Source organism: Rhinatrema bivittatum, chromosome 4, assembly GCF_901001135.1.
Source record: "Rhinatrema bivittatum chromosome 4, aRhiBiv1.1, whole genome shotgun sequence".
Classification (NCBI taxonomy): domain Eukaryota; kingdom Metazoa; phylum Chordata; class Amphibia; order Gymnophiona; family Rhinatrematidae; genus Rhinatrema; species Rhinatrema bivittatum.
In genome coordinates this window covers 101416713-101705070 of record NC_042618.1, presented here as the reverse complement: position 1 = coordinate 101705070, position 288358 = coordinate 101416713, and the positions used below count along the sequence as shown (strand labels likewise).

Below are 288358 nucleotides of genomic sequence, written 5' to 3'. Positions count from 1 at the left end.
GGAGCTCCCGTCGGGGCTCTGCGTCTTCAGCCGCCTCGGCCCCACCCCTAGGCGCGCATGCGGCCGACGTCCTGACCTTTAAAGGGCCAAGTGCGGGAAAACCAATTCGGATGCAAAATGATGACATCACCTAGTTGCCCTATAAATTGCAAGGCCCTGTCCCCAAGACCTCGCCTAGGCAATCGGGTAGACACCGTGGTGCACTAGTTTGCCTATTCCGTGTTCCAGCGCCTCCTTGTTCTAGTGTCTCCTTGTTCCAGCATCTCCGTGTGTTCCAGTGTTCCTGCACCCTGTGTTCCTTCCTGTGTCCTTACTCAAATAGTGCGTTCTCGGACTGATCTCAGGTACTGACCTCTGCCTGCCTGACTACTCTCTTCATCTGCTGCCTGAAACTGACCACTGCCTGCCTGACTACTCTCTTCATCTGCTGCCTGGATCTGATCCTTGCTTGCCTTGACTACGCTCGGACTGACCTTGGTATTGACCCCTGCTTTAGCTGACCACTTCTGGATAGATACTCTGGCTTTGACCCTTGTGCTTCACTCGGACACTCTCTTCTGGCCTTCCGTGACTACCAGACTGACCTGCTTGGATTCCATCCGCGGCCTTCACCCGACCAGACCCGCAGGTGCTGCCTGCCTCGCCCGGAGAGCCTTCCTGAACTGTTACCTCCCTGAGGTCTCCGGAGCTTCCAGTTCGGGTCTGGTCCATCCTCTCTGCATTAGCTGCACACCCTTGCTCGTGGTGGGCACACCACTCTGCTACCTCTCCGGGAGACCACCTGAGGCCCACCTAAGTCCAGGTGGTCTGGGTACCCAAAGGCTCAACCTGCGGAAACCCCGGACTGTTATTGGTGAAGCTCCAGCTAGCCTCTGTCTCCTCGTGTGCTCCGCCTCCTGGTAGCAGGCGCTCTCTGGGTCCGACCAGAGGGCCGTACCAATCCTGCACCAGGCCAAGGGTCCACCTCCAGCGCAACACGATGTCTATCTAAATGTTTTGTGATTTTATTCTTTATAACAGTTTTCATGATTTTTCCTGGCACTGAAGTCAGGCTCACTGGTCTATAGTTTCCTGGATCACCCCTGGAGCCTTTTTTAAATATCATGGTTACATTGGCTACCTTCCAATCTTTAGGTACAACAGATGATTTTAGTGATAGGTTACAAATTAATTGTAATAGGTCTGAAATTTCATTTTTTAGTTCTTTCAGAACTCATCTTCTAGTGGGAAAACAGAGCAAGTTGGACTGCTCCAGATCCCTACACAGAACATAAATGATAGCAGAATCCTTCACCTCCGTCACACATACAAAACACAGGCCCTCATCAAATACAGAATCAGGGATCACTAATTAGAATATAAATACACAGACAAAAACTAAAGTCTTCTTTGATCTGTTATCCAATCTAAGAACCTCTTCTCCTCCCCTTCCATTTCTGTGACCTGCAGAAGAGGAGGGGAGGGGGAACAAGAGAAAAAGAGGTTCTGGATTAGGGAGTAGATGGCTCTTCTGTGCTTTGTACTATACCTTGGCTACTCTAGGTTTATTCCCCCCCCCCCCCCTGAAACCATCACCACCCCCACCACCACCATCCTATTCCTTGCATGTTACGTTGGCGGGGAGGGGCTGGAGCAGGAAGCAAAGGTCTTTTTTCTGTTGCTTATATTTGGGGCACTGGTCAATAGAGTCATTGGGGCACAGCCTTGTGTACTTATGCCCAGACGTAAAAGCAATTCTGCTGATTATGCCCCCTTGGGCTTGATACCAAGCGCAGCTGCCTTCCTTGCCCCCCATCCCAACCTGTCTTGGCCCGGTCTACATGGTACGTAATAAAATTAACTATCAGCTATGCATTACAAACAAAAGCAACACTGCTCTGAATCTCACTTTGCCGTAGCCAGTTAAATCAATCCAGCTTCTAAATACTTGTTTGGTTCTTTTTCTTCTTTTGATTGCTTAAGCCTGACCTGCCTCTGGTTTGAGAATATCATTGCACACATTTTAGTCCCCACTGCAGGTGAAATGTGCAGCCTCCACCACCAAGGAAAGCTCTCGGACATTATTTCCCGTCATTATGTCTATTTCGATTCCTTGAGTGGTTGGCCAGGAAAACCCTTTGTTTGAAGTCTATGCTGAGTCACCTCCATTATTTGTGAATATCAAAGACTCAGGCGATTTATTATGTTTACCGAAGCAAAAATCTGATTTAGATACCTGTGTGCAGAGATGAGACTGATCTAGCTCAAAATCCAAGCACCCCAGTGAAAAAACATCAAAGCGATGGAATCCCATTTCCACTGATCCTGCCACCCTCAGAATATAGCACTAGTTTAGTATTTTCCCTGCTTGTACCACCCCCCTCCCAAGAATATAACATTGGTACACCATCCCATCTTTTTCTACCACTTCTTTCCCCCTTTTACTTTCATGGAAAACAGCACCGATAACACCCTCTGCTTCCACCCCCTTCTCCCACCTCAGAGCGCAGCATGCTATATCATCCTTCTACTTCTACTGCATCTCCTTCCCCTTTGCCACAAAATAGAGCATTGGTAAACCACCCAACTGGCTTCTACCACCTTTTCCTCTCCCCCTACAGAATTAGAACACTTGTATGCTATCTTCCGGGCCCTTCTTTGCAGGGGTAGCCCTATCCGCAATAGTATAATTCCAGTGTTCCAGGCTCCCACTGCAGGTGATTCAACCTGGACCCCGCACCTCACTAAAGGCAGCCCTCAGTCTATCTTCCTAGCTTTTTCTCCTCTCTTCTTCCTTCCCCAATCCCATAGAAAAGAACATTAATATGCCATCACTCTTTTCTTCTACCACCACTCCTCCCTCCATCCTCCCCCCAGAATAGAGCACTGGTACTCCTTCCACCTCACTTATCCTAAACGCCCCTTCCTCCCCCAGACAAAACGGGTATAGCGCTGGTGCTCCATCCAAATGCTCTTACCACCTGTTCTGCTTCCCTTCACACAGAATTTTTTTTTTAGGCTAAATTATGTGCCTACTGGCCCAAATTTAGGAGTCTAAAACTGAGGTCCCTAAATTTAGGTCTGCTATTCACTCACAGGCCGATACTGTAAAAAATGCGGGAGAGCAGGCTCTCCGTGTTGAGCGCCTGCTCTCCCAAAGTTCGCCCAGGCACCTCTCCTGGGCGTTCAAGTCTCTATTTAAATGAGGTGTCACCCTAATAAGGAGGCACTACGGTCAATAGCACATCCCTAGCACCTCCTTAATAGCGAAGAGGTGGCTATCAGCAGGAACCGACAATCGACGCTCTATTTTACCAGCATCGGTTTCAAAACCCACTGATAGCCACGGGTTAGGAAAACGGACACCGGTAAAACTGAGCGTCCGTTTTTCTGACCGGTGGGCAGATTTGTATTTATTTATTTATATTTCATATTTTATTCCTCTGACTTAATATCGCTAGGATATTATGTCAGAGGGTGTAGAGAAAAGCATTATTTTCTTTTTAGGGTCTAAATTTGGGTTGCCTGGTAAAAATGGCCTAAATGTCGGTGCTCAGATAGATAGGGAAAATGTTCATTTCTTAAGTTAGGCACCTAGATCTTTTGAATATTGGCCTCTATATGTCTTCTCTGTGAAAATATCACCATGGGATCTTAAAGAAAGAGGGATTTGATAAAACAGTATTACTACTTATAAATTAAATGAAATATCACCTGCAAGAATAACCAGGAAAGCTTATTGTAAACTCTCACCCCTAAATGATCCTCCAAAGTTAGAATCCTCCATATCTGTGGAAAATATACAAGGTAAAATACTAATTGGTGAATGGGGTGTTCTCAAAAGTGTGTTTTGGTCAGTCAAAAGAACATAACACATGAAGACTGCCTTTTCTTTTATTCATAAAGCACCCCCACAAAATGCAGATAATTTGTGCTCACAAGCATCAAGGCAAAAGTGTGCGCAGACTTTTGCTTTGACATTTGTAACAAAGTTTTGTCAACTTTGCACCAAATGCAGCCATTTTGAAAATTGTCCCAGCAAAGTCCACGCGAATGCGATGCCACCTGTGGTCAAATGTATTTTCTACCCTGCATGAGATGTGTGCTGTGGATTAGCAAAGGGTTGAGTGTGAGAAACATTTCCCCTTTGAGACTTTAGATCTTACGCCACCTTGACAGTTAACTTTGCATTTGAATCTGACAAAGATGTGGATTTTAGACTTTTTTTTTTTTTTTTAATAAATAGCAATACTCTAATGATGGGTCTTTGACATGTGGACATTTGCAGGGCCACGTAAGTGCAACATAAGACATTTCTTTCTTTCTGCCAACAAGTTATTTCCTTAGAAGTTCAATTTCTACTACAATGTCCTTGCAAATGTCTGGTGAAATAGGAAGGTAATAACTGCATATATCTAGTCCTTGAGCATCTGTGAATGTTTTTTATAAGATAAGGCTGTGCTTGAGGTCAGCCCTGCTCTGTTGTATCTCTCATCCCTTTGGAGTGCATCACAAGAGTGCCCACAGTTTGTACATGATTATTAATTGTTTAGGTTAAGACTCTTATTTCTTCTTTTATTGAATTTTTTTCACTTTTTATTCTGTACAGTGGTCTATCCCCTTTCTAACTGTAGACCTGATTCGGCTGATATTGTTGCATTAGGTTTCTCTGGGTTTTTTTTGGTTGGGGGAGCCATAATGCAGAAGAAACAATTTAGATGCAAGACAACTTTTCATTTTTCCCTCCAATAACTGACCAGTTCCTTTACTCTCCCTACTCTTCTTTTTTACATATTCAATACAATTTTAAAGGTAATTTAACATCTTAACCCAAACCCTAATTATTGTGCTATAATCTTATGTATTACCATGAAATCTGAGAGATCATAGTAAAGAAATAAAGGAGCATAATATCATTCCATCAATATTTTCACAAAAAAAATAAAATAGAAAGTAGTGAGGATAATACTAAATTCCTAAGATATCACTGATATTAGGTTGATGCTTCTTTAGAAATCAGAAAATTTTCTAACTGCTCTGGCTCCATGAATACATACCGTACATTGTCTATTGTTAAAATGCATTTACAGGGAAATTTTATTAATATTTGGTGCCTAAAGCATGAGCTCTAGAACAGAGATTAAAAAATGTCTTTCTACGTAGTTGTATCGATCTAACAATGTCTGGATATATCCATATTCTTTCTCCCAAGTACAATTTATTCTTATTCCTAAGAAAATTTTTAGGACATTGTCTCTTTTCATTGGTGAGGTGAATGTTACCAATAGTATTCCCCTTCTTTCTATCTGCTCTTCTTGAGAGATCTCTAAAAACCCCAATAGATCTTCTAAAGGGGATAATGTCACCAAATTTTGCTTAGGAAATTCTCCTTCCACTTCTCTGTCTCCTCTTTTAACTACTTCAGGTAGAAAGTAAACTTTCGTTATTAAAGGTAAATTAGTAGAGGAGAAAGACAATGCTTCCCGTAAATATTTATTTAATTGTTGTTTGGGAGAAATAAGTTTACACTTAGGAAAATTTATCATTCTCAAATTATTATATCTGAGACTATTTTCCAGGTTTTCAATTCTTTTATCTGTTTTAGAATCCCCCTGAATCAGGCCTACCTGTATTTCTTTCATTTGTACTACTTGAGAATCTAATTCCTGTATCTTAATAGAGTTAGCTAATACTACCGGATTCCAGTGGCGTAGCCAGAATTGATTTTTTGGGTGGGCACAAGGTTAACATAGGTGGGCACAAGGCATGCAGGTCTACTAGTTGTTTTCTTACTGATAAATAATGCCATATACTGCACCCTAGAATGGCTTTCTAAGTAGTTTGCAACAGCCATTATGTGTCATGTATGAAACTTTAAAATAATTTACTTCAATTATTTCAAGTATAGAAAACAATCAAATCCAATCATATAATAAAACAAAAATTAATGTATTCTTTCATGAACCATCTTTGCAGAAACCCAGAAATCTTCATAAATACAATAAAATATAATTAATCATCAGAACAGGTGCAGCGCAAAGCTAGGGCAACTCACATTACAAGTAACATGAAAAAAAAATTCAAATTCTGGTGTAATCTCAGCAAAAAATAACCCTCCACTGCTATTTTGTGAAGTAACAAACTCTTGCAAAGAAAGAGGCATCTGGAACCTTGCCAAACAATCACAGCACTGACTCTCAGGATTCAAACAGCAACCTTATGAAAAAGCAGCAATGCAAATACTACACCAGGCCCTAGAACATTAATACATCACCTACGGGAATAACAGAACAGGCTGGACTACTACTACAGAGAAACTATATGCTAGAAATACTCATTTCTGTCACAAACAGGCAAAACTGAGACCGACCCTTACCTAATATAGAAATAAGAGACTATAAATTAGAAACAGAAACATGTAGATAAAGCCAAAATAGAAAGCCTGAGAAACTAAAATGTCTGAACAGTGGAATACTTAAGAAAGAGCAAAATACAAAAATATAAGAATGCACATTCCCAAAGATGACATATTTAAATTGCTAACATCTCTCTCTCTCTATATATATATATATATTTTTTTTTTTTTTTTACCTTTGTTGTCTGATCTTTGTATTTTTCTAATCAGTTGGTCCTGGTCTCTCTTTCCCATTTTTTCCCTTGTCGCTCATTTCCTAATTCCTCTTCAGTGTCTTTTCTACTACTGTCTTCTTCCCTTCCACACACACACACATATATATACATAAATGCTTTCTCTCACAGACTCCCTCACACACTCAGGCTCTCACTCTCATATGCTCTCTCCCCCCCCGCCAGCTCACATTCTCTGCAGACACACATACAAGCTCTCACTTTCTCACCCCTCCCCAGGCTTATATTCTTATGCACACACAGACGCACATCCAGGCACCCATTCTCATCCACACACACAAACCCATTCTCCCATTCTCACCCATACATACACACATTTAAGGTCCCATTCTCACCCACACATACACACTTTCAAGCACCCATTCAAGCTTCCATTCTCACCCACACACACAAACCCAGGTTCCCATTCTCACCCATATATATACACATTCAAGCTTCCATCCTCACCCACATATTCAAGCTTCCATTCTCACCCACACACACAAACCCAGGCTCCCATTCTCACCCATATATACACACATTCAAACTTCCATCCTCACCCATATATACACACATTCAAGCTTCCAACCTCACCCACATATTCAAGCTTCCAACCTCACCCACATATTCAAGCTTCCATCCTCACCCACATATTCAAGCTTCCATTATCACCCACACACATTCAAGACTCCATTCTCACTCCCATACACACCCAGGGTCCGATTTTCACCCACACACACACAAGGCTCCCATTCTCATCCTCACATACACATTCAAGCCTGTGCACAGTTTCCGCTTCCTCCCCCCAGAGCAGGAAGATCAGCTGCCTCTCCTGCTGCCACTGGCCTCCTGCTATCTTCGGGCCGTATGGCCGACCGATCTTCCTGTTTGGGGGGGGGAGGAGGAGAGTGGAAGCGCCGCGCACAGTTTCCGCTTCCTCCCCCCAGAGCAGGAAGATCAGCTGCCTCTCCTGCTGCCACTGGCCTCCTGCTATCTTCGAGCCATACGGCCGACCGATCTTCCTGCTGGGGGGGGGGGGAGCTGAAGCTGTGCGCGGCGCTTCCGCTCTTCTTCCCCCCCCCCCCCCCCCCAGGAAGATCGGTCGGCTGTACGCAGGAGGCCAGTGGCAGCAGGAGAGGCCAGCTGATCTTCCTGCTCTGGGGGGAGGAAGCGGAAACTGTGCGCGGCGCTTCCACTCTCCTCCTCCCCCCCCCCCCAAACAGGAAGATCGGTTGGCCATACGGCCGCAGCAGCGCTTCCCCACGTGTGCCGTGATGGCATGCCAAGCATGGGTTCTCCTCTTCACTGTCGCGGGGATGGGATCCCGCGACAGCCTTGCAGTTCTGGTGTCAGTTGGGTGGGCCTGGGTCTAAATTGGGTGGGCAGCTGCCCACCCAGGCCCACCCGTGGCTACGCCACTGCCGGATTCACAACTATGGACTGATCTTGAAATCCTTGAAATGCTTGAGTCAAAGAAATTATTGCTTTCTCAAATACTGATACTGCATTCCATAATACATCTAAAGTCACAATATCTGGTTTTTTCAACAATGTAATCTCCGATATATTTACCGGAACCCTCTGAGAAATATTTTCTAATCTACCCATATCTGTCTTACTTCTCCCTTCTGTGGACAGATGCAGAGAATTGCCTGTTCCACTCAAAGTCCCGATGTTAATTTCTTTCAAGGCGGACAAAACTCTCTCGCCTTGAGACTGTCCATGCATTGTAACAGCCGCACCTCCCTCATTCGCTTCCCCCAACTGGGACAACGTTGGTCTCAGGGGATCTGCAAGTCCAGCTGTTCTATCATGGGCAGGGGGAGAGGGAGTCTCAGGAGCCCCAGGGCTCAAAGATGTTTCGTCGAGGGGTTCTGGATTCTGCTCCTGTTCCATTAACCCAGCCAAACTCTCCTGGGACAATCCCCACTGTGAGGTAGAACTCTTTAATTATCGTCTGACCTGGGGAAGACAGACGTTGGGTCGAGGTTCCCTCCCTCACCTTCCCCTTCCTCTTCGTATGCGGCATTTAATTTCAATGAAAATATCCAAAATTAGACGAATTATTAGAGTTCTGCTTACCGTCTACTTTCAGATATAACAACTGATCTCTCAGTGAGGGATGACTGCTTCGAGAGACCAAATATATTAAAGGAAATATCAATCCAAAAGCTTCTAGGAGAGATTTCAAACCAAAGCCGCGCGCGGATTAGGCTGCGCGCCGCTGCAGGCCTGTTTTTATTGGCAGCGTCTCAGTGCAGGGCGGAAGTGACGTCACGCTTCCTCCTCCTTGCCGGGACCAGCGAGTCAGCTCGTAGAAAACTCTTTCTGCAGGGGGAAAGGTCTCCTCGGCTTAGAAACAACGTCCCTTGCCTCCTCTCTCACAGGTCAGCCCCGTCTCTCACCCGCCGCAGGCCTGTTTTTATTGGCAGCGCCTCGGTGCAGGGTGGAAGTGACGTCACGCCTCCTCCTCCTCGCCGGGACCAGCAAGTCAGCTCGTAGAAAACTCTTTCTGCAGGGGGAAAGGTCTCTTCGGCTTAGAAACAATGTCCCTCGTCTCCTCTCTCACAGGTCAGCCCCCCCCTCTTCTCTTTTACATAACTTCCAAATCACTGCTTGTATCCACTTGCTAATCTAAAACTGGCTTGACTACCTGCTCATTCCCACGACTTTTTTCTGGTTATTATGCAGTAAATTTACATGAGGCAATTTTCAAAAGGATTTATGCGCATAAAAGTAGCATATGATGTAGCAGTTTTCAAAAGCTCGTTTAAGCACATAAAACCTTTTGAAAGGTCAGTGAAATTTCAAAGAAGCTATGTTTGTAAAACTAGCAATTTTCAAAAGCCCATTTGTGCGCGTGAAGTTCATTTACATGTAAAACCCAGTTTCGCGCACGTAAATCCTTTAGAAAATTATCTCCAAAGTAATGTCCCTAAGTGCAAAGTTATGCATGTAATTTCAAGCACACACAGAACATCCCACATAAACATTGAAATCGGGCTGTGATGTAGACAAATGTGTGCATAACCGTCCCTGTTGCAAAATGGGGCGAAAACGTTATATGCAGAAACAGCTTTCTTTTTACATACATAACTTTTGAAAGTTCAGGTTACACACATAAATACATTACATGCCTCTGAAATGCCTCTTTAAACAAGGCCAGGTTTTTGAACTTGCATTTTTAGGTAGCTCCTGGCAGGCCACAAACCTCCCTGGATAGCAAGTCTGTCTCACGGAAAAAGGTCACCAGCCAGAACCCTCCTTTTTTCTTGTGAACCCTTGTCGCTCTGCTTTCTTTCTTCTCTGTACGGTGTGTGATTCACCTGCCTTGATTCTTTTTAAGGAAGGATATTACAGATGACAGTGATGTTTTAGAGAGAATTGAAACATGAAAAGTACAACAGATCTCTATGTATTGCTTTTTAAGTTACAAGTACTTCTACAGGCAGCTTTCATGCTCATTCAGATTCATCACAACAGGATGAGAAACTGCAACAAAATGCATCAAGAAAAAGCACAGCTATACTGGAGGAGAAGGTGGGAGGTCGGGCCGTGATGCCGAGCGGTCAGAACTAGCCAGAGAACAGACTCCACGCTGGACTCTGACAACACTCTCTTCAATAAACAAAATGGTAGCTGGTTTGAACAGTTCAACAAAACAATCGTAACTTACAGTTCGCATTCTCGAGCCTTCTGTTTCTCTCCCTGGGCCTCCCTCACAGGAGGGTTGCCAGGTAGTCATGAAAGAACAAGCACTATCTGCTGAATAACAAGCCCAAAACATGAGATTAAAATTACTTTTATTAGAAAGTATTTACACACACTCATTCCCCCTCCCCACCCCCTCCAAGCATGTCACCGGCCAACTCAGGCTCATTCCCCCTCCAAGCATGTCTCCATCCCCCTCACATTCATTGCCCTCCCCACCCCCTCTGAGCAGGTCTCCGGCCCCCTCAGGCTCATTCCTCTCCCCACCTCCTCCAAGCAGGTCTCCAGCCCCCTCACACTCATTCCCCCTCCCCACCCCCTCCAAGCAGGTCTCCAGCCCCCTCACGGTCATTCCCCCTCCCCACCCCCTCCAAGCAGGTCTCCGGCCCCCTCACGCTCATTCCTCCTCCCCACCCCCTTTAAGCATGTCTCCGGCCCTCTCACGCTCATTCCCCCTCCCCACCCCCTCCAAGCAGGTCTCCGGCCCCCTCATGCTCATTCCCCCTCCAAGGAAGTCTCCAGTCCCCTCACACTCATTCCCCCTCCCCACCCCCTCCAAGCAGGTCTCCGGCCCCCTCACGCTCATTCCTCCTCCCCACCCCCTCCAAGGAAGTCTCCAGCCCCCTTACGCTCATTCCCCCTCCAAGGAAGTCTCCAGCCCCCTCACGCTCATTCCCTCTCCCCACCCCCTCCAAGGAAGTCCCCCTCCCCACCCCCTCCAAGCAGGTCTCCGGCCCCCTCATGCTCATTCCCCCTCCAAGGAAGTCTCCAGCCCCCTCACGCTCATTCCCTCTCCCCACCCCTCCAATGAAGCCTCCAGCCCCCTCACACTCATTCCCCCTCCCCACCCCCCTCCAAGCAGGTCTCCGGCCCCCTCACACTCATTCCTCCTCCCTACCCTCTTCAAGCATGTCTCCGGCCCTCTCACACTCATTCGCCTTCCCCACCCCCACCCTCTCCAAGCAGGTCTTCGGTCCCCTCACACTCATTCACCCTCCCCACCCCCTTCAAGCATGTCTCTGGCCCTCTCACGCTCATTCCCCTTCCCCACCCCCACCCTCTCCAAGCAGGTCTCCAGCCCTCTCATGCTCATTCCCCCTCATCACATCCTCCAAGCATGTCTCCGGCCCCCTCACGCTCATTCCCCCTCCCCACCCCCACCAAGCAAGTCTCCAGCCCCCTCACACTCATTCTCCTTCCTCACCCCCTCCAATAACATTTCTGGCCCTCTCACATTCATTCCCCTCCTCACTCCCTCCAAGCACATTTATTTATTTATTTATTTATTTATTTAAAGGCTTTTATATACCGGAGTTCATGCACTAGTGCATACCACTTCGGTTTACACAGAACAAGGAACAGAAAATTACATCAAACAGATTGAACAATTAAACAAATATACAATTACATCCAACAATTGGGTATAAATAACATGGCTAACTTAGTAGGAACTTAGAGTTTGAGGTAAAGGAGAGAAATAGTACCAAGTGGTAACAGAACAATGTTAATAGCTAAATAATAAATATAAATAGTAAATACAATTTCTTATAATAAATACAGGTGTTTACAGATTACAGTCTTCATGAAAAGTTTACGTCTACAGAATAGGGTTAAGTAAATAAGAACTGGCGGTTATTTCTATAGGAGTGAAGACTTCAAAAACTGAGGTTACATCTGGATTAAGAGGTATTGGTGTAGCATGCTCAAATATTTAATGATTTGGAATTGTGAGACCAAGGATAAAAATTAGGAGTTGTTTGATATGATTATAAAAGCGAGAATGATTCAAGTTCTGGGATGTGGTTCTGAGCTAGACCTTTAAGTGTAGGCGTTTGTAAAGAGCCAGGTCTTGAGTTTCTTTTTGAATGTTCGAGTACACGTTTCGAGGCGAATGTCCGTGGGGAGGGCATTCCAATGAAGGGGGCTGGCAGTCGAGAATGCACGTTTCTTGAGTGAGGACTTGGCTGAAGGTACGTGTAAGGTGCCTAAGTATCTGTTTCTGATTGGTCTTGAAGACATCTCTGACCCCCTCACACTCATTCCCCTTCCCCACCTCCTTCAAGCAAGTCTCTGGCCTCCTCACACTCATCCCCTCCTCCCTATTCCCTCCAAGCAAGTCTCCAGCCCCTCACATTCATTCCCCCTCCCCACGCCATCCAAGCAAGTCTTCAGCCCCTTAAACTCATTCTTTGGCCCTCTCACACTCATTTTCTCCTCCCCATCCCCTTCAAGCAAATCTCCAGCCCTAAATTACAGAACTATGACTGGAAAAGTCCTACTTTGGAGAATTCTGAATGAGAGACTAATTTCTCAGAGTAATGTACTGAAAAACAGATCTAGGAAGCAAACAGATTCTCACCCTGACTAACAAGGGGAGTCAGACCCTTAGGTACCTAGCTCTCAGACAACAGAAAAAGCCAGGCAGAATGGTTCGGCCTGGGTCTTGGCCTTTTGGCTGAGAGAAGGTAACCCATCCACACTGAGTAACAGTGAATGACTGGCCATGAGCTTAGCAGAGCTAACATCACTGAAAGCTGAGCATGAATGCTAAACAAGTCATGAGCCTAGTGGAGCTGTAAACCCAAGCCAGGAAAAACCCTGCTACCAAGGGAGAAGAACTGAAGGTCAGCAGCAAATCCATAGATTGAGCAGTCCCCCAGGAGGGTGTGGATCCCAGTGGCAGATCAAGTGAACTCTCAGGAAGAAGGGAACCACAGTGGCAGAACCAGAGGCACAGTCATGTTCCCCAGGAGGGTGTGGACCCAGCAGCAGGTTGAGCAGTCCCCTAGGAGGAAGGTGACCCCAGAGACTATTCCAGTGGCAGATCGAGTGGTCCCCCAGGAGAGTGTGGACCTCAGAAGCAGATCAAACAGTCTCCTAGGAGGAAGGGGACCCCAGAAGCAGATCAGGAGTTGAACCTGGGTCCCCCTTGAGCATAAGGACTCCAGAGGCAGATTGAGCAGTCCCCCCAGAAGGGTGTGGACCCCAGCAGCAGATCGAGTGGTCCCCAGGAGGGTATGGATTCCAGCAGCATTCCAGGTGCTGGAGTCGGGTCCTCAAGGGGGGCATGGACCCCAGCAACAGATTGGGAGGTGGAGTTAGGTCTCTAGGAGGGCGTGGACTCCAGTGTTGGAATGGACCCTTCAGACCAGCAGAAACAGCACTAAGGAGATGGCAGCAGTTTAGAAACAACAGACCCCCTAGGCCAATACTGGCCAGCAGCCCAGTTGTATCTTTTCACATGGGTAAGACTTGGGAAAAAATGGAGAGGATCATAACAACACTTGATTAAGTGGGAACTCAAGAGGTCCCTTCTATTCTATATCATGGTATACTGTGGGGGCCAACAACCCCAAATTGCCAAATACTAAATGTTCTTGCTACCTTATAGAAATGTATATAGTTATGTGAACTGAGACTATTAACCACGAGTAGATAAGTGTGCAGTTTGACATCCTATTGGCGATGTACATGGTCATGTAGAAATGTATATACTTATATAGTCTAATAAACCTGTATATATTTGTACATATTGCCAGCCTTGCTCACAGTCCCATTTGTTTCCTGGACTGAAGGGAGGTAAATCCACCCACCACCGCCTTCTTCCCCAGGTGAAGGCACCATGCACCAAGAATGTGAGGACCGACAGAGTCTGCCCTAGAGGGGGCTCCTGCCAGCTCGGTCCTGGACCCAGGAACTCCCCCCACTAGATAAGCGGAGAAGGGGGTGTTACATCTTGGTTTGTATGTTTGTTGAATGAAAGCCTGGAATTTTCTCCTAGTTTTCCAAAATGCCTTTAGCTGAAGGTGCACTTCCATTCAGCATTAATAGGCAAGAACATGGGAAAAGTACCAGCGGTATTCTTTTACTAGGACATGCTGTACCAGAAAATAAATAAAGCCATACTGCACAGCATTGCAAATCACTTGCTTACAACACAATGAGATAAACTGCACTGCAAATTAGACCATTTTAGACAATATTGAAACAAAGTGCTCCACAGAATATATTGCTGTGCACAGAATTAACTCCATAGTAACCTAGGAACTTGTGAGTACAATGACTTTGCAGGTATTTCTCCACTCCAAGCATTGTTTCCTCCTCCGCCTCCTCACCCCAGGTCAGCTGAACAGGCTGATCCTCTCATGGCATTAGTAAAGGATGTTGCAATGAGGAGGAAAAAGGCCTCAGAACCTTATACCTGTTCTAATCAAAACAATATGGTATTTTTTAGGTTATTCCAATCATAGGTCTTGAAAAACCTCCAAACACCAAATTCTTCAATTTTATTACTCAAAAAAAGTTTTTTATTTTTTTTTTCTAATTTTATTTTTTTAATTGTAGATAAGTGCTAGGTCAGTTCATCACTAAGCACAGTGTCCAAAAAGCAACTAATTTTATCACGGTTGTAGCAGAATCCAACAGGCAACTAAGTGTATATCACAGTTGTAAAACTGCTGAATGTATCATCCAAGGAAGTTTAGAAATGTATATCTCCTTAATGTGATACTTAAAAGATATTTGACTTATAATATACAGTATAATATACAGCCATCTCCTGCACATATACAACCATCCATTCCTCATGTTACTTCTTAATAGCGTATACTTGAGCCAGACATAAACGAAGCTGATGTCAGCCAACGTTTCTCCATCTGGCTGCATCAAGGCACAAACTCATTTAGGTTTTCAACATCCCTGTCTTTCTCTATGCGGAACACTGCTATCAGGAATATCAAAGCTGACGTTGGCTTCTTTTATGTCTGGTTCAACCGTGAGACAATTAGTTGCTTTTTGGACTCCATGGTTAGCAATGAACTGACCTAGCACATACATACAATTTTTTTTTAATTTAGAAAAATAAATTTTAAAAAACTTTTTTTGAGTAATAAAATTGAAGAATTTGATGGTTGGTGGTTTTTCAAGACCTATGATTGGAATAACCTAAAAAATACCATATTGTTCTGATTAGAACAGGTATAAGGTTCTGAGGCCTTTTTCCTCCGCATTGCAACATCCTTTACTAATATTTACATTAAACTTTATATGTGAAGTTTTTTTTGCTCTTTGATTTGGGATCTTTCACTTCACATTTACCTGTTTACATATTGGAAGTTTTCCACTCATGGCATTGCCACATTGCATGCAACAGTTATAGACCTGTTTGTGCATTTGGTTTCCCTTACAACTCCATGCACATAATGGAGAAGCCTGGGCTGAGGTGACAACCCTACTGCCAATCCCTGTACACTTATGTTATTCTGGTCCTGTGCACAGAGACATTCAAGGAGGCCCATGAACTTCTGGGGTTCCCATATTGGGGGGGGGGGGGGGAGTTCAGTCATTTCAAGGCCTTTAGGGTTGTTTTTTCTCACACAGGGGTTCTTTCTGTTCACCAGTACAGTCTCTCCACACCGAAGCTGCTGTTAAAAAAATAAAATCTTTTACAAATTGATGGCAGGGTGAAAAAAAAAAAAAGGCCAGCACTCTGGTACAGTTCAAAACAGTTCTCCAGGACTGTAACAATCCATACCACAAAAAATAAATCACAATCTCTTCTCACTCTTCTTCCCAATACAGGTCAGCTTTTAAAGATGGTACCCCTTCCACTCTGGACCCTCCAAGTACCTGTCTGGTAGCTGAATTTTTCCCTCAAGAGTTCCTTTTCTCTTTCTGTCTCTCTGGCTGATTTTAATAGAGTCAGGCTTTGACTCTTGTGGGCTTTCCCAGGCAAGACGTCTCTCCTCTAGCAGCCCTTGTCCCTCAGCTTCCAGGGAATCCTTTCCCTCTCAGGACTCCACAGGATTTGATGCTGTTCAGGAATACTTCTTCTCCTTCAAACTCTAGACTCCTATGAACTCCTTGTTCCTGTAGCTCTTAAGCTCAGATCTCCTTCGAACCCTCTGTGTGAGGAGGTAGGCCCAATGGTGCTGCTCTGTGAAGTTTCAAAACCACCAGTACTCCAGTTCTTAAACTCCTCGGCTGAATCCTTCCTGCCTCACATGGGAGCAGGGTTTTTTTATTCAGTCACATCACCACTCCCAATGGGAAGTGGTGCTCCTCCTCAGCACACTGACATCATAGACAGGCAGCGTCTAGTGAAACCTCTGTCACACTGAGGGCACTCAGATCAGCTGAAGACTAAATACATGTCTAAAAAGGGTAGGGCTACTTTCATAGGGAAAAAAGGGGCACCCCCTGCACTTAAAAGAAAATTCTGAGTGCAGAGAGGCTAAGGATTCACCAAAAAAAGACATTCATTTAAAAAAATGCAGTCTGAGTAGATGTGTCAGCTTCTGGAATGTTCTGGAAGGAGAGTGGCACACAGCGCAGTTGAGCCCTATGGCATTTTAGGGCAATTTTCCTGATAAGATTCTGATGAGCAAAAATGTCATAATTACCTACATTTTCAATTTCATAAAAATGTAGAGATAAATTGAAATAGTAATATTTTAGAAAATAACCTCTCTACCTTCAATTCATTTTGATTTTTCAATCCTTTTGTTTCCTCTCCTTGTTTGTGTATTTCTTTACAAATTATTTTGCAATGTCTTCTTTGTCCTCTCATATCTCCTTTTACTCTGATTCTCTTTTCTCTATTATTTGTGCAATTTCTTCCAGTCTTCACGTAGCCAGGTCTGTCTAGCAGGCTATGTAGGGGACCTAGGAGGTTGGATGTTCAGGCTTCAGCCGCATTAATATTGATGGCTATTTAGAGCAGTGCATCTCAACCCAGACCTTGGGACACACCATTCTAGTTTTCAGAATAGCCACAATGAAAATGCAGGAGATAGATTTACAAACATTGGAGGCAGTGTATGCAAATCTATCTCATGCATATTTATTGTGGATATCCTGAAAACCAGACTGACTAGGTGTGTCTAAAGGCCTGGTTTCAGAAGCACTGATTTAAACTATTAGAGAGTCTTACGCTTAGGCATGGAAAAAGTGGGTGCGGGAGGGAACTTAATCGGGATCTTGTATGCTCTTCTATTCAAGATAGTGTAGTACAACAGAAGACAATTTTAAAAAAAGACTGTCCTACATACCGGCCGATACAGTAAACAGCGCAGGAGAGCGCACGATTCAGGAAGGAAAGTTATACAAATTAGGGCCCGCAGAAGTGGTGGCTGTCAGCGAGTTTGACAGCCGACACTTAATTTTACTGGCATCGGTTGTCAAACCCGCTGACAGCCACGGGTTCAGAAAATGGACGCCGGCAAATTTGAGCATCCGTCTTCCAACCCACAGGCAGAATTTTAATTATTTTTTTTTTAGATTTTTAATTTTTTTTCTGTACACTTTCCCTGTGCCGGCTGAAATTAACTTCTGCCTTTGGGCAGGCGTTAATTTCTGAAGGTAAAATGTGCGGCTTCGCTGCACATTATACTTTCTGTATCGTGCGGGAATAACTAATAGGCCCATCAACATGCATTTGCATGTTGATGGGCCTATTAGTTTCGGGGGGGTTGGCCAAACGGGGGCTAAAGATGCGCTTGGCCGAGCACACCATACTGAATTGGCCCGATAGTAGCATAGTAAATGACAGCAGATAAAGACCAAAAGGCTCATCTAGTCTGCCCAGCAGCAATTTTTTATGCATTTACCCAAAGTAGATCAAATTCCCACATGGAACCTAGTCTCCAGTCCTATTATGTCCATTTCTGGATGAGCAAACACATGCTGATGATTCACACAGCCCCTGGCGCAGGCACTCATGCCGAAACACTGATAGTGTCATCAGCATTTCCAACTGTGGCAAAGCTCAACATGTTTCAAGCTAAGGTCTAAGCCAGTTTACACTGTTTGGCATTTATTGAATTGAAGTTGTTTCAAGTTTTATTTGCATCTAAAAAATTCTCAAAAAAATCAGCTGCTATTATTATCCAACATGTACTGGGATATGATTACATTTAGCCTTGTAAGAACACTAGTTTGAAGCTTTTCAGCCCATCGTAGTGGATCTGCACAGGCTCTGTTTTGCGAATATTGAGTTTCAAGGATTGGGTTTGTCTTGGTGAACATTAAATCTTAATTGCCAAGTATTAGACCATTCCTTACGCTTTCTTAGGTCCCGGATAAGGAGAAATCTTGCAAGCAGCCATACTGTGTAGCTGGCAGCTGGGATATAGCCTTAGCAGTGTGGACAGAACAATTGGGCAGAATAGCTGGGTTTGTTAGTCTTTTTCTGCTGTCATTTACCATGCTACTGTGTAACATAGGTTTGTAGTAAGGGTGGTGAGGTACTTATATACAGTTGTCTACAAAAATGTAGGCACCTGTGGTCAAATTGTATATTTCTGTGAATCTCCAAGAGAACAGAATCTGAGACAAACTGTACATGGTATATAATTAAACATAAAAAGTTCCTGGAAAAGTTCATAAACCATTATTAAGGTGGGAAATCCAATGCTTATCCCTGGGATAAGTAGTATGGAATCTAGCGACCTTTTGGGATCCTGCCAGATACTTCTGACTTTTCTTGGCCGCTGTTGGAAACAGGATGCTGGGCTTGATGGAGCTTTGGTCTGATTCAGTATGGCAAATCTTATGTTCTTATATGCTATCACACTTTTATCATCATTTACTATTAGTATTTATTGATGGCACTTTTGATTTTAGTAATTCAGAATATTTTGGGGTGTTGTTGCACGTAAAATACCCAGTCTATATAATTCTTCCAAACAAAAACTTCTTCAACATAAACCATCAACACTGAAAATGTAAATGGAGAAATACTTAGCTCTCAAGCAGGCTGATACAATAATCTGCACGTTAAAAATTGCGCTGAAATCCAGTGCATTGTTTCTTAATGCACAGATTAACATTTTTTTTAATGCTAATGCATCAGGAGTTAAAATGTGCACATAAGCAGCAAACCCCAGTTCAGCACAGGCTGAATGCACATTTTAACCTTGCCGGGGCCATAGGGGGGGTGCAGGGAAAGAAAAGGCTGAAAGCACTGTTTGCTCATCAGTCACACGCTCTCTCTCTCTCAGTATATAATGTGCAGGCCCCTGGACAAAGGTCATCAGTGCGGCTGATCAAGAGAAGAGAAGAGAAAAGGGAACTAGGAGGAGGGTTCTGTCTCCCGCCGTAAACCATCAGTTGTGGACTGAAACTTCCCGGAGTGGGGGAACATTATATATTAAGTATGTGAGTGACAGATCAGGGCCTTAAAGAGGCAGCTCACCGCTGGCAGAGTAAAGGATGAATGGCTGCGGGGCACAGAGATAAGAGAAAGCAAAGCTGCAAGAAAGCACTGGTTATAACATGTGGAATTTGGATATAGGAAATGGTGTCGTAGGCGGCCACAACATGATGCAGCTGCCACCATTCTCCCTGTCCCCCACCTCCAAAGGAAGACAGGGCAATGTGATGGCTGAATTCCTTCTCCCCTGTGCCAGCTGAATGCACTTTATTGCAACGGCCTGAAGAAGTGGACTAGAACAAGGCATTTTTAAACCAGCCCGTGACATCCGTACAGTCTGTAATAGATCTAATGGCAAAAAACTGATGGTAATGAAAAGCTGTTGTCATCCAAGATTACCAGACCCCAGTGTTTTGGTGTTGATGCCTGCATAATAAAAATGATAAAGACATTTTGAGTAGTGTGACAAAAACAAGGGTTTTGCATGTTTTGTAGTTTATTGTTCTGCCCTGTGACACTTTTCCCTAGAGCAGAGCTTGCCAAACTTTTCATGTTGGTGACACACTTTTTAGACAAACATAATTTCAGGACACAGTAATTCAGTCTACCAGCAAACCAGAGGTTAAAGGTTAAACGAACGAAACATATTTCGACAATTTACGTATGTTTCCTTAAATATGTACATAAATAAAATGTTTCATGACACAACCTATCTCATATTAAATATTTGCAGGCTTCCACTTCCTCCATGCTGATCTCATACATTGTGAGATCGGCATAGAGAAAGTGCTACTCTTGCACATTCCCAAAGATTACATGTGCCAATCACTAAAAAGTAATTTATTTTTTACTTTTGCTGTCTGATCTTAGTTTTCTAATCGGTTGGTCACAGGCTTTTTTTTCCACCTTCCCTTTCTTGTTTTTTTGCCAATTCTTTTTACAGGGTCTTTTTTTTTCTATTTCTTTTCTCTCCATCTGTCTTCTTCCCTCAAATACACAATCAGGTTCTCATTCTCACACGCTGTCTACCTCACGCATACACACACACACAGGCTCTCATACTTACATGCAGTCTCACGCATCCACAGCTCTCACTCTCACATGCTCTCTCTCATACATACATATACACTCTCTCGTGCACATGCTGTCTCACTCTCATACACACAGGCTCTCACACTCCCATGCAGTCTCTCTGACACACACAGGCTCTCACACTCACATACAGTCTCACGCATCCACAGCTCTCACTCTCACATGCTCTCTCTCTCATACATACTGTCTCTCTTGTGCACATGCTGTCTCACTCTCACACACACAGGCTCTCTCTCACTCCCACATGCTCTCTTGCTCAAGCACAGGCTCTCACTGTCACATGCTGTCCCTCTGCGCGGGTTGCCGAAGGATGGGCTCTGCAGCGGCCCTGATCTTCTCTGGCCGTGACGTGGGATCCGCAGTGGTCCTGCTATCAGGTTTCCTCCTCTTCTTGGGCCGCCGCGACATGGGATCCGCAGCGGCCCAGCTATCTGGTTTCCTCCTCTTCTCGGGCCGCCGCGAAGTGGGATCCGCAGCATCCCTGCTATCGGGTTTCCTTCTCTTCTTGGGCCACTGCGACATGGGATATGTGGTGGCCTATTAACGCTGCTGTTCTTCTGTATGCAGCAGATGCTCCTCCTCCTTCCTGCCCACGGAGCTCCGGCAATGTTTTTCTTCCGAGGCTGCGCAGGCAGGAAGGAGGAGGAGTGAACGTGACCCTTTTCTTCGAGCCGTGGTGAGGTAAACTCCACCACAGTCCTGCCGATCTTCCGGCTATAGTTCCCTGCTTCCACCAGCCCTGCGGACTGGGCAACACACCTCCACACTGCAGGTGACACACTAACATGTCACGACACACAGTTTGGAAAGCTCTGCCCTAGAGAGATCATTTCCTGTGTGCTGGCCTGCAGGTGCTGTTTGACTCTGCACTGGATTTCAAACCAAGGCTTTGGATGCTGCCTTGACTGAAACTGGTTGATCAGCATACACATCCCAGCAGCCTTGAGTGCATGTAACACCAAAATATCCTGCAATGCCATTAGCCAGAAAGTTAACTTAATACCATGTGCTCTGATTGGCCCTAGAGACAGAGAACTCGCCCTGAGAGTTTTGGAATTCACCAGTCTTGGCTGGGAGTGCAGAAGGAGCAGATCTCTGCACTGAGGCCCTGCTCAGCTCCTGTGGACAGCCTTTTCCTAACCTCTCCAGGAACTAGAGGAGTAATGAAAAGTGTTCAGTTAACTTTTGCTATATAATCCTTGTTATTTTACCTGTTTCTGTTTGCAGTTTAAATCTTTATTCCATTCATTGTTCCTACTTTTACTTAATAAAATTATTAGTTTGTTAGCTGTGCCTCTCTTGGACTGACTAACAAGCCTGGTATTGTGTATATTTAGTCTGTGAGTGTATTTCTAGGAACTGTGTGACCTTTGGTTGTGAGGGGTCTCAGTGTCCCTAGAAACCACCTGGGATTAGCTTGCATGAATGTGGCAAGCACCTGTAACAGCAGAACACAAGGCATGGAAGTTTTTTGATTAAGAAATTATTTCTCTTTTGTTGTGAGGTGGTTTTTAATCACCCCTTCTCACTGGGATCCATGCTGGTGTAGCAGGTTCTTGATCCTATGGCTTTTTGACACAAGAAGTTACATTTAAAACAACTAAGGAGACACAGTAAGACCTAGAGAGTTCCATCCGGATCTCCACCTGCGTGAGACCAGGACACAGGGCTGGGTGTTCGGGAATGAGCTGGAGCCTCAGATAGGACTGCTTTTTCTGTGTTAGAAAGGGACCCCTTTCATAGGATTTCCCGGTAGGCGGCTGGGAGAGTTTGTGTGCACATTTTCCATCACCATGGGAAGCTCTGCTAGGTTGCTGAAGTAAAGAACACCTACTCAAGATGAGACTCCCTATCTGCACTAAACTCTGACTGCACACTTATTGAAAGATGGACTTTAATTGGACTAACAACCAGCAAATGTACTATTTAACTCCCAGTGCCTTGTCCTGCCTGGTTTGTCCCATTTGGGAAAATGCTAGCTGGAGAAGCCCTGTAGATATACATTTGTTAGTGTGCCCTGAAAGAACAACCCACTTTCGAAAAAGGGTTACAGTAGCTAATTCAACTAAATAATCCATAGGAACCTTCACTGGTGTTGCTCAGGTATGCAAAATATCATTTGCAACAAGTAATTTTATCAAATGGACACTCAGAGTGTAGTAACCTGTATGGAGTGGCAGTTACCCTTAATAGAATGCATGCTGGTAACCTGTACTGAATGCTAGTTACTACCCTTAATAGAATGCATGCTGGTAACCTGTACTGAATGCTAGTTACTACCCTTAATAGAATAATGCATGCTGGTAACCTGTACTGAGTGCTAGTTACTACCCTTAATAGAATGCATGCTGGTAACCTGTACTGAGTGCTAGTTACTACCCTTAATAGAATAATGCATGCTGGTAACCTGTACTGAATGCTAGTTACTACCCTTAATAGAATAATGCATGCTGGTAACCTGTACTGAGTGCTGGTTACTACCCTTAATAGAATGCATGCTGGTAACCTGTACTGAGTGCTAGTCACTACCCTTAATAGAATGCATGCTGGTAACCTGTACTGAATGCTAGTTACTACCCTTAATAGAATAATGCATGCTGGTAACCTGTACTGAGTGCTGGTTACTACCCTTAATAGAATGCATGCTGGTAACCTGTACTGAATGCTAGTTACTACCCTTAATAGAATAATGCATGCTGGTAACCTGTACTGAGTGCTGGTTACTACCCTTAATAGAATGCATGCTGGTAAGCTGTACTGAATGCTAGTTACTACCCTTAACAGAATTCATGGGGGTAACCTGCAGGAGCCAACTTGCTGGGCAGACTGCATGGACCTTTTGGTCTTTATCTGCCATCATTACTATGTTACTATATTTGAAAGTTCTTTCTTAATTAAACCCATAAGGTAATTAAACCCATAAGGTAATTAAACCCTTTCAGGACAGCCTTCTGAAAGGAGATTGGTCCTTTCACTGACATGTGACAGTAAAGGGACCAATCCACAATAAGTGAAGGAGTGAATAAATGAATATTAAGTGCCCGACACTTTAATATTGATTTTATACACTCCTTCTGGTGCTGGTAGTCAGGTTGGGAGAATGGATGCTGAATCAGCATCCATTTTCCTAACCCCTGCATGTGCACTGGTTAGGATATTAAGTAGGAGGCAGTACAGAATAGCAGTTTTTTCTGCTTTTCTGTACTAATTTTAGTAGCGCTCAGCAATTAACACCTGCTCCGGACAGGCGTTAATTCCGGATCGCTAAAATGTGCGTCCTAGATGCACATTTTTTTTTTTTTTTGCATAGGGATTGAATAGCTAATAGCCTCATTCACATGCACTTTCATGTGATGATCGCTATTAGTTTCACTCCGTGTTGCACGGGTGTTGTAGGGGGTTAGTTAGCACCTCTACAACCCGCGTCCAACTGCATGTTATACAGTGCGCTGAGCTCAGCGCACTGTATTGCATCAGCCCCTTGGTGTTTAGGATAACCTCCTAATGATCAGATAGCTAAAGATTCCGCATGCGTGATAGCATTCTTGCTCGTGTGCAGTGTAAAAAAAAATTTCCTTTAACTTGTTTTTTCCTTAAAAAAGTAACTACCAGTAATTGAAACAAAAATGTATGTATCAACATCAATCCAGTAAATGAAGACTGCACCTTCGTTAAAATCCAGCTTTCTAGGGTACTATTGTAAATCTGTCTCTGTTTGACAGAGCATTGGGCACATGGAAGGAAAATGATTCATTCTTAATGATATCCTGAGGTAAATACCACACTCTAGTGGAAAGCAGCGGTTAGTTGAGCGCTGGCTGGTGGTAATGAGCAAGGAGCTCATGCCGAGTCCACAAGATATATCCTCAATGCTGGGGAATCTCAGGGGACCAGAATGTTATAATGGAGAATATTATTATGAAATGTAGAAAACTGGAGATGGAATTTAAAAAAAATCAGCAGAACTAACAATTGATCCAGTGTCACTTGCTGAGTGAAAGTAGAAATAATTGAACAGTAAACATGCCAAGCTCCTGGCAGACCTGTTTTATTTACTGGGTTAGAAAGTATGTTTAAGCTAGCATGGTAATAGTAATTTCCTCATTAATGCCTGTTTTGTATACTTAGTACATAAACGTCCAGGAAGAATTACACATATTTCATTATATTTATTGTATTTGTTATTGAAACTTGAAAAGCTGCCTTGCAATGGGAATGGAATAATTAATCAGACCTTCCCTGACCAATCAAAAGTGGCTGATGTCACAGTAGATGATTGTACTAATGAGAGCCTGTAACAGCCACAAGAAGAGAAGCTTTAGCATTCTTAGACATAAGTACAAACATTCACAATGGTTGGTTATCTATTTCTTTATCTAATGGGCAACTATTGTGTTTTCACTCACTATTTATGAAGAGCTGTTAGTGTACACAGCACCATACAAAATTATCACAGGCCTGATTCAGACCTTTGTCAAAAGCTTTTCTTGCTATCCACATGGTTGTATGAATTATATAAGAGATGTGAGTAATCAGAGATGCATAAACTATTTGGGATTCTAACTCCCAGGTTTTCTTAAGGATAAACTCACAAATTGTGAAATTCCAAAAGCTACATAATGTGTGAGTAAAACAAGTTTGCTTAGGATAAACGGTGTTGTCCATAGACTGCAGGATGAATTAACCATGGCAGGTGAGTGAGGCTGACAGTGCCAAATGGAACCTTCACTCTTAGCTCATAAACCTTTGCTCTACTGAGCATGTGCGGGTGTTCCCATGCTGGCATTGCCTCATGAGCCCCTCAGTTGATTTTAGAGCCAAGTCTAGCTAGGTAGACTTAGCTCTTCAGGAAGGCGGTCAGGTATTTAGCATGATTAATTCATCCTTCTGTCTACAGAGAACACTGTTTGCAGTAAGCAAACTTGTTCTCTCTGTCAACAAGCAGAGCTGAATTAGCCATGACATGTAGGGAGTCCCAAGCTGAGGGTTGCAGCAGAGCAAATACTGAATAAGCAACCTGGATCCCACCATGGAAAGTATACTATTGGGTAAACAGGCTATGCAAAACTGGGTACTGCTTTGAGATGAACCACTGATATTTCATGGCTCTCTGTTGATGAGCTTTGATAGGGGCTGTAATCTGGAGGCCTACTACGGCATAACAATGAGCAATACAGTCTGCCAGCCAATAGAACAAAGTAATATAGTAACATAACATAGTAAATGACAGCAGAAAAAGACCCAAGTGATCTATCCAGTCTGCCCCCCCAAGCTTTATTTCTTTATTCTTATTCTATTTAGTGTAGTAATTGCTGCTCCATGCAGGTTACTCCTTATCTTCCATCCTTTAGCCACTAGGGATCCTCTGTTTATCCCAACCTCTAGAGAATTCAATTACAGTTCTCGTCTTAACTACCTCTATCAGGAGGGCATTCCATGCATCTACCACCCTTTCCGTGAAGAAATATTTCCTGACTTTGTTCTTGAGTTTCTCTCTTTGCAGTTTCATATTATGACCTTTAGTTCTTCAGTTTTCCTTCTATTAGGATCTTTGGAGCTGAATAATTGTGAGGTCTGATGATATGGCTGAGCCAGTGCTCTTTTACAGTCAAAGGAATTAAGGGCCTTTTCACCTTTTTGTGCATGTGGCAATGGAAAAAATGTAAGTAACATGATGTCTTGATTAATATGTAATGCTGAAACCACCTTTGGTAGGAACTCTCGATGTGTGTGAAGTACCACTCTGGTATGACGAATTGCATATAGAACTAAAACTTGAAGTTCACTGACTCTTCTTGCTGATGTGATCACAACAAGGAATAATACTTTCCATGTGAGAAATTCGAGAGAAGCAGACTCCAAAGGGTCAAAAAGTGGTTTAATGTTTTGCCAGAACCACATTAAGGTCCTATAGACTGGTAGTTTGACAACTGGATGTCTAGTATGCCATAAGCCTTTCATGAACTTCGATACTAAGGACTAAGTGGAGACTGGTCTACCCTCAATCTGAATATGGTAGGTTGCTATGGCACTGAAATGTACTCTTACTGATGAGGTACTGAATCCTGAGGAAGAAAGAAAGATCAAGTACTGATTTGAATTAGAATTCTTTTCCCCTCCAGGAGATGTGTGAAAGTTGTTAAGGCTCTGATCACTCACAGTTCCAGAATGATGTTCTCAAACTGTCTTTCTGCTAAGGACTAAGTCCCTTGACTTTGGAAGGGACCCATATGAGCTCTCTATCCCTTGGTGTCTCTCACTAATGTCCCTTGATGAGGAAGGAGACTGAATGACTGATGCCTCCTCTTGAAGAATGTAGGGGTCTAGTTACCCAAAAAAACAAAGCGGAAGCTGATCCAAGATGGCTAGCAGCGATAAACACGAAGAAGGGATCGGTGAGAATAGTAATGACATTACTATTCTCCACTACATACCGCAGTCCTGCTGCTGATACACAAGTAATAATATTGGTGATGAAACCATTGCTACACTGGTGTGGTTTCAAGCCATAAGCACAGTTCTCATACATAGTTCAAATGTATGAAAAGATTCAACATTTAATATCTTGCATATATTAAAAAACAGTGTGCTCGTTGAAGAGCCAACAGTTGTGGCTGATAAGCCCCTGAGCAGCTCCTAGAAGAGCGAAACTCAGCCAGAGTCAGGCAAGATTCAATAAAAGTCCTTTTTCACCAATCCCTTCTTGGGGTCTAGTTACCAACATAACTCTTGCTTCAGTTCCTGCAAGATTTTCAATGACTGATGACTTTTGTGCAAGGATTTTTAAAAGTGTCAAGATTTTAGGAGTTAAAAAGTCTTCAGGTAGAGACAAGTGATCCCAAAGCTCGGGAGAGGATTGGAGGGATTCCCGTTGAACCTGCCTCAAATCCTAGAGGGAAAGGAACACTAATTCAGGACCCCAATGAAGAAGTATTCAACTGAGGAGGGTTCCTTGGTTGCCTCAGATAGGTATTTTCCTGGTGGACATCTTTCAACTGGCTGGACTCCACTGCAAGTGAATGCCAAGGAACCACCTTGTAGGCATTCTGATGAAGTGCCTATGTGATCAGGGGTTAACAGGACTCCTTCTTGGGGTAATCTTTTATCTTGTTCTTAGCAGCCAAGCAGGTAAAGAAAGTCTTCACCAATTCTGCCACTTGGTCTAAGCCAACATGCCCTCGGGCCAGGAGCTGGAGATGGAACATCCTCTTCAGAAAATATGATGGAATCTTCTTGCAACTCCTCTGGAATTTGTAAAATTTGTCCTGGGGAACAGTTGCCTGTAGATCAACTCACTCAGGAAACAAAAGGTGTAACAGAGAGGAGATGGTAAGGCTTAAAAGCATCTGCTGTGAGGCTGCCTTGAGGGTTTCCTTGAAGATATTCCTGCTAGTGAAGAGGCAGAAAGACAAAAGAGGCAGTATAATAAAGCTGAAACTGATAAGAACTGTAGGTACTGTGGAATGCTGAAATATATCAAAAGTCAGTGCTTGCATTCCATCCCTATTCTAGGACTCGACTCACAAAAAGATTGTATTTAGAATATTAGAGAGAGATAAGACTAACCGGTTGGAAGATGTTAAGTTAACAAAGTAACTATATCATTGGTGTGTATGTTTAGAGGAGGCAACGTATATAACCCACTGTAACACATTAAGAACTCTAAGTTGCACTTGGCTTGCTGTGGTAATACAGTTTTCCTAACATATCTTACTAATAAAGATTTTCTCTTCTGCTAGCTTGCCAGTATTAAGCGTTTCTTCAGCCCACAATATTTATTGATGCCCTTTGTGAGGCACTGTGGAGGGGGGGATCCACACGGTAGTTCCTTTCTGCTAAGGAATTTTTCCTTGCTCTTTGCATGGGGAACCCTCTATTATTCCACTATTCATGCTTAAGGAAATGCACACAATTAGATTAGTGATAGTATGGGGGACCTTGAGACTGATTGCCTGATTATAACATAGTATTGGCGGCAGAAGAAGACCAAATGGTCCATCCAGTCTGCCCAGCAAATTTCTTATGGAAGTAACTGCCATTCTGTGGAGGATACCCTCATGTTTCTGTTAAAGGTAGTAACTGCCACTCCATGCAAGTTACTCCCAAGCCTTATGTTAAGGGTAGTAATATTAATCAAAACCAAGCACTGTCAAACCCATATCAAAATTACTGCTATCTACATTTTTACAGGGTGAGCAGCCTTCTTGATAATTCAGACAATGCTGCTTGAATGTGTTATGCTTTTTGACTTGGCCATGGAAGCAGCCTTGCACTTTTCCCTAATGTCTACGTATCACTACCCCAGACTGTAAAAGTCAGAGCCCTGAATTTTTCCCTCCACCATCAAAGTGGAGAACAATGTTGCAATTGTGTCAAAATCATGAAAGCTAATTGGTTAAGGATAGTAATCCCCATGCCTTCTGTTAGGGGTAGTAGCTGCCACTACATGCAGGTTACCCCCATGCATCCTTTTATTCATTTCCACCTCTAGCCTTTAGGAATCCTTAGGGGCAGATTGAATCCTTAGGGGCAGATTTTCAAAGGCTATGCATGTAACCTGAGAAAATCTGCCTCTGCGCATGCTGAGCCTAAGTTGCAGGGGCTCGGCGGCACGCATATGTCCTGGGGCTTCGAAAAGGGGGCGGGAAGGGGGTGGGTCCGGTGGCATGGCAGCGGTTCAGGGGCAGTCCGGGGGTGGGGCAGAATCCCCTGGCACAGCGGCCTGTGCTGGGGGATGGTGAGTCAGCGTGTGCAAGTTACGCCTGCCTCAGGCAGGCGTAACTTTTGAAATAAAGGTAGTGGGACGATTTAGTTAGGGCTGGGGGTGGGTGGGTAGCCAAAAAAAAGTTCCCTCCGAGGCCGCTCTGATTTCGGAGCGGCCTCAGAGGGAACGGGGATAGCCATCGGGGCTCCCCTCGGGCTCGGTGCATGCAAGGTGCACAAGTGTACACCCCCTTGCACGTGCCGAGCCTGGATTTTATAACATGCGTGCGGCAGTGCACATGTTATAAAATCGGGCGTAGATTTGTTCGTGCCAGGGTGTGTGAACAAATCTACGCCCGTACATAGATTTTAAGATCTGGCCCATAGTGTTTATACCATGCCTTTTTTAATTTGTTTACTGTTTTAGTCTTCATCACTTCTTCCGGAAGGGCATTCCAGACATCCACCACCCTCTCCATGAAGAAATATTTCCTCATGTTGATTCTGAGTCATCCCCCCTGGCGTTTCATTTTGTGACCCCTAGTTCTACTTCTTGCTGTCCAAAGGAAAAGGTTTGAGGATCGTGCATCATTAAAACCTTTAAAGTATTTGAAAGTCTGTATCATATCTCCCCTGCACTTTCTCTCTTCCAGGGTATACATACTCAGATCCTTTAGTCTCTCCTCATAAGTCTTCTGATACAGACCCCACACCAGTTTGGTCACCCTTCTCTGAGTAACATAGGAAACATCCTGTAAAATCCAGATTCTCTTCCCACAAAAAAGGAATTCTTTATTGGGAAAATATTTTCGAAATATTTTTTTGTCTCTCTCCAATGAGAAGGAAACCAATAATGTGGTTCTCAAGGGAATGCATCAACTGATGACTCAAGGAATTAGGAGAGATTAGGTTCACTAAACATGAGGGGATCCAGGCCCCCTCCTCCTGATTTAATGACTTATTCCTAGTTGGTACATAATAGCGCATCCCTAGCACCTCATTAACTGAAGTGGTGGCTGTCAGTTCATCTGACAGCCGACACTTAATTTTATTGTCATCAGTTGTCAAACCCACCGACAGCCACAGGTTCAGAAAACGGACACTGGCAAAGTTGAACGTCCGTTTTCCAACCCGTGGGCAGATTTTTATTTTTTTTTATTTTTGGGGCCTCTGACTTAATATCGCTATGATATTAAGTCGGAGGGTGTACAGAAAAGCAGTTTTTTCTGCTTTTCTGTACACTTGCCCGGTGCCGTCTCAAATTAACTCCTGCCTTTCTGTATTGTGGGTGACTAACTAATAGATGGTCGCCGCATCTCAAAAAAGATATAATTGTGATGGAGAAGTTACAGAGAAGGGCGACCAAAATGATAAGGGGAATGGAACAACTCCCCTATGAGGAAAGACTAAAGAGGTTAGGACTTTTCAGCTTGGAGAAGAGACGGCTGAGGGGGGATATGATAGAGGTGTTTAAAATCATGAGAGGTCTAGAACGGGTAGATGTGAATTGGTTATTTACTCTTTCAGATAATAGAAAGACTAGGGGGCACGCCATGAAGTTAGCATGTGGCACATTTAAAACTAATCGGAGAAAGTTCTTCTTCACTCAACGCACAATTAAACTCTGGAATTTGTTGCCAGAGGATGTGGTTAGTGCAGTTAGTATAGCTGTGTTTAAAAAAGGATTGGATAAGTTCTTGGAGGAGAAGTCCATTACCTGCTATTAATTAAGTTGACTTAGAAAATAGCCACTGCTATTACTAGCAACGGTAACATGGAATAGATTTAGTTTTTGGGTACTTGCCAGGTTCTTGTGGCCTGGATTGGCCACTGTTGGAAACAGGATGTTGGGCTTGATGGACCCTTGGTCTGACCCAGTATGGCATTTTCTTATATTAACATGCATTTGCATGTGATGAGCACTATTAGTTTTGGTTTTTTTTTTGGGGGGGGGGGGGGGTTGGCCATGCATTTTCCACGTGCTATTACCCCTTACAGTATAAGGGGTAACAATAGCGCGTCAAAAATGCACGGCCAAACAGGGCTAAATGGTGCATTCGGCCGAGCGCAGCGTTCTGTATCAGCCTGATACTGTTAGCGAGGGGAGCAAGGGTGTGCCATGTGAGCAGGCACCTGCAGAATCAGTGCTTGTCTAACCCGTGCTTGTGGTACTAGCTTTGCTTGTGGAGTGCAAGAGAGAAAGAAGATTGTGGGTCTATAATTGTTAGTGCATGTGTTAATGTGGTGGATTTGGTTTGAGATACTCAGCATTGCCTTTGCATGGTAAGTTGTGTGGTTTTAAGTGACAATGAGAAGTGCATTGGGTATACTTGTGTGAAGAAAGATGTTTAAAAAAAATAATAATAATTTAAATGAGGGTGAAAAGGAGATATGAATGGGAAACACTCCTAAAAGCATGATGATTCATTTGAAAAGTGGAGGCAAATTTTGATACAAACAAAGAAAATTGGGGACTGGATAAATGTAAAGAAACTGTGTTCCATAGCCTGGCCAGCTGGTGGAACATTTAATACTGATAAAATTGGGAACATTCTGAGAGCATTATCTCTTTATGATCATTAAGGGAAGGGTCCCACTACTAAATGTATGTTGCAGATGTTTCTTGATGAGGACAGGAAACAAAAACAGGACAAACAAATCAGGTCCTTACAGCATGAACTAAAGAGTGAATTATTGAAAGGGTCCCCCAAACCAGTGATAGGTTTAGGATTGTGCTGCCCCCTAGGCTCTGTGCGTGCAACCATCCTCCCCTTCCCGGAGAAGTGACAAAAGAGCAGGTGGTCTATGGTATAACCTTCTTTCCTCCAGGCTCTCCTCCTGCTCTCAAGTTCCTGAACGAGAGAAGGATTGGGGAGCAGAGTGCTCTGGTGTCACCCCTCTCCTCCTGTTACATGCACAGGGCAGGAGGGAGGGGGGACAGGGCTGGGACAGAGTAGAGCAGTTTTTCGTTGCTCTGTCCTTTCCAGCCTCACCACTCCCCTATTGTACTCTGTACTGGGAATGGAAGGGAGGGGTTGGAGCAGGAAACAGAAGATTGTTCTCTGTTGAGTGACATTTAGCACAGATGGTAGGTAACAAATCTTCAAATTGCCTGCTGTCGTCCCCCCCCCCCCCCAATGTTTGCCACCTTAGGTAGGGGCCTAGCATGCCTATTGGCAAATCCAGGCCTGCCCAAACCTGTCCCATCCACAATCTCTTAAACCAACCACTCCACCTGAGCAGGAGCTGCTCTTTCCTTCTTCTCCTTCCCCAGAACAATACAATCCCCTCATAGACACTTTAGTTGCTTTGCATGAGGATAAAACTGTGCTAGCCCCACCCTGATTAAAAACCCAGCTACATTCCCAGCATCCAGGAAGAACTCTCGCCTATGACGTGAGAGTCTATATCTGCTAGAGAGATTCATTCCATTCAAGAAAAACTGCATAAATTAGTCATTCAGGCAGGCAGCTTGCCAATGCACTCCTTAAAGGAAGTACGCATAGGGAACCTTATATTTAATGATGTCAGGTGAATTCTCAGATCCCATTTAATGGAAGAGAAAATACTGCAGGTTCTCATTACTGATGATGGTACCAATCTGTATGAGATAGTAATAGTTACTATTCATCAGGTCCTAAGGGACTTGGTGATTTGTCATCCTGCAAAACCAAACTGGAACATAATTAGAGTCTGTCAGTAATTTTTGTGCACTTTTTTTTTTTTTAGAAGTATGGAAAGCTACTGGTAATACAGGACTGGTCACTGTTGACACCCCCCCCCCCCCTGTTAATTTTTTTCATTATTCGGCAGCTGTTTTGACATATTATTGCTTGATGTTTTGTGAGGAATGAAGATGTTTCTGTTTTTTCCATTATTGCACTACATAATACAGTTGGGTTTGTTGTGGTTTCCAGAGCGAGTGAGTCAGTGAGCATGCGAGTGAACAAGAGAACAAGTGAGCCAATGAGCATATATGTGAGCAAGAAGACTATTTAAACCAGCAGGTATGTGTGTGAGCATGTGTGTGAGCAAGAGAGATTTATTGAACGTTTGTGTGAGTGAGAAACGTGAGACTGTGTGACACAGTGAGCATGTGTGTGAGAGAGAATATAAGGGATTTTGCGTGAGAATGAACATGAGTGTATATATGAGAGAGAGGAGAAAGTTTATGCATACCTCCCCTCTGACTAATCCCTGACAATCTCAGGAAGACTGGAATCTAAAAGGTTCCCAGGTATGGAAAACAGAGGATTTTTGTTAGCCTTAGTTTTAATTACTGGGTGTTATTTGGTGTGTCTGCTGTTTTGAAATATTTTATTGATGTGTGGGAAATTTTTAAAAATATGATATATATTTTTAATCATTTGATGTTCTATTCATCAGCTGCTTTGAAATATTTCTTTTTTTTTTTTTTAATTGAATTTACCATAGATTACAATAGTATTCACTACTCGGAAATACTTGGGCTACATATCCAAAATCAGATTTAACATGTTCAATACTTAACATTATTAGACTTAAGATACAAATCAAATTTATAATAAAGAAATTAACCATAATGTTAAACTGAAATTCCTCCCAAGATTATAATAAGAACAATGGGAGACCAAGAAAAGAAAAGAGGGCAGCCAAAAAAGAAATCAATAAATCATATTCTGCACAGTTACACACTCTTTTACTTCAATTTGCCAACTCCTGGCAGAGAATGAGTGTCCAGAAAAAGACGCAATTGTTCCGGCTCATTAAATATATATCTCGAGTTATGATATATTATCAAACACTTTGCTGGAAAACGAAGATGGTATTTAGCATTCCTTGAAATAACCTCATTCCGCATAACCAGAAACTGTTTTCTTCTTTCCTGTGTAATTTTTATAATATCAGGAAAACGCGAACTTGTTGGCCAAAAATTTCTTGCTTCTGATTTCGAAATGCCAGTCTCAATACAGTATCTCTCTCAGAGCAAATACAAATGTGACCAAAGTGTAGCTCTAGCATCTATTATTATTTCCTGTGACATTTCAAGTATAGCAGATAAATTCAGCAATGATTCATTCTGTATATCAGCCTTCCCCTCACTTCTAGAGGGAATATAGAAAATTTTAGAAATTGCTGGAATAGCTTGCTCTGGGAATTTAAGAACATTAACTAAATAACTTTTAAACAAATCTCTTGCAGTAACCATTCTCGACTTAGGAAAATTTGTTATTCTTAAATTTGCTCTCCTTAATTCATTTTCCACTATTTCCAATCTTTTATTACAAATACTTTCCGATTTAATCAAGTTATTCCGAACCTCTTGAGTCTTTTCTATTTTTATTTCCATTTCTTTCACAGAAATTTCAAAAGTGTCCATTTTCTTATCCAGAATCTGAACTTTGCTCATACTTTCTTTAACCATAAAGGTTAATGTATTCAAAGAACTGTTCATGGAAGTAAGAACATTCCAAATTTCCTCCAAGGTGATCTTAGAAGGTCTCAGTAACGGTTTATTACAAATTACCTCTAATTCTGGTTCCTTCATTCCCACCTCTGCCTGGCCTTCCCCTCCTTTCTGGCCGAGCTGCGCCTCTCCCTTCAAGGCCGAGGAGCTCTCAAACACTGAGCTCACCGAAGGTAGCGGATCTTCTCTGCTCCTTCTCTGGGCCTCGTGATCCTCTGAGGCAGATCTCATTATCGGCTCCATCATCCCGTTCCCCGATATTATCGGGGATCCAAACGGGGGGTCAGGAACAGCTGGCATGCCGGGACTCAAAGATGTTTCTTCTGCCATAAGGATCGGCGTCTGCCCCACACCGATTCCTCTTGCGGCTCCTCCCTCCGGCAAATTCAGAGTGTGTCGAGCTAGGATCGAGTCAATTCTCGGCTGTCTTTCATCTGGCAATGGTGTAGAGGTAACATTGTCTCTAATTCTTGCTTTTCGTTTCGTATGTGGCATAATAGGAAATGTAAAAAGGAAACCAGCTGGAGAAATAAGCAAGATTCAAGACCTCCGAAGAGACACCGACGCTAGCGTGTGTACCGTGCAGCAGTCATCTTGGTCTCAGCTGAAATATTTCTTTTTATAATGATTGATGCTTTATATTTCTTGATTTTATTTGCTGTTTAATGGGGAATGGTGATTTTATGTTTTTCCATTGTTGCACTACATACTGGGTCTGATTTGTTACATTTCTTTTTGTCTACATGTTTCTATTTATACTTTTATCATTACTTTAGTCTGTATTTGGTGAGGGTCTGTCTGGGTTCTGCATGTGTGACTGAAATGAGGTATTCTGCTAGTGTGTAGTTTCTGTGTAGGGATTTATAGCAGCTTGACTTCTGTTTTCCTATTAGTAGGTATGTTGGTGTTTTAGAGCCTGGTGTATGATTTACAGTGTTGCCTTTTTATAGGTAGGGTTGTTACTGTTTGAGATCTGGCAGTTAGTGCTGTTCTCGTATGGGATATCTACTATATTGTAATTCAGTTTACTCAAAGCTGACTTGAGGGCCGAGCCCGCACCTAACATGCTTTTCATTAGGCCTGGGAAGAGTTGGGGCGGCTTCTGTCTGAGGTGACTAGACTGAGCTCTGAGAGGAGCAGCTGGCTGTGGAACCAGCAATTCTCCTGGAGAGTGGGATTGAGGAAGGGAGGGGGCTGTTGTAGAATGGGGAAGGGCTGGCAGCAAGCAAGAACCTTACACCATATTGTGGCAGTGCTGGTTGGAGGCACTCACTCTGTGAGCACAAATACAGCAGCAGAACAGTAGTGTGTCAGAGAGAGTTATGTTTCTGTGTCATAAAGAGAGAGAGACACACACACAACCATATATATAATTTTATCTATTTCTAAGAAAGAAATATTAGGTCAGATTTTAAAAACCTTACACGCGCTGGGTCTATTTTCAAAGGCCCGGCCATGCGCGTGCAAGCCCGGGGCCTCAGTAAGGGGGCGGAGAGCGGCGTGGCTAGAGGCCCCTGGCATAGCGGCCATTTGCCTCTGTGCCGGGGGATCGTGTGCCGGCACGTGCAACCTGTGCCTGCTCGAAGCAGACGCAACAGGTAAGAAAAGGATTTGGGGGGGGTTAGGATAGGGCTAGGGGCGGAAAGGTTAGAATAGGGGTTAGGGAAGTTCCCTCCCAGGCTGCTCCTAAATTGGAGTGGACTGGGAGTGAACTGGGGAAGGCCGCAGGCGTCGGCATGCACAGAATGCACAAATGTGCACCCCCCCTTGTGCACACCGATCCCCGATTTTATAACATGCTTGCACCGGCGCACGCATGTTATAAAATCACGTCCATGCGTGCGCGCTCTAGTTTTGAAAATCTATCCTATTGTGTATGGGGGTATTTCTGACACAGATGTGCACACACTCTCTTGCTGTCATTATGTGGGTGTGTCAGAGTGTGTGAGTGTGTAAGAGACACTGTAAGAGAGTGTGTCAGTGTGTGTGTGTCAATAAAGTTTCTGCAATCTAAAAATGTGTTTGTGTGATGAGCATGTGTGTTTAACTGACACTAGCTGATAGCATAGTTGCTTCATTATTTGCAACCTGTTCAAGACCTGATTGGTTGGCCAGACCAGGCATGTGACAGCTTGAACATGAAGAAGGAAGGCTCGGGTAACTTCCTTGCCGGCGGCGTTGCTTTTTAAGTGAATGTACGAGTACCCATTTTAATATTTGTCTGTTTCTATGTAAAGCCACTGGGTCATCATTCTTGCCACTATCAGGCAAAACAAAAGGCCTTTGTCAAGGAATGAGTAAGACGTGGAATTAGTAAGAAATGACCAGAGCAACGAATGAGGACTGACCAAGATGTAAAGTTTGAAAGTAGTAACTTTCATCTGAATCCCTCTTGGGGCATGGGGCAACCATTTGAAGCTCTGCAAAGAATTGTGTTTTCAATCTGCTTCACAGTACAAGTGGATTAGTCCAGTAAATTTTCTTTTGATAAGGAGGAACTTTGCCTACATATTATATATACACTGGCACCTTTTTACACTTCAGAATATATATTTTTAATAGTTTATGTATCAAACAATTTTGTTAATGTTTAATGTTTTATATCAGATAAATATTGAAATAAATAGATAAGTAATTTCTATAGAAATTGATGTATAGCTTATTACATTAGTGTTCTTGCGTCTTTTTTGCATACACTTTAAGTATTTTAATCACTTGTATTGGTAATTGTATATGCCTATCATTTTTTTGACTATATATTAACACACACACATGTATATGTACATATATCTATAAAATCTCTTAGAGAGATATAAGCAGACGGTGGGGGAGCCAACCAAGCTACATGGATGGAACGGAGCTCCGTTTGCTCACCCCTTGTCCAGATTGTACTCTACATCTTAGTTGTTTAGGAAAAATGTGACGTTTATTTTGGAGACATTTTGGGGTAATTCTGTCATGTTCCATGATTGACTTGTCATGCTTTTGGGAGCTGCTGATGCATGTGCTGAAAGGAAAGTGCACGAGTGAGTCAGATACCCCATGGGCTGGTTTTCAAAAAAATCCCCATGCCTGGGAAGATATTTTCTTGCAATCCGCCCCGGTGCTGCTGGATGCAGGAGAGCAGTAGAGGCGAAGGAGCCGATCCACTGCTTCCGCTTCACACCAACATAGTGACTAGCAGATTCAAACCTCAGGATAGGGCGCTTCCCAAAACTGATCTTGTGATGCACAAGATGAGTACCAAAAGTGCCCACCCTCAGAGGCGGCTTGGCCTATCGGGGCTTCAGGCATGCCCCGGTGGGCCAGTCCACCCAATCACATGGTTGGTGTTGGTTGTAACAGCCTCATGCCCGTGGAGCCGCTGTGACCAACACTAGGCCCACAGTGCTTCCCGCACACTAGGAGCCTCCTGCTATCTATACTTAAATCTGGCCCGTTCCGCTGCATTCCCAGTGGGTGCCGTGGCCTCCCGTAGAAGGCGAGAAACAAGATTATAGTTGGATTAGTGGCACTTAAGTCTCCTTCCGCTGTCTGCGTGTTTTTCACGCAGTTCCCTATCCTCTCATGGCTCTCTTGGATTCTCTTCCCCACCTTCAGCCGCCTCTCCTCCGCAGCTCTGCCTCTCAGCGGGAGGCAGTCAGGAGGTAGAGTCAGGTAGGAGAGGCGGCTAAAAGTGGGGGAGAGGATTCAAGAGAGCCACAAGAGGATAGGGAACTGTACCTCATGTCTCCTCTGCCGCCAACCTCTGCTGCGGGCCCTGGCAAAAGAAAAAAAAACAAACCAAAACTAAACTAGAGTACTGAGACTTGCAGTCTGCAATTCCCACAGCATAATTTCCCATAGCAACAGGCAGCCCACAGAGACACTTATCACAGGGCTTTGCCTGGAACCCCTAACCATCAATAAGTGAGTATAAAGTATTTTTGATTATTCACAGCAGCTGCTGCAGCTTTTAAACTCTGGGGGAAGGAGAAGAGAGAGTGCGTGAATGACTGGGCATTTGTGTCAGCAGTCAGAGTGTGTAAATGTGTATATGTGACTGATCATTTGTATGTGTCAGTGAGCATGTGAGTGTATTGTGTCAGATTATGTGTGATAGTGTGTGTATCAACATGTGATGTGATAGTATGTGTGACTGATCATATGTATGTCAGCATCTGAGAGTATGTGTGTGATCATGTGAGTGTATGACTGACTGTGTGGGAATGTATGTGTGACATTGTGTGTCAATGAGCATGTGAGAATGTATATGTGACTGATCGTGTGTCAGCTTGTATATGTGATTGTGTGTATCAGTGTGTGAGAGTGTATGTGTGTCTGATTATATGTATGTCAGCCTCTAAGAGTATATATGTGATCATCTGTGTTTCAGCATGTGAATGTATATGTGTCAGTGAGCATGTGGGTTAGAGAATGCATGTATATGAAAGTAAAAAGAGTCTATATGCACATCCCCAACAATTTCAAGGTATTTGGAATCAAAAGTTCCTAGGGGAGGGCAGGGGACTTTTTATCCTTAATGGTTTTAACGATTGGGTGTTTGATGTGTCTGCTGTTTTGAAATATTTTATTCTGTTTGGGAAATTTTTAAAAATGTTTGTTTTTAATTATTGGATATTTTATTCAGTTGTATTGAAATACATATTCTTTTTATTAATATGATTTTACTATTATGATTGATTAATCAATAAAATAAAAAAATATAAATGTATGAGGAATGGTAGCTATTCTGTTTTTCCACTGTTGCACTGCATACAGAGTGGCTTGCTGTGGTTTCCAGTTTAGTTTTGGTCTGCACATTCCTATTTATACTTTATGGTCTCTTTATTCTGTGTTTAGTGAGGGTCTTTCTGCACATGTGACTGATATGAGGTATTCTTCTAGCATGTAGTTTCTGTGTAGATTGCTATAGATCCCTTTCTTCTGTTTTCCTAATAGGAGATGTATTGGTATTTTAGGGCCTGGTGTAGTAGTTGCAGTGTTGCTTTTTCGTAAGTAGGATTTTTACTGTTTCAGTGCTAGCAGTTAGTGCTATTTTGGTATGGGAGGTTTGCTAGTAAGGAGAAGAGGGCTGCTGCTAGGGACCAGCTGGAGAGAGCATACTGCGGGGTCCAGTCTGCTAAAAGTGGAATGGGGAAAGAGTGTTGGCTGCAGGTAGACCTAGGGAGGTGAAGAGTGCTGAGGTCCATCCTGGAGAGAATGGGGAAAGAGCTGGGGTTTGTTGAGGAGAGGGAAGTGTGGAGAGGAGGAGAGTGTTGGGGGCCATCCTGAGGAGGGAAAATTGCTGGAATCTGTTCTGGAGGAGTGGGAAAGGGAGAATGCTGGATTCTTTCCTTCCACTAATCCACAGACATCTCAGGATGACCACAACTCAAAAGGTCTCTTCTAGCTGAACTGTTATCAGCACATTTCTATTTCTAATTTGTGGTCTCTTATTCTGTATTTGGTGAGTGTCTGTCCATGTTCTGTATGTGTGAGAAAGGTGAAGGATTTTGCTAATGTTTAGTTTCTGTTTAGGGATCTGTAGCAGTCTAACTTGTTCTGTTTTCCCAACAGGAGGTGTATTGGTGTTCTGGGGCCTGTTTCTTTTCTTTTTCCAATTTAATCTTTATTGAGATTTAACAAACTTATATAACAAAGATTTTCAAAGGCAAAATGTAATATTATAAAAAAAACATAAAACAAGGAAAAAAGGAAATCAGACATAACTTGAATATTACATAATCTAGCCCACATTAACAGAAGGGGTTGTTCTATGTAGCAGGAAAAATATACTTAAACCCATAGATACAAAGAGAGAACGAGGAGTAATTACTCATAAATGCTTTATGGAACAGCTCCCCTATGAGAAAAAGCTAAAGAGATTAGGGCTGTTCAGCTTGGAGAAGAGACAGCTGAGAGGGGATATGATAGAGGTCTGCAAAATCATGAGAGGGCTAGAATAGGTAATGTGAATCGGTTATTTACTCTTTTAGACAATAGAAAGACTAGGGGGCACTTCATGAAGTTAGCATGTAGCACATTTAAAACTAGTCGGAGAAAATTCTTTTTCACTCAACGCACAATTAAACTCTGGAATTTGTTGCCAGAGGATGTGGTTAGGGCAGTTAGTGTAGCTGGGTTTAAAAAAGGTTTGGATAAGTTCTTGAAGGAGAAATCCATTAACTGCTATTAATCAAGTTGACTTAGGGAATGGCCTCTGCTATTACAGGCATCAGTAGCATGGGATAGACTTAGTTTTTGGGTACTTGCAAGGTACTTGTAGCCTGGATTGGCCACTGTTGGAAACAGGATGCTGGGCTTGATGGACCCTTGGTCTGACCCAATATGGCAATTTTTTTTTTATGTTCTTATCCCACCACCTCACAATTAAAACTAATATCAACCTGCCTCTTTGTCCGTCTGTAACCTTACTAAATAATTTGGGTCAAAACCCCCCCAAATGATTACAAATGATTTACAGGGGTATTTGAGGAAAAAGGTCACACCCACTCCCAGAACTCTGTTTTAACAAAAGGAATTGGCTCCTCCTTGCTCGATTAGCAGCCGAAATATCTGAAAATTTAAAATATTTTGAGCACAGAAAACGAGCAAATTATGAAATAGCATTTCCTTATCCTTTTTTGAACAGAAAGGCAGCAGTAAAGTGCTGTCCCCGGCAATACCATCCAAAGAGGGTGTCTGGCTCAACAATAGTTAACTGATCTACTGCACCTTCAACCTGATTAACATCGTTTCTACTTCTTGGAAGTTAATAAACATTAGAAATCAAATCTTCCATATATACTCCAATCTCATATTAATATATATATATTTTTTTTTTAGCATTTCATAAGGTGAGAGTAAACGAGTCCTTGGAAAATTAAAAAATCAAAGCTATCTAGGGCCTGTTTCTATACTTGCAGCACTGCCTTTTCCTACGGAAAGATCAAGGCCAGCTTTACCACGTCCCCCGCCCCCCTCATCGACACCATGGCCCTCCATACTGGTACCAGCCTTGCAACAGTAGCAACTTCAGGAAGCAAATGTTGCGAGTCCTTGAGCACTTAGGATCTGATTTTTAAAATGCATTTACTCACTCAAAATTAGGTTTATACGTGTAAAGGCACTTTACTCAAGCAAGTGGACTTTTGAAAATTGCTACAATATATGACAGGGGTGGGCCAACTCCCGGGCCTCGAGAACCACAAACAGGCCAGGTTTTCAGGATATTCACCACGAATATGTATGAGATAGATTTGCACGCTCTGCCTCCATTGTATGCAAACCTATCTTATGGATATTCGTGGTGGATATCCTGAATACCTGGCCTTTTTGGGGCTCTCGAGAACAGTGTTCACCACTCCTTATATATTGCCATTGAATTGTCCATAGGATTTACTTGCGTAAACACACTTGATGCAAGTATATGGGTTTTGAAAATTGCTACAATAGTATGTTACATTTACGCGCATAACTCCTCTCTGTTCCCACTCTTGTGAAGCGGGACTACCACTGCTCTTCTCCAGTCACTCGGCACCATTCCCGTTTCCAGGGATCTATTGAACAGGTCGTGCAGCTGACCCTCCAGGACATCTCTGAGCTCCTTCAGTATGTTGGGATGAACCTCATCAGGCCCCATGGCTTTGTCCACTTTCAGTTTTCTGAGCTCTTCCCATACATTCTCTACTGTAAATGGAGTTTCGACTATTCCGCCCCTCCCCCCCCCCAATGTCTTGTTAAGTAGCGACAGTCCTTCTCCAGGATCTTCTTTAGTGAACACCGAACTGAAGTATTTGTTTAATATTTCTGCCTTTTCTTCGTCTCTCTCCACACATTGATCCTTTTCACCTTTCAATTTCACTATCCCACTTCAGACCTTTCTCCTTTCTCTGATGTATTTGAAAAATGTTTTGTCACCTCAGTTTACCTCTTTGCCAATTCTTTCTGCCTGGCTTTTTGCTTTCTTGATTGGTTTCTTTGTCTCCCTCAGTTTCAAAGATATTCTTAATTGTGTTCCTCTTTTGGGATCATTTATATTTATTGAACAGTTCTTTTTGCTTTTATTTTATCAGCCACTTCCTTTGAAAACCAGATTGGTTTCTTATTTCTCTTGCTTTTGTTTACTTTTCGAACATATAGATTATTTGCCTTTATAATTGCTCTTTTTAGTTTAGCCCACTGTTGTTCTACCTCTCTCTCATTTTCTCCCAGTCTTCTAGTTCTCCCTCCAGGTACATCCCCATTTCAACAAAATCCGTATTTTTGAAATTCAAAACCCTGGGTCTTCGTGCGACTTCTCCGTATCCTATTTGAGATATCAAACCAAACCGTTTGATGATCACTGGTGCTGAGGTGGGCACCCACCTGGACATTAGAGACCCTATCCCCATTAGTGAGCACCATTTGTTTGAACAAAGCCCCTTGCAGGGCATCCACTATCTCTCTACTTCTGTTAGATTCCAAGGAAGGGATTCTCCAGTCTACATCCGGCAGATTAAAATCTCCAACAATCAACACTGCTCCCTTCTTTCCCACCTTTTAGATGTCTTCAATTAGCTCTCTGTCTAGTTCTTCCGCTTTGACTCGGAGGCCTGTAAACCACTCCAGTAAAAATAGATGCAGCAGATGTGTATTTGGGCTAAATTTTGGACTGTACGATTGAATGATCTGGTAAGATGATTTATCTGCATCTATTTGAAAGAAATCTACAATTGATAAGTGGGGGCACACATTTTTTTTATGTTTCCCTTTTATTTATTTATTTAGATTTATATTCTGCTTTTTGCACTTTTTTCAGCGCTTCAAAGTGGATTACATTCAGGTACTTTAGGTATTTCCCTAGCCCCAGAGGGCTTACAATCTAAGTTTGTACCTGAGGCAATGGAGGGTAAAGTGACTTGCCCAAAGTCACAAGGAGTGGCAGTGGGATTTCAACTAGGGAAACCTGGGTTCTTAGCCCACTGTGCTAACCCACTAGGCTAGTAGGCTGCTCCTCCACTCCTGGCTAAAAAGGTTATCCTTATGTGGGTGACAGGCTTCTTGTTTTTAAGATATGGAAACAACTTATGCAGCAATTTCCAAACAAACAGCACTCTTGGAATTGATCAGAAAACAAAGTCTAACTTACCGTCATTAAATGATTTTATTAAGAGGGCTTTTGTTTTTTGTTTTTTTAAATCTGTGGTCCAATGTCCATGAGATTAACTAATCTGCTTGTCTACTTACTTTATTTTTGTTCTGGTTCATTACTGTCAGAATATGGTCAATGCTTTTCTATGAGGACCGGGGGGGCGGGCTGAGAGAGAGAGAGAGAGAGAGAGTGTGTGTCTGTCTGTCTGTCTGAGGGTGAGAAGGTTGTTTTCAAAAAGATTTTTTAGGGCATATGTTAAGCCTTCAGATAGTGTATTAGCTTTATACTTCTGTATTGTTTCATTATATTGTGATTGGCTGCTATGTGACTCAAACAGAATGGTTTAAAAAAAAAACAAAAACCTGACTAGACCTAAAGTACAGACCAAAGAGATAGGCACCTGCAACCAAAATTAGCACAAAATCATAGAAAATAATGAAAAAAAAATTCTGTTTTCCGCAGTGGAGCAAACCAAGAACAGAAAAAAACCCCAAAAAGCCCTCTCTTGCTTCAACCTGCTTGACATCACCCATCTGCAAGCACTGAAGTACCTTATTTGTCCTTGAAGAATTTATGCATATTTTAGTTTCTATACAATGGGGCTGATGCAATACAATGTGCTCAGCCAAGCGCACTGTTTAACCCACAGTTGTGTAGGCGCTACCTAATCCCAGTATGTAATTTGCTGTCCAAGGTGCGGCAAAACGAATAGCGCTCATCCCATGCAAAGGCATGTGAATAAGGCTATTAGCTATTCACTCCCAATGCAAAAAAAAATAAATAAATATGTGCCCCAATACGCACATTTTTGCGCACAGAAATTAACGCCTGCCTGGAGCAAGCGTTAACTGCTGAGCACTCCCAAAATGTGTACAGAAAAGCAGAAAATACTGCTTTTCTGTACATCTTCTTACTTAATGTTGTTGCGATTTTAAGTAGGAGGAACAAAATCTTCAAAAAAGTTTAAAAACAAAAAATGCCTGCAGTTGGGTACAGGAAACAGAGACTCAGTTAACAAGCGTCCGTTTCCCAAACCCCTGGCTGTGCGCCAATTAGGAAGACGGATGCTGATAAATTTGGCGTCAGTTTCCCTAACCTGTGGATGGCTGACCGCTCGCAGGCTCCTTGACCATGCGACCCCCCCTAATTTGAATATTGCATGGCGCCCCCAGGAGAGGTGCCTGGGGGTGCGTTAGGAAAGCAGGCGCTGAACACTCAGTGCCCGCTTTCAAGGAGATTGTTTTGCATTGGCCCCAACGTGTTAACAGAGAAACAGATTATGATGGCAGATTAAAACAGTAAGGCCCATCTTTGTCCATTTACTTTAGAACAGAGCTTCCAAAACTGTGGGTCAGGACCCCAAATGGGGTCACAAAACCTTCAGCCGGTGTCACAAATGCCTCAAAGGGCAGCCCCTCTCCAGCCATCACCAGCAGCAGAAGTAGTGGAAAGCAGCAGGGGATCTCTGAGCTAGCCTGCTTTCTCCGGTCCTGCAATGGGCCCGCCCTCGCTTGAGTTTCCACCTTAACAGGAAGCCATGTGTGAGGAGGGACTGGGGCCACTGCAGGGCCCGTGAGCTTTTACTGGCTCCCAGATCCTGCGCTGACTTTCATTACTAATGCTGCTGCCAGCTGCAGATCAACATCAGGCATTCGACCTGCCATTGGGGAAGAGTGGGCAGTGTGCGCACAGGTCTGTGCAGGTTGTCACCTCTTCTCTATCCTCTCCCATCACTGGCCTTACCTAAGAGAAAAATGTTGCCCCTGTCGTCAGCCTGCTCGCTCTTCCTACCAGTTGTCATCCACTTATCGCCTGAGGCCCAAAGGAAAATGTTGCTGCTGATCCTAGTCAAGGGGATGTTTGGATGGGGGCTGTTTGAAGGGAGGGATCAGATACAGGAAGGGTTGGATCAATGGGAGAGGGATTGGCTGTGGAAGGTGAGAGGGGGGATGCAAGAGAGGAGCTAAGGGTGAGAGTATCAACTGGGGGGGGGGGGTGAGAAAAGAGAGAGGAAGGGGGATGACAGATGATCAATTAGGGGTTACAAAAATGGCTTGGAGGTGAGAGAGGTTCAATGGGGAGTATGTATAAAGCTGGAGTGGGTGAGCGAGAGGCTAGGCTGAGAAGGGTGGAGGAGCTGGGGGATGTAAGAGGGGGATCTGCTGGAGGGGGATGGAGATTGAGAGAGGGGATCAGTTGGAGTGCAGGAATGTGAGTGGAGGGATTGTTGGAGGCAAACCACACCCCCGCTAATTAGGTTTGGTTGTCCTCTGGGGTCATGTGAATTTTCAAGTACTAAAATGGGGGTCACATGGGCTAAAAGTTTGGGAAGCCCTGCTTTAGAACCAGGAGGATAACTGTGATGCATTTCTTCCCTGGGGAGTGTGAAGCACCCCCCAAGTACAGCCCTGTCTCTCTCCTCCACATCCCCCAACTCAGGTACAGTCCTCTTTTTCTCCTCCCCCTTCTCTCTTCTTCCTCCCTTCAGGACAGGGGGTGGTTCCTGGTGCTGGCAGGGGTCCTTCCCTGTTGTCTGACTCTTCCAGTGACTCATTTTCTGTGGCCCCCCCACTCTAACCTGTTGCCGATTTCTGTCACTGCAGTGGGGTGTTTTTCACTGCCCCTTTCTGCCACTTCCTAGCTGTGTCAGAAAGCAGGAAAAACTGAAAATGCCCTCACCTGAGGTGAGCAAGGAAGTGCGTTTTCCAATGTCTGCTTTAGCAATGCCCTAGCTCACAGCTGGTGTCTGGCTTTCCCCTTCTTTGCTTCACAGCCAAAAGGTCCTCTGTGCTTAAGCCCACGCTTTTTTTAAAATTTTGTTTCTCCTTTTGCCTCCATCATCTCCATTGTGAGTCCATTTACTTTCTACCAAGCTGTGATAATAGAGCAGGTAATGGGCAAACTGTTGGGCTGAAGGACCACACTAGGGCCCAATCCAAGTCTGCGGGGCAAGCCAAACGTGACACACTTTTCCCATGACTGAGACTGTAGCTTGCCTTCCTCTGTGATAAGACTAAAAAAAAACAAAAAAAACTAGGACTGCACTTGATCTTTAAAAAACAAAACATACGTCAAGAAATTAACTGTTTAGAAAGGATCTTGCACTTGAACAACATCGTAGCTATTAGATGCAGCTAATAGGGAGCAGCAGACATCATGAGATGATTACGTGCATTAATAGTTAAATGTTCCAAGCCTAAGAACAGAACATATAATACAGCAAGGGCAATTATGAAGTAATATCTGCCAACAAGAGCTCTTACATACCAATAAATCCCAATGAGTAGAGGTGAATACCCCCAGAAGCCAATTTAAAAATCTATTTTATAGCAGGAGGAAAAAAAAAAGTGTTGTGGGCAGGCCATGTTCAGATATTCAACCATTTATGTGACCTGGGAATTTTGCAGAATAGAGGCCTATGAGAAAAAAAAATCAGCATCCGCTTTGTGCTATATTTTGAAAAATTGCAACTCCCCTGTGAGTAAACCACCTCACATAAAATGCATTTCATTTTTTACCCAAAATAAAGGATCTCAGCATGGCCAAATGGGTTTTGCTTTCTCTCAGAAATATTCTGAGGCAATCTGCTGCCCCATCAAAGCCTCCTGTTTTCACTTCTTGGGAGTTTCTTCGAGACTGAAGGCTTTTTAGAATTTTATTACAGCAAAGTGCTGCACAATTCTAACTTAGAAAATCAGTTTAAAATTAATGTTTCAGAACAGGAAAAGTACAGCCTCTTTTCAGGTCTAAGTGCACTAATCTTAAGTCATTTTCGTGGAAGGTAAAATAATTTTTGCATTCAGTAGGACAATCATGAGTGGTTTTCTTGATCAATGTATTTATGTTTGATCTACTAAGATACTAATTCACTATTTGTAGAGTGTTTCTGTAGAAAATCAACATTTCATTTAGAAACATTTTAGTCACTTTCTTTTCACTCATCTATGAGCATGAAAATATTAAATAAGCTCTCCTTTTTAACAAAAAACAAATAGCTTCATATCATAAATAATTTATGTATCTACAGAATTTTAAAATGACCACTGTCAAAATTATACCAAAAGTATAATTTGTTTTGGGTGTTATTTATGTCAAAACTTTGAAAATATTCCTCTTTATGTTCAGAGAAGACCTGAATGGATGTTTGGGGGGGTTTTTCCAGTCTTCCATGACATTTCTCATTTCCAGGAGGTGAAACAATGTCTATGTTGTCCCAGTTTTTTTTTTGTTTTAAACAAAAACATACCAGAGTGTCATACATGTACATAAAAATATGAGAAAGCAAGAGTCCAACACCTTTGTACATAGTTGATAAGTCAAGTCCCAACTGGCAAAACATTGTATACTGTCCAGCTTGTATAGCTGTGGAAGATTTCTATTTTATTGTCCCTATATTACAGGTAAAATGCACTTCTTGGAGGGGCGGGGCAGAATAGAACAGACAACTCAAAATCTTATCAAACTGAATTCTGTGCTGATCGGTGCATCATGTGGCACAGTTCCACAGTAACGTCAGGGGAACTGCTTCAGTCTCGCAGAGGCTCTCAGCCTACCAGCAGGGGGATTTGTTTTTGCTGGTTTGTGCATGCTATTAACCACATCAAGGTCTTCTCAACCTAAACACTCCAATCAAAGATAAATAGCTCTCCTTCTGTATGGTAACTAGATACAGTAAAGGTAATTTAGAATGAATAAAGCTTTGAGCAGAGTTATTTTTTAGCTTAAGCATTCTGCAAATGTTTGTTACAAACATGGCAGAACTACAGCAGGGACTTGCGTTTTCTGGCCATTTCTTTTAGTGTGTAAAAATAGAGAGTTGCTTATTGAATGACTCAGTTTTGTCAGTCATACACAGAGACGAGACCACATGGTTACAGCACCACCTGCTGGGCTGAAATAAGCAACACTTTTAGTGGCCGATGTAATTTAAACATGTACTAATAATCAAAGAAAAATGTTAGCGAGCGGCTTTACTTCACTTACACAGTAAACAACTGTGGCCCTGCGAGGATGCAGTTAGTGTGACACACAAAAAACAAAAAGCATGTTAAATATAAAAAGGGTGATTTTGCTTATGGGCAATTTGTGTGCCATTAATGAGCAAATCCACACTAAAAAAAAAAAGGAGTGTTAAAAAAAAAAAAGGGGGTGTAAAAAAAAAAAAGGCCTAAAACTTAATTTAAAAAAAATTTGAAATATCAAAATCGAGTGGTCTTTAAAGATGGCTGCTGTCTAACCCTCTCATATTTTATTGTAGTCCAATAGAAAGAAAATGCCATTCAGTTTTATCCTTGAGGTGCAAAGGCAGATGGGCCAAGGGGCAGAAACAAAGAAAAGCAGTGAGAAAGCAAAATTGCTTACCTCGTAATGGGTGTTTATCCCAGGACAGCAGGATGTAGTCCTCACATATGGGTGACATCATCAGATGGAGCCCTGGTACGGAAAACGTCTGTCAAGAGTTTCTAGAAACTTTTGGCTGGCACTGTGGGCCTACTGAGCATGCCCAGCATACCATGATATTCTCAGCCACAGGGGTCTCCCTTCAGTCTCGTTTGTAGCAATATGCGTGAGCTAAAAAAATAAAACATATCGGACCCAACTCCACGGGGTGGCGGGTGGGTTCTGTGAGGACTACATACTGCTGTCCTGGGATAACACCTATTACAAGGTAAGCAATTTTGCTTTATCCCAGGACAAGCAGGATGAAAGTCCTCACATATGGGTGATTAGCAAGCTACAGGCTGAGTCAATTCTTATATTGTACCAACAGCATACAACCTGTGCAACGAGCACAACTGGTGTACTGCTGGAAAGAATGAGGCAGCCTGAAATCACAGCAGGATGGATGTACAAGGAGTTGGAGTCACACTGGAAATAAGTTCTTTAAGACAGAATGTCCAAAGGCCGAATCTTGTTGTCCTTCTTTGTCCAGACAATAATGAGCTGCAAAGGTGTGAAGGGAACTCCATGTTGCAGATTTACATATGTTTAGAATGGGCACTGAACGATAGTGTGCTACTGATGTGGACATAGCCCTTAATGAATGTGCTTTTACTCGCCCCTGGAGAGGAATTTTTGCTTTTTCATGACAGAATTCAATACAGTCTGCTAGCCAGTTGGAGAGAGTCTGTTTTCCTACCGCAACTCCTGGTTTATTTTTGTCGAAAGAAACAAAGAGTTGGGTGAATTTCCTATGGACCACCGTGCGGTTCAGGTAAAAAGCTAATGCACGTTTACAGTCCAAGGTGTGTAAGACTCTCTCTCCCTGGTGAGAGTGAGGTCTTGGAAAGAACGTAGGCAAGACTATTGACTGATTGATATGAAAGTCTGTTAGTACTTTTGGTAAGAATTTGGGGTGAGTGCGAAGGACTACTCTGTCCCGTGTGTGTAAGGTGAGTATGTGACAAGAGCTTGTAACTCACTGACCTTTCTAGCCGATGTAATGGCTACTAAGAAAAGCACTTTCCATGTAAGGAATTTTTCTTCATAAGATTGTAGAGGCTCGAACGGTGAGCGCATGAGGTTGTTAGTACTAAATTCAGGTCCCATTCAGTGACCGGTGGTCGAATGGGAGGTTTGAGGTGAAGTAAGCCTCTCATGAACCTACTTACTAGGGGTTGTTCTGTTATTGGAGCATCCTCTATTCCTTTGTGGTATGCCGCTATGGCGCTTAGGTGTACCCTTACAGAGGATTTCTGGAGACCAGAATCAGACAGGTGGTATAGGTAATCTAGTAAAGAAGAAGTGGGGCAAGAGAAAGGTTCTATATCCTTTTGTGTGCACCATTTTGTAAATCTAGTCCACTTAAAGTGGTAGGATTTGTGTGTGGAAGGCTTTCATGAAGCTACTAGAACTTGAGAAACTTGTGTTGAAAGATTAAGTAGTTGCAGAATTAAGCTTTCAACATCCAAGCTGTTAGGGCAAGAGTTGTCAGGTTGGGATGACACAACTTGCCCTGATTCTGAGTGATGAGAGTGGGCTCTGTGCCTAGGCGGATTGGTTGTGAGATCGAGAGGTCGAGGAGTATGGGAAACCATACTTGTCAAGGCCAGTACGGGGCTATGAGAATCATTGCCCCTCTATCTTGTTGTAGCTTCACGAGAGTTTTCGCTATGAGCAGAATTGGAGGATATGCATATAGAAGACCTGTGTTCCAGGGGCGAGCAAATGCGTCCCTGGGGACTGTTTGTCGACGTCCATGGAGGAAGCAGAACTTTTCCACTTTGTGGTTCAGTGTGGACGCAAAGAGGTCTATGGTTGGGCGATCCCAGTGTTGAAAGATTTTGCTCGCTACACTTGGGTCCAGCGACCATTCGTGGGGATTGAAATGTCGACTGAGATCATCCGCTAGGATGTTCTTGATGCCCGCCAGATAAGTTGCTCAGAGATGTATGGAATGCTCTAGAGCCCAAGCCCAAATCTGTACTGCTTCCTGGTATAGCAGATAAGAACCTGTGCCTCCTTGTTTGTTTATATATCACATTGCTACTGTGTTGTCTGTCTGTATCAGCACAGTTTTGTTTGAGAGGCAGTCTTTGAAGGCATAAAGGGCATATCTCATCGCTCGAAGTTCCAAGAAGTTTATTTGATACTGTTTTTCGAGCGTAGTCCACGTCCCTTGTGTTTAAAGGTTGTTGACGTGAGCTCCCCATCCAACGTTGGAGGCATCTGTAGTCAGAATGACTTGCGGATTTGCCTGTTGGAATGGGAGACCGGCTTTTCAATGCTGTTTGATTTGTCCACCAGTGGAGCGACAGATGTTAACTGGTCGGTGATTTGAATTGTGTACGACAGTGGTTGGAAAGCTTGTAGCCATTTAGATTTCAAAGTCCATTGAGTTCTTCTCATGGCTAACTTTGCCATAGGAGTGACATGTACTGTCGAGGCCATGTGTCCTAGGAGAACTAGGATTTGTTGGGCGGATGCGAACTGGTGATGAATTACAATGTTCGCTAAGCATGCCAGATTGTCAGTACGGTCGCTTGGAAGGGAAGCTTTCGCCACTGTGGTGTTGAGGTCTGCTCCGATGAATGTGAGGAGTTGAGACGGCTCGATGTGGGATTTTGGGTAATTGATGAGAAATCCCAGAAGGTGCAATAGTGTTATTGTGGTTTTCAAGGCAGAGAGAACTCCCTGCCTGGATGGACTTCTGATTAGCCAATCGTCTAGGTATGGAAAAACATGAATGCTGTTTTTTCTTAAATGTGCGGCCACTACTGCTAGGCATTTTGTGAATACTCGAGGAGCAGATGCCAGTCCGAATGGTAGGACTCCATACTGGTAATGACTCTTTCCCACTACGAATCGTAGGTACTTGCGATGTTATGTGGAAATTGGTATGTGCGCATAAGTGTCTTGAAGATCCAGAGAACAGAGCCAATCTTCCTTTTGAAGTAACAGAAGGATGGTTCCCAGAGACCATCCGAAACTTTTCTTTGTGTAGAAATTTGTTGAGATTTCGGAGGTCTAAGATACGGTGACGGCTGCCTGTTTTCTTTGGAATGAGGAAATAGCGGGAGTAGAACCCCTTGCCTTGTTGAGACCGGGGCACTGGTTCGATAGCCCTGGCAGTCAGCAAAGTAGAGAGTTCTACTTGGAGTTGAGGTGTGATGTGTATGTTTGACCAAAGTGGAATAGAAGGAAAATGCGGGGGTATCGTGTTGAATTTTAGACGATATCCCCGATTTAGTATGGCTAATACCCATTGGTCTTTTGTGATGAGACTCCATTAATGTTGGAAATAATGAAGTCGACCTCCGACTGGTAGGGAGGGTATAGGGTTGAGAAAGAGGCTGCTGTTCTCTTGGCACAGTTCAAAAACCCGCCGCTGGTCCAGTTTGGGGTGGTGGCTGGGTCTTTTGTTGCTTCAGCTGACGTGGACGTCCTCTCTGTGAGGGACGGTATTGACGTGCTGAAGAGGCAGGAGGGTAATACCTTCTAGGTCTGTAGAAGGGTCGCCTCGAGTCTCTGCGTGGTGGTAGTCTTAGGGAAGCTGTCTGATCTGCTGGCAATTTTGATAGCTGTCGGAGAGTCTCATGATGGTCTTTCAGCTGAGATACCGTAGCTTGGATCTTTTCCCCGAAAAGATTGTCACCAACACAAGGGAGATCTGCAAGCCTTTCTTGGACTTCCTGCCTGAGGTCTGAAGCCTTGAGCCAGGCCCATCTTCTCGCATTTATTGCAGAGGCAGATAGATGAGTTGATGTTTCGAACATGTCATAAGCTGCTCTCACCTCATGTTTGCCAGATTCTAATCCTTTGTCAACTAATGTAGCCAAAAGCTAGTTGATGTTGTTGTGGGAGGTTGTCCACAATACTCTGTACTTGTTTCCATAAGTTCCTTTGATATTGTGTCATATTCAGCTGGTATGGTGCAATATGTGCTACCAGCATGGAACCTTGATAGACCTTCTTCCCTAAGGTGTCCAAGAATCATTGCTCCTTCCCTGGTGGGACAGAAGAATGAGGTTTTTGTTTCCGAGCTTTCTTCTGAGCAGATTCTACAACTACCGAATGGTGAGGTAGTTGGGGTTTCTGGTACCCTGGTGCATGCTGCACTAAACAAGTGGCATCTGTTCTCCGATTCACTGCTGGGACTGAGCAGGGGTGTTCCCACATTCGTTGTTGCAATTCCAAGAGGACTTGATGGATTGGGATAGCCATAATTTCCTTCAGCGCATCCTCAAACTGCAGTACTTCTAGAGCCTTATGTCTAGTATCCTCCTCTGTGATCAATTCAAAGGGAATTGTATCTGCCATTTCTTTGATAAAACTTGTAAATGACAAATCTTCTGGAGGGGATTTCTCTCTCTCCTCTGGTGGAGAGGGCTCTGATTGCAGTTCCTCTGACTCCGTGTCAGTGTCAACATCCTTCCAAGGTGTATATTGAGGATAAGTGGAGTCAGTGTCCTCTGCTTGGACATGATGCTTTGATTTAAACACAGATTTTGTTGGGATGTGTTTTGGCATCGTTGGAAGTGAGGGCATCGATGGGCCTTGATGGCATTGGTGGAAATCGATGCCTTGTATCCCCCCAATGGACCTGGATGGATTGGCATCGATGTGTCTTTGAAAGGCATCGAGGGTGTCTTCGGAACTCGATGTTGATGAAGCCCCGATGGTCCTGGGGCAGAATCGGAGTCTCCGCCGTCCTCCTCCGATGATCTGGAAACCGGGATGGCTGGAGTCACCGGTGGGTGTATTGGCGTCGATGGCTGCATCGATGGAATCGGTGCCGGAGGAAAGGTTTGTAATAAGGCATCGAGTCTATTCAGCAAAGGCTGAAAAATTGACTGTTCCAATGCCGATGCCGGTACCGATGGCACTGTCGGAGGCTGTAGGTTCCTCAGAGCCTCGACAACAGCCTGTTGGACTAAAGTAGTCACTTCTTCCCTTGAAATCAGGGCAGTGTCCACTGCCACTGGGGGAAGGTACTGCTGGTGCTATTGACACTTCCACATTGATTCGTGGTGGCACATCCTCTGACACCGAGCCCAGTGGAGAGCGCCGCAGTTCTTAGTGTACAGCCGGTGGAGTTGGCTCTAGTTCACGAACCTTCTTAGGGATCGGCTTGATGGATTTCGATCCTGACATCGATGGTTTACCATCCGCTGGGTCGATGGATCGATGGAGATGCTGCTTCTTTTCCCAATGACTTTTTGATGCTGAAGACTATGCTATCGATGATATCGATGGTGCCGGTGACGGACGGTCGTCGGCTCGTGTTTCACCTTGATGTTTAGTTACCAAGGGAGGTGTTACTCTTGGGGATGACGTCGACGATGGAATCTTTTTGAACAATTCTTCCATCTTATCCAAACGGGCACACCTGCCCTTCGGTGTCATCTGGGCACAAGTTGAGCAAGCCCGGATGTCGTGGCCTGATCCCAGGCACAGAACACATACATAATGTGGGTCAGTAATAGACATAGTCCGGTTGCAATCCGGACATTTTTTAAACCCCGATGCCATGATAAAGTTATGGCTTAATAACGGTCGATGACCGGAATCAATCAAAACTATCTGAAAAATGTGCTCACCAAGACTAAGTCGAAGGGAGACCCAATTATGAGAAAAATGTGACTGAAAATGTGAATGAAAAAGTTTTCTTCCCTTGAGAAATGAGGGAATTCTTTTTCCAGACCTCCTGAACTGCTTTTGCTACAGCAAGGCGGAAAAAAAAGAGAGACTGAAGGGAGACCCCTGTGGCTGAGAATATCATGGCATGCTGGGCATGCTCAGTAGGCCCACAGTGCCAGCCAAAAGTTTCTAGAAACTCTTGACAGAAGTTTTCTGTACCAGGGCTCCATCTGATGATGTCACCCATATTTGAGGACAATCATCCTGCTTGTCCTGGGATAAAGGCCAGAAAGAAGAGGGAACATTTGAGGTTAAGAAAACAGTTGCGTACCTGTAACAGGTGTTATCCTAGGACAGCAGGATGTTAGTCCTCACAGATGGGTGAAATCATCAGATGGAGCTCAGCACCGAAAACGTTTGTCAAAGTTTCTAGAAGCTTTGACTAGCACACTGAGCATGCCCAGCATGCCACTATCCACGTGTCCACACAAGGTCCCCCTTCAATCTTCTAACAGAGAAAAATACAAGCAAAAAAATAAAAACAACAAAACGCAGGAGAACCCAACTCTGCGGGGTGGTGGGCAGGATTCCTGAGGACTAACATCCTGCTGTCCTAGGAGAACACCTGTTACAGGTAAGCAACTGAGCTTTCTCCTAGGACAAGCAGGATGGTAGTCCTCACAGATGGATGAATATCAAGCTCCAGGCTGACCCCAGCAACAACCCAGAACAACAGTTACCAAACAAGGTGCCAATGGGCACAACTGCGGTGCTGTTGGTCAGTAGGGGGACAGCCTGGTTCCAAACAGGGGATGTAGGAAGGAAGAGTTGGGTTTAAACCTGGAAGAGATTGCGTAGGACAGATTAGCCGAAGGCAGTGTCTTGTCAACCATCTATGTCCAAGCAGTAATGGGCAACGAATGTGAACTCCACATCTCTACTTGGAAAATGTTGGCAATGCGAACGTCCCACAGATGGGCTACCGATGTCACCAAGGCCCTCACAGAGTGAGCTTTGATTCGGCCTCCAAGCTGAAGGCCCGCTTGTGCATAGCAGAAGGAGATGCTGTTAATAGCCAGTTAGATAAGGTCTGTTTGCCCACCGCTGTTCTCATCCTGTTTATAGTTTATTACTTTTTATATACCGACATATCGGGATTCTATCATATCGGTTTACAATAAATAAACTTAAAACAGTAAAATCACAATCAATAAATGCAGTAAAACAATTTAAGTGATGTATAGCTCTAAGATAATGCTAAAATCAGAATATAAATAACAGTATAAATATGTACTAAAATTAAATACAATAATTATACTAAAAATAATTACTTACATTAATATGCACTACAATCAGCATAAAATTAACATGTTGTCATTGAAAGAAACAAAGGGCTGAGTAGATTGAAACACACAGCGAGTTACAGGCAAATAGAAAGTTAGAGCCCTCTTGCAATCCAACGTATAGAAAGCCTATTCACCTGGATGGGAATGAGGCCTCAGGAAGAATGTGGGCAAAACAATGGACTGATTGATGTGAAAATCAGTCACAACCTTAGGCAGGAACTTGGGTTGCGTACCCAGGATCACACTATCATGAAAGAACTTCATGTATGGCAAGTACGTGACCAAGGTCTGACGCTCACTAACTCTACGAGCTGAAGTACTTTCTTTGCTTGGGGAAGATGGCAATGCGGGCGCATGCGTTTTTGAGATTGAGAGCACAGCCAGTCTCCTCTTTTGAGGAGGGGAATCAAAAGTGCCCAGAGAAACCATTTTGAACTTTTTTCTTGTGAGAAACTTGTTCAATGCCCCGAGATCGAGAATGGGGCATAAGCCCCCAATTTTCTTTGGTGTGAGGAAATACCTTGAATGCTGAGGACAAGGAACAGGCTCTACCGCTCCTGCTGCAAGAAAGGTAGATAGCTCTGTTGGAAGTATGTTCTGCTAGGCGGACGAACCCCTCAATGGACATGGGGGAGAGTCCCCTGGAATACTTCTGAAATTGAGACGATACTCCTGGCGAACTAGAGTTAGGACCCAATGGCCTGAGGTGATGGCTGCCTAGTGGTGGATGAAGCAAAGAAGTCTGCCTCCCACTGGGGGATCCTGCATCAGGGGGTTCATCTTGCTGGGCTGTGCTCCCTCGTCTCCAGTCAAAAGCCAGTAGCCGGAGCCTGCTGGGGAGCTGGCTGGGGCACCTGCTGTTGACGGGAGAGACCCCTGGAGCTAGCACGAGGTGTGCGAGTCCTCTGCCTGTAAAAGGACTTCCTGGAGCTAGGTCTGGAAGATTTCCTGGTAGAAGACTACCATCCTGCTTGTCCTACTTGTGTTAGGAACCCCAGCCTACTGCCACTTAATGTTAATTTATTCACTTCCCTGGCCACTGATTAGTCCCCTTCTGACCAGTCAGTGAGAAGTGAATAAATGAATATGAAATGCTGGCCTAGCTGCTAACTGTAGCAGCATTGGCAGCAGCCGAGCAGGTGGTGGTAAGGCCTTTTTCTCCTCCAGCTGGTGTTCTCTGCAACCTTTGGGAGTTCAGGAGGAGAGGGTTGAGCATTTAGGTCTTGGCCACTATTATTTTTTTTTTAATTTGGTGAGGGAGCAGTTTTGCCCGCTTAGCATACTCTACAGTAGGAAGCGTAACTCTCGCTCTGACCCAGGAGTTAAATTTAAAAAATAAAGCACTAAGGAGAAATTACTACTTCCCTGATAATTTCCTTTTCTTTACTGAGGACAGGTTAATCCACACCTCTACCAGTAGATAGAGATTGAGCAAAGCTGACATCACGGTATATATAATCCTACAGTGACATCAGCCTGCCAGTATTCTCTGCAAAAGCCATCTGAGGGAGGGATCCGCAGATATCACCTTAGGAAAACTCAACTGAGGGAGGGAGCATAAGGCAACTTAACTTCCTTCTTTTCTCCTACAATTTTTTTTTAAGCAAGCCCCAGTAGGGAGATGCACATCCACTATCTGCTTGAGACAGAGAATACTGGTGGGCTGATATCAGTGCAGGGGTATATATATACCATGATGCCAGCGTTTGCTCTGTCTCCAACTGCTGGTAGAGGTGCATAACTCACTAGTGTGGATTAATCTGTCTGAATGCTAAGAAAACTGTCTTTCCTCTAACTCATCTCTCTGCACTGAAGGGTAATAGCTAATAAGATCACTACTCTGCAGAGATGCTAATCCTAGCACAGGTTTCACATTTTTTTTCCCCCTATGTTAAACACCCCTATTATATCCCAGGGTTATGTTAGCATGGAAAAACCCATGCTAAAACGAATTACAACCCACACTAGGGTTTTCAAATCCTTTTTTTTCCTCCCTTCCTCTGACATCACTTCTTCCTCATCACCAATCTGACTTACCCTATCAGTTTTTAAAAGGAGGCAAATTCTCAGCATTACATATCCTCATACTTACGAACCACTGATCCAGGATACATGGAGCAGGTTGATCTAGTTTGGCATGTGACTAACCGAAATGAGTTATCAGGTAAGTAAAAATCATTATGGGAAGATCCAAAATGGTAGACTCAGGAACAATATCGGGAAATATTTTTTTTTTATGGAATACCATCCTGGAATGAGGTGGTGGAGAGAAAAATGGTAACATAATTGAAAAAGGCACAGAATAAACACAGTAGATTCCTAGTGGCAAAAGGATGTTAATGAAACTTCGGTGTAACATGCAGGCTGGTGGTTCAGCCCATAGCAGCAGTGAAATAACCACATTGTACTTCCAAGAAGGCATGGGGGTAACCTGCATGCTACAACCCTAAACATCTTACAGGACAGATTGGATGTTGGCCTTTATCTGCAGTCAGTTTCTGTGTGATCTTGCTACAGATTCATGTCATAACACAGAAACAGCTTGATTCTTCATCCAGGAATATTTGAAATTAACTCAGCTACTGTGATTGGAAACAGGTGGGCTTAAGGCAATTTTTTGGACCAGAGCTAATTTGGGTTTCTTAAGACAAAGGTTATGAAGACTTATGCAATGAAAGCTTTTGGAGTTGGTTTAAATTCTTACTTTTGGAATATAATTGTTCTTTCACTTTGAAAGTGTAGAGTATGCTGTGTAAATCACTTACCTCTGGGTGTGAGATACAAGAAATACATCAACTATTGGGGATCTGCTGGGTACTTGCAACCCAGCCTGTCCACTGTTGAAGACAGGATGCTGGGCTCGATGGACCTTGGCCTGCCTCAGCATTGCACTTATGCTCTTATGATCCTGCTGTCTGAACTAATGGTCTTCAAAATACAATTTAAAAGAAAGGAAGGAAAGTACAACAGAGAACTTTAACAGACCCCTTAATTGAAGTAGTTGCCAATATCTGAAAAAGTCCACCTTGAGGCCCTATTTCAGGCTATTAAGGAAAAGTCCCAAAATAATATTAACTGACGGTTTTGATTAATTAAATACCTATTTCGTAGTACCAGAAAACACTTGTTTCAAAACGTGATAGCAGGACTTAGTGACTGAAAATTTTTTTTATGAATCCAGACCAGAACTCACACTCATCCCTTTTTCTTCAGGGCCTGTCTCTCAGCTTCCAGCCTGACGAGATTTCCACCTAGTGAGAGAGCTCTAGTGCATTCAATACTGATAATTCAATCAGTTCTGGAAACTTCAGAATATGGAGCCAAAATGGAACCACAATGATCACAGGATTTGAATAACTATTGATCATTGACTGGGGGGAGGAAATACATATAGCAGGGCTGAGCACCACCTCTGCATTAAGTACAGCTTTGGTCACTAGTCAGGATCCTTGGAACCTGCTGAAGAAATGGGGGAATTTTTTGGTTGAATCCCCAAGAGTGGTCTGTTACAGTTCTTTCTCTAGACATATATGCTCTGCCAATTTAACCTGGCGTTCATCTTCCCTGCTATACAGCCAAAAGCCCACTGAAGATCTCCTCTGCCCAACAGAAAACCTTGGCAGTCTCTAGCACCCCATTGGTGCTCATTCAGATGAAGTCAGTCACAAAATTGTTTGATTTTATTCAAATATTCCCATGGCGAACTTAAGACTGAAAGGCCCAGTGTGCATTGCTTTCATTTACAAAATGTAGTTCCTCTTTGGCTCAAGACCAGAAACCCTCTCGCTTCTTACCTGCATCTGTAGAAATGAAAATCCACTCTCTGGTGCTGAAGACATGCCCCTCTTCAGGTTTCCAGGAAAGAATAACTCGTTTTCTGAGATAGAATTTATTTCAGTGCATCTGGCTTTTTGGGAATCTTCCACTGCTTCAGCAGCTCATGTTTGGCTGAGGGGTCCATCTGTAGCCACCATAAACCCCAGATGGTGCAGGCATTGATCTGCTGTGGTCTCAGTTCTCACTGTTCTTCCTATATCACTTACTCTTATGTCAAGGCAGGGCAAATCGTGCATAAACTGTCTGGCTCACAAGGAGTCCCCTAAACAGTGCTCATTTAAGTCCAACAAACTCCAGAGGCAGGAGATCCTGGCCTTTTGTGCTTGGAGAAGAGGTAGGAATAAGTGGAAGTTGGAAAATCCTAATTCTTGCAGAACTACCACCACCAAAAAGACTTCTCCAGCTATGGTCTGTGGAGGCAAACTATCTACTTCTTCTTCTCAGTATTTCATTCATTGTACATTTCTGTGCAACCTTTCTCTTGTATAAGCAAATAAACAGTCTTGGTCAGTGAAGGGCTGTTGGGTTCCAGACCTTATAAAGGATGGGTACAGCACAGAGTTCCCAAGCCTCGATTTTTCAGAATCTGTATCACTAAAAGTCCAACAAAAACTGCTGCCATGTTGGAGACTGTCAGTCACTTACTGCACATAGAGGTAATGAGGAATCCCCTCAGAGAGGTGCAAGAGTGCATATTCCAAATACTTTAAAATTCCCAAGAAGCCGGGATTAATGCCCCATCCTAGACTGCAAGAGGCTCAAGTTTATAAAACAGATCTTTGCTTCCATTATTCATCAGGTTGAGATTTTCTTTGCATATTTCCATATCTTCATAGTTACTGCCCTTCAAAAATAACCGATTTGTATTAGATGGGAGTTCATCAGCTGTGAGGGTCTTTAAGTCCCAGCAATACTATTAGGGTTGCTGGAACTCCTTGTGAGCCAGACAGTTTATGCACTATCTGCCATGGTCTTACCAAAGAGCAAAAGCAATTAACATGAGGAGGAAGATGTCTTTTTGCCACCCATACCCCACAGCAAGACTGGTGTTGGGGAGTAAGTCAGAGGACCAGAACAGGAGCTGTAGCTGAAAGTGATCCTACTGGATTGGTCACTGTTGGAGACATGATGCTGGGCTTGATGGACCCATGGTCTGATTTAGCATGATATTTCTTATGTTCTGCTAATCTCACTCCTGCAGATGCTGCTGTAATGATCTGGTGCTTTTTCAGATTAGATTTTTTAATTAATAAAATCAGTAAGTATGGCTGCATTGCATAGGTCCAGTTAGTGTAAGATGCCATGGAACTGTCCATTGTCAGTAATGGGGCCATATTTACGTTCTGATAAATTGTCATGCCACAGCCAATAATTCAGATCTCTCCTGCATAAAGTTATCATTGCAGCTTGTCAAAATTCTTTCCCTTTATTCACAGCCTGTGGATCAGAGTCGGCAGTTCCAGTCCTGGAGGGCCTCAAACAGGTCTGGTTTTCAGGATATCCACAATGAATATGCATGAGATAAATTTGCATACAATGGAGACAGTGCATACAACTCTACCTTATGCATATTCACTATGGATATCCTGAAAGCCAGACCTGGTTGTGGCATTCCAGGATTGATGTTGCCTACCCCTGCTGTAGGTCATAATTTATCTGATTTTCTTCTACTGGTGTAGAAGATGACAGCCAGTCTTGTCTGTAAAAATGCTGTCTTATTGCAGTTCTCGCTTCTAATCTGACTGCTCAGTCCCACCTCTCTAAGCTGAGCGTATATGCAGATTTTACGGCATGCTGCTCCTACGGTAGCACATTCCAATTCCACACTGGATCTCAAGGCCCCTCCTGCGCAGCTTTACCTATAGAACAGTAAACTGAGCACCCCGTTCATGCCGCTGCTACTCTTCTAACCTAGACTGCTGAGATAGCTGGTTAAGAAACGAAAGATGCAGAGACGGGACATTCACTAGTTCTTGAGGTGTATAAAAGAACTCGGAGATCATGAAGACACATTCCCATAAACACAAAGGAAAGGAAAGCCACATCTCAGTCACTTTACCAACACAAGTTTTCTAAATCAATACAATCTTTAAAATTTATTTTTAAAGAATTACTTCTAATATAGCTTTCTCACAGAAGAAGGGTATAGGGAATGTTTTTTTTTTTCCATTCCATCTGTAAACAATGAAATACAGATCTGGGAAACCAGGGAAGAGACACAAAAAGTGCATTTTACAAAATCATCAACTAAAATATATTTTACATGTATAACTTTCCAAATTTAAATTCTACCGACTGCATTTTCAGTTTCAAAAAATATCTTCATATCTAATAGATTTTAAAAAAAGCATCAAATACTTTCATTACTGGTAAGACATAACAATTTAACCCATTTACATGCTGCTTAAAAGACAGCGCAAATAGCCACACAAGTCCTAAAGTGTAATGTTCTTGGCTTGGAGCAGGCGCTGATACCGTTATCAGACAAGGGAGAATTTGGTCTTCCCTCTGAACAATGGGCAACAGCCCATCTCAGAACCAGGCCCACCGTTTGTATGGATTTCTTGGAGATTCAAGGACTTCAGCTTGTCGGAGCCCCTGCACCAGACCCCACCCCTTCCTCTGCAAAAGGGATGCATACCTTACATTTGTGCTACTTATTTTAATTTAAGGAGACAGTTTTTCCAGCAGCTGAGCCAGAGAGCTGTGACCAAGGAGATCAATTAACTTAAATGAAGTCAAACAACCCTTCCGTCTATATTTAAAATGAAATGTATTCCTGTCTCATCAGAAATCAAAAATACTTAAAATACATAAAAGATCTCCCTCTGCAATTTTCATTTTAAGAGGTTTTAAAACAGGTTTTTGGATGTTATCCACCATTATGATGAGGTTAGCTGAAGCTCTGGCAATGCACCACACACTAGGTATTGACCCATGGTTCCAGCTCCTGGCCACTTAAGTGCCACTTAAGTGCTAACTTATTTGGAATCCTGGGGAAACACACGCCCAGTGCCAATTTAAGCTATGTTAAAGTGACCCATGGTAAATTAATTCCAAAAACAGCTGTTGGTGCTGAAATTTTCTGTTACAACTGTATATTTCTTTGCAATAAAAAAAAAAAATGGCCACCCTTTGGCACCAGGATGCACACTGGTGTCTCCTCTTTCTTCATATCAGTGATTGAGAGAATCAACTCTCCCACTGCCCTAGATAGCCCAAGAAGCAAGAAATGTTAACTGGATGCGAAAAAACCCAGATATCCCCCATCACACTGTCTGCTGAGTCCACTGGACGATTTCATCAGCCCATCTAATTTTATGCCTGGTCTTGCTTCCACTTGCCCACGCAGTACCCTCTTTGGTATAGATAAACATAAAATCTATCGGAGGTTCCTCTGTCTTGTGAAACGCAAGATGTACAGATCCTCTCAATATACTGTGAAGTTTGTTTTTTTTTTTTTTGTGAAGAAGATGGATACATTATCCATGCCAGCTCCCTCCCAATGAGAATAAAATCTCTCCCCCCACCCCACGTACACTCAAACCCAATCAGAGTTCATGGCCAACAGAAGTAGATCTACTTCCATTCAAAGGACCAAACCAATAAAGCATCACAAATTCTTCTATAATTATATGCCTTTGTGGTTACCACAACCGTGTCAGATGCCACTCAAAAAAAACAACAAAACACTGAAAATGCAGATTTCTAGTTTAAATTAGTGACTACAGCAGTCAGCAGGTACTGATACAGTGTGATTTCCATTGTTTACATTAGTGCAATCTACAAGTGGCTTCCCAGTTTTGTGTACTGATTCAGTGGACTCTGGTATATTGTCCTTTGGTTTTCTTTAGAATTAGTTTGAATAGCTTGTGTATTAAGATAAACTAAAGTATCTCTAGAATCTATACACATAAGGCAAAAGGCAAGTATCTATAGGAATCAGGTAGCATTTCCAACAACGCAACCCTCTCATTGGTCAGTTCTGGTCAGGAACCACAAACCATTCTTGTGAGTAAATTCAGATATCAGTGTGGTCAGCATGGTTAGGAGACTGTTGGATTGTGCCACTGTGCTGAGTCGCAGGACAGCTAGTGCTTCAGAAGGATGTAGCCATGCTGTAGACCCAGCTATTTCAAAATGTCTCGTACCCGAAGACAAGCAATCCCTGACCCCTCGTGACACAGTGGAGTGTATAAAACTACATTCTACTGAAGCTGTAAGACTACCACAAAGATACCAAAACTGAAACAGGGGTGACAGATGATTAGTGTGAATTACAATACAAGTCTATTTAGGGCATCCCACCCCATCAAAAAACTGAGGTCATGTGGACTACAGGGAGTAGTTACAATGGCAAACAGTAAAGAGCCAACATTTTCACCTCTGAAGAGGGTAACCTGCTGCCTGTAACGAGTGTTTGCATGCCACTATTCCACCATTTTCATTTTTTTTTTTATGGGAAAGGGAAGACATTATGCAATAAGCAACTCTCACCCATTATTCCAAATAATAGGACTCTGATAAAAGGAGGCTGTGTTTTCTGTGTCTGCCATGCTATTTGACTGAGAAGACTTCTAAAATCTGCACCGCCTAGGCACTGGATTAAAAAAAAAAAAAAAAGGAGGTGGTAGTGGTGGGAAGAAGCATCAAACAATCCAAAAACTAGAAAAGCTTAGGGATCCTTCTTGGTCTCTCTTATGCCAGATGGACATGAGCGAGACCTTATTCATATTAAGGCGCAAGACCCAGGTTGGACTCCGATATACGTTAGTTTATGCTTCCAGTATGTTCCGACCATCCTCACCAAGAATGGTTTCTGCCCCAGTTTACTGGCTTTTCTCCAATGTGTGTGTATATATATATAAATATATACACATTTATATATGTATATATTTTTTTATAGGTATATATTTCAATCTATGCTCATTTCAAGAAGTGCTGTGCTCTGAACTCTTCCGTTCTTTTACTTAAGTATCTGTTCCTGAATGGAGAGATCCTTTGTCGTCTCAGGAGGAGGGAAACTCCTGTAGTCCTTCGTACTTGCAAGCAGCATCAGAAAGAATGCAGGGAAGTCCTAGGCCATTGGGCCTGCTCCTGGAACTCTGGCATGGCTGCCGCTGCAGTTTGGCATGGCTGTAGTTCAGCTGAAGAGCTCGCTACTGCGGATTCTTCAAAATACGTCCATGCCGGAAGTCATAGACATGCCTGCAAAGGAACACCTGGTCCGGATCCGTGTTCTCTGGCACCTTGCGGTGCGGCGGTGTGCAGTACTCTTCGGAAGGAGGAACAATCACTGCTTTCCTGCCAGGGATCCCCTCACCACGACGCTTCACCAAGGCACAAAATCTACACATTTAAAAAAATGGTATTTATTATCATCAAACATTTTGGAATCCAATTGTCAGTAGCTAAGAAAAACCAGGTGTGCAAGATAACCAGCAGTCTTCATCCAATCATATTTTCTACATGGCACATCCTGGAATTTAGTCTTAACAAATCAGGACTAGTTTAAAGCATCTTTTATAGCTCTCGTTAGTTGAGAAGTCTGGGAAAGGATTCATAGTGACCAGCAGCCAAACCCAGCCATCTAAAACCACTTTCTGAAAGAACTCCTGCTCAAGATTAGTTAGCCTTTACTGCACTCAATCATATTACCCTATTCCTCACACCTTTCACAGTGGTTAACCGCATTCTTCGCACCCTTTACATGATTGTTACGTCCCCAGAGCCAGCATTCCTGCTACTCTTCACGCAGAAAGCAGGGCTGCTTACCTGTAACAAGTGCTCTCCTAGGATAGCAGAATGTTAGGCCTCACATATGGGTGACATCATCGGATGGAGCCCGGCACAGAACTTTGATCTCAAAGATTCTAGAACTTTCAAACATGCCCTACTGAGCATGTGCAGCTGTAGTCATCACCCTGCCCCCTAGACAGAGTCCCTCAGTCCATGATACAGCTAATACATGGAGAAACCAACTCCCAGGGGAGGCGGGAGGGTTTCGAGAGGACTAACATCCTGTTGTCTTCTGAGAACACCTGTTTCAGGTAAGCAACTCTGTTTTTTCCTAGGACAAGCAGGATGGTAGTCCTCACAAATGGGTGAATCTCTAGCTCCAGGCTGTCCGAACAGGACAAAGTGGTAAACTGCACAGTGCTGGTGCACTACCTCCCTCCTGTGCCTGAGAGGAGCTGAAGCACGAGTTGGGTTCTACAAAGAAAGCCAAGAAAAGACTGAGATACAAACACTTATGCTTAGCAGGGATGCCTAAGGCATGGAAGTAATGAGAGTGCAAGCAGAAGAAATTTTTGCACCACGGAAAACAGTACAAGCAGGGTTTCTGAAAAGTAAACCCTGACAAAAACAGTGGATCCAGATCCTTCTGGATACAGGAAGGACCCAGATATGTAAACAAGAGAGAATCTTGGACGAAAACCGCAGTTTCCTTTGGTGTGAAAAAACAACCGGAAAATAAACTGGGGCCCGAGAGCCCCTCCAGAAAGAGACTGCTGATAAAGACAGCCAAAGGTCCAGAGAAGAGTGCCCAGGTATGGCTGGTAGGCCGAATGGGCAGCAAAAGCCCAAGCAACGCTTGGAAGAACAAGCAGCACAAGAACCATGGCAGGGTCTGGGACAGACATTGCCTGCCAAACATCCTTCCCAGCTGACCGTGCAGGATGCGTCAAGGGTTTCGGGATGAGAACAATCCCCGAAACAGACATGTAGCCCATAGCTCCCGGCAGGGAGATGAAATAGGTCTGAAGCTTACTCAAAAGTGCCCGTCAGAACTGGTTCATCTATCCTGTGACAAGATAGCAAGAGGAGCAGGAAGGCCTTTGGGCAACCTAAAGAATGAGAAAAACTAAGGCAGTATTGGCCAGAGAATGTCGAAAATAAGTTGAAAAACATGGTGCATCCTTCCCTGCAAGAATACAGAGCTATATCACGAGCACCTTAGCTTTATCTCCCCTCCCCCTGACAATCCAATCGGAAGGCGTGAAGAACACAAGGAGGCAGACCAGTGGACTGCCGGGGCAAGCACAAGTCGCCTGGTTGCCTAAGCAAACTCACTACCGAAAACAGCAGGGAGTAACCTTCTTGAAACAGTGGAAACAGAGCGATTGCTCCAGGGAAGAAATCCTGGAGGCCCAACTAAGAGACGGGAAGCCACACACGCAAGCCCCAGTAGAAGAGGATTTCATTACTAGCCCAGAAACCTGAAGGGCATCAGGGCAGGCTCAGGGTGGCCTCAGAACAGAGTACCAAGCACCCGGCTGAAGTACCACTAACCCAGCCATGAGTGCATCATCTTCCCCTCCTAAGGATGCACGTGGCCCACTAATGGACAACATTGCATGACCCAGGACTCCTCTGTCCACAGATTGGGTTGATCCTGAAAAAGGGGGAAAGAATAGCTTGCACGCTACCATGAGCAAAGGGCAGTGCCCCATGTTGCGGGGTATTCGGCCCCCAACTCCCTCAGCTATGGGCATGGCAAAAGGGTGAAGGCCACGTTCGCCCAGCTGACTGACCGAAACTTTCCTCAGAGAAGGGTCCCAACAGGCAAGAATGACTGACGATAGCGATCCTTAAGGAAGACGCCCACAGATTCCAGCAGATACCAAAGTGACTCCTGAACAGGGGGGGAACCTGGAGGGTCACCGGGGAGCAGCACTGGACAGGCTCCTTCATGGATGGACCCTGCTGTGCTTAGAGCGCTCAAGGCAGACACTGGGTTTGGGGCCGCCCGATCCTGAAAGGCCTAGCCACTCTCCAAAGGAGGGCTGAGGCACAATCACTGATCGCGGAGGTGCTGAAGCGACCAACCCACCAGCAGCAGCCAGCTTTGGATAGAGGTGGTCGCCACTGCAAAGCCCGGAGGGGCCCCAGCTGAAGACAGTCCAATAACCACCGCTGCCGCTCCCCGGCCCCCCAAAGGCACGTACAGAGTCACAGGATCTGGGCCCCAAGCGTAGGGAAAAACCCACACGCACACACACAAATGCCCAGGCAGCAGAGGGCAACTGGAAGCCCTTCGCTGAGAACACACACTGGGTGGCACTCATGCAGTGGTAACCCATCCACGGATGGCGGCACAGCCATGATGCTAAGCGCTGTGCTTGCAGGAGAAAACCCACTCCCCAGCGAGGGCAGAGAACTATGTGCCAGAGTCAGTGATTACACACCGCCTCACGTCCAAGCACAGAGAGTGTGAGGACCCCTCCCCCCGTCAGTGTTTCTCAGCACTATGCAGTACAGCCTGACACAGAGGCTGAGACCACGATGAAAGATGGCAGAACTCTATTATGGCTGAGGACTGCACAGTCAGGGAGAATGCCACCTGTCAGCGTCCGAGGCACTTGGAACAGATGCCTTATCTTTTCCAACCGTGCAAGCAGCAGGTCAACGTCACAGTAACTCCAGCGGAGTGGAGAGAACAGTGTGACGGTGGCGTCCCCTGCACTACTGGTGCTCTGGGTAAGGCATGGTGGAGGATGGCGGTCCTATGGCATTGTCCCCTCCAGAACCGGCTCACCTGCGAGTCCCCCAGGGAACGACAGCAGTGAAGTCCCTGGCGATTGAAGATGCTTATGAAGTACTGTGGACGTGTCTTGCAATCTCTGATTGCAGACACTTGTACCTAGAGCGGAGACGGTGCCCGTAGGGGCCCACGGCGCGTTTGAGCTCACCAACACAAAGCCACCACAGGGCACCCAGTGACCTGACTGCGCTAAACCAAACTGTAATCAGTTTGATGGTATATAGCACCATCCCCGGCGCCACAAGTACCCATGGACGTTGACCTCCCGGGGGCCCCAACAGAGACCCATGCCCGAAGACATCAACCAAGGAAGCCATGGGCGTCTGCAGGGAGAGGCCCTGCATCCTATCCACAGGTCACTGATGCCAAAAAGAACCGATGACTACCAGTGCCAATGGCATTTCCCCTCGGCTCACTTATTCATCTGGGGGTGTCTATGCTGACAGCTCGAAGTCCTCGCAAGCATTACAGCTAACGAGAGCCTCGCTAGCGCCCATTAACATTGATGGTGTGTGCATCCCTTTGGGACCACCAGTACTAGGATTATCAGCTGAAGGGTCAGCCCTGAGCTTCTCAGTGCTCCGTAGTGGACACCACCCAGGAGCCTTGAGGGCACCGGACACTACATATGAATGCATCAACTCACCAGGGTGCCTTGAGTAGATGGATGCCCCTGCACACGATCCGTAAGAGGCCAAAAATCCCTTGCCACCCAAGGGCTTCAGGGTCTCACAGGGGATTCAAAGAGCCCTGGCAATCGATGGCCTCAGGGTGATAAGGGTACTCAATGGCGACCCCGCTCCTGGTCTGTGGAGGTAGACGTAGTCTAGGTGATAATGAGACATCGGTGGACCAAAGGCCTCTACGTGGCCCTGCACCTTGAGTACATCAATGGTATTGGGGCAGCACTGCATCGTGATGGCATTGAGATCATGCTGGCACAGAGGCCACAGCATCAAAGGTACACACCTTGACGCATAGAGGGCCTGCCACCTTGATGGATCGTGGGTGTTGATGGCATTGAGCACCGTGGGCATCAAGGGCCCAGCAGCATCGATGGTACCGTGGTCACCACAGCATTGAGTGCAGCGATGGCATCGAGTACCTCAAAGGTACTGTGGCATCGAGTGAGCTACACTGTGGCACCGAGGGCACTGTTGGGACCACGGAATCAGCAGCATCGAGGGCATTGACCTGCACCGTACTCTGCCCCTTGATGCCCAAGCTGGTGCAGCGAGGCTCCAGTTCCGATGCAGACAGCATCAAGGGTGACCATGGTACCCAAAGGTGGGCCTGGTCCCCGACATGGTCCAGACATCGATGCGTTGGACAAACAGTGAGCTGGTCACAGCCGTGCACGGGCAACCGTTCATGGGCATGGCACAGAAGTGCGGCAGCAAGCTGCTAGCCTAGACTCCGCTCACCCTCTCTCCCAAGGAGACTGCATTACCAAGGCAGGAGGGGAGGCAACGCCATCCAGGGCTCCCGCCCATAGAGGCTAGCTCCTTGAGATATGGGGAGGATGAACTCTACCCCACAGGAATGGCATGGTCCTCGATCCTTCCACTGTCCAAATCCACTGATGCCGACTGATCGGTGAACCGCCATGGAACTCCAGCACGGGTAGAACTCAGGCAAGTCCCCAGGCTCAGCAGCTTACATGGAGCACCAGACTGCACAAGTCAGTACTGTCAGCACTGGAAAAAAAGAGGAAAAAAAAAATGAAAGAGCAAGGAGAGGACACAGGTACAGAAACTGCAGGAGCAATTTTTTTTTTTTTAAAGTAACAGACTCAGGCTGCACAGGGGAAAATCCACCATGTGGCCAGCGGAAGTTGGAAAGAAGAATAAAAACTACTTGGAGAAAAGGAAAGAAAAACAGCTGCAGCTCTAGAAAAAAATCCCTTACAAAAACTGTGAGAAGAGAGCAAAGCTGAATAAGAAAAAAATAATAATGCACGAGCTCAGAATCCGCAAGATGACAGCTCCGCGGAAAAAAAACAGACTGAGGGACTCTGCCTAGGGGGCAGGGTGATGACTACAGCGGCACATGCTCAGTAGGGCATGTTTGAAAGTTCTAGAATCTTTGAGATCAAAGTTCTGTGCCGGGCTCCATCTGATGATGTCACCTCATGCGTGAGGACTAACATCCTGCTGTCCAAGCAGGAGTTACCCTTCTGCAGTTAGCATTGCTACTGTACACAGCAAGGATTTCGGGGAAGTAAATTCTACATTTTACATCACTAAACAAACTAAATTTGGGTAATCACTCAGATCATAAGCAGGCTAGGCGGAAATTTAGAATGTGTTTTTCTTACAGCTGATGAATTGCTGGGCTGTCAACCCCCTTTAAAGGATACAAACAGGTTTGTTTTTCAGAGTAACAAAAACATGCAAATATAGCATGCTTGAGAGCCACTGCATAGAGAAATTAGTGCAGATTATTTAAAAATTGTGTAGCGAAACCCAGGAAGCAAGGAAAGATGGCTACACCTACAGTGGTGGCCCTAGCCAGCTGACGAGTGGTACTGAAGGTACCCCACAACCATCAGAGTTTCTGCTTACAGTTAACACAGCCCACGTGAAGGGGTCTGCAGGAAAAAAAAACAGGTCTACAGAATTATAACTGTTCTCAGCTTGGCTTAAGAACATAAGAAAATGCCATACTGGGTCAGACCAAGGGTCCATCAAGCCCAGCATCCTGTTTCCAACAGGCTTCTGCTCTGGCATCTCAGTATACTGAGATACAGATTGAATTCTGGCACTTCAGCTTATTTAAAAGGCTTCCTATGGGATCTTACAGGAGGTGTATACAAGCAGTAACAATCTTTGCAAAGATTAGCTTTTTGAAATATCCATTTGTTATAGGCTAGGAGGAACGCAAGGGTTTATAATATTCAGTTGGGGGAAAATCAGTGTGGCTGTCCATCTGCTTTTTACAAGTAGCACATTTCCTAAAGAAAGTGAAACTGGTTTTTCATGCAGCTGCAGGTCGAGAGCACCACCTACCTGCAGTATTCTGCAAAGGTCAGGACATAGCACTTCTCTTCAATGCAGGCAACACTGTTCTCATCCTGGTGACGGGATGCAAAGATCTCATTCTACAAAACAGTGCAGACAGGAAATGACACACACCGCCACAACTGAAGAGCGAACAAGCCACCTCAAGGCATATCTAACACATACAAATCCCAAGGCAACTGCTGGAGTCAGCAGGCACATTCAATTTGCTTTCACAGAAACATACCCTGCAGTTCTTCCCTGCTGTTTGATTAATCTGCCTTGGTCTGCAAAGAGCTTCTGAAATGGTCTATAGTCATTTACAAAGATCAAAACCAAGTCTCCCGAGTGAGTGGGACCATCAGTAATCATGAGAGAGATTAGTCCAGCAAAATCTTGTTTGCATACTTGTAGTTTGCCACAGATGCTGCAGGAAGCCTGATGCCAAGCTCCAAACCACCACGCACCCGACCCAAAGCCTGCTGCCGAGCTCCAAGCCCTGCATGCCCAACCCAATGCCTGCTTCCAATCTCCAGGCATTGTGTGCCTGAACAGAAGTCTGCTGACAACTTCCTAGCCACTGCCGGTCCTGCAAACACCACATGAAGTCTACTGCAGTACTTAACAGGTTAGAAACACCCGACCCAAATTACTGGACATGCAGACCGGAAACACCTGGGGAACAGAAGTGACCGTCACACACCACTGGAGAGCAACGTGACTTGTCCCTCCTAGATTCTGAAGTTGAGAAAACCTCCCTGTGGCCACTTATGCTGGAGCAGTGGTACAGGCATGTCAACTCTCAATTTCCAGTACACAGTGGTAATCCAGAAACCAGACATTCTGTATACTGTCTATAGCTCCACGGATTTATATTCTGCCTTTTGTGACTGGTCAGCCACTTCAAAGTGGATTTCATTCAGGCACAATGGGTATTTCCCCCCCATCACCAGAGGGCTCACAAGCTAAGGGCCACATTTATTAAGCATTTTTCCCCCATAGAAATCAGGCCCTACGTTTGTACCTGAGGCAACGGAACGTGAAGCAACTTGCCCCAAGATTGCAAGCAGCAGGATTTGAACCCTGGCTTCCCCGGTTCACAACCTGCTCCCCTCCACTCCGCATATCCCCCTACCAAAATAGCCCGAGATTCTCTAAGCGGAAAACTAAACTGGTTACCTGGTGCATGCTGGAATTGCGGCCTCCGTGTGTATGCTCTGGTCTGTAATACCAGAAGAGACTCATCATGAGCTCCCCTGTAAAGACAAAAAGTACCGTTTCAGGCCAAGCCTCCAAGAAGCAGGGGTCAGAGGAAATGATGTGGCGAGGTATCCGTTCAGAGTCAGTTTTTCTTGGCTCCTGTGCTTTTCGACAGGAGGTGGTAACAAACCCTCTTTCTGCAACTGCATGCTCTAGGAACCAACCAGGCACAGCACAAAAACCTTGACAGTAAATATTGATAACGAATGTGGTTTCCTCCGTCAGTAACCGAGGCATACTCATGGATCAGCAGAGAAAAATGCAAACAAGCCACAAATGATGGGCAAATTACTTCTGGGGAATTGACTACTGGCTCTATCAGGTCTGCTCCCCCAGAGGAATGTAACCTGATCTAAGGGAAAAAAAACCCACTCTGGTAAGAAAACCAACACCACCTGTTAGTGACAGAATGTTTAACCCATTGCTGCCAGACAACCAACCCATCATTTATTTACATGGCATTTATGGAAATGTCAAAAAACAAAAACCAAAAACAAACAACCCACAGCTTGGACTGAGCGCTGACTTCTGTTGCGTGAGAAACCAAAGTGGCAGCCCGACCTCCTGCTAACATTTCTTTGAGCTGATCCCTGAAAGCTGCACCAAAGAGCTCAGCTCCCCTGGGATGAGAAGCCGCACGCTGTATTCTCGAGGCAGGCACATTTGTTAGGATGCAATACCTGTTTTTGGGTCCTCCCACAGCGCCGAAATCTTTGCCACATAGGGCATTGATTTTTTCCGCGGGCCCGATTTCAGTAGGACTGTGTCTCGTACCCGGATGACTTCGCCCTCTCTCTCCACAGCCTGGTAACTCTTGCGAACAGCAGGTTCAGGCTCATTCTAAATGGAAAAGGGGACAGGCAGAGTAAGTGCGACCACAAGAAAAAAGAGGAGACCACCAAGCTACTCTTCCCTTGCACTCGATTCGTATCGCATCAATAAATATCAACTCAGGTGTGGATCTCCAAAGGACACTCACGATGTGCAGAAATGTAACACCCATCAAAGCACAGTAGAGGCGTAGGAGTTTAAGTTAGCTTTAGCAGACTGCTACCACGCGAAAGGCCTAGCTTCTACTCTCAAGCCCAGCTAGCAAGGACGGAGTATGGACCTGTGCCAGCTTCTAAAGGAGCCACAATCCATTTCTCTCAGCCAAAAGACGGTTGCTGCAGTGCCTGGGAGACATGGGAGGGGGTCGTGAATGTGGGCGAAGCCTGAACAACTCAGGAGAGGCCGATTCCAGCTGAGATGGAAGCACCACTAGAGGGAGTTACTGGGCAAAAATAAAAAAGTTTAGTTGCATACAAAAGAATCCTAAACTACCCGTGTCAAGACAGTTTTAGGCATCTGAAATCCCTCTTGTGTGTTTCCTACTGCCACGATGCTTTGACAATGTTAGTCTGGGACTATGGTTAAACCTTGCATGTGTAAACTCTTGCTGTCCCATGTAAAGACCAGACTAGACCCATTCCTCTCCCTACATTTTCTTAGCGAAGACACTGGCCAGAAACACAAATTGGGTAGAGTACTGAGACAAGACCTCAATACCTGATCGGATCTTTGTTACTGAAAGTGTAAGAGAAATCCTTCCGGGGACAGAATTCTCCTCTGTAGGACACCTTGCCGCACCTCGACCCTCATTCCCTTCCATTACATTCCTCAGACGGGATGTTTACATCCCTGCTGCCCTTCCATGTAGTGCACACTAACTCAAGCATATGGATCCCGACACCTACCACCACATAAACAGCCTTTTCACACGGGGCTCCGACGGGTATCCAACCATTGGTTGCTCTCCTCCTGCTGATTCGCTGCTGTTTCGGGTGAGAGTGGCCCCTGGATGCCTTAGTATCTGAAGCATGAAAACAACCTGTAGTATTCCGGACTCCGGATTTGGAGCCGCTAGGAGGCTTAGAGCTCTGTGGGCACTCACGGGCCATTTTTAATCGGGCCATCGTTTGAGGTTCGGAGTTGGGAGTTTGTAGGTATGGAACTGGCTCTGCAGCAGGTGGGACACTGGGTACAGGACATCCTGAGAACGGGTGAGCAGGTGACACCGGGTGCCCTGCTACAGGGATTGTGAGGCTAAGCTGGTCCAGAGATTTGCAGCTTTCTGAAAATAGAAAAATATATAACAGTGTATTCATTATTTCAAAATAAAACCCTGGCCAAACAGAACTCTCTAACATGATTCTTTTGTTTCACACTCATTTCCCCCTCCCCAGAACTTCCTGGGCTTTCAGACCGAAATTGTTACTATTAAGTTTTTCTTCCCTTTCACCCAGAACCAAAATGCATCTGTCATTAACTGCTGAGTAGCAGTCTTGAACAAATTAAGCGCACATCAGCATGAAAAACCAATCTGGGAATTCTCTAACTTGCGAAGAGAGTGTGTGCATTACAGCCCCCTTGGCGGATTAGAGTCCATAATTGGCACTGTAAGAACACATTTATCATAGCGTGATCGAGCTTTCAGTCATTTGAGCCTCACCGATGGATCAAAATCTAAATACTTGACTTAATTTTGGATTGTGAAAAGCAATGATAAACCTGCAAAAAAACCGTATGAGAATGTTCCTGCTGTTTTTCACCTAGGTTGAAAACTTCAAAGTTAATGTTAACCTTGACAACTTCCTGGCTAAAGACGAACTCTAAGCAAGCAAAAAAAAAAAAAAAAAGGGGGGGGAGAGGCTAAAATGCCAAAACAAATCAATAAGAAAATTACCACATGGTATATCTATTACGGATGGGCATTGGTTTCATCCTTTTAGGCGGTATGCTCATATCTCGTGGACTTTATAGTGCACAAGTAAAAACGGATCGTATGCATATTTTTTTTTTTTTAATAACGAGGTCTGCGCATACGATCCGTTTTTACCCGTGTACTATAAAGTCCAAAAGGTATGAGTGTACTGCTGAAACGGATGAATCGAATCCATATCCCTAATATCTATACAATTAAGAAAATTATTCAAAAAACAAAAAACATTCAATTATACTTGCCTGTCAGGTGGGGGAATGTATGCTAATACAGAGTCAAAAACAGTAAAACTGAGGTTTGTTGGCAGTCATCCGATACAGTTTGTTACAAGACGTTAACAAGGAACCCTACATTAGATCTGCAAAATCTTACTTTCCATTTTGAATTTGGAAAAAGACTGTGGATATATTAATAAGGAATTTGATTTCCTTTTTGAGAAACTTCCACGAGTTTCACATCTTCTTATCTATTACCTAAAATTCACAAGTCTGCCTCTAACTCTCCCCCAATAACACAAACACACTAGACAGATAGGGGCAGATTTTAAAAGCCCTGCGCGGCGTAAATCCAGCTGGATTTACGCGCGCAGGGGACTTGCGCGCCTATGTTGCATAGGCCGCCGGCGCGCACAAAGCCCCGGGACGCACGTAAGTCCCGGGGCTGTGGGCATGGGGCCAGCCTGGGGGCATGGCCGAGGTCTCCGAACCAGCCCCTGGGCCGGGGAATGGCGCGCCGGCAACCTGCCAGCGCGCGCAAGTTACGCCTGCCTCAGGCAGGCGTGACTTTCTTAAAGGTGGGGGCTGGGGGGTTGGTTGAAACGGAGGCAGGCTGCTCGGCATGTGCAGGTTGCACAATTGTGCACCCCCCTGCGCATGCCGACCCTGGATTTTATAACATGCGCACAGCAGCGCACGCACATGTTATAAAATCGCGCCGGGTTGCGCGAACAAATCTACGCCCGCGCATAACTTTAAAAATCTACCCCATAGTGCCAAGTTCTGGATCCCTTTTGAAATCTGTCTCGTAATTTGTTGAGAAATTCCTGCAGTTTTCTTTGCAAATTATCTAATTTACTAGAAAAGATTTTTCTTATTAGAGGCCCTATACGCCAATATCTTTCAAAGAGAGCCTAGTAAAAGTAAAACAACCTTGCAAAGTAAACGTTTCATACATGGGTACCTACTCAGGGGCAGCTCAAGACAATCTGCTGCCTGAGGGGAGGGCTGAGATGGCACAATGCAGGTCAAATCACTAAGATGGCCCTGGGAAGGGAGAGGTAAGGGTCCCCTTGGAGTTTGCCCCTTTTGATGACTGGAAATGCTGTGGAAGTGGGCAGGCAGAGGTCAGAGTTTCCAGATAAGAAGGTCAGTGATGATATTTCTAGGAAGCTGGGAACCCCATCATCCTGGAATGTGGGAGATAAGTGAATGGCAAGGGTCAGTGCCTAGCGCCCTCTCTCAGGGCTAGTGCAAGGGTATTAGGTACTCTGCGAACCTTACAGCCTCGCACCCATCCTCCCCAGCTCTCACCACGCACACAATTAAAAATTATGCATTTATAACAGATTTTAAAGGCATTCAAAGTACAGTTTTCCGATGTAAAAATATAACATTCATGTTGTAAGTGATATTTACATGCAGTGCTGTGATGACAATGAGCAAATTCTGCAAAAGAGACACTTAGAGCCCATAGGCCTATTGTAAAGTGTGTTGGGTTTGGGCTTAGCCCTCAAAGACATGAATGAAATGAAGTACAATTACAATATAGTAAACCTCCCATTCCAAAATGACACTAAATGCCAGCACTCAAACAGTAAGAACCCCACTCGTGAAAATGCAACACTGCAAATATTATACCAAGCCCTAACACACTAATACACCTTCTATTAAAACAGAAAAGGCCAGGCTGCTATAGATTCCTATACAGAAACTACACAGTAGCAGAATACACCTCCATCACACACCAGAACATAGACAGATCCTCGCCAAATACAGAATAAAGTGACCATAAAGTATAAAGATAAATGCACAGACAAAAAATTGTACTGGAAACTGCAAAAAGCCAGACACTGAATGTAAAACATCAGTGGAAAAAAAGAAACATCATTCCTTATAAACAGTAAAATCAGAAAATATATAACAATAATAATAAAACCATACTAATAAAAATACATATTTCAAGACAGCTGATGAATAGAATATCATTATATAATTAAGTTCATATACAAATTTTTTTGAAAGTTCCCAAAAGCCAATAAAATATTTCAAAACAGCAGATACATCAAACATCCAATAAACATTAAAACTAATAAGAATAAAAAAATTCCCAGCTTTCCATACCTGGGAACTTTTGATTTAGTCATCTTGAAATTGTCCTGGATTAGTGTAGGAAGGGGAGCTACACACAAACTTTGTCCACGCTCTCTCACAGACACTTTCTAACAAGCGTATGTTCATTTTCAAAACACATTCACACGCATACATATACACGTGCACTCAGTCACACACACATGCTCAATCACACTATCACACGCTCAACTATTCAAATACACATGTTCGCTCACACTCTCATATGCTCATACCCCCCACTCCAACTCTTTCACATGCTAACACACAGTCTTCCTCACACTCTCTCACTTGATCGCACACATGTTCGCTCATACTCTCACATGCTCCCTCTTGTCCAACCTTCCCTTCTATTCCCTCAGTCAACCCCTTCTCTTCCCTTCCTCCACTTTCCCTTTCTTCCCCTCTCACTCACTCAGCCTACTTTGCTTCCCCCCTTCCATCCCATATCATTCATTTAACCCCCTTCCCCATGCCATTCTCTCTCACTCAGCCTGCCCTCGCTCATACCCCAACACCTCTTGCCATTCACTCAATCACCATGTCTCTCTCCTCCTGTCCGCTGGGCCTGGAATCCTCGCAGGCATGTCATAATTCTGCGCCGCCGGCTCGGGGGGGGGGGTGCCTTCCCGCTCGCGGGCCTGGGATCCCGTTGAGCATGTTACAATTCTGTGCCACTATCGCTAAGGACTTTCTGTCTGCGGGGTTTGGGATCCCCACTGGCAATTCATACTCCAGGCTGGGGCATGTCAGACTTCTACGCCACCTAGCTTTCCTCTATGTGGCTGTTTGGAAAATGAATGGTTGTGTTGGTTCATTATTTGTTGTCCTTTGGAAGCGCTAATTGATATTTTATTGTATGGAACAGTTCTAAAAAGGATTTGGTCATTTTTGACAATTTATATTCTTGCGAGTCCAATCTAAAAGATGTTCATCAAAGAGATATAGTGAAAATATTTTCTTTCAATATATTAGATATGACAGGAAGAATTCTGCATCTTCTGTTTTAGGAAGAAGACATACAGGAATCATTTCTTGAAGTTTGATAGTACTAGATTTTAACTTAAGCATCAATCAATGGATTTGGGGGAAAGAAGATACCCTATAAACCCAGAAAACTATAAAAAAAAAAAGCATATGTCGATGGGGATTACACCGTGAGGAATTGGATCAGAATATCTGCAGTCTCTCCTGGATTCTTCCCAAGAACAAGTCAGATTATCTGGAAATACTGGAATGTTTTGGGTCAGTCATTTTTTATGACACCCATCAGAGGGCATCACAATTTAAAATATCAACTGGTCTCTTCCATATTACTGGTTTTAAAGAGGACACAAACATCAATATTTGGGACTCCTTTGTTTGGCTATCATAACTGTGGCTGCTGTAGGGTTTGAGATTTGTCAGACTGCAAAAAAAAAAATAAAAAAAAGTTCCTACATCCTGTGACTGGAAAGTCCTATTTGTAATTATTTTATGATCTGTGAGTCTAGCTTTGCAAGATTATATATTTTATATCTATGTGATTGTATCTATGATTTTATCTTGTTTGCTCTATGCAGAACAAACAAGAGCCACTGATAATATTGGTATAATGCCCCATTGGTTCCACACTGATAATTCTAACCAGATCGCCTCAAGACCTGTGTGGGTTTGTTTTTGGTTTTTTTTGCAATAGGGAGCAGCAGCTATACAGATATTTTTTTGTTCAGTGCATAACCAACTATTTCACTGTGATTGGTTATAGAGAGCATATATTTTTTTTTTTTAGGGAGGGGGGGGTGTGAATTCTTTTTTCCATTCGATACTGCCCCTATCCACGATTATACCCTGTAGCTATTGGATCAGCTTGCTACGTGCTTTCTAAACAGATGCTACTTCAGGGCTAGTCATAGATATCATTTGATTGGTTTACTGATGACATGTACTCTTGTGATGGCCACTAGAGGTACTTCAGCTGAAAGAGAGAGCAATTTTCAGTTAGATCCATAAGCTTTCTGAGAAAACATTCTGGGTTCTAGGCTTTACACGCATTTACCTATCCTGTAAATTTGGTTGCTCCAGGAGATATTGTCTGCATAGACAACTCAAAACAGAAGGGGTGGAGGTAACCTGCACAGAGTGGCATTTACAACTCTAATCAGAAGGCATGGGGGAAAGCAATATAGTAATGTTAAGTAGTAGTAGTAGTAACCTGCACCGAGTGGCAGATACTACCCTGAACACTTTGCAGGGCAGACCAGATGGATCATTTTGGTGTTCATCTGCCACCATTTACTATGTTTTATGTTTAAAGGTGAATTTTAAAAGCCGGGGGCAAGCCAAAAAAATAAAAATCGGGAGATGCACCTGCATGTATGACATGCACACGTCCACCCAATTTTTAAAGCTGCCCACATGCATGCTTAAGTCCTGATGCACGAATCTCTCACACTGGACAAAAAAGGGGCAGATGGTGGGCATGGTGTGGGCGAGGCATGGGTGTTCTGGGGCAGGGTCAAGAGATGTGCACGTCCTGTGCCACAACACCTTACTTCCCCTATAGAGGAGGAGTAAATCTTAAAGCATTTCCAGGCAAATGGGAGGGGTTTAAGGGGTTTGGGGTAACTGGGGGCAGTGCGGGCTAAAGAACCAGGGAGGTTTGGAGGACCTAGTCCTGGACTGGGCAAACTGGGCACGGCACGGACATGCGCCTGTTATCAAATTCCCTCACTTAAGTCGCTCAAACCCGACTTACACTGCTGGGCTCGCACATGCTTAAAATTAGGCGCCTAGGCTATTTTTATAACATGAGCGCGTACGTGTAAGCTGCCGTCCCTGTGAATTCATTGTTTTTCCTTTGATGTCAGTGTAGCTGACTGTGCTTAGTGTAATCTGACTACATGCTTTTTGTCAACGAGATTTAAAAATGCTTTTTGGGTTTTTTGCTCTTTGTAGTGTGTCAGCATTTCAGTTTTCCGATAACATTAAAAAGATTGAGTATATGTTCTTTTTTTTCTCTTATGCAAAATCTAGATTTAAACTCGGGAGTTTTTGCAATATTATGACTGCGCTGGGAGTTCTGACTGGGAAATTAGAATGGTGCTTTTTCATTCCCCTCACCTCTTTTCCCACGCTTCTCAGTTTAGTCTTTATTCTGCCTGTTTAAAACGCTATGTCCTTAAAACTGTAAACCACAGATCTATACTTTTGATATCTATTGCCTCCAAGACAGCCTGATTAGGGTGAAACCCAGTTAGTTCATGTCAGGGGATGAATAGATGATTTTGTGCATTCTGGTATGGATGGACATTGATTTAAAAGGAAGGTATTGTGTACATTTAAATACTTTAATAGAGAGCTGACTTGGCTTTTATGCAAATTTTGACTACAGAAGTATTTTTGGGGCAAGTAATACTAAATCAAGTTATGTAAGTTATTAAACTAAAAAAAAAAAAAAAAAAAAAATCAAAAACCCACAAATAGACCATTTGGTGTCATGTGATTCTCCCATCACTCTAGTACACTGCAAATTAGTTCCTGACAGGTTCAAATGATACCATATAGAAACCATATAGGCATGTTTAACCAAATGTTTCATTTTTTAATTTTATTTATTTATGGATTTCAAATAAATTCCTTATTGTATAGATAATACCATTTTGTAATATTGATAAAAGAGCTTCAACATGGCTGGCAGAAGTTGTTCAGTCTCAAATATTCCCTGTGAGTCGGTCTATAGCATGAAAACCGTGCACTATACTTGCGTGTTATTTCTTCTTTGCTAGACTAACATTCAGCAAACAGTCTCTTTTGTTAACATCCCAGCAGGGGAGCTGGAGCAGGGCGCGCTGCAGGTACCCCTGTTTCCATTCCCTGTCAGAAAACATCCAAGACTCCCATATTATAGAAGTTGGCTCCTAATAGGTCAAAGAGCAGCCTGCAGGGTGATACCTTAAGAAAAAATGGTCACCCAGCAGCAGAAAACAACTCTTTCAAGTCATTTTTTTCTTCTGAAGGGTATGCGATGTTACACACACCAGGAAGAAGGGATGGGGCGGGGAGCAGAAAAGGATTTAATATTTGGGCTACTAATACAAAACTGAAAATGACAGACCTGGTACATAAAAAATAATTCTTTTTTTTTTTTGTTTTTTTTATAAACTACAAGGCCCCTAAGCAGTAGAGTCTTCTTGATCTTTGTGTATCAGAGCCTATCATATTTTCACTAGTACTATGGCGAGAAAGCCTAGAAAACACATTTTCTAGTACACAAATGGTAGCTGAAGCCGCACGGCAGTAATTCTGGTTCACCACTAAAAGTTGTCAGCGTTTAGCTGACAGACTTGTATGTGTACGAGGAGCACAGAACAAGTGGGAATTGGAAGGAAGTGGAAATGTTGCAGGTTCCTTAGTGACCGCTACAAATGACACTTCTGCTCAGCAGACACAGCCACCTAAGTACTAGGGAGCACAGTTTTTCCTGTTTACACAGCCCTCTCTGCTGTGGCTTCTATTAGTTGTGTTTTTATGCAGCACTTCAATTCAAAGCGCTCTGCATACATTACAGTGAAAAGGGAAACATTATCCTAACCCTAAAGTGACTGACTAGAAAATTACAGATTTTAAATAGCCAAGTTAAACATAACCAATCAAACAAAAAAACAGCGGCCTCAAAAGAACAGACAGAAAAAAAATTAAACTCAGATTGTGAGCCCTCTGGGGACAGGCAAATACCTTTAGTACCTGAATATAATGCACTTTGAAGTGGCTGAAAGGTGCAATAGAAATCAAAAGAACGAGATGCATAGATAGCAAAATCGGCAGCCATTCCTGGAGCCTGAGTGAAACGCGGCATGCGTGAGATCTGAACACCAGGGAGAGGAAAGCAGGGTACCCGATGCCAAATCCCTTCCTCAGCTCTATTCACCACCACCACAGGGTCTCCTCTCATCTCTAGACCTGCGATTTTACTCTCTTGTATCCGTGCACTTGCCTGTGGCTACACACAGATACTTTCAGCTGTGCCACTGTTGAACTGTCACCTGCCCAACAGCTAAATTTAACAAGCCATAGATTTGTTTTAAGCTCCGTTTACTCATCTGTTTTCCAGAACTACACTCAGAGGTTATCCGTCAAGAGACCTAACGTGAGGCAGAGCACCTTTTAGCGGGCCTGGTCAGGACCCAGCCCATTCTGGATGACGGAAGCTCCATTCCCTCCCCCAATTAAATCTATGCAGTTACCTCACAGTTCAAACGGCTGATCTGAGCTGTGAAGGGCACAGGAGGGCTTCTGGATAATGGATCTACAGATAAAACGTACTCTGTAGATGTAATTTTAAAAATGTAGCACTTACACTACAAAAAAAAAAAAAAACACAACCCCCAAGAGAAACGAGAGAAAATATTTACAAATTTAACAGAAAAAACACACAGTTCTGTCAGATAAGTACAAACTGGACAGATTCATCTCTTGTAAAGATGACTGATTAAGAAACAGCTTCCCAGAAATTGGGTCTATCCTCCAGATGACACAACCTGAAACTATTTTTGTTAGCGGCTGCTTATCCTGCAGTACCACAGAACATAGGTTATTTGCCTGAAAACAAAGACGCAAACCAGTACAGATATTAAAACTACTGGTATCCTTGCATATCAAGCCAAAAGCAGGAATATATATAATCAGGCTACTTTACATGTAGCTTCTCAAATGTGGTTTCCCTAATTGTGTGCGCTAAGAGCCCTAATGGTAGTTATGTAAGGAAAAGGACAAGCACATGGTTTTTGTCAGTCTTAAAAAGGCATCTGACAGGGTATTCAGAGAACTGATTTGGAGATGCATGAAAAGAGGGATATACCAGAGATTTACATACAGCTGCTGAAAAATATGCACCAGCAAGCATCTCAAGATCTGGTGAAAAGTTCTTGTGAACAATGGTAAACTTCCCAGTCAAAATGGGAGCAAGGCGAGATATCTTAAAGGATATGCAGGAGTCACCTCCATGGGGCACCTAGTTGCCAACAACATTGCGCTCTCTTTATTTAAAATGTGTTAATCGCTAATGCTCGACGCCCTAAGTGATATACAAAATACATACATAAAACATAAATAAAATAATAAAGACAAGATAAAACACTGAAATAAAACAAAACAGTAAAAGACAGAAATCCATAGCCACTAAAATATCTTCATAGATACAAAGCTCAAAACAAATATAAAGAGCAGGAATGAAGTACAGGAAGACCTGGAAAGATGGGTACAATGCATGGAAGGCTGACTATCAGCAGGAAAATAGGAGAAAAAAACCATAGTACATAGTGGTAAAATTCAATAATGAAGGTGAAAACATTGAAAAAAAAAAAAGTAGAGTTGAGGGATTGCAGACTATAAATTACTAAAATAAATAAAATAAAAAATGTGCCTAGGAGGAACAATAAGTGCAGGCAGATGCCTTTTCGAGAAATCAGAGTAAGGACCACAACCAGATGTCAGACAAGACCTAGTGGCCCACCCAGTCTGCTCATTTGTTCTAGGCTACACTGCTAAGGATATATCCCAGGTGCCAACTATAGAAGCTTGGCCAGCTGAAGGATAATACAGTACTGCAAACACACCCTTCATTCGCTCAAGTGAGGAGGCAAGGGGAGCGATGATGAAAAGAAAAGGGGCAGATAAAGCATGACCTAACACCACCACAGGCCGCAGGGTGGCAGAGCTGCAACCAATGGGTTACAACTCTTCAGAAACTAGGTTGAGGCTGGGCAGGTTGGATGTGACTGTGCATCATTCACCAATGCCATGAGAACCTAGGCGGCTGGATGTTCGGGCAGCAGCCTTGCTAGTTTTGGTAGCTATTTGGATGATTACAAAGTTGGTGGAGAGACATGGGTTGGGGGAGGAAAGGAACAATACTCATGCACCCGGGATTGTAGAGAGCCTTAAGAGCAAGACCAGAAAAAAACGACTTTGATAAAGAGTGACTGTCCTAGCCCTTTTCCTATCACTGCCCACTATAGCGATCCTAAGCATTCTTGAATTCTGACACTGTACCAGCTTCCTCCACCTTTACTGGTCAATTATTCCAGGCATCTACCACTCCTTCAATAAATATTCTCTCATGTATCTTCTGAATCTTCTTTCCTATCCTAACCCTTGCCCTTTAAATTCCTTTTCTAAGGAAAATTTCACATTGCTGTGAGGTATGGAAGCCTTTCAAATATTTGAATGTTTCTATCATATCCCTCTTTTTCCCTAGCCCAAGCTCATTTGGCATATCTTAGACATTTCTGTGTAAGGTGGTACAGACCCCTATATAAAATTTTGTAGCGCTTCTCTGAACTGCTTGCATCCTTTCAATGGTCTTACAAAGGTGTGGCCTGCAGCACGGCACACTACACTCAATGGGAGGGCGGGCTATTTATTCAGATTTTCAATTTGCCTCTCCCCAAAGGCCCAAGGCAAGACTACATTACATAAAACACATTCCAACAAAATAACCACCAAAAGTGGGACAAGCATATAAACCTTGAAAACAGTATCACAAACCTGGTAAAAGGGTTATCAACATACAGCCATAAATAGTCTCCAATAATGTACGGTATTTCATGCCAGCCAACAACCAACACTGCTCCTATCCCATAAAATAAGTCAGTCTAATTGTTAGGGTTTACATTAGTGAACATAAGGTTGCAATCAATTTGAAGGCAGCAGTGAATAGCTAAGCTTTAACACACTCCCTAAAAGCTAAATGAGGGCTTCCCAAACCTGGCTTGTGGATCCCACAGCCAGTTGAGTTTGCAGGATATCCAACATGAATATGCGGGAGATAAGTCTGTATGCACTGGAGACCCTGTAGGTGCAAATTTATCTCCTGAACAATCAATGATATTCTGAAAGCCCAACCGGTTGTGGGGTCCTTAGGACAGGTTGGAAAGCCCTGAGCTGAATACATCTTCGGGACTCAAATCTGTAGGCAGAGAGTTGCACAAAGATGGGCCAGCATAGGAGATTGCCCTTCTCTGTGTAAGTACACATTTAACTTCTCACTAGTGGCCTGAATCAGAACATTACCCTCTTTCCTACTGCTGATACTTCTACTTATGCAGCCAAGCATTATATTGGCTGGCTACCTTCACATCCTCTGAGACAATAATCAGTACTACTACTAATTTCTAGAGCTACTAATTGTACGCAGTGCTGTACAAAAAACATACAATACAGTCTCTTCTCCATGAATCTTGCAATCTATTCAAGACAAAAAAGGCACTTTTAAATCTTAACCCCAGTTCTTCTGGCTTTATCCTTGTTGGTATTAACCATTCCCAACCTTGGTTTTTAAGCTGGAAGTCAATAAGGCCAAGGGACAGCCTGAAGCACTAATTCGGGAAGTTTATTCCAGGTGTAAAGCACAGCAAGGTGGAAAACAAGGAATCTGGAGTTGAAAATGGAGTCAAGGTAACAGAGTGTGACTTAGATGAGAAAAGTTCATGAAGAGGGATGTGGGGAAAAATGAGAGGAGAGGTAATGAGAAGCTGCAGAATGAATGGTCTTATAGGTGAGTAAAGAAGCTTGAACTGTACGTGGGACTGGACGGAGCCAATGTTGTGACTTGAGAAGTTATAAGGGTGTGGCAAAATTGGTAGAAGATAAATCATTCAGTAGAATTTTGAATAGATTGCAGAGGAGAGAGATGGTTTCACTGGGAAAACCAAGAGGAACAGATTGCAATAGTCATAAGAACATAAGAATTGCCATATTGCTCAATCACAGTATTCTGTTTCCAACAGTGGCCAATGCAGGTCACAAGTACCTGGCCAGATCCCAAACAATAGACAGACCCCATGCTGCTAATGTCCAGGGATAAGAAGTGGCTTTCCCCATGTCTACCTATTAACACTTTATTGACTTCTCCAGGAACTTGTCCATACCTTTTTTTTAAACCCAGCTATCCTAACTGCCTTTACTACTAAAGCTTAACTGTGCACCTAGTGAAAAAGAATTTCCTCAGATTTGTTTTAAATGTGCTACTTATAAACTTCATGGAGTGCCCCCTAATCTCTGCATTTTTTGAAAGAATAACCAACCAGTTTACATTTATTTTAAAACATTTTATATTCCACTTCTTTCAACTTGTTTTACAGAGTGGATTACACATCATACTTTCATAAGTAAACCACAAACTAATTTAAAACACAAACAATAATAAATTCTGCAATACATTTCATAAGAATAAAAGATATAAACAGAATGCCTCATTAAAATAAACAGCCTTTAGCTTCTTTCCAAAACATTTTAGATCTTCCTCTGTCTGTAGCTCTGCTGGAAGCACAAACTGGGGCCAATAAATGAAAAAGCCCAGACCCATGTAATTTGATGCTTATAATCACACACATTTAACCTATTCTATTCCACTCGTGATTTTATAGACTTCTATCATATCCCCCCTCAGCCATCTCTTCTCCAAGCTAAACAGCCCTAACCTCTTTAGGCTTACCTCATAGGGGAGCCATTCCATGCCCGCTCTCATTTTAGTCTTCTTTCTCTGTACCCTATACCAGTTCACTATATCTTTTTTTGAGATGTGGCAACCAGAACGGAACATAGTTCTCAAGGTGTGGTCTCACCATGGAGTGCTACAAAGACATAACATTTGCCACTTTATTCGCCATTCTTTTCTTAATAATTCCTAACACTCTGCTTTTTTGACTGCTGCCACAGTCCAAGTATCGTCTATGATGATGCTCAGATCCTTTTCCTGGGTGGTAACTCCTAATATGGAACCTAACATCATGGGTTATTTTTCCCCATTGGTATCACTTTGCAGTTGCCCACATTAAATGTCATCTGCCATTTGGATGCTCAGTCTCTCAGTCTCGTAAGGTCCTCCTGCAAGTACTCACAATCTGCTTGTAATTTAACTCCTCGAAATAATTTTGTGTTGTCTGTAAATCTGATCACTTCACTCATGGTTCCTTTTTCCAGATCATTTAAAAATACATTAAAAACACTGGTCCCAGTACAGATCCCTGAGGCACTCCACTGTTTACCTTTCTCCATTGAGAAAACAGACCATTTACTCCTACTCTCTCTGTTTCCTCTCTTTTAACCAGTTTGCAATCCAAAATAGGACATTGCCTCCTATCCCGTGACTTTTTAATTTTCTTAAGAGTCTCACATGGGGGACTTTGTCAAACACCTTTTGAAAATCCAAACACATTACATCCATCGGGTTCACCTTTATCCACGTTTATTAACCCTTTCAAAAAATATGTTGCAGATTGTTGAGGCAAGATTTTCCGTGGGTACAGTACATGAATGCAATCTGCTTTGAAGTGTCTGAAAAGTGGAATATAAAAATCAAATAGTGTTAATTCATACTGGCTGTGCCCCATGTTGTTCCATGTTCTGTGATTTTATTCTTTAAAATAGTTTTTCTGATTTTTCCTGGCACTGAAGTCAGACTCGTCAGGTTCCCGGATCACCCCTAGAGCTCTTTTTTTTTTTTTTTTTTTTTTTTTTTTAAAGATCAGCGTTATATTGGCTAATCTCCCCTATGACATTTTCCAAGTTCACTGTGAATTGTTTCAGTTTAGGCAGAATATGGATAAGAGTTTTGGTAGTGTTCAGAAAGGGACAGATATTTGTGATGTTAGAAAGAAAAAATGTCAAGTTTTATACCAGTGTTTGTAGAGAACGAGGGGAGTCGAAGACCCTAAGCTGAGGGGACTGGGAGGATGACCGTGTTAGGGCTGGGAGGAAAGGTAAGTTTTAAGGTGGTGATAGGGCATCCGGGCAAGCAGACTGAGATTTGGGCCTGCATTCCTGGTAGACACACAGTTCTGGGAGGACATCAGAGCGACAGTGCCGAGAGGCTCATTTATTGATATATCCCAGATCGCTGTTTTACAGTTTCCAGTTCTTGTCCTTCTACAAGAAAACGTAGTTGTGGATTATTATACCCCAAAAGCATGATTTTTACACTTTTTTGCACATAGGCTTATTTTCCAAACTCTTGACCATTCTTTCCAGTTTTTTCAAGTCGCTTTTCATTTTTTTCCTCCCTTCCAGTGTCTCTTTGTTACAGATTTTTGTACCATCTGCAAACAAGCATATTTCCCCACCAAGTCCTTCTGCAATGCTACTAAAAGATATTGTAAAGACCAGCCCGAGCACTGACCCCTGGGGTCATTCTTAAAGCAAAGAGAAATAAGTGGCATTCCCAGGATACATAAAAAAGAAAGGTGTAACCCTTTTTCGTATTTTTCTGGTAGTCCAAGGGCACACAAAAAAATTGCTTTTGGGGCTCTCTCCTTTTGCCATTTCTCCAATTCTAAAAAGGCCCAAGGAGTGCATTCTTTCTGTGGGGAAATGCTTACCCTTTTAGGACCAGGCAGTAAATGGGAATCCTCTTTCAGGTGTGCTACTGTCCCCTTTGGTGATGTTATAACTGTAGAAACAGGCAGGATATGGTGAGGGTGTTGAAAAGAAGCTTTGATTTGCAGACATTAAATACATGTCCAGTCGATGTGTTACTTGTCTTTCTTCACATCTGTGTTCAGTCTGGGCCATACATGGGGAACTCTTCACTCTGTGCAGGTGTCCTTAGTACTAATCTCTCGGAGCAGCTCACTCCCCTTTTCTTGTCTGCAGGGCAAGGGTCCCAGCTGGGAAGGGAAGTCCCCTGACTCCTTAAAAAAAAGTCTCGTACCTGCAATCCAACAGAGTCTCAGATGTTTCCCAGCTTGTGTCCTGCGCTCCCCGGGGTGGAGAAGCGGTTGGGGGCTCCAACTGATCTTGAAACTCTTCTCTTCTGGACGCCTTCTGTATTTTGACCTCTTAGAGGAAAAGGTCCTTTTCTGGGTACCAGTAGGGTTTTTACAACCCAGCCACATAGTGAAGAGGGGTGGTACAAAAAAAAACCAAACCTCCTCATTACAATGGCTCTCTCAAAAATCCAAAACTTCACCACTGGATGAGGAGGAGTCACCGCAATCCTTTCACTGGATGGAAAGGAATAGCCCGGTCTTCTCCTTCCTGTCCTTCAGTTACGGGAGCTGCCTCACCAGCAGGAACAGGATTACATTGAGGCACAACCAAAATCCGGAAAAACTTCTTACTAAAAGTTGTTTTTCCTATCAGGAAGGGAGAGCCCCTACCAGGCAAGGGGTGCACTGGAATTGGGCAGTCTCCCAACCAAACACAGCGCAGAGCTCCTCTCGCAACAAAATCCAAACTCCACCAGCCACACTTCCTAAGGCTCCGACCCTCCCTTCGGGACAAGGCAGCCTCCAGGGAAGGCGCTGCTGCTGGAAAACGGTCTGTCCTCTTCACTGCCGCTTACCGGGGGAGGAAGCTATGGCTCGAAGAAAACTATGGAGCCTTCTCATGACAATTGTGCACTTTGCAATTTTTATTAAAAGGATTATAAAAATCCTTTTTGGGACCAATGATTAAAACCAGGCAGAGTCAGGAGTCTTCCCTACTTCTGATTGTAGTAGCAGCGCCCCTGTTACATAATTTCAAATGTCTGTAGTGATCGCTCTTTCCTCTTGCTGGCTAGGCGTGATCACTAAATGGCCTGTTTTTGGGCACATAAAAGGAAAAATTGTATAAGAAGGCAAGATGCCCAGTACGGGTCTATGGATAGAGACCTTCATTTTCCATTTCTATTTTATTTTGCCTGGGAATGTCAATATTAGACCAAAAAAGACAGTGGAAAAATAACTTTTCCGCCAGTTCTTCCTGTGTATTTTAATTTCAATTATTAAAACTTACTATCCCGCTTGATAAAACATGCTATTCAAGTGGTGGCACAATTTTAAAGACGTTAATAAACTTCAAACTATAAAAATATTTAAAAAACCCCAAACTATATTGTAACAAACATAAGGAATACAAATAATAAACCTAAAATCTAATTAAAATGCACTACATAATCATCATACAGCAGTTATAGCCTTACCAAACTAAGGCAATAGCCTCTGCAAAGACAGCTTACATATTGTCAAATGCCTTACTGAAAAACCAGGCAAAATAAAATGAAAACTAAAAATAAGAAGGTCCAATCTATGGAGCAGAGTATTGGGGAGAGCGAGAGAGAGAAAGAGAATGAACAAGTTGCGAGTGTGACAGGATGAGAATACCATGTTAGATGCTTGCAGTGACACGAAGTGAAAAGGTCAGGAACAAAGAAGTTACGAAAAGGCTGAAGGTGGCAGAGATCACAGCCAAGATGAAAAAAAACCAAACAAAAAAACAAGACTGGTGTAATTTGAACACATGGAAAGAAGAGATAAAAGTTACATTAGCATGAAGGAATTTGAAGTGCAGGTGAAGTGGAAAAAGCCAAGAGGAGACCAAAAAAAAAAAAAATAGGTGTGGATCAATAACATTCAACCGTGAATGAGGCCTGCGGTTCAAGCAAAAGAACAGACTTAGATCTCAATGAGCAGGAGCCTTGTAGGTGGAGAAAAACCCCCCAGAAAAGATATTTAGAAAAGCGATCAACATGCAATGCAACAGTCTCAAGAAACAAAAATCACAAATACATGAGAGGAAGAGTACGTCTAACTCGGGTCCCAGAGCAGAAGACAGGACGGTGCCATTCCTAAAGCAGTGCAAAAACAATCTGCATCTTCTCTAAACTACTAAGAGCTCTGAATTATATGGACTAGTACCAACTTAAAAACTCCCCGTCCTTTAAGACTATGAACATGAATATCACTACAGCCTACATAAAACATTTCAGCTTTTATACGTAGCACATTGCTTGAGGAATGGACTGAAAGCCTGCACCTTAAAAAACACATGTTGGTCTAACATGTGGACTGCCATGGGGATAAGGGAGGGAGGGGGAACGTCAAAAGTTGTCATTGTGCTGTTTGGATGTTACCTGCAACTGGTGACTGAATACAACCATTTGATTATGGTTGTAATTTGTTAAACATCATCAAAAAAGTTAATAAAGAGATCTGTGCAAAAAAGAAAAACATGCTGGTCCAATACCAGGTATCATCTCTACCCAATTACTTTCGCTGTTCTCTTCTAATTAACTGTATTTTACTCCCTTTATGTTTTCTGCAGGTAAAATACACAAAATCTTGATTCACCAGGAAACAGAGTCACCTGGAAGCAGCTTTCACAGCTGGTTTTGAGTTCTGTACTAAGTGGAATGTGTCTTGGAGAAGACGATGATGTTAGATCTTTAGATCTAGTAATATTTTTTTTTAAATAGAGCCACTTTGGTGGAATGATCCGTGCAGTCTCCTTTAGAAGGCATCTTTGTTTGAAGGTTTCTGTTTTGTATCTCCAGCACCTGCATCTTTCTTTCTAGATCAGTTAAAACAAACAAACTTGTACTACTATCACTGGCCCCAAATCCTGGAAGCCTCTAATGTATGGATTGGCACCGTGGTTTTCAATCCCAGCCTTCAGGGCCCATTAGCCAATCTGATTTTCAAGATATCAAAATGCACTGCTTGCATTACCCTGAAAACCAGTCTGGCCAATGGGTTCCAAGGACTTGGGAAGAGAAACTACCAGACTTGACATCAACTTTACTAAAATCTCACCACATACTGCAATGTAACTCGATAGACCCTACAACTATATATAGCAAAACTATTAAACAATCTGTACGGGCTAACAGCACAAAAAACTGCTCAAGCTGATCCCAGAACTCCATGTCAATGTTTAAAATCATCTTTACCACAATTACAAAAAGCTCTGAGTCAGGACAACTGCCCACTGAGACCCTTAGACAGGCCAACACAGCTGCTAAACTCCAACAATATGACGTCTCCAATGGAATATAATCTATAGCTTTGTTTTAAATTGTGTGTTAAGTTATAGGATTGATAAGGAGTCCGATCTCGCCACAGAATTATTATTTTGCTGGATGTATTTATCTGGTTCATGATCCATTTATTCTGGGGCTGTGAAGAACCACGCACCTCCATTTTCCAGTGACGGGTTTTAGTTATCTGCCACCACTAGTCTATTTTAGTAAGCCTGCCCTGGGGTGGAAGACTTTTTTTTTTTTTAATCAGTTGAAAGTCCGTGATCAGAAGAGAGGTTCTAGTAGGGAGGATGAAAAATGTCACAAAATCCAAAATGCTTTCATACTAAAAACTGAAGGAATGTTTGTATAATTACAATGCAGACATTATGATGTTCTGTCACATAAGAACATAAGAAATTGCCATGCTGGGTCAGACCAAGGGGCCATCAAGCCCAGCATCCTGTTTACAACAGAGGCCAAAAACCAGGCCACAAGGACCTGGCAATTACCCAAACACTAAGAAGAACCCATGCTACTAATGCAATTAATAGCAGTGGCTATTCCCTAAGTAAAATTGATTAATAGCTGTTAATGGACTTCTCCGCCAAGAACTTATCCAAACCTTTTTTTGAACCCAGCTACACTAACTGCTCTAACCACATCCTCTGGCAACAAATTCCAGAGCTTCTTTGTGCACTGAATGAAAAAACATTTTCTCCGAGTAATCTTAAATGTGCTACTTGCTAACTTCAAGGAATGCCCCCTAGTCCTTCTATTATTCGAAAGTGTAAATAACCGAGTCACATCTACTCGTTCAAGACCTCTCATGATCTTAAAGACCTCTATCATATCCCCCCTTAGCTGTCTCTTCTCCAAGCTGAACAGCCCTAACCTCTTCAGCTTTTCCTCATAGGGGAGTTGTTCCATCCCCTTTATTATTTTGGTTGCCCTTCTCTGTACCTTCTCCATTGCAACTATATCTTTTTTGAGATGCGGCGACCAGAACTGTACACAGTATTCAAGGTGCGGTCTCACCATGGAGCGATATAGAGGCATTATGACATTTTCCGTTTTATTAACCATTCCTTTCCTAATAATGTTTGCTTTTTTGACTGCTGCAGCACACTGAGCCGATGATTTTAAAGTATTATCCACTATGATGTCTAGATCTTTTTCCTGGGTGGTAGCTCCTAATATGGAACCTAACATTGTGTAACTACAGCAAGGGTTATTTTTCCCTATATGCAACACCTTGCACTTGACCACATTAAATTTCATCTGCCATTTGGATGCCCAATCTTCCAGTCTTGCAAGGTCCTCCTGCAATGTATCACAACCCGCTTGTGATTTAACTACTCTGAATAATTTTGTATCATCCGCAAATTTGATAACCTCACTTGTCGTATTCCTTTCCAGATCATTTATATATATATATATTGAAAAGCACCGGTCCAAGTACAGATCCCTGAGGCACTCCACTGTTTACCCTTTTCCATTAAGAAAATTGACCATTTAATCCTACTCTCTGTTTCCTGTCTTTTAACCAGTTTGTAATCCATAAGAACATAAGAAAATGCCATACTGGGTCAGACCAAGGGTCCATCAAGCCCAGCATCCTGTTTCCAACAGTGGCCAATCCAGGCCATAAGAACCTGGCAAGTACCCAAAAACTAAGTCTATTCCATGTAACCATTGCTAATGGCAGTGGCTATTCTCTAAGTGAACTTAATAGCATGAAAGGACATCGCCTCCTATCCCATGACTTTTTAGTTTTCTTAGAAGCCTCTCACGAGGGGCTTTGTCAAACGCCTTCTGAAAATCCAAATACACTACATCTACCGGTTCACCTTTATCCACATTTTATTAACCCCTTCAAAAAAATGAAGCAGATTTGTTAGGCAAGACTTCCCTTGGATAAATCCATGCTGACTGTGTTCCATTAAACCATGTCTTTCTATATGCACTACGATTTTGATCTTGAGAATAGTTTCCACTATTTTTCCCGGCACTGAAGTCAGGCTCACTGGTCTATAGTTTCCTGGATCGCCCCTGGAGCCCTTTTTAAATATTGGGGTTACATTGGCCACCCTCCAGTCTTCAAGTACAATGGATGGATTTTAATGATAGGTTACAAATTTTAACTAATAGATCACAATTTAACCTGAAGATACTAAGAAAGGTAATATTTAAAAAAAAAAACAAAACAAAAATACACACATCTGGGGAGTAGAGAACCCTTTTATATCCCATCAAAAAATGCCTCTCCCCTAAACTCGCTCCCCAGGCTCTCCCAATGGTGCAGGATTCTGCTGACCGTGTCTGATCAGGCCTGAAATAAACTGACCACATTACTCCACCATTGCCTTCGCTTTGCTGGCTGTGAGTCCAATACAGAATCTAATTTAAGGAGCTCATATAAATACGGAAATCTCCAAGTCACAATATTCCTAAATGTTAGTGCTTTTTAAAGAGCCACAGCTGGCCGCTATCTTCTGAACATTCCCTTGTCTGAGCGATGGCACTTTGAAGAGATTCGCAGCTATACCAGTGCCGTGTAACTCTTCACCTGACCCGCTCTGCCTGGACCCATGTTTGGAGCACACTCACGAAGCAATTAAAAATATTTATTTAAGCAGGTTTTTAGATTACCGGAGCAGACATAATAAGCATTCTGCAAGTAGAGGTGGCATCAAACAATCTTGCAGTCATAAATGTTTAAAGGGAGAATGTTATTCAGAAGAGCATGGGATTATAATAAGGTTTTGTCTGATATTTATGTGTGTGTTTTTATGTAACTCATTGAGAACATAGGACTGCGCAAGTAATACGTTTTTAAAATAAACCTTACAAGGCTTACAGCAGAATGCTGCATGCCAGAAGGGAAAGAAAACAGAAAACTATTCAATCTGCTGGTTACAATTCTCGCAATTTTGATTAAAAATTTGTGAGGGTTGTAGGAAAAATGTATTGAGAAATAGGACTTTTCAAGCCAGAAGGCCTGTAAGTGTGCCGATAACGCAGGCACGAGCCACGTTCTGCATGGCTGGGGGTTACCTTCCTAACCGCCCGAGCTTTTCACAGAAAACTCTGCTCGGTGCCCAAGGGACTAGGAGGTTTTCTGTTAAGAATGTCTTCTTTGATAAGAAGTAGACGACCACGATCAAGTAAAACTTCTGTTAACTTATAGGACACATTTCTTAGGAGTTCATCATTAAAAAAAAACCAACAAAAACCCCAAAACATTTCCATTTAAATCAAAACAATGTCCAATCAGTTCTGTCAATCTTTTTTGTCCTTTCAATCCAAGTTTCACACTTCATATTGCTTCTAATTCCCTTCCTCTCTTCTTACTCCTCTTCTTTCATCCTTCCAATTTTTTACCTTTTCATGCCTCCATTCTTCCCTTCTAAGCTCACTCTCCTCTTCCAACCCTGCATTTCTCTTCATGCCACTCCTTCGCTCTTCCCTTTCTCCTCTCCTTTCTGAATCTTCCCCTCCCCATCACTGACACCTCCTCCTGCTGCCCCAATATTGCCATCCTTTTGCCGTCGCTGCTTTCTTGCCCTTCCCCGCCACCAGATAACCAACAAGAACTGTTAAAGGTCAGCACCATGGAGCAGATGGAGGGCAAACAGAGTGGCAGCCAAGCTTGCAGATGGTTCAAATCCAGCTGCAGCCCATCTAGGTGGACAGGGTGGGGCCAGATGGGGCAAGTAGTTAAGAAAAAAAAAAAGGAAATGGCCACCTGGCTTGGTGGAGTGGGAGAGCAAAGAGAAAAAAAAGCAGCGGCTGGTTGAGTATGAGTGGGGGGGGGGGGGGGGGGGGAACAACTGACAGCGTAAGGTTAAAAAACTAAAACGCAGTGATCCCCTGCTCCAGGCTTGGTTTCCTGCAGTATCACGGAAACCAACAAAATATGCAGTGATTGGCGTGGCATCACGGGAAGCCAAGGGCCACGATTATAGTTTGGGCATCATAGATGACAGCTTACGGCCGCCTTTGAAATCTCTCTCCTACGCCAGTGGAAAAAAAAAAAAAAAAAGAATTTAAGTCTGAAATCAATGGAAACTTTCAAACAAAAATCAGGCAGAGGAGAAACTGCAGTGATATGCATGAAACTAAGGGGGGAATGCAGGCAGGGAAATGCTGAGCTCCCTTTCTGGAGAAAGGTAGGGGGTCATTTTAGACCAGACAAAGCACAGAGGTGCAGCAGTGCCTTCTGGACTTAATGACAGCCTTGACTGATCTGAAGACAAGACTCAAAGGAAACCCAAGAACAGGTGTGCAGTGCATGAGAATACATGCTGGGGTCACGACTGTGCAGAATACATGGATTAATCATTGGAAACGGTTGAGAAACCGATGTGCAACAGAATTTGAAAGATTCATAGGAATCTGACAGAGGCAAGGATGTAAACTGCTGTTCTTCAACTCTTAAAACACCTAAATTATGGCCAATAAGCCCACAAAACAGCTTTATTAAAGCAATGGAATAATACCTCTGACCCACAGAACGTCAAGCCAAAACCACTCCTGTGCCATTTTTATTTAAAAAAAAACAAAACAAAACTTTCTGAAGACCTCATTTTTAAATGGTCTTTCACCTCCTAGCGAACATCTACAACTGGAAGAAGTCAGCTTTACATCAGGCAAGCCCTAATATCACCCAGCATATAGAAGATGGCTATGAGAGAGGGAGGACAACGTTCCAAGAATAATTTGTAATATCTGTTTGTTGATTTGTACTTGTATTTTATGCATTATCACATTTCGACATCGGTGGTGGTGAGACGCGATATCAGAATAAAATGTATTTGTTCACAGAGTTAAAGGCAGACAGTCCAACACCAAAGCCTGCTTACGAGGAATGAACATATGATGTACAATTATTACCTAGTGCAGCTCATCCAGACCCTTCTGGAGAAGAGACTTTTAGTGCAAGAAATGGAGCCATTACAGCCAACTAAATGGTCTCCCACATAGCAGCTTGCTAACCTCAATCCTTTTCAACACACATGTCCAACAATACAAGGAGCTAAATTTGGAGGCCCCAAATGTTAGGCTCCTGTGACCTTTTATATAATGAGATGTGATTATGATATTAGCATGCAGTGCTGTCATTTTATGTTTTTGTTAAGTGTGATATATTACCGTTCCTATGTAATTTTGTACGCCATCTTGGGTGTGGCCAGAAAGATATGAATGATTATACATACATACCATAAGAACAGGACTTCATTACTGCCGAGTACAGACTGATGTGCTCTACTACCCCTAACTTATCAAGCTAGATATTTCACTTGGATGCAGCTCCATCACTGCTTTCTACATTAATGGTGGGGGTGGAAGGGAAATAGAACCAAGAGCTAAGAGAAACAGATAAGTATGAGAGAAAAAAGTGTGTGAAGCTTGCTGGGCAGACTGGATGGGCCGTTTGGTCTTCTTCTGCCGTCATTTCTATGTTTCTATGAGCAACCTGAACAGACTAAAACACAGCTGACAGCCTTTCATCTACACCCTCAAGAAACCCAATACAAAACCAATCATTACCCAGGGCTGAATCTTCTTGAGTAATCAGCCGAACCTTGTCTATTTCCGTGTGACATTAGATAGAACACTTTCCTTCAAAGCACAAGGAAAGAAGACAAAAGCGAAAATTAAAACCTACATCCTCCTCCAGATCTTGGGCACCGTGAAGTGCGGGGCCAACCCAGGTATTTTGTGTCCCACTGCTATGGTCTTGTGTTAATCTATATAAAAGAGTTTGCATGTCTAATGAGAGAATAGTTGAGCCATGCCAAGAAACTAGATTGTTCTATCATGGAAGAAGATGTTTAAAGTGAACAATGCCAGATATTAAAAGGAGGAAAGCAAGCCAAAAGGAAAGATCGAAGCAGGTAAAAGACCCAAGGCATTAACTATATGGTACAACCAAAGAAAGGACTCACCAATCAGATACTAAACTCCATGCTATTAAATGGTATCAAAGCAGCATCTAACCAGTCAGGTTTCAGGATTACCACAATGAATATGCACGAGATAGATTTGCATACTTTGGAGCCCCAAGGTATGCAAATCTCCCTCTTGCATATTCAGTATGGATATGCATGTGAAATTGTCATAAAGAAGTGCTGCTGATATCAGAATCTGGGAACAAGTCCCCTTAATACTCAGATGGCATATGCACTATTTTAAATTATTTTAGAAAGCGCTCCTCAAAAAGGCCGGGTGTTATTTTTATGTTTTCTGTTGCACATAAATGTCAAAAGAGCTCATGAACGCAAAGGCTTCAATGTGATAATAATGTCAAGTCTCTCAAAGTGTACAGGAATACTTAGTTTGTTGCAATGGAAAAACACATCTCATCTTATCTAAGTGAAAACTGCACTCAGCCATCCATGGCAGTCAATAAGTATCCAATGAAAATGAAATCAAGGCGGCCATGGCAACCAATCAATATCTGCCTAGAGTAAAGCCCACTATTTTTAATCATTTACCAGAAAAAAAAAATCATCATGAAGAATAGGTGCTGGTATTTTTTTTTTTTTATTACTGTATAGCATATAAAAATGCCAAGAGTACAGCTGTCTTTACAAGCTTTTTTTTTTTTTTTTAATATACTATATGCAATATAGTTTTGGTTTTTTTTTAAATCATGTACCATATGCTATCTTGAGTTAAGGAGACTCACTTCCCGATTCTGACATCAGCACTATTTCTTGGTGATCTCATTTAATAGCACGGAGTTTGACATTGGATTGATGAGAGTCCTCTCTGGTTGATTTTTTGGACTGGGTGGCCTATTTATGCTTCTGTTATCCATTAGTTACCAATTATATGGTCACACAGGCTTAAGCAAATGCAGAAACAAGGAGGGCAATTTTCAAAAAGGGATCTACGTCCTGAAGGGAAGTCTGTGATGCAGGCAATGATCCTGACAAGACTAGATTACTGCACTTCAAACCTTGATCAGGTTTACCTAATTCCTCAATGAAAGTCCTTAAACTTGTCCAGAATGTAGCTGCTTGCATTGTTACAGGCTCTCCTCATCATGATCACATCATGCCTGGGTTAAAAAGCCTACACCTTGGCTGCCCATTGCTTTTCACACTGGCTTTAAAAGTACATACTTTAGTGTTTAGAGCTATTTATGATGATGGGAGCCCATAATACCTTAAAAGCAGTGCACACAACGTGGTCCTCGTTCATCAGGGGGGCAATCCCTCTCTTGGCCATCTCATAAATCAGTCCACTTTTCAGAAACTCGCTCTAGGGCTTTCTCTATATCTGGCTTAAAATGGTGGCTTGCTTTTCTCCGGAACTCAGAGCAGAAAAGATTTATTTATTATTTTGGAAAAAGGTGAATTTTTTTTTTTTTTTTTTTTTTAGAGAGACTTTTGTGACGGACTACACTGGAAGTAGTCTGATTGTAACTGGCAGGAGAATAGAATGGTTTGGGTCTTTAGCTGATTTGGTATCAGTTGATTATATTTTGTGTTGCTTTGTCATTTATCTTTTTTTCAAGATGTTATTTTTATGTTTTATTATTATTGTAATCCACCAAGAGAAAGCCTTGGATCGTCAAATTATAAATGTGCATAAAATAAATAAAAAAATAAAAAGGAGATATTTATCCAGATTGCCTAGCTCAGAGCAGCTAAAAAAAATATGCAAGGGATCCAGAGAGCTAGTACTTTTAGTCATAATAAAAGAGAGCATTCCCACTGACGTGTTTATATCAGAGCAAGTCAAGTACACATACAGAACTCAATTTTAAACTCCATAGGTGCACTTTCCTCCCCCTTTTATCTGCCCACAGAAAAACAAGGTGCAAAGTATCCAGGAACCTTTGTGCCCATGTATGCACATTTGTAGGTATTTTCTCTTTTAAAATTGTCTACAAGGTCCACAGGTACGACTTTGCACCCAAGTGAGCTATTGAAAATTGCCTGTTCATGCCCAGTGTTGTGACTTTGAACAAGACCACTGGCAAGGCATGACTGAGGGTATGAAATGAAAGAGTAACAATGAAATACACCTGGAAGGCCAGAGGACCTTCCGGAATGGGCTGACACAATCTGATCAACAAGACAATATCTGAATTTCCTGCACTCCCAGACTGGCAGATCAAAACTATCATCTTCTAATGACTTGAACACTTAGGAAGGTAATGGTTCATTTGGAAAGACCTTAAGGAGACCTGTACAAAGGACTACCTTGCTGCAGCAATGGAAAGCCATCGCTTCTGAAAACGTATTTAATCCATCATAAGAAGCAGCACTTAATCCAATTCATTCCCATCTCACATTCTGACATCACTGAAAAAATCTGGGAATACTGATATTCACCTTGTTTCTCTATGATACGACTTCTAACACATGCCCCAATCACACACTATTTTTATTCTATGTATGCCATATTTTAGTTTTCAAAATTTAAAAAAAAAAAAAAAAAAAAAGTATAGTTACTAATGAGCCTGGGTGTCATCCTGGACTCTAGACTCAGCACTGAAGCCCAAGCATCCGCATTCTTCCAATTACGCCACCCTTAAACTTTGATGGACCAGCCTTTGCAATGGAGATCCAGGCCGGTGTAACTTCTTATACATTGAGCTGCCCAAAAAACTAGACTGCCACACCTGCAGCTCATACAAAATGCAGCTGCCCAAACCATAATAAAACGCCAGAAAATTTGACCACATCACCTCACTTCTCAAAACCCTACACACTGGCTCCCAAAACACTGGAGGGCCATATTCAAAACTCTGGTCCTTGCTTTCAAAGCTCTCAATGGCCCAGCAGCACCCTAGCTGAACCGGCTCACCTCCCACACTCACACGAACCCACTGTGTTCACTACCTCAGGCTCGCTTGGTGGGGCCATCCCCCAAAGAAATGAGGTCCTCAACCACCAGGAAAAGAACCTTCACAGGCTCAGGCACCACCCTCTGAAACGTGCTACTACGGTACTTGAGATCAGGCTTGCCCCAGACATCCTCACGTTTAGGAAGAAACTGATAACCTGGCTATTCGTAGCGGCTTATAGTTCCAGCCTGACCTCCAAACTCCTGACTAGGTCCCCGATGCTCTATCCAATGGACAGGAACTACATAAGGTGCTCACCCACCGGATCCAGGCCTTCTCCACTCTACCTTACTGTAAAGTCTTAGCCCCCTAAGAAAATCTGCTATACCTTGTGTTTCTAGAATTTTCTATTACCTATAATTAGTATTGCTTTCTACTTGCTCATTTTGACTCCTACTATATTTTGCTATATTTAGCTATTGATTGTCTACTGTAAATCACTACAGGATGGACCTCTCTCTCTTATAATCCTGATATAACATGCATTGAACTCTTATGTTGGAAAAGCATGACAAAAAACCAATGATAAAGGTAAGTAAGCCACCAGAAAAAATAATTGTTCCAATCCATACATCCTCCTGGAAAGTGCCTTCACTAATTAAACCTCATTGCGGTATTAGCAAGGCCATTTCTAAATACAGTATCAAATAAATTTATAGAACAATTCAGGTTTCTACATTTCTATTATTCATAATCAACACAGAAAACAAAAGCCAATAATTCCATTGGACTTATGTATCTGATTAGATGCATTCATTCACAATTTTTACTTTGCTGAAGGACAATTATCAACATTTTCCTGCTAGAAAAAGAACTAGTTTATGTTTCATTTAAATTAAGGACTTCTTGGTTATCAGACCTTAAGGAAATCAGCCCCTACCAACAATACAGCATTCTATCATGTAAAATTTGAAACTGATACTTCTCAGGCACATATAAAGCCTCTCCACATGTAAATGGCAAACTGGCATCTTCCAGACACACTAGCACTTCTCATATTTACTCTGCAGGCTGCCATCATAATTTGGGGACATCAAACTGTCACCAGACTGTTAGTGTGATCATCCCCTGAGAAAGTGACACTATAAATGAAGCATCAGTTTTACTCTGCTGTGAGTCTCTGTACCTTGGTTAAGACTGGACTGCACTTTCTGGGGCGGATTTTAAGAGCCCTGCTCACGTAAATCCGCCCGGATTTACGCGAGCAGGGCCTTGCGCGCCGGTGTGCCTATTTTACATAGGCCTGCCGGCACGCGCAGAGCCCCGGGACTCGCGTAAGTCCCGGGGTTTTTCGAGGGGGGGGCGTGTCGGGGGCAGGGCCAATCGGCGCGGCGTTTTTGGGGCGGGATGTGGCGTTTCGGGGGCGTGGTTTCGGCCCGGGGCGGTCCGGGGGCGTGGCCGCGCCCTCCGGAACCACCCCCAGGTCGCGTCTCGGCTCGCTAGCGGCCCGCTGGCGCGCGGGGATTTACTTCTCCCTCCGGGAGGCGTAAATCCCCCAACAAAGGTAGGAGGGGGTTTAGACAGGGCCGGGGGAGTGGGTTAGGTAGAGGTAGGGAGGGGAAGGTGAGGGGAGGGCGAAAGCGAATTCCCTCCGAGGCCGCTCTGATTTCGGAGCGGCCTCGGAGGGAATGGAGGTAGGCTGCGCAGCTCGGCGCGCGCCGGCTACACGAAATCGGCAGCCTTGCGCGCGCCGATCCAGGATTTTAGCGGCTACGCGCGTATCTGCTAAAATCCAGCGTACTTTTGTTTGCGCCTGATGCGCCTACAAAAGTACGCGAAGGCGCCCTTTTTAAAAATCTACCCCTCTATGAATAAGGCTCAAAAAGAATCATGTTCCTATGGTTAAGAGTTCCTGCTGCATGGACTAACCAAAGGGTGATTAAATAAAACCAAGATTTCGTATCAGAATCTGAAATATCAAAGAGAATGGCCTCCTTTCTGGACAGTGCATGTTCTCTAGATCCCTATTCGGAAGAATTATAGAAGCAGCCCATACTCCAGAAAGAACTGAAAATCGCAAATCTAATTTTTCAAAAATACTAAAATGAATTTTTCAGAAAAATCAAACCAGTTAACAAATCAAGTGATTTTCTTACCTGCTGTAAAAGGCATTTTGTATGGGTAGCTGTTGTGATCCGTATGAATGTTGCTAATCCTGCCACTTGGCACATGCACAACTCCACAAAGGCTGTAACTGTTCACCCCTGCTTCTTCTCCAAAACAATGTCGGGCGTTACACCAAGGCAGGTGCTGCAAAGGAGTACCTGATGGCAAGCAGCTCTGTGAAACCAAGAGACCATCACAGTTTGCGGGCTCAGTAAACTCCCCACCATTAGGGTACACTGAGCAGGGAGAGTAGCCATTGTACTGTAATCCACTTTGGCCGTACGAAACATAAAATCCATCCAGTGAGGTTAAATCTAAGGATTCATAAAAACAGGTACAATCTGGAGGAGTGCCTGGCACAGGTAAGTGATGGAACTGCTGCACTGGGAAGGAAGGCTGGTGGAACTCTTGCTTGGGAGTTGGAGATTTCTCTCCTGGTCTTCCATACTCTGGCTTCATTGCAGCTTGTCCTCCCATTAATAAAGGCAGTCTATGATAAAAAGAACCCAAATCATCATAGTAATTAGAGAAAGATTCAGTCTGGATGCTCTCCGTTTTACCTGAGTCTCTCAAGGAATCTTGATGTTCCACTTTCCGGAAAGCGCCATCCGGATCCCCTTGCCAGCCGTGCTGGTCCTTCACTTTTCCATTTAGAATTTCCTTTTTTAATTTAACACAGGTCTTCCTGTTTGACTTAGCCCATTTCAGCCTTGCTTTGGAGCACTGATGCTCAGATTTGCTATCACTATCCGATTTACTACTCTGCTTAAATGGGTGGCCTTTCTCATTGGTCAACCTCAAAAATGCAACAGCATTGAGACTGGCTAATCTCTTTGGGGCCGGATGATATGCGACTCCACCATCATCCCTCTCTCTGCTTTCTTCAAACATTTCATCTAGAGAAGGGGCAGAACTACTACATTTTTTATTTAATATATTCTGGCTCCTCTTCTCAAGCAATTTGAGTTCCATCTTTTGCAATGAAGACCAATTTCTAGCAGATTTATGTTGGAGGCTCTTAGCGCTAGAATGTCCACTGACTTTGGCAGAATCTCTGTGGAATCGCCTAGAAGATAACCTATGGTCCTCCCTCTCAAACAGTAAGTTGTTCACAGCCTCGGCATTGAGAGATGCAAGCCTGCGCTTTCTAGGTTCTGGAGGGTTAGTGTTGGGTTCCATCCCTGAACAAGTCTTTGGACAGCTGCTCCTGCCCATTTTAGAGACAGTCTGAACATTTTCTGTAAAACAGACTGTATTCAAGTCATTCAGCCAGCAGGGGATGCCCTGCTGCGGACCATTTTGGCTTGGTTTTGCCAGTGATCCCGCCACATCCTCCAATCTAGTAAGCAGCACTTTGCACGTTTTTTCTTTCATCGATGGAGCTAGGCGTTTCCGCAGTGGATAGGATTTTCTCATTTCCTGAAAGCCCGTGCTATTGCTTACATTGGGAAATCTTGTCTGGGCAGCTTGTTCCTTGATGGTGTCTTGTCCACTGCATTCTGCCTCAATACTCTCCATCCTTCAACTATCTGTCCGTGACAACTTGGTCAGCGGAAGCAGAGGGATAACTTACTGAGGAAAGTTGCTTTTTCCAGGCATAAGTCACAGTATCTAGTTGTAATTCTAGAGAAAAACAAAACAAAACAAATATTAACCTGGAATTGCTTAATTACATTCAAAGAAAATAAAATCTAGCAGTTTCACATAATATAGTTAATTTTAGAACACAGGGAGTTACATACTACACTGATTCATAACCTCGTAAACAGCACAGTGATGGTGACGCCCTTTCTACATTCACAGAGTGATAATTTTGTTCATAGCCTCTAACACTAAAAAAACAAAAAGTGTCAATTTTAAGGTAAGTAGCATTCTCCATAGTACATTCTGCTAAATACACTGGTATGACCTAACCATGAAGCTGATGGGAAAGCGATGGCAGACGACATGCCACGCATACAGGACAAAGTGCACCTTTCTACAGAAAATTAAATGCTGGCAAAACTTATCTACAAAGGCAATGCAGTGATCGTGTGGTTACATATGCAGATCCTTACATTACAGCATTAAACACTTGATATTTACATATCAGTGAAAAAAAATAAATCCACATTTAAGATCATGATAAACATACAGATAAATAAGGAATGGCAAACAAGCAGTACAAATGATTTGGTTTCTAGACAATGGAGGTCAAAATATTGAAGTTATATTCTACCTAAGTTAAGCTGGTTAGGTTGGAAAAAGATCAGAGGTTCATCAAGTTCAGCCTTCTTCGAATTGCTGAAAGCTCTCGCTACATGACAATCCAGGGGAAGATAGGAAAGCCCTGTACATCTTTAGCTAATTCTGCAACAGCGAAAAAAATTCCTTCCTGACCATTAAATATGATATATGCTCAGAATCACTGGATTGGCACTTTTTTCTTGCAGGTCACCAAATCATACCCACCAATATCTTTTTCTTCTAAACTAAAAATTGTCCAGTTTAATTTGGTGGTTGAATTATAACTACTTCTGCTGGCAAAAAAGTTCTATAATTTTACCACTTATAGTAAAACGTCTCTTCCTCTGAAGGTGATAAAGCAAAGTCGCTTGCAGATATTCTCCAAAGACAAGAAGCTCACAACAATTACACGGAATTGTGCACAAAATTTTAGGTAGCCCTTGTCAAATTGTATATTTTAATAAATAAGTCAACAGAAGCTAAGGCAACCTCTACATAGTACATAATTAAGCATTACAACAAACCAGCGCCTAGAATCATCAAAATGCGATAATTATTGCATGGATAACACCCACAATAAAGAAAAGAGGCGTGGCTATGATAATTAAAGAGTTACCACACTGTGCGCTATATTAGCTCTTCGCATAGGTACTTTATCGTGCTGTGCGATTATCCTGCAAGTTCCCAGACAGGCATTTCTCACTTTTGGGAGGGGAGAAGGCGGAGGGAGGCTCCTTATAAGGTTTCATAGTAGTCAACTATTTATACCGCTATAGGAGGGCCAGCTAGTAACTCGAGGTGAGGTTTTGGAGGTGATCTAGGATTTTGGGGCCAGTTTTACATGCAGAGATATACAAACAGCACAGTAGACCTTGGTGAAGATTTGACGTGATTTGGAGTGAGGAATATCAGACTAAGATGAGTTTACTTCAATGTTCTCTCGTCCTAGCTTGATAGTACCCTGGTACAGTCCATCAAGTTAGAGTGAGAGAATATTGTAGAAATCGGGGTAAGGTCTGGGGGGTGGGGTAGGTTTTGGGGGCCAGTTTTACATGCACAGTCATAGGTACAAACAGCACAGATGCCATCAGGGAAGATTTACTGACATTTGCCATGAAAAAGGTTAAAAAAAGAGTAGATTTGTACAATCTTCTATCTAGCTTGATGCACTCTCTACCTAGCTGCAATCAAGCTAGGTAGAGAGTACATTGGACAAAACTACTCTTCTTTTACTTTTCATCTCTCCAAATCACATAAAATCTTCATTGATGGCAATTGTGCTGCCCCCTCTTACAGTGATATAAATAGTTAACTTATATGTGAGCCTCTCTCTCTGACATTCGTGATAAAACACTTTTCGGTCGGTAACACGCCTGCGGTGGATTACTCAGCGTGCAATGAGAAAGTAACATGGGGTGTGATAAATGTATCGCTCGTTGCGGAAAATACCTATGCGATGCGGTAGCAGGAAAATTAGCCTAGCCACACCCCTTTTTTAAAAAAATGTATTTATTACAGGCGCTATTTCTGCAATATTTATAGCAATTTGATAAATCTAGGTCTTGGTTTGCTATAAGATATATTCATGCTCTTCAATTTACTGCACCATTATTTTTGACATAGTTAAGCATGACATCTTTCTGCAAATTTTAATGCAAAATTACTATTTAATAGATTCAAAATTAAACAATGAATGTGTCATGTGCAAAAGTTTGGAAACCCTTTCAGTCAGTACTTTGTAACACCTCCTTTGGCAGAAATAACAGCTTCCAACCATTTTCTGAAATCAGGCAAAAAAAGTCTTTCTACTCTTGTTTTGGAATTTTTGAACCACTTATCCTTGTGAAACTCTTCTAGCTCCGAAACATTCTGAAATCTCCTTGCAGGCACTGCATGTTTGAGATCTCCCTACACCTACAGACCATCATCTTTCTTTCCTGCAAGTACTTTGTGGTTGGTTGGTTGCTTTTCATTGTTGTCTTGCTGAAATAGCCAAACTCTGTTTAGTTTCAATTTCTTCACCAACCGTAGAACACTAGATTCGAGGATATGTTGATATTTAGTTATATCCATTCTTCTTTCCACCCGTACAATATTTCCTGTGCCACTGGCTGCCACATAACCCTACGGAATAATAGATTCACCTCCATGCTTAACAGTTGGGAAATTGTTCTTTTCTTCAAATGCTTCACCCTTTTTCCTCCAAATGTATCTTGTCTGGTTGTTGCTGAACAGTTCACTTTTCATTTCATCAATCTAAAGCACTTTGATCCAAAACAATTCAAGCTTATCAAGGTTTTCTTTTACATACTTTAGAAGAAGACTTTTCGAATTAGGTCATAGAAAAGGTTTCCTTCTGACAACTCTCCCATATAGATCATTGCTGTGTAAGCAATACTGTACTATGGACAACTACTCCAGTGTTAGACAAACTTTTCTTTTCAACAGGTTGTTTGCAGTGATCTGTGGGACCTGTTTTGCAGATCTGATCAGTTTTCAAGCAGTTTTATCAGATTTGCTTGACTTCAATAATTCCACATAACATTCATTCCTTAATGTTTCTCAGAGATAAAATTACTTGCTGGAAACATTTAGAGATTTTTTTTTTAATATATATAGCTTCCCCTGCTTTGTAAGAGTGAGTTATTTTCATTTTCAAATGCTCAGACAGCTGCTGCTTAAAGGAGTCCATGGTTGTTGAAAGTAAACAGAATAATCAACACATCCTGAGATGTTAGAAGGGCCTTAACTTTTTAACAAAAATATTTATGATTCTAATGAAATTTTGCACATACCACATTCACTATTTTATTCATTTCAATTTGCTAAAATTAGAAAATAAATAGTAACTTTGCATTAAAAATTGCAGATGTTGTCATGTTTAACTTTGTACCAAGTAAAGGTTGTGTCTGCTTCTGTTCACTTAGAAATCATTGAAACATACAATCTGATCAGGTGTGCCCTAAATTTTGCACACATCTGCATAGGACTCCCTAACTAAGGACTGTCTTCCACATAAAAAGGGGAAAACAGAACTGTTTGAGAGTTTAAAAAGTTTTTTTTTTAAACTTACCAGGAAGACAACCCCAAAAATAAAAAGACCTACGGGGGGGGGGGGGGGGGGGAAGGGTTTGAAGTTGGACTCTAACCCTGGAAATGGATTCCCTAAACCTGCTGTCATGTTGGAAATCATTATCTAAACATCTCTTCAGTGGAGGGGGACCTGAGATAGGCTTCAAACACAACCATGGCTCTGATATTATGAGCCTTGACATGCCCTTTTAAGATCAAAGCAGCCTGGGCAAAAGTGAAGGAATTGCAGTCTGCTACCCAATTAGAAAGTGTTCTCTTCAACAGAGAATTCTCAAAATTTGAGTAAAAAGAAAATCAAAAAGCTGAGTGGACTTTCTCAATTGTTTAATCCATTCCAGATAAAAGGCAACAGCTCTCTTGTAATCCAAAGTGTAACAGAATCATTCACCTTTATTGGCATGTGGACCTGGGGAAAAATGTTATAAGGCTGATTGACTAATTAAGGTGAAAGTGACACTACCTTGAGGAGAAATGTCATAAATGGTATTCCAGGCATATCCTATGATGAAATTCAGCTTAAGGTAGATACATTACTAATGCCTGGAGCTCTAACTGTGCAAGCCAAAGTGACCCCTACCAAAAATGAGACCTTCCAGGTCAGGTACATCAGCTGTATTAATACCACATTGAGAACCTAAATCACAGTGGGAGGTTTCAAAGGAAGGAAACCTGGCACGAACCTTATAAGCTAAAGGTTACAGAGAAATCCAGATTCCTTCTCTTTAGTGGTGGCATAAGCCAATTGTACTAATGTATCCAGAGTTGGTTTGGAGTCCAGAATCTGCAATATGTACAGGGTATTCAAGATGTTTTGTATGGGGCAGGAAAAGGATCTAGAGCCTTGCCTTCATATCAGATTGCATATCTCCTCCATTTGCAATCATAAGAACTTATAATGGTCGTGGGGAATCCAAGATGCAGTCAACCCAGCTCCTGAGTTCTACTGCCCTTAAATTTCCTTATTTCTTCTAGTTCCATAAGGGAGCTTTCCCAAACCCTTTATCATTTTTGTCACCCTTTTCTATGTCTTTGATTGAGATGGGGTTGACCAGAACTGCACATAGTACTCAAGGGGCAGTTGCATCATGGATCTGTACCAGAGGTAGGCATCTTTTTTGGCATGGTGTGCCAAGATGTAAATTGGGGGTAGGTAACTCTGGTGGATCAAGATTTTGATTGGCCTGTGGCACTCAAGGACCAGATTAGCTTTCACACAACTCTTGTATATTTTTATTGAAATTAATTTTCAGTTAAAATGTTCAAGTGTTGCGTAAAAACGATTGAGACCAATATGTTTTTCCTTACCTAAACACAAAATTATACAAAGGAGAAGAGAAAAATGTCTCTCACTCCTTCCTCCCTAATACACCCCCCTATCAGAAAAACAGAACAGGCCAGGCTGCTACAGATCCCTACTCAGAAACTACAAGCTAGTTAGCAGAATAACTTACCTCTGTCACATATGCAGAACCTCATCAAATACAGAATAAAGTGACCATAAAAAAGTATAAATAGAAGCATGCAGACAAAAACTGAACTGGAAACAGCAACAGACCAAATTCTGTATGCAGTGCAACAATGGAGAAACAAAAACATCACCATGCCACAGAATACATCACAGAAAATTAAGAGATATAAAAAAAACTACAAAACTACACACATCAAGTTACACTCAATAATAATTAAAATGTATAAGGATAAAAAAAAAACCCCAACTATTTTCCATACCTGGGAACTTGATTTCCAGTCATCCTGAGATAGTCAAATTAGTTGGAGTGGGGGATGGGGTGGGCAACAGCAGGGGTCGTGTTTAATCGCATGTCATCACCTGCTGCTGCTGGGCCAGTCTTGCAGCAACTGGAGATGGTGTTTGATTAAACTTGACTCCTGCTGCCAGCACAGGGGAGGGTATGTACCACCAGCTCGGTGCTTCTTACTTGCATTGGAGCAGCAGGGGCAGCCAAAGTGTCTGCTAAACTTCTGTTCACCCATGCTGCCACTGCCTTGCCTCTGAAAATGGCCTCTCATGCCATAGGTTGCCTTCCCCCGATCTATACAAAGGCATTATGATATTTGCAGTTTTGTTCTCTATTCCGTTCCAAATAATTCCTAACATTCTATTTGTCTTTTTGACCACTGCCACACACTGAGCCGAAGACTTCAAGGTATTGTCCACAAGGACTCTGAGATCCTTTTCCTAGGTGATAAACCCTAATATGGAACTCAGCATCGTGTTCTTGTAGTTAGGATTATTTTTCCCAAATGCATTACTTTATAATTGTTCACATTAAATTGCATCTGCATGCAGCACCAATTACTACTGTAAAAGGCGAATAAACATGTGGACAAAGGTGAATTGATAGATGTGGTGTATTTGGGTTTTCAGAAGGTATTCGACAAAGTCCTTCATCAGAGGCTTCTAAGGAAACTAAAGTCATGGGATAGAAGGCAATGTCCTTGTGGATTGCAAACTGTTAAAAGATGGGAAACAGAGTAGGATTAAATGGTCTGTTTTTACAGTGGAAAAGGGTAAACAATGGAGTGCCTCAGGGATGTGTACTTGGACCGGTGCTTTTTAATATATTTATAAATGATTACATGTGAGGTAATCATATTTGCAGAGGACACAAAATTATGCAGACTAGTTAAATCTTGAGCGGATTGTGAAACTGCAGAAGGACCTTGAGAGTCTGGAAGATTGGGTGTCCAAATGGCACATGAAATTTAATGTGGACATGTGCAAGGTGATACATATAGGGAAAAATAATCTTTGCTATAGTTACATGAAGTTCCATATTAGGAGTTACCACCCAGGAAAGAGATCTAGGCATTATAGTGCATGACACATTGAAATTGTCGGCTCAGTGTGCTGTGGTGGTCAATAAAGCAAACAGAATGTTAAGCATTATTAGGAGGAGAATGGCAAATAAAACTGTGGATGTCAATGTCTCTGTATCGCTCCGCAGTGAGATCGAACCTTGAATACTGTGTGCAATTCTGGTCGCCACATCTCAAAAAAGATATAGCTGCACTGAAGAATGTACAGAGAAGGGCAACCAAAATGATAAAGAGAATGGAACGGCTCCCTTATGAGGAAAGGCTAAAGAGGTTAGGCCTGTTCAGCTTGGAAAAGAGATGGCTGAAGGGGGATATGATCGAGGTCTACAAAATCATGAAAGGACTTGAACAGGTAAATGTTAAGCGGTTATTTACGCTCTTTGACAATAAAAGAACTAGGAGGCACTCCATGAAGTTAGCAAGTAGCCCAATTGAAACAAATTGGAGCAAATTCTTTTTCACGCAACGTATAATTAAGCTCTGGAATTTATTGCCAGAGGATGTGGTTATGGCAGTTAGTGTAACTGGGTTTAAAAAAAAGGTTTGGATAAGTCCCTAAACTGCTATTAATCAATAAGGAATAGTAGCTTGGGATCTATTTAATGTTTGGCTACTTGTCAGGTACTTAGTGACTTGGATTGGCCACTGTTGGACACAGGATACTGGGCTTAATGGACCCTTGGTCTGACAAAGTATGGCATGTCTTATGTACTGTAAGCAACTTGCTAGGCAGACTGGATGGACCACTTGGGATTAATCTGCTGTTACTAATTAGAAGCCAAGTCTCAGTCTTACAAGGTCCTTCTGCAGTTCTTCACAATCCACTGCTGTTTTAGCAATGCAAAACAATTTGTCTCAGCTGAAACTTTAGTAACCTCACTTGTCATTCTTTTCTCCAGGTCATTTATGAATATGCTAAATAGCAAAGGTCCCAATACAGACCCTCAGAGCACTCTGCTAACGACGTTTCTCTATTTGGAAAACTGACCATTTAGTCCTACCCTCTTTTATCAAGTTATCAATCCATAATAGGACACTGTCTCTGATCCCATGTCCTCCCAATTTCCTAAGGAGGGCTAATTTCCTAAGTTGAGGATGAGCTCACCATAATGAAAACTTTTTTTTTCCCCATAATTATTCATCATTACATTCAAGAAAACAAAAATGTCATCATGCTGATTTAAGAAACACAGTGAACATTGCTTTAGTTATAAAATCAGCAGGAAAAAAAATTAATAAATGAAAAAAAAAATCACCTTCATAAGTCCACATTAATTTAGATCTGTATTCAAACTAATGGGTTAGAAAGGATAATCACTTGGAGGCATTTTATTCTGTAAAAACCCATCTAATTGAAGGATCAAGAAACACAAGTGTGGCCCTGATATTTAATTTCACACTTAAAAGGAAAACAAAGAATAAAACTAGCAGCTAGAGCCAATACATTTTGTTTCCTTAAAAGAAAAACCTTTCTACGGACTTGCGTTTTTCACACATCATCAGGGAATACGTACTTTTTTTCCCTCATAAAACATGGCATCCTTAAGATGAAAAACAGTCTCAAGGTCCACTGCTTGAATTTTCTTGTGAAATAGATAAACATGGTAGCTCTAGTCTTGATTTTTCATAAGATGAATTTTCTAAAAAAAAAAATCTGTCAATTTTAGTGATTCTGAATTCTGCATCTCTCCCCCAATACCTGGTAATTTAGTTTTAGTATCAGGGAGGTAATAAACCTTCGAAACAGGTTTAACCTCCGAGGAGACTTTCAAGAAATTAAAATAAAATCTCTTAAGCATCTCCAAGAGTAATAAGCAAAGAACATTTAGGAAAATTCAAAATTCTCAAATTGAGTCTTTTGGCATAAGTTTCCCAAACTTTTGATTTTCTTACTTAAATGCAACTGATCTTTAATTAATGAATTGTCCACATTCTGAAATTCAAGGACTTCCCCTAAATAGACAAAAACTGTTCACTTTGATCTTTAAGCTGGCAAATATTAGTATTCACCTGATCAGTTAATTCCTTTAGATTCCCTAACACAGAATCAATTTTAAGTGAGAGAGAGCTCTCCAGGTTAGCTATAGCTGTCCACAGAGTGTCCAGTTATTACTGCCAGATTCCTGGCTGCCAAATGATTCACTGTCAGAGATCCCCTATCCAAGAGAAGATAAAAACAAGCCAGGTTCTTCTAACATAGTCTCTGGATCTCCTCCATGTACCTCCGGGCTGAGGTGATGTATGGCCAACAGGGCTGAGAGAGACAGAGACCTCATACTGAATGGGGCCAGAAGCCCCTAGCTCACCAGCACCAGACATTGAAACTCCAAATTTGAAATCTTCCTTTGGGAAATAGGAGGTGTTGCAGAAGGGGCAGATAGGAAAAGCCTAGTGCTTCCTTTTCTCTTCTTACCCATTGGACTTCAGGAAGATATAAAATAAATATGGAGAATAAAAAAAAACAAAAAAAACAAACTTGCAAAAGGCGCACGCCCCTTAGGCGTGTGGCTTCGGCATGTTGCAGGACACCATTTTTTATTCCCTCGGGCCCTTCGGGATGACGTCAGCAATGCAGGAGCAAGTGACTCGGCTGCTGGAACAAGGCAAGTTGTAGGATCTGCCCTCACATGTACTCCCCCCACCCTCATATAAAAACTTTTAAAAATGATTTTGTAAAAAATGTAAAAATACTTCACAGAGTTTATTTTATACCTCCAGCTAAGCAGGCACCTATGGATAGGGAGGGAAATGTTGAACTTTGTGCCTGTGAACAATTTAGATATTACAGTACTAAGAGTCCTCTCAGGAGGAGGTAGTGGGAAGTGGACTTCTCTCTAGATATGGATCAAGACTTAGTTTTAAATTTTAGTTCCAGAATAGGGCTTGCTTATTTTTTGGCTGGCAAATATTTATCCTGATTTATCTAGGCTCATTCAGGGAATGAGCAAATAGCAAGTTTGCTTACTGTAAACTGTGTTTTCCGTAGACAGCAGGATGAATTAGCCATGCTGTCTGGCACATCCCTCCAGAAGGCCGAGGTGGAGCTTCTCAAAGATCACATGAAATGCATCAAAAAGACCCGCCTCCATTCAGAAAGCCCTCCGGGCTGGGACTGCAAGTATTTGGATAACTTTGGGAAAAGAGTGTTCCAAGCAGATATGCTGAATATGAAAATATAACGGCATCAGTTTTACATCACGCAATACCTGTACGAGAGCTTACAGTCCTTGAAGCTGCACCTCTGTGCAGCTGCGTGTCCTTTCCTGCGCAGCTCCATGTTTCTCTTCAGTCTATATCATAGCGTCTCTGCAAAGCTTGAATCTGGAGACTGTCCAGGGAGGTGAGCAGGTCAGCATGGCTAATTCATCCTGTCTTCAGAAAACACCATTTACAGTAAGCAAACTTGCTTTTTCCCCCACAGATAAGCAGGCTGAATTAGCCATGCTGTCTGGGAGTCCCCAGCTGAAGGTTGTGAGTGCAGTATGAAGATCCCTGGATGGGATTCAAATGTAGTCCCGCCGTTCTACAATATCACTATGTGCCCAACCCGTTTGTGCTGTGGACAGTCTCGCTATCTCGTCACTGACTGAAGTACTGCCAAGCCCAGCGCTGCATCTGATGCGGCTTGCTGGTCAAGATGTGAAAGTCTGCAGTGATGACCACGTGGCGGCAGATGTCCAGTAAAGGCACCTTGCAGAGATGAGCCACCGAAGTTGCCACTGCCCTCACTTGGTGCACCTTTGGCAAACAACTAGCAAAGCTTGCCGATCTCTTGGTGTAGCAAAAGTGAATATATTGAGAAATCCAATTTGATAGAGTTTGCTTCAACACTGGAAGTCCCGGGGCATTCGAACTGAAGGAAACAAACAGCTGCAAAGCCCTTTGTTCTGAATGCATCCTACACTTATAGTAAAGTAAAGCTCTCTTGTAGTCCAATGTCATTCTTGTGTGGTTTCGGGAAGAATGTTGGCAATGTGATAGTTTAATTAAGATGGAAAGCCGAAACTATCTTGGGCAAGAATGAGGAATGTGTTCGCAAGGTAACTGTCGTGAAATTGCAGATATGGAGAGTAATGAACCAATGCTTGTAACTCTCACTGAACCTTCTTCCATGTCATGAAATTGCTGCGGTGGAACCGCATCTGACAAAGCGGCAGTAAGGTGCAGCTTCAAGGACTGTAAGCTCTCGTACAGGTATTGCGTGATGTAAAACTGATGCCGTTATATTTTCATATTCAGCATATCTGCTTGGAACACTCTTTTCCCAAAGTTATCCAAATACTTGCAGTCCCAGCCCGGAGGGCTTTCTGAATGGAGGCGGGTCTTTTTGGTGCATTTCATGGCCACTTCAACCACCACCTGGGCGTGCAGAAGCTGGACCATGCTATAATATGGCGACTGCCTCATTGTGAACTTTAGGTCCATTTCTCGAGGTTGCCTGACCAGAAAAGGGGGGACTCTCAAGCCTTTGCCATCACAAAGTCTAAAACCACGTGGGATGGTAGGCGGTAGGTTCAGCCAGGACTTCAAAAATCTTTAGGATCCCCAGCACCTTTGCTCGCACCTTCCGTATATCTTGATGTTAAGACAAGCGCCCACCTTTTCCACAAATTTAGAATAGGACAGGTCTTCTGGCGGTGAGGACAGTTCCGGTTGCTCCTCTGGTGGGTCAGATGGGAATCCTGTCGAGGAACCCAGTGAGGCCGGGGGTGAGACCTGTAGAGAAATGTCTGGCTGTGGAGAGAACTGAGGGACTGGGCTGTTAGAAAGTTACTCCAAGCTGCTCTCCCTTCGTTGTGGAGAAGGTGACTTTCCCTGGGCATTGCGTGGGGGAGGGCTAGATGGGCTGCCCCTTGTGCCTCAAAAAGAGGTGAAGAAATGTGATAGGATTTGTGAAATCTGGGACACTGTCTGAGAGGCCAGATCTCCTCGGCCAGGGCAAGAAGTCACTTTTCGAGTTGGATCCGCTGTGGGCAAAGCCACTAACAAGATATCAGAGACAGGCCCTCTTGGGTGGAGCTCCATCTGTTCTGGAAGACTTCTTGTGTCTCTTCTGCAGGGGTTATTGCATCTGCAGGGAAGAACTCTTCCTCTCAGATACCAAGGACAGATCTGAGTAAATCTGTCCCAAGGACTCAGTGGAGCTGGTGGACATTTGCTCCAAAATAGGCTTGACATCTGAAAATCCCAACTTGACCATCTCTTCTGGGGTGAACACAGTTTAAGGGTCCCCCAGCAGACAAGGATTACTGGGGGTTTTCCCAATGAAGAACTCAGCTCTGGACGTGCTTGATGTGACTTTGATGTGTCATGGACCGACACTACCCATTGCTGTGTCGGTACTTGCGTCGAGGATGTTTCCTGCATTGAGCCAGATGGGCTGCGACACAATCTTATGACGCAGGCATCATAAGAACATAAGAAAATGCCATACTGGGTCAGACCAAGGGTCCATCAAGCCCAGCATCCTGTTTCCAACAGTGGCCAATCCAGGCCATAAGAACCTGGCAAGTACCCAAAAACTAAGTCTATTCCATGTTACCATTGCTAATGGCAGTGGCTATTCTCTAAGTGAACTTAATAGCAGGTAATGGACTTCTCTTCCAAGAACTTATCCAATCCTTTTTTAAACACCGCAATACTAACTGCACTAACCACATCCTCTGGCAACAAATTCCAGAGTTTAATTGTGCGATGAGTAAAAAAGAACTTTCTCTGATTAGTTTTAAATGTGCCCCATGCTAATTTCATGGAGTGCCCCCTAGTCTTTCTATTATCCGAAAGAGTAAATAACCGATTCACATCTACCCGTTCTAGACCTCTCATAATTTTAAACGGAATGATCGTGTTTCGGGCCCAGAATAATTATGACCGGTGACAGACAATTTTTCCGCACTGGCAAAATTTTAATCCCAGCAGTCTCAGAAGCATTTTAGAGCACTGAAAAGTGCTGTTTATAGCTCAGAAAAAAAAAAAAAAAACAACTGAGCGAGGAGAAGGAAGCTCCGCATGCAGCCTGCGACGCGGAATAAAACAGACTGAGGAGAAACATGGAGCCGCATGGGAAAGGACGCGCGACCACACAGAGCAAAGCTCTGTGATCTTTGAGAAGCTACGCCTGGCCCCAGAGGGATGGCCCAGACAGAATGACTAATTCAGCCTGCTTATCTGTGGGAAAAACATTTTTGATGCTTAAGAGACAGTTTTAGAGATTTCCTTGTAAATACCAAGGTAACATTTTATGAGCCTACACATTTGGAAAAAAAACAACCTTTTGATAGGCAAAGTATTAAACGGTTTATTTATGTTCTTTAGTCTCTTGAATTTATATAATTGGTTGTGGATAAATAGCAACATCTGTTGGGTTTTTCATCTGATAATTTTGTTGGGTTAATTACTAATTGTTTCTTTTGTTAGAACTACAATTGGATTTCCCTCTTGAGGGCCTGAGTCAACATAGCTATTGCTTCTAGGGTACTTTTTGTTTGTAGTGTATAGTTCTGTGACAAATGTGACTTTTCCTTCAATTGCATTATTGATGAACAATATAAATAAAATATTTAAAAAAAGAAAAAAAAAACTTAGAGTGGATTCCTTTCTAGAAAGCAGAAGAATTTGAGAGATCATACAACAAATTACTTCTCTTTCAATGTCCAAGCCATAAGGCCAAAGGATTGAAGGTTGAGATGAATTAAGTGTCCCCTAGCTCTGAAATATTAAAGCTGGAAAAACATTCAGTTGGGTTTCCTGATGGAGAAGTCCTGAAAAATCAGACAGACATCAAATCTATCTTAGCCAAGAGAGCTATGAGGATCACAGTTCCCTAATCTTGACTAGGTTTATTACGGCTTTTCCCAATAGAGATATTCCAGGATATGCATACAGAAGTCTCTTCACCCAGTGAAGGGAGAAGGCACTCAATTGCCAGACTGCTTTCTGATTTCCTTTTGGAGCAGAATGCTGGCACTTTTTTGTTCTGAGCTGTTGCAAATAGATCAACCTCAGGGTTCCCCACCAAGAGAAAAGGCTATTCACTACACTCTAATTCAGAGAACATTCACGGGGGATCCATGTGGCGATGCAATCTGTCTGCAAGAACATTTGCCTTTCCTATCAGCTACATGGTTCTTATGAATGTCCATAACTTAGCAGCTTCCCAGCAAATTTGTTCTTCTCTACTTGTACACAGAAATCCGTCACCTTGTTTGTCTGTCTGATCCAGAATCACGTCACTGGGTACATCTCCCTGCAAACATCACTTATGATGCAAAGTAGAGAATGAAAAATAAAATCAATAAAAAAAAAAACAGTCCAACCTGTTTCCTTATACAGCTTGGTGAGATCTGTGTGGTGCAGATGTTTGTAGAGAGATGTACACAATAACATGATTCTCAGTCCTATGTTTTCATTGGTTGGAGGACCTTTAAAGATGGTGGTCCTGTTGGTGTTTTAGTGCTACAGAGGAGCATACCCGTCTGAATGTTTAGTAAGCCGACTGGCACACACTATATGATACAACAAACAGCTAATATTTGTGGTGATTATATTTTCTTTCTTGCAGAAAATGAAGTAGCCCCTGATGCAGGCGATGATCGCTGAAACACTACCAGTACTGCGCAGTTTTTGTCTGGCTAAGGTTGCTCTGGATAACTTACCAAGTTAAAAGCAAAATGAACAGACAGCAATTGCTCAAGGATAAGTTAAGTATTTATGAAAAATATTTATTTTTGACATAATCACCGCATTTCAATGCGTAGAACTCAATCAGTAGCGGCTTGGAGATAGCCAAAGGAAAAACTGAGGCGAACTTTGGTTGTTCCTTAAGTACATAAGATATGCCATACTGGATCAGCCAACCACCAAGCCCAGCATCCTGTGTACAACAGTGGCCAATCCAAGTCACAAGTACCTGGCAAGCACCCAAACATTAAATAGATCCCAAGATATTCTTTATTGATTAATAGCAGTTTATGGACGTCTCCTCCAGGAACTTACCCAAATCTTTTTTTAAACCCAGTTACACTAACTGCCATAACCACATCCTCTGGCAATGAATTCCAGAGCTTAACTATGCATTGAATGAAAAAGAATTTTCTCAGATTTGCTTTAAATGAGCTACTTGTAACTTCATGAAGTGTAAGAACATAAGAAAATGCCATACTGGGTCAGACCAAGGGTCCAGCAAGCCCAGCATCCTGTTTCCAACAGTGGCCAATCCAGGCCATAAGAACCTGGCAAGTGTCACCTAGTTCTTCTATTATCTGAGAGAGTAAATAACCAATTTACATTAACCTGTTCAAGTCCTTTCATGATTTTGTAGACCTCTATAATATCCCCCCTCAGCTGTCTCTTCGCCAAACTGAAGAGCCCTGACCTCTAAACTTTCCTCATAGGGGAGCAGTTCCATACCCCTTATTTTGGTCGACCTTCTCTGAACTTTTTCCATTGCAACTATATCTTTTCCGAGATGCGGCAACCACAAATACACACAGTATTCAAGGTGCAGTCTCACCATGGAGCAATACAGTCATTATGACATCCTTCGTTTTATTCACCATTCCCTTCCTAATAATTTCTAATATTCTGTTTGCTTTTGTGATCACCACAGCACACTGAGCCAACGATTTCAAAGTATTATCCACTATGTCAACTAGATCGCTCTTTACTGGGTGTTATCTCCTAAGATGGAACCTTACATCGTGTAATTACAGCAAGGGTTATTTTTCCCTATAGGCATCACCTTGCACTTGTCAACATTAAATTTCATCTGCCATTTGGAAGCCCAATCTTCCAGTCTCACAAGAGTCCTCTGCAATTTATCACAATCCACTTGAGATTTAACTACTCTGCATAATTTTGTGTCATCCGCAAATTTGATCTCCTCACTCATACCCCTTTCCAGATTATTTATAAATATATTAAAAAGCACTGGTCCAAGGATAGATCCTTGAGGAACTCCACTGGTTACCTTTTTCCACTGTGAAAACAAACCATTTAATCCTACTCTTCGATTCCTATCTTTTAACAAATTTGCAATCCACAAAAGAACATTGCCTCCTATCCCATGACTTTTTAGATTTCTTAGAAACCTCTCGAGAGACTTTGTAGAACACATCCTGAAAATCCAAAATCATCATATCTTCCGGTTCACCTTTGTCTTCATGTTTATTCACCCCTTCAAAAAAAAAAAAAGTAGGATATTTGTGAAGCAAGACTTCCCTTGGGTAAATCCATGCTGGGCTGTGTCCCATTAAACCATGTCTAAATATTTTGTGATTTTACAACAGTTTCCTCGATTTTTCCCAGCACTGAATTCAGGCTCACCGGTCTATAGTTTCCCGGATCACCCTTGAAGTTCTTTCTAAATATCGGGGATACATTGGCCACGTTCCAGTCTTCAAGTACAATGGATGATTATAACAACATTTTAAGAAATATTAAAGCAATATTCATGTATAAGCCCACATTATCAGGGGGACAGAAAAGAAATAAGGAAATACAAAAGATAATTATTCTACCAGGACATCCCATACCCCTTCCTTCAACTAGAATCCTCTCCAGATCTATGAGATCCAAAAAAACTTATTACCTTGAAGGCAAATGACACACTTACAAGGGAATTTTAAATAAAAAGATGCTCCAAGGGCTAAAATCTGAATTTTTAATTGCAAAAATTGCTTCCTCCTTGATGGAGTTTCCCTAGAAACATTTGGGAAAATATGAGTCTTTTGGCCACCAAAAACCCTCCTTAAACTTAAAACACTGATGGAAAATATATCTTTATCTGAATCTAATACAAAGGTAACTACAAAAGTAGCTCTTGTATTGATGTCATCCGATTCAAGAAATGTTGAAACATTAGGGCTAACTATTTTTATTATAACTTCAAAAGACCCTTCTGCTATAGTTGCCTCCCTCTTTTTACAGAGGCAAAAGGTAAGAATTAGATAACAAAAAAGTCTTGAGAATTGAAGAACCTCATTTACATATTTCTTAAATAACTCTACCCCTGAAAGGAGATGAGTTATAGGAAACTTCAATAACCGTATATTTTTTTTTAACACTTCTGAAGGATGATTACGTTGTCCTTAATGCCTGTAATGGAGGTTGATTGTAAATTGGTTATAGCTCCAGACTGCAATTTAACTTTCAATTCCAATTTAGAAGATCTTTCCAAATCTGAAAACTTCAAAGATGCTTTTTTCGTATAGAGACAAAGTTAATTCACAGAATCTGTTAAAAGAATTATCAATCCTGCAAATCACTCTCCATATAATCGCTAAGAGATATTTCTGCTGGTTCCTCATAAGAACTTGAAGCTAACCCATCCTTCAGCAAATTAATTGAACTGGCTCAGGAATAGATTGGTTAGCTGTGGTCAAAGACATTGTAGATTCAGCAGTTAGAGTAACCAAATTTTCAGCAGTCTCAGTCAGTAATTTACTGGAATTAGCCCTAAACCCCCAAGTCTCCAACGTAACCGAATCTTGAGAACAATGAGAGATATTCAAAGAAATACTGGAATCATCCAGCAACATACCTGATGAAGCTTGGGGTCTGAGAGGGGGAGACCGCGCTTTGGGGGATAAAGATATCCCTGCTAATTCCAAAGTCGAGTCTCACAGTGGTGAATTAGCGTTATAAACATGTAGATCCATGACCCCTACTTTAATTCACGTGCCAGAGACAGCCGTTTCCCTTTCTTTTTTTTGCCCATAATTTAAACCAGGAAAGAAATGGCATAAGGGGTGTGCCCCTCTGGCGCACGGAAACATGCCGTGATTTAAGATCCTCAGGTCCTTTGAATCGGGCACAGGCATCCAGCCAGGTGCCCATAGCTCAGGTCTTGCAAAGCCTTCAGGTACCGGTGAGGTAAGAAACGAAATGCCCCCCACAATGGATGATTTTAATGATAGGTTACTAATTGAATTGTAATAGGTCTAAAATTTCATTTTTTAGTTCTTTCCGAACCCTGGGGTGCATACCATCTGGTCCAGGTGGTTTACTACTCTTCAGATTGCTAATCTGGCCTACTACATTTTCCAGGCTCACCGTGATTTGGTTCAGTTCATCTGAATAGTCACCCTTGAAAAAACTCTCTTACCAACATCTTCTTCAGTAAACACTGAAGCAAATAATTCGTTTAGTCTTTCCACGCTGGCCTTATCTTCCCTAAGCTTTTAACCCCTTGATCATCCAACCGACTCTCCCTCACAAAATTTCTGCTTCGGATATATTTAAAATTTTTATTATGAGTTTTTGCCTCTATAGCCAATTTCTTTTCAAATTCTCTCTCAGCCTGTCTTAATGTTTTACATTTAACTTGCCAATGCTTATGTTTAACCCTATTTTCTTCGATGGATCCTGATTCCAATTTTTGAATAAAGATCTTTTGGCTAAAATAGCCTCTTTCACCTCACTTTATAACCATGCCAGCAATCATTAGGCCCTCTCTTTCTCCTTTCTTAATACGCATCTGGACTGCGCTTCTAAGATAGTTGTTTGTTTTAACAATGACCACACCTGTTGCACACTCAACCTTTGTAGCTGCACCTTTCAGGGTTTTGGGGTTTTTTTGGTTTTTTACTATTTCTCTCATTTGATCAAAATGTCACTTTTAAGAGTTTAGTGCTAGAGCTGTGGACTGACTTACTGTCCTCCTTCCAGTCATTAATTCAAATTTGATCATATTATGATCACTACTGCCAAGCTGGCCCATCAGTTACCTCTACCAAATCCTGCGCTCCACTGAGAATTAGATCTAAAATTGCTCCATAAAATTGTCATTTATTCCATCCAGGAACTTAATCTCTTTAGCATGTCCTGATGTTACCCCAATATTAACTGGTTAAGTAACTGAAATCTCCCATTATTACTGCTGTACCAATTTGGTTAGTTTCCCTAATTTCTCTTACCATTTCGTTGTCACTCTCATCCTTTTGGCCAGGTAGACTGCAGTATGCTATCGATATATCCTTCTCCAACACCCAAGGGATTTCTACCCATTAAGGGGCCGATGCAATACAATGCGCTCAGCCAAGCGCACTGTATAACCTGCACTCCGACGCGGGTTAAATAGGCGCTAATCCACCCCCTAATGCATGTGAATGAGGCTATTATTCATTCACTCCGCATGCAAAAAAAAAAGTGTGCTTCTCAGACGCACATTTTGCTCTCAGATATTAACGCCTGCCTGGAGCAGGCGTTAATAGCTCAACGCAGATAAAAGAAATACAGAAAAAACTGCTTTTCTGTACTTCTTAAGTTAAAAAAAAACAACCCTCAGCAGACCGCCGAGTTATGAAGACAGACGCTGGAACACTCGCCATGCGTGCGTTAGGAAAGCGGGCGCTGAAAAGTCAGCGCCCGCTTTCCGCGCTTTTTATTGCATCGGCCCCACTGATTGGATTGTGCATTTAGGGGTAGATTTTAAAACCCTGGCGCGCGTAAATCCTGGGGTTTACGTGCGTGGCCAGGCCTTATGCATGCTGGGCCAATTTTCAAACAGGCCCGGCCATGTGCATAAACCCCGGGACGCGTGAAAATGACGGGGTTTTAAAATGGGATGTCGGGGGGGGGGGGGGGGGGGGCAGGGCAGGGCTAGAAGCGCCCGGCACAGCAGCCATTTGCTGCTGTGCCGGTGCGCGCAACTTGCTCCTACTCCTTGACAGGAGCAAAGGGTAAAACAAAAAAAGCTGGGGTAGTTAGGATAGGGGAAGCGAGGTTAGAAAGTTCCCTCCCAGTCCGCTCCTTAATTGGAAGGCCCAGCTGCATCAATGCGCGTATTAGCAAATTTATACCCCCCCCCCCTGCACGCCGACCTGAAATTGTATAACATGCGCACACATAAGTTTTGAAAATCTACCCCTTAGTCTCTTGCAGATCTTTTTCCCATCGGATTCTATGCTGTCCCGGACATAAAGCACCACTCCGCCACCAAGTCGCTCTTCCCTATCATTGCGATATAATTTGTACCCCGGTATAGCACTAACCCACTGGTTATCCTCCTTCCACCAGGTCTCTGAGATGCCAATTATGTCAATCTCATCATTCACTGCTGTACACTAATTCTCCCATCTTACTTCTTAGACTTCTGGCATTAGCATACAAACATGTCAAAGTGTGTTTTTTGTTTGTATTAACATTCTGCTTTTCAGTTGACAGGGATAAACTAGAATCTTAACTCAAGTGATTAATTTTAGGCACATGGACTATTTTTCTTATTATTGGAACCTCTCTGTTGGAATACCCTAATGCTTCACTAGTATCCTTCGAAGATACCTCCCTCTGAACCATGCGCTGCTAAGCGATTGTCGACTTTCCCCTTTTAAACTAAATCAAAGCTGCTTTATCTCCTTTTTTAAAGTTAGCGCCAGCAGACTGGTTCCACCCTGGTTAAGGTGGACCCCATCCCTTCAGAAAAGACTCCCTCTTCCTCAAAAGGTTCCCCAGTTTCTTACAAAACTGAATCCCTCTTCCTTGCACCATCGTCTCATCCACGCATTGAGACTGCCTCTGGGGACCTGTGCGTGGAACAGGCAGCATTTCAGAGTGTGGTTTATTTACAGTGAAACACACCAAAACAAAAACAACTTAGGTATTAACAAAAGAAAGTGCAAAGCAAAAAATAATCACTTGAAGGCAGCTCGCCTTGCCTAAAGGCAAGTTCCCAACTTGAAGCTAGCAGGTTTTAATAATGTCCCTCTCAACCTCAAACATAGCAGGTCTTCTTGTACAAGGGACTCTCTTCCCCAGGGCCCATCTAACCCTTTCTAGGCCTTGGGGTCTTATACTCTGGTGAAGGGTTCCTCCCTTCCCCCAGGATTCCCTGCTGGTCTCAGCCTTAAGGAGGACCCAACGAGACAGCTGTGCCAAGTCTTAAGGTAGTTTGAGTACGTTTTCTGTACACGCCCTCACAGTACTAAAGAAGAATGGTTATGTTTTATCTAGTGCATGTAAAAAATTTTATATGCAACAGAACTCAAAAAATTGTTTAATATTAGATTCACTGTGATACAGGATTATAATCATTCCTGTGTTCACACTAATTTTATAGTGTATCTATACAGATAAATATGATACCAGTTTGAAGGATTTAAATGATTCACTACCTTTCTCCCTCTATTTGTTTTAAGCATCGCGCTAAGAATTGTTGGGTATCCATTTGATTGGTCAGTTTGCATAAAAATGAGTACAACTGACTAGTGGCAAATTAATAAACTGTCTCATTGGCTACCAAATTTAATTGATCTTCCAGTGGAAACTGATTAATAACCCCGCCATGTACCAGGAAAGATAGCGAAGACCTACCCACTCACCTACAACAGTTCTGTCTCATCAGCATTTAATTTGTCTGCTTGCCCACGTCAAACCGCGCATTACAGAAAAACATTAACTTAAGGTGTGCAGAGTTTATTATAAGGATCCCTTCACCAGCAGGAAAATTTGGATGCCACCTGCATAGTTATAATGGATAATACCAAGTTCTCTAATAATGGAGTCTAATGGCTGCAGGCAGACATTAAAAAAATAGGTGAAACAGGTGACCTTTGTGGGACACCACAAGATAAAATGCCAGGCTGAGATAATTGCATGTGCATTTTAACTGTGTGTAGAGTGGAGGAGTAAACTAGTGGTTAAAGCAGCAGGCTGAGAACCAGGAAAGCCAGGGGTCAAATCCCACAGACGCTCCTTTTGAGCTTGGGCAAGTCTCTTCACCCTCTATTACTTTAAAGTACAAACTTTCCCCTAGATTCATCCACACGCTATAAATTTCGCACTAATAACGCCTGCGATGAGGAAAAGGGGCATTATATATTTTAATATATACACATGCACACTAATGCATGTGTATATATAATGCCTTTACATCAGCTTGACATACAGTAGATACTGGACTTCCTCGGGGATCGGCCCTTTTTATCATTTAGCCTGATCTGCAGATTGCTTTCTGCCCTTGGTGCAAATTATCGACTCTATGCTGATGACATTCAGTTCATCTTGGTCTGCCACTTTTCAGCTTGTGTCTCTGCACCTGATAGTTTAAACATGGCTGTTCCATAACAAATTTACTTTAAAATGTGGAAAAAATTGGAAATTATGATCTTAAAAAGAATACCTGCTCAGGACAGGCTCTCCGTTTTTGATTTAAAAGCTATCAGAACCAAACAGTGTTTCAAATAAAGAGTTCTGTAGTCAGATTCAAATCTCTCTATGCGCTCTCAGATCAATGCAGTTACTAGAGCCACATTCTTCAAACTAAGATGTATTGTCACCTGAAATCTCTGTTGGAAGGAAAAGAATGTTGTATTGTGCTTCAATCAGCCTGGAACAAGTCCCAAGAGGGAATGAGTTGGGTTCTATACCTCAAAAGAGGTTCTGCAGGACAGATTGGCCAAACCTACTGTCATGTCAGGAATTTGTGTTCAAACAATAGTGTGATGTGAGTGTGTGGTAAGAACTCCATGTCACAGCTTTGCAGATTTCTTCCATGGAGACCCCTCTTAGGTGGGCAACTGAAACTGCCATGGCTTTGATACAATGCCTGCCAACACAGAAGGTGCAATCTGCTAACCAACTGGATAAACTACATTTGGCAACAGCAATCCCCAGCTTGTTGGTGTCCAAAGAAACAAAAGCTGGGTGGACTTTCTATGGGCTTTCAATCAACTCCAAATAAGAGGCTAAACTATACAGAGCTTGTTCACCTTGGAGAACATGTGGCCTGGGGAAAAATGTTGGAAGGGCAATTGATTAAGATGGAATTCTGACTGAACCATCCAATCATGATAAAAGTTAGTACAATATGGATATGTTACTGGAACCTAGAGCTCACTAAACCTTTGCACTGAAGTAATTTCACATCACAGGAGCACTTAGTTCAAAGGCAGCTTACATCAGTTGAATCAGAACCATGCTGAAGTCCCAAGACACAGGAAGCCTGATGGGAGGATTCAAATGAAGCAGGTCCCACATGAACCTGACGATCAAAGGCTGTAAAGATATAGGTCTACCTTCTATATGTTGGTGACAGGTGCCAGATGTACAGAGGTGAATCCTTACTGAGTTGGTCTTGAGACCTGATCGGACAAATGTAGGCGGTAATCAAGCAGTGTGTGTGAGGAGCAGGAGAAAGGATCTAAGGCCTTTTCCCTCACACCACAAAGCAAACCTTCATTTTAATCCATAGGACTTCCTCATGGATTCCTTTCTTGAAGAAAACATAAGACACATCCTCTGATAAATCCAAGGGTTGCAGTGTTACCCTCTCAACATCCAGGCTGAGAGAGCCAGGAACCTAATTTTAGGATGGCATAACTGTCCTTGAACCGGAGTGATGAGATCTAGGGAATTCTCCAGTCTGATCAGTTCACCGATGGACATCTATCTCAGAAGAAGGAACCAAACCGGTCTCAACCATAAGTGGACTATGAGAATCACGGTCTCCCAGTCTTGTCTCAGCTTCAGCAAAGTCTTTATGACACATAGTATACAAGGGTAAGCATATAGCAGGCTCTCGCTCTAATGGAGGGCAAATGCATCTGAGGCTAGTTTGCCTTGTGTTATTCTCCTGCTAAAGAAGAGAAAGACCATCCTGTTCTGAGGAGATGAAACATATCTACCAAGGGTGTGTCCCACTCACAGAATATTGATTTTCTGCCCCTCAGTCCAAGGATCATTTGTGGGGTTCCAGGACCCAACAACCTGTCCACGAGGACATTCTCCTCGCTTACCAAATACGTGGCCGAGAGCCATCCCCTGTGAGAAATGGCCCAGTCCCTTGTCATAGGAAGTACAATCCCAAGCCCCCCTACTTGTTGATGTAAAACCACATCTTGATTACCCATCTGGACCAGGTTCACTTTGAAGGCTTCAGAGATCAGTTTGCCAAGAGCATACTGAACCACCCTTAGCTCTAGGAAGTTTATATGGTGAAGCTTTACCTAAGCAAAGCAAAGGCCTCAAGTGCAGATCCCCTCTATTTGGGGTTCCCACCCCAGGTTGGATGCATTCATGGTCAGAACAATTTGGACTGGAGGAATTTGAAAGGGTATGCCTCTATTCAGACTGGAGTTGTCTCACCACCAGGACAGGAAGTCCGAGTGGCTGCGCGATGTGGGTGCTGCCCTGAAGATCCTGAGTGGCTTGAAGCCACCCTTATCCAAAGGTCCATTAGGGCTTTCTTCATATGGAGATGTACCAAGAGAGTAACATGGACTGTTGATGCCATGAGGCCCAACAACTTCAATATGTCTCATGCTGAAGCCTGCTGACTCTCCGCTTTGGATATCAACATGATAGCTCTCAGTTGTAGAAGGAAAAACCTTGCTTGAGACCCATCTAGCAGTGCTCCAATAAGCTCTAATTGAGATGACCAATTACCCAAGCCCCATTTGATTAGAAACCATAACTTCAACACCTAGATGGATTTGACATCAATTCTGCAGCATCCACCTGAGATGTGCTCTTGACCACTCAAGTGTCCAGTTAGGGGAACATATGTGCCCCCCATTTGCAAAGCTGCATCACCACCACAAGACATTTGATAAAAACACATGGGGCTAAAGCCCACTATAGTGGAGGCAACAGTCCCCTACTAGAAACCTGAAGGGGGTTTTTTTTCCTGTGACAAGGAATTCTGTGTGGGTGTAAGGTAGAAAGCACAGCCAGTCCACTTTTTGTGAAAAAGGGACTAAGATGTCTAGGGATACCAATCTTGAATTATTTTATTAATTAGAGATTCTTTACTCACACTTTTACCTCAAGTTAAGTCTACTATTAAGAACGCCTTTTATAAATTACATATATTTCGGAGTCTAAAGCCCTTTTTAGAACCAGATGATTTTCGGTTGGTACTCAAGCACTGGTTTTAAACTAGCATAGAAACTGTAATGCTATCAGTGCTGGATCACTGGCCTCTGCTATTGCTATAGTCTGTACAGAATATGGCAGGTAGGATTCTCACAGGTAAGCATCATAATGATCATACATCATCAGAATTATATTCTGTTACCTATCTCATGGTGACCTCAATTTAACATTTTAAACAATTTACAAAGTTTGATGGAATACAGAACCATCTCAGATTGCTTCAATGTTAAAATTGCATATTTCTTCATATGTACGCTGTGATCTGCTATCCAGATTTTGCTAGAGGTTCCGTCATTCCGTTCCTTTTTGGCTGTGTGAGACAAGAACAGACTTTTAAGGTAACAGGCCCCGGTATGTGAAATGCTCTACCATTAGCTTCAAGAGCAGAGTCTTCCTTGAAGATCTTTTGCAAGAAACTTACTAACATTTCTACCCTGTACAAACAACACATAAGAGATGGTCCCTGCTCAATACAGCTTACAATCTTAAGACTTTTTGTTTTCACAAGGCATTTGGATGTAGTTAGTTGTGCTGTTATATTTTTGCTCTCTGCTGATATGGTCTCATCTGATGATTAACTGATCTTAAATTTTACAGATTGTGACTCAGCATGACTGGGCCTTTTTTGCTTTTATGTATTACTAGCTGAACCCGGCCATGCGTTGCAGTGGCAGAGCCAGGTTAAGTGGAAAAGAAAGAAAAGAGAAAGGGGAATAACCGCCCCCTGCCCCCCCGAACATGGACACAAGAACATCCCCATGCCCCCCCCCCCTTGCAGGCCCGCCGATACCTGTCAAAAATGGTAGTCGGTGGAGCGGGCGTTCGTTCCGGCATGGAAGTATTGGCGCTGGGCCCTCGGCAGCCAGCACTGAAACTGTCTCCGACGGCTGTTAGAACTTACTCTGTCAGTGGGGTGGAGCAATGGGAGCGGTCGTCTCGCTCAGATAGTAAGGGCGAAGGTGCACTGGTTGCCAGTCCAGAAAATGGCGTCGACAGGCCCTCGCCCTTACTAATTCACAAACTCACACAATTGGCCATTGGCGTTCCCGAGTGTCCTAGTAAGAGACAGAGCCGTCTGCACCATTTTGATTGCTGGCAGTCGATGACCGTAGTGTATGCGATGTGTCACGGAGCGATGTGTCACGGAGCGGTGTTGCCCCCCCCCCGCTGGAGCAGCCCGAACTATTCTGCCATTTTGTGTGCGTTCTGAGGGTGTGGGCAGTAAGTAGAAAAGTCATGTGCGTGAGGAGAGTGTTTGTGTGTGGGTTTGTAGGGTGTGGGAATTGCAAACATGTGGCATGTGAGTGGCCTCCCGGTGTAGCATGCTGGAATTTTGTGGGTTTGTGTGTGTTTTGGGAGGGTGTGTGAAGCAAGTACAATTGGCATGTGTGCGGGGAGGGGTGTTAGGAGGGTGGATTTGTGTCTGGTCGGAGGGTGTGTGAATCCCAAACATTGGTCACGTGTGTGTGGGGTGTGAGCGTTTGTGCACGGTGTAAGAGCTTGCGCTTACGTCCAGCAGATGTCGCTGTTTTGTGGAACCAAATTTTAAAACTTGCGTCCAAATTTGAAAGCAATAGTTTCAGTGGTTGCTGAGATTAGTGATTTCGTACAAACTATTTAACATTTTTATTTATATAGTCATTTTTTTTTTTACTTTGTTTTATTCTTTTATCATTGAACTTGTATTTACTACATACTTTTGATTCTTTGTGTTTATATTGTTTATGAATGTAGTTTGTAACCATCTAGAATTGGATATAAATATTTTAAATAAACACACAAAAAATAAAATAGAAACATTCAAGGCCCTTAGGTCTAGGATGTGACTAGTCTCCCTTAGGTTTTTCTTCAATTAAGTACTTGGAGTAAACTCCCAGTCCTTATTCCTCTGGTAGAATGGCCTCAACAGCATTGGTTTCCAATAAGGAGAGCTCCTTCTAAAGCAATTCCTAATGTGGAGAATGCCCCCAAGTGGAGTCCAGAGGTGAATTTGGAGGGACATCAACAATTATCTGTACCCTTTTCTTATAATGGCAAGGTCCAACATGCTTAAAGTTACACTAGGCCAATGGTTTACATAAGGTCCTCAGGCAGGCATTTATGTAAAGGTCCTCCAGCAGGGATACAAGGATATGAGCTATGCTCTCCATGCTGAAAACCCCATCCCAGGTTTTGACTGGAGTGCCAGTTGTGGTTCAGGAGCCCTCTTGCTTCCTCCGATAGGCACAGGACCGAAGAGGTGGAGGGTAACGCCTCCTCAATTGGCAGAAGTGTCTCCTTGACCCCATACTTTGATATCTCCTGACGGAGGACGACGGGTCTGGCATGACCGTGGAGAGTCGCTGAAGCATTATAGTGTTCACGGATCTGGGCCACCACTTCCTTGACCTGATCTCTGAAGAGATTTGCTACAATGCATGACACATCTGAGTGTCTTTCCTGGACCTCATGTCAGATATGATAGATACAATACAAATATGTTTTAGCAAACTACATATACACACAAAAAACCCCCCAAAGCTTAATATTTAAAAATCTGATGTCCAATTATGTTTTTTACAGGATCATTCTGGGAGGAATGGTAGTGGGATGAACATGATTTTTCAGTTTCATTATCAAAATCTTTGGGAGAGAAGGTTCCTAAAAATGAATTTGGGGGTGCATTGCTGAAGGTTTGCCTAGAATATGAAGGAGAATGCATTTGATGTTATTTGTATCATGGTTAATAAGTCTTTAGCGGTAGGCTTTGTTCATGTGCTTGGAATAGTCTTGTGTCATGCTCCCTCTCTCGCCATGTTTAAATCCCATCTAAAGACCCACCTTTTTTTTTTAAGTTGTTTTTAAATCTAAGTCCCGATTGTCGGCTTTTAGCCTCATTAACTAACTTTCCTTTCGTTTTTTTAACCACTGTCTTGCTTTAGGAAATGCCCCAAGTCTCTTGTCCTGTAGGTTTGTCTTATTGAGCAGGGACTGTCTTTTTTGTGCATTTGTACAGCACTGTGTATGTCATGTAGTGCTACAGAAATGTTAAGTAGAAGTAGTATTAGTAATAGGTCTGAGGCCTGCAACCAGATAAGTCTGCGGGTTCCAATCCCCATAACAAAGACTCAATGCCATCTTGACAACCTTAAAAGGGCTGACTGGGCATTGTGTTTTCTATACTCATATGCCATACTCCACTAGTGACTGAAGGTCGTTGCACTGTTTCTAAGGAAGCTGCATGTCCACCTCTCACATCTGCTTTATCAGGTCCACATGTACTGGCCATTAATAGCTGGTAAAAGTATCCATGGTTCTGAACTCCTTCCCCAGGAACACCATGGCATAGATTCTAGTTTTACTGGTCCACTTGGGAGTGGATTCTACCAGCAAAATTGGTGCAGTAGCTGCCTTTTTTCAAATCCAGGAGCTTTCTGAACAAAATAAATTACATCCACTTTCTCTCCTTAGGAGTCTCCATGAACTGAAAAACGTCAGCATATTGGTTCCTGGTCTCATCCACTTTCAACAAATGAAAGGGAATGGCTTCCACAATTTTCTGCACAGATTCAGGAAAGGAGTGGTCTTCTGAAGGAGACTTCCTTCTTTCTAGAGGAGGAGAAGAATCGGAGGAGAGATCTTTTGATTCTTCTTCTGAGGCATCTCTAGATCTGCAGCCATACCCCCAGGAATACTCAAGAGTCACAGCCCAACGGTACGCTGTCTAAGACCCAGATGGTGCCTCAGACAGGGGAGCACTTGTCTGTTGGATCCCAAGCAATTCCTGCACCTTAGGAAAGCTTCCTCCCCAATGGACTGGAGATCACCATCAGGGAAGCTGTGGTTGGCACAGATCCCCCTCACAGAACCAGCATTGACACAAGGCTGCCAGGCAGCTGCTAGAACTCTAGCAGTGGCTTCACATCAGCCTGCATCAGGCCTGTTGCTGAAGTACTGAGGCTTCGCTTATCTAAGGTCTGCTGGATCATTCTGTCCAGTTCCTCCTCAAAGACTGCCAATGCCAATACCAACCGGGAGGCAGGAGTGGTGGCCATGTCCAACACCTGGATCTTTGGAGACTGATCCAGTTTCCACCATTGCATCGAGGATGAGCTCTATGCCTCCTCAATGTTGATGCACCATCAGCATCTGGTGCAGCTTTCAGATTCGTTGTCGGCCAATGCCTCCGATGTCAATTCCAATGGGCCAGTTTCATGGTGACCAAAATGCTTTATCAGCTCCAGCTGGAACAAACATTTCTTAGGGGCCATGGTTGCGCGCTGGCAACACCCCTGGAAGATATGCGATGCCCGCAAGTACAAGACACATCTATCATTGGGATTTGTCAGACATGACACTGTCACACAGAAGACATCATTTAAAGCCACTGGCTTGCTTATCCATAAATTGATTTTGTTTTGTTTTTTCATCCAACGTCTCAATAACCATGAGCAGTCAATAACCTTTGGTGCACTGAGCCAGTGCACCACTCAGGTGGGAAGATAAAAGGAAATTTAGATTAAAAAAAAAAACAAAACAGAAAATCCTACCTAAGACCTGAGAAAAGGTAGAAAAGGATTGTGGAGTTCTGTGATGAATGATACCTGCTGAAATTAGGTACTGGAAAAAATTCTGAAAAGCAGGAGGGAGGAACTAGGACCAGTGGGCTCTGCAGGAAAAAAAAAAAAGACTGAGAAGGCTCGCGTGTGAACACGTGGCACAATAGCACGTTAACCATGCCCAGTGAGACACACAGTTCTAGAAATTTTGACAGAAGATTTCTAGGTCAGGCTACACAGGATGTCGTCACCCACTTGAGAGGACTGCTATCCTGCATGTTCCCTAAGAATTGCGAAAGTAGATAAAACACAGCACTATTGCCAAAGGAAACAGTGAGCACGGACCCCTCACTCTGTCTGTCTGTCCCTACTCCCTGCTGAGTTAAAGACTCCACTGTCCGTTTGTCTCTACCATACACACAATAGCTTAACTGCTAATTCAAGGTTCTTTGAAACCGTTTTCTTTACAGATCCTTACACGTGGTGCTACTTCTTCCACACCAATGTGCATGTGTTGGGAAATGACTGCTTTCACATAACAATGCTATCCACAAATCAGCCTTAAAGGGCTGGGAGCTAAAGATCTTCAGGAACTACCATGTGTACCTAATAATCTGTTCTCATTTTGTTGATGATCAACGGTCCTTTTTTCTAATTAGTTATTCAACACAACTGGACAAAATATAGTCAAGTTTGAATTGATAATCATGAGATTCTGAGAAAAGGCGAAGACTAAGTGATGATTAAGTGATGATTTAAAAAATATCTTTACCTGGCTTACAGGCAGATACAATTTGGACACGCGTTTTCAACGTGCTAGCTTTACCCCTTATTCAGTAAGGGGTAATAGCGCGTCAAAACGCGTGTCCAACCCCCCCCCCCCCCCCCCCAAACCTAATAGCGCCCGCAACATGCAAATGCATGTTGCGGACGCCGCACATTTTATTTTCAGAAATTAGCGCCTACCCAAAAGGTAGGCGCTAATTTCTCCGGGCACCGGGAAAGTGCCCAGAAAAGCAGTAAAAACTGCTTTTCTGTGCACCCTCCGACTTAATATCATGGCGATATTAAGTCTGAGGTCCCAAAAGTTTAAAAAAGTAAAAAAGTAAAAAAAAAAAAAAAAAAAAAAATTTTGAAATAGGCCTGTGGCTAGCGGGTTGAAAACCGGACGCTCAATTTTGCCGGCGTCCGGTTTCCAAACCCATGGCTGTCAGCGGGCTCGAGAACTGACGCAAAATTGAGCGTCAGCTGTCAAACCCGCTGACAGCCGCCGCTCCTGTCCGAAAAAGAGGCGCTAGGGACGCGCTAGTGTTTTTTACTGTATCGGCCCATTAGTAACTACTCAGCTATCCATCGTCTTCACTGCCTGCCCAAGTTTTCACTGCTCTGAATGTTCATTTCCTCTTCTGCGATCAAGGCCTGAGCGACGACATTTTATAAGGCTAACCAATACTGGTACTAGAGTGTGGCTATCTTTGGCAGAAATGATGCATGAAATACTAGTTCTGTGCAGGCCTTTGCCTTGTTTGGTTACTTATACCCAAGGCAAGAAATATTGTAGAAGTATTGACCACACTTGGAAAAGTCAAAATTGAATATAAGGAAGCATGGTGATAGCTTGGTGGTCCACTCAAGTAAAGTCAACCTTTTATCAGAAGGTTCCTTTGGTCAAACGTTTTAAAGGTAAAACGTTTGTGCATCCCCCAGCATGATTCTGTGTTTCACCCCATAGGCTGTGTTGGGAGGGATGAAAAGTGCCACAGCTTAACCATTTTATAAAAAGAAAAAAGTGCAGTGAATGTATAAGCTAATAGGGACCCAAACAGGATAGTAAAGGCAGAGGGATAACACCAGAGAGAGATGCAGAAACTACGATAACAGGAGCCCGTATGGAGTGCCTAAAACTAGCGCCTTATAAGCACGTGGAAACCAGCTCTCTCAGCACCAATCAAACGAAACCCATATGATTAGGGTAAACCAATCGGCTCATAACAATAAAACCAGTGCAATGGCAACCTATCGAGGACTTTTCTGCCCCCTTAGACGTGAACAGAGATGGATTTTCAATTTACATACACTCTCTCCAGTGGGTTTCAACATGGAGACTGGGTGTTTTCATTTTTTGTAATTTAATTTTTCGGTCATTATTTTGTAACCTTCTGCAGCTTTTCAGGTATTTGTGATCCACCCTAGCGGCAAGAGTGTCAGTCTGACAATTTGTTCTACACAGCGACAGCTTGTTTTTTTTTTCCTCCTTCATAGGTTTCTATTGCGCTGGTGAGACAAATCTCAGAGATGAAGATAAAATGAACACATAAAAAAAATTCTATAAATAATAATGTAAAGAAAAAGGGCAATTTGCTTATGACATCACACTAAACATGCACAAGAACAGAAGGCAAGTGATGCTCCTTGTGTAGGTGATGCAAGCAAAGACACAGCTTATCATATCCGTATATAAATGTATGCAGGAGGAGTATATTGTTGAATCCTTACATATATAATTTCAGCATCTGTTTCCCGGGTACACACAGTAAATATTTTCAGGCCACTGGTTTAGTGATTAACCATTGTGCAAGTTATCATTTTGATTAACCCAATCCAGACATTTCGTAAATAACTTTGTTTCATCAGCAACCCTGCCTGATCTGAAGCAAAACAAAGCTAGATTGTTAGACATCGCTCACCGCTTCTCTACAGACAAATATCTTCTGTTATTATAAGAACACAAGACATGCCACACTGGATCAAGTCAATGATCCATTGAGCCCTGCATCCTTCTCGGACAGTGGCCAGTCCAGGTTGCCTGGAAGTACCTGGAAAATCCCAATATGGAAGCCTGTTTCATGTTGCTTTCAACAAGAAACAAGAGGTGGAGAAACCAAAGTCTATTTGTCCATAATTATTTATGGACCAGTCCCTCCAGAAATTTGCCCAAACCTGTTTTAAACTTAGTAATATTAGGCTTAACCACATTTTCTGGCAACAAGTTCCATAGCTTAATTATGTGCTGACTGAAAAAAATACTCTTAAATTTGTTTTAAATCTGCTCTTAGTTTCAGGGAGTGTCCTCTAGTCCTAGTGCTATATGACAGTGTAAATAACCGCTCCTTATTAACCTGTTCCAGATCACATATTTTATAAATCTCTATCATATCCCCTTTAAGTCATCTCTTCTCCAAGCTGAAGAGCCCTAACCTGTTTAACCTTTCAGCATAAGATAGCCGTTCCAGTCCCGTAATCATTTTTTGGTTCCTCTGTTCTTTTTTTCTAGTGTTTTTTTTTCTAGGTGCAGTGACCAGAGTTGCACACAATACTCAATATGTGGCTCAACGAAGGCATTAGTATAGCCCCCGTTTTGTTTTCCATTCCTATCCAAATAATTCTGAACATTCTATTTGTGTTTTTTGGCAGCTGCCACACACTGAGCTGAAGATTTTAATGTGTTGTGCACAATGATTCCAAGGCCCTTTTCCTGGGTGGTAAGTCCTAATATAGAATCAGCATTCCATATACATAGTTTTATTTTTCCCCTATGTGCATCACATTGCACTTGTCCGTATTTAATTTTACCTGCCATTTAAATGCCCAGATCCCCAGTCTTTCAAGGGCCTCTTTCAATTTCTCACAATCATCTTAGGCTATAAACACTTTGAATAATATTGCCATCTAAAATATGATCATCTTGCTCATTGCTCCTTTTTCTAGAGCATTTATGAATGTTTAGCACAGGCCTCAAGTACAGATCCCTAGGGCACTCCACTATTCTCCACTGGGAACCACCACAATTTAGACCTATCCCATTTCCTTTATTTTAACCAGTTACCAATACAGGCTAGGGCATTGCCTCTTATCCCACGACTCTAACTTCCTAAGGAGTTTCATGCAAGATTTTATCAAATGCCTTCTGAAAATCCAGGTACACTATAAACGATCAGCTCACCCTTATCACATGTGTATTTACACTTTCAAACAATTCTAATAGTTTGGTAAGGCATGACTTCCTTTTGCTAAAACTATGTTGGCTTTTTGCCATTAAGTCATGCCTATCCATATTCCCAGTATTTCTTACTGGTCTGTAGTTTCTTGATCACCCTTAATCCTTTTCTCAAAATCGGCATTACACAGACTAATCTCTAATCTTCAGGTATAGTTGCAAACAGGGCCGGCGCAGCTTATTAAACTAGGAGGCACCGAAGAGTAACCATGTGGGGCTGCGAGTGAAGCCTATCCCGCTCGCGGCAAAGGAGTAGAGATTCGGCAGACCACAAGCAGTACCCATCCTGCTCACGGCCCAGAGAAGCATACACTCGGTGAAGGGAATGCGGGTAGGAGCTGGGGCCAAGACCGGGGGTGGGGCAGGCGGAAGGCTGTCCTAGGACACCTAATACCCTTGCACTGGCTCTGGTTGCAGATTTTACTGATTAACTGAAGCAGATCAACAATTTCATAAGAGTTCTTTCAGAACTCTTGGGTGCATACCATCAGGTCCTGGTGATTTGTTGCTATTTAGCCTGTCAATTTACACACATCCTCCAGTTTAATAGTGATTTGCTTCAGTTTCTCTGACTCATTATCTTCAAAGAACATTTCCAGTGAGGGTATTTCCCCAAAATCCTCTTAAATAAAGACAAAGCATTAATTTAGCTTTTCTGCAATGGCTTTGTCTTCTGAGCATCTAGGATCCAACGGATTCCCTGATGCTTGATTTTGATGTACATGAAAAGGTTTTATTACTTGTTTTTCCCTCTTGGGAAAGCTTCTTCCCAGAATCTTTTTTGACCTTTAATGTTTTTTTTTTGCTTTGTTTTTTTTTTCAATTTACCTTGCCAGTGTCTATGCTCTGACCTATTTTCCTTGTTTGAACTTGCTATCTTTTTTTTTTTTTTTTTTTAGATGCCTTTTACTTTAACAGCCTCTTTTGCAGCATCATTTAACCATGCTGGCAATCATTTGGTCTTTCTTCGACATTTTTTGAAGTGTGGAATACATTTTATCCAAGCTTCCAAGATGATATTTTTAAACAATCTACAAGCCTCATGCAGATTTTTAACCTTTGCACCCTCTTAGTTTCTTGCTGGTTACCATTTTCTCATTTTATCAGTTTCCCTGTCTGAAGTTGAATGTTACTGCAGTACTTCTACTTTATAATCACCAAAGGGAAATTATTAAAATGTGATTGTATTACGATCAATACTGCCAAATAGCCCCACCAGAGTTATCTTTTGTACCAGGTCCTGCAAGCCACTGATAACATCCCCCCCCCCCCCCCCCCCCCCCCCCCCGGTCAGTTCCAGGATTAGCTGTCCCATGAAGCAGTCATTTATGGCATCTCAATGTTACCTTCCTTGCATGCCCCAATGACACATTCACCTAATATTGGGGTCACTGAAATGCCCCATTATTACTGTGCAGCCAAAATTATTAGCATGTCTAATCTCTATTAGCTGTCTGTTTGTTTCATCATCCTGGTCAAGCAGACAATGGTAATTCTACTGTTATGCTTTTTCCTGTCTCACATAGAATTTCAATCTACAAAGATACCAGAGTGCGGTTTGTTTCTTGTTGAATTTTTATCCTATTTGACTATGCCAGGGGTTTGTAAGACCAGTCCAACTCCAGGTTGGATGAGTTTAAAGGATATTGAACAATATAATTGTAAGAGGATTTTTTCTGTATATATAATTCAATCCTACCTACAACAGTTTATTTCTTTTCCTCCTGGTTTTCAGGATATCCATCACGAATAAGCATGAAATGAGTTTGCATACAGAGGAAGTTGTGCATGCAAATACATCTCGACTATCTTAGAAACCCAACCAGCTTGCAGCACTCAAGAACCAAGAGTTGCCTACCACTACTCTATGTCTTTTTTAACATACAGTGCCACCCCACCCCCAATTCAATCTATCCTATCATTTTGATATTTTTTATACCCTGGCATTACAGGGTCTCATTGGTTATCCTCTTTCTGCCAAGTCTAAGATGCCCATTATGTCCAGATCTTCATTTAGTGCCATACAATCTAACTCTCCAAACTTAGTTTAAACTTCCAGTATTTGCATACATACAAATAAATCCATGACTTTTTGATCCCTTCTCAAAGCCGGCTTATTGTTAGCAATTGATTCAGGTTGGTTTGAAGCATTCATATCTGTCTGCTATTCATTTAAATACAAGTAAGCTACTTCAACTTTTGTACTTCCTCTCGTTTGGGAAATTCTGACTTCTCCATTTTCACAGCATCCTTTGAAGGTACTTTGATCCAAACCATACGCTTCTGAGCGACTGCGTCTTCCCCAATAATCTAGTTTAAAAGCTGTTTTCCTTTTTAAAGTGTTAGTACCAATAGCATAGTTCCATCCTGGTTGCGGTAAAGCCAATCCTGTCTGAATAGGCTGGCTTTTCTTTCCCCAAATGTTCCCCGGTTTCTAATAAATCTAAAAGCACTCTTCCCTGAACCTAACTGGTCATAGCCAATGGCCATCAGCCTTCAAAAATACTGAAAAAGATGCACAAAAATATCTTGTTATCTATTATACTGAGTTCTTTTAGCATAGGAAAAACTCAGAAGTCCATCTTTTCTCCCTAAATAAGTTAGAAATTGAAAGCAGCTATTTCAGAGTAAAAAACAAACCACACAAACTGATGCATGAGGACACATTTTTTAAATGTGCATACAAGTTTAAATTCCAACATTTAAAACAGGTACAACAAAGATAAACTAGTAATATTTTACATTAGCCTGTCTGGATACATACCATTAATGATCTAGATCAATATAGAAATTAAATTGGTAGTGTATGTATTTTTTTTTTTTTTTTTTAAATACAACAGAGCATAAGAACATAAGATATGCCATACTGGGTCAGACTAAGGGTCCATCAAGCCCAGCATCCTGTTTCCAACAGTGGCCAATCCAAGTCACAAATACCTGGCAAGTTCCCAAACACTAGACAGATCTCAAGCTACTATTGTTTATTAATTACCGTCATAGCAGTTTATGGATTTATCCTCTAGGAATTTATCCAAAGCTTTTTTAATCCCAATTACACGAACTGCTGTAACCACATCCTCTGGCAATGAATTCCAGAGCTTAACTATGCGCTGAGTGAAAAAGAATTTTCTTCAATTTGTTTTAAATGAGCTACTTGCTAACTTCATGGAGTGCCCCCTAGTCCTTATCTGAGAGAGTAAATAATCGATTTACATTAACTTGTTCAAGTCCTTTCATGATTTTGTTGACTTCTATCATATCCCCCCCCCCAGTCATCTCTTCTTCAAAACTGAACAGCCCTAAATTATTTAGCCTTTCCTCATAGGGCAGCCATTCCATACCCTTTATCATTTTGGTCGCCCTTCTCTGCACTTTCTTCAGTGCAGCTATCCTTTTTGAGATGTGGATACTGCACACAGTATTCAAGGTGCGGTCTCACAACAGAGCGATACAGAGGCATTCTCTGTTTTAATTTTCCATTCCCTTCTTAATAATTCCTAACATTGTTTTCTTTTTTGATCATCACAGCACACTGAGCTGACAATTTCAATGTATTAACCACTATGATGCCTAGATCTCTTTCCTGGGTGGTAACTCTTAAGATAGAACCTAACATCGTGTAACTTTAGCAAGGGTTATTTTTCCCTGTACGCATCACTTTGCACTTGTCCACATTAAATTTCATCTGCTATTTGGAAGCCCAATCTTCCAGTCTCGCAAGATCCTCCTGCAATTCATCACAATTCGCTTGAGATTTAACTACTCTGAATAATTTTGTGTCATCTGTAAATTTGATCACCTCACTCATCGTACCCCTTTCCAGATCATTTATAAATATATTAAAAAACATCAGTCCAAGTATTAGACCAGATATACTTAACAGTTTTTTCCAATGTCGTACCTATAGACAAAACGCTTAATACATGTAGCTCAATGTGTGAGCAGCACTAACATACTTGTGAAAGTTTACTAAAGAAAACCTTGCCAACAAAAAAAAAAAAAGGCAATACCAGAAAGAAGCAAATTAAAAATCAATCCTGTGCAATCTCAATCCCCAGTCAGTCTCAAGCAGCACCTTAGGCAAAAACATGCAATGTTTCAAAATAGATAAAGCTTGCAAACTTCACCTTGGTGGAAAACTGCAAACCTTATCTGCTCTGAAGAGTTGCACAACTTCCCACTTTTGAGATGCCTCCCAAATAGCTGAAAATCTGCTTCTATTCTAAAGGGTATTATCAAAACAAAGCAAAAAAATACTTAAAATGGCCAACAGTAATATATCATATAAATATTTCACGAGACAGAGGGTAAGGACTGAATAGTCTACAACCATGGTCATAAGCAAAAAATACATTGGGGGGGAGGAGGGATTACATCTTCTGACGAGTTTACCAGTCTGCTCCACATATTAATGCAAGGTTGGTCATGCTCCTCTACTCCTTAAACAAGGCCTCACGATTTCTTTTTATAGTGAATTAGACCAAAAAAAAGTCATGTATTCTGTTTTTTTCCGTGTGCATCTATGTAAAATGCAGTGCCCAACCATCCAGTATAAGCAGGAATAACCACTCTTTCGTTTTGTGCACAACACCCATAAAAAAAGCTATGTGACAGAGGCCAGTGTAAGTTATACTCCTTCAACACTTAGGACCTGGCAAGAAGCTCCAAGGGTCGGCTGTACAGAGCAGTAAAAAGAATAGCAAAGAGCATTTCATCTGAAGGTTGAGGATTTAGTTTAAATCTGTTTATTGATGCTTAAAAGTAAACAAAGCAACATGGTACATAACTGTTCCTTCCACATAGTCCTTTTACCAAACCCCTCATCCCCGATATACCCCAAACCAAAGAACCCATATCATTAACAGACAGAGCTCCTTTAATTCTACTTCACAAAGCGACTTTATTCCGTACCGAGTCGCATGCCTTTTACAAGAAGACCTACAATGCTTCAGTCTTTTCCTAAAACATTAAGAGAACTTTGGATGCAGCCTGCACTGGCTTCCTAGGCAAACCGCGCCAATGCCAACATACATTATTATGTAAACAATTATGTAAACAATTTTCTGTTAATTTTAACTCCCCTTGTGTCCCGTCCCCGTCCCCCCCCCCCCCAACATAACAGTCCGCCATCTCTCCCTACTACGGAAAGTCGGGGTTTAAATGAAACCTAATCTTCCATCAAATCTGACCAAAACAGGTCTCATCTAGATAATTCAACAACAGGCAGCCTCTGAAACCTGGAGATATATTTAGTTTTACGTGTAACCACCTACTCTAAACGGCATCCATTTTGTACTCTGGAGCCCTCAGGGTCAGCGAATTACCACCACCAGTATTGCTTTGGATAGTGCTAAAGTACTTTACAGGAAAAAGAAAGGCGCCTGCACCCCTAGCTTCGCCCTCTTCCCATCGCCGGATCAGCGGGCCCGGATCTGCAGCCCGGGCGAGCACCGGGACAGGTGCTGCAGGCGCCCGGCAGCGTCCTGCCGCGCCCCTCGCGAAACACTTCCAACCCTTTTCACCGATCGCGGGCAGAAAACCAGTTCAGACACCACCTCGGGCTCTCTCCACACGCTTAACCTCCACCGACACAAGGACAAGAACTCCCCGCTCCGGCAGAAGGACCGGCTGCGGCGGCGGCGCCGCCCGGGAGGGTCCCCACTCCGACCACGAGGCTCAAAAAAAAAAAAAAAAATCCACAAGTTTCCCTTCCACTTTCCAGGTCCTGCTGCTGCTGCGGCTGACACGGTCATAAATTATCCGCCCCGCAGAGAGAAAACCCGGCTTGGATTCAAGCACAGCCGGATTCCAGCAGCCAACAACGGTCGGGAACTATCAGGATGTCACGGTGCGGGCCCGTCAGCCGCAGCTCCCGTTTACCGGGGCCCTGGCCCAGGAGAGGATCCATCTTCCTCGGGGCTGGAGGCAGCTCGCCCAGGCCCGTTCCCAATGCATAGGAGCATCTCTCCCGAGCCCCACACCTCCCACTCCCCAGGCAGAACAGCATCCCTCCGTGGCTCTACCCTACTCTCCCCCCCTCCCCCCTTCCGAACCCAGATACAGCTCCCCTGGGCCCTTCATCCCCCACCAACTCCTCACCCCCACCTCGGGCATAAGAGCAACTCCCCGGGGCCCTTCACCTCTCTACGCCCGCGACAACACCGGCAGCTCCCCCGGATCTCACACGCCCGCAGATCACTTTACCGGAGTAGGAAGAAGGGAAGAAACTCCCAAAAATCAGGGTGGGAGGAACTACTATAGGGAAAGGACAGCAGCTGTCACTCCCGGCCGCCCCGGAATAAGGGATCGGGGCTGGGGATCGAAGATCTGTCGCACCCCAGGATGAGCAGAAGGGTCAGAGAGAGCATCAGTCCTCCCCCTCCTCAGGGTGAAGGGATCGCGGCAGGAGGACAGGATCTGTCAGCCCCGGGGATGAGGGTCAGAGAAGGGCGGTCAGTCTGTCGCAGACGCATTCATTTGCTCCCTGGTGGCCTCGGCCCCTCGCTGCTTTCGAGAGAGGATTTGCGAGAGAAAGTTGAGCAGGAGAATCTCTGGGGAAGCAACGGAGAAGGCGCTCTTGGGCGGGGGGGAATTCACCCGAAAGCTTCAGCCGAGGCGGAGCCCGGTGAGCTGACAGGATCCAGCGCTGCTCCCCTGCCACCCTCAGAGAGGCCCTGGTCCGACTGGAGCCTGCCACGGAGCGCGCAGGCGCCCGGACTTTCCTGGAGGCGCGCCGACTCTGTACCTACTATCCGCGGCGGCTCCTGTAGCCGGTCGGTCCGATCCGGAAGTCCCCCGCAAAGCCGCGGCTGATGCTGCCGCTGGGATCCGCTACGCCGCTTCACAAACTCCCCAAAAGCGACTCCTCGTCCTTCCTGCTTCCCAGTCCTCAGCCAATCAATATGCAATTCACTACAGTCCGCTCGAGTCCTTCTACCAATGAGGGTGGCGACATTCGTTGTCATTTCTAACCAATCCCCTTCGAACTTTCCCCGCCCCTCAGCGGGCGCACTCGAACCCCCAACTGGTTGGTCCCATGGCGCTCCGGGTGGGGGGAGGCGAGTAGGTGGTCTCTCCCCTCCGTCCCGAAGAATTGAAGTGGCCCGGCAGGCAGAAGGCTCTTCCTACGGGATCGGTTTCTAGACTTGCGACTTCCTTTCCAGGCGGCGCTGCTTACCCAACCAGGTCACCGAAACCTATAGCCCAGTCTCCGGTCGTCACATCATCCCACGGTAGAGAAACCGCATTCCTAGCCAAGGTCGAGGTCTTCTCACGGCTAAGAGTGCTGCTTACCGGTCAGCTACACCAATCAGCGATCCCAGTTATAGCTCAAAGTGTATATAATTTTTGTTTTAATTTTTTTTTTTTTTTTTTTTAAGAAAAAGAGACGTGTATCCCTGCTTTACAAACACACTTGATACACATCCATGCTAACAAAGAATCAGATACCAGACAAACTTATATACACGATTACATGTCACACTTATCAAAATACGGTCACATACTTACTCATTTTCTCTCTCTGTGCCACAGTGAACTGTTGAACTTATCTGTCAACCTCAGCAATTTTTCATTTCAATACCACTGGTAGAAAAACTAGAAGGATCATTAAATAGCTCATGTCACATACCCTAACAGTGCTTAACCCGTGGAAAACTACAATTCATAAAAATCGTGGTAGCCCATCCTCTCCTTCCCCCCCGACCCCATTCGTACTTTACTGGTTCAACACTTCTTTCTCTGGTGCAGCCTTAACTAGTCAGACTCCAGTGATAAAAGCCACCATAGAAAAAGGAGACCTTCGGGTAGTGTGGGTGTGACTGCTCCGTGTATCCCAGCGCATTCTGCTAACGAGTTAAAATCGTTTTTGTACATTGTTACTGCACAACGAGAACAGAATACAAAGCTCAGGATGTTCTTTCTGGAGCTGATGTCAAACAATTAGCTGACATGGTCAGTCTCTCTCATACGCTGCCCATGGTATCAACTCCGGAAAGCACAGCCTGAGCTTCACTGTAGTAACAAAGTGTATACAAAAAGTGATTTTAACCTGTACTTAGCAGATACTGAAAAACAAGGGGCAGGCGGCCACAAACAAACGGAAGGGTTTTTAAAACGCTCATTCCCCAGAGGGACTTTCGGGTGAATTGTCTTATCTGTAGTATGAGTCTCTGATCGCATAGATTCATTCGAGTTAAGTACAAAACATCGCACAAAATGATGATTAAAGCACATTTAAAAAAAAACAAAAACAAAACATGATTACTACAACTCTAAGATTTGCTTTAACTATGTATTTTTAAAGGTAAGTCATCACACTGGTCCCTTGCTAATTACTCCCAGCACAGTTTTTCCAAGTCTCTGCAACGCAGTTCCTTTCCCTTTCTCCCTTAACATTTTGCTGAGTTTTAAGAATACTTCATCTCCATTTCCTATCGATGCCTGCACAGGCTTGTCCAAATTCTCTAACGAATGGCGTTTGTAGAGATTAGGCTCTTCGCGCAGCCTTCAAAGCGAAAGATCGGACACTAATCAGCGAAACTGATTACAATGAAAAAAAAAAGTTACGAAGGGTCATCTGAAAATACTTTTTCCGTTTCGGTACTTTTATTGATTTGGAAGCCTATAAACGGGACGCGCATTCTCTGCAGGAATCAGTGGCTGCTCCCGCACGCTTATAGCTGTTTCAGTACTGGGAACATACCACGCACCCAGATTCAGTACAGTCGGCACTAACCCGTGAAAAAGGGAAGGGGGAGGAGGCTTGTAGACGTGATATTTTAGTAAGCGTCCAATTTTACAAGACAGCTGGCCAAAGAAAACCATCGAAAACGCTTTCCGCTGCTAGGACTTCACTCGGGATCTTCACGTAGCAAGAGCGAAAAGAAGTAAGGCTAGTGTGAGGTAGCATGGGATCCCCCCCCCCTCTTCCCGATCCTTGGACAAGATCTGACCTGCTAAAACCGAATGGTCCACAAGGCGTTCTTCTCGCTCCTCCCACCTCCCCCCCCCAGTCTCGGCGGGGGGGTCAGCCCGACTCTAACTAGGGTCTCAGCTCTTAACTCGGCAAGAAGCTCTCCTGAACCAGAAGGAAGAATCAAGTTTCGCCAAATATAATGCCGCCGTTTTCGGGGCTTTGGCATTAAGGTCAACGTTTGTTCAACCTGCAGTTACAACTGTCGGGAAGAGGTGTGCAATTCTGAGCCCTGCACTGTCAGAACCAAAATGCCTATTTTAGGAATCAAAGTAATTATTGCAACTAATTCATGTGCTTTAAAGCACTTTAAGGTCTAACCAGCTATAAATTCACCTATGAGATAGGCTGCATTACATTTTAAGTGCCACAGCTGGGGGAGAATAAAGGTCATGAAGCAAAAAAAAAATGCATGTATTTGGTATACTATATTCTGCAAATTTCCAATCAATTGTTCACTGAAGATTACATAACATCACTCATAAAATGGACATATAAACACCACCACCAAATACAATAACCTGAAGACCAACAGAATTCACCCCAGATTTAAATTTTTTATAAAAAAAAAAAGCATAAAAATGCCTTAATCTTTTTCCTAAAGCTTAGATAATCACATCTCTTTTACAGTACTAGGCAAAATCATTCCAAATCATAGGTCCAACAAAATAAATCACTCCTGCCCATAGGCCTGTAATTTATAATTACAAAGAAATGGAACAAGTAAGTTTTGACCTGAAAATTGCAAAAGATGTATAGATTCACAGAATCAAAAGCATAATGAGACAAACTCATTACAACAAGTTTCATGGCTAAACGACAGTAACTTAAGTTGAGCTCTTTGTTGTACAGGCAACTAGTGCCATTCTCTAAGTCTGGGTGTACGTAATATTGTTTCCAACTTGTACCAATAATTTAACCTAGCCATTGCGTTTTGTAATAGTTGTAAAACACGTACCGAAACCATAGATAACCCAACATATAGAGCAGGGGTGATCAACTCCTGTCCTCAAGAGCCACAAACGGGCCCGGGTTTCAGGATATCTATACTGAATACGCATGAGATAGATTTGTAGGCCTGTTTGTGGCTCATGAGGACCGGAGATGGCTACTCCTAGTCTAGAGCATAGCTCTAGTCAACCTTAGTTAACACTAGTGCCTGTGCAACAGCTCTAAAATCATTAGAATAAAATACTTCAAAATGTCTTATTGGCCAAAGTTTAAAAAAAATTGTAAGAGCTATATGTTATGCACACTTTCTATAATGAATGCCTGATACTTAAAGCAAGCTAACCATGCAAGTACTTAAAATAACAAACACAGGTTATGCTGCTATGATGTTAGACCAGTTTGAGGGACTGCAAAACGATGTGAACAGAAACAGTAAGGCATGTCTGCAACAAAATCTAATGGCAAGAGCAGCTCTAGCAGCAGATTGACCAAGTGGGCATGTGCTTGCAGTTAATTATCCAGATATAGAATGTGAATTCAAACTACATGGAATACTAGACATTCAGGTTGCAAAAACGTTTCCAGGGCCTCTCCTCCGTAGAAAAAATGGCAAGTGTTTGAGTTTGGTAAACATGTGGGTTCTGGAAGATGGAGTCTTTTGTGGTGTGGATATCATCTTTTCTGTTAGTAATAATCAAAGTGACTCTAGGGAAAAATAACCTTTTGGATGTTTGGGTACTTGCTGTAGGACTTTAACAACATTTGCTCAGTTTATCTTTCAAAAAATTATATTTTTTTCTTCAGTTTGTACAAGGAAAGTAGAATAGGATCTCACATATGCTTCACTGTCAGTCCATCATGGATACCAGTGTGCCAGCTTGAGCCTAGGGGAAGGTAAATGGGACACCTATTCCAGTATCACATTACATGGTCAGATGCTCCTACTGTTCCTGGGGTGACTGCAGGGGCATACAAAGTATAAAGGCAACAGAGGCTTGCTTGCTGCCTGCAGAACTGAAGTACTGCCTTCTGCTGGAGAAGCCACTGCAGCCACTGAAAGAGCAAGGGAGGAGGCGTGCTGCCTGGATATGAGTCTGGAACAGCCTCCACTGGTAGGAAGGGGTGCGAAGCCTGCAGGAGGCGTGGAGGAAGAGAGATGGTTAGACAAGGATGGGGAAAAGGGGCATGGACTGAAGAACAGAATGAGAGGGTTATGTGGGGGTGGATTTACTCCCCAGGGAAGGAATGCGCATGCTATGGGCCAGTATTCCACTCGTAAAAGAAAATAGTTGGGAGGAGTACATGGTGAGGGCAGATCTTCCCTCTGAGTAAGTTCTGGAGGTCCTGCAGTTAGTTTTACGGGGAGAGCAGCTACAATACCAAATGCACTACTGTGGGGCAGAAGAGGGAGCGGGTGCAGTATAGTGGGAAGGTGGGGTAGTGATGAAAGGGGTCATGGAGGCTGCAGAATCTGGAGGGGTAGGGGGGGGAAAGAGGCAGCAGTGTTGGAGGGTGTGTCTGAAGAGGGGTAAGGGAAGTGGACAGCAGTCGAGAAGGCAGGATCTGAATAGGGAAGGAATGGTGTTCCTGGGAGCCCCAGCCTCAGGGGTAGGAAGGATGTTACACCACAGCAAGAGTGGGAAAAAGGAAAGAGAGAAAGTGTGAGGGGGGGGAGGGAAGAAGGGCAAGTGTGGAGAAAAGAGGGATGAAAAGGTGAAACAGGGTGGGCTCAAGAAGAAGAATGGATGGTTCTAAAGAACGGATGAAAGAGGGAAAATAGGAGACCTGGAAAAGAGAGACTGGAAGGGTAATGGGAAGGCTGGTAAAGGGGTGAGAGTGGGAGAGAGCAAGCTTGTAGGATACAGGTGAGAAAAAAAGAGAGAATGAGGACTGGTAAGGACAATGAGGGTAAATGATGGAGAGGGGTGAGAGGAAGGGCACGAGACAATAAGAGATGGGGAGATGGCAAGGAGGGAGAGGTAAAGAGATATGGATGGGAGAGCTTGAAAGGGATTCTGAGTGAAAGGAATGGTTGGGAGGGGATGACCAGAGAGAGTCAAGTGTGGGAATACTTGGGGGAGGGAAAGAGTGAGAGCCAGATAGGAGGTAGCTATTGAACAAGAGAGCCAGATAATTGGGGACTGGCGAGGAAAGCAAACTGGGGGTGGGGAGGGGAAGAGATGCAGGTCAGAGAGAGCAATGGATGGGAGAGTGAGAGAGGTGAAGCGGAGGGTGAGCAGCAGACAGAAGAGACGTGAAATCTAGCTATGAGTGGTTAGCGGCAGAGAAGAGACAAATGGAGAGAAATGAGATGAATAGGGAAAGATCAATGTCAGAGAGATGCACTGGAGGAAGTGAAAAGGGAAAGAAGAAATGGAAAATGGAAAGGATATCCCAAAATGTAATGAGGGGACTGTCAAGAAGAGGAAGAAAGAAGAAGAGAGAGTCTGGAACCAAAGTGATTAGAAAATTTAAATGCCCAGACAAAAAAAGGTAGAAAAACACCTTTTTATTTTCACTTTAGTGATCGGAATGCGTATCTCGTCTTTGTGTAGTGTTCAAGAGAAAAGGCATTTGTGTTTCTTTTTCTCTGGTGTTACACTGAATGCAATCAGGCGTCTTAGGGTTTCCACTTCAGTTTTTGTCTGCACAGTGACATTTGTATTTCTAATTTGTGGTCATTTATTCTGTATTTGGTGATAATCTCTCTGTGTAGGTCCAAGGTGAGGTGTTCTGCTAGTGTGTACTTCCTGTATAGAGATCTATAGCAGCCCAGCTGGTTCTGTTTTCCCCACAAGAGATAAACCGGTGTCCTAGAGCCCGGTATAAAATTTGCAGTGCTGCCTTTGAAGGGTTTTGCATTATTTCAGGAAGTGTTTGATAATGGAGGGAGTTTGTGTCTCTGTTACTCAGGTGACAACACAACTTGAATTTTTTTTTTGTATGGTGAGTGGTAAAAGGGAAATATCCTAGTTCAGTCTAGCCAGCCACCCTTTTCAGAGATTACCTTCAGCCAACGCAATCTTTAATATTTAAAAGGATTGCTCGTTATTCTGGGAGGACTGGCAGTAGGGGGATCATGATCATTGAGAGATTACTTATTAAAATCTCTATCAGAGTGGGAGGGGAGGAGCACCATGGGCATGAAAGTGAATACATGGAGGGGACAAAAACAGAAGGTTCGCCTAATATCCTTGTACCTGGCCCTGTATGTGTCCTGTTGTCTGCGTTTACCACAAACACCACACACATGGATTCCAACTAGACTTGAAAGCCAGAACTGATTTTAGCTAAGAAAGGTAACCGATATGACCTGGAAGTTTAGAGCATTCACACAGCTAGCCTACAGGTTGACTGCACAAAATGCCTTATTGCAAGGTGAGAAGCCAGAGATACCCAAGGATCCGTATCTCTTTGCTTATAGCACAACTTCATATTTGTCCAAAAATATAGTTCTCATTTAATTCACAACATTAATGGGAACAGAAAAAAAGATATGAGGACCTGTGCACCCCCCTTTTGTGTGTTTTGTCTAGAGCACTCCATTTATTTTATTTTTTGAGTAGTTTTACCTCCCTGGATATTCCAGAGGCAAGTAGCTCGTTTCTTATTTAAATCAGCAGTACTAAATAAATACCTAAAAACATTTTTAGGTAATTCAGCTGGGAGTTAAATAAAATCATTAAGATCGCCTGCTTTTCACGTTCATTGAATTTAGTTTCTGAACACATAACTACTGTTTAAAGTTTCTAAAACCTTGTCCTACCCCAGAACACTCCTGCCTTTATGAATCTATGAAAACAATCTTGGTTCTCGAGTCCCCATGCAGACATTAAATAGACATATATAAAACATTTTAAATTGTCTGTCATAAATGGCAATATTTGACAAGTTGAAAGTTTCACAGTACAGCACACACAGTCCATGCCCTCTGAACGCATTCCTTACATTGTATATATGTCTGCTCAATCCTTTCTCCACTCCCCCAATTTGATCTACTCTTCTCTGAGTGCCCACCTCCCTCATCGAGGCTCAATCATCCCCCTCACGGGCCGATACAGTACAGTGTGCTCCGAAGGAGCGCACTGTTAACCCTTGATTGGACACGGGTTTTTGACGCGCTAGCGTTACCCCTTATTCAGTAAGGGGCCGAAAACGCGCATCCAACCCCCCCCCCCCCCCGAACCTAATAGCGCCCGCAACATGCAAATGCATGTTGATGGCCCTATTAGGTATTCCCACGCAATTCAGAAAGAAAAATGTGCAGCCAAGCCGCACATTTTACTTTCAGAAATTAGCGCCTACCCAAAAGGTAGGTGCTAATTTCTTCGGGCACCGGGAAAGTGCACAGAAAAGCAGTTTTTACTGCTTTTCTGTGCACCCTCTGACTTAATATCATGGCGATATTAAGTCGGAGGTCCCGAAAGTTACCAAAAGAAAGAAAAAAAAATTTGAAGTCGGCCCACAGCTCGCAGGTCGAAACCGGACGCTCAATTTTGCTGGCGTCCGGTTTCTGAACCCGTGGCTGTCAGCGGGCTCGAGAACTGACGCTGGCAAAATTGAGCGTCGGCTGTCAAACCCGCTGACAGCTGCCGCTCCGGTCCAAAAGGAGGCGCTAGGGACGCGCTAGTATCCCTAGTGCCTCCTTTTACCTGTTTTTACCGCCGGGCCTAATTTGCATACTGAATCGCGTGCCAGGAGAGAGTGGCCTGTACACGTGCCAGGAGAGCGGGCTTTACTGTATCGGCCCGCAAGTGTCTCCAGGCCCCCCCACAAACTTCTCAACCTCAGTCATTCCCCCACACATCTTAATCTCCCTCCTCAGCAGCTCACTTTCTTTTCCCCGCAGAATGGGTCAAGAGCACCCCCCTCACTACCACCACCAGCTTTTAATTCTCTCTCTCTCCCTAGCCCCTTCCAGCCTTCACCTCCCCTCAGACTCAGCAGCCTCCTCAACCTCCATTCCTGCCTCTGTCACTGAACTGCTGGCTGGCAGTGTGGTTGCCTAATTACTTGGCAAAGTGGCTTTTATTATATAGGACACGCTAAAATGCCCATCATAAATGACAAGACTGCCAGAGGTAGAGAAAATACACCCAAACATCACTGCTATCACACCCTCTTGCCCCACACCTCTGCCTAACATCAGCCAAGCCCTATCCTTCCCAGCAGGTATCGCCCCACTGGTGCCATGATCCTGATTCTGTCTTGGCCCAAATCTCACCATGGCTATGGCTGCGGCGCTTCCCCCTCCAAGAGTGCTGAATATGCAATCACCGAAAGCCTGCTCCCCCGGCCCAGCACGTCCCTTCCAGTATTACTGTGGGTGACCGGAGCAGCCTGACTTTCACTGCTCTTGAGGCCTAACCCTGGACTGGTCCTCTTCCTGCCACCGGAGGCTGAGCTGCCCGACCTCAGCGGCAGAGGCTCTCCAATGCAGCGTGTCCCCTCTGCCACCCCCAAGGCCAAACCGGAGATAAAAATAAACTTCAGGGTCAGCATGGTGGCTACTAGAAATGATAGTGGGGGAGGGGAAGCCCCTTTCAGCGCAGCGATTAATACCATGGCTCAGTGATAGCCATTTTATCTCCCAGAATGTGCTCCTGGCAGAGGGTCGAGCTAGCATGATGTCAGACTCCAGGAGCAGGGCTCCAAGCTCTTTCTAGAGAAAGATGTGCGACAGTCAGAAACTGGTTTTTATAACATAGGAATACATTAGGACAAACAAACATGGGTATGATATAAGCCTTTCATTCTCCTCCTTCCATGAGCCAGGGTTTCCTAAGCAGTGTGCCATGGCCCACTGCTGTGCCTTCAAGAACTGATCAGATGTGCCAGGGAAACGTCATCACTGTCTGTCAGGGCCTGATGCTCAGATCCAGGCCAGAACGTGGGCTCTGCTCTCAGCACCTCACAGCAACGGCTCTTAAAACCTGGAGCTCCTTTCAGAGACTGCTTAATCCTACATGCTGCCTCTTCCTAGCTACCGTATGAGCCCTGGAGTATAGCAATTAATGGGCAGCACGCATAGATAGCTGGGACTCCCTTTTGTGTAGCACACAGTACTTCCTCCATCCAGACTCTGTCTTATGCCCAGGCTGAGTGACACAGGGAGAACATGCGCCGAGCACTGGATGTGACTCACTTTTGAGTGTTGGGAGCAGCAGCCTTGAGCCAGCTCCCTGCAACACAGAGACTTCTTCCTTCTCCTATACTTGCATAGTGAGAGAGCTCATCTATAGTGACTTCATGTAAGTCTTCACCCCCTTTCTCCCTTTGTTTTAAACTTTGGAAGAGACACCGATAGGCTTTCAGTGTTTACCTCGCTCTTTTTTTGGCAACGCAAGTCCTCAACAACTTCCTGCTCTGTAGAGGTTAGTGTGCCACACTATTTTTGTTAATGAAGGGGCACCTTGGACATGAAAAGGTTATGAAACACTGATGCAAGAAATAAAATACACTATGACAAATAATGAGAAGCATAAAAGGAAGCAACAGTGTCAAGAAAGAAGCATGTTTATGTTCTGAAGAATCTACTTAATGCTGTCCAATTGTTAAATACCAGTTTAGATCTAGGTAAATTTGTAATTATTTACATCTATGTGCAAAAGATAAAGTAACAGGTCCAGTTTTCTAGAGGCCTTTATAAATTAATGCATACTCAGTTTTGCTGTTTTGACCTGTTTAAGTGTGTTGGGAGGTGGTGGTGGTATATGGGGTTAGGGGGGGGGGGGGAGGGGGGAGGGGAGGGGAGGGGAGAAAGACTGTAATCCATTTGGAAACCACCAGAGAAACCCCTTTCAGTTACCAAGCACCATCTCGTTGGAACTTTCTTCCTCTAGATCAGTGGCTCTCAACTTTTTTCCCATCATGGCACACCTGACAGATGTTGATCACGTGCATGACACATTGCACACTATATTTAACAGCTATACTAACAAAAAAAAAAATCCTAGATATTTTAATGTTGAAAACTATGCAGAAGATTACACATTCTTTAATTTCAATACATTCTTATAAAATATAATTATTAAATGTAATTTTTTTCACAAAAATTTTAATCTTTGCTTACTGCATCAGTGAGAAATCTGGGACCGATACCTCGTTATGCATATGCAGCACACAGTTTTTAGATATAAACTCTCATGTATTTCAATGTCAATCTCAGGAAATTCTGACCTCTTCTGGAGTTTATACAGAGCAAAGTTAGGAAATTTCCCCTTTCAACTCACCATACAAAAAAAAAATATATTCAAATTTTGATATCCCCTCAGCAACAGCACTTCAAAATCCCTTCCCTGCCAGCCACTTTGTGAAATAACATGAAAACCTGCTAAAAAAAAGACATTTAGAAATTATACAGTATGCCAGCCATACCATAACACCCAGGACTTGAACAGCAACAACCTTACCTATGAAAAAGCAAGACAGAAAATATAGAACACACTTACTACTGGACAAACAAACTGCTCTAGATTCCTACACAGAATCTACGTCCTGGTTAGCAGAAACCCTCACCTCTGTCAAACATGCAGAATGCAGACTGCCTCTTATCTAATACAGAATAAAAGACCATAAATTATAAACAAGCACACAGAGAAAAACGGAAACTCCAAGAGGGGAGGGGGATGTGCAGCAGGATGGCGGGGCAGGATACAGCATGCCTGCAACACTGCTGGCTTGGATTGGTGGTGGCCAGCGATTGCCAGGGTTGAGGGAAAAGCAGCAACAGGGAACGGTGATGAGAAGTTTTAAGTACCAGCTCCTTACTCTGCGCTCTCCTCAAGCAGCAAGCACATGTGGCTGGTACAGAAAGCACAGGCTTGCTGTCTCAAATTTTTGGTGACACACCTTCCCATCCCTTGGTGCCACCATGGTTGAGAACCACTGCTCTAGATATTTGTTCCATCTCCGAGTATCTGAATTTCAGGAAAGCAGTTAAGACCTGGTTTTTCACAAGATACAAGCTATCTTTTCAGAGGCAATTGCTTTGCCTGGTAGCTCTGTTATTACTCAGTGTATTTTAATTTATGCTATGCTGGATTGTTATTTGTTTTTAAGTTTATTATGTTATAGTTATTTACAAGTAGATTATAAAGTTTGAATAAATGAAATGGAGGTTGGCTTGCTCTTTTCCAGTGCAGGGAAACAGGACAGACATAACCTCTATCCTAAAGCTCTGAGTTTCCACTACCTTTAAAAGGCCATCATTTTCTATTCCTGTATTGCAGATGTAGATGAAAAAACTGGATTTTACCCACTTGAAAGGTTTTAAGCATCCCTATTTAAACTAAAATGGTTTCCACTCCACCAAGAGACTTAAATAAGCTCATTTTTGATTCATCATTCAATAGAAGACGGAAAGGGCCACTGGTCGAGTTCTACTGACCTACTACCCAGAGTACCTCTAGCTACACACACAGCCAGTTACACCGGTGAAGAGAGATTTCAGGGGAGAGACGCCAGCCTGTACTATGCTGTTGGTTCCAGATAAACCTAAATCTGAACTTCTCAAAGAAAAAAAAAAAAGCAAACAATCTCCACTAAAAAGAAAAAAAAAAATTAAGCATTTATCTTTTCTACAAATAGCTTAAAATATTTAGATTGTCAAAATCAGTCAATATGCAACCACTTTTACAGTAACATACACATGAAAGGAACAATCAGCTCGGATAGGAGCAAGATCTGTGCATATGCACTAGAACTTAAGATTAAAGTAGTAACCTTCAGCTCCAAACCTTTAAAAAAAAAAAAAAAAAGCGTAACCATAAAACTGTATAAAACAGCGTCTGATCTGAGTGATTCTGTTTCAGAGGACTCGGCATTCAGCAATACATGACAATCCTGAAAAGCCAACCAGCATCAAATTACCTGTCATCATATCTCTACAGCAATTATTTCTCTCTAGGGAAAGAGAGTTTACCCTCTAGGTTTTAATACAAACTAAAACATTCTAAAATAAAACACAAGTCCTACGTTTACTAACTATTACAATAACTGTATGATGATTTCCTTTACTTATCTGCTGTTCTGTAAGTGTTTTAGCCTGAGAAGCTAATAGTGCCCAGGTGTGTATGCCTCTACCATTCAGGAAATGCATAAGTAGGCTTTAAATCCTCTCTTTCTCCTCGGGCACTTTGAGTGGTTGACAGCATTTAGCCACTGCTCTTCTGCACTGGAGCATCACCATGGCTGTCTTATGACATCCTCCTCATGAAAGGATGCACCCACATGCACAGGTAAACCAAAGACTTATTTTCCTTCAAATAAAAAGCTACCTCCAAGTTTTTACTGTTTTGAAAAAAAAAAAAAAAAAGAAACATGTAAAGCAGTTGTACCAATTAGATTCTTCAAAATAGCAGCTTGCCTTCTTGGTTGTAGTGTGTCGCTGGTCTGAAGCTATTCTTCTAATGTGTTATCCCCCCTGTTTTATTTCAATAAATAATGTGCATCTCTTATAACTGTCATTAAACTAACTCTCCTTCCTTGAGTTCATGTTACATTTTCTTCCCCTTCATTAGAAACAGAGATTAATTCCTCTGGCAGTGATGGATTTAGGATTTTGCCACCCCTAGGCACTGTTGGTGATGTCACATGACCCCCTCATCACACCACCACCTCAAATAAGGTCAGACAACAGGGAGCTAAAGATCTAAGGCACGGGCCCACAGTTTCATGTGGCAGCTCAGGGGTGCTTTAGGGAAGATTAGGAATCTGAGATGGGAGAAGAAGGGATTGAGCGGTGGTTTCCAGGATCTGGCGAGAAGAATTCAAGGTTAACAGAGAGGGAAGCTGAATTGCATTGCTGGGGGTGTAGGGGAAGAGGCAGGCATCTCTATGTGCTTCAGTCTTGCTTTCCCTCAAATCCCCTATCTAACTTCCCATTCAATCTGAACCACCACCAATCCTCTCTCTCAAACACAAAACCCTGCCCACTTCCCTCATTCCAGTCTCTCAAACATATACCCCTGAACTGATCCCATCACCCCCCCCCAATGATCCCCACTCAGCCCCTCTTAGCCTCCCCAAAATGATCCCCTTTGCTCTGTCTGCTCCGGATTCACTCCATCCTATTCCCTGCACGCTACCTGGGAGGAGAGGGCTAGATCAGGAAGCAGAGGGCTGAGTGAGATTCTCATGCCCTTGGATTTAAAGTTACAAAGAGACAGCAAAACCTTTAGAAAAAGTTTAAAAACCTGGCTATTTAAACAAGCTTTCCAGAAAGAGAAGGGAGAATTGAAGCCAGGGATGGGCAAAGCACAAACAATTAAACAACCATACACACTGCAGAAATTCACTAAGTGTGAAGATATAGCGCACCACTACTAATGGATAAGTTACATTTGTAAAATTAGTTCTGTAATTAAAACTGAGAAGGAAAGACATGGACATGATTAATCACATTTAACAACTAACATTGATAACAAACTATGTTACCGAACCTTATGGCACCTATGTAAACGGACAAATTGTAGTATCATTACTTTTATGTGCCTTGATGTAAACCGTTGTGACGGTCCCCACCAAATGACGGTATAAAAAAAAGACTTGAAATAAATAAAACACACACAATTGAAAAGCAGCAAATATTTACCCATCCTGCTGCCCTCAGATTTCTGTCGCCCTAGGCACAGACCTAGTGTGCCTATTGAGAAAGCCAGGCCTACCTTCTGGTAGTGTCCAACCAGTTTTACATTCCCAGTGAGGTTAAAAGCAAGGGATTCCCCCGTCCCATATTGTACAGGTTCTCAATCTCAGTCAAAAGGCAAAAAAAAAAAAAAAAAAAAAAAAAAAAAGGATCATCTGCAACTAATAGTTTGTACTTTACATCTGATCTTAGCCAAAAAGATGCTGTGAAGCAAAACATACACATTTCCATATATACACGTATTTCCTACAAATTAGTATCCAACCTACACAGGACTTGGATGAGATCAGCATTACAGTGTAGTTACACTATTTTCTCAGAAAACTATCTACTCAGATTAATTAGTCCAAATTAGTTAATCTTATTTCACTCCCTGCTCTACAAAAAGTAAGGACTATGCTAGACTCACAAACTTTAGTTTGTGTTCAAACTTAATCCCAAAACTGACTCCAAAATCCCATTCACACACATTTAATCCAGCCTTAGTTACTCAAGACTAGCAAAACTACCTCCTTTGATGGAGGTAATGTCTCCATGATAGAGGTGAACTCGCACATCAGTCTCCTTCCAGTGTGAACGCAAGCAACAGTGAGTCTGAACCAATGTGCATTCATGCCTGGATTGGAGGCAGGAGTTTAAAAAAAAAAAAGTGTTTTACGGATCTAAGTATAAGGTGCTTTCAAAACCTTTAAACAGAAACATCTTAATAGAAATATCATTGTAAAAAGCAGGCAGGAAAGGTTAATGATTTGCTCTGTATGAACTGCTGATTGAATCATCTAAAAATGTTGTGAGTACAGCTAGTATTTTTTTTTTTTTAAGAGCCTATGCAAGTAAAGAACTGAGGCAGGAGAAGGCACAACTACTCCTTAAGTCTCACATTTCACCAAAGCTCTAAAGAATAATAGCAATGCCTAGAGACCAGTGAGAAACGTAAAGTAGCAGCACTAATAAAGCTCGTCAGAACATACACAATCTTTATAGAGCTCCCCATTTCATTCCAGAAGGTTTGGAAAGCTCAGAGTGGGAGCCACCAAGTAAACCTGGGCACTTGTGGGTTGGTTCTTGTCGACTAACTGGGGGCTCCAGTCAGGCATTCTCCAGATACATGGAAAGTATGGACATAGCATAAGTACCAGAAAAGTAAACTTTGGGAAGGAGAGTTTAAAAACAGGGGCAAGGTGACAACATTGGCTGCCCGTTTTTTGTTCCAAAAAAAAAAAAAAGGAAATTTAGTAATAAAGTTCAAACAGGGACGTAAGAGATCCTTGAAACAGGAAAGCTGATACTCTGAAGACTCCAGGTAGTACTAGTTTAGTATTCAGCGATTTGTTTTGATTGTAAAACAGCAAAAGATGTTAGGAAAGCATACATTAAAAGTTTGCTCATATGCTCCCAATGGCCTTTAATTATATGATTACGTGAAAAGTACATAAGGCGGCAAGAACCAAAGCCTATCATTTGATCATGAGAAGGTAGGATTCCAGTTAGTTGCGGGGTCATTTTATTTTTGTCTTTCTCCTCCCCAATTCTGTCAATCTGTGTTTGAGAAAATCATCAGGTTTTTATACTTTCCTGATGGTTTGTTTTAGAAGGCAAATTCCAGAAGTCTAAAAAATAAGATGGGAGAATTAGAATATATAGCACTGAATGAAGAGGTAGACCTACCTGGTAATAGGACAGTGCAATACCAGGATACACATTATATCACAATGATAGGGTAGATCAAATTGATGGTAGCAGGGAGGGTGGTGCTATAAGTTAGGGATGACAGAGACAAATAGGATAAAGGTCCTGCAGGAGACTAAATGCAATGTGGAATATGTTTGGATAAGAATTCCATGTGTGATGGAGAAGAGTATAGCGGTGGGGGTATATTGCTGTCCTCTTGGTCAGCATGAGCAGCCAGACGACGAAATGCTACAGAAATTAGGGACGCTAACAAATTTGGCAGCACAGCAATAATAGATTTCAATTATCCCAATATTGACTGGGTAAATGTCACATCAGGACATGCTGGGCAGGAAAAGTTTCAAAATGAAAAAGGACTGATTCATGGAGCAGACTGTCCAGGAACCAATGAGAGGGGAAGCTATTTAGATATAATGCTTAGTGGAATGCAGGATATGGTGCACAAGGTTAACTGTAGTAGGGCCACTTGGCAAAAGTGATCATAATGTGATCAAACCTGATTTAATAACTGGAGGGAAGGCATTAAGGAAAACTACTGCTCTAGCATTTAACTTGCAAAAGGGAGACTGTGATAAAATGAGGAAAATAGAAAAAAAAAACCTAAAAGATGTACTGCAAAGATTAAGAATGTACATCAGGCATGGAAACAGTTTAAAAGTAGCCTCTTAGAAACCCCGACCAGATGTATTCTACACATTAAAAAGGGTGGAAGGAAAGCATGGTTAAAAGGTGAGGTAAAAGACTATACAGCCAAAAAATGTCTTCCAAAAACTGGAAAACATATCCAAATGAAGAAAATCAGAAAAAGCATAAATACTGACAAGTTAGATGCAAAACATTGAAAAGCAGGCAAAAAGAGGATTTGAAAAGCTTGATATAGTTGCAAAAAACAAAAACATTTTTCAAATACATTCAAAACAAGAAAACTGAGGGAGTTAAATGAACTGTTAGATGCTCGAAGGGTAAAAGGGGCCAAACACAAGGCCATAGTAGAAGGACTAAATTAATTCTTTGCTTTAAAATTTATAAAAAGGTACTTGTTGGAATGATTCCCATGCCAAAAATGGTATTTAATAATGATGATTCAGAGGAACTGAAACAAATCATGGTGAACCTGGAATAGGGCAAATTAAACTAAAAAGTAGAAATCACTCATACTGACTCAAAATGTGTCTTAAGACGTTCTTCCAAATTTTTTCTGATCAAAGGCTGTCTAGTTGCTCTGAAGCTTTTCTAGTCAATTGGCTGGAGGTCACCAGTCCTACTTTTGCTACTTGGAAGACGTCTATGCTGGACCTTTATTTGATGGAACATAAATTGAACAGCGATGCTTCCGACAAAGAGAAATATATTCATCAACAAACTTGGCAGGGCATCTTGTCACGACTGCCTTTGGAACTTCGTGCCAAAATAATCCCAGTCAAGTTATCTACAGTCGGTAACCAGATTTCTTTTGGACATAATTCTTCTGGTTACTATTGTTATGCCAGATGTCGATTCTTTGGCTCCTTTTTTGATCAACTGGAGCAGTAATATATGGCCTTTGCTTTATTTGTCAGGGGCACAGGATTGGGAAGGGTGGTTGGTTCTTCAGTGTATGGTTTTTGATAGAATGTTATACAAATATTTGGGCTAAGAAACCGCTATGTTTCTTATTACAATTTTGTTATATACTTGTGAAATACTAATAAAAATATAACAAAAAAAAAAAAAAAGTAGAAGTCACTGAACCAAATGGTATATACCCAATATACCCAGTGTGTCGCCAAGCACCGGCAGGTGTGTCGTGTGTGTGTCACTGATCAGGGAGGCGTCAGGTGTGTGAGACACAAAAACTGGTCTTGAGGGTGTGACGTGCGAGTGAGAGAAAGCGAGACAGAGACTGATTCTGGTGTGGTCTCCAAGAGAAAGGAATAGGAGAACTGCTGGAGAGGGTAAGTAAAGTGGTGTTAAGTTAATTTTTCTTGACTGACTGCCATTTTAATTATTGGGTATTATGTGATGTGTCTGTTTTGAAATATTTTATTGGTGTTCGAAGAGTTTCTAGTTATTTTTAATTGTTAGATGTTGTTCTGTTCATCAGCTCTTTTGAAACATTTATTCATATAGTTTTACAACTATAAACTATGTGGAGATCTGCAGCAGCTTAGCGTTTTCTATTTTCCTAATTGCAGGTGTATAGGGCCTGGTTTAATATTTGTAGTGTTCCTTTTTATAGGCAGGGTTGTTCCATTTGAGTGCATGCCATAATGCAGGTGTAACTTTGTGCGGATTAATTTCTGTACATTATTGCATGTCCTGGTACTATGTTAGGTGCTATTTCTGTTTCAATTTCTCCAGTTTTGTACTGCATGCAGAATGGCTTTTTTGGGTTTCCATTCCAGTTTCTGTCTGCATATTTGTAATTTGTGGTCTTTCTGTACTTGGTGAAGGTCGATTTTGTGTGTGACCAAGGTGAGGTATTTAACTAGCATGTAGGCTAGTAAAATACCTCACCTTATTTGTGTTTTCTCAATAGATGGTGAACTGCTGTCTTTTTATAAGTAGTTCTATTGCACCTGGTAGTAGAAGGAGTTTGTGTTGCTGTTATTGAGATAACACCAGAATATATTTTTTGTATGGTGAGTTGTACGGGGAATGTTCTAGTTCTGCTTTATACCCATTGCTGAGTGTCAGGGGTGGGGGTAGGGTATCTGTGAACGCAAAGTGTACATTTACATTTAGCCTTGTGACAGTCATGTGTTTAAAGTGTCACGCATGTGAGATCTATCAGGTGTGTCCAGACAGAAAAAAAGGTTGAGAATTACTGCCCTAGAGTTTCAGTAGTCAATGATGAAATTGTAGATCTGTTACTAGCAATTTGTATCCACTCACTGAACCTGAAGATTGTAGGCTGGACAATTTAACACGAATCTTTAAAAAGGGCTCCGGGATGATTCAAGAAACTATAAGCAGGTGAACCAGACATCACTGCTGGTCAAAAATCATAGAAACTCTTCTAAAGAACAAAATTACTGAACATATAGATAGACATGGTTTAATGGGACACAGTCAAAACGGATTTATCAAGAGAAGTCTTAATTAATAAATATGTGGATAATGGCAAGCTGGTGGATATATTTGGATTTTCTGAAAGTGGTTGTCAAAGTCCATCATGAGAAATTCCTGAGACAATCAAAAAGTCATGGGGTAGAAGGTATTGATTGTCTTATTGTGGACAATGAACTGTTAAAAGACAGAAAACAGAGTAGGACTAAATAGTCAGCTTTCTCAATGGAGGAAGGTAAACAGTGGCAAGTCCCAGGGATCTATACTGGGACCGGCGCTTTTAATATATTTATAAATGATCTGGAAAGGGGAAAGTGTAAGGCGATAAAATTTACAGACGACACAAAATTATTCAGGATAGTTAAATCACAAGCAGATTGTGATAAATGGCAGGAGAACCTTTTGAGATTGGGCGTCCAAATGGCAGATGAAAGTTAAATGTGCACAAGTGCAAAGTAATGCACATAGGGAAAAATATTCCAAAATGTAGTTACATGATGTTAGGTTCTAAACTAAGTGTCACAATCCAGCACCACTGTGGACAGTACATTGAAATCCTCGGCTCAGTGTGCAGTGGCAGTCAAAAAAAGCAAACTATGTTAGGAATTATTGAGAAAGGAATGGTAAAAAAAAAAAAAAAAAAAAATGCAGAATATCATAATACCTCTGAATCACTCCATGGTGCAACTGCATCTAGAGCAATTCTAGTCGCCACATCTCAAAAAAAAAAAAAGGTGTAGCAGAACTGGAAAAGGTTCAGAGAAGGAAGACCAAAATGATAAAGGGGATGGAATGTTTCTCCTATCAGGAAAGGCAAAAAAGGTTAGGGATCTTCAGCTTTGAGAGAGACAGTCGAGGAGAGATATGATAGAGGTCTATCAAATCATGAGTGAAGTGGAAGCTAAATGCAAATCAGTCCACACTTTCAAAAAATAAAAAGACATGAAGTTATTAAGTAGCACATTTAAAACAAATCAGAGAAAATACTTTTTCACTCAACATGCAATTAAGCTCTGGAATTCATTACCAAAGGATGTAATAAATACAGTTATCACAGCTGGGTTTAAAAAAAGGTTTTGGACAAGTTCCTGGAGGAAAAGTCCATAAACAGTTATTAACTAGGTAGACTTGATGAAAGCAAATGCTTATCCCAGGGCATTAGCAACATGGAATCTATCTACAATTTTGTATTCTGTCAGGTTCTTGTAAGGTTGCCAAGTGGCTCCATATTTTCAGGACAGGTTGATCCAGTTCTGGCTTTACTCCACTGCATGCAGGGACTTGTAGTCTTGCTTTTCTTAGGAACTGCAATAGGAAAATCAGAACTACAAAAGTCCCTGCATGCAATGGAGTAAGAGAGGGACCGGATCAACCTGTCCTGAAAAGCTGGAGCCAGCTGGCAACCCTAGGTACTTGTGACCTGGATTAGCCGCTGTTAGAAATGGGATAATGGGCTTGATGGACTCAATCTGACCCAATACAGCAATTCTTATGTTCTAAGATGAAGAGTTTATATTCTGATTAACGCTATATAATTTACAGGGATTTCTTAAAGCTTTAATGGGTGCAGAGTGTCTGAAACAGCTTCAAGGCCCAGTATTGTTTTTTTCTTTTTAAAACAAAAGTTCCACTGTAGATGGGGTAAGGTTTGCCAAAGGAAGCGACCTCTGGAAAAATTTCTTATTGTGGTGTCAGGTGCTGCAGAATAATTCTTAAATTAGCAAAAGAAATGACTAACATAAAATAAAAATAACGTCTGAGGGTTCTGTGGCACTTGGGCAGCCATCAGTTACAGCCATGACCACCCCTGGCTACCATCATCACGGGGATGCGAGAAGGCAGGACTGGTCACCTCTATGCCTGAAGCGTCACCCATGCTCCATGGGCTCCTCGGCACTCCCCTTAGGACAGGCAATTGCAGCTCATTTCAGCATTATTACTGCGCAATATATAACTGCACCACAGCAAGTTCTAAAATGGCAGTCAATGGCTTTTTCTTTTTCAAGGGGCACTTCAACATGAAGTACCTTCAACATTACAGTCGGATCAGCGTATGTTAATTGACTCGATTATGAATGGATGAGGGACAGCTTATAAAAGGATTTTTTTTTCCCCAAGACTTGACCAAAAAGGACTAAAGGGAGATCTCAGTGACAGGAATTTAAAAAATAAATCTTTGCAATCAGGTTTATACAGTCAGTTTGTGTGAAGAGGAACTGGAGTTAATGAGTGATCCTCAACCTTTTATCAGTTAGTGAGTCACCTTAATACAACAGTATCCTTGCAAGCCACAGTACGATTCAGGGACAGCCAACTCCAGTCCTAAAGAACCAGAAGCAGGTCTGGTTTTTAGAATAACAAATATGGCTACAACAATAAATCAAGTCCCACAATAAACTGGTTAAGTCTTTAGATGGAAAAGACCCCGGTGGGCACGATGATGCAGCCACACAAAGTCATTCTGGGGGGTTGGGAGGGAATTTCTCTCACAGTTACAGACTTGGCTACAGATGGAGACTGTTCTTGCCCTTTCCCCTAACCCATGGGGAGTTAGGAAAATAGATGTTTGTAAAACTGAGCATCCATTTTCTTAACCTGACTGCAGACAACTTTTTTTTTTTTTTTTTAATTTTCCCCCGTTCTAAAGTAGATTTTTGTTTTTTTCCTATTCTCCTAAAGTTAACCGAAAAGGGACTGCTCAAGAATTAACACTTGCTCCGGGGAACGCAATTTTTTTTTTTTTTTGCATCGGGAGGTAATAGCTAATAGCCTCATCAACATGAATTTACATGTGATGGGCGCTATTAGCTACGCGCTGGTTTGGACCCGCTAATCCCCTTATTGCATGAGGGGTTTTGGACGTACGTCCAAAACACACATCCAAGCCCTTGTAAAGCCATGCGCTCTGCCAAGCGCACTATACTGCATTGGCCTGAATGTAGTCTGATGCTTACATTAAATGCATATAACCTGTGGCCCACCCTATTCCATCTCCTTGACTTAGGAGTTGCAATAGGGTGGTCCACAGGGGCTATGGCCCCAGCAACTTTGGCCAGAACAAGCCATATTTAAAAAAAAAAAAAAAAAAAAAAAAAAAAAAAGCGGCGCTTGATTGCGGCCAGAACCAGCAAACAGAAGAAAAGGAGACTCTTCCACAACCTCCTCCTGCTTATCAGATGTGCTGTTTGCCTCCCTGCGCTCTGCCCTCTTTTTGTGCAGCTTGCTCGCGGTGGAAGCTATAAGACTCCTAACTTCTGCCACAAGTGAGCTGCACAGAAAGGAAAATCACCATGCGCAGGCCTCCTTCAGCTTGGCTGATGCTGGACCTGCTCAGCCTTGCTGTTGCTGCCATGGGAAATGCTCGGATGTTTGCCTCTGCTGCCCCTTGCTCAAGGGACACTGAGGTAAGCCGGGTGCTGGACAGCGAATGGGAGGAGAGCAAGAAAAGGGAGTGGGGCAAGAGCAGAAAGAGAGAGAGGAAGGAATGGGGAGAGAGAGGAAGGAATGGGGAGAGAGAGGAAAAACTGAAGGGAGAAGAGGAGGAGGATGGGGACGAGAGGTTGGGTGCTGAAGGAGGGAAAGAAGGAGGGGGAGAGGAAAGGGCTTGTGGCAGGGGAGAGAAAGAGAGAAGAGGGAGGCTAGGGCAGGAGGAAAGAGGAGATTAAAGGGAGAGAAGACAGACCTGATTGATTTTATGTTGGGGCCGCCGAGCCTTCACTGAGTGTTTGGGGGTGGAAGGAGGGGAGATGTTAAGATTGTTGAGCCCCTGCCATTATTCTTGTAACATAACAGCCCTCACCCCTCACGAGAACAGTGGCTGGGGCCCGGCTTAGCTTAAACATGCCAGAAAGTGTCTCTCTATTTCTAGTTTTCCAGTTTTGCGCTCTATACAGAGTCTGGGCTTCTTGGGGCTTGCATTTCAGTTTTATCTGCATGTTTGTAACTTGGGGCCAACTATTCTGTATTTGGTGAAGGTCTCTCTAAGGTCCATAGTCGGCATCACTTAGCCGGATAAGCTCTGACTGATCCAGTTAAGTGGCGCTGTTTCAATATTCGGCCGCATTCAGCGGTTGCCACATAACTATTTATCCAGCTAATTAGCTCCCTGGCTAAGTGAGGGGCAGGACAGGAGCATTCCGGTGTGGAGCTACTTATCCAACCTGATCCAGCTAACTATTAGATAGCTGGGTATGTTCAGAGGTTTCACCGTGCCACTGAATATCCCAGTCAAGTTAGCCGGATAGCGGCTGAATATGGACATCTTCATGCTCTTTGAGCGAGACCAGGCTGAGGCATGCAGCTAGCGTGGAGGAATCTGTTGCAGTCTTGTTCATTGTGTTTTCGCACTAGGACCTGTATTGGTGTTGAAAGGGCACGGTGTAATATTTGCAGTGCTGCCTTTTCATAGGTAGTGTTGTTGCTGTTGCAATGCCGAGTTAGTGTTATGGCATGGCTGGTTTGCTACTTATATGCTGAATGTTTGGGGGGGGGGGCGGGTTTGCAGGATTTTAAAAATATATGCCTAGAGGTGGAGGGAGATTGTGTTACTATATCTTAGATGACATCAGAATATTTGTTGGAGGGGGGGGAGCAGTTTTATGGTTGCAGGGAATATATTTACGGAACCGAAGGTACAGAATTTATATTGGGTTTATCTTGCACCTACGACAACAAGAAGCTCTCACGTTTTATCGCTAGTGCTCTTAAGACTTGCATTATTCCGCGCGGCTTCTTTGTGAAGCTTGCACGGTATAATACACACAGGCAACATATCGACATGAGCTTGGAAGTGGGGGTTTTTTAATCAGGAAAATGATGCCCAAACAATGAGTACTGTTTCTCTACCTTTAGGCCATGTTTTCTTGGCATTTGATGATCTTCTCTCGCGCCATACATAGTACAGAAAATGCCATTAGACTAGGGAAGGTTAAAACCGATCCTGGAGGGCTGCAACCGAGTCAGGTTTGAATACTGAATATTCATCAGAGAGCAAGGGCAGTGGAATACCTTTTTGGTTGGGGGTGGGGCAACCAAGATCTGTCTCCAATGCCTCCTCCCAGCTCCCACTGCCAATTTCTTGCTTTCTTTATAGCCGTCCTCTTACACACATTTTTCTCCAGACTAACCAATAAAAAGCCACAGATATTGTGGTAAAGGAGAAAACGCCAAACAGAATTACTGATATAAGGAGCGGTACTAACAGACTATTCTTTCCTCATATTTAAGGATTAGCTTCAGTGTGTTTTGGGCTTTAAAAAGAAATGAAGTTGTGCGAAAGAGCTACTCGACTCCCAAGACTCAGGTTCAGTTCCACTGAGATGCAAGCATTCAAACTGAGTTTTTATACCTCAAAATATTTTTAAGGAAGGTACAGAAAGTAAAAAAAATGCACATTCCAATCTTAACTGTAAACTCTCATCTGATGTCATTCAGTGTAATCTGTTCCTCGAATAACTTCTACATTCAATTTTTCCTGTTTCCGATAATCTACTTAACTTGCCCACATTCACATACAACTTGTAACACTATCTGGCTTTAAAGGTGTCAGTAAAAATAAGCAGCATGAAATATTTAACTTGTAATCCCCTTCTGAACATGATGAATGGGTTTTAGTTTTCAGGATTATGGAGCAGAATAGACACCTAGTGGTTACAGCAGGCTGCAAACGAAGGGTGCCAGGGTTCAAATCTCTGTGACAAAAAAAAATAAAAAAAAAAAAAATATATATATATATATATATATATATATATATATATATATATATATATATCCCTTCACTTTCCCATGCCTCAGGAACAAATTTAGCAGGCATCTTCCCTGTCCATGGTGGAAGGTACCCTGGCTCTGAAGTGGCTGACCAGTCACAAAGGAATACAAATCAGAAAGCTTAAGCCTTTTAGCCAGGGCAGTTCTGGCACGCAGGTCAGTCAAGGTTCTGTGCTGAGAGAGTGGGCAGCAAGGCTGGGTTTCCCCAGTGTGCCAGGGCACACTGCTGTGCCTTCAGACCCGATCAGGTGAGCCATGGAAAAGTCGTCAGATCCAGGCCAGAACCTGGGCTCTGCTCTCAACATCTTACAGCGACAAGGGACATCAGAAGTGGCTCTGAAAAACTCCTAGCTCCTTCCTGAGACTGTGTAATCCTGCACGCTGCCTGGAGCATTAATGGTCAGCACAGTGGGTGCAGATAGCTGGGATCCGCTTTTGTGCAGCGCGCGCACACACACACATTGCACACAGTTCCTCTGTTTTATGCCCGGGATGAGTGAAACAGGGAGAGCGTGCAATGAGCGCGCTGGATGTGACTCACAGTTCTGGTAGCAGCAGTTCTGGCAGCTGCGTGCAGCAACCAACATAACTAACTGAGCCAACTCCCTGCACCACACCAACTACTCCCTTCTCCTGTATTTTTATATAGAAGAAGCTGGTCCAACTTGACTTCATGCAAGTCTTCACCCCTTTTCTCCCTTTGTTTTAAACTTTGGAAGAGAGAGACTGGTGAGCTTTCTTTTGGATTTGAGAGCCCTCTCCCTGTCCGCACTGCCTGCTCCATTTTTGTTAATGTGGGTGTGCCTTGGGTGTGAAAAGGTTGGTAAACACTGCTCTAAGGGGAGAAGCCTCCTGGAACTGGCAGGCTTTAAAGTTTCATTTTTGAAAAGTGTATTTGAGGTAAATAAGCTTACAGAATCAACATTTATGTAAACACTGTTATAGCTTGAGTCCTGAAAATCCAAAAAAACATTGCTATCAAAGAGACCATTAAAACCTCCTCAATGTCTATATCCTATACAGGTTTAGTTATTTAAAGTATGTATAGCAGAGTAGTTTGCCTATAACAGGTGTTCTCTGAGGACAGAAGGATTTTAGTCCCCACACATGGTTGACATCATCCAATGGAGCCCCAACATGGAAAACTTTGACTTGGCACACTGAGCATGCCCAACATGCCCTATACCACTCATCCATGCAGGGTCCCTTCCTCCAGTCTTATAACATAGAATTATATAAAAATAAAAATAGGAGAAAACTCCGCAAGGTGGCGGGCAGGTTTTGTGAGGACTATCATCCTGCTATCCTTAGAGAACACCTGTTACAGGTAAGCAACTTTGCTTTCTCAGAGGACAAGCAGGATGTTAGTCCTCACATGGGTGAATCCCTAGCTACAGGCTGCTCCCCAACTTAAAAGGGGACCAATAGATACTCAAACCAAGTGCCAACGGCCATAATAACATTGGTGCTGTTGGAAACAGAAGGGGAGACAGCCTGAACCCAAACAACGGGCCCTAGGCAGGAGAAAGTTGGGTTCTACACCTCAGATTCTGAAGGACAGATTGGCCACTCCTATCCAAGCAATAGTGAGATGTGAATGTGTGGTGAGACCACCACCTCACAGCCTTGCAGATCTCTTCCATGGGAACTGCTTGCACGTGGCCCACCGATGCTGCCATGGTTCTGACAGAATGAGCCTTCACATGACCCCAAGATGCAGTCCTGCCTGGGCATAACAGAAGGAGAAGCAATCTCTAGCCAAATGGGATAGTGTATGTTTGGTAATGGCAATGTACAACCTATTCCTATCAAAAGAAAAAGTTGAGTGGAATGTCTATGGGCTTCTGTCCGCTCCCAATAGAAGGCTAAGGCTTGCTTGCAGTCAAAACTGTTCAGGTCTTGTTCGCCTTGGAGTGAATGGTGTCTCAGAAAGAATATTGACAGGACAATGGACTGGTTAAGATGGAAGTCCATCACCACCTTAGGCAGGCACTTAGGGTGTATGTGCGCAAGACCACCCTGTCATGATAACACTTAGTGTAAGGTGAATAAGTCACTAAGGCCTGGAGCTCGCTGACCCTGCACACTGATGTGATCGCCACCAAAAAAAAATCTGTCTTTCCAGATCAGATACTTCATGTCACAGGAGCACCGCGATTCAAAAGGAGCGTCCATCAGCTGAGCTAATACCACTTTGAGGTCTCAAAACTCAGTGGGAGGCCTTAGGGGGGTTTCAATTGAAGCAGGCTTCTAGAAGCCACCAGGACTCGAGACACATCCCCTGAGAGATTGAGTGGTTGCAGAATTAACCTCTCAACATCCAGGCTGTGAGTGACAAGCCATGGAGATTGGGATGTTGCAACCTTCCTCGATCTCGCGTGATGAGATCTGGGAAAATCCCTAGACTGATTGGTCCCCAGATGGACATCTCCCATAGGAGTGGAAACCAGACCTGTCTCGGCCACTAAGGGGCTAAGAGGATCATAGTCCTTTTGTCCTCACGAAGCTTCAAGAGAGTCTTCGCCACTAAAGGAATTAGAGGATACACGTAAAGAAGACCCTTGCCCCAGTGACAGGCAATGGTGTCCAAGGCTGGTTTGCTGTCTGACCTGTACAGGGAGCAGAACAGAAGCACCTTCCTATTGCAAGAGGAAGCAAATAGATCTACGTCCAGGCTCCCCCAGAGGTGGAATATCTGATTCGCAATTCCCTGGTCCAGGGACAACTCATGGGGTCTGAAGGCACAACTCAGTCTGTCCGCTACCACGTACTCCATCCCGGCCAGGTGCATGGCTCTGCGCACCATCCCGTGGGAAATGGCCCATGACCAGATCTGGACCACTTTCTGACACAGGAGGTATGATACCATACCTCCCTGCTTGTTGGTTTGGATCAGGACAACTTTCTTGGACAGCTGATCTCTGAAAGCCCATAGCATGTACCTGATCACCTGAAGCTCCAGGAAGTTGATTTGACACAGCTTTCCTGAGCAGACCAGAGACCCTGGGTGCTGAGCCCATCTACGTGAGCTCCCCAGCCCAGGGTGGACGCATCCATATAGTTAGGCCAATTTGGGAGGAGGACTTCAAAAAGAGATCCCCGTTCCAAAATTGAAAATACCTGCCACGAAAACAAGTCTCAACGAGGCGAGGTGACTGATGTAATCCTGGAGGTTCTTGTGGTCTGGCACCACTGCGACCTCAGGTCCATTGAGCTCTGCGCAAATGTAATTGTGCCAAGGGAGTGACATGGACGGTTGCAGCCATATGGCCCAACAGCCTCAGCATGTGCCAGGCTGACACCTGCTGGCTCTGCTGAATCTCTGCCACGATAGTCCTCAAAGTGATGGCCCTAAGCCAAGGTAGGAAGGCCTTGGCTTGAGCTGTGTCTAGCAGGGCTCCTATGAAGTCCAACTGAGGTGACAGGCTGAGATGGGCCTTCAGGTAGTAGTGACGAACCCTAGCGACTCCAACACTCAGATGGTCAAGCGCATGGACTTGACAGCCCCTGCCTGAAATGTGCTCTTGACCAGTCAATCGTCCAGATAAGGGAAAATATGCACCTCCAGTCTGCAGAGGTGCACCGCCACCATGCCCAGGCATTTTGTGAAGACTCAAGGGGCTGATGCTAAGCCGAACAGCAACATCCAGTACTGGAAGTGCTGTTTTCCCACCACAAATCGGAGATACTTCCAGTGACTGGGAAAGATCTCGATGTGAGTATACGCATCCTTTAGATCAAGGGCTTAAAAGCCAGTCCCCTTATTGCAAAAAGGGGTATCAAAGTGCCCAGGGAAACCATCTTAAACTTTTCTTTTTTGACAAATTTGATTGAGGCCCTTAGGTCTAGGATGAGACAGAGTTTTCCTGTTTTCTTTGGAATCAGGAAGTACCTGGAGTAAAATCCCCACCCTCTTTGCCTTGGTGGAACAGGCTCGACCGCTCTGGCTGTTAAGAGGGAGAAGAGGTCCATTAGAAGTACCTTCCGATGTGTTACCAGCCCCCAAACAGGCTCGGAGGGCACATTGGCAGGACGCCCAATGGGTTCACAATTTGTACCCTTGGCAGACGATGGACAGAACACACCGGTCTGAGGTTATACGGGGCCATGAGTTTGCAAAGAACTAAGCTTGTGCCTGACCAGAAGGTCCAACGTCCTGGGTACGGGCGACTGGCCTATGCTCCCTACGATCCAGTCAAAACCCCGTCCCTGGAGTTGACCGAGGCGCCTGCTGAGGCTTGGGGGCTTCTCTGCTGCCTGGGACGGAAGCGAGGGGGCAATGAAAAAACTTCTTCTGGCGAAAGAAAGACTTCCTCTGCCCCAATCTCACTGACCTCCTAGAGGAGGAGGACGGGTTCGGAGTGCAGGTGGAGAGTTTCATGGTGGTTCTGGAGCTGGACCATTGCGTCCCTCACTCTATCTCCGAAGAGATTCTCTCCAGTACGCAGTACGTCAGCGAGTGGGTCCTGTACCTCCGGTCTGAGATCCAAAGCCCACTGTGATGCCATTCTGCAGGCACCAATTCCCACTGCAGAGACCCTCTCTATGCAGTCTCAAAAACATCATAGGTCACTCAGCCCTCATGTTTTCCGCACTCAGCAGCAGCTCAGCCACCTCCTGCACCTGCTTCCAGATGTCCTGTGAGTACTGGCTCATCTAGAGCTGATAGGAAGCTATGCAGGCAATGAGCATGGCCCCCCTGAAACACTTTCTTCCCAAGAGCGCCCATTACTCTGTGGTGCTTCCCCTGGGGCACCGAGGAATTGGTCAGAGAATGCTTAAGAACATAAGAACAAGCCATACTGAGTCAGACGAAGGGTCCATCAAGCCCAGCATCCTGTTTCCAACAGTGGCCAATCCAGGCCATAAGAACCTGGCAAGTACCCAAAAACCAAGTCTATTCCATGTTACCATGGCTAATGGCAGTGGCTATTCTCTAAGTCAGGTACAGAGAAGGGCAACCAAAATGATAAAGGGGATGGAACAGCTTCCCTATGAGGAAAGGCTGAAGAGGTTAGGGCTGTTCAGCTTGGAGAAGAGACGGCTGAGGGGGGATATGATAGAGGTCTTTAAGATCATGAGAGGTCTTGAACGAGTAGATGTGACTCGGTTATTTACACTTTCGAAAAATAGAAGGACTAGGGGGGCATTCCATGAAGTTAGCAAGTAGCACATTTAAGACTAATCGGAGAAAATTCTTTTTCACTCAACGCATAATAAAGCTCTGGAATTTGTTGCCAGAGGATGTGGTTAGTGCATTTAGTGTAGCTGGGTTTTGGATAAGTTCTTGGAGGAGAAGTCCATTAATGGCTATTAATCAATTATTCTTAGGGAATAGCCACTGCTATTAATTGCATCAGTAGCATGGGTTCTTCTTAGTGTTTGGGTAATTGCCAGGTTCTTGTGGCCTGGTTTTGGCCTCTGTTGGAAACAGGATGCTGGGCTTGATGGACCCTTGGTCTGACCCAGCATGGCAATTTCTTATATTCTTAATAGCAGGTAATGGACTTCTCCTCCAAGAACTTATCCAATTATCTTTTAACCACAGCTATACTAACTGCACTAACCACATCCTCTGGCAACAAATTCCAGAGTTTAATTGTGCGTTGAGTAAAAAAGAACTTTCTCTGATTAGTTTTAAATGTGCCACATGCTAACTTCATGGAGTGCCCCCTAGTCTTTCTACTATCCGAAAGAGTAAATAACAATTCACATCTACCTATTCTAGACCTCTCATGATTTTAAACACCTCTATCTTACACCCCCTCAGCCGTCTCTTCTCCAAGCTGAAAAGTCCTAACCTCTTTAGTCTTTCCTCATAGGGGAGCTGTTCCATTCCCCTTATTTTGGTAGCCCTTCTCTGCACCTTCTCCATCACAATTATATGTTTTTTGAGATGCGGCGACCAGAATTGTATACAGTATTCAAGGTGCAGTCTCACCATGGAGCGATACAGAGGCATTATGACATTTTCTGTTTTATTCACCATTCCCTTCCTAATAATTCCTAACATTCTGTTTGCTTTTTTAACCGCCACAGTACACTGAGCCAACGATTTCAAAGTATTATTCCACTTTGACACCTAGATCTCTCTTTCCTGGGTGGTAGCTCCTAAGATGGAATCTTACATTGTGTAACTACAGCATGGGTTCTTTTTCCCTATAGGCAATCACCTTGCACTTGTCAACATTAAATTTCATCTGCCATTTTGAAACCCAATCTTCCAGTCTCACAAGAGTCCTCTGCAATTTATCACAATCCACTTGAGATTTAACTACTCTGAACAATTTTGTATCATCTGCAAATTTGTTTCTCTCACTCGTCGTATTTCTTTCCAGATCATTTATAAATATATTGAAAAGTAAGGGTCCCAATACAGATCCCTGAGGCACTCTACTGCCCACACCCTTCCACTGAGAAAATTGTCCATTTAATCCTACTCTCTGTTTCCTGTCTTTTAGCCAGTTTGCAATCCACGAGAGGACATCGCCACCTATCCCATGACTTTTTACTTTTCCTAGAAGCCTCTCATGAGGAACTTTGTCAAATGCCTTCTGAAAATCCAAGTATGCTACATCTACCGGTTCACCTTTATCCACGTTTATTAACTCCTTCAAAAAAGTGAAGCAGATTTGTGAGGCAAGACTTGCCTTGGGTAAAGCCATGCTGACTTTGTTCCATTGAACCATGTCTCTCTATATGTCCTGTGATTCTGATGTTTAGAACACTTTCCACTATTGTTCCTGGCACTGAAGTCAGGCTAACTGGTCTGTAGTTTCCCGGATCGCCCCGGAGCCCTTTTTAAATATTGGGGTTAAATTAGCTATCCTCCAGTCTTCAGGTACAATGGATGATTTTAATGATAGGTTACAAATTTTTACTAATAGGTCTGAAATTTCATTTTTTAGTTCCATCAGAACTCTGGGGTGTATACCATCTGGTCCAGGTGATTTACTACTCTTCAGTTTGTCAATCAGGTCTACCACATATTCTAGGTTCACAGTGATTTGATTCAGTCCATCTGAATCATTACCCATGAAAACCTTCTCCAGTACGGGTACCTCCCCAAAATCCTCTTCAGTAAACACCGAAGCAAAGAAATCATTTAGTCTTTCCGCGATGGCCTTATCTTCTCTAAGTGCCCCTTTAACCCCTCGATCATCTAACGGTCCAACTGACTCCCTCACAGGCTTTCCTCTTCGGATATATTTTTAAAAGTTTTTACTGTGAGTTTTTGCCTCTACGGCCAACTTCTTTTCACATTCTCTCTTAGCCACTCTTGAGAGTGGATTCAACCCCCACCGACTGGTGAGGCAGCTGATGCTTATCGAATCCAGCAGCCTTCTGGATGAGATAGACCCCGTCAGCCTTCTTTTTTATGGGAGGCACTATGAGGGGGTGTTCCCATATCCTTAGCAGCAACTCCTTAAGGATCTCGTGTACTGGGACTACCACAATCTCCTTAGGAGGCTCCATGAACTGGAGGATCTCAAACATTTTGTGCCTGGCATCCTCCTTCGTTAATAACTGAAAAGGAATGGCTTCTGCTATCATTCTTACAAAACCTGTGAAGGTTAAGTCTTCAGGTGGAGACTTCCTTCGCGCCTCTGGAGAAGAAAGGTCTGATGAGAGACTCTCAGAGCTCTCTGAGGAAGACTTCATGGTACATTCCCTCAGGGATCAATGGAACCCTCATCCTCACTGTAAGCAACAGGGGATGGGGGCCCTAGGTGCTCTGCCTTCGTCCAGAGCTGCAGGTACCGGAAAAGCTGGATGAGGGATTATAGGCCTTGGTGTCTGTCAGCCTGGGTGGAGCTTCTCCTCCAGGGAATAGGCAATAACTGCCATATTGGTAGGGAGAGGCTGCAGTGCCCTGATGGGCTCCGATGCTGGCCCAGGAACCAACATCAGCTGGGTCGGTTATGTACCGATGAGCGCATTGAGTTTCTCTAACAGTGATGCCAGGATGGACGATACTGGCTCCAGTGCCAGCGGTGCCACAAGACAATGCCCTGCATCGCCCATTCCACCGCCAGCTGGACTCGCTGCTCCAGCTCATCCTCGACTTTGCCGATGCCAACAATGACTGGGAGGAAGGAGGGGTGGCCAGATCCTGTTCAGACCCTGAGGCAGATCAGTGACCAGCATCAGTATCGATGGAAACTGCCAAGGACTCCAGCACCGATGGAGGACTGGTGCTCCCTTGCCACGAGGTCACTTTTGGAGCTTCACAGCATTCGTATAGACTGGGACTGGTACAGATACTACTTTGGCTTCCTTCGATGCTTGGCCTGGTCCTTCCTTGGCACAGAGGCTCATGAGGAGGAAGCAGACGTCCTTGGCTTGGAGGAGCTTGACGGTGGTCCGTCTCCGGCACCCCTATCCGCCAATGGTCCCGCCGATGTCGATGTGTCCATTGGTGCGGCTCCAACGTCTTACGACTCCGATACCGCCGATGGCTTGGTCTTCCTAGACCTGAAGAGTTGTTCCATCTTGTCAAACTGAAGACTACGTCCCTTTGGGGTCATCTGTGCATATTGGCAGTAACCCTGGACATCATGCGATGTCCCCAGGCAGGACATCTAGAAATTCTAGAAACTTTGACATAAGTTTTCCGTGTCAGCGCTCCATCTGATGATGTCACCCATGGGTGAGGACTACTACCATCCTGCTTTTCCTTAGAGAAATGCCGCTACATCCAATGTTCTGAGCAGTGTACAGTAAAAACATACATAAAAACATTAAAGATCTTAAACAATAAAGCTGAATAAATCAAGAATAGGCCTGGATACCCAATTCAAATAGGCACTTGCACACAGGATTCTTATGGAAAAGGTGATCGACATCTTAACAGATACTTTTCCATACCACCATCACCAAACCTGCTACATTTAAAATCTGAATACTAATGTAAGTGCCATAATAGCATGCACAAAGCTGATACAAAAATATGACTGGGACTGGTTCGGCGCCGAGGACCCACCGGGGTAAGGCCTTGCTGTTGCGCTCCTACCCCGAACGGGTCCCTTTCGCCGACCACGAGGCTTAGCCGGCCTGCCGACCTTACCTCTCTCCGGGCGCCGTCCTCATCCGCTCCGGGCCGATCGCCCCGCCTCCACCGACGGACAGCCAACCCTCGACGCTCCAGCGACAGCCGGCCTATCAAGGCAGCCCGCGCTGGGATTTAAAGGGCCCGCGCTGCTCCAAGCCTTCCTCTTCGTTCCGGCGGCAGACAGGAGAGTGGGCCTGCGCGTTCGGCGCCGAGGACCCACCGGGGTAAGGCCTTGCTGTTGCGCTCCTACCCCGAACGGGTCCCTTTCGCCGACCACGAGGCTTAGCCGGCCTGCCGACCTTACCTCTCTCCGGGCGCCGTCCTCATCCGCTCCGGGCCGATCGCCCCGCCTCCACCGACGGACAGCCAACCCTCGACGCTCCAGCGACAGCCGGCCTATCAAGGCAGCCCGCGCTGGGATTTAAAGGGCCCGCGCTGCTCCAAGCCTTCCTCTTCGTTCCGGCGGCAGACAGGAGAGTGGGCCTGCGCGTTCGGCGCCGAGGACCCACTGGGGTAAGGCCTTGCTGTTGCGCTCCTACCCCGAACGGGTCCCTTTCGCCGACCACGAGGCTTAGCCGGCCTGCCGACCTTACCTCTCTCCGGGCGCCGTCCTCATCCGCTCCGGGCCGATCGCCCCGCCTCCACCGACGGACAGCCAACCCTCGACGCTCCAGCGACAGCCGGCCTATCAAGGCAGCCCGCGCTGGGATTTAAAGGGCCCGCGCTGCTCCAAGCCTTCCTCTTCGTTCCGGCGGCAGACAGGAGAGTGGGCCTGCGCGTTCGGCGCCGAGGACCCACCGGGGTAAGGCCTTGCTGTTGCGCTCCTACCCCGAACGGGTCCCTTTCGCCGACCACGAGGCTTAGCCGGCCTGCCGACCTTACCTCTCTCCGGGCGCCGTCCTCATCCGCTCCGGGCCGATCGCCCCGCCTCCACCGACGGACAGCCAACCCTCGACGCTCCAGCGACAGCCGGCCTATCAAGGCAGCCCGCGCTGGGATTTAAAGGGCCCGCGCTGCTCCAAGCCTTCCTCTTCGTTCCGGCGGCAGACAGGAGAGTGGGCCTGCGCGTTCGGCGCCGAGGACCCACCGGGGTAAGGCCTTGCTGTTGCGCTCCTACCCCGAACGGGTCCCTTTCGCCGACCACGAGGCTTAGCCGGCCTGCCGACCTTACCTCTCTCCGGGCGCCGTCCTCATCCGCTCCGGGCCGATCGCCCCGCCTCCACCGACGGACAGCCAACCCTCGACGCTCCAGCGACAGCCGGCCTATCAAGGCAGCCCGCGCTGGGATTTAAAAGTCCCTTCCGTCCAGGCGTCACGCGCCTAGCGTCACGCGCCGAAGGAGCGCGACAAAGGGGCCTACCCCTTTAAGCGCCCCTTCGAGCGGCCCTCTCGAACGGCACCATACATCTGACCTCACTCCTCATACCCCAAATTATGCAGTCTACCTCCCGCCCACCAACTCGGTGAGAACTAGCCTTTGGTCATCCTCCCAAATCGCTGCCCAGACAAAAACAAAGGGTCAAAGAAGGAAATGACCCTCCTGTTGGGGTAAGAGCCCTCCTTTTCTAGGCTATATCCCCCGACGCATGAACTTGCCACCTATTCCTTCACAGATGTCTGTTCCCTCAAAAAGTGAAGTGTTTTGCCTATCATTGTGCTCCTCTCACTGTGCTCAAAAAGTGAAGTGTTTTGCCTATCATTGTGCTCCTCTCACTGTGCTCAAAAAGTGAAGTGTTTTGCCTATCATTGTGCTCTAGGGATGTGAATCGTTTTTCAACGATTAAAATTATCGTCCGATAATGTTTATATCGTCTTAAATCGTTATAGAACACGATACAATAGAAATTCTAACGATTTATCGTTAAAAATCGTTAAATCGTGTTAGTGCGCACTAACTCGAGTTAGTGCGCACTAACTCGATTTAGTGCGCACTAACTCGATTTAGTGCGCACTAACTGAAAATGATACAAATAAACACTTTCCAGGTCACTGAAGGTCAGTTAGGAATGAATATGTGTTCCTATTGGCTGGCTGCCCTCTTATCTATTGATGTTACCACTGAGGTGATGGTTGGGGGGATGGGAAATGGAACTGGAAACTAACGAACACCAACAGAAAATGAAACAAAGTGTTCACACTTCCCAGGTCAGTAAAGGTCACTTAGGAATGAATATGTATGTATGTATTCCTATTGGCTGGCTGTGCTCTTATCTATTGATGTTACCAATATGGTTGGGGGGATGTGAAATGGAAACAGTTGGAAGCTTGACAAAAAAAGTAATGTAATGATCAGCACTCACCTGACTAGAACTTGTTTGTTTATTATTTTTGTTAGCAGGCACCTGAAATGCTAGTGCATGTTGAATTTGCCAATCACTGTGCATTTTAGAAAGGTGGTCCTGGCTGGAACTGTACACAGTTCAAATATATGTAATTGATTGTTGGTAAGTGTATTTTTTAAGTAGCCACACTGGCACCAGTATGTTTACTTTTCCTCCTACTTAACTCACTAGCTCAGCTTTGTAAGAAGGGCTTCTCTGCTTGTGTGTTGTTTTTGTTTGGTGTGAGGAGAGCAGAAACATCAGATCTTTATTCAATCTACTACAGTCATCTCTTACAGTGCCCTATCCCTATTAATACCAGGAGTGTTGTGATCTTTCTGCACACAGTGCCCTAACCCTGATACCAGTCTGAGACAGCTCCCTCCCTGCATTACTAGTGAGAGGCTGGCTTCACAGACAGGGGGGAGCTGCCTGACCCTCACTCCTGACTTCCCCCATGTCCCAGCTAGTGAATGGTGTGTGGGTGAGGGGGGGGGGGGAGGATGGTGAAGTCTGAGACAGCTCCCTCCCTGCATTACTAGTGAGAGGCTGGCTTCAGAGACAGGGGGGAGCTGCCTGACCCTCACTCCTGACTTCCCCCATGTCCCAGCTAGTGAATGGTGTGTGGGTGAGGGGGGGGGAGGATGGTGAAGTCTGAGACAGCTCCCTCCCTGCATTACTAGTGAGAGGCTGGCTTCACAGACAGGGGGGAGCTGCCTGACCCTCACTCCTGACTTCCCCCATGTCCCAGCTAGTGAATGGTGTGTGGGTGAGGGGGGGGGGGGGAGGATGGTGAAGTCTGAGACAGCTCCCTCCCTGCATTACTAGTGAGAGGCTGGCTTCGCAGACAGGGGGGAGCTGCCTGACCCTCACTCCTGACTTCCCCCATGTCCCAGCTAGTGAATGGTGTGTGGGTGAGGGGGGGGGGGGGGAGGATGGTGAAGTCTGAGACAGCTCCCTCCCTGCATTACTAGTGAGAGGCTGGCTTCACAGACAGGGGGGAGCTGCCTGACCCTCACTCCTGACTTCCCCCATGTCCCAGCTAGTGAATGGTGTGTGGGTGAGGGGGGGGGGGGGAGGATGGTGAAGTCTGAGACAGCTCCCTCCCTGCATTACTAGTGAGAGGCTGGCTTCACAGACAGGGGGGAGCTGCCTGACCCTCACTCCTGACTTCCCCCATGTCCCAGCTAGTGAATGGTGTGTGGGTGAGGGGGGGGGGGAGGATGGTGAAGTCTGAGACAGCTCCCTCCCTGCATTACTAGTGAGAGGCTGGCTTCACAGACAGGGGGGAGCTGCCTGACCCTCACTCTTGACTTCCCCCATGTCCCAGCTAGTGAATGGTGTGTGGGTGAGGGGGGGGGGGGGGAGGATGGTGAAGTCTGAGACAGCTCCCTCCCTGCATTACTAGTGAGAGGCTGGCTTCGCAGACAGGGGGGAGCTGCCTGACCCTCACTCCTGACTTCCCCCATGTCCCAGCTAGTGAATGGTGTGTGGGTGAGGGGGGGGGGGAGGAGGATGGTGAAGTCTGAGACAGCTCCCTCCCTGCATTACTAGTGAGAGGCTGGCTTCACAGACAGGGGGGAGCTGCCTGACCCTCACTCCTGACTTCCCCCATGTCCCAGCTAGTGAATGGTGTGTGGGTGAGGGGGGGGGGGGGAGGATGGTGAAGTCTGAGACAGCTCCCTCCCTGCATTACTAGTGAGAGGCTGGCTTCACAGACAGGGGGGAGCTGCCTGACCCTCACTCCTGACTTCCCCCATGTCCCAGCTAGTGAATGGTGTGTGGGTGAGGGGGGTGGGGGGTGGATGGTGAAGTCTGAGACAGCTCCCTCCCTGCATTACTAGTGAGAGGCTGGCTTCACAGACAGGGGGGAGCTGCCTGACCCTCACTCCTGACTTCCCCCATGTCCCAGCTAGTGAATGGTGTGTGGGTAAGGGGGGGGGGGGGAGGATGGTGAAGTCTGAGACAGCTCCCTCCCTGCATTACTAGTGAGAGGCTGGCTTCACAGACAGGGGGGAGCTGCCTGACCCTCACTCCTCCGGGGTATTGTGATCTTCCTGCACACAGTGCCCTATCCCTGATACCAGGGGTGTTGTGATCTTCCTGCATGCAGTGCCCTATCCCTATTAATACCAGGAGTGTTGTGATCTTCCTGCATGCAGTGCCCTATCCCTATTAATACCAGGAGTGTTGTGATCTTCCTGCATGCAGTGCCCTATCCCTGATACCGGGATGTGTGCAAGAAGATCACAACACCCCCGGTATCAGGAATAGGGCACTGTGTGCAGGAAGATCACACCCCCAGTATCAGGAATAGGGCACTGTGTGCAGGAAGATCACAACACCCCTGGTATTAGGGATAGGGCACTGTGTGCAGGAAGATCACAACACTCCTGGTATTAATAGGGATAGGGCACTGTGTGCAGGAAGATCACAATACCCCTGGTATCAGGGTTAGGGCACAAGTTCTAGTCACATTGACTGATCACATTACTTGTTTTGTCAAGCTACCAACTGTTTCCATTTCCCATCCCCCATATACTGTCAGTAGGAAACTTGGTAACATGAATAAATAAGAGGGCAGCCAATAGGAATACATATTCATTCCTAAACTGACCTTAACTGACCTGAAAAGTGTCAAATTGTATCATTTTCAGTTAGTGCGCACTAACTCCCAGTTAGTGCGCACTAACTCCCAGTTAGTGCGCACTAACTCCCGTTAGTGCGCACTAACTCGAGTTAGTGCGCACTAATCGGAAAAAACGATTTTTAACGATTTTTTAACTAAAAAATCGTGCCTAAGACGATTTTCTTGCCCTGCCACACGATTTCTATCGTTAAGACGATATGGAAAACGATTCACATCCCTATTGTGCTCCTCTCACTGTGCTCAAAAAGTGAAGTGTTTTGCCTATCATTGTGCTCCTCTCACTGTGCTCAAAAAGTGAAGTGTTTTGCCTATCATTGTGCTCCTCTCACTGTGCTCAAAATTGAAGTTTTTACCTATTATTGTGACTCTCTCCACCACCACAACTCAGCTGTACCAATCACCCAATTATCCCTCATTATCCTTTCTTTTTCTTGTTTCCTTCTTTCCTTTCTCACACCTCCTCCCAACACCCCATCCTACAAAATGCATCAGCACCAGATCTCCATCCTCAACTATAACAAACGCAGACCCATCATCCCCCTATACCCACGACACCACTCTCATATAAAAACTATTCTCCCCTCCATGATAGCCCCCCCTCTTACCCAAATTATTGGTCTTACTGCACTATCTCTTGTCCTCCTCAATGTCCAATCTCTAAACAAAAAGATACCCCTTCTCTGCAACCTACTCTCTGACCAAGACCCAGATATTTGTGCCTTAACAGAGACCTGGCTAAAGGATACCGACTCTGTCCTCCTTAATCAGCTTCCTTCCGAAACATATGATACATTCTCCATCCCCAGGCCAAAAAAGAAAGGAGGAGGTTTACTCTTAATCATAAAGAAAAAGTTCAACATGATTCTCCACTCTACTCCGCCCCCTCCGAAAATTGAAATAGGCCTTTTCAAATCCCCCTCTTTACAATTATGTCTCATATACGCCCCCCCAGGCACCCTACATAACAACCCCTCAACCCTTATAGAATACATTGCAACGAATATCTCCATTGACATTCCAGCCATCATACTTGGAGATTTCAACTTGCATGTTGATAGCTCCCCTCGCACCCCTTCCTGTGACGCTTTTCTTGATTCACTAAATGCTTTAGGATATAAGCAATCTATCCATTTTCCTACCCACAAGGCGGGCCATACCCTCGACCTTCTATTCACCAATGCCCTCATACAAACTGATCACCCTTCCCACACACCCATCCCCTGGTCAGATCATCACCTCATTGAAACCTCTCTTTCCATTAAGACACCCACCTGCCATAACAACACTAACATAACCATTCACTACAGAAAAAATTGCACAAGAGACGACCTTACATCGGCTCTCGCCAACAAACTTGACCACCTAGAGCTCACCAATGCAGACACAGCGCTTACCTCATGGTTTGACATCACCAATAGTATAGCCAACACCACCTGTCCCCTACAATCCAAAAAGTGTCTGCCCACAAAACAACAAGAGTAAGAAACCATGGTATTCCCAAGAGTTAAAAAATCTCAAACAACTCCTTCGGAAATCTGAAAAGATCTGGCGCAAGGATCCCTCACAAACGCACCTGGCACAATTTAAATCCTCCCTAAATCTCTATAGTGACAAACTTAACAAGACAAAGCGAGACTTCTATGCCAACAAAATTCATCAATTCCAATACAACCCTAAAGTATTATACGATTACGTGAATTCTCTCACTAAAACAGCTACCCCTCACATCCCTGATGTAGTAGCCAAATCCAAATGTGAAGAACTTGCCACATTCTTCCAAACCAAAGTCGACAATTTGCTATCCAAGTTCTCCTCCTCTGCCAATCCTACCAACCACTTCGAACCTAACATCAATCAAACAAAAACCAGCAATTACACCAATGCCCTCTCCTCCCTAGACTGCACTTCAACATTAGAAATAGAAACCTTTATCAAGAAAGCCAAACCTTCCACCCACCCATCTGATACCATACCCACTAAACATCTTCTTACAATACCCAACATCATTGCCAAACCTTTAACAAAAATCATCAACCTATCCATTAGCTCTGGACAGGTGCCGCTCTCCCTGAAGCAGGCAATAGTCAAACCTATTCTAAAGAAGCCCAAACTTGACCCTTCTGATCCAGCTAATTATCGCCCCATATCCAATCTTCCATTCATCTCTAAACTACTTGAAAAAACTGTCAACAAGCAACTCACAGAATACCTAGAAGAAAATCATATCCTGGCCTCCGCACAATACGGTTTTCGAAAATCTCATAGCACTGAAACTCTTTTACTTTCCCTGACAGACCACATTATCAAAGGATTTGAGAAAGGGCAATCATACATTCTTGCCTTCCTTGACATCTCCTCCGCATTCGACACCGTTAGCCATCCCATTCTCCTACAGCGGCTAACTGAAATCGGTATTACAGGTGTTGCCCACAATTGGTTCAACTCCTACCTTAGTAATAGAGATTACAAAATCCAGCTAGGAAATCACGTATCCAAGGCCATCCCCCTCAACCGAGGTGTCCCTCAGGGATCCTCCCTATCCTCAACCCTATTCAATATTTACATTCTGCCCCTCTGTCACTTCCTCTCCAGTCTAAACCTCCCTCATTACATATATGCTGATGATGTTCAGCTGCTTATACCCATCACTGACTCCCTAGCAAAAACCATGGACTTCTGGAATGAAACCCTCCAGTCCATTAACAATCTCCTTTCCTCCATCCACCTTGCTCTTAATACCAATAAAACTGAAATTATGCTCATCTCACCCCAAAGCCAACCGATCCTCCCCCCTTTTCCTCAGTTCCAATTTACTCAACAAGTCCGTGATCTGGGTATCATTCTTGATGGTCACGTCACACTAAAGAAATTCATAAATAACATTCTAAAAGACGGCTTCTTTAAACTCCACACACTAAAAAAACTCAAACCCTTATTACATCCCCCCGATTTCCGTACAGTTCTCCAAACCACAATCTTCGCCAAAACCGACTACTGCAATTCCCTACTCCTCGGCCTACCTAATAATGCCATCCATCCCATTCAAATCTTACAAAACACCACAGCCCGGATCTTGACCAATTTACGTAGACATGACCATATTACACCTGTTCTAAAAGACCTACATTGGCTTCCAATTGCCTCCCGCATACAATATAAGGCTCTCTCTCTCATCCACAAAGCCCTATACAATCCCGAAATGAACTGGTTCAATGAATCCTTCCGTTTACACCAGTCTAATAAGCCCACCAGACTAGCACATCTAGCAACCATGCCTATCCCCTCTCCTAAACTCTATAAACTCACTTCCACAAGAGCCCGTGCACTATCGATAGCCGGGCCGACCCTCTGGAACAAAATGCCTGTTGAACTACGGCAAGAAGAATGCCTCAAATCTTTCAAGCGGAAGCTCAAGACCTGGCTCTTTGCAAAAGCATACACTTAATTTTTCACTATACCTCACCACTGTTCCCACTCTCCACACTCCTCCCCTGTTTCCCTTTCTTCCGCCCCACTCTCCCCTCCCTTTTCTCCCCCACCTTCTTTTCTTTCTCTCTGCCCCCCTCTTTCCTTGCTCTCCTCCCTTCTCTTCCCCATCTTATCTCCTAGCCTGATTAAAATTAACCTCATAGTTTTCTTTCTTTTGTATATATGTATATAATTGCAATTCTTGTATATAATTTTATTGCAAAACTTCCCATATTATTGTTCCCCCCTCTCGTTAATGCCTTGTTATCATGTTTTTTACTGTTCAATGTAAAGCGCCATGCCGTGCGTCTGTTTTTGCGTTACAATGTGAACCGATATGATATCCTGGATGAATGTCGGTATATAAAAATTTTAAATAAATAAATAAATAAAATGACATTCTGGATGACTGCAGAGAAAAGAAAGTCGGGGGGAGCAGGACAATTCTCTTCCCAGTCTGGGCTATTGCTTTTCTGAATGCTCAGCTCTGGTGAACTCATTCCCGAGGACATTAGGTGTCAGTATATACCATCTCACACTGTCCTTACAGCATCACAACCAGTCAAGAGGAAGAATCCCACACCAAAATCAGACTTTTCATCTACTCCCAAAGAGAAACCTTTACCCTGAAATGACCTTACTAATGAATATTTATATAAAAAGTATGTTATTTCACCGAGATTGTATCTACTTGATACTGTATTGACTGACGTTCCTTCCTCACAGCACTTTCTCTAGCTGAAGTCATAATCCTGTGTTGGTGACGTCACAGTACGTTGCCATAGCAATAATTGTACGTGAGAAGTTTACCCTCCCTCCGGGGCAGATGCAGGACAAGATTGGAAAACCCTCGCAGCATGAACCCATCCGTGCTTGTGCTACGGCTTACAGACATGAACATCCAGAAAGGAAATGAAAGCATTTTTTTTTAAACGAATATTTGTAAAATCTCAATGCTCTTGCTGCCCTGGGCACACCCTACAGGCATTTCAGAGACTCGGTCCCGGCAAGCAAAAAAAAAATAATTAAATAATAATAATAATCATCCCAGTGCTATGATGCGTGCATATAGCCTTACTGCCCTGGGGGAAAGCCCCCTGCTATGATCAGGGCTCCTGCCGGTGGAGGCGCCTCCTGCGCACAGCCCTCAGCAGCGGAGGGCACTGGTACTGCCTCCGAGTCCGTCCCACGCGTCACTGCAGTGACGCTCTTCCAGGGCAATATCCGCTGCTGGAGGCGGCGAGGGAGGGATGGCCACGGGCTTAACAAAAGATCCATTTCGTCCAGAGTAGCTCTCTCTGGAGGGTGGGTGTGAGGGATCATCACTGCTGCACCAGCTCCGCTTTTCACTAGCAGACCGGTGACCTGGACTGGCTGCCTGCCTGCCTGCCTCTGGCCTTCCGGTACCATCGACGTTTTCTTGCAAGACACACGCGGTTCTCTCCTTCGTAGACTAATAAGCAAGCAGACATTTTTAAAAAATCCAAAACATAATCGTGTCACTGCCCGAGACTTGGCCTTCGGTAGCCGCCCGATCGGGAAAGGCGGAAATAAAAGACCAAGACCTCACTCGTCTGGCACATTTTCAGATCTGGAGCGTGGCTGCATGTTTATCTGCCACCGTCGACGAGAAAAGAGGCTCTGACTTCGTGCCAGAATAGCGCTGACCCTCCACAGGTTTCTTTCAGCTCTTTTTGTGTTAGGTGTTAGATCGAGTTTCTTTTACAAATTTGCGCTTGCTAACTTTTTTTTTTTAATCCCCCTGATGTTTAAAGGGAAATTAATGAAATAAAAGGAATGAAAGTAATCAACTTCAATTATGTAATAAGCATCATAAAACATTAAACGTTTGCAAACCGAACAGTTCATCACAGCACGATTATGGCACCATGGCGAGAAAAAAAAACCCTGGCGAATGAAAAAGCTCTTAACGATCATCGATTCCTCAGCAGGAGGATCCTAAAAAGCGAAAGAGCTGTTGCGTTTCTGAATCCGGCTCTTATAAAACTCGGCCATCGGTTGCGCCATACTTTGGTCGATTCTTCTAAGAGCAAACTGAAAATATAATGATCGGGGGGAGGGGGGCAATCGTCCTACTTTTGGAATAAAAAAGTCAAATGGTTTTGTTTAAAAAAATAATAATAATAATAATAATAGAATGTGTTTGCTTTGCTCCCAAAACTGAAAATCCTCATTCAATTCAATGCATTCGCAATAAGCAATTGAGAGAGATCCACTGATAAAATAAACTTGGATTTAAACAAACAAACAAAAATATCCCTTTGCAAAGCCTTTTAATGAAACTAAGCTGCCTTAGTATAAAGTGAGGCCATGTTCTTCATGGACACAAATTTGGTGCCAAAATATGAAATATAAGACTAAATGGTCAATTTTTTGCTGTGGTGACAAATGTAACATAGAAACTTGGTGACAGATGAGGACCCCCATATGGCCCATCCACACTGCCTGCTCAGTTTTATAGTCCCTTCCTAACCCTCAGAGATCCCACATTTTTCATGCTTTCTTGAATTGATACTGTCCTTATCTCCATCACCTGCACAGGAAGGCTCTTCCATGTGTCTCGCACCCTTTTTGTACAGAAATAATTCCTTATGCTGCTCCAGATTCTATCCCTTTTTTACCCTCATCGCTTTCCGTCAAGAGGCCTGCTTCCTGTGCATTTATTCCTTGCAAATATGCAAGGGTCACTATCTCCCCTTTCCCTCCAGGGCAGGGGGTTCCCAACCTTTTGGGGGGGAGTGTGGACCCCTTTTCAACCTTCAAATATTTTGCAGACCCCCACATGCATCTCTACTTTTTACATGCAGTTAAATGCCATACGAAAAAACTGATTCATTTAACAAATAACGTACTCTAAAAGTAATTTGGAATGTATAAAACTTAATATTAAATAAGACATAGTTTATAATATAAAAACTGTGCTTTCGCTCCTGCTCTCACTTTTATGGCCCCTTCCCAATTATTTTCCCTCGACCTACATACTCTTCCTGCCCTCTTCCCTCCTCGAGTGCCTTTCCTCCTGGCCTACTTGCCCCACCCATGGCCCTTTCCCTAATGCCTGCCCTTCTGTCCTCTCCCTGTTCTCCCCTCAAGACCCCTTCCACCATGGCCTCTTTCTGCGTGCTGCACTCCCCACCCCCCCCTTCCTGAGTGCCTTGCTTCCTGTCCTCGTCTCCTTGCAGCCCCCCTTCCTGGTCCTTTTCCCTCCTTCCCTCTCCCTATGGTCCCATTCCAAGTGCTCTTTTATTTATGTGGATTTATTGCCCACCTTTTTGAATAAGAAATTCACCCCAAGGTGGGGTACATTTATTTATTTATCGAGTTTTATATACTGTCATTCGGATTCGTCATTATAAAGCCATCATAACGGTTTACAAAAATAGAAAGGCTACAAGGTTAAGGGGGGATAAGCAGGGTTTCAAAAAAGTTCAACCTGTTAAACATAGGGTACATCCATATTTAAAAGGTAGCATAGTCTGACGGAGATTTCACGTCAGGACTAGATGAGGTAAAATGTAGAATAGGACTCAATTTGAAACGAGACAACAGGATTAAGAACACAGCACGTGTCAGTAAAATCAAACACAGGACTAATTAGGTCAGAATACAAACATTTCAGCACAGTGAATTGCATTTTAAGGCACTCTTCCTTATAAGGTGCCAAACATAACACTCCCTCCTGCCCTCCTCTCGCTTTCCCAAGTTCTTTCACTCTTATACTCTCCCGAGTTCCTTTCTCCATCCCTTTCTGAGTGCTGATCTCTCCTTCCCTCCGGATCCCCACCACAGCCGTACTGATGCCCTCAGTGCAGCTTTTTCCCCTCACTGCCAGCAGGACAGAGTGTGCATGTAGCAGTGCACAGAAGTGCCCCTCGGGGTCATCGCCCCTTCCATTTCTCAGTGAGCTTCATTCTCCTCAATGTGGCAATCAGCTAAACTTTTCCCCACCTCCTCTCCTCACCAGTTTGGGCATCTTGAGGCTGCGATCTTCCTCTCATTGATGTGGGATTAGGCAGCAGGAGCCTTAGCGTAGAGCTCCTCAGAGGTGAGGTCAGCCTGCTCTAATTCACAGCAAGTGCACTTTGCAGACCCCCTGGTAATGGTCTCCCAGTCCTTGGGTTGGGAACCACTACTGCAGGGTGCACAGGTTCTGATCTTTAAGTTTAACTCCACATGCTTTACGTGGAAGTCCACTGACCATTTTAGTAGCTGCCCTCTGGAGGACTCTATTCTACTCTATTTGAAGATGTGGTTTTAAATTCTAGACTGTCTAACAAATGAGATTTCACCAGAGATTTATATGGTGGCATTATTGCCTGCTGGCTATTCTTCTGCCTATGCACTTAATCATCCTCTGGCTTTTGCTGCTGCCTTGTCCACCTGTTTGGCCATCTTAAGATTGTCAGATATGACCACTTCCAGGTCCTGCTCCTGTTCTGTGCACAAAACTTCACCTCTATACTGTATTGCTCACTTGGAACCCTGCATTTTTTTTTTTTTTGCATTAAATCTTAGCTGCCAATTCCTAGACCATTCCTCATGCTTCACTATATTCCTCCTCATGTTTTTCACATCTTCCAGGATTTCCCACTCTATTGCAGATTTTGGTATCTGTAAAAAGGCAAACGTTTCCCCGATAACCCTTCCACAATACTGCTTATGAAAATGTTAAACGGTCTCAGATTGAGGCCCGATCCTTGTACCACACCCCGTTGGCAATGCCCCTTTCCTCAGACTGAGCTGTTTACCACTACCATTCCTCACCTCCCATTCAACCAGTTTCTGACTTGATCCGTCACATTAGGGTCCTTACTAAGGGCGCTCAGTTGTTTTTAAGTTGCCTTACTGGAATCCAAGTACACTATATCTGGCACTCTCCCCTTTAATAGCGCCGGTCATCCAGTCAAAGAAATTGATTAGATTCAGCTGACAAGACCTCTCTCTGATAGAACGGATCCTGTAAGCCACTGTATTCCAGAAAATGCACTAGCTTCTGTTTTAGCAACAGTTTCATTACTTTACTCACCACTGAGGTGAAGAGGAGCCACCTCTGCCCTCTAAAAGAATTGAAATGGTCAGCCAGCACTGTTGCCAAAACGTCCCTAAGTTCCCTTAATGCACTTTGACCTATCCTGTTCAGCCTCATTACTTTATCTACTTTCACTTTTGCTAGCTCCTTGGAACACAGCCTTCCAAAAACTGAGGTCTAACCCACTTCCATTCTTATTTCTGGCAGTTTTCTATGGTCCTACTCCACGCCCTTCCTCGGTGAATAATGAGCAAAAATATTTGTTAAACAATTCTGCTTTTTCCTTCTCAGCCTCTGCATATTCTTCCTCTTTGAGCCTTACAGTCTCAAATTTTGCACCTTCTCCTGTCAAAAACATATCTAACATATCTAAAAAAAAAAAAAAAAAAAAGTCACGCCCCGTTTTACTGTATTAGCAATTTTTCTCCTGACCACTTTCCCAGTTTCTCTTAGCTTTTCCAGATATTGTTGCCTGTCTTCCTCTTTCTGCAATCTCTTATAGTTTATGAACACTTTTTTCTCCCTTACCTTTTCAGCTACTTCTTTAGAAAACCAGTGACTTCCTTTTCCTCTTACAACAAAGGGCACAGCAAAATAAAAAGTAACTCCCAATGCAGTAAGCACACAATATGCTTCATAGGCAGTTAAAGCACACAAACAGAAAAACCTGCACACAAGCCGATGTTAAAATATGTGCTCAGCCTACGTAACATACTGAGTGCATATTTGAAGTCAGGGGTGGGGGATCCCAAGCTTCCACAATGGCCAGATAGCGTTTAGCCTCAGCAATGGCAATGGTGGTCTCTACCCCCACGGTGTTATTTCTACTTTCTGAGCTTCCCAGAAGCATTCTCCTCTGACCAGAGCTGGAGTCGGCCCAAAAAGTGACTGCAGCAGCCCAGCTGATGCCCAGCAATTAGGAATCACCCAAGACTAAATTAACCCCTGCCTGGCTGCACCAAGTTATAGCCCCCAAAATAAAACCCCCTTCCTGGATTCTCTTTATTTTGGTGGTGGCAATGCTACTCCGGCTGCCATTCTCAGTTCCTCAGCCCCTCTCAGGCAGAGTTCCTGGCTGCATTTCACGGCCCTGCCTATGGCTCTGGCAATGCTCACAGTTAAATCGGAAGCAGTGTTGGTCAATCAGTCACTGGGGCACTTTAAAAATAAAGGCACAGAAAAAAAAAAGACTTGTGTACGAAGCACCTTTTTGTATGCTCAGATCTGGAGTGCAAGCCCTCAGCACCACAACTCTTGATCAGCCCCGCACTGCCAGAAACCTTACTCTCCCACTGACCAATAAAATGTCCTACATTAAGAAAATGAGAGTTAAGCCTATCCCCTCCTCTCTGCACTGAAAGGTAATCGTTAATGCCTTGATTAGCATTGGATTTACATGGGAGGGCATTCAATTCTACACACATTGGGGCTGATGCAATATGCGTGCAAAAACGTGCGCCCAACTTGGACACGTGTTTTTTTAACAAAACGCACATCCCCTCTCGAGCGCTCAAGGTAATACTCAAATGAGCCAGCAAGCTAAAAGGGATGTGCAATGGCTAAATTGCGCGTCCATCGCATTGAGCGCCCAGGAGAAGTGGATGTGCACAACCAAGGAAAACAGACACTCAGTTTTCCCGAGCATCTGCTTTCCTAACCCATGCACAGCCTCTGGTTAGGAAAATGGACGCTCATAAATTGAGCTTCCCTTTTCGTAACCTGACTGCTGTCAAGATTTTTTTTTCCATGCTGCAGCTTTCTGTGATTCCTCCTGCTTAGCACTGCAATGATATTAAGCAGGAGGTACCACAGAACAGCTATTTTTTTTGCTTTTCTGAACATAGCTTGGAGTATCTTAAAACTGAACACCAGCTCTGGGCTGGTGTTCCATTTTTGAGGGTTAAAATATGCGCATCAGGTGCATTTTTTTTTTTCATCAACATGACATTTGTATATTGCATTGGGCATACGTCTAGCTCATCCAAACCAAAAAATGCTTCAGACTGCGCATTTAGCAGCGCACTGAGCTCAGTGCCCAATATTGCATTGGCCTAGTTGTGCACCAAACTCCTTGCTGCATCGGGAGTGAAGTTTGTGCACAGAAAACGTGCATGCAATTTCAGGTAATGCTGTGTACTCTGCAGAGCGCATCCTATTACACTGGCTTCAAAAAGGTTTATTGCCCTTTCAGTATCTCCTGTTAATTTTGCCCACTGCTCTTCTACTTCCCCTAGCTTGTCCCACCCATGGGCCGATATAGTAAAGTCCGCGGGAGAGCGGACAAACGCCCGCTCTCCCGGCGCGCGCACCGGCCCTTCGCCGGTGCGCGCGATTCTGTATTTGAATTAGGTGACGCGGTAAAAACGGGGAAAAGGAGGCGCTATGGACACTAGCGCATTCCTAGCGCCTCCTTTTTGAAAGGAGCGGCGGCTGTCAGCGGATTTGACAGCCGACGCTCAATTTTGCCGGTGTCGGTTCTCAAGCCCGCTGACAGCCACGGGCTCGGAAATCGGATGCCGGCAAAATTGAGCGTCCGGTTTTCGGCCCGACAGCCGCGGGCCGAATTCAAATTTTTTATTTATTTTTTTATTTTTTTTACTTTTCGGGTCCTCCGACTTAATATCACTATGATATTAAGTCAGAGGGTGCACAGAAAAGCAGTTTTTACTGCTTTTCTGTGCACTTTCCCGGCAACAGAAGAAAGTAAAATGTGCGGCTTGGCTGCACATTTTACTTTCTGTATCCCGCGCGCATACCTAATAGGGCCATCAACATGCATTTGCATGTTGAGGGTGCTATTAGGTGCCGCGGGTTGGGCGCGCGTTTTCCTCCCCTTACTGAATAAGGGGTAAGGGAAAACGCGCGTCCAAGAGCAGGCTAACAGTGCACTCCGTCAGAGCACACTGTACTGTATCGGCCTGCCAGTTAGTTAATGTCTGCCATCTTAAAAGAGCATTGGCAGAGGTGGTGCATTCAAAGGCGAGGAGATCCTGAACCACACCATCCTGTGATCATTGGTGATCCATCACTTTTTCTTAACTTGTAAGATAATTCTATGGCTTAATGCTCAATTGATGGCAAATGGCTCGGCAAAATGTTTGGTCTACAAGATCAGAGCAGCAATGGTAGGTTATCAGTACATTTACATTTATTGAATTTCTTAATCGCCCAACACAATGAAGGCCTGAGCAATGAACAAGGAAAATATAAAATCGGGTAAACATAAAACCAAAAAACACGGACAATAGGATAAAATTATAATAGCTAACAATTTCTCTATAAAATAAATGACACTAAAATAAAAGAAGCATAATATAAAACAAATATTGCACTAAAATTATGCTGAAAATGTAAAACATAAAAGTAAAATAAAAAAATAAAATAAAATAAGCATTAAAAACAGCAATTTAAATAAATATGTTTTCACTAGCTTTCTGAGATTTTTAAGTGAGTCAGAGTGTCTTAAATCAAATGGAAAAGAATTCCAAAAGGCGGGCCTAGCCACTGAAAAGGTACACTCTCGAGTGATGTGTAGCCGCACCACTTTTGGGAAAGGAATCTCGAGAAGATCATGCTATGCCGATTTTAAGGCTCTCGGTTGATAAATTTTAAGCTTCGAATTGGCCCAATGACATGTATCATCATTTAGAAGTTTTTATTAATTAATGACTAATGAAAGAAAAAATACACTCATATCTTCATTGTGGGGGGGGGGGGGGATTAACTCCTCACAAACTCACCAACTTCCATGGAAGCTGACATCTGTATGTGAGGAATCCCCTGATGAAGATAGTGTGGCTATCAAAACATCGCAGTGTCAGGACTGTGGCTTTAACCTCTTTTAAACAGCGGACACAGAGTTGTTTGTAAAGAGAAGTTTATCATTTTTTGTTTGCTTGATGTGTAGCACAGAATTTATGTGAAAGGGAGGTAAATGATTTTTTTTGGTGCCGTTATGATCCTACCTGTAGCCCACTGCTTGGCACAAGGCTGCAGATTCTAAATTGGACACAAATAGTTTCTCAGATACCACTCTCACACTTAGGCCGATGTGATGAACTGTGCGGTGGTTTTCAGCAGACAGTTTTAACGCACAGATTACTTTTTTTTTTTTTTTTTTTAAACTCCCAATTCAGAAAGCTAATGCTGTGCTAATGCATTGGGAGTTAGGAGAAAAAAAGCACAGTCTGTAAAGTGTGCATTCAGCATAGGCCGAATGTACATTTTAACTTTGGGGAGGAGGGAGAGTCATGGTGGAGGAGCTGCCATCAAGCAGGAGCTGAACACTGTGGAAAAGAGAGCAACTGCATTTAAGAGAAAGCACTGTTGTACTTCGGGCGAATGAGCAATGCTCCTCTCTCTTCTGCAGACAGGCTAGGATTTTCATACACTTATCAGAGGGAGGAATTAGAATTTTCTTACATGATTGATCCTTGTGTACAAAAAAAAAAAAATTCTCCAAAATGTTAAATTGTGCTCAGTGAATTCTTAATTCTCCATTGCTCTACAGTGGTAGCAAATCATTTAAACTAATACCAGTAAAAAACTACATCCGATATGATTTAAATAGCTCACTTGCACTACTGGCTAAGCACCAGCTCAGCCTCCCCAACCTTCTTCTAATGCACACTGGAAAATGTATTCCATCTCTGACCAGGAGTAAAATTTCCAGCAGAAGGAAAACCTGGGTTAGGCCAGTACACGTCTCGGTATCAGGGAGTACTGTTTAATGCCCCCATTTGCATGGGATTTCCATGTGAGGGCACTAAGCAGTACTCGACAGTTTTACCCGCACATTTTATAAGCATAAAATTCCTTTCTGCATCAACCTGTTATACAGATAGAAGAGTGAGTTCCTTCTCTCATTAGTTTTACACTTTATTTATTTAAAGGTTTTTATATCCCGGCATTCGTAAGAACATCATGTCGGTTTACATGGAACTGTAATAACAAAGCGAGGGGGGTACATTAAACTAGGGAGAACTAGCTAATACAGGAATAGCGGCAATACAAAAGAATGCGTAATAAAGTATATTAACGATATGCACAGTAATAAAATTAGTAGATTGTTAGCAACAGTAGCATCAATAACGGCATGGGCGGTTCCAAAGGTGCTATTGCGGGAGGAGGCGAATTAGGCAAAAGCTTGTTTGAAGAGGCATGTTTTTAGGTTTGTTTTTTTTAATTTCTGGGTGCATTGTTCTTGCCGCAGATCAGGAGGCACGGAATTCCAGATTGAGGGGCCTGCAATAGAAAGTGCACGTTCTTTTGTGGTAGTGAGATGGGTAAGCTTAGGAGAGGGTGTGCATAGGGTACCTTTGTAGGAGGATCTGGTAGGCCTGCTAGTGGTCTGAAATTGTATGGAATCATTGCGCCGGAGCATGCTCTGGTTGTGTAGGGTTTTATGTAAGATGGAGAGCGTTTTGTAGAGGATACGGTGGGATCTGGGGAGCCAGTGGAGGTCTCTGAGAATGGGGGTGATGTGATCTTTTTTGCAAGTGTTTCTTCTGTGAAGGCCGCTTTGCTTGGGAGATAACATTTTTATTTTGAGCCCCTTTATACCATCGTATGACAACTTGGGTATCCAAAGTCTTGTGTTTCATTGGGTTGCCCATATCTGCCTTGGTCTGTTAAGTGTTTTATGTTCTGTGCATTATTGATAATTACTTGTACTTTATTTATGATAAAAGTTTGTACATTGCTTTGGGTGGCTAGCTGTTGGCCAGAGAGGCGATTAGTAAATATTTTAAATAAATAAGACACTCTCCTGTTTGTAAGCACTAGCCTCAGTATCACCCCGTTTGGATTCTGTAGTTGACTGAACACTTCTCCCTACAGAGAATCCACAATCTCCCTACATTGAGATGATACCGCAGCCCAGATGTACTGAGTAGAGATGTGAATTGTTTTTGATTTTCGTATTGTCCTGCCGCGGGAAAATTTCATTTTCCCGCGGTTCGGGCCTTTTTTTTTTTTTTCGGGAAAAATCGTTTTCCGGGTTAGCGCACACTAAACGGGAGTTAGTGTGCACTAACTATTTTTCCCGAAATTTTGAGAAAAACCCGATCGTTTTTCGGGTCCTCCGAACCATGTCGAATTAGACTATTTCGTTGAAATTGTCCAATTTGGCAAAAATGAATGCACATCTCTAGTACTGAGCAACATCCAGCAGACTGAAATAGCCTAGCAATAGCACCTACACTTTCATAGTAATTTTATGAATATCCTCCATTAAATCTCTAGCCATTTCTGATGACAAACAGGATGACAATCCTCGCACATGGGGTGACATCATCGGATGGAGCCCGGCATGGAACTCTGAAAGCTCTAGAATCTTTAAGATCAAACATGCCCTACTGAGCATGTACAGCGAAGGTTATCACCCTGCCCCCTAGGCAGAGTCCCTCAGTCTCTTTTCCCTTTCTGCAGAGCAGTGTGGTCGCAGGAGCCGTGTGGTCATGGTATTCAGCTTTGCTCTCTCATAGTTTAGTTATGATTTTTTCTAGAGCTGCAGCTGTTTCTTTTCCTTACTGTAGTTTTTGTTTCTTATTTTACTTTTTCTCTAGCTTTCAACTTTCTGCCAGCCACATGACGGGCCTTGGTCGCTGTGCAGCTTGGTAGAGCCCACTTCTAATCCTTACTAAAATGCCACATCTGCAGTTTAGGTTCTGTATCCTTTCCTTGCACTGTCTGTTTTTGGTGCCTTCATCTGGTGCTGACAGGACTGAAAGAATGCAGTCCGTCGGTGTTCCGTGTAGGCCACTGAGCCTGGGGACTTGCCTGGGTTCTACCCAGGCAGGAGTTCCATGTTTTTTTCACTGATTGATTGGCATTGATGGAGGCGCAGACAGTGAAGGCATTGAGGGCTGTACCGCTCCTGTGGAGGGGAGAGCTCATCCTCCCCACATTCTAAGGATCTAGTCTTCACAGGCAGGAACTCTAGATGACGTAACCTCCCCTCCTGCTTGCCAGTGATGGCAGTGCAGTCTCCTTGTGAGAGAAGGTAAGCAGGAGCCTAAGAAAGCAGCGCTGCTGCTGCACCTTCGGTGCCATCCTCTATATTGGTTGCCCGTGCACATGTGTGATGATCTGACATGATGTCAGGACTGTGTCTGGGACCAGGACAGCAACTGGACACCATGGTTACTCTTGATGCCACTGAGGTGCCAGGGCGCCCTCAACACCATTGATGCCGTAAGAACCAATCGACCATGGGCACCGAATGTCATGCTTGCTGTCAATTCATGGTTCCGGGCCACAGGCACCAGTTGGTGCCATAAACGCCATCATGCACCATAGGCTCTCTATGCACAGAAGGAACAGTATCGACCCGAGCGTCCTCAATCACTATGGGCATCAGTGCACTGAGATAGCACCATCCGGTGTTGCTGTCTGTACCAGACTGGGAACCAGGCTGGTTGATGAGCCCCATGGTCATCTTCAAAGCCATCGGAGCCACCCTCAAGGTCACCAAGGTGCAGGGACAGCCTCGAGGCCATTGAGGTGCAGGGCTGCCCTTGAACGAGCACATGGAGGCTATCAGGAGTGTTTGCCAGTGATGCCATTCATGGCTGCTCTCGATGATGTTGAGCACAATCACACCAGGGCACCTTCGAGCGCCTGGTTGCCCTCGAGGCCATTGACTGCTGGGGCATGGAGGTCCGGAGAGCCCTTGAACGCTATGGAAGCCCTCAGTAGAAAGGTGCTTTGGAGGGGCAGCTATGGTGTTGTTGAATGCCAGGGTCGCCATCAACCCAAGGCACTCTGGAGCGCCGAGGCATACAGGGTGCACCATGGCCTGGTGCCCTCAAGGCTATCGAGTGTTGGGGGGCACAGAGAAGCCTCCTTGCCAATGTCCATAAGGGCACTGGGGGGCATCAAGATGTGCCATCAATGACGTACGACTGTCAGGTGCCCGGAGTTGCCGTACAGCACCAAAAGTGCTGAGGTCGCAAGGTGCTGTTTCAGCTGGCATTAGCCATAGGCACGGGCATGGATGCCATCGAGCCTGAAGCATTGACACCTGTGGGCTCATAGCTGAGGGAAACCATGGAGGACACCAGCTTTCATCAGTTCATTTAGGCACTGAGGCGATGTGTTGGTTCCATGGGGCATCTGGTGCCGCAGAGCCTCCTCTTTCAGGCACCGCCAGACCATTGACACCTTCAGGCACCAATTTCCATTGGTGCTGCCGAACCGTGGATATTGTCGGTGAGCCATCAGCGCATTTGGGCGCTGTGCATATCATGAGTGCCATCGGGTTGTCACTGCATGCAGTCGCCTGGGCACCATCAATAGCGCTGCCTGTCAGGCGCCTGTGTCGCAGTTAAGCACCATCGAGCCCTGGGCATGGCATCTGTGCCATTGATGCAATTCATCGCTAGTGAGCACCGAAGATTATTAGCACCAGAACACCATACTCACTGTGGGCACTAGTGGATGCGGTTGGAGGCTGCAGGGCACCACTGCAGAGCACTATCAGCACCTTTAATTGCCATGGGCTTCCATTCCGCCATTATCCGGCAGAAAGGGAGGTGAGCAATTCAAGACCCCAATCCAAGGGTTGCAATTAGCCTCTTGGAGTGTTGTAAGGTACCGTGGCTATTATGGGGGCAACGGTGCCTACCACCAGGGACAAATTGAATCCCCTTTTGGGGGGGGGGGGGGGGGGGGGAGCCTCTGGGGCTCCATTCCTTGCAGGTCCATCACCAGGCTGAAACCTTGATTCTTTTGAATCAGGGCACCTCCTCGCAGGCCAGGACCTGCAATTGTTTGGGGGGGGGGGGGGGGGCAGCAACGACAGTCGTTGGACCATGGATTATTGTGGTGTCCTACTCCCTTGACTGGGTGGCCATTTCTGGTCGATTTGGACACTTATGAACCTCAGCGATCAATGACCATAACCCACTCTCCCCAGGAGAGTAGGAAGGGCTTTTAGGATCGGGAGACCCCAATTTTCATTGCATTCCTGTCCCTTCAGATAGGAGAGCTATGACTGGTTTCCAGAGGCAACCCTTATAGGTTCCCCCAGGTTACCGGATTGTCCGCCCCTAAAAGGGGTGGCCCTCGTTCCCCGTGTTCCGAAAAAGGGATTCAATCACCTCTGATGAGGGATTGCTCTTTGTTCCCCATAGGATCTAAGAGCAAGTCTGGCATTAGTGCTCGTTCCTAGGTCATCCTGAGGTACAGCAGGTCTATTTTGCGAGGGAATTATGGATTCGTTCTCCTCTTCTGGGCCACTCCCTGGTGAAAATTAGGGGTTTTCCCACATGGGAATCACCCTTTTCTTACTTGCAGAGCACACTAGGCAGTGTTCACAGATGACTGCTCTTGCCAATCTCTCTCGCATGTGGGACCCTACCTCAGTGTGGAGGATTCTGGTCTAGTTACAGTTGGCAGGTGTGCCTTTCAACTTTTTGCCATATCTATGGAAACACTGGGAGATGAGGGAATACGCAACGGAGGTGCTACGCTTTTGTTGCGACAGCTTGTGAGCTATACTTCCCCCTTTTAGGGATAACCCTATCTGAGGGCAGGAAAGTTCTAGTTCAGGCAACTGATGTCCATCTCCTAGACCGGATGATTCCTTGGGGAAAGTAAGAGTAATCTTGGCCTTTGGTATTGATACCTATGCCAGATTGTTGGGCGGTCTGTTCTGAGATCAGACCAACCCTGCCCTTCGGGTTGCCAGGTCAGTAAAGGAATACTGTTTCTATAGGGGATTGAGAACTTATGGCATCCCTGCTTTCTGTCCCCTGGTGGATGTCTTCCTCAAGAGGCTGGTTCTCAGTTTCAGCTGTTCCTGTCATGCTGAGAGGTCTACCCCGATGGGGGGGGGGGGGGGGGGGGGGGGGGGGAAGCTAGGGCATTCATAGTATATCTTAGTGTATACCTGCAGGGATTGGTGCACCACTTTTTCCCTGTCCTTTCTCCAATTTCTGGCCAGTACTGCCTTTAGCTTTTCATACTTCACCGGCTTGACCAAAGTACCTTCCTGCTCATCTGTGCTATCCAGTGAACTGGATGGATAGGCCTACCCTTGACAGGGTGAGTGTGGGTGAGCTTCAGTCCTAGCTTAACTCCTTACGCAGGAGTTTTTGGGCTAGCAATCCCATTTGGGGATTGCTTTGCATCATTTCACACTCCTGACATCTGTCCTGGGTGGTCAGATCTGTCTGGTATGTTGGCAAGTAAGGTCAGCAACAGACTTAGCTGCTGTTACCGCTTCTTCTCCCAAGTGTTGCTTGAGTTTTTCTGCCCATTGTGCTTATTGGCCAATCATTGGGCGCACTTCTGTAAAGGCATTCTGTCCTTCAGATGTTAGTGGTCTGAAGTTTCTTTCTGGAGGGCTTTCTGACCCCAGTGGGGTTTTTTGGATGTCTTGTGACACCGAAGAAAATTGTGGTTTTCGTCCAAGAATTCTCCTCTTGGTTGATTCTGTAGGCCTTTTCCTGTATCCAGAAGGAACTAGCCCTCTTTTTACCTCATGAGCCCTGCAGTTCTGTTAATTTAATATTATCTTTATATATTAGCATCACTCCTCTTTTTTTCTTCCTATCCTATCTGAATAAATTATAGCCTGGTATATGCCATAAGGATCTGTGCTGGGACCAGTGTTGTTCAATATACTTGTGAACAAAACTTCTCTCAAAATACCTTTTACAATTAGATTAGCTTTCTCTTTACGGAGGAGGAAATGCCCCCAATTGGCAAAGATTGCAGACCACTGCTTAACACCAGAAACAAAGCCCTGTGCTGCCTTTATGGTGCTCAAATGCAGAGATTCAACTGAAGGAAGCTTTGTATTTATGCAATAAATACTGATGGGCAAGCACTTCATTGACACTTAATGCCCTGCTTTAAAGTCAAAAGCCCACTGCTCCTTAAGTCAGAAAGAGTAAAATGGCCCAGCTATTGTAGGAGATATGGGTCACATAAAAGGGGGTGCCATCTAGGAACACAGGAGAAGGCGGGGGATGGGCAGGTTTCAACAGGCAGAATAAGGTCCAGGAAGGCATAAGGGATCAATCCCAGAGGGAGCAGCAGGGGGTCCCCAGGGGCATAGAAACAGGGCAAGAAGAGAGTGGGTGGCACCAATTCGGCCCTAAGCAGGCTAGCAGAATCTCCACCCACCACACCCAACAGGAAGGAGATTGGTTAAGACTACAGCTGGGGATTAGGGAGGGATTCATCACAGGAACGGCACCTCACTGGCACAAGAAGGCATGGAACTTGAACAGGTTTGCTCAAGCACTATTGGATTGTTGGGGTCATGAGGAAGTGCCTGGGCAGGTTACAGCCATGAGCACTTTAATGATCTAGGTTCCCCAATAGAAGGGATGGGACTGGGCAGTTAATATAATTGTAGTGTTTATTTAAACCATGTTAGAGGTTGTCATATGCCCTTAGTGGCAGCATTCATGGAGCAGGATACTGCTGGGCAATTTTGCTTTGCTAGTTGAAAAGATTGGTTAAACAAATTCGAGTTGCGCAGCTTATGTAAACACGTTGCATAAAGTAGGATTTTGCATTTCATGTGTAACAAAGCTGCAGTGGCCATTTTCATCCACTGAATAAAGGTCCATTTGTCCATATGGAATAGCCTGAGCGGAAAGTACAAGCTTGTTTGCTTACCGTAAAAAGGTGTTTTCTGTAGATAGCAGGATGAATTAGCCATGCTGTCCGGAACGTTCTTCTGGGGCGGTCTAGACAGAGCTTCTCAAAGATCACAGAGCTTTGGCTCTGTGCGGCTGCACACACTTTCCCACACGGTGCCATCTTCTTCTCTTCACTCCATAGTATAGCTCATCCAGCGAAGCGTACAACTTTGAGGCTGTCTAGGAGGTGGGTGGGTCAGCATGGCTAATTCATCCTGCTATCTAGGGGAAACACTGTTTACAGTAAGCAAACTTGCCCCCCCCTAGCAGGGCTGAATTAGCCATGCTGTCTGGGAATCCTCAGCTGAGGGTTGTGAGCACAGTCTGAAGACTCAGGAATGGGACGGAACAGGATCCTGTCGTCCTGGATTGCCGGTGTGCGCTCAACCCACCTCTGTTGTGGACAGACTCACAGCCTCAACGCTGACTGTAGTACATCCGAAGAGGCCTGCTGATCCAGACAGTAATGAGATGTGAGATATGAAAGTGTGCATCGAGGACCACGTAGCTGCTTTACAAATGTCCAGCACTGGAACCTTGTGGAGATGAGCCACTGAAGCTGCCACTGCTCTTACTTGATGAGCCTTTGGTGTGCCTGAAAGGCTTGTCGCTCGCTTGGTGTAACAAAAGTGAATGCACTGAGAAATCCAATTGGAAAGAGTTCATTTGGCCACCAGGAGGCCCGGTGCGTTCGGGTTAAAGAAGACAAACAACTGAAAAGCTCTTTTCTCAGAATGTATCCTACGTTTATAGTAAGCTCAAGCAAACTTGCAGTCCAATGCATGTAGTCGTTCCCTCTTGTTACCATGCGGTTTTGGGAAGAATGTCAGCAATGTAATGGTCTGATTAAGGTGGAAAGCAGACACAACATTGGGTAAAAATGATGGGTGTGTTCGCAAGGTGACCTTATCATGGTGAAACTGCAGATACAGGGAGTAGTGGACCAGTGCCCATAGCTCACTGACTTGTCTTACTGAGGTCACCGCAACCAGGAAGAGTACCTTCCAAGTTAGATACTTCATATGGCTGCTTTGCAGCTGTTCGAAGGGAGGAAACTTGACCTGTTCCAGCACTATGTAGAGGTCCCATGGACCAGGCAGCCTTAAGTGCAAGATGCTTTTCATGAATCGGGAGATCAGAGGGTGGTTTGACACAGGAAGTCCATTGCACGGTGATGATATGCAACAATAGCACTCACATGGACCCACACAGATGCTATCGCCAGGCCCGCCTGATAAGGAATGGAGATACTCCAGTAAGCAAGAGATACTTCTGGGAAGCAAGAGAAGGGGGGGGGGGGGTCTATGTCTCTGCCCCCACACCAGGCCAAGTATCTGTGCCACTTGCCTTGATAATTTCTCCTGGATGACACCAAGACATCCTGGATCTCTGTCGGCAAGTGCAAGTGGCTCAGTATTCTCCTTTCAACCTCCAAGCAGTGAAATGTGACGAGGAGTGCATGGGGTGAAGGAGGGTGCCATTTTCTTGTGTCAGGGTATCTACACTGTCGCCCAGGGGAATAGGTGGGGCAATGGAGCGTGGAACTAGATAGGCGTACCACAGTTGTCTGGGCCAAGCTAGAGCAATTAGAATGAGGTCTGCGACGTACAGAACACATTTCTGGACTGTCCTGGAAATTAGTGGAATCGGGGAGTAAGCGTACAAAATTCCCCTCATCCACAGTATGAGGAACGCATCCTGGGCGAGTCGCTCCCTGCTGGGGTAGACTGAGCAGAATCTCCTTACTTTCCTGCTGTGTAGCGTTCTGAAGAGCTCCATGCAAGGAAGACCCCACACCTTGGTGAAGGGCCCATTTGTGTGGATGAAAAATCCTGCTTAGTCTGTCGGCCATGGTGTTTGCTACACCTGGAAGATAGGTCGCCTGGAGAGAGACAGATTGTTCCTCCACCCACACAATGATCTGGACTGCTTCCCTGCACAAGAACCAAGAACTGGACCCTCCTTCCTTTTTATGGACCACAGCCCTTGCGTCTGTACATGTTCCAGATAGGCTCCCCACTCCTTAGTTGAGGCGTCTGTGGTCAGAAACAGTTGATGGGGTGAGGCACGGAACAGTGCTCCTATGGTGAGAACTGCAGGGCGCAACCACCACATCAGATCATGTGCATGGATGGGGTCAGGCAAATTCTTTGGGCAAGTGGTTGTGAGAATTGAGTCCACTGTGCCTTCAGACCCCATTGTAGGCGGCGCAAGTGTACACAAGTTCGGGTTCTATATATGTCACCACTGCCATGTGGCCCAGGACAGTCAGGATCTGGTGGGCCAAGGGACGTGCCAAAGGACAACCACAACATTTCAATTGCAAGGCCAGGTTGCGAAGAGTGGGAGCTCTGTCTGTCGGTAAAAACACTCTTCCCACAACAGTGTTTGCGTAGGTTGAAGGCTGGATTTTTTTTGTAGTTGATGACAAACCCCAGCCCTTCCAGACAATGAATTTTTGTTTCCAGGCTGAACTGTAGAGTGGTGAGCTTCAGTGCCACCAGTAACCAATCGTCTAGGTATGGAAACAGTTGTATTCCCTTCCTTCTTAAATGGGCCACTACTACTGCTAAACACTTCGTGAAGACCCTTGGCGCAGACAATAGTCCAAACGGGAGGACCCTCTACTGGTAATGGCACACATTGACTTGAAAACAGAGATAGCACCAGGAGGAGCGGTGCATTGGAATATGGGAGTATGCATCTTTGAGAACTAGTGAGCACATCCAATCATTGGGATATAAGAAGGGTAGAATAGACCTGAGAGATGTCATTTTGAACTTCTCCTTCCGAATAAATTTGTTCTGAGCTCGCAGGTCCAGTATTGGCCGAAGCCCTCCGCACATTTTGGGGAAGAGGAAGTACTGAGAGTAGAATCCTTTGTCCAGTTGTTGTTGGGGCACCAGTTGAACCAATCGGTGATCAAGAGGTTGTTTACTTTCTTCTGAAGCAGATGTCCGTGCATGCGGGAATGGGGGGGGGGGGAGTACACTAGATGTGGAAGGGTAGGGCTGGCTCTGAAGTTCAGAGAGTATCCTTCTTTTACGATGTTCAACACCCAACAATCCGAGTTAACTGCTGCCCAAGAATCATAGAAGAGTGATATCCTGCCTCCCAGTAGTGGCAGTAGAGGTTGCCCAGTGACTCTCAAAAACCCTGTTTGGGTTTGGTGGTGTTCTCATTTGCCTGTGTTGTTGTGGGCCTTGTGGTCTACTACGGGGCTGCGGCCTGTTTTGCTGGAAGGTCGGTGGATGGTAAGGCGGGTATGGTTGGAAGGGCACCTCTGGTAGAAGCCCTTTCTGGAACTTGGATAGTTCCTCCTGCTTGAGGTCTGTTGCTCAGTTGGTGACGCTAGGGAAAGAACAGCCACATTCTGCTTCTTCAGTTGGGAGATTGTCTTCTGCAGTTTGCCTTCGAACAAATTGTCGCCCTTACAGGGGAGGTCTACTGGCTTTTCATGCATGTCTTCCAGGATATCAATGGCTTGCAATCAGGCCATTCTTCGGGCCGCTATGGGCCCAGCTGAAGTATGGACGGATGTCTCGAAGGCTTCATAAATGGTGCATAGGTGGTGTCTCAACCCCTCCCTCCAGGTCGTAGAACAGTTGTGGTGGTGTTGCATCCGACGAGGTGGACACAAGATGGGGTTTCAAGGACTGTAAGCACTCATACAGGTACTGTGTGATGTAAAACTGATGCTGTTGGATTTTTTGCTCTCTTCCCAAAGTCATCTAGATACTTACAGTCCCAACCCAGAGAGTTATTAGAGTGAAGGCAGGTCTTCTTCGAGCGCTTCATGGCCCATTTGACCACCACCAAGGCATGCGGGAGCTGGACCATGCCATAGTATGGTGATTGCCGCATTCTAAACTTTAAGTCGTTTATCCTGGAGGTTGGCTGACCAGAGAAAGGGGACTCCCAGTCTTCGCCATTACAGAATCCAAAACTGCATGGGATGGCAAGGCAGTAGGTTCGGCCGGGACCTCGAACATCTTCAGAATTCTCAAACTCTTCCACCCGTGGATCTGGAACTTTCTGGGTCTTAATGTTGAGGAGTTCCCACCTTTTCTACGAACTTGGAGTAGGAAAGGTTCTCTGGTGGCGAGAATTGGTCTGGCTGCTTTTCCAACGGGTCCAACCCGGGGACCCGTTCTCCAGTCCAGTATCCAGCTGCAGAGAAAACTGAAGGCATGGACTTCTAGGTTCTTGTGCCAGGCTATTCTCTCTCGGAGACAGAGATCTTTCAGGAGAAGAGATGCTATCAGAGGAGGGCTAGATGGGCTGTCCCCTCTGTTCTTGAAAGGAGGTAGAGAATTGTGACAGAATTTGAGAAATTTATGACATGGCCTGCGACACAAGGTTCCCCCCAGGGATGGGATTTTGTCTCCTCTGACCGTGCTTCGTTGGAGGCAATGCGGCTAGCAAGACATCAGAATCTGGGCCACTTGGGCAGTGTGTTGACCTCTTCTGTCTTTTCTGGAGGGGTTCCTGCAGATGAGAACTTCGCTTTCATTTGGACACAGAGGACAAATCTGAATAGACTCTCCCAGAGGAGTCAGAGGAACCAGTGGAAAGCTGTTCAAAGAGAGGCTCCACATACAAGAAACCAAACTCAGCCATCTCCTCTGGGGAGAACATGATCTGAGGGTCCATACCTGGTTGATGCTTCTGAGGTGTCTTACTAGAAGATTTCCCCAGTGACTGATAAATCTAGTGTGGCTCTGGTTCTTTCTGCATCTTGTGTTCAGACACTGGCACCTGCGCCGATGACTGTGTTGTGGTTTGCTTCATCTGCATAGTCTGTCAACGTGCGTCTGTGCTGCTTCGATGTGGATGACCGCGACGCATCCTTGCGTCAGGTATCTGGATGCTTCATCTTCAACGCATGCCCTGCATCAGTGGTCGGCGGTGCCTTTTGGAAGCAGTGCTTCGATGCTGGTGTCTCTCCAACGACGCTGGCTGAGGCACACTTGTGTGCAGACTTTGGCAGCGCTTCTCCCAACACCTTTTGCTTCACAGAGGCATGGGGGCTCATGGACACTTTGGGGGGGGGGGGGGGGGGAGTTTGACCCACCTGGCCTTGTCTCCAGTGATTCAAGGGAGGAGGCCCTCTTAGGTTTGTCTGGGTGATCCATGAGAGACTCTGGTGAGGAGTGGGCCAATAGTCATTCAGATGAAAGGGCATAGGACTCCTCCTTCAAGTGGGCAATCTTCAATGCTTGCTGGTGGTGGGCCCGGTGTGACATCTGACCACAGTCCCGGCAAGAGGACTGGTCGTGCTCCGGGCCCAGGCAAAGATAATAATTATGACCATCTGCGACTGACATAATCTTCCTGTACCGGCAGTATTTAAAGCCAGGCAGTTTTGAATACATTTTTCAACACTTATAAGTGCTTTTGTGAAGCCAAAAAAAAAAAAAATTGGAAGACCAAGGAAGATTGTGCTCCGCATGCAGCCTGTGGCGTGGATAAAAACAGATTGAAGAGAAGAAGATGGTGCCGCGTGGGAAAGCGCGGGCAGCCGCACAGAGCCAAAGCTGTGTGAACTTTGAGAAGCTCTGCCTAGGCCTCCCCGGAGGGACGTCCCAGATAGCATGGCTAATTCTACCCTGCTAGCGACGGGAAAAAGCATGCCCAGATTGTCAACCTAGCAACACACACCCGACCATTTGCTATTAAAAACTTGGTGTTTTGAAATATTTGTGAATTAAGAAAGCTGTTATCAGTTACCTTCAGAAAAGAGCATCTGGGGGAACACATTGGCTTTGTATTTTAACCAAATAGATTATTTAAAAAAACTAAGCATTCTTTTAGTTTATAGTAGTGGTTCCCAACCCTGTCCTGGGGACCCCCCAAGCCAGTCAGGTTTTTAGGATATCCACAATGAATATGCATGGCTTTGACTCCTGAATGCAGCAAAACATTTCATCTTACCTGATGAGATAAGAAAACAACTGAGCAGTTTCTCATAGGGTTTATGTTAATACAACAGCATTACCCAAAGTCTTCAAAATAGTCACTTGCATGCTTCTTGGTCAGGCCTGTCTTCCTCCACACCCACACTTCCAATCCCCTTGAAAAACCTAGTCTGACCCCACCCACAGTTATTTATGATAGGTTTCAGGTTAGCCTCAGAACCCTCAACAGGATTGGTCTCTCCTTACACATACACTTCCTGCAACAGCAGTGCTCAGACAGAGGGACAAGATAAACTTCCATCTCTTACCAAAGTAGTAGTAGCACAATTACTATTACTACTACTATTACTACTACTACTAGTTTCTCTTTAGTTTAGAGTATGTGTGAGAGTGGATTCTGCAGCTGCATTTGAGGACGAGTGACAGCCTGGACACACAGATATCTGACCTGCAGGCTGAAATCTGCAGCCAGTGGTAGAAACAGTTTATTTGAAACAGAGGAGCTTCTGTGGAAGGACAAGGTTCTGGTGAGCAGTGATCAGATTAATTTAAGGGCCAGGAGTTTTTTTTTTGCTATAGGCAAAAATGCCCATCAGAACCTAAAAGTGGTCTGGGTGGCTGATGACCTCGGAGGTGCCTTTGTTTGGCAGATTTTAAAACTAAAGATAAACTTGGCCAACAGAATCTCAGACCTACTGGTTCAAGTTCATGGGAACATCAGTATCTCTAAAGAGTTGTTTCTGAGATCTGAGGTAACTAAGACTGTTATGCCATGAAAGTCTAAGTTGGGTTATTTTTCTGGCTTGTGCTCCTATTTTAGTCATGTTTGTTTTAATATTTAAGTTTGAATTTGCTTTGCCTTATTGTGTTATGACTTAATTATTTTACTGTACTTGATACCTATGTTTGTTTTATATGTAACTCACCTGTCTTTTATGTAACAAAATAAAATAAATACTCTAGATAATACTGACAAAAAACACATCTCAACCTGAGTTCCCTTTGCTATGTAATTTTTACTTTAACATTTAACAATTTGTTAAGCAACTTACTTCTGAGTAATAACTAGTACAATTTGAAATAACCACTATATAGAACTATATATATTACTATATTGGCTGAAGAAATTATTTCATTTGTTTCCAAAATCTATCTTGTCTTATATTCATACAGGGGCATAATCAAAACTGAATTTTTGGGGGCCCAAGGTTAACAGGCACTATGGCCATCCCTCACCACATGCTATGTGGGTCTTCATGGCAGTGGCTTCAAAACCCTCTATATCTCCTGTCTTTTCATATTTTCCTAGCCTCTCTCTATTTATTTCTCTCTCTCCCACTGTGGTTAAGGCAACTACCTTAACCTCTTAGGCTGCTCAACAGCAATTATGCAAACAGACTTCCACCCAGCCCAGGCATTCCTGAACTCTAATGGGGCTAAGAGGAAGAGTAATAAATAATTACCTGCCAAAAGTAAATAAGGCTTGATGGCCTTAAACCTGCATGTCTAGTTCAAGGACAGTGGCATTTCCTACTCAAGATGCTCTCCTTAAAGGCACAAGGGATAAACTGACTGGCAGCAATTCCAACCTAACGCCTGCATCTTTAAGAAGCTGACTCAGATGGGACACGACCCTGCCGCTAGAGGTGGAGCCTAAGCCAAAAGTTGGGGGCTCTAACCCCAAGGCCCACCTGTATATATGCCTTGTATTCACATCCTAGGGGGGGGGGGGGGGTGTTGAAAAAGTACAGTGGCATCCTCCTACGCCAGCAGAAGAAATTGAAGCATCATCCCACCAGGCCTGATCAGGCTGCAGTATCGTGCTGAGCTGGTGAGGATTAAAAAAAAAAAAAAAAGTGGCTGCACTGAGTTTTTAACCATACTGGGAACTTAAGCCAAATAGTGGATATCTTATATTCAGACCAATACAGTGTTTTAAGAACAAGTGAGTCATAGTAATTTCAAACCACACAACTCTTGGGCCAACAATAATTTTGCCTTTACATGCAAACACACCTTGCATCCAACCTATAATATGACACTTATTCTAAACACTCCTCGCAAAAAGTATTAAAATGCTTTTGAGCCACTGCTTAATCCCAGCATTAGTAGCTTGGGATCTATTTAATGTTTGGTACTTGTAGCCTGGATTGGCCACTGTTGAAAACAGGATGCTGGGCTTGATGGCCTCTCGGTCTGACTCAGTATGGCAGCTTCTTATTTTCTTATGCTATTTGTTTTAAATTTTTTTTTTTTTAAACTGATAGGCAGATCCAGTCTTGGTTTAAAATGTCATATTTGGGTCATCAAGCCCAGAATTCTGTCTCTGACAGTAGCCAGTCCAGGTCACAAGTATCCAGCAATTCCCAAAAAAGTAGATCTATTTCTAATTAGTCTCTTTTGTCCTATTGCATGTAGACTTGCAATTCTACTTTCCTTAGAGAAAGCAGAGTTGCTTACCTGTAACAGGTGATCTCAGAGGACAGCAGGATGTCAGTCCTTGCACCCAGGTGACACCATCCAATGGAGCCCAGGATGGAAAAACTATGTCAAAGTTTCCATAACTTTGACTGAATCTCAATGAGCATGCCTATGCATGCTGTGTGTTCACGTAGGTTCCCTTTAGTCTCATAATTTAGCTAAAATACAATTTTTGGAGAAACTAACGTTTCAAGAGGACTGACATCCAGCTGTCCTCGGAGAGTACTTATTACAGGTAAGCATCTTTGCTTTCTTTGGGGTAAGGAGGACAGCAGTCCTCATACATGGGTAATCCTACAGGCTGCCCCACAAAAACAATGGATCCTAGGCAAGAAGAGTTGGGTTCTAACCTCTAACAAGTTCCAAAGAACAGATTGGCCAAATCTGCTGTTGTGTTCACCATCCCTATCCAAACGATAATGAGATATGAATGTGTGGAGAAACCACCACATCGGAGTCTTGCAGATCTCTCTGAGCCCTGGTGAGCTACCTAAGCTACCATGTCTTGGATAGAATAAGCCTTGACATGGTCCACCAGATTCAACACCACCTGGACATAACAGAAGATACAATCTGCTAGCCAATTAAATATGGTCTGTACAGCAACAGTGAGCTAGAGCTTGGTTTGTGTCAAAGAAAACCAAATAGTTGGGTGGACTATTTTGTTAGTTATGTAAAACTTTTATTTAACTCGCTTTGACCTACTCAGATAAGATTTGCGATCAATCAAGATTTAAACTAAACTAAACTTTCTATGGGCTTCAGTCTGCTCCAGATAGAAGGCCAAGGCTCTCTTGCAGACAAACTGTGCAGAGCTTGTTCACCTTGATGGATGTGTGGCCTAGGGAAAAAACGTGGCAGGATGACCGACTTGTTAAGATGGAACCCCGACACCACCTTAGGCAAGAATTTAGGATTGTCCTGCGCACCATCCTATCATGGTAAAGCTTGGTACAAGGTGGATAAGTTACTACAGCCTGAAACTCACTGTCTTTGCGTGCCGAAGTGATCACCTCCAAATACATGACCTTCCAGGGCAGGTACTTCAGGTCACAGGCGCGCAGTGCCTCAAAGGGAGCTTTCATCAGCTGGGACAAAACCACACCGAGGTCCCAAGACACAGCAGGTGATCTGATGGGAGGCTTCAAATGAAGCAGACCCCACATGAAATATACAAGTAAAGGCTGTACAGATATGGGTTTACATTCTACATGGTGATGGTAAGCGTCAATTGCACTAAGGTAGACCCTTACCCAGTTGGTCTTGAGACCAGTTTTAGACAGATGTAGAAGGTAATCGAGCAGTTTTTTTGTGGAGCGGGGATCTAGGTGTGAGCAACATCACATGACAAACCACCTCCACTTAAATCCATAACTTTCTTATGAAATCCTCTCTTGAAGGTAAAGAACTTAAGACACATCCTCAGATAATTCAAGGGGTTCGAGACTCAACCTCTCAACATCCAATCGGTGAGCAATAGAAATTGGAGGTTGGGATGATGCAATCTGCCTTGAACCTGAGTAATGAGATATGGGCAAAACCCCAGACTGATCTGTTCCCTGATGCACATCTACCACAGGAGTGGGAACCAGATCTGTCTCAGCCAAAAGTGGGCTATGAGAATTATGGTCCCCTTGTCCTCTTTGAGCTTCAAAGTTTTCACTACTAGCAGAATCGGAGGATATGTGCATGGAAGACCCCTGCCTCAATGCAGGGCAAAAGCACCTGAGACTAGTGGGACCCTCCTGTTCCAAGGAGACGCAAACGGAATTCCTCAGCAGTAGAAAATCTGGTTTGCTACCTCCCAGTTCAGGGACCACTCGTGTGGTTGCAAGGATTGACTCAGACAATCCATTAGCACATTCCCCCTCTGACCAGGTAATTGGCTCTGAGCACCATCATCCGAGAGATGGCCCAGCCCCACAGCAGGAAAGCTTCTGGACAGAGAAGTTATGAGCCCATACCTCCCTGCTTGTTGATGCAATACATCGCCACTTGGTTATACATCTGGTCAAGGATAACTTTGCAGGAAAGCTGATCTCTGAAAGCTTCTAGAGCATACCAGATCGCCCAGAGCTCCAGGAAGTTTACCTATTGTAATTTCTCCTAGGCAGACCATGAGCTCTGGGTACAAAGTCCATCTACATGAGCTCCCTAACCCAGGTTGAACACATCCATTGTGAGGACAATCTGGATCAGAGAAATTTGGAAGGGGATTTTGTTGACCAGATTGGAAGTGTCCTGCCACCAGGCCCGAGTGTCTGAGTAATCCAGATGCTATCCCCACAGATCTTGAGTAACCTATAGCCATTAAGACCCCAAGGCCCATTGGACTCTTCTCATGAAGAAAACATATGCCATGGGAGTTACATGCACAGTTCATGCCATTAAGCCCAACAACTTCAATATATGCTATGCTGATATCTGCTGACTCATTTGGATTTCTTCTGCTGCAGCCATCAAAGTGATGGCAGTTTGTTGCAGAAGGAAGGCTTTTGCCTGAGTTGTGTCTAGCAGAGCTCTGATAATCTCCAGTTGAGGTAATGAACTCAGGTGAGACTTGGGGTAGCTGATAATGAACCCTAGTAACTCCAACACCCTGATGGTCATGTGCATCAATTCTTTGGCTCCTGCCCGAGATGAGCTCTTGACCAGATAAGGAAACACACGCATCCCCAGTCTGCGTAAGTACGCCATCACCACAGCAAGTCATTTCATGAAGACACATGGGGCAGGCGTTAGTCCAAATGGCAGAATGCAATATTAGAGGTGGCAGTTTCCTACTAAGAAATGGAGATATTTACTATGACCGGGGAAATTCTCTATGCAAGTATAGACATCCTTGAAATTGAGTGTGCATAGCCAGTCCCCTTTTTGTAGAACGGGAATTAAGGTGCCCAAGGAAACCACCCTGAACTATTCTTTTTTTTTGATAAATTTGTTCAAGGCCCTTAGGTCTAGAATGGGAAGGAATCTCTGTTTCCTTTGGAATTAGGAAATACTTGTAGAAGAATTCCCACCCTCTTTGCCCTGTTGGAACAAGCTTGACCACTTTAGCCATTAAGAGGGAGAAGAGCTCCTGTAGAAGCACTTCCTGATGCAACGACCGACCCCACAGATCTTGGGGTCAATTTAGCAGGAGACCTAATAGGTTTAATTTGTACCCTCTTTTGATGATGCAGAAGACCCACATATTCAAGGTTATACTGGGCCACCGATTTACGTAAAACTATAACCTTCCCCGACCGGCAGGTCATCTGGCATGGGTACAGGGATCCTGGCTATGCTCTCTGCAATCCAGTCTAAATTCCATCCCAGGTGCTAAATGGGTTGCCATCTGGGACTTAGGTGTTCTCTGCTGCCTTGAACGGATATGATGGGTCTGCTGTGAATGGGACAGAGAGGGTGGAGGATAGCACCTACTCAGGTGGAAGAAGTGCCTCCTCTGCTCTGGCCTCAGGTACCTGCTAGAGGAGGAAGCTGGGTTTAGAGTGGCACTGGAGAGCTGCTGAAGTGCTGCACAATAATCACAGATCTGTGCTACTGCATCCTTGACCCTATCCCTGAAAAGATGCTCTTCTGTAGACAACACATCAAGTCTTTCCTGCACTTCCAGATGGAGATCAGAATCTGCATGTCCTTATCTCCATAGCAGAGATTCTCAATGCCACCTCAAAAACATCGTAGGTTGAACGGAGCCCCTGTTTTCCACATTCCAACTCTTTGTCCAGCAGTGACTGGTGGGCATCTTTCTGCTTTTGAGGAAGCTGCTCAGCCATCTCCTGCACTTGCTTCGGGATGTCCCGCATGTATTGGCCCATGAACAGCAGGTAAGATGCTATTTGGGAAATGAGTACACACACACACACACACACACAAAAGAACGAATAAAAACTTTCCTCCCAATAGTATCTATAGGTCTAGAATCCCTCCCCGGGGGCCCAGAGGAGTGGGTTCTTGTAATCTCTTGGCCTTTTTGGACAGCAGATTCGACAGCTACAGACTGGAGTGGCAGCTGCCACTTGTCAAATCCGGGATCCTTTTGAACACGATAGACTATGTCCACCTTCTTATTCTCTGGAACTGCCACTATATTCTTATGGGGCTACACGAACCGAAGGGTGTCCAACATCTTCGTCCTGGACTCTTCCTCCATCTACATCATAAATGGAATGGCTTCCACCATTTTCCTCACAAAACTGGCAAACAAGAGGGATCAGAGGGGAGACCCATAGCCATCTCCTCTTCAGAGAGACATCTGCAGAGCAAAGCCGTATCCCCATGAATACAGAAAGTCCAACTCATCTGGTCTGCCAGCGAGGACTCTCTCTGTACTCTGTCCTCAGCCAGTGGGTCTTGGACCAGAGCAGCTGTTTGTTTGGGCCAGGACTCTGAGGTACTTCAACATATATCAGGGAAACTTCCTCTCCCTAGGAGCCAGAGATTAGAAACGAGCCAGAAGCCATCAACCCCAACACCCATCTGGGTATCTGTGCCGGAATGAGCATCAGCACAGATGCATCGCCAGTGAGCACATGGAGGGAATCTAGCAGCAGCCTGAGGGCCAATGGTGCCTGCCTCAGTGTCATTGGTGCCCTGACACTGAAGCCCTGCAGTGCCTTCTCCAAGGCCTGCTGGATCTTTTTATCTAGGTTCCTCTTCAAAGATCACCAATGCCACTGATTGGCGGGGCTGGAGGTGTGACCACATCCTCTTTGGAACTGAGAGGTGGATCAGTGGCAGACACCAGAACCAGTGGAGATTGGCCAGAGTCCCTGGTATGCTTAGAGGACAAACTCTCCTCACCGTGAAATTGATTAGGTGGGTTCTCGGCAAATGCCAGACCTTCCCCACTCCTGATGTCCCACATCGATGGAGATCAATGCCTTTGCTTCTTCAGCTTCCCTTAATATTCAGTATGAGATCTCCTTGATGCTGGAGCTGAAGTGGTGGAACCAGATGCCTTCAAGTAGGAAGAGCCAGACAATGGCCTATTTCTGGGTTTCCTATCAGATGGTGGCATTGAGGGAACTGATGGTCTCCACTCCCCTGATTTCAATGACGCACTTTCCATTGGTACAATTCCAAGGTCCCTCAATGTCGATGACTCTAGTGCCCAAAGAGTTTTTCCATAAGTTCCAGTTAGGACCAGCATCCTTTCTGAATCATGGTTGCGCACTTGTGACACCTAAGGACATCATGCGATGTCCCACAAGCAAAGGGCATATCTATCATGGGAGTTCGTGATAGACATGGTATTTTTGCATCAGGGGCATCACTGGAACTCAGTAGATACGACAGACAAAGAAAGGGATGCAAAAATCAAACTCAGTGGTGGCGATAGCTATTGACCTATCAGGCAATGAAAGGCCCCCACCACCGACGAGGGGAACGCTGCAAAACAAAACTTACTCGAAATGCCATAGAACCTTACCTAGGGACAACTATGAGGAGAAGATGAGTGTGGGTCTCCGCACAAATGATATTGTAGATGAGAAAAAAAATTTTTTTGAAGAAATCTTTGAGAGAAGGCCCAGACCAGAAGAGTGAGGCAAAACCATGACTAGAGGACTCCACAGAAAAAGAGAGAGCGACAGAACCTGCAGGGAAGTGTGAGGGTATGGCATGCCCAGTAAGGCTCAATAAGAGTTCTGGAAACCAACATTTTGTCTGCGCTGGGCTCCATTGGATGATGGAACCCATGTGTGAGGACTACCATCCTGCTTGTCCTTTGCATGTGTGAGCTTGTTTTGATTTTCTCAAAGTGGTAAAAATTGGGGCTGGATCAGCTCTTCATTTAAAAAAAAAAAAAAACCCCCCACAAAAACATGGAGCCAACTGGCAAACTTAAAAAGGCTTATACTGATGTGTGTGTGTGTTGGGGGGGGGGGGGTGGAGATAAACTTTTAGCATTCTCTTTTCTGTCACCAAATATTTTCATACTTAAATAATTCACCACCTTCGCACTTCTTACAATAATCCAGTTTTAAGCTGGTGACTGGCACAGAGATTCAAATATTGCCATGTTTATGCCACCTACTAGATTCTAACTGATGTGAAATGAGATGGTCGCATTCTCACTGTCAGTATTACTAACTCCACCATTCTCAGCTGGTGATAAAAATGACAGTGTCCCTCGCGAAACCAATACCTGAAACAAAGCGAACAGTTAAGTATCCTCCTCACAAAGGGACGAGGCACACTGGCAGATCAGTGCAAGAGAGCCTGCATGGCTTCTAGCCAATGGCTTAACACATCAGGGATGTGTGGAGGAGTAGCTTAGTGTTTCGAGCAATGGACTACGAACCATTACCTCACGTACAAAACATAGATCGTGAGCCCTCTGAAACAGGGAAATACTTAAAATACCCTATACTGCTAATCTCACAACCTGGAGCAAACTAGCTCCATTACTATTCATGTGTATTGCAAGATAATAAGGATTATGAAACATCAGTGAATACTGCAGCACCACTATTTACCTCCCAGCAGGTTGACCCTGTACTGTTCAGCGTCAACCTTTACCTCCTGCTTGGCATGGCTTTTACACATGACAAGCAGAGAGACTCTAGTGTGTTACTGCAGCTTATTCAAATTCAACTTGCTCAATTTATTTGACTAGTCATCTAAGAATAACTGCACTGCCTTAACGCAGATAGCCAGCTTCAGGGGGGCCGATATCCAAGAAATACTTTGCATCTGTTATTTGTGCAAGAGGCTGAATGAAGACAGAAGGAAAGGACTGCAAAGTAGCACCCTAACAATTCAAAATCACCTGAGCTTATGCTATTTCTCTCCCCCACCCTGTAAACGCCTCATTTTAATTCAGCTAAGAATAGGCCTGCTATCCAACCTGGATGTACTTTTAGCACATTTGAGGACAGCATTTTCCTGTCAGGCCACTGCACCCAAGTAAATGGCTTTGAAAATTGCTCTCATGTCAGGCTGTGTCACCATCAGCATTTGCTTTTTTTTTTTTTTTTTTTTTTAAGGACTGAACTGGAAAGGAGCTCTTGCATAGTAATGTCAACACCACACAGGCTGTGATTTGTTAAGATCTGCAGCACAAAAGCAAACACAAATCACCACAAGTCCCCACGTTTTAACACTTTTTGCCCAATGCCTAAAACAGAAAAGTATACTTTCCAGTAAAGCGGAGGATTTGTAGTAGTTTATAAAGCAATAAATTTCCATCTGCTCTATTGTTTTCAACCAAGCATTTCCACAACAATTTATTTGCAATTTATTTAATACAAGAAAAACTTCTTTGAAACAGCAAGAGTGACTACAAAGACACAAAACAGTATAAATAGTATAATCCATTCTACTCACATCCACAAGCACAGGGAACAGGAATCGGAATTAAAAAAAAATAAATAAAAAGTTATGCCCAGCAACCAGCTTCCACTGCATCATAAGACAGGAGAAACCAGAAGTCAAGCAAACAGATAATCAAAAGGCAAACATTCTATCCTGGAGTCAATGTCACTGCAGGAGGAATGGCAGAAGAGACACACACCAGGTGCTAGCCTAGAATTCAAGAACCTGGTGAAATGCGATAGGTCATAAAAAGACATACCACTTGGATCGCTGCTTAGTCACACACTCTTAGTCCTCATCATCCATACCAGAACTTTGAATACATCAGTTTGTTTGCAAAAGAGCAATGGAAGCAAATTTAGTAAATCCTCTGGACATTAAGAATAACCATTTAAGTTGTGGATTCATTCATGGTACACCCAAATACTTGACTGGATTTTATTAGAAAAACTTGATGCCAACATTTCTAAGAAACCGCTCTCCAAATTGTATTTGGAAGCTTGGGATACGTTTTGTGATGTAATTCCAAAAAGGATTTAAGAATGGCCTAATTTAAGAGCTTGCAAGGCTCCAGCTCATATGGCGTGGTAGTTTGGTTTTGTTTTGGTTTTTTTTTTGTTTTTTGGAGGTAAGCCACTTATAAGAAAGGTGGCTCAACCGAAGTCACCTTATCAATGCTTGTGAGAACCACATCCCAAAAATTAAAACTTATTACATAATAGAAAATTGTGAATTAGTGTGCCTTTAGTCATAGCACATTCTAGCCAACCCATCTTATGTAATGTATCTGCAGCTAAATATCTTCTATGCAACATAGCTTTCTCTCTTTCTCGGGGGACGTATTCCAGGACATGGGATTTGGCTGGGGCAGTTGCGGACTGCTGTGTTCAGACGTGCTCCTTCATGGAAACACAAAGTCTTGCGTTCCATCACCCAATACATTACTAGGGGGACTTTGCTGTCCCCTTAGTGTAGATTTCAGGGACAATGGTTTTAGGCTGGCTTGGCCAGTCACGGGTTTTGGGGCTCCATCTCTTCCTTGAAACAGAGAAGTTGGGGTATAGTATTTCAGGTCTTCTAGTAGAGGCAATGAGTTCTCCTATTCTTGTGGTCCCCTTGGAGAATGGGAGACCTTTTCTTAGGTGGTTCCCCACAGATATACAGGGCCATTCCCACTTATTTCCTCCAGATATTTTTCAGATGCTTTATCCTGGATCCCTTACTGGCAGCAAGGAGGCTTTCCCCTTGTGCCAACCAGGAGACCAGATACTTGTTGGTCAAGGAGTAATAAAGGCCTCCCTGTGCATGGAAAAAATCTTGTTCCTGCTTTAATCAGACATTTGACTATTCAGGGATGAGGTGAAACAGGAAAGCCCAGCATTAAGCTCACTGATTATTATCTCGAATAGCAATTAGTCTTTCCCAGTCTCTGGAAGCCCTCATTTCTCCAAAGAAGAAAGGCGACCTTATAGCTTTGGTTATTACAGGCTCAAGGCCTCAACTCTCGGTATCCAGTTCTTCTGTTCCATATCCACCCCAAGCATGGTCTGTTCTGCAGATCCTAGGCTCCAGAACCATGGACCTTAATTCAAGAAAGCAAAGGATCTCTAGGGGAGTGATGGGAATTGTAAAGCTAAAATTAGTTGGGTGGATGTGCAGACTAGATAGAAACATGATGGCAAAAAAATGACCATATGGCCTATGTTTCTAGTATCTTAAGTATAGACCCATGTGCCTCTCACTCAATTCACTCTCCTCACAGTGATATTCAATAGCCCAGGGTCACAAGACTACTTTCCCCTCTCTCTAGGGAGGTTATGAGCCTGAAGGGAAAGGTTCTCGAGTCTCCTTCAGGTTTCTTTTGTACCATGGCTTGAACCTTATAGATTTAAGGGGGAATTATAATCCGGGGCAGCTGAAGCAGGGACCGGAATCCTAACGGAGAGCCAAATCAGTCCAGGTCTAGGCAGAGGGCCAGAGCCAGCCATCTGGCTTTCTAGAAATCCTGACTTCTAGCTCACAAGAAGGCAGTCCAGGTGGTAGTGGTCAATGCAACACCTTTAGCTGATGTGAACAAACTGAAGGAATTAGTAGCTCTCAGGTACCTGGTGAGTCAGATTTGGTTTGGGATGTAGTTTCCCTGCAGGACAGAATAGCAGCTTGCATGGCCAACACTGTTATCTTACAGATGAATGTTTTGAACTGACATTTTTGAGACCCTGAATTGTAAGGGCTGGCAGAAGTGGCCTTTGCCATACTAGAGGTCCAGTGGAGCACTTCCATGAGTGGATTTCAGATCAGCCCCATGAAATTCCTTGACGAACAAGTTCTTTGGCCAAAAAAGGAAAGCAGGAACCAGGGGGTTCAGATATTCTGGTAGAACCATAACTACATCCAGTCTTTGGCATGTGTATCTGCTGGAAGCTGTATATTCCCTGGACTGAGTTCTGAAAATGCATGCAGGGATGTTCCTTCACCCTAGGCAGAGAATTCTTCCCTAGAAGAGCTCTTCTATTCTCTTTTATAACTTTGGCTGTTAAGAGAACCAGGCTACATGGTAAGGACACTTAATGTCAGGGTTAGTGCCTACAGTGATGTTAAAGCGGATCATGTAGCAGACCTTAGAGTTTGTAAACTAACTTTGCAGAGGCTCCAGAGGAAAGTATTTCCTGTTGAGAGGTCCATTCCTTCAATCTTGTCTTTCCACCAAAGGAAACTGAGATGAAGGCATAACTTGCAAATCTCACAGAGAATAGGGACTGGCTCTGGCTTGCTGCAAGAGACAGAAGCATGGAAGCTCTCTCAGATTAGACATTTTCTTCAGAGGATTCAAGAACACAAATCTTCCACTGTGGGAGGTCTCCTAGACTTGGAAGTGAACTTAGTTTTGAAGGGATCCCAAAACCCTTCCTCCTGAGCTTCGTAAGATAACATTTCTTTGAATCTTGTTGTTGAAGACAGTCTCCTTGGAGCCTCTGGTATTTTTAAAGGAAGGGGTATCTCTGTGCCCAATAGGCTCCTTTTTAGAAGAGTAGAGTTTCACTGCTGTTGGAATCAGGCTTTTCTCACTTATGAGGGTGAGAAGATCAGACGATGTAGGCCAGGACAGGGATGGCCAATTCAAGTCCATTGTAGGTCACCTTTCAGATGTTTGTAGGTGACCAGTTTCTTCTCGGATACATCTTTGGTCTAATAATGTATCTTGCTGAAGCAGTGGTTTCCAAGGCATCAGTTGCAGAAGTAATGAAGGAGCATGTTGGCCCACTCCAGCAAATGTTTACAGGTCTCAGTGACCCTGCTTAACAAGGGTGAAGGAATTCTCGAAGGCAGTATCAGAATCTGTCTTTCCGTAAGATCATGTCAGGACAGTGCCCTTGCCCCCATTGCGTCCCTACTCTAAGCACCTGAGAATGGGTTTGCAGGTGGAGAGAGACTATGTTGGATGCAGGAGTTCTGACACCTATCACATGACTTCCTCCTGTCCAGACTGAGTGAAGCTTTGGTACATTCAACGTCTCTGGCTGTTCTGGCATAGACAATAAGGAAGATGAAATTTAAACTTACCTGTTCATTTCCTTTCATCCTGCTAGACCAGTCTAGAAACCACCCAAGGAAGCTGCAGCATTCAAGGGCTCCTAATCTGATAAGGTCAGAAATCTAGCAGCACGTGTTTTGTTACCCATGCTGAAGGCAGCTGGCCTAACTGTGAGCTTGGTATTGGGATTCATATTCCTGTATTAATAACTATGTAGTGAAGATTTTTGGCTGTATCAGGTTTTGGTTATAATAGTAATTTGGAAACCAAAATAAACCATTGCCGTCAGTTGTCTTAGCTTTGTGATCGGATAGTGAAGAACTGAAGGCAGTACCAGGAAGTCAGCTTTGAGCTTTTTTCTCTTTCTCCATCTGCTGGCAGGACTAATGGAAAGGAAATTAACAGGCAAGTTAAAATGTCACCTTTCCATGGACAGTTCAGCCAGAATATGCCACCAAGCTGCAGAACCCTAGGCCTCCGTAATAAGAATGGTTTCTTTTTTTTTTTTTTTTTCTTATACTGCTTGGGCTACATATGGGTGGGGGGGGGGGGGGGGGGGGGGGGGGAACAAGATGACCCAGTCCCTATCTGGTTCAAGAACATATTAACAACGTTAAAAAGTAGCTGGCTTCACAGCCTAATCATTTTTCTGCAGAACTTCCACTAAGCTTATAAAACGCAAATTCCTGTTCTGATCACATTGTCCAAGTTTTCACTTTTTTGAATGCAGATTAGTGTTATCAGGCATTCCGAGTCTCAACTTCTATTGTCCTCTTAATAGAAGGTTCTACCGCATTCACATGCTGGTACACGTTCTCCAAAGATAGAAAATTGACCAAGGAATTCTGCGACTGGTTGGAGACTGGACTAGACACCACTTCTCCCTCCAGTCAGGCCAGTAGCTCTCCTTCCCCCACAGCCCTCTCCAATAGAGCCTGACCGGGGGACTTCTGCTGCTCCTGCCACTGTTCAAACAATAACCCAAAGCCACAGCATACACCTAAGGTCTCCCCTTTTCATTTAACCATTCGAAGACAAAGTAAGCTGGGAACAGGTAAGAGCATGACTTCTAAGCGGCCCCATCTGGTTTTCAGTTAGCCCAAACAGAAAAATCTCCTTTAAAAATCTAACAGTGCATCTTGGACAGGTTTTCCTACCAGCGGGGGCTGAGCTTCAGTTGGGAAATACAGAAGTGCCTGGCAGACTTAGAAAACACAATTTAACTCAGCCCCTGCCAGGTGAGCAGATGGCAGCAAGAGACCAAAATTGGAAGATTTACAAACCTCACTGAAATTGTAAATGTATTTCTCAACCACAAAGCAACAGCTGAACTTATCCTCAAGCACTTTGCTGTGTTCAGGTTAACTTCCTCCACTAGGAGGCTGAAAGCACTCAATAGAAATATATTACAGGAGAAATGAGTGATCTAAATTAATGTTAGCATGGGAGGATGTTCAACAAGCTGACCTGTAACATGCAAATCTCCCGTACAGAGAGAACTATTCGAATAAGTTTGAAACCTCACTTGAGAAGTTTTGGGAGCGAGAAGCAGAGGCCAGACAGCTCATCAGATCAAACCATGCAAAGATTATCCAGCAACTGCCAGATAGCTGTCAGCACAATATTTCAAAATGTGTTCAGTTTCACTGTTTTGTGGGATTCCTAAGGAATAAACAGCTGAGTAACCGAATCCACCACATACACATAATCCTGGCATGGTCTCCTCTCCCCTGCTCCTCTCTGTAGACACTGGGTTAAAAGATGTGGAGGAGTACTCTGACAGATTAGCAAAGAGGACAGTGGTATCTCTCGATTTACCTTTGGGACTCTTATGAATATAATTTCCTTCAGTAGACCACATTATATCCTACTAAAGTCTGAGTATAGAGCAGAGTTTATAAGATTTCTCTGACAGCAAACTTAAACCAATGAAAATTGATGCAATTTTCAACGCTTTTTTTTTTTTTTTTTTTAAACTCATTTCGTGTTTGTGCCGTATTGTACAAGTTCAGGACCGAGACACTCAGCTATTTTTTTTCTGTTTCTCTTTGCCGATGGGGCACTGTACAGACAGGCATTTAGAAATAGAAATCCCTGGGGCAAGGCACTATAGTTGCCGAAACAAGGCCTGATGGGTAGCGATTGCAACTGGAAACAGAGTGGAATTTGAATAAAGTGGGCCTCTCAAAGATATTTTTCACCTCCAAAGTAAAAAGGTGATGTATTTGCATTCAAAAAAGTGTATGTTCTCATTCTGGAGTTTAAGAGGGTGATAAACTGTTTACTCCTTAACAGCAAAGAACAGAGAAGACACTGTTTGAATTCATATATTTCCTTTTTGATTCATCATCAGAAGAAAAAAAAAGGGTAATTGGCACAAAACTTGTAGTTCTAGTTCAAAGATTAGTATATGATATCATATATACAGTATAATATATAAAGATTTAAAAACAAAGAACATGTTATATATGATCTTTGGTTTAGCATATTGAAGAAAATCGGCCTTTGCACTACTTTTGTGATTTTCTGCATTCTATAGAATACAGTTATCCTTTTTCCTTGCAGCCACCATAGAATCAAAATCTCTTTGTCTGCAGCAGTTGGGCTGCTCTACAGTGATAGGCCAAAGCTGCCACATTCAAATTACACATGGCAATTCTTGTCCGTCAGCTAAGAAATGTTCTGTCCTGGATGGAGAGGGCCAGGCAAGGGCTTGCCCACTTTCTCTGTCTCCCTCATGAATACTTCCAAATAAATCAACCAGAAATATAACATCCTAATCATATGCAGAAGAGCTCTCTTTTTTGTTACAGGAGTTTCCTACTGCTCATCTGGGTTTCCAGCTCAAGCAGAACCAACATCTACTGGGATTGGGGGGGGGGGGGGGATTATGAGTCTTCATTTGAAACAAACAATATCAGATTCCTCCTCTCCCCCCCCCCCCCCAATTTTGTTAACTCTCACACCTAGCCCAGCCAGGGTACAGCTCCTTCCAGAATCTGTAGTTATGTACCCTGACTAAGTTTGTCCACTAAGTGTTGACATTGTGCAATGGCTGAGCTCTCCTGCCCCCCTCCGGGCTGGGAAGGCTGTATCTGCACCCCCCTCCCCCAGCCAGAGAAGCAGACATCAAGGAACTGAACCCTGGTTTTCAGCATAAGAACATAAGAAATTGCCATGCTGGGTCAGACCAAGGGTCCATCAAGCCCAGCATCCTGTTTCCAACAGAGGCCAAAACCAGGCCACAAGAACCTGGCAATTACCCAAACACTAAGAAGAACCCATACTACTGATGCAATTAATAGCACTGGCTATTCCCTAAGTAAACTTGATTAATAGCCATTAATGAACTTCTCCTCCAAGAACTTATCCAAACCTTTTTTGAACCCAGCTACACTAAATGCACTAACCATATCCTCTGGCAACAAATTCCAGAGCTTTATTGTGCGTTGAGTGAAAAAGAAGTTTCTCCGATTAGTCTTAAATGTGCTACTTGCTAACTTCATGGAATGCCCCCTAGTCCTTCTATTTTTCAAAAGTGTAAATAACCGAGTCACATCTACTTGTTCAAGACCTCTCATGTTCTTAAAGACCTCTATCATATCCCCCTCAGCCGTCTCTTCTCCAAGCTGAACAGCCCTAACCTCTTCAGCCTTTCCTCATAGGGGAGCTGTTCCATCCCCTTTATCATTTTGGTTGCTCTTCTCTGTACCTTCTCCATCGCAACTATATCTTTTTTGAGATGCTGCGACCAGAATTGTACACAGTATTCAAGGTGCGGTCTCACCATGGAGCGATACAGAGGCATTATGACATTTTCCGATTTATTAACCATTCTCTTCCTAATAATTCTTAACATTCTATTTGTTTTTGGCTGCTGCAGCACACTGAGCCGACGATTTTAAAGTATTATCCACTATGATGCCTAGATCTTTCTCCTGGGTGGTAGCTCCTAATATGGAACCTAACATCATGTAACTACAGCAATGGTTATTTTTCCCTATATGCAACACCTTGCACTTGTCCACATTAAATTTCATCTGCCATTTGGATCCCCAATCTTCCAGCATGGAAGCATAGACAGCATTGCTTCTTGGCTGGCCTTAGCTCTTCATTTTTTAAATTAGTTGTCTAAAAGCTCCAGGGTATGTATTCATGTTTTTTTAATTTTATCTTACTAGATTAATAAAGTAAAAACTAGCACAAATAACACTGGCAACATTTTTCGGGTGAACACCTGAATTAATAAAATAGGTCAGAACTTTTCTAAAGGTTTTGATCGGCCGATGAAGCTAAAATATAAAAAAAAAAAAAAAAAAAAAAAAGTTCCAGTAAGTGATTACAACTCTTTTGTACACTATTTATAACTGTGAATGTAGCCCACACACTGAACGAGATGAACTAAAAGGTTTTCCCCATTGTGTCTATGGGAAAAATGCTCTATACATGTGGGCCCAATGTAAGCAAACTAAAGAATCAGATATGGGTGCTGTCACCTATACCGTGCTTTTAACCTGTTCAGAAGTTTACTCTTGGGGGAATTCTGCCTAACTGCGCAATGTAGAATTTGTGCAGAATTTTTTTTTTGGTGTGTGTGTGGAATTGGACCCTCCGGAGCTGGAGAGAAAAGATAGATCCAGAGTGGGGTGCTGACAGGAGGATAAGGAGCTGCTGCCATCTTCTTCATGCTCTTTCCCAGTGTGAGCAGCGCGGGGCCTGAACTCCCGTGCTGTTCTCGCGAGACAGAGAGCAGTGGGGGAGTTCGGGCACTGCGTTCCATGCCGAGAGCTGTGCCTTAAAGGAAGAGGACTGCGCAGGGACGGGTTTAGGATTTTGCTGCCCCCAGGCACTGTTGGTGATGTTACACCTCCCCCATTGGGTCAGACAACAGGAAGCAAAAGGTCTAAAACACAGCGGCAAAAATGTGAAAATTCTGAAGTTGAGGAGGCAGCAGGTGTCCCTTACTGGGTTTCTGATCCCGCTCTTCCTTGCATCCCCCTCTCTCTGTCCCAGGGTGGGCAGTTCCAGTCCTCGAGGGCCACAAAACAGTCTGGTTTTCAGGATATCCCTAACGAATATGCATGAGAGAGATTTGCATGCACTCTGCCTCAGTTGTATGCAAATCTATGTCATGCATATTCATTAGGGATATCCTAAAACCTCGACAGGTTTGTGGCCCTCGAGGACTGGAATTGCCCACCCCTGCTCTAACCTTTCCTTCATTCTGGCACAGACATCTATACACAAATACACCCAGCACCAATCCCATTTCTCTCACACACAAAAAAAAAACAAACCAAACCCACCTTTGTCTTCCTCCTCAGCTTGCCCCCTCCCCTCCTGCCCCCCCCTGGCATGCAGGGGAGGGGATGGATCAGGAAAAAGAGAGTGGTTTTTGGCTGAGTAAGATTCAGCAGAGCTGGAAGGCAGCAAATCTGCCCCCCCAGTCTGCTGCCTCCCCCCAGATCTTTGATAGCCTAGACACAGGCCTAGTGACAAATCCATGCCTGGGGCTGTGCCATGTTCACTGGTAGTGACTGGGAGAGACAGGTTAAAGAATGGGGGGGGATGGGGTTTATGTGAGAGAGACTGGGGGATGAGCTGAGGCAGCGGGAGCACAGCAAGAAGGGACCAGTTGAGGGTGAAGAGAAGCTGAACCACACAGTGTGTGTGTGTTGGAGTGAACTGGAGAGGACAGGATGAACATGGCTGAACGAGAAGTGAGGAGCAGAGTGTCGGGGGGGGGGGGGGGGGGGGGGGGGGTTGGTCTACTGTTTTACTGTCAGGGCTTCTGGATTTCAGGGATCTGCAGGCAGCACTTCTTTAAACTGCTGGCATTTGTAGTGATAACTAGACGCTACTGTATTGCTGCAAGAGGTCAGGACTGCCTGCAGCTTAGAGCTCCCCTTAACTCTGAATTGCTAAAGTAAAATCCCCCAAAACCCAGACTGTACTCTCCTGAGAGAATTCTGCACCAAAACTTTACAAATTTTGCATCTTTGAATAAGAACCTTTTTTTCTATTTTAAAAGTTTAAATTAATTGCTACTCAAAGATAGTGTTTACATTGTATTATTTTGATAAATATAATGTGCAGAATTTTAAAATATGGTACACAGAATTACCCCAGGAGTAAGACTTTACACAGTCAGACATTGTCTATTGCTCTTCCCAGTCAAAAAAAACTGTGCTGATTATGATTTATTTATTTTGATTTCCATTTAACTCTGGGCATTTATTGGTTTAGGATTTTTATTTCCATTTTAAATTGTCTGGATTTTGTTGCCTATGCAGAGTATTTTTGGTAAACCGCTTTGGGAGGTTTTTCTGGTGAGGCAATAAATAAATGTAAACAAATAACTAAATAAAGCCTATTTTAAAAAATTTGTAAATGCCCCTAGATGCAAAAATCAAAGTGTGGCAGGCTAGCCCTACTACTGTAACTTCTATACACATTTAGTAAGACAGCATTTGCTTGGGCATTTCCATTTATACAATCCATTATTACAAGAAGATGGACTGTTTGCTAATCACCAGGGACAGATTAATGACTTTTTGGCCCCTGACATGGAAAAATACAGGACCTCTACCAACAGGCTTGCAAAGTGCAATCCAAGATATTCTCTCTAGATTTTGGAAGCCTCTTTATTCAGTGGAGGAATCTTGAAGGATTTTCTGAGGGAGGGAGATAGGAAGGGAATGAGGCTAGAGACCATGAAAGGCAGACCATGTTTTATGAGAGAGAAAAACTATGCGTGGCAATTTGATTCTTTGTACATGCTCTTGATCTGCTTTTTTACAAATTCTTCAAATTGGCACATAATATCTTGTCGACCAGCAGTACCTATAGCGCCTATACAGTAAAATGGATTGCGCTTCATGGACGCGCGTTGGACACGGCTTGCATTTGCATGCCATTTAAATACAGTATCGAGCGGTATTTGATCCAGACTGTGCGTGCGGCAAACGTGGGTGCGCCCAGCACTAACGCACCTCTTTCTACCGCACCTTACTGTATCGGCCTGTTAGTTAGCAAATTGTAGCTCTCCATCACCTCCCTTTCAGCACTCCTATTTTCCTTCCCAGCTCTACACTGTTCTTTTGCTATCCCTGCACTCCCTTCTGTGCCTATTCCCTCTGTGGTTACATAGAAACAGAATATGATGGCAGATAAGGAGCACAAGGCCCATGTAATCTGCTCAGTTTACTTCCTGGTGAGGTGCCTTAGGCCCCCAGTGGTTCTCTGGCTCTCTCTTTCTATCTTCACAGTTAGGTGTTATATAGAGAGCCAGAGATCCAAGATAACACCTAACTGTGAAAATAGAAAGAGAGAGCCAGAGAACCACTGGGGGGCCTAAGGCACTGCACCAGGAAGTAAACTGAGCAGATTACATGGGCCTTGTGCTCCTTATCTGCCATCATATTCTGTTTCTATGTAGCATGCTTCTTCACATTTTCTGCATGGAATGACATATACTACACACAGGGCCGGATTTAGGCACAGGCAAGATAGGCACCAAATTCTGAAGATGCCCATAAAACCGGGACGCCCTCTGTTGTGTCCGATTTCTAGGGGCAAGTTCTCCCACCCCTGGTCCTCTGCCTATAGGCACCATAATCTTGAATCCGGTCCCAGCACTACATTACATATACTGTACAAGGAATCAACCTGCCACACATTCTCTCTCAAAACATGGTCTGCCTCTTGTGGTCTCTTGCCTTAACCCCTTCCCCCCTCAAAAATTAATTCAAGGCCCCACCACTCAGTAAATAGGTTTGCAAAATATAGAGAAACATTCCTGGATTGCATTTTGGAGCCTCCTCTTATAAAATATGAAGAAGCGTGCTGCATTGGTGAGACAGACTCGAGTCAATTCACACAGATACAGAAATCAACCACCACAAGGAAGACCAGACCAACACCTCCATGGGGTGGGGCGCACTCTTCCAAACCAGACCACTGCATCTATGACCTTATGATCAGGATAATCAAAGGAAAACTTAACACAATCTAGGAATGCAAGATTTTTGAAGTCAAAATGATCAGACACTTTGGAATTGACAAGAAAGGCCTCAAAAGACCTAGGTTTCCTAACACATTATAAACCATCACCCATCAAACCTCCCTCACCTATTCCCCTTATGATTGGAATGTCTTTGATGATTAACTTATGGCAGGGGCACTGCTTTATATTTCCTGGTAATGCCATCTTTTTCTCATGTGAATTCTGACCCAAAGAAGAAACGTATTGTTGGTCCAATAAAAAGGTATTGCCTATATATAACCAAATCAAGCTGCTTCTCATACTTAAAATCACTGGAGAAGAATGATCTATGTTAATGCAATCTGATTTCCAACTCCTGCCATGGGGACTAAAAGAATATTGCTTTAAGGCCAACCTAAATGAAGCCTGTGGGGGATCACACATCTTCATTCATGTTTAAAATGCTTCCCGTCCAGATTTTACTGAAATATTCTTTGGGTTTGGTTTTTTGTTTTTGCTTTTGTTAACCTCCATTTCTGCACATTCCTAGGGGCAGCCAGGGGTATAACTCTGCCACCAGCAGGGCATGTTTTTCTCACTTAATCTGCAAGCTTGCTGAAGGGGCGGGGCTGCTTCCGAGATAGCGCACATGCAGCTTCCTCACTGTTCCCATGCGGTGCGCTGCACTAGCCTCCTCTTGTGATTTGTGGGCCCTTGTGGCAGACGATCTGGGAGGGAGGGCAGACAGCCCAGGAGTCCCCTGGAAGGTTGAGAAAAAGCTTGACTATGTGAAGCAGCTGCTTTCCTCTCACCTCTCCGTGATGGAGGGAGCTCCCCAGCCTGTGCACCAGCTGCAAAGCATTAGTCCGCCCTGTTAATCAGTGGAAGTTATAGGTGTTCAAAAAGTACAGAATCAGGAGAAATTCAATACAAATCTCACTAACAAAAAGCAAAAGACTATTTCAGTAAAATCTGGACGGGAAGCATTTTAAACATGAAGTCCCATGTGTGATCCCCACAGGCTCCATTTAGGTTGTCCTTAAAGTAATACTGTTTTAGTCCCCATGGCAGGAGTTGGAAATCAAATTGCATTAACATAGATCATTCTTTTCTGTGATTTAAGTATGTGAAGCAGTGTGATTTGGTTATTCGTGTGTGTGTATATATATATATATATATATATATATATATATATATATATATATATATATATGTGTGTGTGTGTGTGTGTGTGTGTGTGTGTGTGTGTGTGTGTGTGTATATATATATATATATATATATATAATTTTTTTTTTCTGCATGGAAATACATACATACATATACATATACATATACATACACACACTTCTATGGCTTACATAGAAACAGAGAAATGTGACAGCAGAAAAAGACCTTATGGTCTATCTATTCTGCCCATCCACCCAACTAATTTAGGTTTACAATTCCCATTACTCCCTTAGAGATCCCATGTGTTTCTTGAATTCAGATACTGTTTCTCTCCACCACCTCCACTGGGGAGGCCGTTCTAGGCATCCACTAACCTCACTGGAAAGAAATATTTTCTAAGATTACTCCTGAATCTACTTCCTTTTACCTTCATCCCGTTACCCCTCATTCTAGAGCTCCCTTTCCATTGAAAGAGGCCTCCTGAGCACTGGAGGTATTTAAATGTTTCTACCATATCTTCCCTATCCCACCTGTCCTCTAGGGTGTACATGTTTAGATCTTTAAGTCTATCCCCCATGTGCTTTACAACGAAGTCCACTGACCATTTTAGTAGCCACCCTCTGGACTAACTCCAACCGGCTTATATCCATTTGAAGGTGCGGTCTCCAGAACTGTACACAGTATTCCAAAAGAAGGATCACCAGAGACTTACATAATTGCACCAGACAAAATCTACTTCTAAATGTATCATTAAATCCCTTTGACAAGTCAGCCCCAACCTTCTGTGGTCTTTCAGACCTACGTTAAAAGAAGTCAGCCCGTATCTGCTTGTCACCTTGGTCTGCTGCATCCAATAGCATTAAGTAACCATACTAGCACACTTCATCTTGAATTAAACACGCTAGCTAACATTTTGTTACTTTCCAGCATGTAACACAGAGGGTCCAATTCACTAAAGCTTTTCTCCCACTCTGTGACTATGGCAGAAAAAGTTTAGCAAATCACACCCAAAACATCATCTTCTATATTTATTTTATCCATAACTTAACTTAGAACTTTTGATAATACTAAGGCACACTCAGTCTTTGGGCCTCGCTGGCAAATTGCCCAGAGTGCCATACAGTACACTATGATCTTACTTTAAGCCTGAAACCTTTTAAAGTCCTTGAAGCAGCAGTACTATTAAAAAAAAAAAAAAAAAAGTGTTTATAATATTCGGTTGATGGTAGAAAAAAAATCTAACATACCCTATTTAATTCTGGTTGTTTGTTTGGTTTTTTTTTGGGGGGGGGGGGTTGCATTTAATTTCTTAAGAAAAATAAGAGTTTGAAATGTTTGAAATCTCTTCCCACTTGGCTGCTTCCTTCATGCCTGCCATTTTCAATCTGTGCTGAACATCACTGGAACCTATGAGGAAAGCCTAAAGAGGTTAGGGATGTTCAGACTGGAGAAGAGACTGCTGAGAGGGGATATGATAGAGAGCTACAAAAAACCATGAGAGGACTTGAATGGGTAAATGTGAACTGGTTATTTACTCCTTCAGATAACAGAAGGACTAGGGAACACTTCCTGAAGTTAGCAAGTAGCACATTTAAAACAAATCAGAGATAATTCTCACACTCAACGCACAGTTAAGCTCTGGAATTCATTGGTGAAGGATGTGGTTATGGTGGTTAGTGTAGCTGGGTTTAAAAAATATTTGGATAAGTTCCTAGAGGAGAAGTCCATAAAATGCTATTAATCAAGTTGACTTAGGGAATAGCTACTGCTATTACTGGCATTATTAGCTTGGGATCTATTTAATGTTTGAGCACTTGCCAGGCACTTGTATCCTGGAGTGGCCACGGTTGGAAACAGGATGCTGGAACATGGGTTCAGGAAGGAAGATTTTCCACTATTCAAGTCATCATAACAAAATGGAAAGAGCTTTTGTTTCATTCATTAACACCACAAATAAATAAATAAATAAAAGGGAAAAATATGAAAAATTACAATCTGGCTAGGAAAGGAAACCTTGTGATAAGATCTGGAATAACAGCAAGAGAGCCAAGAAACAGGTACACAGATATTTTAAATCGGTCACATAGTGGTCAATTTGGAGGGGGGTGGGGGGAAGAGACGTCAATGTGAGCACCAGGGCATTTGCTGGCCAAGCAGTCAGAGCAATCAGCAAAGGTTAGGGGATCCCCCTCCAAAGACTTGGGCAGCTCGGGGACAGGGTCCCCCTCTGATGATGAGCCTACCTGACTGCTCAAGCACACTCAGCAATTTACATAACTAAAATGAAGTCTGCTCCACTGTCTCCTCTCTCTTCCTCAACTCATCACCTCCTCCAATGCATCTCCTCCCCACTCTCTCTCTCTCACCCTCCACTAGCCTGTCACATCCCCCCCCCCCTACACACTCCCTTTCCTTTCAACTAGACCAGTCACCAAACCAAGCAGTGGTGGGCCCCCTTGGATGATGTGGCCAGCCAGCCAGACACCCCCCCCCCCCCTTCAATAACACAACCGCAATCTGGCAGCCACATAGAAGCTCCAGAAAGCTCCTGCTGGATAAGAAATATTACTGCTTCGGGTGGTCATGTGCCCTCTTCTGGACAGCCCTGCGCCCAACACTCTCTCCCCCAATACACACACTTCCCCCATTCCCAACCCAGCCGGTTTTAAATCCCACCTGCCTCTCCTATCAGTCAGGCGGTCTCCACCACCCTGTTCCCATCCCAACCCCTCCAAGCCAGCTCTCCTCCCAGAAGTAGTACATGGGCTGAGTTGCATGACTTAAAGTCTATAGAAATATATGTAGAGAACCCTACTGGATTTCTTCTAAGAAGAACCTATCTGTGAGGGCAGAGACAAAGCATGCCAAGTGGATTACTACTCATGTGGGCTGCTGTGCTGGTTGCTTCTTACTACTTTATAAAGGAGAAGCATCTAGCAACGGTGGGGACTTTTAATTACGGTAGACCTTTGAGCAGACAGGATGTTGCTGTTCATGCTCCTGTTTTTTCTTCCTTTTGGGAAAGGACTCTTTAGGCCTTAGGGAATAAGGCCTGGGCATGGAAAAGGTAGGTAGGCAGGCAGGGTGCCTTTTCCCCCCCCTCATGACAAAGAAAATTATTTCCTTCTGGTTTTTGTCTCATTTTTGTCAGATAAAGTTTTTGTCCACTTTTCCTTCTTTTAATTTGGATTTTTGAAAACTAATTTTGTGTTATTTTATTTTATTTTTTTTACCAGCCAACTAAATTCCCCATGGCCAAGGGAATTTAAATTGCCATCATTGGGAGAAGAGTTTTCAGAGGATTCTCTCACCCAGAGAGATCCAGTGACCCTTCTGAAGTCAGGTATGGAATGGATCTTCATTTATTTCTGGAGCAAGAAAAGATTAGGAAGACAGGAGAACTGTGGCACCAATCTGATGTTAGCCACTACACTATCAGAATATTCTGGGAAGCGTTTAGATAAGAAGCAGCCTATTCATGGCATCTGAATCAATCAAGGTTTGAGAAATGGGACTTAGAATTATGCCAGCTCGACTAATTCAAGTACCATGTCCATCAATTTGAGAGGAAGCTGCAAAACTGTCCCTGCAATTGGGATGGGGTACGGAAACAAAAGATCAAATTCAACCATCAGTAGAGTCACAGATTTATTGGACAAGGATCGTTTTCACTTTAAACAGATTTTCACCCCTAAATTCCCAGATTTTTCCCCAAAAGTGACAATTCAGTTAAACCCAATTTCACCCTACTTTTAGGCTCTTTAAAGAGCAGCTCCGGAGCTGCAGATGCAGCGTCTCAAGGCTTTCAGCAACTGCTGAAAGTCAGCGTGGGCCAAAACACCTGCAGTGTTTCAAGCCCCGCCCCCACCAGCGCTTACTGATGTGCTGTTCCAAGCCCCGCCCCCACCAGCGCTTACTGATGTGCTGTTCCAAGCCCCACTCCCCCCTCCCAAGCAGCAGACAAAGTGCCTGCTGCTTGGTACTGCCAATGAAACCCTTGAAGCAGACCAAGCCTACCAGAAGCACTTTACGGGTTGGCTCCCAGGAACCACAGTGCAGTGCTGCAGCACAAGAGAGGAAATACTGGGAGCCACCACTATGAAGGATGAATGCTGTTGCAATGGGAAAAGAAAGGAAAGGGCATGCTAGGCAGGGGATGGGTGTAGAGACAGGGATGCTGCAGAGTATGTGAGCGGGAGAATCTGCTTAATATTCCTTTATTCTCCTGACTGCTGTCCACCGTAATAAATTCCGACAAATAAAGAGTCACATTTTTCCACAGATTTTTTCCTGTCATAACAAACCCGATAAGTTCCCGTTAATGTTTTAAAAAAATAAAAACACAAAAATGAAGGTCCCTAGAAAATGAGAATGCAATGGACTGCACTGAACAAGGACTTGTAAATTGTTATTTACTTCACCATAAAATCAATTATCAGTAAAGTTATGTCGTCACCACGTTCATTGTCCAGCATGACTATTACTGTTAGAACAACACTCAGGGACTTAGAGAGAAGTGGGCTTATGAAAGTTATTTATTTTATTTATGAACTTTTATATACCGACATTCGTAGGGCACATCACGCCGGATTACAATTAACTATAAAAGAACGGAAAATTACAATGAACGGGGATTGGGGAGAGGGGAGCAGGCAAGAAAGGGAGGAAGATGGGGGCAGGGAGAAAGTAAAGACTAAGGGAGAAAAAAAGGAACAAAGTTATGAAGAGAGACTGAGAATAACCATATTAAGTGAGTAAAATCACATCATAGGATGTGTACATATTATAACTGGAGTAACCATATACAAGTTATATAACAAGTTCTAGGAAGTCTGGCCATGGCCTTTGGACTCCTCAGGGGTTACATATAGATCATGACCATTACGGCCCAACCACCCCTCCTGCTCAATTTTATAGTCCCTTCTTATCCCTCAGAGATCCTCTGTCCTTGTCCCATGAATTCTGATACAGTCCTCGTCTCCACCTCCTCCACAATGCATCCACCACCCTTTCTGAAAAGAAATATTTTCTTCGATTACTCCAACATCTACCCCTTTTCAGAGTCATCCCATAAACCCTTGTTCCAGAGACGCCTTTCCTTTAAGAGACCTAACTCTGCATTTATTCCTTGGCGGTATTTAAATATTTCTATATCCCCCTTTTCCACACAGAATAAATGCTTAGATCTTTAATTCTGTCCCCATATTCTTTATGATGAAGACCACCGACAATTTTAGTAGTTACCCTCTGGGACTGACTCTATTCAGTTTATATCCTTTTGAAAGTGTGAGCTCCAGAACTGTACATAGTACTCCAAATGAGTTCTCACTAGTCAGACTTATACAGAGGCATTACCACTGTCTTTATCATCTCTATACATCCAAACATCCTCCTGGCTTTGTCACATTGTCTATCTGTTTGGCCACCTTAAGATACGACTACCCCCAGATCCCACTCCTGTATTTTGTGCACAGTAAAACTTCACCCCCTAATGCTACATTGTTCCCTTGGGGGTTTTTGCAAGCCAGATGCACAACTCTGCATTTTTTACCATTAAATCTTAGCAGCCAAATTCGAGACCGTTCTTCAAGATTCACTACATCCCTCCCCATGTTTTAACACCTCCCAGGCTGTCTACCCTGTTGTTGATTTTTGTATCATCCACAAAAAGACAAATCTTTCCTGATATATTTTACACAATATTGCTGAAGAAAATGTTAAAGAGAACCAAATCGAGGACTGATCCATGCGGCACACCCCACTGATAACACCTCTTTCCTCGGAGTGAACTCAGTTTACCACCATGTTTTTTTGCCTCCCATTCAAACTGTTTCTAACTTAATTGGTCACTTTAGGGCCCATATCATATTTAAGTTGCCTATGCAGACCCGTGTCAAAAGGCATTGCTGAAGTCCAAGTACACTACATGTAGCACTCTAGTGCTCTCCCCGGATCTAACTCGCTGGTCACCCAGTCAAAGAGTATGATTGAATTCATCTGACAAGATCTACCTCTGGTGAAACCCTGCTGCCTCAGATCCTATAATCCCCTGGATTCAAGAAACTGCACTATTCTCCATTTTAGCAGAGATTCCATTAAATTTACTAACCACCGAGGACAGACTAAGTGGCTTATATTTCTCAGACTCCTCTTCCATTTTTGTGAAAAGCAACCACATCTGCCTGTCTCCAGACCTTTGGAACCACTTCCCAACTCTAAAGAAGTATTATAAAGTCAGAAAGCAGACCTGACAGAGCTTCCTCAAGTTTCCTAAATATTCTCGCATGTAAACATCTTGCCCCATTTCTTTTATCTATTTTTAGTTATGCTAGCTCCTCAATAAAGCAAAGCAAATTTTTCCACATTGGAGTCCTGGTCCCTACCAGCAAAACTGGGTTTACATCAGGGGTGGGCAATTCCAGTCCTCGAGGGCCACAAACCTGTCGAGGTTTTAGGATATCCTAATGAATATGCATGACATAGATTTGCATACAACTGAGGCAGAATGCATGCAAATCTCTCTCATGCATATTCATTAAGGATATCCTGAAAACCAGACTGGTTTGTGGCCCTCGAGGACCGGAACTGCCCACCCCTGGTTTACATCATGATTGAACATAGAGCATTATTATATTCTTATATTTATTCAATTTCTTTTCAAAATTATTCCTAATATTCTATTTGGGTTTTTTTTGATTGCTGCTGCACACTAGTTGAGGATGTCAAACCTTGCTGGCAAAAGAGGACCTCCCTGGTGGCGCAATTCACTGAAGCACTGGTGGAGGTTCCCAATTCCTGCTGGCAGAAGAGGACCCATGAAGTGAAGGAGTGGGCAGGAATAAAAGAAAGAGGGAGAGAGGAGAGGACACAAAACAGGATGTGACACACACAAAAGTGATACTCAAATTAGCATCAGAAATTTAAGACAGCTCCTCCTTGAGAAACTGCCAACATATCTCTAGGACAGCGCTTCTCACAATCGGTGTGTCGCGACACACTAGTGTGTCGCCAAACACCAGCAGGTGGGTCGCATCTCCCGGTGTCCCACCACCCCATTCTACTTTCCTTTTGTCTTTTTCCAGCCCCCGAGGGCCAATTGGAAGCCTCCTTTCTTCCTACCCCCATTGCCCAATGGGAAGCCTCCTTCATTCTGCCTGCCCCCGCACAGGCCAATCGGAAGCCTCCTCCCTACCAAAGGGAGTAGGAAGACAGGAGGAAGCCTTTGATTGGCCGGTGAGGCAGGCATCAGAATGCCTGGGGTGGGGTGGGAGGAACAGAAAAGTTTTTGAACTCCGACGAAGCAAGGCCACGCAGTGAAGAGAAAACCCGACCCCCGACAAAGCAAAGCCGCCATGGGAGCCCATTCCCATGGCAGCGAAGAGGAAACCCGACCCCGACCGAGGCCACCACGGGAGCCCATTCCCGTGGTTGCGAAAAAAGAAGGCCCTCCGGAGTAAAGCCGAAGCGGAACTGGAGCCCATCCCTGCAGTGAAGGAAGAAGGTTTTGGTAACTGCTGGTGCGTGTGTGAGTGTGAATGAGCGCCTGGGTGAGGGCTTGCGTGTGTGAATGGATGCCAGGGTGAGTGTGAATGGATGCATGGGTGTGAATGGATGCCGGGGTAAGAGCTGGTATAAATGGGTGCGAGAGCATTTGTGTGTGATTGAGAGATTGTATATAAGAGACCATGAGTGTGATTGAGAGAGAGACTGGTCAGGAAGATGACTGGTGTGAGAGAGAGACCGATTCTGGTCGTGGGGTCTAATTGGGGTGGGGGGGGGGGGGGGGAAGGTTACTGGTTGTGAGCACTAAGGAAGAGGACTGTGAGGACAGAGCTTCAGCAGCTCTTGCTGCTTCTTGTGAGTGCTATTGGCCTGGAAGGGAAAGGAGTAGGAGAGTTGCTGAAGAGGGTAAGTAAAGGTGGCTTTTTAAGGTTATTTTTCTTGATTGACTGCTATTTTAATTATTGAGTATTATGCGATGTCTACTGTTTTGAAATATTTATTGATATTTGGACATGTTTTAATAATTTTTATGAGTTGTTGGATATTATTCTGTTCAGCAGCTGATTTGTAACATTTTTAGTATAGCTTTACAATTATTTCTGTGTGGGGCTCTATAGCAGCTTGGCTTATTCTGTTTTCCCAATAGGAAATGTATTAGTGTTTAGGACCTGGTTTGATAGTTGTATTTCTTTGATAGGGTTGTTACTGTTTGAGTGTGTTCCATAATACAGGTGTAACTTTGTGCGGGTTAGTTTGTGTGCATTATTGCAAATCCTGAAAGTCTGTTAGGTGCTATATTTCTCTTTCCATTTCTCCAGGTTCGCACTGCATGCAGAGTGGCTTTTTTGGATTTCCATTCCAGTTTCTGCCTCCATATTTATAATTTGTGGTTTTTCTGTACTTGGTGAAGGGTATGTGACAGAGGTGAGGTATTTTACTAGCATGTAGGCATTTGTATCTATCTTGTTTGTTGTGTTTTCTCAATAGGATATGCATTAGTGGTAAATTACTGTCTTCATAAGGAAGGCTATTTTGCCTGGTAGTAAAAGGAGTTTGTTTTGTTTTTACTGGGATGTCATCAGAACCAGAATATCTTTTTTGTATGGCGAGTTGTACAGGGTAATGCCCTAGATCTGCTCTGCACTCATTGCTAGGGGTTGAGGGGATTCCTGTGGACGCAGAGTGCATGTTTACATTTAGCACCGTGATGGTCACATGTTCAGTGTGTCATGCATGTGAGAACCATCTACCAGGTGTGTCCCGGCCAAAAAAAGGTTGAGAACCACTGCTCTAGGAAATACCTTTTTCTTGGTTATGGGCACAGAGAATTTTTTTTTGTACTGCTCTTTGATTTGCAGCTAATTAACACATGGTTATCCATGGAAAGAAGTTGAGCCAAAAGCTATTCTGTAGAGCTGCAATCCCGTTTCTGTGTATTAGAAGTATTATGGCTCTTAGCGAGAACCACTATGCAAAGTATTTTCCGATCAAAACATAACCCACCAGTGCTCTGCCTCCTGCATTTGAAGAGAAACCCCCATCCACATAGGAATCATTTCACTGTTTATATAAATACTCCAACAGACATCTGCTGTTTTGGGTGCTAGAGGAGTTGAATCAATCCCCTCTGATTTATATATAAGAGCTTAAGTATGCAAGTTTCAGCCCATACAGGTCGGTATGTACCTTCCTACAAGGTCCTGCCCCTTCCTTCCTACAAAAAAAAAAAAAGTACAAAATAAGCACTCTGTATGTGTTGGTAGAAGTGGACAGCTCATTCTAAGCCCAGCAGGCCCCCTTTCCGATTTACAACTACAGCTAAACACTGTTAGCAGTGTAAAGGCATGGAGAGGAAACAGTTTCTGGGAAAGGGAACGCGACACGCACAGAGTTCTACGGGAAGAAGCAGTCCAATTCATTTTCTACAGCCAAATAAAGGAAAATGAACATGCACTATTGTTTTACTGAGGAAAAAATGAAAACGTATCTTGCAAAAGAATAAAGCCCTATAAATTGCTTTCTCATTCTCATCTGCTGCAAACATCTCCTGATACTGTGGGAGCTTGTGCATCCGAAATGTGCTAGAACTCCATTTCCACAGAAGATTGGTCGACCACTTGGCAGCAATAAACAGGGACCCAGTGGCAAAACACCGTCTTCATCTGGAGCTGTAAGGGACAGAAGGCTGTCAGACCATGCAACCACATGCACCTCCTCCAGAGAGACTTGCCCTAACTTTGTTTATTTACCATTTAATCATACTTTATCTTGGTGAGTTGACTATATTTTTAGTCATCAACCCTAATGCCTTTCAAATTAAATATTTAAAAAGATGTTTCCACAGAGCATTCAAGATTCATAACGAGACGTTTACCTGTCAAAAAAATTCTTACATTTTCTGACTGCTTCTATAAGGAGGTATGCAGTCCCCCCCCCCCCCAATACAGCCTTTATCAACAAACCGGAAGGGGGACATTTAGAAAGCAGAGCAAGGGCTGCTGTCCACCTTCATGTCTTCCTTGCTATCGAAAGGGATAATTACTTGTAATTGTTGTTTTCGGAAAGTAGTATTTTCAAGCCATGGGTTGTATGACGTCTTGTGTTGCTTTGAGGAGCTTCCCCCTGTTTCAAGTTCTAGAGCTCAGAAGTCTGTTTAACTGCCAACTGTTTAAACCAACTGTCAGTTCCCGTTCGAGCTCAAGGAACAGCAGATGTAGACAGAGCTGAGTGTGCAAGTCCTCAAGGAGAGGAGGGTGGGCTGTATGAGTCCTTGAAAACACTACCTTCAGAGAATAACAATTACAGAGAAGTAATTACCCTTTTTCCAAAGGTAAGCATTTGCAACGGATTCACCCCAATGAAAACTGGCAAGCTTACAGACGTCTGCAGAAAAAAAAATGTGCTTTTCGGGGAGGGGGGGGGGGAAAGACTAATAAACCCTACAAAAGACATCTAAAACTAAAATAGACCAGGGAGGGGCTCAGTAAAAAATGAAAGAAGTGATGTTTTACAGAGTCATTTGAAAAAAAAGATGCTGTCCTACATATTGATTTTTTGACTCATTTCATGAAACAAGGTTCTGTGGATATGGGCAGAGCCGCTTGAAAAAAGGATACTGCATTATATTATTGGGTGCTGTGTTTCTTTTGAAAAATAAGATGTTAAAATATAGTTTGCTTACATTGTGAATATTTAAATTATCAGTTATGTTAACATGCATCACTCGTATTCATATACATGGACGTTGTTTTAAGGTTTAGGTATAACTGACAAGGTATATGAATGGGATGTAGATGAAGAGTGCATGGTTTGTTTTATTTAGGTTACAGAACTGTTTTTGAAATCATACTTAAATGTTTCAATAAAGGAAAAATTATATGATAATTTATATTGGGGTTCAATTACATAGTTTTATGGATTTGTATTTGTATTTATTGTCCCCTACTTTATAACTGCTAACATAAGTGCCAGCAATTTTGTACTATTTTTATCTATCTAGATAGATATACACACACTAATGACAAGTCGACTGAACTCCAGATACCAAAGGTGAGGTTAACAATGATTCACCAGCGGAGCTCATGCACTCCCCTGAGCAGAAACCACAAGAGTCATAAGAAACCGTCCCAGCTGAGTTTATAATCAGCTTACACCATGGCCTGTAAGAGAGCCACTCCTCTAAGCTGGTTCAGAAGACCGAGAAATAGAGTGCTGCTAAAACAGGGAAAACTCCCAAAACAAAAAGCAGGAGTATATATAGAGAGAGAGCTTTTAATTGGGTATTTTTTTCCTGTGTTTCCATGTCTACTGAAACGACAGGGGTCCTCTGCATTTTGTAAGTGAGATCAAGAAATAAGATTGATTTATGTACGGACGTAAAAGTGGAGCCCCGGAAGCAAACGTCAAGAGGATGCCAAAACACAACTGTGTCGGGTATACAATATTAGGATAAGAAACAGATGGGGCTTTAGAGAAAATCAAAGATTCTTCAACAAGCTAAGTTTTCACAATAAGTTTTGATATAACTGTTCTGTTTTAATAGAATCACTTTATATTTCTGTTTGAGTGACATATACATGTATTATTAGCTATATGCGGACCATGATTTTAGCTGGCATTATTGGCTTTCCTTAAATAACAGCCTTGCAATCCAAGGCTGTCATTTATAGAAAGCCAATAATGCCAGCTAAAATCATGGTCCGCATGACAAATAGTTAAACTATGGAACCCTAATGACAAAGCATGTAACAAAAACATTTTTTACCTTAAATATTATCAAAAAATATGAAAAACTCATATATAAATACTTTTGGTTCCTTTTTGTAATACAATACAAAAAACAGCACAATGGAAACCATTCAAGCAGTAAAACGCAAAACGGAATAGGGTAAAACTTAACACAAGCCAGGTGAGAAAATATCAAATACACAAAAATGTTTATATATAATATAGTCCATTAATTTATAATAAATGCATGAGGTAGCACAGCCTCTCTCGCTCTCGAAGATACTCTTTAGTTATAGAGCTATATACATATAACAGTCCACATACACATTTTGAAGTAATATTGCCTGTATTCTCAGTACTATTTTGTTTAAAACACAAACATATTCATGAAAGATAAGAGACCAGAGCCAAATCTGATCTAAGGAGGAGGAAGTGGGGAGTTCCTGCATAAGAAACCAAAGGCAGGTGGCAAACAAAATAGCATGTACGTCCACTACTTCAGAGCATGTGATCATTTGTCAAACTCGGCTGAAGAGAGACATCTTGCATACACACACCAGTGCAAAGAAAGTGGCATAAGAACTCAGGGCTTCAAAGATCAATCAAAAGTACTAAATACAAGGGCATCGATTCACCTATTTAGGAGAATAGAAAGAAGAAGTATGCATCGAATAGTTATTCGGGAGGGTCGAGTCAATGTTTTAAAATTGCGAGCCTGAATTTGAAAAGAATCCTTACACGCTCAAACAATGAACAGGCCCATGAGGGATTGTGGGCTCGCCCCTCTCTGCACGATGCACTGCATTATTTATTAAATACAAATATGCATGAGACTCATTACGCCTTTTTGGATATGCACAGTCACTCCTCTGACATCAGCAGTTTCTGGAATCAGCTGAAGTCCAAGGAAAATGCCTAACGAGCACAATGTAAGCACAATCTGAGGGTAGGATGCCAAAAAAAAAAGCTTGCCCACACTTTAATTCCAATCCAGCTTCATTTAAAATATCCTCTCAAATACCTATTTAAAAAAAAAAAAAAAAAGCTACTAGGAAGACATATACAGAAAATGACTTGTGGGAGTCCACAGAAACAACCAGTTAAGAAAGATACAAAGCATGAAGGACTATTGGCAAGAAATGCCAGCATGTGTCTGAATGTTATAGAACAGCTTTGTTCATGTTTGCAATCTTTTTTTTTCCCTTCATCACTGATTGACACATGCCATACTTAAAGGTACAGCACAGAGAGCTCACCAGGCAAAACACACTCCCTTCCCTTATACAGATCAGTCAAGGATCCATTTCTGATGCACTTTCATGGCCTGAGAGATCACAACAGCAGTTAAAAACAACAAAGGGCAGCAAGGGTAGGGGCTATGGGAAAGGGAGCCTCAGGCTCCATTTCTGCAACCCTGCTCTGCTGGACTCCATACAGTGCATCTCCAGCAGTTAAGCCTTCACACCATGTCCACCACCCACACTAGGAGCGTGACCTTTAGATGGATAGAAAGCCCTTCTCCCCTCCTGATTTCTCAGATCTGTACAGGGATACTGCAGATCATCAGCCATGTTATAAACTATGCCATATGCACACAAGTTAGCACTTTTCCTGCCCCTTTCCAACAAGCTCATTGTCAGAGGCAGGTAATGCCTTTCAACTGTGCCAGGTGATAACAGATATAATCCCTTTAAATGGCTCAGATGTGTTGCCCTAGTGGAGGAACCAGATGTTTTAAAAAAAAAAAAATACAGGCGTTACTTCAGGACAGTCGCTGGACAGACACCCTGGGCAAAGGTTACTTTCGTCACTCCTTCCTCCTTTGGGCTTATGTGCTTGCAGACTCATGGAGAAAATCAAAAAGGGACATGGCATTCCCCGCCCCGCGATTTGTCAGACTGAGACCTGCCATTACCAACATTTCTGCAGCTATCAGCCCCCAACTGAATGTCTTCTTCAGGCTAGAATTGGGACATAGACAACTACCCTGGCCAGTTCTTCTGACAGCTCAGATAAGTATTCCTCTTTCCCAGCATCTTAACTACCGGTGAGGATGAGGATTGTCATACATTGTGATAACTCCAGTGTGTGCTGTGAGAGAGACTAAGAAGAAGTAAGACGTACAGCTTACTAATTTGTTATGACCTTGTGGAAGCCATTAGGTAAATGCAGTTTTCACATTTCTGTTTTTCAAACTGACCTGGACCCCCTCATCATCACTTATACTAGTCTGGGGATTAGAGCAGGGTGCCCAGGAAAGCTAGGATAATGAAGTCATAGGCACTGTGTGTGTGCATGCACAAAGGTCGTGCACTCCAAGCATACAGCAAAATTTAATGTGCACAAGAAGTCCTGACATTTACATTGTAATGGCTTGTGGTGCACAAATTTGAACTTAGCTTATAAAAAATTGCAGAGAAAGAAAATTTTTGATCACGCAGTTTTTAAAAAATTTGAGGGAACACGGGTCATGGGTACTCCAATAGCTTCTGTAGGCCCTGCAGATGTAGAAAGGACTGCCAATCTATGAGCATTTTCTTTCCCATCTTTCAATCACCAGCATGCATGCTTCCACATAGTATCTGTGAGTATCGGTGTCCACTGGCATGCTGAGGAGACAGGTACTTTAGGTGAAAGTTTGCTATGAGGCCATCAAAAAGTAGTCTGCAGGAAGGAGAAAGAAAGAATGCTTCTTCATGAAGTTCCCCTCCTGGGGACTCAATGGCAGCCCAAAGGGACAGCAGCAACTGCAGTAATAAGGTGAGGGAAAAATGAGTGGTAGAGACGGTCTGGGGGAGGGGGAGGAGGAAGCAGAGAAGAGATTGCTGGTCTGCAGCTGGTGGGGGGAGTGTGCAACTGGAGAGGCTGGTCAAACAGACTGGTGAGAGTTGGGGGGGGGGGGGGGAGAGCAATGATGAGAAAACAAAAACAGACTTTTGGTTGGATTTGAAGGGAAAAAAAAAGAGAGAGACTGGTAAGGAGAGATTGAGGAGAATGTGATTGGCGAGGCAGGGCTGGATAGGCCAGAGAAATAGGGAGAGTGTGCTGGGGATCCTTAAAAGTGAAGTTGAAAAGGAGTTTGCACATCCAAAAAGCTTGAGAAACTCTACTTTAAGTATTTAATTTATAATCAAATGCAAGTCCAAGTTTTGCCCACTGCATGTCTGCTGCTGTGTTTCTATCATTTGTGCCTGTGTATGCAAGTTGTATCCTACTTTCAGGTCTGTGCTTTGGATATAGTTTTATGTTGCATGCACATATTTGTGCATATGGTGAGTGGTGCTGGTCATGTAGCTACTCATTCTGTATCTTTTCTTGTCTGTGCATTTTAGCATTCCACTTCTTGTCTATGGTTTTGAGGACAATTTTCATAAGTATTTACCGGGGTAAAATGGCCGACTGATAATTGTCCTCCTCAAATATGGCCAACAATATATGCTGCCAAAACGTGCATTTAGGCCCAGCAAAAACAGGACTTTCTGTAACTGAATTTAGTCAGAGGAGAGAAACGACGCACATACATTCCCTTTGTAAACATATGGGTATGGGACCCAATGGTTCCTTGCTAAATGCAAATATGTTGCTGCCAGGGGGGGAAACAGATTAAGAGAGAGTAATAAAGGGAGGATTTCACAATGTTTTAGGAGGAGAAGGTGTGCAGAAGGCAATCCAGCAAGCTGGAGAGCGAGAGGAGGACACTTACCCAGGGTTCATTCTAAGTGTGCGGTTTTGGGAGGAGGTCGGTAAGACCAAGAAGGTGGTTCACTCAGGATTCAGATGGAGATGTCAGAATCCTGTCCCAGGTATTATATACGGTACTGGCTTGTCATTCCAGTACACAGAGGTGTAAAGAAAGGTGAGAAAAGTGGTTCTCAGTACCTCAGGAGAGAAGGAGAGTCACGATTGGAGTCCAGGGGATTCAGGTACTAAGGGAACACCAAGGAGTCCAGGACAAACACCTGGAGTAGCCTGAAGGAGTTCCTAGCATGTGATTTTGTAAATGTGCTCTATGGATAACACAAGAAAACAGCGAGTTTTCTGTCAATTTACCCCTATCCACCAGGCGGGTCCGCTGCGTGACCTGTTCAATAGATCCCTAGAAACGGGAGTGGTGCCGAGTAATTGGAGGAGAGCGGTATTGATCCCGCTTCACAAGAGTGGGAACAGAGAAGAGGCTGGTAACTACAGACCAGTTAGCCTCACTTCGGTGGTGGGAAAAGTAAAGTAATGGAGTCACTGTTGAAAGAGAGAATAGTGAACTATCTACAGTCGGGAGAATTGCTGGACCAGAGGCAGCATGGATTCACCAGGGGAAGATCCTGTCAGACTAATCTGATCGACTTTTTTGACTGGGTAACCAAGGAATTGGATCAAGGAAGAGCACTCGATGTCATCTACTTGGATTTCAGCAAAGCTTCTGACACGGTCCCACACAGGAGACTGGTGAATAAAATGAGAAGCTTAGGAGTGAGTGCCGAGGTGGTGGTCTGGATTGCAATCTGGTTGACGGACAGAAGACAATGTGTGATGGTAAATGGAATTCTCTCTGAAGAGAGCGCGATTTTAAGCAGTGTACCACAAGGATTGGTTTTGGGACCGGTCCTGTTCAATATCTTTGTGAGCGACATTGCGGACGGGATAGAAGGTAAGGTTTGTCTTTTTGCGGATGACACTAAGATCTGCAACAGAGTGGACACGCCAGAAGGAGTGGAGAGAATGAGACGGGATTTAAGGAAGCTGGAAGAGTGGTCAAAGATATGGCAGCTGAGATTCAATGCCAAGAAGTGCAAAGTCATGCATATGGGGAGTGGAAATCCGAATGAACTGTATTCAATGGGGGGAGAGAGGCTGATGTGCACGGAGCAGGAGAGAGACCTTGGGGTGATAAGTGTCTAATGATCTGAAGTTGGCGAAACAATGTGACAAGGCGATAGCTAAAGCCAGAAGAATGCTGGGCTGCATAGAGAGAGGAATATCGAGTAAGAAAAGGGAAGTGATTATCCCCTTGTACAGGTCCTTGGTGAGGCCTCACCTGGAGTACTGTGTTCAGTTCTGGAGACCGTATTTCCGAAGAGACAGAGACAAGATGGAGGCGGTCCAGAGAAGGGCGACCAAAAAGGTGGAAGGTCTTCATCGAATGACTTATGAGGAGAGATTGAAGAATCTAAATATGTACACCCTGGAGAAAAGGAGGAGCAGAGGTGATATGATACAGACTTTCAGATACTTGAAAGGTTTTAATGATCCAAAGACAACGACAAACCTTTTCAGTCAGAAATAAATTAGCAGAACCAGGGGTCACAATTTGAAGCTCCAGGGAGGAAGACTCAGAACCAATGTCAGGAAGTATTTCTTCACGGAGAGGGTAGCGGATGCCTGGAATGACCTTCCGGAGGAAGTGGTAAAGACCAGAACTGTGAAGGACTTCAAAGGGGCGTGGGATAAACACTGTGGATCCATAAAGTCTAGAGGACGTGAATGAAGAGTGGGTGGCTCGCGGGAATGACAGCTACTACCTGGAGACAATACCCTTATTCAATAAACATACACATGGTTAATGCAACTCCAACATTGCTCTAAGCTTCAACGGCAAGAGGAAATGTGGAAAAAAGGATTTGTATTCACAAAAAAGCAGGGAGTAGCTTGCTTGTTACGGAGGTTACTACCCCAAACCAAATAAGCCTGATACTTCACTTTCAATGCATATCCAGCATAGCTTTCTGCTTCAACGGTAGGGGAGAAGTCTGATACTCCACGCATATCCAGCATAACTCTCTGCTTCAACGGCAGGGGGAATGAAGAAAAGTGGATCTATATATAGACAACAACCAACATGGACTGAATTACATAGTCTGGGTAAACAAATAAGCAAGAGTGTATCTTGCTTATTGCGGCGGTTACTACCCCTAATTAAGCTAGATATTTCACTAAGATGCAGCTCCATCACTGCTCTCTACATTAATGGTGGGGGTGGAAGGGAAATAGAACCAAAAGGTTACTAAAAGCCATGAGTAACATAAGTATGAGAGAAAAAAAAAAAAAAAAGTACAAAACTTGCTGGGCAGACTGGATGGGCCATTTGGTCGTCTTCTGCCGTCATTTCTATGTTTCTATAAGTAAACTATTCATTTGGAACACATATTTTATTTTATTTATTTATTTATTTAAGGTTTTTTTATACCGGCATTCATGAACTCGTTCACATCATGTCGGTTTACAGAAAACAGGGGTGCGGATAATACAACCAAAAAACATAAATAACGTGATGAAGAGAAGCAGTTACAATTAACAAGGGCTAATGAACTGGGAATGTAAGAAATAGAAAGAGATAGAGGAGAATAATTATATACAAAAGTTCAATATAAATATGGTGTCTCATATGTACAGTCTCTGAGTAGAGAGTTTGTTTATGGTGCATCTTAGGTAGAGTTCGAGAAGGCTTGCCGGAAAAGCCATGTCTTGAGTCTTTTCCTAAAGGTTAGGAGACATGGTTCGTTTCTGAGTTCTGGAGGGATGGAGTTCCATAACTGTGGGCCTGCGGTGGAAAGGGCTCGGTCTCTTAAGGTGCTGTGATTAGTGGTTTTCGTGGGTGGAACAATGAGGCATCCTCTGTAGGCTTCCCTGGTCGGTCTTTTGTCGTGGAAAGTCATTATTTCAAGACTTCCCTGGTCGGTCTTTTGTCGTGGAAAGTCATTATTTCAAGACTACTGGAGTGTTACAGTAGCACTACGGACTCTAAAACCACATTTCCCGCCTGCTGGAGGAATGCCAGCCCAGGAGTTCCCAGAAGTGCCCCCTTGTACACTTTCCAAAACCTGTGTGTGCTATTTTCCTCTTCTTTGCTACCTACACAAATAGCAGGTGTAATATACATAGATGTTTTGGGGTGGGTTGTTTTTTTTAAACATTTTACCTTTGCTAATTTTCAAAAATAAACAATGCAAATAGTTTCTTTTTGGAAACCTGCATAAAGTATGCTCATTGAAACCACCTATGTACTTTGCAACTACATGAACTATTTGAAAATTGTCCTTTATATTTATAAAATTTCTACCTTATATATTCATTTCTACCCTCTCTCCAAGTGCACAAACTATGCAGCAATCTTTCAAAAAGGGCCTCAGTCCTCCAGTTCGGGTTTGGCACCTGCAGATGTATCAAAGAACGCCCTAGGTTTACTCTAGAGTAGAACTGAAGGCCTTCTGGAAAGGCCTCAGTGCTGCCTTATGTTGCTTTGAACTTCCTGGGTTTTGTTATATTTGTAGGGCATCTTTTCTGATTAGCCTTTATTTTCTTTAAGCCCCACCATGACATGCTCCTCCTCTGAACTTGACCAGGGAGAGTAGATCACAGAGATGAATTGCCCCCCTCATAAAGGATGCATTCATAACAAAAAATAAAAAGTCATGTCTTAAAAATGGCATATTTAGTTTAAAATAAGATCTACTTCATTTTTTTCTGATGTTAGTGGTATGTGGGTATGATAGATGGTTATGAGTGCATAAGTATGGTGGCATGTGTACAGTATCAATACAGATAGTGCATGCATGACAGAGGATATGACGATGAGGTATGAATGATAGAAAAGTGGCATGCATGGCTAGTGAGATTTTTAGGCTAATTATTTATTTCATTTTAAATATTTATATTCTGTCTATAGCAGACCGGCTGTGCTATTTGTGTAGAGGGATCTGCCAAAAGGTGAAATTTTGATCTAACCTGATATTTTCCTTTCCTAGAGTCCTGCTAGACGTCCTTATGGGGATTCCCCTCCTCCACAGCTGTTGGAGACAGAACACACTTTCTTTTTCTCCCTTGCAAGTCAGGTCTGGCTATAAGGAAGGTGAGGCAACTGCCAGTAACTTTCTGTCAAAGCAGGAAAGGGGCAACTACCCTACACAAAATCAGGTCAAGAAAACAAAAAAAAAAAAGCAAAAACAACTCCCATGGATGCCCCTGAGAGAAGTCCCCTGACTCTCTCTCCGGGCATATCAATAAAAAATACACTTGTCATTTCTCTTTTTTTTTTTTATTTCTTCTCTTCCCCCTTTTTGTCTTGTATTTTTTTTTTGTTTTAAAAGAAAGAAGGGATGAGTCTGGACTTCTATACCTCGTGAGGGATAGGATTTGCACAGAGAGGGAGAAAAACCAAGAGCTGTTCCTATATCGTGTTAAGCTATGGCAGCATCACATTTCCAGGCAAGACTCCAGGAAAGGAAATTATCAGGTAAGATCACATTTCACCTCTTATTTTCCTGCTAGACCAGTCCTTCCTTACTTATTGGAAGAACCAAAGCTGCTATTCCCTTGGGGGTAGATTTTCAAACTATGCGAATAGGCCTACTTTTGCTGGCGCTTCAGGCGCAAGCAAAAGTACGCTGGATTTTAGTAGATACGCGCGGAGCCGCGCGTATCCACTAAAATCCTGGATTGGCGCGCGCAAGGCTATCAATTCTGTATAGCCGGCGTGCGCCGAGCCGCGCAGCCTACCCCCGTTCCCTCCAATGCCGCTCCGAAATCGGAGCGGCCTCGGAGGGAACTTCCTTTTGCCCTCCCCTCACCTTCCCCTCCCTTCCCCTACCTAACCCACCCACCCGGCCCTGTCTAAGCCCCCCCCTTACCTTTGTCGGGGGATTTACGCCTCCCGGAGGGAGGCGTAAATCCCCGCGCGTCAGCGGGCCTCCTGCGCGCCGGGACATGACCTGGGGGCGGGTCCGGAGGGCGCGGCCACGCCCCCGGGCTGCCCCGGGTTGTAACCACGCCTCCGGGTCCGCCCCCGAAACGTTCCCGGCACGCCCCCTAAACGCCACGCGGTTCGGGCCCGCCCCCGACACGCCCCCCCTCGGAGAACCCCGGGACTTACACGAGTCCCGGGGTCTGTGCGCGCCGGTGAGCCTATGTAAAATAGGCTCACCGGCGAGCAGGGCTCTTAAAATCCGCCCCTTGGGCAGGAGAAAGTGTGTGCTGCCTTAAGGATGCCTGCTCCAAAGGCTGCATCCACCTTAGCCAGTAATATTTGGTTAAGGAGTACAGGGAGGACCAGGTGGCTGCCCTGCAGATATCTTCCAGGGCAATCAATATCTCCACCCACGACATAGCTTGTACTCTGGTGGAGTGCGCCCAAAGTCCAGCTGGTACTTGTTTCCCAATAAGAATATACGTTGAGATGACTGCTTCCTTAACCTATCGGGATATTATATTATAGGTATAGAAGCTGTTTCTCCCTTCTATGGACATCCATGTAATGAAAACAGCCTACCTGTCTTTCCAAAGTGGTTTGTGATTTCTAGATATCTTATGGCCTGGATTGGCCACTGTTGGAAACAGGATGCTGGGCTTGATGGACCCTTGGTCTGACCCAGTATGGCATGTTCTTATGTTCTTAACAAGTGCAGCTCTGAGTGTTTCTTGTTTTGTCACCTCTAAAAGACAGAAGCGACACCGTCTGATTCAGACAAAAACAAGGACGTTACTTTGGGCAAAAATAAAGAGGCCGGTCAGAACACAACAGAATCCATCGAAAAACAAGACACACCTTCAATCTTCAAGATTCTTGCAGCCAAACAGATGGTTACCAAGAAGACCATCTTCAAAGACAAATCCTTCAAAGATGCTTTATTGGCTCGAAGGAGGGCCCGGTTAAAGACCTAAGGGTTCTAGAATGAGGTCCCATTGTGGGACCACCAACTGAAAAGGGGGCCTAATACGCTTTGCCTCTCTAAGCAAATGGGTAATGTCTGCATGTGCCACTATCTGCAAGCCTTCAAGTATACCTCTAACACGAAACAACTGCTACCTGAACCTTCAAACAACTAAGAGAAAACCTTTATCCATACCTCATTGGATGAAGTCTAAAGATGCAAGTGTCATACATATCTGCCTTCCAGGAGAAAACCATATTTATGTATGACAAAAATTCTCAAATACCAGATGCACACGTAGGTTAGGGAAGTCAATGACTTCCATGCCCTCAATATAGTAGAGATGACTACAGTGGACTACCCCTTCCTACGCAGCAATGCCTTTTCAAGAGGCAGGCTGCAAGACAAAATAGAGATAGGTCCTCCATTGGGATTTGACCTTGTCATAACAGGCTGCACACCCATGGAAGATGTACCAAGGTTCCTGCCATCAGTCTTATGGAGATCCACATAGCACAGTCTCTTTGGCCAATACGGAGTTACCAGGATTATCATGGATGGGTGGTCTTCTATCCTCTTCAATATTCTGCCTATCAGGGGCCAGGGTGGAAATACATAAACATCCTTTGGCTAGGGTCTTATCAAGGCAACTATCCTGCTGCAGCCTGGTTCCTTCCGCCGCCTGAAGAACCTGACTGCCTTGGCATTTGACCACGTTGACATTAAGTCCATTGATGGACATCCCCACTTGGCTGATAGTTCCTGGAATGCTTCTTGGCTGAGCTCCCACTCCCCAGAGTCCAGCCTGTTCTTGCTGAGGGAAGAAAAAAAAAAAAAAGCCTCAACATTCATCTCCCAAAATATGTGCCATGGATAGGAGGAACAGAGTGCATTCTGCCCATTCACATATTCTGGCAGCCTCAGTTACTAATGCTCAGCTGTGAGTGCCCCCTTGCTATTGCTACTGCGTTGTTTGAAATGATTCTGACCAGTTTCCCTTCCAACAGAAGCAGGAAGAAGCCAAGAGATAGCCTGATGGCTCCTATTTGCAAACTGTTTATTGACCAAGATGCTTCTCTTGTTGTTCATTGGCCCTGGGCTGCCTGGCATCCATGATTATGGTGATCCATGAGGAGGATCCAGATCTACCCACATCAACAAACAGAGGACTCATATCAAGCTTTCTTACTACTCTGCATAGGAGGCGGCAAGAGTCCTAGTCCCTTAACTCTGGGTACTAATGCGAGAGGAGAGCCCCACTGCATTGGGCACATTGGGACTCTGGCCCATGGTACTAGATCTGATGTCATTGCCATTAGCCCCAAAAGATGTAGATATAGTTTCAAGTTCTGGGTGCAACCAGAGTTTGAAAACTTTGAACTTGGGATACCAATTTTTTCCATTTTGTTTGGAATAAGAGTAACTTGCCCTTCTCCAGTACTGAACAGTGCTCACAGGAATTCTAGGGATTGAGTGGGCACTAAACTGTTCTTCGTTTACTACCCATCCCAACTGCTCCAGCCCTGGAGGCCTGTTGACTCTCCTGGAAAAAAAACTGGCTCTGATCAGTCAGTCATCCAAGTACGAATGAACCAAAATGACCTGCTTGCATAGTGCTGCAGACACTACCACCATCACCTTGGTGAAGGTTCTTGAGGTGATTGCGAGACAAGGTAGGGCTTGAAATTGGAAGGGTTTGTCAAGTATGCAGAAGCAAAGCAGAATTAGAAAGGAGTCCTGTAGTGGGATATAAAAATATGCTTTGCCAAATCGAGCCAAGTTCAGAATTCTCCTTTTCTCACAAACATAACAGAATGGAGTGTTTCCATACAGAAGTGTGAAGCCCTCAAACATTTGTTGACTCCTTTGAGGGCCAATACTGGACAGAAGGAACAGTTTTTTTTGGAACTATAAGGTAGATCAAAAATGCCCCTCTGCCTTCTTCTCCTGTGAGAACTGGGATAATGGCTTGCAGATCCTGCAGACTTGTCAGTATGACTTTTATCACTTCCCTTTTGGCTGGAGATGTGCACAGAGATGCCATAAAAGGTCTGATGGAAAGACTTCAACAAGTCTGGGGCATACCCTCTTCAGATGGTGGCAACATGATCAAATCCCAAGGCAGTAAGATTCTTCAACTGGCGGAAGAAAATCAGGCTCCAGCAGGATAATGTCCTGATAAGGATCTGAAGTAATGAGAGTCCATTCTGTGAACAACTGTTATAGGTAACTGCCTACAGGAAACACCTTGGAAGAACCTTCTGCATATCACTGGGGTGGGCGAGCCAAGCCTGCAACTGTGGCAGAATCTCTCCTGGATTTTCTTGCCCCTCGAAAGAATGGAGCTTATTAGTCTTCATGGTTTGCTGAGGCAAATATTTGCTTGTCTGGAACTTTTGATACTCTAAAGCACTGGTGCCTCAGGCCCCCTTGTATCTGTCCATGGTCTATCTTTCAGGAGTATCTTAGGTTTAGAATCGCCTAGATCTTTTACCAGTTCCTCAAACAAGCCCCCTTTAAAAGGATAATTTATAAAGGTGGGCTCTGAACACAGCATCTGCTGCCCAGTTATGGAGCCACAGCAATCTCCTTGCCACTACTCTGAGGCCACCACCTGGGAGGCCATTCTAATGAATTCATACAAGGTATCAGCTAGGAAAGCCATGCCAGACTTGATTCTTACTGTGTCCTCAGATTCTTTAAGTTGTTGGACCCAGCATACCACTGTCTGCGCTATGAAGCCCCCCACAAATGGAGGCTTGTAGGGCTACAGTACTGACGGAATAAGACTTGTTTCAAAACAGCCTCAATATTTCTATCTTGAAAGTCCCTCAAAGTTGTCCCACTTTCAACTGGAATTATTTTGTCAGCAGTCACCCACACTAGGGCATCAACTTTGGTGATCCTCAGAAATGTATTTTTGTCTTCTAGTAGTAGGAGGTAGCTTTCACATCCAAGCCTACTCCCCTTTAATCTCCCCTTGGAGAGGGGCGGGTCCCACTCTGTTAATACCAGGCTTCTTATGGCTGAGTGGAAAGGAAAGGTCTTCAGGACCCTCCGAATTCCTTATAGGATTGGATCCCTTACACATCTGGTCCTCTTTCTTGGAGCTCAAGGCCTTGATAGCTGACAACACATTGGAGATTAGGGCAGATAGCTCATCTCTGCAAAATTGGCATACTACAGAGGTCTGATCCTTCTCAGAGGAACACTCCCCCTTCCTCTAAAGAATCAAACATTGAGCAAGCAGACTATGTCTGAGAGGGAACCAGCCTCAGACCCTTGAGCCAGGGTCTGGATGGAAGAACCTGAATTCGTCATGGCAGCCGTGGCTCACTTTTGTGGCAGATCCCTGTCCTCAGGAATGTGGGATGGCCCAGGTAATGCTGGGAGTGAGCCCCAGCTGGCTTCTACTTAGCTCAGAAGACTTGGTGCATAAGTAGCACAAACTCTGAGGAAAAGGCCTCAAGGACCCTCGATGATGGAATACTTTGCCCCTCCACCCCCGATCTAGTCTTCACCTCCTGTTTCCCCACTGAAGATGTTTCTGAAGGGGGTTCTGAACAGAGAAGCTCATAGGGGAAGAGCATGCGGGTCAGACATACAAACCCCTGGATTATATATGCCCCTGCTAATGCTCCCCTGAGGGCCCTTCTGACTTCCCAGCAGGGAAGGGCAGTGAATTAATGGTTATCACCTCCTGGGCTGTTTGCTCCAAATCCTTATCATACATGGTACAGAGGGATTCTGCCACTGTCGGGAGTTTCCTTGCACCACAGACTACATATCTATAGCCCCTATTTATTGTTTGTTTTTTCCAAAAGTGAAAGGTAACTGGTAGAGCACAGAGGAGTTCACACAGCCTCCCTTCTAACTGCTGCGGCCCACCTAGCACTGTCCCAGTCCCAAAACTGAGGCCTGGCACACTTCCTGCAAAAAGTCTTTTTTTCTTTCAGGCCTACCACAGCTGTTAAGCCTTGCCACAGGCCTGCACCAAGCCTTACTGAACTACCTATCATGGCTCCTAAACGCTGTCGCAGGACAAGAAATGCTACCACAATAGAGCTGGCTCTGTCACAGCTCCAAAGAGTCTCTGCCATGGGCAGGGCTGCAGACATAACTGCAAAAATGCTATTGTGATTCAGAAATGTCACTCCCATGGTAGCTCTTGAAGGCCTACCTGTGATCCCCAATGACCCTCTACATCCCCCACAAGGCAGTGCTCACCACTTCTGGGACACTGAAGCTGCCGGGCAAGGTAAGCCTTCTGAGGCAGTTCGTCCTTCCTGGTGGGGGAAGGGGGGGGGGGGAATGTCATTTTATGCACCCTAACATTTATTTATTTATTGACATTTATTAATCACTTTCCAGATTGAAATCTTATCACCCAAAGCGATGTACAAAATAAAATAGAAATAATCATAACATAAAATCATGAACACAACCAGACATACATAACATGCAGTAACTTAAAATTATTATCAATACTGATGGAGAGACAACTTCCTACAAACAAAAGTGAATCAATGCACCCCTATAAATAGTTAACACACCTTGTAGTTTCTTGACATAAACAAAACAAAACACGGGGAAAGGAAAAGGAACAGTCTTTATGAAGTCAGACACATAGCAGCGGAGTCCAGATTCCACCTTATCTGCATATTGTCTCTCTAGCCCCTGAAGCAGGCATTTATTGCCGAAACACTGCCAGTGTCAGGCGGCTTCCCAGTGCCATAAAGAGTTCAGCAACTAGACAGCGGAGTATTCATAATAAGTCAAGTTGTCGACATGAGCCGTCCTAGCAATAGGCGGCGCTATAAAGATTCTGGATACATGATTCATTCAGCCATTTAAAGACAATGTTAAGGCCTGTGGTTATGAAGGAGAGTTCATATAAGTGGGTTTGAAAAGACTCAGTATGTTAGGAATATATACACAATGCAATAGCCACACTAGCACTAAGCTCACTCATGAAATTTAAAAGCAAAAACTGTATATATTAATACTGAGGTACTTCCCTTTGGACATTACCCATAAAGATACCAGCCAAGAGTCTATTCATAGAGACTGTTCCTTTTCCCATGTTTTGTTTTGTTAATTTAAAAAAAAAAAAAAAAAGGGGGAATAGCTTTCTGAAGTTGTGTATTTTTTTGTTTGTCGACATAAACCAGGTTTTTAGTTTTTTTTACGAAATCTTAAGTTGTCCTCTCCCCTTACCTCCACAGGCAAAATTATTCCATATTTTTGGGGTGGCATTCGCAAATGACCTAAGGCCCAAACGTGAGTGCTTAAATTTTCTCACTGACGGAAGCTGCAGATATTGTCCTCTCAATGAACGTAAATTTCTTTTTGGGACATTTCATTCCAAAGTACCCATTAAAGAAGGAGAGCCCAAGCCATTTAAAACTTTAAATGCCATCACCAAATTCTTAAACACCGATCTACCCATAACAGATAACCAATGTAATTCATACAACAACGGTTTGGCAGAACTTCTACGAGATTTACCTAAAATGATTCTTGCCGCAGTATTTTCAATCACTTGTAGTTTATGAATTAATTTACCTTGTAAGCCCATAAGAATTGCGTTGCAATAACAAAGATCGTTAAGGGGTATAAGCAGAAAGGAAAGGAGGGAGCAGGGCAAAAAGAGAGGTGGGGGGGGTCCAACCCCAACCCTGCCGCCGTCTTCAGCCCTCAGCCACCTGAGATTTGGGGGGGGGGGGGGGGGCAGAAGACACTGTCAGGGCCACTCAACTAGATCCCTAGGAATACAAGGAGAAGGCCTGAGAGGAGCTCAACCTAGAGAAACTTTCATGTTGTCTCTGGGAGAAATATTCACTAGGAACAGTTGCCCCACAAGCTGGTAGGCTCAACCAGGTCAAGGCCTAAGCAAGACTCTGGGAGCAGACTAGAGACTAAGCCTTCACTAGTCCCAAGCTGCTGGAGACAAAGTCTACTGGTATCTGCCTGAGACCACATCTCCCTTATCCCTAGACGTGACATCACAAGGGAGAAAAAGGTGCCCACTATCTCCCAAGAGCTGTGGAGGAGGGAAATCCCCATAAGTAAGGCCTAGTCTAGCAGAAAGATAAGGAAGTGCTATTAAAAGGTCGAGTGCTGCAGCTTCTGTCACAGAAAGCGGCACTCTCTCTTTAAAAGCAAGGAGAAAGGAGGGGGGTGGGGTTGTCTGGCTGTGCTGTCCATGGTTCTCCAAGGGTCCAGACTGAGCATACACTTTGGGACCCCTGCTATTACAGCGCAGCACTGACGTCACCCAAAGAGCTGAAGGAGTCCTCGAAAAGCAGCTGCTCTGCGGTGTGCAGCCACCGGCACACGAAAGCAATGCGCTAAAGGGGCACACCCCTTAATACCACTTTTGCCTGGACACCATGGGAAAGAAAAGCAAGGGGAAAGTATGTTTCCTCCAAAGGCAACAACTCCAGTGAGAGGTCCTATGTATTCACGTGTCTTACATCTTAATGTTTCCTCTCAAATTCCACTCTTGACTCTTTGGAAACTTCACAGAGTCCTGATATTTGCCTAGCACCTCCTTTAACCCAGCTTCAACCATATTTGGATGGTCAGTTTGGTATTCCCAGAGGTTGTTATGGGGTCTTCACTACATGATACACAAGTTTTCTTCCTCCTTCAAGGGGATTCTCTCCCTATGATTCTCAGAATTGGAAAGGAAGGTACCTCTTCTCCTGCATCTGTTCATAAAGAAGACTTAGTGAAGAAACGGATCTCAATTCCTGAACCAGTTGTTCCTTTACAGGTTCCAGCTGAATCCATGGAAGCAGAGTGTCCAGAGACTTCAGATATCTCCTCGACAGATATTTGGAGGAATGTGACCCATATGTAGACTTCTGTTGTACAGACTGATTCTCAGCTTTGTTTGTTTTCCTCTGGGGTTTCTTCTAAATTCACAGAATTACTCGAAAGAACTATGAATATTGAGTCTCAAACGTCATCTCTGACAGATGCAATTTCAATGTTACGATATAATGCGACAGCTGCAATCAAGGACCAAAGCCTACATTATAAACGAGAACTGTTTGAGAATAAAATGAGGTCTAAGAACCTTCGTTTTTTTTAATTTTCCAAAAACTAGATTTTTGTCTGGCTGAATTATTTAAAAAAAAAAAAAAAAAAAAAGTGTAACAGAGATGTTGTAGTTTACTTCAGAAAAAAATGTCTTACTTTCAAATTACTATTATATGCCTGATTTCAAGAACATTTCTAATCCTGATGAAGGTTCTTCTGATATACTCGCTCCTTTTGCCAGTTCTGATATTTCTCCGAGTTCACAGGATAATATTGCAACTATCTTATTGGGACTTTTGTTTTAGACTCTGATAAGGATTCAGTATTCCAATAGTCCTTTAAGTACAAAGGTAGCTTATTCTGTGATCGGAAGATTCAAATATTTTCTTCAACTTAAACAGTGTATACTTGATATTGGCACTTCCTTCTTCCTGATGTACCCCTGTAAATGTGAAACAAGTTTATTTTGTCATCCTCCTCATCTAAAAACCTTTCTTGGTGGATAAGACATAGGTGGTTAGAGGTACTTGGCTTTGGTGGTTTCACTTGGACAGCTCCTTATGGTACTTTTGTTCTCTTCTTATGCCTTATTTATTCCCCCCCCCCTTTGCTTTTCTTCTTAATGGGGACTTGTGATTCCTATCGTCAAATATATATGCTTTTGCATAATTAATGTTACTTTTTATGTTTCTTTGCTACTGATTTTTATTTTATGTAAATGTTGTAAAATCTAATAAAAATGAAGTAAAAAAGCAATGAGAGAGGCTGCTGAAGAATAGCACCACTCGAGATCTCTATCCTGACAGGTCTTTCATATTCCATAAGAAGAGCAGGTGGCATGTACCAGCTTCCATGATGTCCTACGGCAGAAAAAGATTTTTGACAAATTTTCTCCCGTACAACATAATGGGAGCAGCAGTCTAGAATTACTCCAGATATATTTGGAGAGGAGGAATCCAAGATGTGAATAAAATCCAGGTGTGTGTATTAATAATTCCTGAGAGCCAATTCAAAGACAGAAAGGATTTTAAATTAATGGTACCTCCTGTTCGGGCCAGCCCGACTTTCCATTTTAAACGGTCCCTGCTAAGAAATGTTTTATTTAAAATATTGTAGATCAACATGTACACGTATCAAAAGTATGAAAGAAAACTCACTGCATTCCATCATAAACCAAATTAAAGCGGGAATATCTTCAAGAAAGAGCACCTTGCACCCCCCAAACCCTACCTCCCTACAAAAAAAACAAAAACTAATGAGCAACATGTATCATACAGAACTCTGCAGCTAGACTTCTCACTGCAGTCCCAGTTCTTAGTCAATAAACCTGTTCTCGAGTCTCTCCAATCTCATACCGCATCCAGATAAGTTAGCCATAATCAAACACACTGCCATTCATAACATCCAATCTTCCTGCATTGCCGTTATATTAAAAATCCACGCTGTCAGATCACTGAGATCCGCTAGTCAGGGTCTTTTAGATGTTCCTACCCCAAGGGCAGTCCACCTTGATGAGGCTAGAGAATGTGCGTTTTTCTCCATCAGACCTCTTCTCTGGAATACCCTCCAAAAAGAATTATTTATTTATTTAGAATTTTTCTATAACCGACATTCTTAACAAAATATCAAATCATGTCGGTTTCCATATAACAGAACAGAATTAAGAACTCTCAATGAAAGAAAATTTTTCAGAAAAGCCTTAAAAACATTCTTGAATTAGCCTAGCGACACAATATAACCCTGCCCTTTTAACCTCCCTTGTAACTTGATTATGTTTGACCATGTTTTATCACCATTTATTATTTTTATGTAAGATTATTCTTGTTGTTTTTATCTATTATGTATGTTTAGTTGTACCCCTGCCCTAAGCGTAGGAAAGGCGGGTAACAAATGTTTTTAAATAAATTAATATTAAACTGAGTCACACAAAAATATCAAAAAGTTCTACTGCCCTATTAGTTTTAGAGACAACTGGAATTCTAGCAGGCTGCGAAATCTTATTGGACCAAGAGAAGTTAAAAGATGTAATCCAGTAATGATTTTCTGCCTGATCACCAACTTGGAGCTGGAGTGAAAGGTGGAGGTCGCATCTGGCCCCGTCCTAATACCTTTTTTTTTTTTTTGTGAAAAACTACCAATGCAATCAATGGGTTTTTCAGATCACAGAGATCTCTTAGTAGAAATTAATTTCTTCAAGCAGGTTTTCCCCTACCACCTCCCTTCCTCAGCTTTCTGTCCTGAGTTCATTATCGCTTATTATGTACCCATGTGATTTAACGGTGTCACAACTGTGCTCTAAGGCCCCCTGGATAGGGTGCAATATGAAAACTGAAGATCAAATAAGACAACCACCACTACACCATGATCTAACCCAGCATGGCATGTCATATTCTTAAAAACATGTATGCCCAGAACACAGGGGAAAAAAATTATATAGATATTTAATACTCAGAATATACACAGCATTAATAATAAAAGTCATGAAATGCTCAAACTATGCGATGCACTGAAAGCAGAGATAGCCCTCTGCTATCTGAAGTATTAAAAAAACAGGATGGCAAGGAATAACAGGATGTTTGGAGAAGTCTGTCTGACAACCAGGGCTCTGAAAGCACCAAAGCCTTTCAAAATGTCTCCCCAGAGCTGAAGGGTCCAAATATAGGCCAAAAAACACTGGGATGTTTTAAGAGCAAGATTCTCAACTTGCTGGCAATTTTTTTGTGGGTTAAAAGTTAAGAAAATGTATTTTGCTATGTATTTTAGTTAGGAGTTGCTTAAAACGTTTACATGTTTCTGTTACTAGATTCTTAAAATGTTTAACATTTCTGTTAAAAAATAAAAAAAGGGGAACCATCTATAAAGCAGCCTTTTAGGTACTCCGTGGTCTGCTCTCGCTGTCTTAAATATGCATGAGGCCAAAGTATAGCTCTCAGATCAAAGCCTTTAATAGGCAAGATGGGAACAGGAACTTCTAGGGAACGCTCCCTAGTCACTGGCAGCTCTTTGTGACTTAAAGGTTCTGTGTCTCCCTGTTAAGAGGGGCTGGGAACGACCTCCAAGCCTATCCTGCATCCACCCAACCCCTTTCCTGTTTTTCATATCTAGAATGTTTGAGAGGCAAAGATTCAAATCTCACAGTTTTATCCAACTACATAAAAACAGTCCCTCTCTTCAGTTAAAGCAGCACCCCAGAGACTCTGGCAGGACAGTTTTCAGAACCTTTCTCCAGCTAAAAATACGTGTGGAGATCATCAATGCATGTACTTCTAACCGGCGAAAAAACTGGCAGGCCCAGAGTGTGGTTAGGTTGGGGGAAGGGAAGTGTGAATACTTCACGTTTTCCAAAAGTACACGCATTATTTGTCAGGGAAAGAAAAAAAAAATGGAAGCAGCAAGCCCAAATCTCGGCAGGTACTTTTCTGGTAGTTTCCCTCTGAAAGCTGGTGTAAAACTGGCGGTTAAAAGAACACAACGACTTTACATCAATCTGGGTACTTTGGGAAATTGCCCCATAAATCTTTTCCCCCCCAATTCTTATTTGTCTTGAGATGGCAAGCCCCACGGACCCAGACTGCTTACGTGTATTTGTACAGCACTGCCTACACCTTCCTAGCAGCAGCAGGTATCTCAGCTCTGTTCACTGAGAAAACCTAGTCAGAACAGAGTCTAGGATAAACCTGCTGGAAATACCCAGAGATACTGCAAGATCAAAAGGCCTCGAGTGCTCAGAGCTCAGTCAGCACATAATGTATGATCATGGAGCTCTGTAACAGGAAATTATCTCTCAGAGAAGGCAACAGCTACCCTTGGAGACATCAAAGGAGAAAACATGGAAAAGTTTCTCTGCCTTTAGAAATTTCCTGGCAAAAAGGCAAAGAAATTCCAAAAATACTAAAAGGTGTGGCACCAAGATGTAATATGGCAATATTACATTACCCAAACTGAATTTCTTTTAAAAAAGAGGAGGGGCCCAGCTGTTTCCTCCTGCTTCTATGGGCTTCCACTAACAGAACTGAACTGTGTTGGGTTATGGAGCCATGAGCTTCATTCAGAACTATGCAGAGATTTCCCCCATATGGGTAGCCAGGACTCACTTTTCTCCCTTCACCCGACCTCTTACATCAACAATAAAACACAGACTCCAGTTTGGGATCAAACAGGCCGCAGCTTTATTAACCATAACTCCAGATGCCCGAGCTCAATTAACCCTTATATACATAGGCCCCATAATGCATCAGCCACGCCCCAGCAAGGCACACCTGTCCAGGCCTGCCGGTCTTGTACCAACAGCATAATTCATATGCTTCCCCTTCAACTCCCACCACGCCCCAGCAAGGGGTCATTAAACCAGCTCCCGCCACCGGCCAGCAAGGAGCCTCCCGCAGGACAACTGCACCCAATTGTCCTGCTCGCCTTTCGGACCCGACACCTGTCAGGTCGCCATACCATACAAGACCACTCTGCCGCCTTATTGGCTCGGGCAACCCACCCCCTCCAAGCTGCGACAACACACCCTCTTTAACATAAACTTGTACCCCAAATACAACAATATACTTGAGGGTGGGTGGGAGGGTAGTGGCTTCGGGGAGCAACAGCAGACGAGTGTTTCTGACAGTTACTCCCCCCACCAGGCTCCTCCCAGCTGGGCAGCCACGACAGGGGAACCAATAGGTTCCCGCGATTTTCCCCTGAGGTTTGAAATCAAGCCTCGTCATTTAGTCAGCCAACTCACTTAGCCCAGTTGTAATACAACAAAGAAAATCTCCAGGCACACCAATTTTTAAATTAAATAATATATTTAATGTCATCTAACTCCTCGGTCCCATACAGGAACCATCATCAGGATTAGAAATTAGAAATACTTTATATGCACACAAACCCAATAAATCAAATGACAACATGACAAAATGAATACCATCACATATCATCATCAACTCTGTTATCACATGTGTATTGCAAAATAGAATTTAAAAAAAAAAAAAAAAAAAGTGTGTCAATACAATATACCAGACACCCACACTAGCACTTAAGAACTCGGGAGATGCTGAAGACCTTAGTTCTGCCCAAGTCCCAACAACTCAACAGTATTGTGACATGAGATCGTAAAGAGCACCCTTGAAGTTCTGAAGCACAGACTCAATTGGTAAGGAAACTAAGGGCCTTATTTTCTAAATGGATCGCACACGATAGCAAAGTGGGGGTGGAGTCGGCCCCGGAAGAGGAGGAGTCGGGGCGTCACTGGGGCAGACTCCGCGAAGACGCCGCGGAGGACGAAAAGGTAAGGCCCTTTTCGCGTCAGAGTTTGCGTCCAATAGCTACACCTTCTATGGTGGCGCTATTGGGTGCGAAACCGGCAGCGATCGCTGCCGGCTAGCGCAGGACCGCCCCCCGTCCCTCATTCCCTAAAGTATCGCAGGCCTGAGATACTTTAGAAAATGAGGCCCTTAAAGGAATCTTAAAAATTACATCCTGGAGACAATGCTATGCCAAAGCAGCCTGAATATACATAAGCACTGAGGACATATTTACATAAGACATGCCATTCTGGGTCAAAACAAAGGTTCGTCAAGACCAGTATCCCGTTTCCAACAGTGGCCATTCCAAGTCACAAGTACCTGGCAGGGTCCCAAGGGGTAGAAATATTCTAAGCTACTTATCCCAAGAATAAGCAGTGGATTTCTGAAACTCTACCTTAATAATAGTTAATGGACTTTTCCTCCAGGAACTTGTCCAAACCTTTTTTTTTTTTTTTTTTTTTAAACGCAGCTACACTAACTGCCTTAACCACATCCTCTGGCAACAAATTCCAGAGCTTAATTATGCATTGAGTAAAAAAAATATTTTCTCTTAGTTTTAAATGTATTACCTAGTAACTTAATTGTGTACCCCTTGGTCTTTGTACTTTTCGAAAGAGTAAACAACCAACTGATTAATGTTTACTCATTCCATTCCTCTCATTTTATAGATCATCATATCTCCCCTCCACAGTCTCTTCTCCTAATCTCTTTAGCCTTTCCTCATAGATGAATCATTCCATCCCCTTTATTATCTTGGTGGACATTTCTCTGTACCTTTTCTAATTCTGATATATATCTATATATATCTATATCTATCTTTTTTGAGATGTGGTGATCAGAACTGCACACAATACTCAAAATAAGGTCGCACCATGGAGCGATGCAGAGGCATTATGATATTCTCTGTTTTATTTTCCATTCCTTTCCTAATAAATAGAAAGCTACAGATTATTTTCTTGGCTGCTGCTGCACACTGAGCAGAAGATTTCAATGTATTTTCAACGCTGACACCTAGATCCGTTTCTTGAGTAGTGACTCCTAATGTGGAATCTTGCATTGTGTAGCTATAATTTGGGTTACTCTTCCTAAGCGCATCACTTTGCACTTATCCACATTAAATTTTATTTGCCATTTGCATGCCCAGTTTCCCACTTTTGCAATGTCCTCTTGTGATTTAACAACTTTGAATAATTTGTATCATCAGCAAATCTGATCTCCTCACTTATTCCCATTTCCAGGTAATTTATAAATATATTAAAAAGCAGTGGCACCTGGGGGAGAAGGAAGGAGAAGGGAGCTGGTCCATTCTCCCTGTATCTCTGCTATTGCCGGTAATTACCATCAACTGGAGGCTAGAGAGCTGGTGTTGCGGAGCTGTGACATCAGCTCAGACGTCCACCCCTACTGACTATAAGATCCGCGGAGGGCGGTGCCCCGCCTAAGCCGTGCGCGCCAAAGGGGCGCGCATGGCTTGGTCCGGCTTAGACCGGATATTATTATTATTTTATATAATTCCCTAATGGGTAAAAAAAGGAAAGCGCAGATCATTGCTTCTTCTCCTATTCAGCTTCAACAACACATCGGACCTATGAACCACCACGTGGTTAAGAGTGGTGGAAACGCTGAGAAGACAGTTTGGGAGCCTCATCCTTTGTCTCCCTAAGTCCTGGTGATGGGCCGAAATCTCCCCTACAGCCAGTCGGACTTCCATCTACCGACACAGCTGGAAATCCGGTAGGTGAGGTCCAAGGGGACTTTGGCCTCTTGAATCAGGCCGATTCTCAATGGACTGAGAATGTAGTTACCTCAATTATTCAAGAGATACAACCTACCGGTAGGGAAGGTAAATTTAGCCCTGTGGCACTATAGGGGAACTTTACCTTGGACGATCTAGGGAAAACGATATTAAAACTCGACAGTAATATTATAAAGATGAATGAATCGTTACTAACTGTGATTAAGGTCAATAGGAATTTAATTGAAGAACAAGGAAAGAAAATTGTTAAATGTGAAAATGATTTGATCTCTGTGACAAATAGAATGCAATTAATACCAAATTCTGAAAATGTTTTTATTCATGACAGTTTGGTCATTCATAAAGATTTAGATTATATGGAGAATTTAGAGCAAAAAATTTAAGGATTGTTAATTTTCCTCTGACTCGTCTCCTATCTCCTTGGGAGCTGTTTAAAAAATTTCTATAAGAGAATCTATCTTATGAAGATGAGGAGATCCCAAAACTTTCTAAGATTTATTATTTACCTAAAAAGATCCCCCATAAATTGGGGGACAAGATGTTAGGGATGCCTCATCTTCACCAGGTATATCGACATTCTTAGAAGAGTCGGTAGACCTGATTAATAATAGAGCTACTCTATTTCCTGTGTTGCAGAACAAGATAAGGAGAAATTATTTTAAAAATTTCTTGCTGTTAGAGAAATATTATTTTGTGGTTATCGTGTCCAAATCTTTCCTAATGTGGCGAGGGCCACACAGGCAAGGAGGAGGACTTTTTTGTCTTTGAAAAGTCGGGTATTAGCACTGGGTGCAACATTCTTCTTAAAATTCCCATGTTTATGCTTGATCACTTATAGAGGAAAGAAATTTGGTTTTGTAGACCCAACACAGCTAGAAACGTTCATAGTAGATAAAAATCAGGTATTACCATCAGAGACAGACGCCAAATAAAATAAGTAGTAACTCCTTTCTCCTAATAAATTTTCTTCTTTTCCTTTTTAATTCCAGTAAACTTGATTAAGTATTTCTGGTTATTTCCTTGGTTGATTATTTTTCTTCTCCCCAATTATAGGGTATATGAGCAATGTAATAAATGATTATTGAAGTGATTATGACATTTTTGTTATAAAAATGTATTGCATTGAATTACATATTTTCTGGTTTTTCAAGATGTATATCATTGATGAAAATCAATAAAAAATGTAAATATAAAAAGAAAAAAAAGGAGTGGCACCTGAACAGATCCCTAAGGCACTCCACTATTCACCTTTCTCCATTTGAAAATCTCTCTGTTTTCTATCTTTTAACCAGTTGGCAATCCACAATATGACACTGCCCTCTAGATCCCATGACTTTCTAATTTCCTAAGAAGTCTCTCATGAGGGACTTTGTCAAATGCTTTCTGGAAATCCAGATATATTATATCAACTGTCTCACCTATATCCACATTATTGCATGCCCTAATAAAATGTAGCAAATTTGTGAGGCAAGATTTCCCTTGGCTAAAACCATGTTGGCTTTGTCCCATTAAACTATGCCTTATCTATATATCCAGCAATTTTGTTCTTTATGAAAGTTTCTACCATTTTGCCTGGCACAGACTCGCTGGTCTGTAGTTTCCTGGATCACCTTTGATCCTTTTTTAAAAATTGGTGTTACCACAGACGACATTACTGATAGTTTACAAATTTCCAAAAGCAGGTCCGTAATTTCATTTCTCAGCTCTTTCAGCTCTCTGGGATGTATACCATCTGGGCCAGATGATTTGCTACTCTTTAGTCTGTCAATTTGTCCTAGTATGTCTTCCAGATTCACTGACATTTGTTTCAGTTCCTCTGAATATCATTTCTGGCATGGGTATGTATATCTCTTACATCTTCCTCAGTAAATACTGAAGCAAAGAATTCATTCTGTTCACTGTACACCCCTGTTATATGTAAACCGGCATGATGTGTTTGCAACATGAATGCCGGTATATAAAAATTTTAAATAAATAAATAAATAAATTTAGTCTCTCTTCTATGGCTTTGTCATCCTTAAGTGCCCCGTTTACCCCTTGATCATCTAATGGTCCAACAGATTCCCTCACAAGCTTTTTACCTCGAATGCACCTGAAAACGTTTTTAAGTTTTTGCTTCCACAGCAAGCTTTTTTTCAAATTCTCTCTTTACCTTCCTTATTAATGCTTTGGAACTGACTTGCCAGTGCTTATGCCGTTTCCTGTTTTCTTCATTCGGATCCCTTTTCCATTTGTTGAAAGATATTCTTTTAAATACTATAGCTTCTCTCACCTCACCTTTTAACCATGCTGGTAGTAGTTTAGCCTTCCTTCCACCTTTTCTAATACATGAAATACATCTGGTCTTCCACACATTAGAAAATACCATCTTGGAAGATGGTATTTCTAAACAATGTCCATGCCAGAGCTAAACTCTTAACCTTTGCAGTTGCTCCTTTCAGTTTTTTCCTAACCATTTTCCTCATTTTATCAGTCACCTTTTTGAAAGTTAAATGCTGTTGCAGATTTCTTTAATGCGCTCCCTCCAGTTATTAAGTCAAATTTGTAATCACTACTGCCAAGTGGTTCCACTAAGGACTAGGTCTAAAATAGTTTCCCCTTTTTTGAACCTTCACTTTATGAGTCCTTCTAGACTCACACGCCTAGTAAGCTCTGAATGTTTAAGCAAAAGTAATATTGGGGTATATGCTTACTCACCTTTGTATTTCTTATTATGTATTTCATGGTTTATTGCTCTTTATAAGGCTGTTGTCGTCCCCCGCTACCTGTTTGTGGATGTGGCATATAATATATTTTCCTTTGAGAGTTTCTTCTAATAAGAATTGTAAATACTCATTTTCTTGACGGATATCATTAAGATGTTATTAATGATATATCTTATTGTAAAAGTAATAAAAAATAAATTTAAAAAAAAATCATTTCCCCTCTTGTTGCTTCTTGTATCAACTGCTCCTTGAAGCAATCATGTAAGTAACACTGACATATTCCTGAATTACAAAAGTGCAAAGACAGACAATACAGGTGCCAGGGTATACTAAATGGACCAAATAGTCCTTCAGCTTCCAGAGTCTTCCTGATTTCCTCCAGCAGTTCAGGCTTGTATTCAAAGAACTGGGTTGAGTTTCTTCACTGGCAATGCACATCCTCCGGATTCAGAAGGGTTCCTGATCCCTTGGGGAGTATGCAATAGAGTTTCAGACACTAGTCTCATCGCCATCTTCTGGCAAGGTCTCTCCAACAGAATCAAAGATGAACTGGCCAGGTGAGATACTCCTCCTTCATATCCTCGGCTGGCCATACTGATAGCCGCTTTCACAAAGGGGCTCTGGAAACTAAGGGACCCCAGTGACTGGCAACACTGGCTCCGCATTTTCAGTGCGCTCTTGTTCCCGCTTCTTCTCCTGACTCCAGAGGAACCTACGCAGCTGTGTAGAATCAAACCTTTCACGAAGGCAGCTAGACCTATGTTTATATTGTGCCAGCTGTGGGCACATGTCATCCCAATGCCAAGAGAAGTTGGGAAACTCCCGTGCCTAGGCTTGATTGGGGAGGCAGCCCTAGGCTGGACACTGTTGTCTGTCCGTCCGTCCGCCCCCCCCCCCCCGCCCAATTGCAATCTCCACTGAACATGGTCAGCTCCACATGGAAGCATTCCTAGATTCCAGAGCAGGCGGGAACTTTATTGATCAAGCTCGGAAGCACCAGTCAGTAACTATTTCCTCTGTTTATGGGGATCCCCTCCCAGGCCAGTTACCTGAAATAACCGTTCCACTCTCTCTTCACATCAGCCTTCTCCACCAGGAAACATCTCTTTCCATGTGCTCCCTTGGACCATGAATACGGTCTTCCTGGGGTTACCCTGGCTACGTCAGCACCAGCCAGATATCGAGTTGAATTCCCTGGAACTGGTATGGTGAGGTCCCCAGCTGCTTCACCACTACCTCACTTCTGCTCCACCTCCACCTAGACTGACACTAGCAACCGCTGTACCTGGACTACCACCACATTATGCGGGTTTCACCAACGTGTTCTCCAAACAACGGACAGAGATGCCGCCCCCACATTGCTCCTACTATTGCGGCATTGACCTCCTTCCAGAAAAGGTGCCCCCATGGGGGAGGGTCTACCCATTATCAGCCCCAGAAACCAAGGCTATAAGTCTATACATGAAGGAGAACTTGGCAAGGGGCTTTATTCTCCCACATCATTGGGAGCCAGCAGCCAATCTAAACGCACCTTTGCTGGTAAAAGAATACTACCATCATTATCCTTCGAAGCCTAAACTCCGGATCTTGAGGAGGGGTCTTAAGGGGGGTTACTGTTACATTTGCTGGCTGCAGGATGTCCCCGCAGGCCATCGCGCTGAAACGAGCAGGTGCTAAGGTTAAGAGTTTACAGCAGGCAAGGGCCTTAGAAGCCCGCAACATACATATTCCACGCATCATAAAAAGGTGGAAAGAAGGCTAAACGATGGAGGTGAGAGAGGCCATTCTAGCTAAAAACATTTCAAAAAATGGAAAAGGGATCCAAATGAAGAAAACAGGAAACAGCATAAGCTGGCAAGTTAGATATAAAACATCGGTAAAGGCAGAGAGAGAATTTGAAAAGAAGCTTGCCATGGAAGCAAAAATGCATAATAAAATTTTTTTTCAGGTACATTCAAAGCAAAGCGCCTGTGAAAGGAGTCAGTTGGATCATTAGATGATGAAGGGGTAAAAGGGGCATTTAGGGAAGACAAGGTGATAATGGAGAGACTAAATGAATTCTTTGCATCAGTCTTTACTAAGGAAGAAATAAGGGAGGGAGGTACCATGTCAGAAATGATATTTTAGGATGACAATTCAGAAGAACTGAAATACTATATCTTCCAGGTTCTCTGAGATGTAAGACAAAACTGACAAACATCCCAGAGTGTGAAAAAAAAGAAAAGAAAAATGAAATTGCAGATTTACTATTAGTAATTTGTAAATTATCTTTAGAATAATCTATGGTGTTGCCAAAGTAATGCCAATTTTTTTTTTTAAAAAGAGTTCCAGGGATGATCCAGTAAACTACAGACCAGTGAGCCTGATGTCAGTGTCAGACAAAATGACAAACTATCTTAAAGAGCAAAATTACTGGATATATAGAAAGTCATAATTTAATGGGACGAAGCCAACATGGATTTAGCTAAGAAAAAGCCTTGCCTTATCAAGCTGCTACATTTTTGAAAAGATGTAAACAAACAAGTGGATAAAGGTGAGCCAGTTCATATAGTGTATCTGGATTTCCAGAAAGCATTTGACAAAATCCCTCATAAGAACATAAGAACATGCCATACTGGGTCAGACCAAGGTTCCATCAAGCCCAGCATCCTGTTTCCAACAGTGGCCAATCCAGGCCATAAGAACCTGGCAAGTACCCAAAAACTAAGTCTATTCCATGTTACCGTTGCTAGTAATAGCAGTGGCTATTTTCTAAGTCAACTTAATTAATAGCAGGTAATGGACTTCTCCTCCAAGAACTTATCCAATCCTTTTTTAAACACAGCTACACCAACTGCACTGACCACATCCTCTGGCAACAAATTGCAGAGTTTAATTGTGTGTTGAGTGAGAGACTTGAGAAAATTTAAATGTCATGGGACAGGAGGCAATGTCCTATTGTATTTTGAGAAGACAGCAAATAGACAGTAAGGGGTAAATGGTCAATTTTTTCAACAGAGAAAGATGAGAGTGGAGTACTTCAGAGGTCTGTTTTGGGTTTGTTTTTTTAACATATTTATAAATTACCTGGTAATGAGGAAAAAAAATGAAGTGATCTGTAAGGATACTGGCTGCTAAAAGGTTTCATGACACAGCAAGGCCAGCCCCTAAAAACCCTCCCTCACAGCTTGCTTAGTGCCTCAGAGTTGCCTTGACTCTCTGCTCTGACCAACCTAGAGTTTGTTCTTATTTCCTGTGTGGCTTATTTGAGGCCATCTCACCTTGCCTGTGTGGCCTGTTCAGCCCTTCTTGCCTTTTTCTGCCCTATCCCTGCTGTTTGTTTCCCCATGGGTCTCCCAGTGGCCCTCCTCTTCCTCTGGTTTCTACTTGTCAGTTTCCCTGTTCCTGTGGGTCTCCCAGTAACCTTCCTGTTCCTATTGGCCTCCCAGTGGCTTTCCTGTGTCCTTTCTAGGTCTCCCAGTGGCCTAACTTGTGCCGTGTCTTGTTCCTGTCCTGTCCGGGCCTTCCGATGGCTGTCTCTCCCTTGCCCCGACTAGGTCTCCTGCTGGCCTAGCTTGCCTGGGTTCCTGACTCTGTGGTCCATGTCTTGCCCCTGTTAGTGTCCAGGCTTCTCAGTGGCCTACCTAGCCTGTCTGTACCCTACCTTGCACCCCTGTTCCAGTTTTGCCCTTATCTTACCTTGTTCCTTCTTCCTGCCAGTGTGTCCCCAACCATGCCCATACCTCGCCTGTCTGTCCTGATTTGCCTAGCCTTCAGTCAGCTTTTCCTCAGACTGATCCCCTGTTGCTGACCTGGACTGACTTCTACCCTTGCCATTTCTCTGCCTGGAATTCGACTGTACTTGTACACTGCCTGCCCTGACCATGGCCTGCCTTGTCCCTGCCAGCCATCAGAAACTGCAGGCTCAACCCAAGGGGGAGATAGCCGGTCAGGCAAAAGGAGCCTACTCTGCTGTAGAGCCCTGTACCTCTCCTGCTGGAGGAAGGGCACCACCCTGGGCTCCATGCACAGCCCTGCCCAGCCATGACAGTGATCAAATTTGTAGATGACACAAAATTATTCAAAGTTGCTAAATCACAAGAGGATTGTGAGAAACCGCAAGAGGACCTTGCAAGGCTAGGAGACTGGGCATGCAAATGGCAGACGACATTTAGTGTGGATAACTGCAAAATGATGCACTTAGAGAAGAGCAACCTAAATTATAGCTACATAATGCAAGGTTCCACATTAGAAGTCACCACTTAGGAAAAGGATCTAGGCGACAGTGTTCATAATATGTTGAAATTCTCTACTCAGTGTGCAGCAGCAAGAAAGCAAATAGAAAGCTAGGAATTATTAGGAAAGGAATGAAGAATAAACAGAGAATATCATAATGCCTCTGCATCGCTCCATGGAGTGACCTCATCTTGAATATTGTGTGCAGTTCTGGTCACCGCATCTCAAAAAAGATATAGCAGAATTAGAAAAGGTACAGAGAAGGATGACCAAAATGATGAAAGAGATGGAACGATTCCCCTAAAGAGGCTAAAGAGGTTAGGGCTATTCAGTTTAGAAAAGAGACGAATGAGGGGAGATATGATAGAGGCGTGGAGAACGAGTAAACACAAACTGGTTGTTTAGTCTTTCAAAAAGTACAAAGACCAGGGGACATGCAATGAAGTTACTAGGTGATACATTTAAAACAAATAGGAGAAAATATATTTTTACTCAACGTATAATTAAACTCTTGAATTCATTGATGGAAGATGTTAGTGTAGCTGGATTCAATAACGATTTGGACACATTTCTAGAGGAAAGGTCCATAAACCATTATTAAGGTGGGGAAAGCCACTGCTTATCCCTGTGATAAGCAGCTTGGAATCTTTCTACCCCTTGGGATCCTGCCAGGTTCTGGTGATCTGGATTGGTCACTGCCGGAAGAAATAGGATATTGGGCTTGATGAACTTAGGTCTGTCGGACCCAATATGGCAAGTCTCAGATTCTTCTGAAATATCTATGTACTAAAAAATATTGCAACAAAGCATAGATCTGAACGTCACCAGATCTTTCCCCAAGGTAAGGAAGCCTCCAAGTTTCTGCAGTAATTCCTGCCCCTTGTGACCAGTCCACCACACTTTTTTTTTTTTTTTTTGCAGTGATGGTTCCTGAAGGCATCCAAAGTTTTGTTGCCTGGGCAACAAAGTACTCAGGATTTTTCCATCTCTGGACATCAAACTTTAAAATTCCTTACTGTCACTCATACTGTGTCTGACCTTGGACAAGTCCCCCCTGTACCTGGGGAACCCAGTTGAAAATTAGATGCTTGATTTAATCTAGTTTTTACAGTGAACAAACATTAAAAAAAAATCTTGTTTGCTGGTTAATGTAAAAAATTGCTCCTGCTACACATTTATTACTGCACAGTGAAAATGCCTTGAGACCCAGGATAAGTACTCCAGAAGCTGACAAGACCGGACAATTGCCCATCTTAGTGTCTAATGACGACAGCTCCTGAGAGAATCCTCCACAGCATTGGTTTAGGTCACTTATCGCTGCAGCAGCAAAGCATTTTAAGAAGGACTGTGCCTGTGATTAGATCATCTGATTGTGCAAAGAGGTACAGATTGAGAAATAAGTTCTCTGCATCTGGCCACCTGCTCTTGTGGCTCTCTCATCTTGCTCCATCTCAAAGTGAAATATCAAAATTAGTTTGGGAAATAAAATGAAGCTGATGCACAAAGTAATTTCCCAGAATATAAGTTAAAAAAAAAAGGTAGCTTAATTTAGATAAGAATATATAGGAAGGATAAGGCTACTATTCAGAAGACCTCGGAAGTCATAAAATGGAATGTGCGTACGTCAACCTGCAAGTGCATTCCAATACATTTGCTGAATATATTGCAACTTTTATCTGAATTTTCTGTGGAATTCCAGTGTAATGCAGCAGGCTTTATACTGTTCCTTGCACTTAGGTCTGTCATTTCTGTCCGGCAGAACCTAGCACCCATTAATGACTGAAATCCCCATTCTCTTCACCATAGTGTCATTTTTATAAACACCAGGTCCTATTTTGGGGCTTTTTTTTTTTAAACCATAGTACTGGGTTCTGAGGGAAATGAGGCTCTCTCCAATTTTTCTTTTGTCAAAATGTTCACAGATTTCTTGCTTGTGTCAGTGTGAAAAAAAAAAACCCCTTTAAAAAAGTCTTCAATACAAGCCTCTGCGCGGGAAGGAAGAAAAGCATGGATCAATCAGTGCTGGTGGGAGGCATGGCAGGTGCAGATATGGTGAAACTAATTTTGCTAGCTAAAGAATAAATTATGCTAATTTCAAACTATATGCACCAAGAATTGTGAGGGAAGATCTTGTAACTTGTTATATTTTTCTTTTCGTTTTATTTTATGAGACTAGAATTTCTTTTTTAAATTTGTTAAAAGGGGGTTGGGGGAGGGGTTATTAAAATATCTGTTCATTTGTTTGTTTTTATATTGGCTTATTTGTATCCCGCCTTGGAAGGGGTTGGGAAATGAGCAAGAAAAAAATCAAATCTTTTAAATAAAAATCAATATATTTTTTCAGTGACAATTTGATTGAAACACTTGGCTGCATTTTTCCCCCGTCCAGAAGCCTCAAACAGCCAACAGGCCGATACTAAAAATCAGCAATCCACCCAAATTTGAAATTTTCACCTTAGGCGCTAAGACTGGCTTCACCTTTATGCCTCCGGGAATGCAGCATGGCTAAACTAGCATTCAAATACCTGAGGAAGGGGGTGGGGGGAGTTTCAGAATATTCCTAAACTGCAGGACCCGAATAAGGCTAAAACTATCACACGATTTTACAAAAAGGAGGCCACAGTAAGCTGGCGAGCTTGCCTATTCCTCGGACTGGAAGGATCAATCTGCTCAAAATGGCCACCATCCCACGTAGGTTTCAACATACTCCCTGCAACATCTAGATGAGTACGTTCTTAGATATGGACAACTGCATCTACAGGGAGACTAGCTAAGTAAAGTAGCGCTATGGCCCTGCCAAACTTGAAGCTTTATGGTTGAGCTAAGATGGATTGTATTGGAGCTCTGATTTTATTTATGTGATGAACTTGTAATCTGAAACATCCAAAACAAAATTTTGATCAGTGCAGAATACAACACACCACACTTAATTAAAAACAGGCTGACTCTCACTTATCCTGGATATTCCTCTCAAGAATGTTCAAATCTACCAAACAGAACTTGGCTGCCTTGTATATTCACCCTCTAATGGCCCTGCTAATCAGACTATCAACGAGAAGATCCCTATTTCCCATACTATTAATAGATGGATGTTAGAGGAAAGAGAACACACAGCAAACTAGCAGAGCTCTGTGACAACCCTCTCCAGACACCTTTCTTTGGCACACTTATGGTCTCCGGTACATCAGACAGCAAATCTTTTCAGGACCTAAGAAATGAATTTCAGCTGCCTAGTCACACGGGATATCTTTATTTACAGTTGTGAAAGGTCCTGAGTCTTGCAGTAGATGCTTGACATGATTGACTGTTTTCTCACTCCCTCAGTCTAATCTGAAAATAATTACTTCGTTCTATCAAACTGTTGCAGCACACAGGAAAAAGAACACTTCTCCACTCACCCTTATTTAAAAAAAAAAAAGAGAATAGTGTGCCTCACGTCAATGTGATGGGTCACACACTTGGAAGCCTGCTGCAAAAAGGTTCACTTTGTGTATAGACTACTCCACAGCACTTGCAGATTCCCTCTCCTGCTCTCCAAATCCAGAAATCCTGGTCCTCTTTTGGGAGAGCTGCGGCCAGTATGGATCACATTTGCATATGTAGAGGATATCCAAGTTTACTTAGGTTTCTTTGACCTTAATTACACTGCAGTTTGCTGCAATCACTGGTTCTGAATCTTTACATTTCCTCCAAAACAGTGCCTTTTAGGCTATGGGGGATGGGTTACTGGTCCCTCCAAACTTATGATGTTAAATTTCTCAATTACTACACGCCACAAGGCATACTATAGCTTTGTTTCTGAAAGTTTGAACTCCAGCAGGATTTTTGGAGAAAACAGGTTACAGAACTTGCCAGCATTGAAAGGTTAAACATATATACCCAAAGTGTATCTCAAAAATGTCTGGGATGCTTAATGATCTTTATGTATGTAAGAAGCTAACCTGTCTTTACATATTTTGCTTTGTATTTTTCTATTCTCTTTCTAACTGCATCATGTTTTCATATCTGGAGTTTTACCATGAGTTGTGGTATAGTGTGTTTAAATAAAAAGAGTTATAAAAAATAAAGTGAATGATCATATAGCCTTCAATAGTATGTAAAACAAAGTCTTATACCTATCATTCTGTATATTTTAAAATGGACCCAGAATGTAAGAAAAGTCCCTTCCTGCTTAAAAGCTGCTAACATTCAGTATACATACTTCCATCCTATGGAGGAGACATCCTTCCATACAAACAAGTTTCACTTATCACTCATTTTCTTTTAGCACATTTCATGATGCCAAGCAATTCACAAACATGAGCTGCTTTAAGGAGCAAATAGTGGAAGGTCAGATGAGTCTGCTGTAGGAAGTCAACCAAAAAGCAAGAGATGCAGTCTCAAAACAAAATGACAAGCCCCAATTCAACTCTTCTGAACCGAAAGTACTTGTTACACAAAATTGATTGTAAATTCTAGCATAGAGAGCAAGGACTTCCTGCAAATGTACAGGAAAAAACACAAGCCATCTTCCAATAATTCAAGAAATGGGTATTAAAGCCTCCCATCATTTGCTAAGTGTCAGTAGTACATTTTCAGCCATAGCCCTCTGCTGACCACTTGCAGCAGCCTGTTAATTATGATGATTCAAAGGCACAGCAAACATAAGGAGGACTCCTTCCATTCTCCCTTTCCCCACCCCCTTCTGTCTCTGGGGCACTGAACTCATACATTAAAAAAAGACACAGAAAAAGAGAGAGAGTGACTCAAACCAGTAGAGAACACCAAGAAGAATGGGAGAGGGCACATCCACCCACAAGCCATCTGATCAATATTCCAAAAACTCTGTGAAACTTTCATTTCATGTACAAAAAAAAACCCAAAAAATTAAAACCACTATGAAAAGCAAGGGGAAACAAGCCTGGCACTCTAAGGTTAGGAAAAGAGAAATGGGTTGATTCAGTTTAGAACAATTCAGTCAGGATGTAGGTGCATGCATGTTTAAATACTCGCTGGGAAGGATGGCCAAGAGGGGCAGAGTGAGTACCTGATACTAGTTGGGAAAGGATGAAAAAGGAGGGCTTGATCTAAGTTTTAAGAGGTGAAAGACCAGTTGCATGCGTGGTGTGATCGTGTGGAGGAAAGAGAGATTGAAACTGACTGACAGCTGTTAAGGAGGAGGGAACAAGATACAGAGGTTATGTGCCAATTAGGGAGGGAGGGAACTAGCACTTAGAGTGGTTGGAAAAGCAGAGTGAGAAAAACTAGAAAAAAATGACATAACGCCAGCAGAGAAGTGCTTGTGACTAATTAATACTAATAGGGAAGAAGAGAGGGGAAGAAGAGATAAAAAGAGAAGCTGGGCACCAGAGAGAATAATGCGATCTGGAAACAAATATGCTGTGTTGGTCCTGAAAAAAAGCTGGATTCTTTGTAGGTTTGATATTTTGTATTGGCCCAACATAACTGAACAGATGCATTTTACACTGCAGGAGGGGGTCGTGTGGTCTCAAACCTTCATGCACGATAACATCTTTGTGTAATTTTCATGTTGGGTCAATTAAAAGTATGAAGAGTGGAAGAATTCGTTAGGAAATGAGAAAGATACTATATCGAGAGCTGGTCCTGGGGGACAAGAATGACATTATCTGGGAAGGAGGGAGACTACTGCCAGCTGAAGCAGGAGAAACACAGATTGATAGCAACCGATGCCTGCTGAAAGGCTGGGGAGGGGGGTATTAGATCTAGAAAGTGAAACTAAATGGAAATGGGATAGGGGTGACAAAATGGCTGTCACCAGTTAAAACAACAGATCAAAATTATTGGGGGGGGAACACCATTTTGAAAAGAGGACAATCGATAATAGTAGACAGTGAGAGACGTATTCTGCTGGGGCACAGCCAGTGGAGAGAAGGATATATTAAAAAAAAGAGAATAAGAATTCTCAAGAATGGCCAGGAAAAATGAGAAGAGGATGGAGACACAGAAGTAGCTGGAGAAGTAAATCGAGAGCATGTGCATCAGTTAGGAAAGGAGAGTGTGTGTGTTGAGTTTCATTTTTTTTTTTCTTAGGGGCTGGGGAGAGAATGAATACCACCACTTTGGCTAGAGGGAACGGAAAGTGAAACATAACGTTGTGGAATGACAGGTTACTCGGAAATAACGAGTTGATGAGTCAGGTCTTCGAGTCGGGAGCTAGCAGAAAGTGCGTGCTGGTGCCTAACTTTAAAAGCACATCTCTCACCCGTTTTGCTTGGTGTAAAGTTGAATCCGTGCGGCGAAGCTTTCGTGGCGACCTCCCGATTTTATACATTTCGTCGGTTTCTATAGCTACTGCATGCGAGGCTGTCAGGCTCCCCCCCCCCACCCACCCGAGGATGCAGCGTTTCAGGCGGCCGATCGCGGAGCATCCCGCGCCGCCGAGCCGAGGTCCCACGGACGAAGCGTGCGGAAGGGCCGTCGCCACCCCCCCACCGCCGCCGCGGACTCTCCAGGAACAGCCCACGTCGTCCCTCGCCACCCAGGCCGCTGCTGTCGCTTTAAATCCGCACACACGCGTCCCCCCGCGTTTGACTTGCAGCTCGCTCCCAAACCCCTCCCGCCCTCCGGGAAGGGAAACCCCCGGAGGAGAAACGGGCCGGGGGGGGGGGGGCCCGAGGCGCCCGTAAATGCGCCACCTTGCAGCACGTTTCTCGGCAGCCGGACCCGGGCACCACCTCCCCCCGCCCCCGAGTCTCTCGGTCCGCGCACGCCGGAAAGCAGCAACGGGCGGTTCGTCCGGGCGCAGTCCGCCCTTCTCTCCGGGCAGCGCACTCACCTGCGGCCCGGGGCTCGGCTCAGCTTGGGAACGGTGCGGATCCCAGGTGTCCCGCAGGCGCCATCTTTCCGGGTTGCTGCGCTCCAAGTCAATTTGCATCAAAAAAACAGAGGAGGGAAGCGAGCGCCGAGAGCAGCTGCCATCTGCGGGGAGGGGGGCGGAGTGAGGGAGAGGAGGCGGTGGCTGCTCCTTTCACTGCTGCTGCAGCCGCCCAGTGTCCCGGAGGGGCGCTAACCCCGGGGGGAGGCCGGATCCCGCCTCGGGCCGGCCAGTCTCGGACTCGATCTTAGTTGTCGTCTCTTCGCCGCCCTGTCCAAATAATCCCTGCTGTCACCCAAGTTTCTGTTCCTCTAACTCTGCCACCCCCACCCCCTCAAACCTCTCGGCCACGAGGGAGGCCACTGTGACCCCACCCCGATAGGAGCCTGATCCACGTGTATCCTCCTAATGTAAATCTCCGGGATGGCAGCCGACACACACACCCTCAACAGGGACAGCTGGCGAGGATGAGGAGGCTGGGGAAGAGACTGGAAATGGCCTCTTTCAGTGAGTGAAGACGATCAGACTGTTCCAGAACTCTGAATGACCAAAATAAATTAATTTAGGCCTCAAAACAAAATTGACTTTGTGCCAAAATGCCCGAGCACGCTGGAGATGACAGCTCCTCTCAAAATGTTCAAAATATGTAGATTTCTTCAAACTAATATGTGCATAGGGATGATGAAGAAATAAGACATCTTTTATTATATTAAATATAATTATCACTTCAGAAAAGGAAAAGCAAATGCAGACATGTTTGATCTATGAGAATATGGCCTAAAGCCAGCAAAATGTTTTTCATAGAAACATAGACCATGACGGCCAATGATGACCATATAGCCCATCCAAATCTCATGTCTTAGCTTTATAGTCCCTACCAGTGCCTCAGAAACCTCTGTGCTTGTCCCATGTTTTCTTGACTTCTTTTAGGGTCCTTATATACACCTCTTCCACAGGGAGGCTGTTCACTGAATCCACCATCCTTTCTGTAATGAAATATTTCCTCAGGCGGAAGAAAGGATTGCTAAAGAGGTAAAGCAAGGTGACAGAATATTTTTCAGATATATCACAAAAAGAAGGAAGGTCCAAAGTGTTATAGTGAAATTGAAAGGAGACAAGGAGCAGTGTGTGGTGAGAGATGAAGAAATGGTGGAAATACTGAACAAATACTTCAGATCTGTGTCCACTAAAGAAGATCATGGAGAAGGACCGTTGCTAGTTGACAAGACTGTAGGTGGGGGTGGAGTAGATGAAACTCCATTTACAGAAGAGAATGTATGGGAAGAGCTAGGAAAACTGAAAGTGGACAAGGCCATGGGGCCAGATGAGGTTCATTTCAGGATACTGACGGAGCTCAGAGACGTGCTGGCAGGTCCACTGAAAGACCTGTACAGCAGATCTCTGGAAAAAGGAATGGTGCCATGAGACTGAAGAAAAGTGGTGATTGTCCTGCATCACAAGAGAGGGAGCAGAGAGGAGGCTGGAAACTAAAGACCAGTTAGCCTCACATAAGTGCTGGTAAAATTAATGGAGACTGCTGAAGGAAAGAAAAGTGTCATGATCCGCTTTGCTGGTGGGAGGAGCAATCAGATAGGGGTGTCAGTCTGATGTATTCCGTAGGCGGACTTAGCAATCTGTTGTTATAGACTGCCGGAGATAGTAGTAAGTGGATCCTTGGGCTGGTGGCAGATGACCACGCCCCCGGGGGAAGATCCCGAGAGGGACCACCGGCTAGGCTTAGAGTATGGAGACAGACACACACTAGTTCTTTTATTAAACAGGTCTTGAAACCACTAGAGGTGGCAGTAGTGAACTGAAGTGCCCGGTAGGGCTGAAGTCTCTCAGATACTGTAACAGCGATCCCTGGATGGCTGAGCTGTTGAGAAACTGTAGACAGTGAGTAGGCAGGGTATGCAGAGTTCATGAACAGAACTAGATGACAACACTCACAAATTTGTCTCAGGGATCTCAGGAGCTGGAAAGGATAGGCCCTCGAGGAGCGAGTACCTGGTTCCAGGGAAAGCTCTGAGAGAGCGTTGTTAACTCACAATGATGTAGATAATGATGACTTCCAGGCAGAAGAGAATCAGCAGACAGTCAGGAACAAGGACCCTCAGGGAGCGAGTACCGGTTCCTGTCTGTAACCTGAAAGGCAAAGAGAGAGAGCAAAGCCCCCGAGGAGCAGGTACCTCTGGTAAGTCCGAGGAGGCAGAATAGCTTAGGCAGAGAACCCAATCTGAACCTTAGCCCTTGCTAATTCCACTAGTAGCGATATCAGAGACCTTTAAATATCGGAAGCGGATGATGTCATCTCAGGGGGACGCCCCTGAGGTTTGCGCCCTTGCTTGTACTTCACTCAGAGCGCGCGCGCGCCCTAGGCTTCAGGCAACATGGCGGATCTGCAACATCGAGCCGGCCTGGGGACACCGGAGAGAGACGGCAGGGAGACGCCGCGGCAGCCAGCCATCCTTCAGACCTGGAGGGAATCGCCACAGAGATAAAGAGGGCGGAGTGAAGACTTCAGGCAGCGACGGTCACAACAAAAAGTGAACTATCTACAATCTGGTAGGATGCTGAACCCAAGATGGCATGGATTCACCAATGGAAGGTCCTGTCAGACAAATCTGATTTTTTTAGATTTGGTCACTAGGGAATTGGATCGAGGAAGAGCACTGGATGTGATTTACTTGGATTTCAGCAAAGCTTTTGATGTGGTCCCGCATAGGAGATTAGTGAACAAAATGAGAAGCTTGGGAGTGGGCACCAAAGTAGTGGAATGGATTGCAAACTGATTGACTGACAGGAGGCAGCGTGTAATGGTAAATAGAACCTACTCTGAAGAAAGAATCAGTTTTGGAACAATACTTTTGTGAACGACATTGCAGAAGGGATAGAAGGTAAAATTTGTCTATTTGCAACAGAGCAGACATCCCTGAAGGAGTTGAGAGAATGAAAATTGTTTTAAGAAAGCTTAAAGACTGGTCTAAGATTTGTCAGTTGGGATTCAATGCCAAGAAGTGCAGATTCATGCATCTGGGGTGCAGTAATCCAAAAGAACTGTATATGATGGACGTGAAAGGCTGATGTGCACGGACTGGGAGATGAACCTTGGGGTGATAGTGTCTGCCGATCTGAAGTTGGCGAGAAATGGCGATAGCTAAAACCAGAAGAATGCTTGGCTGCATAGAGAGAAATGACCAGTAAAAAAAAGGAGGCAGTGATGTCTTTGTACAGGTCCTTGGTGAGGCCTCATCTGGAGTACTGTGTTCAGTACTAGAGCCCGTATCTCGAAAAGGATAGAGACAAGATGGAGGCGCTCCAAAGAAGAGTGACAAAAATAGTGTGGGATCTGTATTGGAAGACTTATGAAGAAAGGCTGAAGGATCTGAAAACGTACATCCTGAAAAAAAGGTGCAGGGAGGGTTATGATACAGACCTTCAGATACTTGAAAGGACTTAATGATGCACAAACTTTGAACTTTTTCCGTTAGAAAGGAAACAGTGGAACTAGGGATCACGAAATGAAAATCCATGGGGAAGACTCAGAACCAACATAAGGAAATATTTTTTCATAGAGAGGGTGGTGGATGCCTGGAATGCGCTTCCTGAAAAGGTCATGAGGATGAAAACAGTAAACGAGTTCAAGAGGGCGTGGGATAAACACTGTGAATTCCTAAAGGCTTGAGGATCTTAATGAAGAAAAGGGTGCATGGAGGTAACCTGCACGGAGTGGAGGTTAGTATCCTTAACCAAAAGGCATGGAGGATTACTACCCTTAACCAGTTAGCCTTGATGATTTTGACACAACTGCAATATCACACTCCATTTTGATGGCAGGGCAGTGAAAAAAGGCTATTGGATTCTGAAGACAGCCAACACTGGGCCTCAACTTGTACAGCCTGGGACCCCGACTTTTATAGTCTGGGGTACTGATAAGCTGACATTGAGGATAAAGTTTCTATGGCCAAGTCCAAAAGCAAAGAACATTCAAGCAGCATTGTCTGAAATATCAGGAAGGCTGCTCACCACATACAAATGTTGCAGTAATGTTGTTATGGGTTTGACAGTTACTTGGTTTTGCTTGTAAGTATTACTATCCTTAACATAAGGCATGGGGATAACCTGCACAGAGCGGCAGTTACTATTCTTTAACAGCCACATGGGAAAAACCACAGAGCGGTAGTTACTGCCCTTGGCGGACACTTGGGGGTAAACTACACGGAGTGGCATTTGCTGCCATGGGAAACTTGCTGGGCAGACTGGCTGGATCATTTGGTCTTTTTCTGCCAACTGTACTATGTTACTTAGATTTCTGAGTCTACCCTCTTTCATGCTCAGCCCATGACCTCTCCTTCCAGAGTTTCCTTTCTGTTGAAAGAGGCCTGCCTCCTATGCATTTATTCCTTGAAGGTATTTAAAATAAGCATCTGTTTCAAGTATCCTGTTGTGTTTGAGGCATTGTGCACCCTTGGTCGCAATGGAGATGACTCCGCCCATGGGGAGGGGCCCCGTGGGGAACCACTGTGATAGGCTGAACACAGTTAGCAGACACAGTATGGATAGAGGCTTTATTGTACTGATTGTAGATAGATGGTAAAGCAGGAAGGTAAGGCACTGATCCCAGAAGTGCCAGTACGTTCAACAGGCTCAGAAGTGAAGTCTCACCCAGATGTTTCACGATGGCGGAAGCCCGCAGTGCGGGTGACATCGCAGCTGGTGGGTGGAGCTGGAGCACCGGATCGTAGAGGTACTCACAGGAATAATGGCGTCTTCCTGATGGTGTAAAGTTGGAACCGAAGGTCCGTGGTGCAGGATATAATGGGAGATAGGCCCTCGAGGAGCGAGTACCCGATGATCCAATATCCTGAAATGTAGAAAAGAGAGAAAGACCTCCGAGGAGCGGTTGTCTAGTTAGAGAGACCCCCGAGGAGCAGGTATCTTGAGCTTCTACTGGAGCGAGGCCCTTGGAGAAGTAGCGTCTAAGCGAGCAGCTTAGAGCGGTCAGAGTAGCTTAAACCGAAGTCCTTGCTAACTCAAGGTGGAAGTGAAAGCGGAGGCTAGATATACCCGGAGGTACTGACATTATGTGGTGGGGCTGCCCCCGAGGTTCCCGCCCTGACATGTATTTGAGTGTAGGAGATGTGCGAGCTCGCACCCTAGGAGGCCACGGGCGTGAGCATGGCGGACGGGGATGCCCATGCTGGTCTGGAAATGCCGAGGTCCTCAGCACTTGGCACCGGAGGCAGTCATCTTGCCCAGAGAGAGAGAAAGGGGAGAGAAAGAGGTAAGGCAGAGCGGTTGCAGCCGTCTGCAACCGACGGACGCAACATATCCCTTATCCACTAGGGTATACATGTTTAAATCTTTGTCCCCATGTGTGTTATGATGAAGACCATTGACCATTTTAGTAACTACCTTCTGAACTAACTCTATTTAGTTTATATCCTTTTGAAGGTGTGGTTTCCCGAATTGTGGCCTAGGACTTCAGAGGTATTACATCTGCCTTTATCCTGTTTGCTCTTCTTCTCTGTATATACCCAAGCATTCTTCTGGCTCTTGTCGTCAGCTTGCATACCTGTTTGGCCACCTTAAGATCATCAGATATGTCCCAGATCCCACTCCTGTTTTGTGCGCAGAAGAATTGCACCCCCTATAATGTAGCGAACCCTGCAATTGTTAGCATTAAATCTTAACAACCAAACTCAAGACCATTCCTCAAGCTGCATTACATCCTTCCTCATGTTTTTCCACATCTTCCAGGGCATCTATCCTGCTGCAGATTTTGGTATCATCTTTACAAAGCCAAATCTGTCCTGATAGCCCTTCTGCAATATCTTTGGTGAAACTGTTGAAGAGAACTGGAAAGAGGATCAATCCCTGCGGTGCACCACTGGTAATCCCACTTTCTTCCTTGTGAACTCCATTTACCACTATCCTTTGTTGCGTCCCACTCAGCCAGTTTCTAACCCAATCACTTTAGGACCCATATCTAGGACATTCAGTTGGTTTGTAAGTTGCCTTTGCGGAACCATGTCAAAGGCCTTTCTGAACTCCTTGTACACTACACCTAGTGCTCTCCCCTGATATAAGTCTCTGAACACCCAGTCAAAAAAATAGATTCATCTGACAAGACCTACCTCTGGTGAAATTGTGCTGCATCAGATCCACTGGAGTCCAGAAACTGCACTATCCTGTGTTTTAGCCGCAATTCTCTTAATTTACCTACATTAAAGTCAGACTAACCAGCCTGTAGGTCCCAAACTCCTGCTTACTTCCACTTTTGTGAAGAGGAACCACATCTGTCTGTCTCCTATCCTTTAGAATCACTCCCAGCTCTAAAGAATCATTAAAAAGTCAGCAGCGCTGTCAAAACTTCTCTAATATTATCAGATAGGTATATCCCATCCAGTCCCAGTTCTTTGTCTACCAGCTAGTTCCGCTGAAAGTTGATTGAAGTCTATCTCCCGTCCATTTCTATTTGTGACAGTTGTCTGTGGTCTTACTCTAAGCCAGAAATATTTATTAAGCAATCCTGCTTTCTCATCAGCCTCTACAGATTCTCCTCTTTCATCTTTGAACTTTACATCCCATTTTTGCACTTCCTCTCGTCACTATAATAAGAACATAAGAAATTGCCATGCTGGGTCAGACCAAGAGTCCATCAAGCCCAACATTCTGTTTCCAAACACTAAGAAATCCCATGCTATTGATGCAATTAATAGCAGTGGCTATTCCCTAAGTAAACTTGATTAATAGCCGTTAATGGACTTCTCCTCCAAGAACTTATCCAAACCTTTTTTGAACCCAGCTACACTAACTGCTCTAACCACATCCTCTGGCAACAAATTCCAGAGCTTTATTGTGCGTTGAGTGAAAAAGAATTCTCTTCGATTAGTCTTAAATGTGCTACTTGCTAATTTCATGGAATGTCCCCTAATCCTTCTATTATTCGAAAGTGTAAATAACCGAGTCACATCTACTCGTTCAAGACCTCTCATGATCTTAAAGACCTCTATCATATCCCCCCTCAGCTGTCTCTTCTCCAAGCTGAACAGCCCTAACCTCTTCAGCCTTTCCTCATAGGGGAGCTGTTCCATCCCCTTTATCATTTTGGTTGCCCTTCTCTGTACCTTCTCCATCGCAATTATATCTTTTTTGAGA

The 288358-nt window shown here is 43.7% G+C and overlaps 1 protein-coding gene across 4 annotated transcripts; it reads right to left on the bottom strand.

The window, feature by feature from the left end:
- Positions 1-62159: 62159 nt before the first annotated feature.
- On the bottom strand, positions 62160-281568 carry BAHD1 (bromo adjacent homology domain containing 1). Of its 4 annotated transcripts, none has more exons than XM_029598542.1 (7): positions 281159-281568; positions 103717-105349; positions 74627-75003; positions 73571-73730; positions 72810-72886; positions 71640-71731; positions 62160-65435 (listed from the first exon to the last, which is right to left on the bottom strand). In XM_029598542.1, exons 2-7 carry the CDS (start codon positions 105242-105244, stop codon positions 65246-65248), a joined length of 2424 nt encoding a protein of 807 aa, XP_029454402.1. In that variant the 5' UTR covers positions 105245-105349; positions 281159-281568; the 3' UTR covers positions 62160-65245. The 4 variants fall into 4 exon arrangements, with proteins under 4 accessions (XP_029454402.1, XP_029454404.1, XP_029454401.1 ...); XM_029598544.1 differs by lacking the exon at positions 281159-281568 and adding an exon at positions 280586-280689; XM_029598541.1 differs by lacking the exon at positions 281159-281568 and adding an exon at positions 145035-145447.
- Positions 281569-288358: the final 6790 nt, after the last annotated feature.

Excerpts from the sequence above, each read along its gene's own strand:
- BAHD1 (XM_029598542.1), bottom strand. The coding sequence starts at position 105,244 with ATGGAGAGTATTGAGGCAGAATGCAGTGGACAAGACACCATCAAGGAA. Across the intron at positions 75,004-103,716 it reads CAAAATGCCTTTTACAGCAG|AAAGCTGCAAATCTCTGGAC; the intron begins GTAAGAAAATCA and ends TTCTATTTTCAG. Across the intron at positions 73,731-74,626 it reads AAAAGGCTGTTTATGTGGTG|AATGAGCCTGAACCTGCTGT; the intron begins GTAGGTGTCGGG and ends TTTTCCATTTAG.